The 288,358-nt window shown below is 40.0% G+C and overlaps 9 protein-coding genes and 1 long non-coding RNA gene across 13 annotated transcripts; 6 read left to right on the top strand and 4 right to left on the bottom strand.

The window, feature by feature from the left end:
- The first annotated feature begins 16,300 nt into the window (after positions 1-16,300).
- On the top strand, positions 16,301-20,423 carry PROKR1 (prokineticin receptor 1). Its single transcript, XM_058802674.1, has 2 exons — positions 16,301-16,800; positions 19,340-20,423. Exons 1-2 carry the CDS (start codon positions 16,304-16,306, stop codon positions 20,028-20,030), a joined length of 1,188 nt encoding a protein of 395 aa, XP_058658657.1. The 5' UTR covers positions 16,301-16,303; the 3' UTR covers positions 20,031-20,423.
- Positions 20,424-27,510: 7,087 nt separating this feature from the next.
- Positions 27,511-45,179, bottom strand: APLF (aprataxin and PNKP like factor). 2 transcript variants are annotated; one of them, XM_058801637.1, is made up of 8 exons: positions 45,036-45,179; positions 43,501-43,648; positions 42,703-42,829; positions 40,427-40,605; positions 37,336-37,724; positions 34,399-34,524; positions 33,126-33,172; positions 27,511-27,889 (listed from the first exon to the last, which is right to left on the bottom strand). In XM_058801637.1, exons 2-8 carry the CDS (start codon positions 43,597-43,599, stop codon positions 27,681-27,683), a joined length of 1,176 nt encoding a protein of 391 aa, XP_058657620.1. In that variant the 5' UTR covers positions 43,600-43,648; positions 45,036-45,179; the 3' UTR covers positions 27,511-27,680. The 2 variants fall into 2 exon arrangements, with proteins under 2 accessions (XP_058657620.1, XP_058657619.1); XM_058801636.1 differs by lacking the exon at positions 45,036-45,179 and adding an exon at positions 32,119-32,235 and having other exon boundaries at positions 43,501-44,065.
- On the top strand, positions 45,148-48,016 carry FBXO48 (F-box protein 48). Its single transcript, XM_058801639.1, has 2 exons — positions 45,148-45,611; positions 46,938-48,016. The coding sequence occupies exons 1-2, from the start codon at positions 45,342-45,344 to the stop codon at positions 47,097-47,099; spliced, it is 432 nt and encodes a 143-aa protein (XP_058657622.1). The 5' UTR covers positions 45,148-45,341; the 3' UTR covers positions 47,100-48,016.
- An 8,232-nt stretch (positions 48,017-56,248) lies between these two features.
- Positions 56,249-70,103, bottom strand: PLEK (pleckstrin). Its single transcript, XM_058801996.1, has 9 exons — positions 70,011-70,103; positions 69,308-69,463; positions 64,099-64,280; positions 62,992-63,083; positions 61,997-62,181; positions 60,658-60,762; positions 58,933-59,016; positions 58,212-58,281; positions 56,249-57,374 (listed from the first exon to the last, which is right to left on the bottom strand). Exons 1-9 carry the CDS (start codon positions 70,056-70,058, stop codon positions 57,235-57,237), a joined length of 1,062 nt encoding a protein of 353 aa, XP_058657979.1. The 5' UTR covers positions 70,059-70,103; the 3' UTR covers positions 56,249-57,234.
- A 7,960-nt stretch (positions 70,104-78,063) lies between these two features.
- CNRIP1 (cannabinoid receptor interacting protein 1) lies at positions 78,064-88,980 on the top strand. Its single transcript, XM_058801960.1, has 3 exons — positions 78,064-78,298; positions 78,978-79,122; positions 83,691-88,980. The coding sequence occupies exons 1-3, from the start codon at positions 78,120-78,122 to the stop codon at positions 83,853-83,855; spliced, it is 489 nt and encodes a 162-aa protein (XP_058657943.1). The 5' UTR covers positions 78,064-78,119; the 3' UTR covers positions 83,856-88,980.
- Positions 88,981-92,878: 3,898 nt separating this feature from the next.
- LOC131555250 (uncharacterized) lies at positions 92,879-113,317 on the bottom strand. Its single transcript, XR_009274522.1, has 2 exons — positions 113,132-113,317; positions 92,879-93,488 (listed from the first exon to the last, which is right to left on the bottom strand). It is a non-coding gene; the product is annotated as an uncharacterized LOC131555250 (long non-coding RNA).
- On the top strand, positions 112,557-151,219 carry PPP3R1 (protein phosphatase 3 regulatory subunit B, alpha). Of its 2 annotated transcripts, XM_058801115.1 has the most exons (7): positions 133,180-133,646; positions 133,749-133,773; positions 135,942-135,981; positions 145,119-145,295; positions 146,675-146,734; positions 147,467-147,651; positions 149,065-151,219. In XM_058801115.1, the coding sequence occupies exons 3-7, from the start codon at positions 135,969-135,971 to the stop codon at positions 149,110-149,112; spliced, it is 483 nt and encodes a 160-aa protein (XP_058657098.1). In that variant the 5' UTR covers positions 133,180-133,646; positions 133,749-133,773; positions 135,942-135,968; the 3' UTR covers positions 149,113-151,219. The 2 variants fall into 2 exon arrangements, with proteins under 2 accessions (XP_058657097.1, XP_058657098.1); XM_058801114.1 differs by lacking the exons at positions 133,180-133,646; positions 133,749-133,773 and adding an exon at positions 112,557-112,766 and having other exon boundaries at positions 149,065-151,218.
- Positions 151,220-152,600: 1,381 nt separating this feature from the next.
- Positions 152,601-158,325, bottom strand: PNO1 (partner of NOB1 homolog). Its single transcript, XM_058801414.1, has 7 exons — positions 158,005-158,325; positions 157,773-157,922; positions 156,083-156,166; positions 154,524-154,584; positions 153,925-154,042; positions 153,337-153,407; positions 152,601-152,886 (listed from the first exon to the last, which is right to left on the bottom strand). Exons 1-7 carry the CDS (start codon positions 158,176-158,178, stop codon positions 152,819-152,821), a joined length of 726 nt encoding a protein of 241 aa, XP_058657397.1. The 5' UTR covers positions 158,179-158,325; the 3' UTR covers positions 152,601-152,818.
- On the top strand, positions 158,248-165,240 carry DNAAF10 (dynein axonemal assembly factor 10). Its single transcript, XM_058801412.1, has 8 exons — positions 158,248-158,465; positions 159,425-159,525; positions 160,606-160,736; positions 161,197-161,298; positions 162,042-162,157; positions 162,496-162,630; positions 163,496-163,593; positions 164,322-165,240. The coding sequence occupies exons 1-8, from the start codon at positions 158,274-158,276 to the stop codon at positions 164,527-164,529; spliced, it is 1,083 nt and encodes a 360-aa protein (XP_058657395.1). The 5' UTR covers positions 158,248-158,273; the 3' UTR covers positions 164,530-165,240.
- A 10,796-nt stretch (positions 165,241-176,036) lies between these two features.
- Positions 176,037-190,789, top strand: C1D (C1D nuclear receptor corepressor). 2 transcript variants are annotated; one of them, XM_058802157.1, is made up of 5 exons: positions 176,037-176,139; positions 185,402-185,548; positions 186,848-186,914; positions 187,399-187,454; positions 190,239-190,789. In XM_058802157.1, the coding sequence occupies exons 2-5, from the start codon at positions 185,408-185,410 to the stop codon at positions 190,413-190,415; spliced, it is 441 nt and encodes a 146-aa protein (XP_058658140.1). In that variant the 5' UTR covers positions 176,037-176,139; positions 185,402-185,407; the 3' UTR covers positions 190,416-190,789. The 2 variants fall into 2 exon arrangements, with proteins under 2 accessions (XP_058658140.1, XP_058658141.1); XM_058802158.1 differs by lacking the exon at positions 176,037-176,139 and adding an exon at positions 181,511-181,527.
- The last annotated feature ends 97,569 nt before the right edge of the window (positions 190,790-288,358 follow it).

Raw genomic sequence — 288,358 nt, 5'->3', positions numbered from 1 at the left:
GCGGTTATTGAGAGCTCTTCTCCTCTGGGAATTCAGTGGTGGTATTGTGGTGTCCCAAGCCCCAGATTATATACAGGTAGGAATGTTTGATTCCTCTCCCAGGGCAGGGCATTTCACAATGGGATGATACAATTTTATGAGAAATTCTGGGAAGCCTTGATGGCCCATTAGCAGAGATGGTCCCCCCAGGTTGGCTGCTGCTTGCCCAGAGGGAGTTATCAGGGCTGAGTCATACAGAAGGAAAAGAATACTGGTCCCCAGCTCATGTAGATGGCAGTAGAATATGTACTTTTAGTTACATTGTAACCCAAGACACCTCATTTGCTTTGACCTTCATGAAGCTTTCTGAGCTGGCATTTATGCATACCCTAACCTCTTTTAGTAGCTAAGAGAATTTTAACCCTTCTTGCTGAAATAGGCAAAGGAAGGTCAGATCTTCAGCACAGTGAATGCTCCCCTTATTTCCATATCTCTATACCAACTATTTCAATCAGCCAGGCCCTCCTACAACATTCCTAATCACTGCTGCGTGTTCAGAGTCAAAGCATATTGATGTCAGAATCTGAAGGTAATTTAGGTTGGAGAGAAGTAAAGTATTTTAAAAGACCAAAATAATGATGAGGGATTAAATACCATTATCAGTATTATTGTAATTTTATGGAGTGCACACATAGGCACTGTAAGAATCCCTTTACCTTTAGAAAGGATTGTAACTTGCTTTAACATTACAAGGATTTGCTTAGTCTTCCCTCAAAGTGTGGAAAAATCCTAAAAATTTCCTGACTTATATTGCAAATTAATTCTGCAAATACTACTCTAGAGGCTAGTTCTCCCTATGCTTCTACTCTCTTAATTTTACTCAAGGAATAGCAGTAGCAGCTGAGGACAGAACACTGCTGTTCTCTGCCAGGGAAGTGTTCACCATTCCTGCCAGCAGCAGTGAGTATGCCAAGACAAATGGGATCCAGCTGTTTTAACACACACCCACAAAACAGCTGGATAGGGCACTGCAAGTGGAGTGGCAGATCCAGATACTTTTGTTCTCTAGATATTTCTAAATCTTGGAATAACTCATGGAGAAGAGGCAAATGTTGTTAGGTACCCCAGTTTGTCTGACAATTTGGAGCTTGGCAGAAACCCAGATGACTAAAAGCTACAATCAGCAGCTTGGCATTGGACCATCCAGTCATTACATCTAGGCCCATCAGACACTATTCCTGTGAGAAAGCTATGGGCACTGTAGAAGGCCATAGAGTCTTTTATGATGCAAATTTCAAAGTCACCAGAAGTTTTAATTGAAGAAGACTTCTGTTGCAGGTCATCTGCCTCAATGGGGTTCCAGGTCTTCAGGCTGATTTGTGGTCTGTCCCATTTCCATCATAAACAAACTTTTCAATTGTCCACACTTATGTCCTGTGCAATACACCTACTAACAAATCATCCTTTAATATTAGTGATGGTTAAACAACTTTCTGTCTACCTGCTCCCAGCAAAAGCAGATGACTGAATTTCTTTCATGTATTCAGATTTTTTGGCTGCCTGGCTCCAATGAAGCCTTTTACAGTCACCTATAATTTTGCTTGTTTGGCAGTCCAGAGGACAGATGTGTGCTAATGTCTTTACAAATACATTGATGTGTGAAGGTATGGCTGTTACATCTTTGAAATGGGTCTTAATGTCTCTGCTGACTTTGGGCAGCAGGTTTGTTAGAGAGCCCAGATATCTTGGCTCCTGAAAGAGATAAGGGGGTCTGCACAAGGCTAAACTTCGGGATAAAACAGTAGGTTCAGGGGGGATATGTGATAGGTGGTTTGGGACTTTAGGATAAAAGGAGGCTGCGCCCTCCCAAACCCTGAGAGAGAAAAGTCTGTGGGCATGTGCCCTGGTGGACTCTCGCTTTATTCGAATGAAGGACTCCTCTGTCTCCTTTTTAGACATATACCTCTGGTGTTTGTGGATTTTCCTGACAATTACAATAGCTGCCATTGTGCTTTTGGGTTTTTTAATTGACTGAATGGCTGCTGAAAACATTTTTAGCTTAAGTTCTTTGCCTGATAAAAAGCATAAGATGAAACTCTGAAATGCACAGTTTGCTTTTTTTTCTCCCCCCTAAATAAAAATAATTTGCTGTCAATACTCTTTTCCCAAAAGAAAAGAAAGCCCAACAAAGAATTTAGATCTTGTGATAAATGAGTAATGAAGTAGTTGACTCTCACAATGAAAGGGCAAATATTATGTATATGCTAAGAGAAGTTTTATAGATTTATAGTTATGTTTCCCCCTTTTGCATTGTTCTCATGAGATGGCTGGGGAAGCTAGGGCATTTGGGAGGGTCAGCTCATTACTATGGCAACACCTGACCTCCAATCAAGATGTCAGGAAGTGATCACCACCACTGGACAGCAAAGAAGGAGTCGATGGACAGAACTTTAGGAGGGGCCAAAGAGTTAAAAGGTGGAATATCCATTGTGGACATGAGCACCTGGTGGGAAAAATCCTTTGTTCCCAGTGCCATAATATTTTCTCTATTCAGTCTTCTATTGTATTTTTGATGAGGTTTTAATAAACCTTTTAAATTTTTTGAAAGGGAGTATAATTTCTTGCAGTCTGAAATGTGAAAGCACAGCAACATATTTTGGAAAGGCATTTTTCTTACAGTGAGTAAATTAATATGAAGTGTTCTCTTGGAGTGAGTGTATTCCATGATTCTGTGTATTCTTGGATAGTGTATTCCATGACCATCTGCTTTATGCCCAAAAAATGGTTATTGTATCTTAAAGGCCAGGGACCAGTGTGTGTGGGGCCAAGGAGTGCATTTTGAAGTATCACTGCCCCAGGTATTTCATGTCTCTGGGCAACGTGTGTTTTGCTTGACTGAAGTTTTTTTTTGGCCCAAGCTTTTCCTTGCCTTGGTGCACAGAGGCTGCAGTGACGAGCCTTAAACTGCCCTGAGGTGAACAGAGCAGCTGCTGTGTAGGAGATTTGGGACTCTGCACAGGCAGGAGCAAAGTGGCACCTCTCTGGTCCAAAGCCCTGCAAGCTGGGCCAAGAAAACACACTGGGTCTTAAGCCCAGCTGTTTCTGTAGAGCCCTGCCATGGGGAGGACATCAACACTGGCCTTACATCTGCTTTGTCATAGCCCCTGGTTGGTTTTTTCCTTTCCTTGAGAGAAAGGCCCCATCTTGTACCATGTGTTGTGAGTGGGCATTTCTCTGGCCTTTTGGGTCTTTTTCCCAAGTGTTCACACATGGGGTAGGGTCTGACAGCTTAATATCTAACAGTTATTTGCCTTTTTTTTTTCCTTGAGCTGTGAGCATTCTGTTTCTTAATAAAGCATTGGGGTTTTTTTCATTTTCATTTGTTGGTATTCCTTTCGTACTGGTGGAAAGGGATTATTAGAACTCTGTAGAGGAGACGACACTCATTCCAATGTCCTCATTTAAATTGTCTCTCAAACTCAGACAAGTGTAAAATTCAGAGCAGAATTTGGCCCCAGCCACTAGCTCCTGTTGGCTCAGTTTTCTCCTGGGGACAGTTGTAGCTCTCCTGTCAGCCAAATTCCTACAGCTCTTTTGCAGATGACTAATTTAATTTCTATGGTATTTTTAAAAGCTTCATGTACAGCTTTTAAAAAGAATAATCAGGGGTTTGGGAGGTGTGGGGGAAGATTATCTTATGTGTGGACAATACAGTTGAACCATATTCTTCTAGATCAATATGTCCTTGTGTCACATTTTCAGCCCTGACTTTTCATTCACGTCGTTGCTGTCCTCTCCAATAATTGTTCTAGAATTACATTGTCAAATCATTGGCATTTACATCAGACAATCTCATCAACTTATCATGCTACCAGGGGTTGAACAATGTTTCCTCTAAAAGTATCCTGTCATTGCTTCACAGCTCATTTAGGCTCATTGCAGAAGTCACTCATAGTTTCCTTAAGAAATTTCTTTCAAGAGCTATTTCAATAGAAAAATATCATTTGAAGCTTTGAAGGGCCATGAAGAACTTAAAGAAAACAGCTTATGCAAATTTCCTTCCACAGTCTTTCAAAAGAAAAAGCAATTACTTCTGCATATTGTGGGAACTGAACTCAATCTCAAGGACGGAATACTGTGTTATTATCCCAGGCAAAATAATTTTAGAGGGAAAAATACCTGAAACATTTGGAATCATACAATCAATTTCCTGAGTTGGAAAGGATCCACAGGGCTTTTCAAAGTCCCAGATCCTGGCTCTGCACTTCAGTCCCAACAATCCAACCCTGTGCCTGAGAGTGCTGTCCAAATGCTCCTTGAACTCTGTCAGTCTTGGTGCTATAACCACTTCCCTGGGGAACCTGTTGCAGTGTGCAACCACCCTCTTGAGTAAAACAGCTACTCCTGATATCCTATTTAAACTCCTCCTAACACAACTTCAGGCTATTCTCTAGGGCCTTGTCACTGGACACAGAGATCAGTGCCTTCCCCTCACAGGAAGTTGTAACTGCAATGAGGTCTTCCCTCAGTCTCCTCCAGGCTGAAGAGATCAAGTGGCCTCAGCTGCTCCTCACGTAGCTTCCCCTCCAGACCCTTCACCACCTGCTATGGTGCCAAACTATTAGAAAAATGTTAAATCAATTTCAATGCTTGCTTCTGGTATACGATCCAGGAATTGCCAAGTGTCCTGGGCTGACTATATGATGCTTTTATCCCCAATCGTCTTGATCTGTTTATCTGAATAATAAGTTTTGCACCTTTAAGCCTTGTTTCAGAGAGTGAAGTGGGCAGAGAAGAAGCGGCAGTTTGTTTTCAGACACTGCACTTGCTCCTCCACGTTCCTGCTCCTGGACTGTGTTGTCTGCGGATGGGCAGACAGCGGGACAGAGCTCTCCTTTGCTTTTAGTCAGTTTAGCTAGCTGAGGCAGAGAAGTTCCCTGGACTGTGTTTTTCTTCCCTTTTCTTTGGACCTCTTGAAGCCTGCTCTGGACTGAACACCCAGGGGAGCACCAGTAGCTGCACCTGTGGCCCACCGGGCCGGGCCTGGCCTGCGACATTTCCAGCACTGGAGGGACTGACCAGAGACTGAGTGAGCTGAGCTGCAACCCGGGGAGGGACTTTGTCAGTTTGTCATCTCTTTTGGAGCAGCAAGGGGTTTTATTGTTTGATATTGTTTAGGTTTTATTGTTTAATAAACAGTTTTTTTCTACTCTTCTCCAAGGAGGTAGTTTCTCCCAGATCGGTTGAGGGGAGGGGCCAATTGGATCTGCTTTCCTAGAGGAGCTCCTTTGGGGATTCTCTTCCAAATTTGCTCTGAACCAGGACACCAAGCTAAGAGTTTACTCACAGATTCCTGTGTTGATCAGTGTTGGTCTGATTCAGGATATCATCCAACAATTTATACCTCCCTCTGTGATACTCCAGATTTATACCCTGTGATACTCCAGATTCAAAACTGTGATATTCCAATCCAAAAACTTCATTAGAATGTTGGTCTCTCCTAGACATTGCAAAATTTGACTTTGTTTCACTTAAGTCACTACTCCCCAGCTCATCTCTGGCGTCCTGTGGGTAATGGAAGTCAACCAATAACCATCTGCACTCACACCAGACCAAGGGTTGCTCAGACCTCCCTTATTTTCCTCCACTAGCCACTGACTTGTAATGCAATTACCTAAGGTTCCACATTATTGTTGCTGCCTTCCCAATGCAAATTGGTCAGGCTCATTTGCTCTCTAAACCCTGAACCTGTAAACCTCTCAGTTTTAAATATTACCACCACTGGAATGATCCTTGCATTTCAAAGTGAGAAAGAAGTGAAGTGTGTAAGTTAACCACAATTACCCACTGAGTAAATAGCTAAGTCAACAGAAAAGACTTCTTTTAATTCCAGTCCCAAACTTTACATATGAGAACTCAGAGACTGTTGAAAATATAATTTTTGCAACCTTTAAATTCTAATACTAACAGCATAAATAACAGCATGGCCATCTGAGCCTCTTTTCCATGCCCTTGACCAGATACTGGTGAAGACACAAGAGTAACATAATCAAGACACGGAGTAGCAGATTTTTCTAAAATTCCCCTTCCTTGTTGTGCAGACTTTGGAATTGATTTAGGAGAAATTTTTGTCTCACAGCAAAATTACATGCCAGATTACAAAAACATCAAGAAATTTTGTACTACTGAGCTTCCTTCAAGATTTAATAATGGGGATTTTATATCTATCTTGAGACTAACTATCAATTTTCAAGCATCACAATTCTTCCATCAGAGACTTTTGTTACCTACCTATCTACCTATTTTAATACCATTCCTAAATCCAGCACATGTATATGATTTCACATTTGCTTATCATTGTAGACATCAGACCAGAGACCATAAGAAGCTGCTTAGAAAATAAGTACTTGACATTTTCTTGAGCCTGCAGACAATGGAATCCAAATAAAATCTACCTTTTCAAAGCACACTTCTCAAAGCAAATGTTTTAGCAAGGGTGGTTTGCTAGACAAAAACTCAGGTCCATCCCAGAGAAGGAGAGAGAGATCCTAAAGAAGGTCTGGAAATTTGTATTTACTATACAGTGGAAGTTTAGAATTTTTCTGTCATTTATGTACAGTTCCTGAAATAACCTATCAGGAATTAAGTGGTATTATGACATAGAAAATAAAATTTGACCTTTAGGAAATAGACTTAAATCTTTGATCCAGTATTGACATCTTGCAAAAACTTACAGAAAATTCAAAGGCTTGGAGTTTTTTTACCCTTTATATATTTGGTCACATGTAAAACATCTGAGTCACTCCTGAAATCCATTGCTTGATATTTACTGGAAAAGAGTAGAAATGAATCTTCTCTAAATTCTAAAACACATAATTTTTTTTTTAAGACAGATCTTGTCTCTTCCTGTGGATAGGCACTGTGTGAAGCTGTCATTGACAGACAATGAGAGCTTCAATGTGGTTTTAAACACATCACTCCATAATATAAATTTAACCACCACAGACCATGAGTGCTTCAAACACAAGAGCCCCTTTCCATCTCCCTCTACCCCACCCACCTTAACAATGACTCTTTTGTCTGCCAGTGTGAGTTCTAGAGAGGTTTATCATCTCTGAGTGACCCCAGGCCATCCAATCAATGTGATTAATTTTTAATCTTTTCCAATAGTTCAACTTTACAAAGCAGAAAACATCAGTTTTAATGACTGGCAATTTCTACTGCCTGCCATTTAAATTGCAGGATTTGTTTCAAACTCTTGCCTGTCAGCATCAAGGCTAAAGCCTTAGACCCCTCCACCAGCACCAGGAGACGTTCTTTTAAAACCAGCAGGTCAACACAATCTTAGGGTGGCTTTGTTCTGAACAGACTTAAAGAATAAGAAGTGGCTCTGGTTTTAAGACCTGTTATCGGTAGAGCTGAGGGTTCTCGATATTTTCTTGTCATCTCCTGCTGCCTTGCCAGCCGTACCTGCAGACTTTCCTATGGCTGATACAAATACAACTGAGGAGGTGCTTCCATTCCAGAGAGCAGACTTGGCACACTTCCATCTGCCTGGTGTTAAATTTCCTGACTTAAATCTCTTTAGTCAAGTGTACCGTGGCTGGAGGATGCTGCATCTTACTATAAAAAGATGCACACCCTGAAGACAACATACAAAGTCTTCTGAGTAGCACTGGTTCTTTGAGTTTCAGAGCATGTTTTGGAATTGCCCTTTCTTAGCAGGGGACACAAGCAGGTTCCTTGTATCCTAAAGGTAGCCTTTCACACCATCATGTTGGTATCTTTCTCACTGAGTGGGCTAAAATAAATTTACACATGTGCTAGTTTTCTGTGGGCTTTAGCAAATAACCTCTTAATCAGCCAAACAGAACAAAACACAAGCAAAAAATGTTCCTTTGCCCAATAAACCAATGCAGAAAGCTAAAAAAAATCCATTTGCCCTGGCAGAAAGAGCACTGCCGTGAGTCCGTGGAGTACTAGGAAGTGGGTGACCTTTCCTCATTGTCTTTCTTTAAAGGCTGTCTCAGGTGCAACAGGGGCTACAGATCATGGAGATGCAGCTGGCTCCACAAGCTGCAAATGAAAATAGTAAAATGGTAAAGATCTCCAGTGGAGTAAATAATGGATATCAGCTATTAGATAGAAAAGAATCTGACATGATTTCAGATTGCATTTGCATGAGAAGTGAGAAAAAAACCTTCTGAATAGTACTCAAATATCCTAATAAATCAAATATACTCATATAGCAAATATATGAGTCGGTCATCCTTTTCTCTTCCAAGTGAACTCCCTACAGCAAAATTACCTAAATTAGGGTACTGGGAAACTGTAATTTTTTTAATCTAGTGTCTGTATAAGTGCATTTCCTGATGACTAATGACAACAAACCAGTTAATAAAGAATTTCATTTTAAAAAGACAGTTGGGCTCTGATTAAGTATTTCTTCTGGGAGAATTTTGCTCTTAAAATTCCAAGCTCATTTAAATACAAGTTTTCTCAGAATAGTGGGAAAGAGCAGGCCATCCTACTGCATCCCATGGCCTGGGAGCTAACTCCCACTATGGAAGGGGTGATATCTCTTGCCTCCTTCTGCAGTCATGTGGACAGAAACAGCCCCAAAGGGTCTCTCACAGCAGTTCAGTTATGCTCTGGTTCACAAACAGCATAAGATCCACTATCCTGGCCTTTGGGCATTATATGCCATGGGATGACTTTTTCCAAAGCAAGGGGAGAGGAGGGGAGATACAAATGACCTCTGAACAGCTAAATTTCTTCCTAAAAAATTCTGGAGATTGTATTCTAGCTGATTCATCCATTATCCTGATTTTGGCTGGGATAGAGCTCGTTTTCATCTTAGGACCTGGTACACGGCTCTGTTTTGGTTTGGGATGAGAATAATGTTGATAACACACTGTTTTGATTGTTGCTGAGCATTGCTTGCACTAAGTCAAGAACTTCTCAGTGTCTCCTGCTCAGCCAGTGAGGAGCAGCTCAAGTGAGGGAGCACAGCCAGGACAGCTGACCAGAACTGGCCAAAGGGATATTCCATACCACAGAGCTTCATGTCCAGTACGTAAACTGGGGGCAGTTGGATGAGAGGGGCTGACCACTGCTCAATGACTGGATGGACTTTGGTCAGCAAGTGGTGAGTAGCTGAATTTCTTGGTATTTATTGGTATCTATTATTTGTTGGTATCTATTCTTGTTGTTATTATATTTAAATTTGCTTCCATTATTAAACTGTTCTTAAAAAAACCCACTAGGGTTTTTTAAAATTTTCTTTCTGATTCTTCTCCCCATCCATCTGGGAGGGGACAGGCAGTAAGTGAGTGTCTGCATGGGGCTTTTTTGCCAGCTGGAGTTAAACCATGACATTCCCAATGCTGAGAGATGTGACTTTGGGCTGAACAGCTCATTCCTCCTGAGCTAGTTTTGTGGCACTGTGCCATAGCCCCTGGGGTTTTTTTAAGATCACAATTAATGGGGTCTGATTTCAAAAGGGCCATTCCCTGCCAATTTTGGTCTCTACCAAACTGAAACAATTTATAAATAGGCCCCTTAGAAAAGGCTGGGACTTACCATGCATTTTATTTCTCAGGAGCTTTCAATTCAGGAATTGAGGGATACCTATTCCCACACAGCTCTAGCCATGCCACATTCTCCGATTGCCTCTAATTTGTCCACAGCATTTCTAAATATTCTGGGGAAAATACCACCACTGTTTTGAACAAGGAGGTGCTAATTCATTGTGATTCCAGTAAGCAAGGCATTCAAACTTTGTAAATTATTACCTAAAATGACTTTTAATACAGCTAATATGACAAAAAGGAGAGCATGGATAATCTTACCTGACTCAGGTGGGACCCCTGAGCTGTACCGTATTCAATGGGTCTCCAAGCACATCATCCTGATGGACATCCATAGGAAGGTTTCCACACTTTAGTGTTTTGAGCTTTAACAGGATTTTCTCAAATCCTACTCATCAATCCTAAAAAAAGGATTTTTTACACAAGAATGTGTGGCTGCACTTTTAAAGACAAGAAACATGGGAGTATAATTGCTTGACAACTGTGACCACCAGCACAGAGAAGGGAGGGTTTTCCTCCTCATCACTACCAAATGGTAAAGCGGTTCCTTTTGCAATGTGGAGGCTTTGTCATTCCCGCCCCAAAGTATTACATCAGTCTGTGTATCACACCAAAAGGGAGGTGCTGAGCCCTTGGCTCTAACATTCATGCCCCTGAGCTGTACTCTCAGACAAACCAGTATCTGTCTCCTTTTGACCATAAATAACCCATATTCCAGAGGGCCCTGAACAAGAGCCTGTTTTACCACTCTGCCAGCGACATGGTCAGCAGTCGGCCCTGGAGTGCCTGGGCGGACACAGATTCCACCACAAAACATGGATGGACATCTTCTGGCATGGATTTGCTTAATCTCCACCTAGTCTGGGGAGCATGGGCATGCCTTTCATCTCCTGCCCCTTCTACAATGCTACTCTCAGACTTCAAAAATATGAGGAGGAGAAGGAAGCTGATGAAGCCCTGCACTTTTGACACCATATCAGAAGTACCACAAGTGATATACACTCAGTAAGGAAGCAGAAGTGATAAAAGGAAACTAACATGGTGACATAATCCAGTAGAAAAGTCCAATTCTTCTCTACTCACTCCCTTCCAGCATTTCCACATCCCAAGTTACCATTGGAACAGCTGAGTAGAGTAGGATTCCTTCGATGTGCCAAGTATTTTTGCCAAACTGTATCCAAAAGTCACTTTCCTCTTGTGCCACAAGGCACATTTCCATATATTAAAAAAAATTACATATACCTGACATTCTCCAGGCAAATGTAGGGTTCATTAACATCAGTTGCAGACTCTCAGACTGAGTAAAGCCCCTGGGCCAAATGGTGGGAATACTGAGCAAAAATACACATGGTTGTAACCTGCACCATCTGTTTGCTTGTTTTCCCAGAAAATCACAAGTCTGATGCTTCATCCCACTTCACTGCCTGATTTAAATTAGTAACCTTTGGAAAACCCCAGCTATGCTTTATGCAAAGCTTAGGTAAGATTAATTACTTCACTCAGAGTCCAATTTATTTAGCAATTAGGAAAAATTAGACAGTAACTGAGTTTGCTGTTTTGAAATGAAGGGCCTGAGTCCTCAGGTCTGCTTCCAGGCTAAATGCTGGGTTTAGTACTTCATGATTTAAAAGTCTCCAAACAAGTACTTTACACTGCAATTGTTTTTGCATCATTCAGCCTCCAAATAACCTCCCTATTCAACCTGTGAGCATACTAATGATCAAAACAAATAAACAGGAATGTGAATCTTTGTCGTGATTTGATGCTGGCCAAATTCCAGATGAAATTCCCACGAAAATCACTCACTCAGCCTCCCCTGCCTCAGCTAAGCAGAGGAAAGAGAAAAGTTTAATGAAGGCTTCATAAATTGAGATAAGGACTGGGAGAAAACACTCCAAGGGCAAAACAGGATCAGCCGAGAGATGCAAAGTGAATTTATTACTTACAAAATCACAGGAAGATAATGAGAAGCAAAATAAGCCCTTAAAACCATATTTTCTTTCCCAACCCAGTTGGGACAGTTTGTCAGTTTGGTCCGTTTGTCACCCAAGATTTTCTTCAGCTGCTCCAGGAGAGGAGTCCTTTCCGTGAGGACCATGAGTCCCTCCCACAGGAGACACATCTCCACAAACCTCTCTGATATGGGCCCAATCTCACAAGCAGCAGCCCTCCCAAAACCGCTCCAACATGGTTCTCCTCCCACAGGGTGCAGTACTCCAAGGACAGGCTGCTCCTACCAGGGAGCAGGGCACTCGCCCTCCACTGCATCTCCCACTGGATCACAGCCTCCTTCAACCGCCCACCTGTTTTGGCATGGGCACCTCCCCCATGGATTGTGGGTGGATTTTTGTATCCCCCATGGATCCCCATGGCCTGTGGGAGGATCTCTGCATCCTCCAGGGATCCCTGTGGGCTGCAGGGGCACAGCTGCCTCACCATGGCCTTCATCATGTTTTACCATGGTGTCACCACCACAGCCTGCAGAGGAATCTTAGCTCTGGCACCTGGAGCAGCACCTCCTCCCCCTCCTTTTCCACTGACCTTGGTGTCTCCATGTTGTTTCCTTCACATATTCTCAGAGGAAGCTCCTCCTCTTCTCCGGCTAGGAAAAAACAAAAAAAAAAACCCTATGTCTCCCATTGCTTTGATTTTCTTAAATCTGTTATCACAGAGCCGTTACAATCATCTCTATTTGGACCAGCCTTGGACAGCAGCATGTCCATCTTCAGAGCCATCAGGGATTGGCTCTGCTGGACATGGTGGAAGCTTCCAGCAGCTTCTCACAGAAGCCACCTCTGTGGCCCCCCCTGCTACCAAAACCTAGACCATAGAAAACCAACACAGTATTTTCCATTATAGTTTTCAGTAGCAACTTTTCTTTCTCAGCCTGAATGTATCACACTGGTAACACTGGTCCCAGGAAATGCCTTGTGATGCTGTGTTGATTTTGTGACACCATTGGGGAATCATCAATTAATGTTATTAAGGAGAAACCTTGTCCTCTGCAGAAATCGTACACCCAAATCATATGCATACACTTGCTGCATTTACCCCATGGCTTTAGACCCCTTAGACTACCATACTAGCCCTTGTTGCAGTGGGGCAGGGTGCTGGGACAGTCATTGAGGCTCTAGACCCACCCTGAACTTCCACTCTGCCCAAGAACAGTTCCAGCCCCACTGGTTTTGTTCTCTATTCAGTGACTCCCAGTCAACAGCTACAAAGCACTGCCTTGCACAGCACATGTAAATCACATTGGTTCACAATGCTAGTGGTGTTCTCTGAGAAACAACTTGACACATATAGCACAATTCCTTGGAGCACAGGAGATGAACTAGTGCTGTACAGAAGCTCTCACTGAGCATGCAGTGCACATCTGGAGTTATCAAGGTTCTGATGCCAACTTGCTTTGAGTCAATTGGGAGAGACAGTTCTGCAGCAGATGAGGTTTTGGCCTAAAGGAATATAAATATCTGGATATCATATTTCTTGATTAGCTCACTAGATAACTTCATGTGAAACAGCTGAATGAAGTCTTAAAGAGATCACGAACATTCTGAATGCAAAGCTCCCTTTAGCATATCAGTTTTTCTTCAGGGGCATTTAAGGTTTATGTGGCCCATTTTAGGGATCATTTTAATGTGGCTCTGATGTACACAGTTTCCTTTGCTTCTTTCTTCATACTTACTATATTTACATTTTTTTTTGTGACAGAATTTAACAGGTGGACTGGATCTGATTTCCTCATTGTTCATCTGGTTGTACCCTTTCAGGACATTAAAAATCCCTTAGTGTATTTTCAAATTTTAAACTGGTTGTTCAAAACAAAACCAAGCAAAGTATTTGTTGTGAAATTCTTAATGCTCTCTCTTATATGCAGACATTGGGGACTTTCCAATCTTCTTCAAGTTTTCTGAAAGGAATGCCACAGTAGTGGCTCTTTTACCCCAGACATGTTTTATATTCACAGGTTTCTTCCCTTACCTTCTTTTTCCAGAGCTAAGTGTCCACTAGCTCACAAGAGCCTTGTGAATGTGCATCAGGACACACAGTCTAAGTTTTCTGCAAACCTCCTACACCCTTCATGACCTTTGACAGCCTCTGATGGTCTCATCTGCTGGGGACTGTGTAATGTGTCCCCAAGGTGTCTATGCACCTAAGTGAAAATGTCAGCTAAGCTAAGTGAACAAGTTTGGAGGTGAAGAAGACAGGTGATGTGCCACACATTTCCTTTCCTTCTGGAGAACTGGAAAGCAAAAGAACTGCTCCCTCAAGTGTGAGTGCTTTAGAGCAGTGAGGAAGACAGTGTTAGCAAAGAACACCAAGTCTTTAAGGATTCACTGCCACTTTTCTGCTCTTTCCTTCCCTGAGAGGGCAAGGAAAGCTGTCATGGGTCCTCTGATTTATGGCTATTCAGTGTGTCTCTCCTGCTGGAGCTACTGCAGCTGCACTCCAAAACACAATAGCCAGAGAGAGACACAAAGAGAAAGGCTCCCAGGAAAGCACATCACCCTCCTTCCTCCCCCTGCTTTCCAGGGGGAGGTTTGTATTTTGTTTCTGTGGGACATCATGTGCAGGCTGCTGCTGCCTAGCACAGGCAAAACCCAAAGAGCAAGGGCAGACAGGGGTTTATATGTCCCATGCTCAGGCTTGCTAACAAAGACACTCTGCCTATTCCATTCCTGCATTCAGGGGGTTTAAGGCAGAGGAACCCCAAAAGGGCAGTGGTCTATTGTCTTCAGATCGTGCTGCCTCTTTAAAATCAGAAATGCGCGGACAGCTTCAAGGCGCCTCCCACTGAGCAAAGGCTTTGGATGCAGGCACAGAGGCAAGAGGAGCCATCCTCCCCTGAGCACAGGGATTACCTAATGGGAGAGAAAGCAGCACTCAGCGGAGTCCTTGCGCTACTTCCAGTGATCCTTTCTCTCCTCCAGTAACAGCAGCACATGCAGAGGAGAAACCTGGCGGCTCTCTCACCAGAGAAGAAACCTGGCTCTCTCTCAGGGTGCCTGAGACTTCCAAGATGATGAGCACAACTGCAGGTACCCTTTGCTGATAGTATTATGTCAGTTTGTAGATGTTCGTGTTGTCTGTATTTATTTTATAGATCTTTTGGTATTTAGCAGTGGAACCTGACACAGATACTGCCCCTTGCTTTGGCCAACTCTTTTGCATCCAAGAGTTTATTTAGCACTTTTCTTAAATGAATGATTACCTTTCCAGGCAGCTGTGGAGGTGTCTCCTGAAGCAGTCCCTTGTCAGAACTGTTTCATTTCAGGCTTTGGCTTTTTGTTATTCTGTTCTGCAATGCTCAGTTTAAAAAACAATGTTGTGACCAAAGCTGTAAAACAGAGTTTCTGACAGATATTTGTTAAGTGTCGGTACATCAGGGTCTGAGGGTAGTTCCAGGGAAAGAAGGGAGCAACAGCTCCACTATGCAGATTACCCTTTGTAGCTGTGACTGCTATTGTTCAGTAGCATTTGACACCCCGAGGACTTACTGCTTCAGGGCAGAAGAAGCAGTAATGCTCCCTGATCCTCTGCTCGGAAGACGTGAGACTGTCCTGACAGCTAGGAGTCTGGTGTGAAGATTCCTAGATGGACCATGAGAAGATACAAGAATATGCCCTCTCAGCATTTTGATGCAGAGAGGCAAAAATAAGGAGTAGATTAAATGGGGTTTTCCCCTCTGTGTGGGAATTATTTTTTTTTTTATACTTGGTACAACTGGCAGTACAAAGAGGGGAGCCTGTTCCCCCCCAGCATCAAAAATGCAAGGTACTCTGTCTTTCTTACAGAAGATTTTATCTTTCACCTTTCACTCTCTGTGGAAACACTTTCCCTGTGAATGGCAGATTTGCCTTCACAGCTAAGCTCTACAAGTTCATGGGACAAAATTGTTGTCTTTGCAAATTGGCAGAGTTCTGTCAAACCTGTTTGACAGAAGTGATAATGGATTATGCTGGCGGAAAATTTTTGTCCTGTACTCAGTTAATGGTTGCCAAAAGGGAAGTGCTGGATTTAGTATTTTCTTGGGCCTTTGCAACTCTTACTTCAACTCTTACTCTACTTAAGAAATGTATTTAGAAGCAAGAACATCAGTTCTCTTCTCACTGTCCTCTACCACATCCCTGTGAAACAACCAGAATAAAGCATAAACTTTGTCCGAAAGGCACATCAAATGCTTTACAGCACACTGAGTTGTCACTTTAGTGTCTTTTACCTTGCACAATGATGACAGCACCATGGGCTTGCGGGCTGGTAGAGTTTTAAATTTGATTTTACATTTCTCCTAGACTGTCATTTCACTGCCTGGTGAAAACTTCATTGTTGGTAAATAAAACTGTAACTGCTGTAACAAACAGTGCATGAAGCAACTAGAAGCATTTATTTTGTGAGAACAGAAGCATCCCTTCACAGGGTATTTCTTCCTTCTGTGCACATGCAGCAATAGATCTGTGGGGCAATGGGGGCAATGAGGTGGCTACTGTTTTGCTTCAAGATGAGTACTTTTGCTGTCATTTCCTTTCAGGAAACATTTTCATCTTTTTGTTTCCACAGAAGGGGATAAGTGAGGCTGTTGTCCTATAATCTTGTGGGGACAAAGACAAGGTTACTCACTGCTCAAAAGGAAGCTTTGGGTGAGGTCTCTCACCTGCCACTCTTGTGCCCTGCCACACTGGGCTAACAACACTGAGGGCCAGCCAAGCTGCACATGCCAAAAGAAGACAGAGATGGCCATGGAGCAAACTGAACGCAACCTAAATGCTACCGCCCACCTCAATTTTGCTTCAGTCTACAACATCCATAATGGGGATTTCACCTCTTTGAGAAACTTCTCTTTCCCTTTCAATTTCACCTACAGTGATTATGACCTGCCGCTGGACAGTGAAGATGACATGACCAAAACCCGCACCTTCTTCACAGCCAAGATAGTTATCGCGGTTGCTCTGGTTGGCATCATGCTGGTTTGTGGCATTGGCAACTTCATCTTCATTGCTGCTCTTGCCCGCTACAAGAAGCTGCGGAACCTCACCAACCTGCTGATTGCCAACCTGGCCATCTCAGACTTCATCGTGGCTATTGTGTGCTGCCCCTTTGAGATGGACTACTACGTGGTGCAGCAGCTGTCCTGGGAGCACGGCCATGTCCTCTGCGCCTCAGTCAACTACCTACGAACTGTCTCCCTCTATGTTTCGACCAATGCTCTCCTGGCTATAGCTGTTGACAGGTAAGTGGGATGCTATGGCGGCACAAAGATGTAGCCACAGCTTCCAAAGTTCTAAACCATGTCCTCAAGTGTCACATCCACATTTTTTGTGAACTATTCCATGGGTAGAGTATTTTGATGCCTGACCACTCTTTCAGTGAATAATTTTTTTCTAATTGTGTTGCAGTCCTGAGACACTGCCTGCCTTTTACTCCAGGAATTTTAACAATTTAATTGAATTGTATCCTTTCTCAAGACTCTTCTCTGAGCCTCGTGCACTACAGACTCTGACAGACCAAGACCCTGAGCATAAGTCTGGTGCTGACCTAAGTCTGACATGACTGACTCACAGAAAGCCAGAGGCTGGCTCAGTAAAGTCTTTACAGAAAGGCCATCATCACAAGACCTCTTTCATGTTCAAACACAATACACATCTCTGTAGACCCTATGCACATACATATATGATTCCCACTCTTCCTTCCTCTTCTTTTCCCCAATTTCTCTCATGTGCCATTTCAAACTTTAGTGTAGTGTTGCAGTTTTCAGTCCCTGATGCAAAAGTCAGCTCAGGAATAGTTAGCCCTGCTGAGGGCTGTACAGATACAGCTTGTGTATGGCTGATTCAGCTGTACCTGATATGAATGGAAGTCTGTGAAGAGACTCTGGAGAAGTTCAGAGGTGTTTTCCATGGTGTGGACAAGGGGATGATCAGCTCCTACAAAACAAATCCTTAACAAGCATCTAACAGAATAGGCTTTCAATAACAGTTGAGGACTCAGGGTAAAGCTTCTAAACACTATCATGTATGCATTACCATTTTCTATCAGTTTTTCAGCTTCTACAAGGTTTCCTTTGAAAGCTCTGCCAGTGCATCCCAGGCTGATGAAGTAACGGGTCATGGCGCCCTTATGTCTGCTAAGAAATCAGATTTATAGCATATCTTCCCACACATCTTTAAAAACAAGCCTGATTAACAAGATTAATCACTGAAGCTTATTGTAAGAACACCATGTTTTGGTTTTATGGCTTTTCTTTTTTTTTCTTTTTTTTTTTTTTTTTTGCAAGCTATTGGTTTGGTAAACAGAGAGAAACCCCATTGTTTAACAATCACCTATTTCATGTTATGTCATGTGGATTGTTGACTTATGTCTCTAAAAAGAACAGGCTCCTAACAAAAGTCTTCCCATGTTTAGATTGTTTAAAAGGAATCAGCTGTGTAAAGTGAGTAAGCCTGTCCCACTGCGGACTTTCTTTAGGGAGGGCTCTCTTTCTTCTTCGTCCATGTCTATTCACATGAAAAAACAGAATTTCACATTTTTAAGGCCACACCTACACTGGAAAAAATGCAACATTTGAAGAGGAAGAGTGCATGGTAGGGGTCTAATATCCACATAGGCATTTGGTGTGTTTTATGTAGGAGCACAACTTCCAGGATAGTTTCATCTGAATTCAGTTTGTGAACTGCAGAACCACTGCACAGTAACAGCCGTGGTAAGTAATGACAATCAGGAAATCCACCACAAAAGCTTCCTCCAGAATCTATTAGACAGATCGATCCCATCCAGCCAAATGTTCTGCTGAGCAGATATGCACATTTAGGAATACATATACATTATGCCACAACTTACTTCCCCAGGACCTGATATAAAAATGTTAACCTTCTGCTCCACAATGAGGCTGACTCATTTTGCTGTCCCCTGACATTTACCCTGCACTATTAAGAGCCATGAACAATTTATCTGCTTCCAATAACTGGCTGATGAAAAGTGCTGCTGACTTTCCATTTTACTTCAGAATAACTATATCTTATGGATGCTATTCTATATATTGAATGTATACAGATGTAACAGACTCCAAAGGAATGAGAAATTCCACTTTTTGAAACAATACTTTGGGTTAAATACAGTTGTACTGGGATCTCTGATAAAAATCTCCTCCTAGCAGGAATACTACAACCTTGCAGCTTTACAGCAGTGCAAATATCTAACTCAAGTTTTCTGCTTTGCCATATTACTTAATACTGCATATTTAAGATGATTAAGCAATGGTCATCTCCAGAATACACACAAAAAGGGTTTGCATGGGCAGAAAATAGATACACATTCATTAAAATCATGTTCACCTGCAACCATACATTAGCATCACCTTCAGGTCTTTGCACCCCACAGAATAACCACAGAAATAAGAAAAACACTGTAATGTATATTTCACCTCTTTGTAAAAAGAGCTTTTTAAGTAGCTCTCTGCCTAGGGAAAACATTTTCCTGATTCTACATGTCTGTGTTTTCTTCCTTGGACCTGACTAGATGTTTAATACTGCATTTTTCTAACTCTTACTCCTGTTTAAAAAGAAAAGTTGTGATACAAAATTGTAACTCAGCTCCAGGCTGCTACTTCACAACATGTTCTTACAGATTATGTCCTTACAGATGAGTATGTTCAGGCTCTCCCCTCAGGAATGACAGCAATTTCCTCCTGCCCAATTCTGTTTGCTTGTATTTTGAAGTGTCTTCTGACCAGTGTTTTCAGACTTCATTTTGAATATATTTTTCTGTTCTAGGTATTTGGCCATTGTTCACCCACTGAAACCACGCATGAATTATCAAACAGCAACTGTCCTCATTGCCTTGGTCTGGGTCATCTCCATACTTCTAGCTATTCCATCTGCATACTTTGCTACTGAAACTGTGTTGTTTATAGTTAAAAACCAGAAGAAATTTTTCTGTGGCCAAATTTGGCCAGTTGACCAGCAGATGTACTATAAATCATACTTTCTCTTCATCTTTGGCATTGAATTTGTAGCACCTGTGATTACAATGACCTTGTGTTACGCCAGGATCTCTCAGGAGCTTTGGTTTAAAACTGTCCCAGGATTTCAGACAAAACAAATCAGAAAGAGGCTTCAGTGCAGAAGGAAAACTGTTATGGTACTAATGTGCATTCTGACTGCCTATGTTCTCTGCTGGGCACCTCTCTATGGTCTCACAATTGTCCGGGACTTCTTCCCCACCCTTTTGGTGAAAGAGAAGCATTATCTTACTGCCTTTTACATAGTCAGGTGCATCGCTATGAGTAACAGCATGATAAACACCATGTGTTTTGTAACCGTGAAAAACAACACTATGAAGTACTTCAAGAAGATCATGCTACTCAGATGGAGATCAACGTATAAGGGAAGCAAATCTAGCATAGATTTGGACCTGAGAACAAGTGCAATCACAGAGGAAGTAGACTGCATAAAATTACAATAAATTTTCTGAGGTTCTAATCTCAGCTTTTTTGGAGAGGGGGCAAAGAGGAAATAATACCTTGTCAGAAGCTTCTTCCTTGTCTGTGGGAATACCCTCTCACTGGTGAGAGCCCTCAAAAAAGCAGCCTACTTTGCATTCCCACCAGAATTCTTCTCACTGGACTGCTGGATAATCCTTACACTTGAAAAGATGCTGTGCTTCAGTTCATACATCTGTCAATTTGGGATGTAGACACTAATTTTATAGTTGTTTAATAAGAACAAAGAAATCTATGAATACATTAGAGTGTACTACAATGGTGGAAAAGTTGAGTGCTGACCCTAGCAGTGATGCCTCTCTGTTTCTTAAGAGAAACCTCTTAACACCTTTGAGCTTATGACTTGTACCTTGAAGCTATTTGGTGTCCTTTTCTCTCTGCTCAGAAGAGAAAGGATGCCAAGAAAGCCCATTTTGCTTCCAGTCACTTTTTAACCTCTCTGTTTACCTTTCCTGATGAATCTTCTTGAAGTCTATAGACCACCAGCTTTCTATTGTCATTGGACAATATGCACAGCATGCTCTTATGAAAGGCACGTGCTCTGAAAGCTAAAATCTGCTTCACAGTCAAGTGAAAACCTCAAGTTTCTTCCTGTCACACCTTGTTTAAGAATGCTTTATCAATATTCCAGTCTTTAGTTTTATGGAGAGTTTTAACTCTGTTATGCATTTGGAAATGCCACAGATATATATGAAAACGATCTACTCCCTCACCTCCAGGCACCCTGTGGCCAGCTTCTGCTACCTTGAGATGCTGAGCTCCTCACAGAATTAATCACAAAATTGTAGAACTTGAGAATAACATCTCCACATTGTCTAGCCCATCCCTCTGCCCACGTTAGTCAGGATTGTGTCCAGCTAGGCTTTGACTGACTCCAGGGAATGCTCACAGTCTCCGTGGATCACCAGTGTCAGTGTTCAACAGCTCTCACTCAGTGAAAAAGTGTTTTCTTATGTTCAGATGGAGTTTCATGTGTTTTACCTTGCTTGTCAGTGGGATCCATATAAACCTACAGCATGGTAGTGGGAAAAATCCAACCAGACATCTTACCAAGTCTGTGTGCACCTTCACAATAAAGGATAAGCAACACCAAAATATCAAGGAGATCCTGAGATGACCCATCCATCTTTCTGGGAGCAAGACAAGCTTAGGCTTCAGTGAGCCAGCTTCTGGTTGAGTTGCGAAGCTTATTATCTGCTCAGATATGACGCAACTCCAGATGAATTCTGTTTTTCCTTCTGCAGTGCTTCTTTTACTATTCTGATTTAGTGAAACTCCAGTTTGGATGTTTCTTAAATTATAATTGTGACAAAGCACGTGACAGTAATACATACTCATTTCAGCTACACATAAGATATAATGGACTTCTGTGTATGGTAATAAAATCTTTTCTGTTGTGATGACAAATGTGTATGTGGTTGTGCTTTTGGAGTAAGTGGTTTTGGTAAATAACTTGTCTATTTGTGAATTTAAAGTGAGCAGCAAATCCTGCAAATAAAACATGACCTCAGTATAAGCATTCTGAATTATTTTTTGTCTTCTCTTAGCCATCACTTTCTTACCAACTGAGTAATGTTAATGATCCCATTGCTGCTGAAGAAAAATTGACCAATTAAATTTAAGGGCAAAAGGATGATCAAATCCATTAAAATGCTCAAAGCCTCTCATCATTAGCTGCTCTTAAATATATGTTGAAGAGTATTTAATCATTTGCTGTTAGGCAAAACAAGGACTGAAATCATCCTTCAAAATGTCAGTTTTGAACAGGGGTAAGTACTAAATTCATTTGTTTTCCAGCCTGCCTTCATTTGTTTTCTCCTGCAGAAATTTAAAGGACCGGAGAGCTGAAGTATTTCACTATCAAAAGGCTTAATCTTGTAATCTCACCTGAAATCTCAAGGTTTCTTCTGAAACCTGCCCTAGTTGTAAGGGATTAGCTAGCATTATTGCCTGTTATTAGAATGTGTGATACTCCTTCCACCTGTTTTCCCTACATGGTTTTGGTGCAACAAATTCAACTGACAATTTCCACACTAGGGAAATCTATCTTAGGCCGAGTTAATTAAAAAACAAACAATTTCCGCCAAGAAGTATAGTACTGAACAAAATCTGGGGCAAAGAATTGCTTTAAGACACTGGAAATCACCCTGAGAGCTCCAAGAGAGCTCTTGTGGTCTGGCCTAACCACTGTTCTCTTTCCTGTGAATTAGGGTACTAAAGCAGCATCCTCCACAGCCCCAGCTGAGGGTTAAGGTTTTGGGACTGCTATATTTTTGACATTTTGAGGTCCTCCAAGCAGCAAAGCAGTGTTGCTGCCTGAACCTCTGGACAGAGCAGAAGTCATGCTTTGCCCTCAACTGCATTTGTTGTGAGCTGCATCCACAGAGAGAGGGGGACTCCCACCGAGGAAGGGTGACAGTTCTGTTCCCTGGTCCAAAAATGAAGCAGTCACATTACCCTTAGCCTGTGTTGGCACCAACTCCAAACAGCCCAAAACAGGGCACCTTCAGAGACAGTATTTGATCCCAAACTGAGATCCAGCAAGCAGAGGCCCAGGGCTTTGCAGGGGGACCAAAAGTCACTGAAAAACTATTGTGAAAACTCCTGAAGTGTGAAGGCAGTGGGAACAGGCTGTGACCCAAGTGGCACCCTCAGGCAGGGGAGAGCAGGCAGGAAAGGGTCTGAGAGAGAGGACCAGACCTCACATTCCCTAGGGCTTATGTGAGCTGTGCAGGGAAGAAAAGAACAAAACACCTTTTTTGTACCCTCACAACTTACTAAAGGACAACATTTAGAGAGGGAATTGAATATGGACTGCACCTACTTGGAGCTCTGCTTGTAAACAGAGAAAGACAAACACAAGCTGGGAAGAAGGCAGCATCTGTCTCAGAGGAGAAAGATGCTGCCTTTCCAGCACAACTCCTGCCTACTGGAAGCTGCCTGCTGGAAGCTGTAGGGGAACAGCTGCAATAAGGGCTTTATCATGCAAGAATTGTGGCATGTGTCATGGATGAGGAGTGGGTGGGACCTGAGATCCTTTGGCAGTGTTTAGATCACCATGCAGTGAAATCAACCAGATACTAGCATGTCTCGGTTCTGCTAGCTCCAATTTTTGCTGCCAAATGCAAAACTGGTGCTACCACACCAGATCACTGCTCAGCTGTCCTCCTGCAGCACAGCTCCAAAATCATAGCCTCACCTCCTTCTATAGCAGCTTCTCCAGAGGTAACTTGAGAGTAAAATCCAGTCTCTGCTCTTTCATGCTGAAAACCAGAAAGCCAGGTGCACCTGGAAGCTAAAACAGTGACCTGAAATGGCTAAGAGAGCATTAGGAGAAGAAAAAGCAGTTACTATCAGTAACAGGAACCGAGAAAACAAAGGCTGTGTCATTAAAGCAATTGTCCCTCTACAAAAGGGGGAGGACCTGCAAGATCACAGGCCAGCATACATCAAAGTAGTCAGCACAGAAAATTTCCCTAGAGACTGACTGACTCATTCAGGAGCTAAGACTTTGCTGTGATCCTTCTTCTCTGAGCCCTTCGCATGGCAACAGCACCATCCAGCTGCTGCCTCTGCAGCACAGCGTCACCACAAACTGCATCAGCTCACATCAAACACCGTGGGAATGGCGTCAAGCAGGTATTCCCAGGATTCCTATGACTCCAACAAGTACCAACAGATGCTTCAGCTTTCGAGAGCTGGGTACCCAGGCACTTATCCAATGCTTGTAGTGTCTGCATTCTCCCTCTCCCTGTGTTGGCAGGGCTGTGACAGACGCTGGGTGCTTGGGCTGTCCCCTTTCTAAATATTCTGCACCATCGGTGCAGAAAAACACACACCATTGAGCAGAAAAAAGCAGAATTGAGGCAAGATAGACACTTGTCCCTCAGACTCATGGAGATCTTGCTCTTTCATACACTCTGTTAGGATCCTGTCCTATAGGCTGCACTGCAACCCACATTGCCAGCATAAGCCTTAACTCACAGACTCAATTATGTTGGAAAAGACCTTGAGGTCCTTGAGTCCAGCCTTTGGCCAAACACCACCATATCAACTAGACCAGGGCACTTAGTGCCAGTCTTTCCTGAAACACCTTCAGACATCTATTCTAATGTCTAACCCTTTTTTTGAAGGAAATTCCTCCTAATGTCCAACCAGAACCTTCCCTGGTGCACCTTAAGACTATGTCCTCTTTTCTTGTTTCCTGGGAGAAGACTAACCCCCACCTGGTTACAACCTCTTCAGGTAGTTGTAAAGACTGATAACGTCATCCCTAAGCCACATCTTCTCCAGGCCAAACACACCCAGCTCCCTCAGCTGTTCCTCAAAACCACTGACAAGGCAGGAATTCCTGCAGCTTCAAAACTGACCTTCGTAACACCAGCTAGAACAAAAGAATGTGGAACAAATCCCAGTATAAAAGTCACCAAATACTCATGGATAGTAAGAAACATAACTGAGCATAAAGTTACTCAATGTCGCTCAAAGGGATCCTGAGGCTTGACAGGGAGAAAGGCTCCTGTGGGGCTGCAGGCTAAAGGGCTCCTGAGAAATGGCACCATGAAGATTGACAAGGGAAAGAGGCTCCTATGGGGTGGCAAAGAACTGGCTCTTGCAGGGTATAATGAGCACAAGACAATAAAAACCCCACAATGCATACAGTGCAGAATACAATAAAATACTGTACCATATGCTACAATAGCTATACAAGGAACCATGATATAATGCAGGACATACTCTGCAATACACCCAAAATATGTAAACTACAATAAACATGAATGACAGCACACAACACATCTAGGACCATAATGAAAGGAATGAGAGGGATGTGTCTTTACAAACAAACTGCGGGTCTGCTTGCAGATAAAAGTCAGATACTGACAGGTGAAAGAGGCAATGGAAGGAACCATAAATTCCAAGGAATCCCACTAATTGACACAGACTCAGTTGCTCATCCAAGACTGTACTAAATTTCTGGACTTAGAGGAAAAGAACAGCAATACAAAGAAAAATGGGGGAACGGTGGGGGGAGGGTACACATTAGAAGGGGTTCTGTATTAGGCTATTCAGGAAGTCTGTACCTCTCAAGTACCTCAGCCAAGGTGGAGAAAAAAAAGACCTCATGGAAAATGTCCCATGGCCTCTCCCTTTATTTGAATAAAGTTGCAGGACTCCTCTGTCTCCTTTTAGAACACAAACCTCTGGCATTGTGGATTAATTTTCCTAACAAAAAAATACAGTAAATACCACATGGTACATTACACACTCAAATGCACAACCCACTTCTCAGCCTTTGAAGAAACCTGCAACTCACACTAGGCCCTTTGTGGCCAAAATACAAGGTGGCCCCTTCAAATGACCTGGAGAGTTCCTGTTTCACTCAGGATCTGCATCTGTGCTTTTCTGGTCACTTTCACCTCACCCTCCCTGTGTGCCCAACAAACAAGAGACCACAATCAGCACAAATCCCATGACAGCTTTTCCCCAATGCCAGATGCCACCACAAGTCCCTGACATGTCACTGTACCCAAGAGGCAGACAGGAATCCCTTCGCCCCACTGAGTAAATTCACCTCGTGGGAATGCCCTCACTTTTGGCAGAGAAGAGGACCTGAAAGGAACCAATTTGACTTTTTTTATGTCCCAATATTTGTTATACACAGGGTGAAAAATTACTATAGGGGCTGTTAGACATGCTGGCAACATTAACATGTACCATGTGATAAACAGAAAATGGAGGTGTCAGGAAAATTAATCCATGAGAAGTTTATGTCTTTATGGCGGGATGCCCCTGTGTCCTGGCAGTGATGCTGTCCCTGTCTTCTGTATCTTCCTCTGTCTCTCTTTCTCCCTCTCTGCTCTCTTTTCTATCCCACTCTAGTTGGGTCCATACCCTTTCTTTACCAAGAAACAGTTCTCAGATATAATATTGCCACATTGGTGCTTTATTTTTATCTGAGAAATCTGTCAAAAAGAATGCTCCCCCTTTGAGCAGAATCTGTAAGGACCAAGATGACCCTCCAAGAATGAAAGTTTCCAAGTGCCAAGGGGGTGTGTATAATGAGGTTTTTTTGAGGTAGAAACAGGCAGGTTCACAAGATCCATCCCCAGTGCCCAATCTCTGAACTGCTGGGACTTGAGACTGCACAGTCCCATCTTGCATCCCATAGCCTGGAGCACATCTCTCCCGTGCCCCGGGGGAAAGTGGCTTCTCCCTCTGCCAACACCTCAGTATAAGGCTGGCTCCCCCTCCTCCTCTTCCTCCAGAGAGCGCCGCTCCAGCCTGTGGCAGCTGAATGCACCTGCTTGTGGAGGCGCCTCCTGGGCAGGACTGAGACAGTTCCTCTGTGACACAGCCCAGCCCAAGCCAGCTCTGTGCTTTCCTGCCTCCTGGCCATCAGGGCAGCTTCCCCTGCGGCCAGCAGCTTCCTTCACAGGGCAATTTCCCTGCCCAAGACAGCCCCAGTGTGACAGAAGCAGGAGATCTGAGGGCTGCTGAGAGCTGAGTCTGCACACAGCTCAACGCAGCAGTGGCAAGGCCCAGGCAATGCTTGGTTTGATTCCCCCTTGGCAGTTTTTCCTGTAAGAGGAGCCTCTTCACAACAAGACAAACACACAAGCTCAGTCAAAAACCAGGGCATTAGAGTTGTAGAGGGCACATCCACAAAGTCCTCCTGAAAAGTCTGTAAAACCAGCTGGTGTGTATGTGGATGCCTACTTGGAAGCTATACTAGAATGCTTCTCTAGCTGAACTTCAGGACTTTGACCAAAAAAGTTGCCAAATTCAAACAGCTCCAGTCATCTGTCCGAAAATATAGTAAAACCTTTTAACTTGCTTTCCAGGAAGCTCAGGGGAGTGATGAACACATTGAAGGCAAGATCTTCCAAGGTCTTTAGAAATCAGAGACACAGTTACATGCTTTTCCCACTGTATGTTACAAGTTTAACTGTGCAAAAATACAGTCATCAAGACTTTGCTGAGAACTAGAAACTGTTCCAGTCATGAACATGGAAAGAGGCACTGTTGTAATCAGAGCAAATAATACTTGTTGTTGAGCCAATCAAGTGCTTCAATACACTGAGATCCTGCTCTCAAGTGATTTAGACAACCTGTATTTAACTATTGTACCTCAAGAGAATCAACAAAACAACATCTGGAAAAGATGGAGGCAGAATAACGAAGTTTAAAACTGCACGAACTCAACAATAAAAATGGCTTAGGCTTACCTACCAATATTTCTTTTGAGCACAGGAAGATGAAGTTTTAACAACCTTTAAAACTGTATTTCAAAATACAAGATACCAATGGTGTTGCAAAAAAAAAAAAAAAAAAAAAAAAAAGAAAAAGGAGAGAAAAAAGAAAAAACCAAAAATTTCGAGAGAGCTCGATCCTCTGGGTCCACAACTTAATAAAACAAAAAAAAAAAAAAAACAAACACCACACCAGCCTCAAAATAATACATACAGATAAGAAAGAGAATCCCCTCACCCCTATTATTATCTTCCTGTACTGCCTACATCATGGAGGAAAAAATTTTCAAACCAATTCCTCTCCTCTGTGCAACCATGTTTTAACACAACCACACTGGACATTTATAAGGCTGTTCTCAGCAGCTATTTCTTAAGCCTAACAAATCTACATGTTTCTTGCACAAGTGTGTCAACATCTTCATTATCCTTTTCTTCTGAACTTGGTTCCCAGTCCGAGTCTTCATCAGTAGCTTCGCACTCCTCTTCCTCCTCATCATCTATAAATCGGTCATTGAGGTCATATTCATTGGTTTCACCATCATTGACACCATCCTTCTTCACTGCCCTTTTTCCTGTAGGGACAAAAATGTCATGTATCCATGACTAATAAAGGTAGAGTTCAAGATCACTCCCAGAGCCCAGATAGTAAAGCATCTCTCCTCACAAGAAAGAATCACCTAAACAGTACATCTCTCTTCCACTTAAGCCTCTAGCTATTGCTAGATGGCTACTCTGACCCTAAATTTTCTGCCTCCATCCATCCATCCATCCATCCATCCATCCATCCATCCATCCATCCATCCCATCCATCCTTTGTATTCTTAGTCTTTGGAAGCTAATAGCTTCCTTCACATGAGAGAATAAAATCTTCTAGATCACTCACCTCCTATGCTCTCCACTTGCCTTCATACTGGATAGTCTGTGTTTCCCTTCTGAAAGTCATTTCATTCAGAAATGCATTTTGACAGATGTGTTTCAACCTTGCTCTCAATATCTGTGACACTTCTTTTCTTAAATTTCCAAAATTCCTAACTAGTTATGGCCTGTTAATATTCCAATCATGTCTTATTCTACCCTTAAGTCACATCTCTGAGTAAAATCATGTTCATTCCTCAGCTTCCCTCCCAGTTTTGCATTCTTACCTTATCTAGAAATAACCACGCAATGATATCGGTCTGGCTAACTTACCTGTTGAGCAGTTGTCACCAGCTTTCATATGGAACTATTAATATGGGGTTTTTTTTTCTTTAGCTACAGACCCACAGGCCAAATCCTAACTCTTTAAATTGACCATAAACAATTTTCAGCAGACTCCTGAAACCTCAGGTCAGAGCTCCAGGCACAAACACCACCACCAGTACCTCACATAGCCAGACTACAGCCTCTTTCAGTCACACTCTTCTGGGAGTGGGAACGCTCCTGTTGCAGAATTACCTTTCTTTTTATGCTTGCTGGCTTATTGTTTAAGAGACTTCAGAGGAAATTAATAATGCCATAATTGGGAGGGCACGTTCATTTCAGGATGTTTCCTCCCACTTTGTCTCAAACCAAGACACTGTGTTAACCCATAACCAGCAGAATCACAGACTACAGTCCTTGCAGAATTGGAGAGGAGGGGTCAAAATGAAGATGCTGAATAAAGTAAAAGCAAAATCCCCCTTCTCAGACTAAGGTTACGAGAATAATAAGCCCAAGAGTTGCTTATCAAAGAAAAGCTCTTTGCCACTTTCACAGCACTGTGAGTGGTATTTTACAACAGAAGCAGGAATGCAGGCAAAATACTGATAACTTTCATATTCTTCTTACATATGTAAGATATGCACACTATGTTCTCCCTCCTCATATATCAACACTTTGATTTGAGCAGTGAGTGATACACTTCCTTTTATGCCCTTCCTCTCCATTTCTTTCTGCTGTAGTTTAATTTAGCCCAGCAGCCCCTATAGCTGACGATTAAGCTTAATTCAGCCTTTTCTCTAGTAGACTATCTATAAAGATGATCTTGAAACTTTCTATGGAAGTATCTCCTTAATGTGGGAAAAAAAGCTTGCTGATTGCTCCTTCTGAAACATTCTATTTTGAAGTGAGCTTATCAGCTTTCTAGAAAACCTGCACAAAAGTATGTAGAAGAATCCATGTAGGAGAATCCATGGCTACAGGGTGTTGTTCATCTCAGCAGCAACAACCTAGAGAAGTCATTCAGTAGTGACAATTTAACAACAGCATAACTCTGACTTTTTTTAAAATTCCTTCCCTACAATTATTCCCCAGTAATTTGCCTCAGATTATTTTTCAGACATTCTCTACAGGCAATTCTGGCAGCAATTAGATTTGAAATCTAAACATGTCAACTGTGACGCAGAGGGCTCCCCTCTTCTCTTGGCTCGTGGAATTTAAATACCCTTGTAGCGAATTTAATCCTGCTGTGTCTAATGGTGCAGTTGTGCCCAATATGACAAAATAAAGGCTAATGGAGCTCTTACTGTCTATCTGACCCTGCAGGACGTGGTATGATAGCCTCAGGTGTGAACTTGCTGAGCACCATCTTTTATAAGCTTTGCCCTCCACAGAGCTAAGTCAACCAGTCAACAACATTACAATTTTTTTTTTAAATAGTAAATATAAACAGAACTTAATAAATTATTTCCCTTCTTTCCCGTGTGTGCAGAATATCAATTCTTCCACAGTTTGATCTTAGTAAGAAAAGTTGAATCTGACAGACTGAATTTCACTTCTGTGTGCAAGTTTTACATGCTAAAAGAGCAGCACTTCTTCCTTCAGTCACCCCTGCCTGACCATCAGCTGCACACACAAGGGGTAGGGTGCACCCTACTATTTGGATAAGGAATGTACTCTTATGAGAGGCACAGCTGCAATTTAAAACCTTCAAAAATAGATTTGGACTTTTAGATATGCACACAGCCCAGCCTGCTTCATTCTAAAATCTTCAACACTCAGTGCATGCCTCAACACTCTGCAACACAAATTTCTACCATGGACCTCTGATCATGGTGGGGCTGGTACTTGTATCACAAGATACACTAAAACACACACATAACAAACATGCCTCAGAATATTCTGGTGCACAGATATAAGCATAGCAAATATTTGGTGATAGTCAAAGCGCACACAAACTGGGTAAGAAATGATATGGCAAAGAAATTTCTCAGTGGAAAGTTTAAAATAACCTCCTGCATTCACACAGAACAGAAAGAGAGGTTAAAACACTTTGCCATATTGCCATACAACTATTTGCACTTTTATTTACTTTCTGTAGAAAGCAAATCTATTTTGAAGATTTCTTTAGGAAATTCCCTGCCTCTCCTTGGTGATCTCAAAGAAGACAAGCCACTTCCCACTCCCACTCAAAATGCAACAGTTGTACACCCTCCTGCCTTACTCTGGTCACTGAAAGCAAAGACTGTACAGCATTAGACTTTCAGACTGCTCTTTAAAGCTCACTTTTAATTTTAGAAAACTTAGGAAGCTTCACATTTGGAAGATGAGACAAAAAAGAATCCTGGAAGCAGATCTAAGCATGTGTCCTGGGTTGTAAGATATGTGGGTATTCTATTCCTATCTGTTAGAGGTGGGGCAATGATCTTCTGTTATTTGGGCAGTTTTCTTTATCTGTTCCACAAACCAATGCTCTCTCCAGGAAATATCTTCTGTTAGTGGGCCATTGAGTGTCACCGCATGACTGATAAAATTACATCATCCTATTGTGAGAAACTCTACCTGGGGAAAGGAGCCAAACATTCCTACCTGGATATAATCTGAGATTTGGAACACTGCAGGCAGCCTTTTCCCACTGGATTCCCAGAGGAGCAGCTTCCTTCTCCACTAGATTCCCAGAGGAAGACAAGGCCCATCTACACCACCACTGGGCCTTCAGAGGAAAACTACACCTTTCTACAGGATCACTGCTTCAAAAGAACCACACCTGTCACTCCAGGAGGACTGCAGCCACCATTTCAATTGTACTGCTACCACCCTCACCAACAGGGTGTCAGGTTGTATTCTGACTCTGTCAGTGTTTTTTGGTTTTAGTTTTTTTTGTTTGTTTGTTTGTACTATTGCATTTGTATTTTTAGTTTTCCTAGTAAAAAACTGTTCTTCCTATCCCCATGTCTTTGCCTGAGAGCCTTTTAAATTTCAAAATTATAATATTTCAGAGGGAGCTTGTTTACATTTTCCATTTCAAGGGAGGCTCCTGCCTTCTTTAGAAGACACCTGTCTTTTCAATTGAAGACAGCATGTTTAAAACTTGAGTCTATGTGCCCCCAACATACATAAACTTCTATACTTTTATCCTAAGCCCTGAAATTTCAGTACCTCACTGTATGAGTAAGGAAGTTCATCAGTACATGCACAGATTATCATCTGGAAGTTAGTTAAAGGTCAGAGGGAGTTATCTGCATGTTACAGGAGCAACCACTCCTTATAAGGCAACCTTAACTAGCTGTGCATGAAAGAGTGGATTCCTTTAATCCTATTATGGCTGCTGTGTAAGGAGTGAAGATGGAAGACACCATTTAGCCGTATGTGTCTCTCCTTAAAATATGTTTGTTTTCTTGTCTGCTTCTAGGAAAATACAGGTGTGATTATCCAGGAAGACTGGCACAAATGCAACTGAAGGACTATTACTTGTAAGAAAACAAGAAGGATTTTACTAAAATAATGACTATTTTCTCCTCAGCTAAGTATTATCAAGCATCTCCAGCACTATTAAATGCCAAAAGAGCCACAGCAGACCAATGGCAGGTTGATGTGCCCACTCATAACTACAGAATACACTCACCATTGCTTGAAGCTCGTTGTTGTGTTCCTCTTCCAGTTACTAAAGAAAGGGAAGTTGTCATCAGGACAGAGGGAACCCTGCCATAAGGGTTATTCTTAGAGCTGCTACAACAGGAAACTGACCTATTAAACAAATGCTGAAATGGTTGTGCTGTACTTCTGGGTATAAAAGCTACTCTGATGCCTCAAAAATACCATTTTTGTCTTGAATCATTCCCAAGAGATTACCCAGATAAACTGTTCTTAAAATCATTACCCTTGCCATCTGTAGACAAATGTCATCAAATCTGATTGGGGGTTTTTAAGCAGGAAATTGGAATATTTTAGGGCATTTAAGTATTTTACACTACTGTTTCCATAAATGCTATTCTAACTTAATCATGTCATAGCCCTGAATCTTCAAAGCAAAATGCATTATCATGACAGATCCCTAAGTGTTCTGCTCTAAACTACTGCTTATAGCATTGGGATTTCATGTGGAAAAGCTCCAATTCAATAATCAAGAGAAAGCACCATAAAAAAATAAAACCAAGAAGTATCTCTTTCAATTCTTTAAGAGCAGACAAAATGTACACAGCACATTCCCCTGTGTTTCTTCACCAAATCGAGTTACTGGAATATAAAAAGACTACAAAGTGTTAGATTAAGAACTCAAATTCAGTTTTAGTAATCTTCCCTCCAGGCCTCAAGAAAACATATATGCAACAATTAATTCTCACAGTAAGAAAATCACTGGTGAAAAAAACCCAACACAAAAAGATGACAGATACAGTTGCAGTATTTTGTTTAGAGCATCAGAATATTTTAAAATTTTATCTCACCTGAGAATTTCTGATTTTAAAAAAATCCCAGAAAAAAAATAATCCTAATAAAGAGGGAGCTATAAATGCAACTTTATTTCCTAAAGGGAGATTAGAGCCTTTTAATGAGATAGACATGATTGTCCTTGTGGGTCCCTTCCAATTCAGAATTTTCTGTCATTCTGTAATATTGAACAAATTGGCCTACCCGGAGGTGCACTGTGCTTGTACTCCAGCTTGTGCTGGGGGTTCTTCCTGCAAAGAAGGAAACAGTAAAAGCTTGATTCCATCACCTTGTTCCACATTTCACAAGTGCAGAATTCCCTGGTATTTTATGGATCATTTTCAAGGCAGAGCATTTAGATCAGACAGATAATAGCCAATAGATAAGGACAAAAAAATTTAACACAAAACCCCTTCAAATTATATCTGTTGCTTCATCAAAAGAATGATCAATTTTTCGTGGGTGCCTCCTTTCCTCTATCCCCAAAGAATGAAACAGAGATTAAGAAATTACTAACTCATGCAACACAGAGATTGTCTCATCTGGAAGAAGAGCCAGTTTGGGGTTTAGATAAAGCATCTGTTGTACTCCCGAGAAGCATGTTGGCAATTTCATTACTGATATAAGTCTGTATCACTCAGCCTGAGATGGAAAATTCATCTCATACATGTTTTTAAGAGAACCACTTTTTCTGCATTAGCTGAGTATCACCAAGACTTTTTCCTAAGAGCTGTTCTCATTTTGTTACATTTCATGGAGATCACGCTTTTTAGGATAATCACACTTTCCAGAAGAAAATGTTTATATGCAGAAACAATCTTTAACAGCAGCCACCAGTTTCAATATGCTCTCATAGAAATGCTATTGCCTCAAAAGGTATCTTCTTGTCCATTGTGATAATTATGCAGTCTGCTAAATATGTAAACCCGAGATACTGAAAAACAACAGAATACAACAATATTTTGAAGAAAATCAACAGTGCTTAAAAGAAACAGCAGTCAGCCATAAACTGGATTTTACTGCTGTTACCTCAATTATACTTTGTAATAAATCAAGTACTGACTAAAATAGTCTTTTTGCAAAATCACAACAAATACATTACCAAAATTTAAACTAAAAGTTACAGATCAAGAACAACATGTAACAATAAATTGCTTATATAAAAGAACAATTTACTGAATGTTGAAAAGAAATACAGTATTGATCTCCAGGTCACTGAATGGGCTCTTTGAGCAGTCAAGTTTTCATCTCTGACAGCTGACATAATTACCAAAATAGTGATTTTTACTGTGTCAGTGTTAAAAATATGCACAGACTTGGGTGCTTTAAGGGTAGAAGTCTGACCGCAGTAAATTTCAGAAGGCTACAGGCAATGTAAACATCAAGAATTAGTCATTATTCTACTGTCCTTGTGCAACTGCAGAGGAGAACATTCTTAACCTGACACAAGAAGAGGCACTGTGCACGTGTTTCTCACCTATAACAAGCTGTTCCATATGGACACTCAGGCCGGCTGTCATCATCGTCCTGAGCCACCATCTCCATGTTGTGATAGTCATCATCATTAGGATGACTGAACTGCTGGAAGTGAATGGGATTCTTCCTGCAAAAGACAAATACACACTGAAACTGACTGATCCATTTCAACACAAGAGAGGACATATAAAACATGTTACTGAATCATTGACAGCTCATTTTTCTGTGGTTACATGAAGAGGAGCTTTTAATGTTTAACTTGACGCAGACTGTATGACCTACCTTCAGGACAACAGAAGAAATTTTGTCTTAGCACCTGCTGCAACAGAAGTTAAACCAGGAATTTTCCTATTTCCCAACAGCTTTAAGTTTCAGACCTCCAACACATGTACAAAAGGCTTTATTTGAATTACAAACTAGCATGCTGACATGAAGTTGTACCATAAGACATTCACAACTTCATGTGTAGCTGAGTCACACCAATGTTAGTGAGGACAGCACAAGATCATCATCCACAACTTCTTGCTCTACAACACTTGAATCCGAGGTGAACAAGTAGAGAACATAAATTTATGAATCACTGAAAGAACATTTCTACCACTTCTAGGCAAGAGCTTTGTACACACACCACTCAAGACTAGACAGTCATAAACATCACTTAAAGAAGAGTTTCTTCCTTCTATAACTGTTGTAAGTGGAATTAAAAAGAACACAGAAAATCAAGTTCCCACTTCAGGAGAAATTCATGTGACAGATCAAAACAGGATAAAAAAATTACATCAAAATTAACATAATAGTAGCAAAAGCAAATCTACTTTTTCCCTATAATTTCCTGTAGACTTTTTTTCTAAGTGTAATACTGAGAAGTAAGAAATGTGAGATTTTTAAATAAATTATTTTCCAAAAGACATCTGCAAAATACTTTATTGATTACCTCAATCATTCCCAGAGTACATAACCTCTAGTGTGTTTGTGCAAATTATAAAAGTGAGCTGCCTGCCTCAAGCAGGAGGAATAACAACTTTCAGCTGCAGAGTAGTTACTGCTTTAGCTTAGACTTGCTCCAGCTGCATTTAGAAGCAGGTATGGAACACACCAAGGATGTGTGCAGCCACCTCCATACACAGCAACTTCCTCACTGATCAGAGAAACACCTTTAAACTCACAAGTACTTCTGAACTTCACAGAGGACAGTCAATATTCATTTTAGCATTTCAACTACCACAATAACAAAAAAGAATTTGTTACAGCTTTTACAAAGATGACTTAAACACTGTGAGCTCTGCTGGCCATTCAGGCTTCCTTTTAGCATTTGACAAATACCAGCTATTTAGTACTAATTCTTTAAATCTCCATTTGCTAGGTATGTTTCACTCAGGAAACTCCACAAGCAAGCTACAGATTAACTCTTCCATAAGCCACTTATCAAAGATCCAGCATGCCTTGGATCTACGTACATAGGTGATAGGCTTCTTGTCCTGGTCTTTTGTTGCTTCTACAAACTGTAGGACAATTGAATAACATTTCACTAGAAACTATTGCAGGGTTGCAGTCTTTTATTCTATAACAAATTCTCATGAAACATCACTTCTTGTGACAAATTCAGACTGGCTGCCTACTTCTTTCCCCATTAAAATAAATGGGATGAAACCAAATCATTTAGAGGCCATTTGCCACTGTGTTTTCTTAATGCACAGAACTCACATACTTGCAATAATAGCAAGAATTCTCAGTCACATGAAATACAATTTATCTTCTGAAAGGGATACAGCAGCAACTGATGTTCCTTGATTTAATTTTAATCCTTACTTCTACATCTAGATACATAAAGCATCATGGTTGCCACGTGTCACAGTTTGACACTGGCACGATGCCAGTGCCCCAATGAAAATATATGTTTCCTGGTGTCTGCTGTGAGATGCGACCAGGAATAGAGCAAAACAGGCTCCAACTTAAAAGGGTTCTCCTTTTAAGGATGCTTTGCCCAGTTCCAAAAAAAGCACAGTCGCTCACTTTTGGGACACCAGTCCCCCCCAAATTCACCCCCTGGGGCCGAGGGGGTCTCAAGAACAGAGGTCTTCTTCACTGAAGATTGAGGGCACCACCACTCTCCTCACTTTTCTGGGCAGAAAGAACTAGCAGGAGGCCAGGCACCCAGCACTGGTGTTCTGGAACTTCTCTGGTATGACAAATCTGGTAATATAAATTACTTCTGGTAAGACATATTACTTCTCTGGTAAGACAAATCTTCTACCACCTCCATCTTGAAAGGATATGAGTGAAAAGAAGAGGAAAAGCCCCTGTTATTCCCCACTTGCAGTATTTCTAAGGACTGTCCAGATAAGAGTTAATCTCAGATTCTAAGTATGCTTTGTTCTGGTTTTAGGGGTGACTGAAAGCTTTTTAAAAATTGCAGAAACATCAAGTTATAATAAGATAAATTCTTGATTATTTATGAATGACAAAGAGTAAGTATTTTAAACATTCAGATCACAAAGCAGGCAGTAACTTTGATAAATGCAGTAATCTTTCATGTAAGTCTCATCTGCTAAAAAAACCAAACCTATAGGGTCGGTGTTGGACACTTGAACCTTTTACATCTCTTCTCTGCTAGTACCTCATACCATACACACAGGTCTTTTATTTCTTTTCCTTTTATAATGGACCTTTATATTTTATTTCCTGCAACACTTCATCTTTTAGTTTGCTCAAATACTTCATCCCTTGTTTGGGTTGTATTAGGAGTTAGCAATCCCAGCTCCTCCTTTTATCCCTCTAAAATTAGTGTTCTGCTATTTGTTTCTCATCAGATCCCTGTTCAACAAAAGATTTTTTTTTCCAAATCAAAGCTTGTAACAATTTACAGTTTTCTCTTCCATAGCTAATACGTTATTTCTGAATAACAAGCTAGACCAAGCTAGTACTGATTTTGCTTTACCTGTAACAGCCACTTCCATACTTGCAAGGTGTCCTCTTATGCTGCATCTGTTTGGGGCTTTCTGAAGTATCTGCACTTCTGGCTGAATCAGAAATCTCAGTGTTGTAGTCCACATTTGCATCAGGCTCAAGAATCCCTTCCTGAGCACCAAGATATTGGGAAGTCCTGCCCCACTGAGCTTGTCGGCTGGTAGAACCAGCAATGTGCTCTTTGTTTTCTGCTTCCTCAACTCTGTTGTCTTTAATGGAGATGTGACCTTCTCTTTTAGACCATTTGCTATGCAGCTGCCTATCATTTTTTTCCAGAGAATTTCCAGGGTTTGTTGTTCCAGTCTTGCCACTTCCTTCCATATATCTCATGGTAGTCTCAAGAGGTAATCCAGATGTATTCTGTGGAACAAGGTTACATTTTGAAAAACCTGAAAATTTACACTCCTCAGAATGAAAAGCTTTGAAGTAAAACTGTGCCTCATCATCCCTGCTTTCAAAATCAGTCACAGAACAGCCCGATTTAGAAAGGACCTTGAAAGTTCATCTGGTCTAGACTAAAAATCTTCTACTCTACTTCCTAAACTCAAGTTCACTGCTAAACACAGCTGCTGAATGAAAACCCCAAGTTCAGAAAACACAAAGAGAAAAACTTATCTTAAAAGAAAAACTCAAAGAAAAACTTATCTAACAGCTTTCTTCCTCAGCTTCCGTTCCTTCACGTGACCTGTTCTCTCATCACCTCAGTTTGTGAACAGTCCAAGAACTAGTTTAAATTAACTTCCAATTTAAAGTACTGCTCCTGAAAAATTAATGGGGATTATACAGGTGAAGATGTAGTGGACTGTAGAAGAATTTGGACAGACTCCTACCCATGAATCAATTTAAATGACTAAGGAATCACTTACTAATTTAATGAGTTTCTTAATAATTTAAGCACCCAGATACATGGAGTATATTTGTATTTATCTATATAGAAGATATATGGGAACTCAGGACACATACCCTGAGGTTAATCCCACACTGATACATCTTAAATGCTTCAGCTCATGACTCTAAATCACAACAGTCTGTCATAGACACCATTAAGCAAATATTTCAGTTTTGACACTAACAGCACTTTAAATTTTGGAAAAAAATGTACATTTAAAATAAGAAACGTGTTCTTTAGAAAAAGAATCTGAGATACACAACTCAGGAAAAAAACACTGTCCTGACAATTGAGACATTACCTGGAAGCATATTACATTCAAGGTTGAATTACTTTGATACATCATAGAACTATTCAAATGTCTGTGCTTTCTAAAGATTATTATCTATGTTTTCCCTCCAGTAAATTTATACTTAAATTTACACAGGTGCATTTTGCAGAGCTTGAAAATCAACCAGTGATTTCCTACTGGATTTTGTTCCTTTCCAAGCAAGTCTCATGAAATGTTATCCAAAACCAATTACATTTGAGCAGCAACTTGATTAAGAAAGGGAAAGTCAGCATTACCATCAGATGATCCTGGCAGATGCACATTTAGTGACTCAACTAGGAGACAAAGACAACTCCCAAAATACAGCTCAGCAATCAACTGCAATTTAAGAAATAAGCCTTTCTTTGCAAAAGAAAGCATAAATTACTGTTATTTGCCACTACCACTTCTGAGTTCTCTACCATGTATTTCCACCCATTGCCTGTACTGTACATAAGGAGACAGAAGGTTCACACTAATTCCCTGGTTACACACCAGGCTGTGATCCAGGGAAACCAAAAGCCACCAGCACTCAGCACTGGGACAGCCTCTGGTGGCTGCTGCCAACCACAGCAATTCAGATACTTTTGCTTTCTTCCCTACAGAACATTTTATCAATCACCTTAAACATGACAGCAGGACCATGATTTAGGCTCTGCTATCCAAATTACAGTCTTTCAGAGCTCTCTATGGTTACTACTCTTGCCTGCCCTAATACATCAGTTTCTCTGCAAAGTCCTGAAAGTAATTTCTTAAACTGTACTTGAAATTAAAATGATTTATGAAATTATTAGGTGAAAACAAGTAAAGCTTCCTACATACAAATTGCAATATTGAATAATTCATTACGTAGTTACTCATTTTATAACCAGGCAATGAGGAAATAGCTCAGCAGCTGTTATTAATGGACCTAGTGGACCACTGTTATATCAAAATTACTACTACTACTTGCTCTCCATGCACAGTTTGCTTCAATTAACCTTAAAACAAAAAAAAAAAAAAACCAACAATTTTCAGCGTCAGAAGCATTTTAAGTATTTTATCAGATCCTGGAACACACCCAGGCAATTTTAATGCCAGTCATTAAAAACACCTTCCAGAGTGGTTCACTTAAAGGAAACAAGTCAGTGAAACTGTTTGCTCTCACCAGAATATGCTTTGCTTGACTTTAGCAATGATCCTTCTCACCACTTGCAGGATGTCGTTAGTAAGGACTTAACTGCCTAAAAAGGCAGCTGTTCCGTGAGGTCACAGAGAGACTCGACCAGTTGGACCAAAGGGTCTGTTCACTCATTGCCACAAATAATTTTGGGTTTCAGGTTACTTCTTTTTCCTTTTTTTGACTCAGATTTTGAGATGGTGGCATAAGCACACTCCATGCTACCTTCCTTTGAAACAGCAGTTGCTGAGCCACACACCATCCTCATCTGACCATCAACCCTCACCTACTACAATGGCAATAGCTTGGGCAAACCCCAGTGTTGCATTGCATCAGTTTCACACCATCACCTATCCCCAGAGATTCTCAGAAAAAGAAGCCACATACACCAGCCATTCCTAGGAGCAGTGCTCTGGCCCATGTGCTCTTGCTTCTTGCTGCAAAGTTTTCAGTCTGGTACTTCTGTGGGACATTTGGGGGCCATGTCCCAAATCCTTTGAAGGAAATGCAGAAAATCAAATCTCTGAGGCTTCCATGATCCTTGCTACAGAGCTATCCAAAAGACTGGGATTTCAAAACAACAAATCACAATCAGAACACAGAGAACAAAAAGTTATGTTGTAGACCTAACCTTCAACATGACATTGCCAACTACATTCTCATTTTTTGCAATATCATGGTTGCGCCCTGAGCCAAAAAGTTACCTGAGATAAAAGAACAGGGAAGGGAAGGCAGTTCCTTTTCCCTTGATCTTGCTCTCCACCTTCAAAATCCTCTATAGTTTCTTCAGAAGGTAATCTTTTTGTCTGCTGTACATGTACTTCTGATTTTAATGACTCTGTAAGACCTTCTCCCCTTCCTTGGCCTTTTTTCTTTCTACTACCTTAAAAAAAAAGAAAAAGGATATTTTTGGAATGCAATTTTTTAGTGAAATCCTGACTAGAAATCATTAAAGTAGAACACTGGGCACACGGCATGAGAAACAGCAGCAGTTGTGAAAAGACTTTTTAAACAGTTCTAGTGTTTGCATCTATTGTAGTAGATAGGGTCAGGCGCTGGGAAAATCTCGCGATGTCACGGAAAGCAGCAGGATTCCTCTCCCCCTAACGCCTAGTGATAAGGGATCACCCAAGAATGTAGTCCCCCCTAACATTAGTAACTTTCAACTCCTTATTAACCAATTACAGTAAGGTAAGACCCCCTGACGTAGAGAAAAAACTTTCCCGAGTATAAAACCAGACGAAATGGGACAATAAAGGCCTTTGGACTGTCCACCATACTGGTGCCTGCATGTGTTCTTGGCCCGAGTGACCCTGGAGAGTTTGGGTCGCTGTGCCGTTCCCTCAGAACCAGGTCGCCTTGCCTTGTATCAGAAGGCAACAATCTATCCCCAGTTCCCCCAAGGTCAGGGCTTGAGATACTAACCCACACAGGTCCTAATCTCAACACTGTCAAAACCAAAACATTCAGTCTTTGAAATAAACATTATATTCACACATATAGCAAACGTTATAGTACTGGCAGAGAAACAAATAAATAGACAAACAAACCTCACTCCCCCAAAAATACAACACAAAAGCACAAACATAAGAAAACTATTACATCAGTACAGGACTCAACACCATGCAATTTTTATATAAATATCGCAGGAAGGAACAGTCTAGATTTAGAAGGGAGATGAAAGAAAAAATACTGAAACACAGATTTTCTTTGTCATCTTATAATTTTTTTCCAAATTAGCTTTTGAGGAAAAGAATAGGCAGTGTGGTGGATGGCACATGATTGAGGTTGTTAAAGCCACAGTTGCCCTCATCAGTGCACACAGACACCTGTATTTACAACAGGAGGGAAGAAGCAACTGGCCAGACACTGCATTTAACATACTCCCGTGGGCTTGCTTGGATATTAAGAGCCAAATCCATAACAGCATCCCAGTAGAAAGAGCAGCTGGAGTCACTGAGGTAGAGCTGCTGCACATGGGAGCAGACACACACTCACCAGCCACAGTTCATATACCTGGACTGATCAGCAAAGCAAACTCAAGTTTGCCCCCAAACCACTTCACACCTCCCCACAGAAGGGCAAACAGAGTGGGGTGTGCTGTGTTCAGCACAGGGAGTGATGGAAATACTTTCCCTCTCTCACTTCTTTGGCCCTCCTGTTCCATCAATAAAAGTCACAAGGGCAATAAATGCCATGTAGAAAGTTTGTCTAATGGCAGTTTTAGAAGCTCCCAGGACCGAAGGCAGACATGTTATAAAATCTTCTTGAGCTTGTACCAATGCATAGGCACCTCATGTATGCCACTGAGCGTGACTGAAAACAGCCTTCTGCTGCTGTCACTGCTGCTAGGCAGCAGCAGCACATGACACATCCAGCAATTTCTTTTCCCACAAGAACAGGAGGGAATGCAACACTACTTTAGCCTTATGTTGGTAAGAATCTATCAGACTGTAATGAACTGCTCCTCCTAGGAATTAACTTTGGACTAAACAACCAAGTTTGATTCAGTAATGATTAAAAAACTAACATGCAACACCACCCAAACCCTTCTGCCCTTAAAACCTGTGAAATTAAGAAGCTAAATTTAGAAGGGCAAAACATCAGTGACTTAAGTGTGGAGAACTCTAGGAATTAAAGAGATAGAAACTACTTAGAATTTACATACAAAATAGGCAAGTTTATAGCAAAGGGCTCCTGAACGTCCAATGCTCAGCTGTACAAACAGAGTTTATTTATCTAGCATAAAAAACAAAAAGAACAGAAAGAAAATTAACTGATGAAAAAGAGCTCTATCACACCCATAGGACTGATGACAAAGGAGACAACAGAAGTCAGTCATTGTCAGCTGGCCCCACACAGAGCATGAAAACGAAGTAGCAAATTAATACTTCCTATCACCATCATTATAATTTTTAAAAGTGTATCAAAGCACAGGAATGCATATTGGAATGCAATCATTATCACACTGCAAACCTACCTCCCATTGTAACAGGCTTGGAAACCCTCTGCACCAAAAGATCTCTTTCCAGCATCCAAGATGGAAGCACTCTCTTTCTTTGAATAGATTTTGACTCTTTGCTTTCATTATTGCCAGAAAGAGGAACCTGAAAGAACATTTACTCTTTAGTTCTTTTACCCAGTCACAGAAGAGTGGGGGGAAACTAGACCACAGTTTATGCCCCTCAAAAGCAGTCTGGGTAACCACCTACTTCTTGTATGGGGACCATTGCTCAAATATTTTAATTTTTTTTGCAGTTTCCACCCACTCAGAAAAAAAACATTTATAGGAACCTTCATGCAGTAAAAACAAAACAAAATAAAACAGAACTTCTTAGATCTTTGGAATAAATATCTAAAAGGCTACAAACTGAAAGATTCATAGAAGAGCTTTACCACCACCTTGCTCTAGAGTTTCCCTACATAGATACAACAGAAAGAGCAAGTTTAATAAAAGTCAAATTAACATTAACAAATATGTCCAAGAAAAAAACCCCAAAACCCTGCAAACATAAAAGTCTTTCTTAAATTCCTATAATTTATTTCCCCAGAAAGTAACCAGACTCTAAATCTCTGTAAAAACAGTGCAAATACACCAAAGTCACATTAATTATTTACTGAAAACAACACTATCATTTTGAATTTCCTGAGCCAGTCCACCCCAGGGATCTCAACCACAGCAAAGGCTGACATTTCATTTGTATAGAGAACATAACACCTCCTAACTTTCAACACATGCTTACAAATATTAAACTTCATTAAAAACTTCAACACCCACCAAAAATCTGGAAGTAGCATCATTATTCCTTGTTTTTGTGGCTCCCTGTACGTTAGAGCTGGAACATGCTGGTTCCATTAACAATGGAATACAGGACATCTCAACAGCAAGAACGTTGGTGCTTCTGCATCAGCCTCCTGATTTTTTTCTGACAAAACAAAATCAATTTTCTCTACTCACACACTACAAGTATAAACATGCACTTTTGACTCAAACACAAAAGTTGGTCTGAATGCTTGCCATTAACAAATGCAGTTTGAAACTGATCATCAACATCCTCTTAACATCAGCTTACAGAGGAAATAAATGCACCTTCCTTTTACCTCATACCTAAAGGGTTTTGAACAATAGACTCTCTAATAACTGCTGACCCCGACTGTGCTGTTTTGTGGCTTTAGTACATAATTTACACTGGTTGCTGCCATGACAAAACTTTGAGAAAGCTGAAACTGCATCTTAGAATTTGCTTTATGGTAAATCTGCACAACTCCCCAAAATCTGATCCTACTTTAAAAGTCAGGCAACAATTTTAAGATGCAGTTTTCAGGATCAGATGCCAAATGAATCAAGCACTTCCCAGCAAGTTCTCACTACAGGCTATAAGCCTGCAGCACTGAAGTGACACTAGATACACAGGTGCTAGATTCAAAAGCCACAGTCCAGACCCACTACATCTAAAAAGCCTTTTAGGTTATGAAAGCACACCCAAACTGTAACTGTTTTTCCTTCAACACATTGCCTTTTCACTACTCAATTCACCAGCACAAACAATCAGGGAAAAATAATAGCTGGAGTATTCCCTGCACAGAATCACTGGGGAGTCTCTGCCAACCCTTCCAGAACTTTCTGCACTGCAGAGATGGCACATTGACCAGCTGAACTTTGTCGCCCTGGGAAGAGAAACACCAAAGGCTAAGCTCTGCCCTCACCCCTTCAGCTCTTCAGGGGCTCACAAAACCCCAGGATGGGGGAGGTTCAGTGGGACCACAGGGGTCATCTGGCCTCAGCTCCCTGCTCAAGAAGGGTCATCCTACCACACAGGGCACAGGATGGCATCCAAATGGTTCTGGAATATCCCCACTGAGGGACACTCCTCAACCTCTCTCGGCAATCTATTCCATGCGCAGCCACGGCACAGGAAAGAAGTTCTTCCTTATAGTCAGGGGGAACTTCTGGGCATCAGTTTCTGCCCATTGCCTCCTGTCCTATAGTTCTGCACCAGTGGGCACAGCCTGGTCCATCCCTTCGGCACTCTTCTTTTAGATACTTATACTCATGAATGAGGTCTCCTCTCCGCCATCTTTTCTCGAAGCTGATCAGACCCAGCTCCCCCAGGCTTTCCTACTACGATACTCTCGATACTCCACTCTCCCGCTGGAGCCGAGCTTTCCCCGCCCCTTCCACCCACGGCAGAGCCGCCGCGGGCTACGGCGCTCCTCCTTGAACCGCAAAGCTGCGGACACGAACCACTCCGGCCTTGGGAACGGGGACCGCTCCCTCGGGCCGGCGGCTCTGCGGGGCTGGGCCGGCCTCACCTCGAAGTTGCCGGAGCCGCCGGGGCAGGGACGGAGGTGGTGCCGAGGCCGGCAGGAACCGCCGCCGCCTGATGACGCGCGGCCGCCCCGTGACGCGCAGCTTCCCTGGGCCGCGCGGCGGCGCCACCTCCGTGGTCCCGAAACTGCGGAGATTCGCCCCGAAACCAGCGCCCCACGCGCACACCCGCAGCGGGCGGGCGACGGGGACATGGCGGCAGGCAGGCACCCAGCCCAGAGCGCTGCCGGCGGCGGCCGCCCTCACACAGAGAGGCCGTAGTGACGCCTCCCCGCCCCGAGGCCGCGGGGATGGACGCGGAGCGCGCTGCCGGCCGGGACAGCGTCGAGGGAGGAAGAGGAGGACTGGGTGACTTCGTGTCTGCCCTTCCTCCCGAGATCATCTCCCGGATTTTCAGTGGGCTGGATGTCGAGAGCTTGTGCCACGCGTCCGTGACGTGCAAGGTCTGGCACCGCGTCATCGACAGCAACGAGCGGCTGTGGCGGCACCATTGCCTGGCCGTGCGCGCCGTCTGCCAGCGGGAGATCGACTGCGACCGAGGGAATGGCTATTCCTGGAAGGTAAATCCACCTCCAGCGGCTGAACACCGGCAGTGACATAAACGAGAATGCTGGGGGCCAATAGAAAAGTGTAAGGAAAAGACATCCTGTCACACCCATCCCAGGGTTGTGAGGGGGACGGCTGCGGTGACAGCGTGGCTCGGTAGCGCATCCTGGCAGACGGACATCTGGTAAAATACACTGGGAGATAAAGCAAAGCTGTCCCTTTTCCTACCCAGGACACAACCTGTTCGGCTCGGCATTAGTTCTCCTGCTGCCCCGCACAGCCTCAGCGCTGACCTTCGTCATACACAAGCCCTAACACGAGACAAAACCCACGTTCCCACCGATAGGGCCGGCAGGGACTAGGTAACAGAACTCCGATAGGTGATATGTGCTCTCTGGTTGTATTTTGTGGGAATAGATGTGCTGGTTAGGAATGTCTTCCTGAAAAATCATCCTGGATAGTGCTGTCTCAATCCACCTCAAGTGATGCACATTCAGAAGGAAAAAAAATGGGGAATAAAAAAGGAAATGAGCAGGAGCTTTTATAAACTGTTTAGAAACTCTCCCCACACACAGACTGCTCTGAGGAGTTTGCAGCAGGTTTAGCTCCAGAACCTGCTGAATGATCTCTCACTGTTGAAATCAGCCTGGAAGTTGAGATAGATCAGGACCTGATCAGGTAGACCAGATAGGTGGTTCCACAGATTACTCTGGGCCAGCTATAGGATAGTCTCCCACCTTATTTTAGTTAGTGTGTTTGAGAGCACTGGAGGGGTGAAAACAGAGAAGCAGCAGAAAAAGAAACCAAAGCAGCCGCTAGACTCTGACATTTCGGTAAAGTTTCTGCAGTGTGAGGCACAGCCGTGAGCAGATAGTGGTTAGCCTTTCAGTGTGTAGATCTTGCTGCCCTTGCGCAGCAATTTCCAGAGCTCCCTGCACTGATTGTTTTATCTGGAAGGGATTTGAAATAGAAGCTACAAACACACCAAGTCTACATTTTCTTGCCCTTAAAGGCTGGCAGAAGAGAAGAACCCAGACAGCCTCCAAAGTAAAGAAAGGTCACAGACTTTTTTAAGGTCACACCTTTTTTAAGGTGCCTTTTTTAAGCTGTAAGACAAATTCCTGGTATGGGTTTTTCATCTTGACCACCAAAGAATTGAGGCAGGAACAAAAAAGTTCTGCTTCTTGGCAGCATTGCCCTTTCCTGGATTTAATGTCTAGATATCCAAAGGCACATTTCAAATCCCTTTTCTAGCACTACTCTTTTAGTGTAAACTTGTTATATTGAATGCAATTTAAATTGGTTCCTTTCTGAGATCTGACTATGTGTTTTTCCACCAGATTACATTGTTGAGAAACTACTGGAAAAGCAAAGTGAAGCAAGAATGGCTTAGTGGGAAATACAGCAACATTCCTTCACAGTTCAGTTTGCCAGAGAAAAGCATGTATCCAATGGATGTCGACACATGGGGAGAAATCTTGGAAGCAGAACTTGAGAGATGATAGACCAGTGCTGATTCTTGCAACTCAGATAGCTTTTGCCAATAGCAGACACACTGTTCAGCAGTTGTGAAACTGATTTTGAACTGATTATGAATTTATGATGAAAACTTCTCCAAAAAAAACGTTTTGGGTGTCTTTTTTTAATTTGCATTTTACTGTAATAATTTTATGTAACATTCTAAAAACAACTAAATATTCAGCTGTAATTTATATTTATAATTGTAATGTTCTACTGCACTGTCAAAAATATGCTGATTATAATTTCAGTTTGCACTTTTTGTTTTGGAAGAGATGATTTTTATATTAAAAAACCCCAAAAAAAAAACCCAACCCACAAAAAAAACCAAAAACCAACCAACCCCCAAAAACCCCCAAGGTGTGTTTGACCTTTCAACATGAAGTGTATTGTATCGGCAGCACATGAGAGCCCGCAAAGGAAGGCTGGGGAAGGGACAGATCCCGACACCGGAAAGAATCCTCTGCGCGGCAATGCTCCGTCCCCCTCCGAGCCGAAAGTGAGAGCGAGACCGAGGAGTTGAGCCCAACCCCTCACCTCCTCGCTGTATCTCTGCCCTTTCCAAGGAAAAACAAACCCTCACCTTCGAGAGACTGCAGCCAGCTGCTCCCCCTCCGTCTTGGCTACATGTTTTGTCTCTCTTAAGTACCATCGTTATCATTTCTTAGTCAACAGATGGGAAAAAAATTCCTGAGAAAAAAAGGGGAAAGAAAAAGAAAAAGGAAAAATCCTAACCTCCAACAAGTGTAATTCAGAGTAAAGAGCATTCCTAAATATAGAGGATGTAGCAGAAAAATCAGTGAATTGCAAACTCTGCTTCCAGTATTGTTAGCTGTTCTACTCCAAGATTATATCTAGTTAGCTCAAATTAAAAAAAAAAAAAAAAAAAAAAACACAAAAAGGCATACCCAAGTACATTGAGGGTACTGCTTTACTCCCTGCTCACAGCATGTTTTACCCTGACTTAAGAGAGCTAAAAGTGCAAAAAGTGCATCTAAGTTAAGCAAGATGAAAACAATACTAGCAGAACATTCTCATCACCTCAAATCTGCCCAGTTTTTTTTAATCATAACATAAGGAAACTGCTCAATAATGGATCTAGTTCCTCACTTTTCTCATCCAGCCTTCACTGTTACCTCTAGTATGTAACTCCCTGACATCCCCTATTCCTGCTCCTTTCATGCCCTTATGCTGTACGTTTCGTGTATTTGTCTCAGGATACAGTTTGTAAATAGAATAATATTCAGATATGAATCCTAAAACAGTTACTTCACTGTGCACTTGGCTGTAGCTTTTCCCCACTCTCAAATGAGAATTAAGAATCCCCAGTATCTGTTGGGTCTCTGCCTCTATTCAGATCAGATGGCTGTGCCTCTTTAAAAGCAAGGAATTAAACATGCAGCTATGCAATTACACAAGGCCTGCATCTCTAAAGCTGTAGTACCAGTGGTGTATATTTCTTGTTAAAAATCTATTAGTGAGAAAAAAAATATTTAAGTACAAATCCGCATAAAAACTAAGTCTTCTTCCTCTCCCTACTCTTTCCTTTTGTAGTGTATGGTAGAGATAATTCATGATATATATGTATAAATATTGTAAAAGTCCGAAGTTTTTGACCACTCTGGCTGGGAGCAGAGTCTTATTTCCATTCAGTCAGTTCCCGGACAACATTAAGATAACATCGAGTCTGTTAATGTATGAATGAAACATTCCTGGGCATGGTTGCTGACTTCCCTGGCATCTGCACCTGGGAAGATTGCATCTACACCTTCCTGGACCATGATTGCTGGAATGTCTAAGCTACTCACCAGGCCTGCACGGAGAAGGTTACATCTGCTGTGCTCAAGAACTCTGCTACATATGAATACAGACTCTACCTAGATGCTCAGACATCCAACTGGATCCCTAGACCTACCTTTGTCTGTTCCTGCACATGTATGGATTCAGTTCTACATGTGAAGAGACACAAAGAAACATTCGGTCATTCCTGCCTCAGGCAGAATAAACTGTATATAAGCTAGCTGCTTGAAGCATTCCGGGTGAACCACTGGGGAAATGCTGACACTTTGTCAGTCAGATCCTGGTTCACCCAGCGCCGACACCCGGGGTTGACACTGCCCGAGGCCGTGGGGGATTTTTTCTCAAAATTCTATTTTGTTAACGATCTAAGAAATGTTTGTTAATTTTTTTTATAAATTTGGCTACCGATTTTATCATTTATAACACTTTAAGAGTTTTAATTCCCCCTGGAGATTTCATTACATCAATTCTGGTCATCTATTCTACTCCTCTCTGCCCCTGCACCATCTACTCAGCCTCCCATCTCTGCTGCAGGATGGATATGTTCCTTTCCCTTTAAGGACATCCCAGCAGCATCCAGTGGTGCACTCCTTGCACCACCTGGTTTGGGCTGCTAACAGAAGCCACTGAAATGCCAGAAATAGGAAGATTGTAAAAATAGGAAAAATGCCTAAATTAGCATTCATATGTGGGTGTCCTTCCCCAGAGAGCATGCTCAGCAGCTAAAACCACGCATGTAAAGCCCACACCACCTGGGGCACACATTAGCTGCCCTCACACCTTGGCTGGTGAAGCCCTTTTTCCGCTCCAGTGCTTACCTCTTACCCACACGTTTTTGCTGAAGTGCCAAGTTCTGCTTCTGCAAACCCCACTGACCTTCCATTGTCATGCCATTCTTATGCCTCTGACACTTGGAAGGTGTCAGCTGCAGAAAGGTGCCCAAGGTGTCCATCAACTAGGCTTTCCATTAGCCACCTGTGATGCCTCAGGTTTTAGCTTTTATATTTTTCTGATTCCATACTGCTTTAGAGTGTACTTCTGAGCTTCATATTAGGGGGTAGCAGGCTCTCTTCACAAAGTAGGTAGACAAAACAATTCCTTCTCCAGATGGAGACCAAGGACACATGATCCAAATTTCAGGCCCGAGAGCATAAACAACAGTGGACTGAAGAGAGAAAAACAAGGATGAGACTTCATAACCTAAAGCTATAATTGGACAATTAGCTCCAATATGCTAATGGACCAGAGCTTATAAAAGTGTGAGACATCGTGACTAGTCATCCATTTTGTGACCGTTTTGAGTTCATCTTGGGTGTAGCCCTGGCTGGGCTCTTGTGCTGCCCAAGGTGTATCCATTGAGGCCTTCTAATAAATAGGCACTTTATTCTTTAGCTCCATCTAGTCTCTGTTCTAGGTCAGCCTTCACAAGTCTGGCGTTCCTGCAATTCACCATCTTACCCACCTGGTTTTCCCTGGATACAGAGCCCTTTGGAGAAAGCACGTGAAGTTTTTGTGTGCAGAGCTGCTTGCAAATGTTTTCTGCCCACACAACTCAACTACGCAACAAGGCCTTAAACCAGCCAGGCTTCTGTGAGAAAAAAGTCTTCTCTCCTGCACGAAACCCTCTGAGGTGCTGCACAGCTGGATATCAAAAAGACCAGCACTGAAGCTCAGCTGGAGGGCCCCCCAGGTCAATATTTTATTTCTGCATCTCCAAAACCACCTGTGGTGTTTTTAATAACACCTGTTGGTGTTAGAACCTTCTTTGCAACTACTCATTGTTGCAGTGCTCCATTTTTGAAATGACTAGCTGACAGTGTGGCTTTATTTCATCATGGTGCAGGATGTGGCTTTGGGCCATCGCCATTAACTGACTAAATGAAAAAGTATGCACGAGATATTTAATCATCACAGACTTTTAATCAGACCACTCAAATTTCAAGGCTAATTTTGTCAAGTGTTTCTGCCAATAGGCAGAAACGTGCAGATAGTCATGTCTTTATCCTGATCGTCTTTGGAAGGTACCAAGTGACAAAGTTATCCCAACTGAAGGCAGAACAGTTGAGCTCAGGACTGGAATCAATTGTTTCAGTCCACCAGAGGTGACAGGAAGACAATAAAAGCATACAGCTGCTAGGGCTTAGGTGGTGGTGGTATTATTTTTTTATTTTCCCTCCAAATGAACTTGAGATGAGGTATATTGGGCTCCCAAGAGCACGTTGACACTTGACAGCTGTTTTTCACCATATTTCTTGTTTAGAAAAGTCCATCTCCAAAACCACAGAAGAAATCACCTGCTGCATTTAACACCTTAAGTCAGCAGCAGCTTCTGATCAGCACAATGCTAAGAATTGAGTGTAGGGGGCCGGGAGGGGTTGAGGCCTCAGTGTGAAGGGCTAGACCCACTTCTTTTATTCTGGTAAACCAAAAAACCCAAGCTACAGCTGCGGGTTGAAAGGGAAGGAGGGAGGTGATGGACTGCAAACTCAGAGATCCTGAATGACCTACCAAGATGAAACCCAAGAGGATAACTCTATGTACTGGCACAGTTTGCTGTAGTCTCCCCCAGCTCACATTTTAAAAATGTTGTTAAAGCTGTATTTTTAAAAACTTTAAAAACCTTAAGGGGCAAAGGAGCTGCTTTTTGCCAATCCAGGGGTGCTGACTGCATGAGCTGTTTTGTTGGTGAGATACCAGAGCTATACACAAGGGCTTCTCCAGATGCCACAGAACACAGTGGCCATGAGCTAATGGATCACTCATAGCACCAAATATTGTTTTTAAACATTTCCATGGTCTCAGAATGCCAAAACCAAAAGATGCTGTCAACTACCTATTGGAAGATTCAGCTTGAAGACTTGAACTGAAGGTGTAGGTTGAGCAAGCTGGGAGCAGAGAGAAAACCTCAGTCAAACAAACCAGCCACCTTAAGCCTTTAATCCTGTATGGGAAAAAGGAAAAGTTGAGAAAGACAAAGTGGGGTTTTATTTGCAGCAGTATCTAGCAACTAATAAATGAAATATTACAATACCCCATAAGAGCTTTACTTGTCTGTTCCATTGAAGGAATATTTTCAATAGTTTCCACTACTTTTCCATCCCATTGCTAAAGAACACATTGCTACTGATATGTGGGATATCCCAACACTTAGGTTTCACACTATATAGACCTTTAACAGCATAGCCAATGATAAAAAGGTGCCAAAAGTCACCCACTGTGGCTGACCAGAATAAATTGGCTTTTCTAATGCATCTTTATTTTTGAACACCACTGGTCTATAGACAGTTTATTTCACTAAATTACACTTCTCTTAAAAGTAATTTTAACATGCAGCTCATAAACGTGTGTACTTAAAGATAACACCAGGAACCTGCTCAAACAGGGACCCAGTACCCATAAAGGAGTTACATGTCTATGTATAGCCCACAAGTATAAGGAGAAGAGAGGAAGTTTTTACTGTTTTAAGGGGGTGACTAAAGAACACGTTATGTTGTAGCAATGCTAAAATGACACTAGGCATTTATGTTTTCTCATCCAAGATCCACTCTATGATGCCTAAAAGCAGAAATGCAAGCTACCTTTAGGATGTTTAAGTCAAAATACTTATAAGAAGAAGGATATGGGGGAGGGAAGAAGAGAATAAAGGGAAAATTGAAGATGTAACTTGGGAAATAAAATGTTTGTTTAAGTAAAAAATTTTAATTGAGAGAAACCCAAACCAACAAGCCAATCTTATTTTACCAGTTGTATACCAGAATCATTAAAGACTTCCTTGTAGCAAAAAGCTACATAAGAGTGTTAAAAGCCTGAGCTAAATAACTCTTCCTAGTATTCAAAAATGTCTCACACATGTGCAATGATTTTGTTACTGTACTTTAACCATCATGTACTTGGGAAACACAGCAAGTTATGCTTTCAAAAGCAAGATACCTACATACACATATAGCAGAAGCAATTGGGGACAAAAGAGATGGTTTCTTGATTTTCTTTTGATATACTTTGGAGATTAAGAAAGGCTTTTCAGACTTTTCCTTACAATATGGAAGCAGGTACAGGAAAAGACATACACTGATTTATGATTATGATTTATACATGATCATACACTGATTTACATAATTGATACTCTATTAGTCTGCAATAGGCTGTCCTAGTATATTTGATAGAGAGGCTAATGGCAATACTTTGAGAGTTCTCAATATCCATTTTATATCAGAGTTTGAGAATGTAGGAAGATTAGGATGTCTAATTGTTTGGGATTTTTTAATTAAACTAGTCAATCCCCAGGTCTTTTTCCTCTCCCTTGATCCCATTTATTAATATTCAAAATTGTGGTGAAAAACATACTGAAGGCAAATTTTAAACAATACTAACATCATCTCTCTCCCCTTCAAGTGCTGGAAGCAAAGTTCCATCAGTTTTATTAGCATTTCCCTTTGATTATTTTCCTCCCACCTGCTCAGTCATCTTTTAATGAGTTGAAGAAAAGGAGGGAAAGACATTGTCATCTTAAAACAAAGGCAGAGACCATGCAGGAAAGCAAAGAGTTTTAATGTAGCCCATAAAATTTCACATGGAAGGCAAATGAAGCATGAAAAGCAGTGTTTTATTCACTTTTCTTATAGTCGAAGTCTCCCTTTTACTGCACTGGAAGGAAAAAAAATTAAGCAATCTACAAGACCCAAAGTATGGAAAGCCACAGTTTTTGTTCTAAATGCAAAGCAGGAAGTGCTATGTTCTTATCAAAACCCTCCTCCCAAGCTTATTTTGAAGCCAAAAAAGAAGTTCTATTTCAAGAAGTCTGATGAGTAACAACAAAAGAAGAACTTTGTTTACCATCAGAGTTCACTTTGAGCATAGAAAAATCTCTATACATCAACGAGAAGATCACAGCTCACAAACAAAAATTACTTACACTTTTCAAAACACAAACTGAAGAAATACCAACAGAAATACCAACAACCTGCAGAGGACTCTCATCTACTCATTTCCTTTTTCAAGTTCCTCCTACAGTCTCCTACAGTTTTAAAAGGTACAAACTGAAAAAGAACAACCGAAAAACCCACCCCACTGCCCTCCTCCCAAAAAGTCCCACCTACTTAAATGTTTCTGGCCCCCACCAAAAAGATTATTTAGGGAAATTTTTTCTGGATTTCAATGTTGCCCAAGCTTGAACTCAGGGCACTTCAAACAGTGAAAAGCACTTATCAAGAGCCCTGTGAAGCAAGTAGTTTGAACTTAAAATAACTTCTCAAATATTTGAGAACAAATTAGTGGGGAAAAATAGGTGTTTAATGTTTGTAGTAAAGTGAACTCTAAGCCAAAGACAGAAGAGGTACTACTACATTGAAGAGTTATAGGTAATATTGCAAGAAGAAATGAAAAGAAAAATTTTTCTAAAAGAGAGGTTTGACAGTAAATGTTAGATACCTCAGAGGCCTTAATGAGTTTTTTTGTCTTTATGAAACAATTTTGATTAAATATTACTAAGTAAACTGTTCTATTATTAAAACACCTTTTCAGTAGACAGTTCACACTTTCTGTTAACTGTTCTTTCAAATAAAAAGCAAAGACAGCACACTGCAAAAAAAGCACCAAAATAACTACACTTATCAACAAATTATATCACCTTACCCTTCAGAAGAAAGCTGTGGGGCAGGGAAAGTAAACAGCTGTTTGAAAAAAAAATGCTAGAGACATATTAAGTCCAAACTACATCCATATGTGTTGTCTGTTGGATTATAAGTACTAACACTGACTCAAGCTAAAAGCTTGTTGGGCTGGGGTTATTATTTTTCAGCATCTGTGTTTGTGGTTTGCTTCATACCATTTTCCTTTAAACTTCATTTTAAAATGGAAGTAGGAGTGCTGTGTCTGTGTGGGTGTTTTTATGAGTGCATGGTTAGGCAACATTACGAAAAATCTGACTCTGACTGTAGTAAGCATGTAGGCAGTGTTCCAGGGGAGAGAAAATTGCTCAGTGCAGGTTGTGGCAAGACAAACATGAACTTAAGAGGATATTTATATAAGATTATATTACACAAGTCTTTCAGACTGAAGATAATAAATACAATCCTTATCTACAATGATTTGTGTATTTTGCTGTCCTTTAGACTAGGTCTTTCTTATAAGTAAAAAATAAATCGACATTAATGTAGTAATTGCTGAGGGTGTGGTAGAAGTGTGATTTAAATAGTTAGAGGGTGAAAGTTAGAGGAAGCATGACACAAGTAGGTCTGCTCTTCTGTTTCCTCCCTTTTGTTGGTAGTTCCTTGCACAAAGATGTCTCTCTCTTCTTTGTGCCTGTATTCATGATCTGTGCCTCTTCCATGCCTTCTGAGTTACTGAGTTGGCCTTATCATTTCTGATTGACATGTATCTGCTTTTTAATTCTGAATTCCCTTGGACAAGATCTTCTCACTGCTGCCAAGAAGCAGAGGCACCTACAAACCCTTGAAATGTGTCTTCTGAAGCACTAGCTATGAGATCACAGACCCCATCAATATAGGATGGTACAAATATAAGAGCTCTTCCATAAATACACTGACTATCATCCTCTGCCTGAGAAAAAACTATTTATAGTGGACAGCCATAACTTGGACTGAGCACAAGTTAAAATTTTAAGGTCATGGACTGATAAAACATTTTAGTTTTATTAAATTTTGGCAGCCACATCTCTCCTTTGGTAAGCTGGACAAGTTTCTGTTATGTGGTTGTGCGGGGTGTTTTTGTCTCTTTTCCTGTGCCCTTGGGTATTTTTGGGTTAGTGAGCTCTGAAAGCAAAAAAAGCAGCAACAAGCAGCAATTATCAAGAAAGCAGGCTGAGCAAAAAGTGGGTCTTTTTACCATTAGTCTTCCTTCCTCAAAATGACACATCAGACTTCAACGATCCCGATAGCTTGCATGGGAGACAGGAAATGCCTGCCAGAAACTGATTTCTGCTGGCCAACTGAAGTGGACATGATGATGCAGTGTCTCAGCCTGCTGCTCCTCAAGGCTGTGTTTTCTTTGGGATAAGAAATGCAAGGCAACAGGGCTCCATTAGCTCAGCTACAGGTATAATTAAGCACAACTGGAGAGAAGCTTTAGGTCTGCATTTATTTTTAGATGGGAGAGATCCCAATAAGAATTCTTAAGTATAAGGTACCTCATTAGATCTATGAACAGAGTTTTAAAGATTTTGAAGTCTCCTGCACTCAAACATCAGTCTGTACCAGGAACAGCCTACATGCACAGTGTGACATTAACTTGATTTTCAACTCCTCCTTAGATTTTAAGACTTAGAAATTTGTTTGATATAGAGTCAGACAAAAATGCAAGGATTAATCAGGCGAACTGATTATCAAATAAAAATATTTATTTCAGTTACAAGCACAGGGTTTCTCTTATATTTCTAAGGCACAGAATCAAGGACTGAGTATGGTACTGGAGGTTAAAAAAGGAAAACCTAATCAAAACCACTTCAATCAATAGTTCAAATAACCAACCCATGCATCCTTGCCCTTCTCCTGCAAGATTCTTAATTCAAATAGAGTGCTGTACCTAACAACCCACCATCTGCTTTGTAGACATAAATAAAAGGAAACAATGGTCCCAGGACAGATTCTTGTGAAGAAATTTGGCAAGGTTTAAAATTGGGTGATATAGAGTTTGGAGTGAGATTCCTTTGTGTTTGAAATACTGTGGGAAGAGACTTTTCCTCATATTGCTGTCATGGAGTTACACTTGGTTCCATAGCATATATATAACTCCAAGGAGTTATACTATGGTGTTTCCATAGCTGTCTGCATTCTTCCCTCCCTTAATGCTGACAGATTGGAAAGGAGTGGATCATGTTTCCAAATGAGTTGACTTCTTTTCCTTATATCTATGGTATTATTTGTATAAGTGAACAAGCAGCAACAAGATCTGGTAAAGAAGAAAGTGTAAAACTTGTGTGGAGAAGACAGTGAAAATCCTGAAACACATCACAGGCTGAGGAGAGTGATTAATTGAGGTACTCTCTGTCAGTGACATGACTGTGTTAATGGTGAGATTCCCAATATCAGCTGCAGTAACAGGTACAACCTTGTCAAGGTCAACTGATTACTCTAAGCAACACACTAATATGGCATATTCTATGGTATAATTTAGTAAAATATTACCATAACACAAGTGGAAAAAATGTTAGTTTGTTAGTGCCCACTATAAAATTGAAACTTCCACCCAGTCCTCAACTGCAATATACAATCACTTTGGGATGATACTGCTTTCTCTTAGGGAAATGCCAAATTTTGCTTTAAATAACTAATTTAATTTGTCTGTCTTGTTGGAAGATCATCTTCATTTACCAGTCCTAGAAACTGACTGGATTGCTTTGATCCATTCTGTACGCTCTGTGGATGAGGCTGCTTGCAAGTAATAGTGGATTTCATTTGCTGTGATGATTTCAAAGAGGACGTTGTCAGCATCATACTTCTTGGCTACAGGAAAAAAGTAAGAAAGTCAGGTATGAGAGAATAAAGTCTTGTACTTTCAATGTTTCCTCCTTTACACACTCTAAGGCGATCTCCTTTCTTTTTACAGCTCAGCCTGATCAGGCCTTCACAAACATTGGGTCCAAGACATGAGTCTCTCTCTCTCAGTGAAACCACTCATGAATTCTGCGCATTTCACTTTCAGGAGTCACAGGTTTGTTGGTCTCAAATCATGGAAGGATCTGCAATCCTGCAGACAGATCCTATTCCCCAAACCGTCCCATGCCTTGCCAGCTACAAAAATAAGATGTTTATGTCATATCTGTTTATTTTCTGAGATGCCGACAAACTCTCTTGCTGGATATGATAGCCAGCCTCTCATGTGGAGAGGAGAATGCATGAAATTAATGTTTCTTGGTCCTTGCACCAACACCTTTTCTGTTCTCACAACTTCTAGCTTTAGGAAGGAAGAGAGGATGAACAGTAACAATTTTTCGGCATAACGATTTCTAACATGAAGCTTCCATCCCAAATTCATTAACTAAAGTGATCAAACTCAGCTTAATTTGCCTAAAGGCCAGTTCTTCTAGCACAAGGTTTGTGTCATCCTTTTGATCAGCGTTCCCCAAAGTGCTGACAATATAAAAGATTCCCTATTGCTACTTTTACCACAGTGCCCTTCCCCAGTAATTCAGACAGAAGGAGAGAGATCAGTTACTAGAATTGCTGAATTATTGTACATAGATTGCTTTGGAATAAAAAACACTTGTGATTTTAGGCAGATTGAAAGGAGGGGTTGGTATCAAAAATTTATTAGAGAGCTCATTCAATATGGTTCCTTACTGTCTGGCATATCTTCCACTGCTGTCACCACGCAGCCCCTCAAGTGAATTGCTCCCAGTGGTTCTTCTCCCTGGGGAGAACATGAAATCAAAATTAAATGCAACGCTTCTGAAACCAGTAGCATGTTAACATATGGCTACATTTCCAGAATGGAGACAAAACCATTTGATTACTTAGTATGTCTCACCTGAGAGAACAGAAAATTTTCAGTCGGTGTTGACATGGAGGGTTAGTGCTGTGGTTAAATACCCTAAATAAATAGGGAATCTCTTGTGATTTAGAATTCAGGATCTACAGATTATGTAGTGTGGGAATGGGCCCATTAGAAATACAAGAAATAGGATGCCATGTCTCAGCCTAGCATGGCAAATACCTCAAATATAAATTGCAAAATTACTGCACTGTGTTCATTTGCACTTAGAACCTAATTTGTTTTGATCAAGTGAGAGTATGCATTAATTCTAATCAATCACAAATAAGAGGTGAAATACAGATTGATGTTACTTATTCCCAGGTCTGGGGGGCACTTGCCACCCTGACTTTACAGCCCCAGAAACTATCCTTCACTCTGCTTTTCCAGAGGATGGCTAGGCCATGAAAGAACAGTCCCACTGTCCTGCCTGATCTTCCCTGTCACATTCTCATGCAAATACTCCTTTCAATTACTTCTACAGGGCACTGAATTCAAAACAAACAGGGAAATGAACCAAATCTCTCTTACTCCAGCAGGATCATAATAGTGAAGATATGCAGGATCATCTCTTAAAACGAACTTTCTCACTTTCCAGTTCTTCCTCCGATGTCCCTAGGAAAATTCAAAACCAGGAATGTCACAGAACTGCTTGGCCTGCATGCAGATCTTACCCATGCGTGAGAGGACAGGCAAATACAAAAGGGAAAAAAACTGAATATTGTGGACAGGAAATACTCACTGGAGTAGGACTTGAATCTGCCTTTTCTACATTCTAATCTTCTGCACAAGAACTGGGCTATCAAACTAGAACTGGGCTATCAAACTGCTTTATCTCTCTCCTTTTTTTTTGGTTGTTTGTTTTTTTGTTTGGTTTTTTGTTTCTGGTGGTTTTTTTGTTTTGTTTTGTGCAAAACATAGGAGCTTCAACATGGGATATTTGTCTAAACATATCACACAGTGTGGTAGTTATGACATTCACGTGAATTCTGTAAGAACTAGGTTTAACTACTTGCTAGAAAACATGGCTGCAAAGTGCCTTGCAGGAAGGTACCTTGAATTATTGGCATGGATGAGCTGAAAGTCCCTGTCCCTGCAAAGATAAAAATAAAAAAATGCTTATCTGGCTTAAACACCCTGGAGGGCTCATGGCTGAGAAGCTCAGGCAGAGATATGGACATAAGTGCCTCATGGCCCATTTTCATGACTGAAAAGGATGGGTATGCAAGCATTTTCAGCAGAAGCAGGGACCCTCCCAAGCAATGACCCTCAACTCACTGAGGGTGACCAAGTGCAGACTAACACTGGTGGAAGATTGTCATGAACCACTTCCTCTGGCATTTCAAAATACAAGTTTCTCAATTACCTCCTGTTTGCATGGAAGCTCTTACTAACTAGGTTGATAAAAACATGACAGTAAAAGAGCAGCAAGGCGTGGGTCTAATTTCTTCCATGGAGTAAACTGTTTAAACAAGAGAAATACTTGTTAGCACCACCAAAAAGTTCCTAGGCCCTCAAAGACTATTTTAACAGTGCAGGTTCAGACTCAATATTAGGAAGCATTTCTTTAGAGAGAGGGTGGTCAAATACTGCAACAGGCTACCTAGAGTGTTGATCAATTCACCATGTCTGTCAATGTGTAAGAAGCTTTTGGACAACAAAACCCTTAATGTGCTTTAACCCTTGGTCAGCCCTGAAGTAGTCAGGCGGTTGGACCAGAGGATTGTTGCAAGTCCCTCCCACCTGATCCATTTTATTCATTGAAGAATCCTGATTTTGCCTTCAGTTCACTGATATCTGCTTGCAATGGCCTTGGAAACACGACATTCACTGTATTGCTTAAAGTTTTGCAGGAAATGAAGGTATCCCATTATCTTCTGTCTTATACATCAAATATTAGTGAATGAAACAACTCCTTTGCTCAAGCATGCTGAAAAAGTCCATGAAAACTGGCAACTGAATTGTACCAATGACTTGTTACATCTTCTGTGTTAGGACTCTTTCCTAATTAAAGCTATCAACTGTTTTATTTTGTGGTAAGAGCAATTAACCTTGCAATATTTGTCCAGAGTCCTGCTGCTGTGCTGCAGCAAGTGTTCCTTGTGCAAAGGCAAGAGAGACAGAGAAGAAAACTGCCAAGTGTGGAGATGCCATAGGGTAGTTTCTCTCTTATGTAAAGCTTTTAAGTGTAAAAGAGTAATCTTGCACCCATGGAACATCATCCTAGTGATAGGATGGAACATGGGCAGCACTGACCTGTTTCAGCAAACATCCTTGTTTGACAATTGTGCCTCTGAATTCTTCTTTTAGGACCACATCATCATCACTGGAATATCCCTCACAGAAAAATCCACTGTCTGGCTGCAAGACCACAAGAGAAATGTTACAGAAGTTACACAGCTGCTGCATGCTTATGTACATGTACCAATATGGCATCTTTTTGCTTCCCTCCATGCTGTTTTTTGCCACCCCAAAGAAGATATTATTATTATTGTTGTTGTTGTTATGGTTATTGTTAAATAGTGGAAGAGCCTCCCGGTGAAGTTGAGGAGCTCTCCAAGTCACCGTGGACACATTTCAATGTGAGGTGGAACCACACTTCTAAGATACCAAGTGAAGGCATTGACTTTCTGTGGCCTCCTCACACCACGCTGTCATTGAATCAATCTAAAAATAATCCAAAAGCAAGCAGGTCACACATGGGCTGCTACAAGAAGCACCCCAGGAGGCCACAAGGCTGCCTTTACCAGGAGTGTCTCTGCTAGCAGGTAAAGTCTCCCTAGCACAAACATATTTAGGAAAACAAATGAGTAGTGGGAGAGTCATTCTGCTGAAGCGAAGTGATTCCATGTGGTAAATATAAACAGAATTGTAATACCAATTTACTTTTTTTCACTTTATAGAAGGCATACTTTTTTGTTAGCATAAGCCCATAAGCCAAATATCTTTCAAACAGTATTTGATGTGATATTTCAAGTTCTCCAAATCAGGCCACACAATATGAAAAAATAAATAGAGAAGGCTGGGTATGACACCCAGAACAGGTTACTGGGGGATATTAAAAACTTTTACTTCTTTGCTCATGGGCAAGCTGTGTGTGTGCACGCTCACACTGAGTCAGATTTGATGGATCTGCACAAAAATGGGTTTGTAGCTTCTGCAACTCTTTGAAGCCCTGTGAGAATGATTTACTCTCTTCTCTTCCACTGAATCAACAGGGAAACAGATGGTTAAATTCTGGTCACCAGTACAAAAACAGGAACAAAGTCTAAGTTAAAAAGAACCCAGCCTAAAGTTGCATACTATGTGAGCCTTCTATCACGCTTTGAGAATTCTCTACAAATTCATTTCCCACACTTAGTCTCAGCACTCAATTCACACTTAGAAGGTGCCAGAAAAAAAAAAAAAAAGCTGTCCTGGTTACAACTATTAACGTGAGCAGACTCATTCTGAGCATCACAGGAAAAAGACAATTAAGACAGATTTCTCCACTTCTGTACAATCTTTCCTCCAGGATTTAAGAAGCCCAACAAGAAGCATGAGAAAAGCAGAGCATCAGTAAGTGAGACAATAAAAAAACAGAATCAATGCTCACAAAGTAATAGTAGGCATCACTGAGATCCAGGAAGGGGGTGTCTGACAGTCCCTCTGCAGCTGCCTTGGATGTGTCCCCAGCAGGCTGTAGGTAGCCTTCACTCAAGAGGGAAGAGGCAAGCAGGAGACCTTCTTTGCGATTTCGGATGGAGCTGCTGGACACCAGCCAGTCAATCACACAGGTGCCTGGTTACAAAGGAACAAAATATCAGCCACAAACCAAGAGAGACATGAAAAAGCCTAAAAGTACACAGGAAACAAGCCTACTCCATGTATTCATCAATTTCCTGAAAAATGTTCTTAGCAACAATATGGGGAGTTAATCTAGGGAGGTTCCTGGCCACCCAGCAAGGTACAGCCTTTCCAGCTGATGGCAGGGGCTGGGACAGCTCTCAAACACCATTTCTGATGGAGAAGAGAGCTGGAAGGGGACACAGGGCTGAGCTGGGAAGCCTCAAAGGCAGAGACTGGGGATATACAGAGGATAGCCAAGCCTGGATCCAGGCTGCTATGCTGCTAACATAATGCTGTTGGAAATCACCAAGGTTGGAAAATACCTCCAAGATCATCAGTCCAACAATTAACCCAACACTGGCATGTCCCCCCATAAGCAATGTCCTCAAGTGCTACATCTATGTGTTTTGAGCACAAATACAGATTTGATTTTGAGAGAAACAGGAATTACAATGGGACACCATTTGGTAATGAAAAATCCAGAATGGAATAATTCTTCTGTATTTAAGTGTTTCACTCTACAATCTACTCAAAAGATTACTTTAATCTTTCTAACTCTAGTAAAATTTCATCCTTCTCCTTTGTTTACTGTGGCCATAACCAAACACTTTTCCAAGATATATCTTTGAGCATCTCCTGGATTAGTCAAGAAAAATATCAAACTTCTATGTGCTCTACAGAGTTTAGAGCTGTTTCACTTCTTTAGTTTTTCCACTCTGCGCTCCCTTTATTGTATAGAATAGAGGAACAGGCCCTCCTTACCTGTAAAGCAGTGATTAAACACTCTTTTATCTTTTTCCAGCTTCAACTCCTTTATTCCCTTTTCAGGATCTTTCATTGAGAGATACAAAGCACTGTGCATGAAAAGAGCCACAGAAACTGTTAGCAAATAAAAAGGTTTTTCCAGTTTGTGCAACAATATCATTGTCATCATGTTCAGCTCTCTGCAGAGCTGTAATATGGCTTAGTTTCATCTCTGGCATCTCCTGAAAAATTCAAGTTGCAAAAGCCTAGAGGTCTCACTACATTACTTCACAGCTGTAGGAGCAGAGGGCAGAGTGCACAAAGGGCTCACCACATCCCCCTATTTTGAGAATGCAACTACTTGTGGTGACTGTAGCATGAAGAGAGGAACACCCACTGCTGAGGGATCTTCACAGGGCCCCACAGACTCAGCAGGAGGGTTCACTGCTGTGCTCTGTGTTCACCCCAAGGTCCTGGGCTGAGCAGAAAACCTGTCCCAAAGCCTGCATGCTCTCAGATTATCTTGGCTCTGTGCAGTTTTTACTGTCTTATAAGAACACTTCAGGCTCATTTTTGTCTTGGTATTTACAGCTCAGAGGCAGAAAACAAGTCATCCTTGATTTTGAAAAGTACTAACAGATTGCTTCCCTTTATCTCCTCTTCTCCCTTTGCCAGTTTCATGTTCTTTGGCAGGTACCACAGTCCCCTCACCATCCAAAAACTAGGCTAACATCAGAAGAAGAGAAGATAGAGAGCAAGCAAAAGGTCTAAAATATTTTTTGTAACAAATGATTTATTGTATAAAATGCTTCTCCTGGAAGAGTCACACTTTGGCTGGCACATCCTCTTGCACTCCATTATGCCCAGGAATCTCTTTATCAGCAAAAAATCTTTGATAAACAAGCATGTTTTGGTAAATGATAGTATATTCAAAAAGATCTTTCCAGTTCTGATTGCCAGCTCATTTCTGACACATTGTACAAACTGAAGTTTTTAGTCATGCAGAAGGGGCCGTGAGAGAATCCATGGACAGACAGGCTCATTGTTCTTCCTGGCCAAGGTTACATGTCTGACACACTGACTGCAGATGGAAGTAAATGGGAGGGCAGAGCCATGAGAACAAACCTCAGATTGATTGTTTCAGGCAATCTGATGGACTTCCTTGTGGATTTTCTGGCAAATCTTTGGCCTCCATCTATGTGATGAATTGCTTTCTTGATATCCCGCACCCAGGCATCTCTCTCCTCCAGGTAGGCAGCTTGAAAAAAGTGGTCCTGCTGCTTGGCCACAGTAAGCTTGAAGACAAACTGGAATAATAAGTTACAGGAGGTTTTTTTTAAAGTTGCTTTTGTGTAGCCAGTTGGGCACAATTAAGCTGCCACAGCATACAGCATACCTATGCCTAAGGACTATAGAAAGTGTCTTAGAGACACAGTAAAATGATAGAAACTCTGAAGAAAACCATGAACAAGCACTGCACATAACTGAATCCTTTTGTTACTTCACCATCACTGATGCTGATATCATCAGCACATCCAAGGTCTGCTGTGGAGGCAGTTATCCAGTCACAAAGAGAAACAGATAACTTTCCCAGGCATTGTTCTGGGAAAGGCTGTAAGGAGCTCAGAGAGAAGAATTACAAGCAATTCTTATCTTAACTTGCTGCACCTGGTCTTGTGAATATGTGGAATGTGTTATAGAGATATGTTTACCAGAAGAGTGATTTCTTAATTAGCCGATGGTGACGGTGTTTTAATTAAAGGACCAATTCGGTCCACCTGTAGTGAACTACAGTATAAAAGGAATGGGTTTCTTAAAAAAATGATTTAGTCTTCTGTGAATGCATGGAGTGTGGCACTGTGTTGTTTCTGACTCAATAATCAACAGCATGTGGCACCAGTACGGCTGCTGATTCTAACTTTTGCTGAGAAATTCAACACAGCTGAAAGGCTGAAGTGATTACTTGGAGTGGCTACTTGGAACAGAGGCTAGACAAGATTAAGAGAATAAAAGTGGGTATTTATTGAAGGCCTTCAATAGGTACACTTTGAGCAGTCAGAAGCCTTTGAGGGGCTACACCCAAGATGGACAATGGTCACGAGTTTTTCAGACAGATATAAGTTTGGTCCATTTACATATCAGGAGTTAATATTCCTATTACAGCTTCAGGTAATGAAGTCATGTACCCCCAGTTTCTTCCCCCCAACTCACTTTTATTTATACTTTCAGGGCCTGGAAGTGAGGCGTCCTTGGGCTTCAGGCCTAGAGAATCATTTTGTCTGACCAAAACGTGAAGCAGTAGATAACACTTTATATGGAGTTTTACAGTTATACACTGGGACTTGAAAAAGATGAAATATAAAATCCTAAGGCATCAGAAGCACCCAGCCCCTGCAGGTCTACAATGGATGTAAATTTTTTTAATGTTTAGAAACACATGAGCAGTCTGAAGAAGGAAAAATACCTCACATCATATTCAGCTACTGTCTCACAAGGGGAGAAAAGGTCATACACTAGAGAGTACCTGAGTATATTTGCAGCCTAGTAAACCTTTAATGGCTTAGTAGGGAGATGATATGTCCAACCCTTGGCTACACCTTAGGATCACCTATCCAGACAACAATGGAAAGACTGTATTTCCCAAAAAATGAGAATAGATCATCTAGAGGTAGTTGTAAACAGAAAAAATAACAATAACCTGAAAAAAACCCAAACCAAAACAAAAAAAAAACAAACCCCAAAACCATCCAACAAAGTTCACACTGTTTGAACTCATTTCCATCCAGTGATCTTCTGGATGGAAAATCAGGATCTAATTAATCATGTTTCCACTTCCTCTAGTGTCATGAGTGACACTAATTTGTTCTGTAGTTGTATTATAATAAATATCACAGATTCTGACTCAGCAGGTGTCTAAAAATGCCAAGCTAAGCCACAAGCCAGCAGCACAACTTGATTAGGGCAAGGAAAGCAAAGGCTACTGTCAAAGAGCAGCAAATTTACATCAGTGAAATCAGCACTCTGAATGAGTCTGCTGAAGCCCATGTTTGTAAATGATACATTTCTGAACATCCCTTATGAGCATTTTCCAAACTATGGCCAACAGGAAAAAATCTGACACCCTGAAATTGTGCAGAAGTCCAACTGAATTTCATGGAAGATACATTTCAAACTTATAAAGCAACAAGTCCTCAAAGTCCATCTCAGACAGAAAAGTAGCCTTTTCTTATCTGATAATGTTCATATTTCCAGCAATAGTCACCTTTTCTGTTATGCAGGAAAGACTTACATACTAAAAATTAATGCACAGTGTATGACAAAAGCAAACAGACAGATCTATCCAAATCCCAATATTCAACAGTCAAGCTAACAACCCAGATTAATAGAATGAAATACCAAAGCATTGATAAGATTTATTACCAAAGGAAAAAAATAGCCTTCTCAAAGAGCTAAGAAGCAACCTAGTGTGAAATGCTAAGAAGAGTTTTTACTTCCAGCACACAGAAAAGACTGGCAAAGCCATTTCTTTTTAGCATTTACAAAGTTAGGCCAGTAAGTTATATGGACTTCCAGGCTTCCTCTGAAATTGGTAAAGAGGTTGATTCTCCAGTCCTAGATATGACCAAGCCTCCCTCTGATGATGTACATCTGGTTGTGTTTTTGAGAAAATTAGACTGTTAGACTAAACTAAATACCAACATTTTACATATTTAAATTGGGAGAGATGAATCTAACAATGAGCAACCAAACAGGATAATGCTGTTCACAAGAAAACCATGGAGAAAATGGAAAAAGCTGAAGAATATCAAAATTTATGTTACATTAAACAATGATCAAACTTTAAATCAAGGACAGCAGACAGTGGTGAATGCATTTTGAAATATAATCTCAAAATATGCAGTTGCAGCCCCTTCTGAACAGCCTTTATCTGTGCTTAACAAATCCAAGATTGGTTCTTTTCCCCTCAGCACCTGCAATTTGCAATTGATGTAGTAAACAAAGCATGTTGGTGATGTGCTCTGAGCTTTCAAATGAAGTCCTGGTGCAGATACACAAGCTGATTTAAAAATTTAACCAGAGAAATATGGAAGTTTGTTTGTGGCCCAATAGTCCCTGTTCCAAACTGGGCCCAGAAAGATGACACTATACTTAAAACTGACCCAATGAGAATTATCCCACTATTCACCATACAGAATTCCTGTCCTAAAAATATACTTTCATTTCTAGCCATATAAACTTAAGAACCAGAGTAATTCCCATAAGAGGAATAACTGTATGCTTTGACATGTAACTAGTGAGAAGCCAGAACAGAATGCAGAAACATTGAATTCAGCAGTACTGTAAAGCTGTAAAATGCAAGATGTAAAAATAAAGATACTATGTTTTCAGGGAATACATGTAGGAACTTAGGTATAATCATATTGGGCAGTACTTGTAAGAACAATCCTGGTGATAGCTTTGCTCATATGAATAAACATGTTCAATTTTTGACTATTTGAAATTTTAAGCGAAAATCCATCTCCAGGGCTACTGGTTTATGGACTTGCAGAACAATCTCATCATCTCAATATGAAGCATCTGCTCCAATGCCTGCTGAAGTAATTTGGATTGTTTCCACTGACTTCAGCAAACCCTGCAGCAAATCTCATTTATGAAAAGCTATTTTGGGTGCCTCAACCCCTGGGTCTCTCTTTGTCTTTATTATCCCTCAGAAAAGGCCCCAGTAACTGAAATGAAACATTATGTAAAGCTCATTATGTAAACATCCAATGTAAAATGAAGCATAACAGAAAACCCAGTGCAGCCAAAGGAATGATCTTCAGAGACTGTCACCCTTCCATAAAGATACAATGCATCTCCTGAAGACTGGTGCATCCCAAAGGATGGCTTTGGGCAGGTGAGGATCTCTCTCACTCTGCCTTCAGCAGACATCAGATACTTCAGAACTCTGTGCCTGCTTTGTTGAATGCACATATGCTGGTGAATTATTTTTCATTTATTGTAAATATGTTACTGACATTTTCAAGCAACTACTGTGAAACAATATTGATGGCAGTGCCTTTCTGAAAGTTAAAGGAAAAAGCCAAAACCCAACACAAAACTGTTTGAAGAAGAATGGTTTGTGAGAAAAGCTCAATTTCTACCATTATAATCTAGGTCTGTGATACTCTTGCATAGTACCCTTCATACCTCATGTATAGAGTAAGGAGTGTTGTGCTGAGGCTTGTTAATAAGATAATCAGCACAGGATTAACAGCAATCTTTGTTCTCTGCCTCATCCTTTTTCTATACTGTCTTAAAGACAGCTTGGAAGTTAACAGGCCCTTTCTCTTGACAGATGTAAGTCTAAAAAGACTAAGTAAGGATCAGGGTGGGTTATTTTCATATAAATATGGGTTCTGCAACAACAACAACAAAAAAACCAACACCACCAACACCCCCCCCCCCCGGAAAAAAAAAAAAAGGAAAGAAAGAAAGCAGAAGAAAGAAAAGAAGGAAAAAGAAGGAGAAAGCAAAGCCAGCACGTCCAAATATGACACAAGGGATCCTGATTCCACTTACTACCAGACCTAAGGACAGGTTTAAGCGTCCTCACTTTACTCATGTGAAAAAGTAAAGTTCACCATCTCAGCTGAGTCTCACACTTTATATTTTTCTAGAACTCTCACAGAGACTTCTATCTTTAGTCCGGTATCCTTGCGGTAATATTTTTTTAACTGTGGTGGAATAATGTTCCAGATTCTGGGGGACCCCTTTGTCAGAGGAATTCATGGGGATGTCATGCCTATTTGATGAAACTGAGTAGACAAAATAATAAATTACTAATGATACAATTCTTTGCTCATATGAGAAATCCTGTTTTACCAACTATTTTTCAGGAACCCTGTAACAAAATATGTGTGTCACAGCATTTATTTCCTTCCTGTCTGAACAAGACAGTTGTTCCTTGACAAAAAATAGATGTTTCTCCTTCTCACAAAATACTTTCCCACTACCATTTTTCTGTGGCACTTAGATTTACATTTCATACAGGAGTTGTTGCTATTCAGCTGCAAAACGTCCTCATACCAATAAAATTTAGTTCTGCTCTCTAAGAGATTCAGAAGTTTAATAAAAACAAATCAACCAACCCCCAAGTGCTTTCTGAATTATTCCTCTTGAAGTGTCCGGAATTCAAATAGTGCACAATTCCAAGCCTGCTTGTGGCCTCCTAAGGCAAGTAAGAATCTCCACTAGGATGAGTGTCAGGAATTTGCAACCATCACCCTTTTGCCTCTTCAGTACTTCCAGAAATATAAGTATACTGTCAATTCTTTTTGCAAAAAGTACGTACCATTCTTTTGCCAAAATCTTGGCATGGGCTGTGAATAGAGCTTCCTTTTAGTGGGATCATCCCTTTGGGACTGTTATCAGCCTTCCGCTTGTAGAATTCAATTCCATCTTCTAAGAGCACAACCCACATTGGCTTCCAGGTATTAAACATGCTGCCCTGCATCAATAAATCACAAATTATGTTCAATGAAGCACTCTTCATGTGATACCCAAGGAAGATATGAGCTTCCAGGGAGTGTCTGATTGATGCTAAAATAACTACAGTTTGTGTTTCAAGGGGAACATGCCACAAACCTCACCCATCCAACTATGCAGTTAAATATTGTTATTTTTCTGACCACTATTTATTTCCCCTTGTAGTTGCTCTGCCAGTGGAAGCCACTGTGGATTTAAATAAAAGTAAAGGCTTTATCCTATGGGCTGTACTACAAAAGACTCCAAAGCAGGGGTTGCTGTGGAGTGGCAAATACCTTCCCTAAGACTAGATGTGCCTGTGGCCTACACACTGTCTTGAGGCAAGGTGATGTGACCTCTTTAATCTCACTATTCTTCCTTGATGTTTAACCCAATTAAGTGCAACTGTGTAGGTTGTGTCTATTTCCTGTTGCCTCTTTGCCAAGATTCCACAGTAAGTTTCCCTGCGTCTTCCCAACCTGTTCAGAGTTAGTTTTCTCTTCCACTCAATCCAAAACTACCCCACTTACCTTCTTAACCAAGTAGCCCTCCCTTATGCGCATTGGCTCTCGCTCCATGGCTTGGGCAATCCTGGTCTCAGCTCTGTCAGTGCTGGCTGTCAAGTTCCTCTGGCAGCAAAGTCTGTGGGATGGTGTTTTTACAGTACAACTGTGTCATTTCACAAGTTCCTCTCAATGCTAATCGCAAGACCATTTCCTCTTACAGAGTGAGAGATAGGGAAATGCAGAAGTACGTGTGTATTTATAGTCTGTCTCTGACAGCACAGACAACAGCCTGACAAAACACTTCATTATCTCAAATACAGCCAGCCTTGATGACAGAGTCCTGGGAAGTTAAATAAGCACTTCAGTGCTCAGTCACAAGAAACGGGGCCTGCTCTGCAAATACATGAGCTCTACCAAAACACACAGGGCATGGTGCTGCTGCTGCCTGGCGTGTGCCAGAAGATTTCAGAGACAGGTTTTCAATGCATCAATGCTTTCACTTCACCCTGCCTTCCAAAACTGGCTCCATGAGGGCAAGCATGTGGAGTCTGGCAGGAAGGTGGAGGACCCTCACTTGGTTAACAAGGATGCGCCCTCTGCTGACATAAGAAATTTGGTCAGGATTTGGATTTTGATGCTGAGGGCCTCTCAAAGATGTCAGCTGTCAAATAGGCACAAATGGACTAGACCTGTGCATTACATAGAGCACTGACCACAAAATGCTTTCTACAATCATCTTTTACTTGCTGCAGAGCTTGTTTGACTTTATTTGGGAAAAGACAAGGCAAACCCATAGTTTTTTATACATACCAGAGTCACAATCCCTCTTCCCCATATAGAAAAAAAGTGGGGGTATATGGGAAGCAATAAGAGGCTGCTTCATGGTGTCTTGAAGCAGCCTCTTGTGTTCTTTCAAGCACAAGATTCCAGGTCACTTTTGCAGCTAACCTCATTCAGATAAGTGTTGATTGAGCCCAGAGTGACTCCATCTGTTACCTCTGCCAAGCTAAAAATTCCTAAACAGGGACTTTTTTCACAGACAGAAATTCCTGTTCTGCATATGACTCTCTGTCTCAGCCTTTACTCCAAAGGAAGCTTACTCAGAAGTCTGACAAGGTCTGTGATAGGGGACCAGAGGGTTAGCAGAGCCTTCAGAGACCTTTCTTAGACATTCCTCACTGATGCCTATTTAGTGGTAGTCTCACAAATGAGACTCCGCTCCTTCCTTGGTTATCAGTATCAATGCTTCACTATCCCAGCTGCTGGGTGTTTTTCCTCAATATCTGAATGGAGATTTTCCTTTTCCAGGTCTTTCTCAATGAGTTGCTGCTCAAATGACACATCCAGTCTCTGTGCAGGCAGAGCACCTGTATGTACCATCTTTTTCAGGTTAAACACTTTAACCTGAAACATTCTGGTTGTGTCATGGTGCATTTTGTCCAAAGCATACCTTTTTGTGATAATTTAATCTATCACTATATAGTTTGGGGTTTCTAAAACCTGCAGTCCCAGTACATTGTTCCTTTGCTCATGTAAGTCATACTGTTGTAAGGATCTTATTGCTATTAGAGGCACTAGTTGCTGATGAAGAAAATAATCCATCAGTTTTCAAATGAAAGACTCCATGTATTCTCTAGCTGTGAAGCATACTTGAATTCAACAAATAGATTTTAAAATTATTAGAGACAGAAACTCAAACCGGTCTAGTAAAACTTCATGGTCCTTGGAACTAAAAGTAAACATTTACCACTAAAAAGTGATCAAAAACCTTGTCTAACATTTACAACAGAAAATTTGCCCACCAGGTCTAGGACTTGGAATGAATTGAAGATGCCCTGGATTCCCAGAGCAGAGATGATCTAATGGGATTTCTGAGTCATATTTCTGTGAAGGTTCTCTTCTTTTCCCAGAAGTTTTAAAAGGACGTTTGATGGACTGAGGAGCTTGTAGAATCCTCCTGTATAATGTCTTTTTTGGTCACTAATTCTTTTTGCTTTAAGAAGGCGTGAAGAGGGTCCCACGGAGTCAGTCGAGTAATGACAATCACACCAATGGGGATACATGTCCTTCTACTTTATTAAGCAGCTTTGGCATATTTATCTTTCTCTATACACTGCCTCATGCCACTAATGCTTAATGCTCATTGGTTAAGTGGCTGCATTCATACATACATGAATTAATTACTGATTGGTTGTCATGCTATAAGCATTTTAGCTAAGGCGTGCTAAATTAGCAGTTCCCATAACATGCCTGGCATCTGGCCTCATCCTGGCACAATGCTCATTTTTCTTTGTTGTATCTATTTGAGCATGGTACGTGGTCTATTTTGTTCCAAGGACAGTACACGGTCTTCAAAATAACTCTGTAATCTGCAGGTCAGGGTTGTCCAATTCTTGTAGGAGAATAGTGTGCCCTTGTTCTGCCAAGAATCCTTCCACAAAGGTGAATTGTTTCCTTCTCTTCCCTTTCATGTCTGTGCTTTTGTCTTCAGAAAAAGATACCTTTTTTTCCTTTTTCCAATTAGATAAACCAAAAATACTGGTCACAGGCAACAGTAAGTCTCGAAGTGTAATTTGGAAGCCAAATTGTCCCTTTATTACCTGCCTTGAGGACATAATGCTTCAGAGCTTGGAGCTATGATTAAAGACAGAGAACAGGATCACAGTTAGCTCTTCCTTCTGTCCCTACTTTGCTTCCCCCACCTCAGGTCTGAGGAAAGGAAGACCCCTCTTGAGCTGGAAGGCTTTATGGGGAGCAAAGACAAAAGAACCTGCCAGCATTTCGCCCCGTGCAGGCATCCTTTGTGCAGGTTTCCCTGCTTACCTGCTCCTGCTGACTCAGTGTTTGTGCTGAATCAAGATGACAGGGCCCCGCAAAATAAACTGGTGATATGAGATGACCAGGGATAGGTAATCCTCAATAGAATATCTATATATCCCTATACTAAAAAGTAGTTTAATGAAAACAGAAAGGGGTGGTGACTCCACAATTTCACAAAAGCTCATTTTTCTCACTTATCTGTGTGAAAAGCCTTTGGAGGTATGAAATGTAAATCTAAACACAGTGGCACCTAGTCAAATACTCCAGAATTTACCATTACTACTTATGCTACTCAGTGTCAAAACACAAAATAACTTCCATCTAATGTTAGCTGAAGGCAACCACTTTATAACACTTCTCTATATTGTTTCTATTGCATCTTTAAAGCTCAGCTGGTCCATTTGCTGTTCCACTTTACAAGTCTGGTGCAAACTTGTTCTTTAACGCTGAGGTTTGGTTTCATTTACCACACACTACTGCAGGGAAATCAGCACTTCATACCCCCCCCCCATACAGAAACATGCTGATGTAGCTGAATCATTCATGTGAGGCAAAATGGTCCTTAAAAACACAGTAGCTGTGGCGGGTGCAAGGGAGTATGGATTGTGGATGTGAGTCTTCTTTGTCCAGCCATTCCTAAAGAGCAGCACCAGGCATAAAAGAGAGGAGGAGCTGCATTTCTTTTACCTCTCCACAAAGGGGAGGAAGAGCTTTGTCAGAAAGAGAAGATAACCTGCAGTGTGGAAATCTGCTATAACTTACTATGTCCTCTCCATTTCTTTCTCAAGTACATAAAAGTGCATGATGTCAGATGAGCAGAATTTGTCACAATATCACCATCTGCAGCAGAACTGAATATGTTAGCTCAGTTTACTCTTCTTGTACAGGAGAACACTCTGCTGTATTTCTTCAGAAATTTCTTCTTTATTTCTGCTACTTCAGAATAGAAGTTCCTGCAAACACTGGGAAAAAAAGATCAACCACATTTATCTAAGCAAGTGGGACTAAGACGTGTTTATACCAAAAATTGGAACCATAAAGCAGCTGCAAGGAAGGCAAAAATCTCAGTTACACCTGCTCCATTGCTCCACAAGCCCTTGCAGAGATGGTTCTAACATGTTTGCTGCACTGTAAATGCCACAAACTCACCTAATCTGCAGCAAAACACATGACCTATCCATAAGTACATGTCACTACAGCAAATCAAGCTGCATTTGCAGGGGAAATTATAACAAATGTTATATGTTCAAAATTATTGTCTCTATGGGAAAGATGATATACTGAAGTGATTTCCAAACAAGATAAAGACTGTCCAGCTGATTTTTCAGTAAAAAAACACTTCTAATTCTGCACAGAGGTAGAGGCCTCAAAAGAATCAAAGTTTTAAATTGAGAGCTGGCAGGTGTAAGCCTTAGCACAATTCCCTACATACAGAATCACACATATGGCTATTTTTAGAGCATGAGAGATTGTGGCTTTGCCTGCCCTTCTTGAAAAGAAGCCCCAAACCACAACATTTCCAAATTTAGCACTGTGTTAAGAAATTAATCAAAGAGGGGCAAGCATAAAAAGGCTAATACAAGTATCACATGGCACCTTAGAATCTAAATGCTGCGGTTTGGCCATCTTAAATGAACCATCTTGTTGTGCCTCGAGGTACATTTTATATATTTAATGTATGTTGAGCTTTGCAGCAGGATTAGAGCATTATTGAGGAGGTCTGCATAAATGTTAATACTTGAAAGCTTATGCAGTTGACATATCACGCCTAGAGAGATCATATTGAGTAGGTGCAATCAAGAGACTGAACACATCTCTCCAGAATGTTTTCTAGATAATTCGGACCTGCTTAAAGCATAGGTCGTGGTTCATCTGCATGTTATCTCTTAGCTTTCATTGAACACATCCACCCTCACGTCTCCCCTACAGTAGCTCCCCATCAGTAACGCACGCAGGTTATGCTGGTGCAGCAGGGAAGGTGTATGCATAAGAAAGAGGTCTTGGAGGATGCAGCTTGTATGTAGCTCACACATCTTGCAGGATGTATGAAACTTTCATAGTCTTAGGAAGAAAAAGAAGTATAGAACTGCTGGGTACAACTCACTCACCACTCCCTTCAAAAGCACTGAGGCATTTGCCAGGGCACAGGTGAGTGCTCCAATCTTCATACGCAAGGGAAGGGAATTAGCTTAATGTACCTTGCTGACTCCACAGAAGAGACTGGGAAACCTGAGCTGCCAGGGGAATGAAAAGTAGATTTGAAGGACTGAAAAAAACCAAACCAAACCACGGACACACACACACACAAAACCCAAACAACCACCTCAAAACAAACAAACAAACAAACAAATAGAAAAACAGTTTTGCAGTTTAGAAAGACGTTAAATATTGTAGCCCACCCTTCAAATGTAGGTGTAGAGAATGGAGGAATTGACACAATTTTATCTTTTTGTTCCCAGAAGCAAATTGCTGCTGTGGCTTAGAGAAATAGGACTTTGTCCTAAGTCTATGATTATTTATTTAGCTTTGAATCTTGTAAACGTCAGCATGTTTACTCTGTGCTCCTGGAAAAACACCTACTCTTCTTCCTTCAGATATTTTGCTCCCTACAGAATATCAAGCAATTAACATCAGGTAATGTAGCAGCCTGCGATCTGGGACCCATAGAAAATCCCCATGGGGACTGGAAGGGCTTGGTTTCTCTAGCCAGGGCCCATTCCACAGCATCAAGCACCTTCATTCTTGGGCTGAGGTCAAGCCAGGTACTCAACATGCAGGGTGAGGTCAAGGGCATCCACGGCTGGAGACATCAGTGGCGGAGCTGGAGAACAGCCGTCCTAAGCATAATTCAGAAAGGGCATGGGAACCAAAACTAAACATGGGCAGCCTCAGGTGATGCTGGTCAGGGCCATTAAGGTGGGCAGAAACAAAACTAATCTCCCAGAAGGACTTAACAATGGCAACCCCTTCCCTTGATCTATACTGATAAAGGGCATCTGGTGGGATCAAATAAGTAAATGTATTAACACAAGTGAAATTATTAGATCAGTCAAAAGAAGGTCATTGTCTAAATTAATAATTTCTTCTTCAGAAATGTTCTACTCTCACCATGTTACACTTGCATATGGTAAGTTACTATGCATAAACATTCCGTAATATGGTGCTTTTTTAGTTATCCCTCATGTTTGCCTAATACTGGTCAGGGGATAAAGTCCCAGTCTGAGCTGTGTCCATAGAAAGACAATCATTCAGGCAGAAATAATGAGGGAAAAAAAACCCTTCATTATAGATCTGACCTCTCATGTACTTAGGAAGCTAATTGCAATCAATGACTTCAGCTACACACAATTTACTACAACATGTCATGAAGCAAGTAAATCTGATCCCTGGCCATTACTCTTCACACACCACTTTAAGTGGTAGTATCACATTCTCCACAGGTTAGACCTCTGTGATTTCATATGGAATTACATTTGAAGTTACAGAAAGGGCATTTACTGCCAGCAAAACTTCCAACAAGCTACCAAGGAGCAGTTTCTGCAGAATGCAATGCAAAATGAGATTTCTCTTGCAGTAATGAAAAGAGATAAGGAGAAATGCACCAGGACTGGGTGTTGTTTGTTTATTTTTGGTTTGTTTAGTATTTTTGCAGAGATACACAGTTCTGAGAAGCAGGGGTCATATCCTGCCCCTATATTTGTGAAAACCTGAATGGCTGAACACATTATGAAGGTTGTGTTTAGTTGGACACTAAGCAAGGGATATTCAGTAGGATTTTGGGGGTTGGGGTTTTTTTTTTCCATAGGTTTTCCGCAGAATATATTATTTTGCTTAAAGTTCCTAATAAAATCACTGAAACAGGCATGCATAAGAAAATGCAGCTGGGCAATGCTGTATCTACAATTTGGCTTTGTTCACATTGCACCACTACATGTACATCCCAGCCTTACAGAAACAAGGAACAGGTTAGTCCAGTACAACCTGGACCTATGAAATTCTCATAACAAAACCATTAACTCTGCCATAATATCCAAGCAAAAAATTTATTTGTGGTCCAAAGCTTGTGTCAGACATAAGGGTGCTACAGTTTTAACAGCAAACAAGAACAAATAAAAAAGAATAGGCACAAACCTGCCTGGGTTAAAAGTAATCTCTTTAGAGATGGGAATGAGACAGGCTGAGTTGGATTATGGTAAATTGTTCAGTTTCAAGGATCTTTGTTCAAGAACAAAGAGCACCAGCCATATGTAGAGAGTAGTATTAGACTTCAAGACAAGACATTCTGATCTTATAGTGCAGTTACAGAGTAGGGTGGGGTTTTTTTCTATTTAAATAAGAGGATTGCAATGAAGTGATTAAAATAATCCCAAGAGAAACCTTGGCCTGCTGATGTTGATTGTTGACCTCAGGGAGCAAGAACGCGACCCTCAATCCAGGCATGGTGACTCTGACAGTCAAGAAAGCAACCCTCAGTCCAGGCATGGTAACTCAACAAAACCTTTTCCTGCACCGGGAAAGAGAAGAACCAGAAAACCACATCTTTGCTGCCCGCCCTCCCCTCTCTCTCGGGCAGCTTTGGCTCCTCCGTGCCGCCACACAGATGTTTCAGCCCACCCCAGAGGGTTCGATCAACCCGCAGGAGGCCTTTCCCGGGTGGGAGATCGGAGGGTGATTTGGGGGGGCTCTCCCCAGGCGAGGGGGTCGAGGGTGGTTTGGGGGCTCCCTCAGGTGAGGGGTCGGGGGGTGGTTTGGGGGGCTCCCCCAGGTGAGGGGGTCGAGGGTGGTTTTGGGGGCTCCCCCAGGTGAGGGGTCGGGGGTGGTCTGGGGGCTCCCCTCGGCCGGGACCCCACCGAGGAGCCCGTGGGCCCCTCCCTGCCCTTGCCGCTGTCCGCGCCCGTGGTGCTGAACCCGCGGAGCCCGGCCCAGGCCGTCTCGTTTCCTCCGGGACGAGCTGCGGGATTAAGGCTGCAGTAATCGGGGCCGGATTAACTCCCTGGAAACCGGCAGCAATCTGAGCAGCTGCAAATGTCCCCCAAATCAGGATATGGGGCGGGGTGATGAAGTGGAGGCGGGGGGGGAAGAAGAGGGGGAAAGACATCAACCGCCAGATGCTACGCCGTGATTAATGGGAGGGAAAATAAATAATCAAGTATCTCATCCGCTGCTTTTGGGAAGGGCTGGGCTGTCTGGGATCCGGCAGCCCCTCCTCTTCCTTCTCCCTCCTCCTCTTCCTCTCCCTCGCTCCCGGCCAGCCGCCTTTTCTCGGAGGGGCGAGACGCGCGCAGAGCCCACAGGCCCCTCTGGCCGCAAGCGATGGGCGACATCCCCGGCCTCGTGAAAATCAGCGTCTCCCTCAAAATCCAGCCCAACGACGGCGCCGTGTATTTCAAGGTGGACGGGCAGCGCTTCGGTCAGAACCGCACCATCAAGCTGCTGACCGGGGCCAAGTACAAGATCGAGGTGTCCCTCCGACCCGGCACCGTCCAGGCCACGTAAGTGCGGCCGTCCTCCTCAGGGCGGCTCCCCCGGCCCTCCTCTCCCTCCTTGCTGCTTTATTTTTAGACGTTTAATGTTTTTTCCTGGCAGGCTGTCAGCGCGGGGTTCCCGTGATTTCTCCCTCCCCGCCCTTTTACTTGGGTGGCCCCGTTTCTGGCTCCCTCGCCAGCTGTTCCCTGTGCTCCGCCTGGCTGGCCTGAGGGCGGCCACCTTTGGGAATCGCTGCCTTCCCTCTCCCTCCCCACCTTCTCCCGGAGATTTTTCAAGCCCAGCTCCTTTTCTCCTTCCTTCCCCGCGGCTTTCGCTGGAGGAAGAAGCCCCTCCTACACAATGCCCAAGCCTCGCTGCGGCGTGGCAAAGCAGAGACAGGGACCAGATGGGGAACCAGCTCTGGGTGGAGGGGCGGCCCCGCCGAAGAGATTCGACTAACCTCTCCCGATCCATTCGAAATCAGATCCCGCCTGCCACTCCTTTCTACTCCTTCCCTGGGTGACTGCAGAGCCCTGGCATATTTCAGGAGCCCCAATGAGTCAGCAGCACATGCAGGTCTGCTAAAATGCCTGAAGCTTTTTCCCAGTACAGAGGCTACCAAACTGCAAACCCACGTGCTGGCTTCAAACTGCCAAGGAAAGGGGAATTCAGGGCTGTGAAAGGCTGGATCCTGTCTTTTTGTAGGACCATGGGCATCGGCGGTGTTAATGTCCCACTGGAAGAAAAATCCCGTGATGCACAAGTGGCCTCTTACACAGGGATCTATGATACCGAGGGGGTGCCCCATACCAAAAGTGGGGAGAGACAGCCCATCCAAGTCAACATGCAGGTATGTGGTTCTCCAAACCTGGCATGAGAGGATGAGGGAGGGCAGCAGGGGGTTGACTCCCAGAGAGAGGGTGGTGAAATGTTCCAGGGCAAAGTCTGGTTGCAGCTGCTGCCTTGCTCTTTGCTTTGTGTCACTAAGGTTGCTGGCCAGAACATAGCTGGAAAAGACAAATCCTGCTGCCTTCTCTCCCAAGAAAACAGCAAGGGTCAGGAGGAAGTATAAGGTTTTCTAGAGACCTGCAAAACCCTTTCGTGTGCTGCAGCAGAAAGAATTGTGTGCTGAACATCCCACCCCTTCTATAGGACATACTATACATATCAGGTAGCTCCCACTGAGGTTCTTGGCTAGAGGTCCAATCCCTTGGCATACAGGGACCCTCTTTTGCCTGGCAGCACCATGTTTTTTGGCACAGAGCATGTCCCAAGCACAAGGGGTGACTGCTCTCCCCTTCAATCTGTCACCTTCAGCATGCCTGAGGACTTGCTAGAGACTAGAACCATGCAGAAGAACACTCAAGGCTGTCTTCTCTCTTTTCCCATATGTTTCCATTATCTGCACCCACAAATCTAAATTCATATTTAAGTGGCTCCTCACCCCAATCTTAAAGAGACACTCCATGGCCCCACAGTGAGATGACAAAAGCTCCAGCCCACAAGGCAGCGGAGCTAACAGAAAACATGAAGACAGGCAGATTTCCACAGCACTCTTTGGGTGGTATGCTCAGTTTTGGCAGTGTTTTTTCTTCTCCTGATTATAGCTGTGAGGGATTCCTGCTGTTTATTCTATGTCTTCTCTACCAAAAAAAGGAATCAAGGCAGTAAGCCATCTTCACCTGAAGCTCTCTCAAGAGTCTGTTCCAGCTTAAACAAGCCCACCAAATTTCAGAATTTTATGACGTTTGCTTACTGCACAGAAGATTTCATATTGCTCTTCAGTATTTCTTTTCTGAAATCATAGTTCAGGATGGTAATCCTCTTCTGAATAAGAACTGTAACATCTCCATTTGGTGTTTCTAATAATTACAATGTGCCTAACTTAATTTTGGAGATTAACATCACATTACTATTTCATAATAGTAGGTTATTAAGACTAATATGTTAATCACTTTTATATACAGCCACCACCCAGGAAAACCAAACATAGTATTATTTCACAAAAAGCTGAACATAGCTGCTGGATGCTACTGTTGATCATTGTAGTTATATTTCACCTTGCACCAGGAGGAGAAAGGACAGCATTCCCAAAAAAACATCTGCTTTGACTCAGGCATCCCTGTTTTGCTGGTTACCTTTACCCTTAAGTGCAGCACTGATGTGAACTCTGAAAATCTAGAAATTTAACTTTTCCTTTGGAGAAAACCAAGTCAAATCACAGATAAAATGTAAGGAGGTTCTGACTTTCAGTGACAAGCTCTGACATGGTTTGTTGCAGCATCAGAATGAGAAGCCACAATATTTGCCCAAAGAGCTGCTCTTACAGATCAGATCCTGGGATATTAACCATGAAGCTAATAGGATTTTCAAGCATTAAGCAAGTCCTTAATTCCTTTTAGGAACTGATCTTGATAGATAGGTTCATCAGTACAGACTTAGATACCCACAAATGATACTTTTAAATATTAAATATAGACAACTCAACAGGGATTTATATGTTTAACTGATCATTTAGTGCTTAGCTAAGTGGAGCTGTAATAGATTTAGGGAACAAGCCTCAGATACCTCAGTCTGAAAACTGCTTTGGATACCTACTTCCTGAACCTTCAAAACTGAGCTTATTGCAGACAGCTTTAGATTTTCCTATTTCCCTCAACTATGAGGAACTTCTGCCTCCACTTCCTTTTCTAAGACAGAATCCTGATGCATCCTATGGTGATAAGGACACTATTTTAAGCATAAAAACTGAATTCACATTAGAAATAGATTGTGAGATCAGTCCTGCAGTCAAAAACAAGTCTGATATTGCCAATCTAGTGTCTGAATAACTTAAGGTCCATTAAGATCCATAAGAACTTCTTTCCTATCTGCTTTGAAACTTTTAACAAATAATTCTTTGTGTTGCTGCTTTAACTGGCTAGTAGACATCTGACCCATGACAGCCATAGTTTATACATGTTGAATAGCAATCCTGTTTCTGAATTCCAGAATCTGATTATATGTTTCTTTTACCTGATTGGTCAATCATGCAGACTATCCAGAAACTGCTAAACTGTCTAGCAAATGGTGTAAACTAAGTTAGAAGCCTGCCTTTGGGCCTCATTTTATTCTTGATCAGACTAGTCTAAGATTGAATAAAGACGCTAGAAGTGTATTAACAGTAATAACTATAAAATCATCTCAGCATGCAAATGTAGAGGGAGTGATTAATTAACTATTTACTCCTACAGCACCAGATGACAGAGAAGAGCAGACAGGGAAATATACTTAATATGAAGCCTGACCTGCAAAGGGCAGGGCTATTCTTCCTTCCTGGGGATGCCCATATATAAGCTCAGTGGAGTAGCCAGGATTCAACTGTAGGAGCCATGGGAATTCAGGGGAGCTCTAAGGATGCAGAATGTTCATTATGCCACATAGCTTCTGCATGTGTTAAGTACTGGGCTGAGGGAGGCACATGGTAGTAGAAAAGCTCTGCAATTAATTTTTTCCTTCTCCTGGAAACCCTGAGCAGTCAAACTACTCAGGGTAGCTCAGCAAACTGGGTCATTAAGGAAAATTAAATTTGCTTTCTTTATCTATCTTTTTGAAATTCAGATCCTTCATACATTAATGAAATGAAATTATGCACTTGTGTCATATCACCTTCTAAAAATGTTACTAGAAATGCCTTTTCTTCCTTAGTTTCCACAGTGAGGGTGCCTGATTCTTCTCTCTGACAAGTTTTGTGGACTGTGCACAGAAATATCCAATGTGCTTAACCTTTACTGTCTTGCATTATGAATGTAACAGGACTACTATCAAAGATGATTGATTTAAAAAAAGTCCTTAATTAAGGTTTTAGTTGCTGGGAGAGATAAAATAGCCTGTACATCTGATTCTTTCTTAGTCAAAGGAAGTGGCAGAAATGTTTCTGTTACTTCTTCAAGGTAACACTTGTAACTGGAGCCGAATAAAAGCCCTCCGCTTACAGCACACAGCAACTTCTGCTATTGTCGAGGCTAAATTTAACTTACCAGGGTGGGCAGAGGGAAGGTTTAAAGTAATGGCTGTTACACAGAAGCACCTTACAAACCACATTTTTAATTTCAAAAAAACAATGACAAATGTGTCCTTCTGAAAAATCTGCATACAGAAGACTCTGCTTGTAAATCGGTAACAATTTCTCTGTAAAAGGGCTTTCCTACTGACTTTGCAAGTGTGATTATAGCAGGCAGATGATCAAAGATCAGCTCCCAGGCACATGATAGGAATGGAAAACAGTCAAATGAAGAAGCTGTCATTAAAGTGAGTGATGGAAATACTGAAAGGGAAAAAATACTGAAGAATGGTGCCATTCAGTAGCACTTAATTCACTATCTAGTATCTTCTAACAACATAACACAATCAACAAGCCATACTGGCTTAAGGCCAATGGCAATACATACAGGCTTCACACCCACACTTGAGATTCTCTGCAATGTCTCAAGGCATAGGAACCCCAATTTTCCATTACCATTAAAACTGAAATCAATTTATGCTTGAAATCTTCACTGAGGTTTTTGTGATGTTGTACAGGTATCTAGGAGTGACTTAAAGAAAAAAAGAACAGCAAACAACTTCATTTTACAGAACTTTTTTATTATAGCCATAGAACTTTTGTTGTAGCCACAGTCTCATTCACTTCAAAGCGGCATGCACAGAAAATTTAAAGTCAATTCTCACTTCTTCACTGTATTAGACACTTATCTGCTTAACAGGCTGATTATATTTTATTTGCTCCTATTACTCAGCTGCAACTATCACAGTCCAAATAACAGTTGCAGATATACACACAGAAATTCTCTTGCTCAAGTCTCATTTAAAATGTGCAATAGAATCCCAGGAAAGTAGTAAGTGGTGTGCAAGAGCAGCACATCTCAGTCAATACACTACAAATACAAGACTCCAAAATGCAGATACATTAAAAATTTCAGACTGAGGAAAAGAAGAATCTTCCCAATCCCAACTGCAGTCTCTAGGTATGGTATAAAGGTAAAGTGATGGTCTGTTTCACTGCAGATCACTGGTACATGACCTACAGTATATACAAGCTGTGTCATCTTAAGAAAGATTATGATTTTGATTCTTGTTGTTAGTAACATTTATCCATGTGGCAACTTGAATATTTTTACTCCCTTCCCTATCCCAGATGTGAGTGCAAGAGGACAGTACATGCAGGATCTGATCCTTCATGTATTATGTATGGCTAAACATAAAAGACTTTCTGATTGCTAGAGCAGGTTTTACAGGTCTTCGATTTATTGATCTGAGGAACAATGATCCTTATACCAGATGTTTTATGTTCTGCAGCTTCATAAGTGTTATTTCTCAGGATGAGAGAGAAACCAACAAAATAATCAGCTCACTAACACTGGTATTCCCTCTTCCTCACAGTTTAATGACATTGGAGTTTTTGAGACAGTCTGGCAAGTCAAATTCTACAACTACCACAAACGGGATCATTGCCAGTGGGGAAACAGCTTTGGCAGTATTGAGTACGAATGCAAACCAAATGAAACACGCAGTCTCATGTGGATCAATAAAGAGACCTTCCACTGAAGAGATGGGAAACCAATACTGCTGGACAATCTCCCTAAAAAAAAATCTACCTTTTTAAACCAGCAAGAAGCCTTAATAAAGGCATACTGTAACACTGCTTTGTCCATGAGGTACCAGCAACTACATTGTATATACAGGTGGTGCCACTAAAATATTTGCCTATTACTGTATTTTAAGTTTACCATGGCACCTGCAACATTCTTTATCTGTCGCCCTGAGAATCCTGAAAGGTTCATGGTAAAGGATTATCTGATAGTTTGGTAGGATGTCATATCATAATACTGTTGTAAGTATTTGGATTATTCTGACTAGATGTAACAACTTTTGTGAAGTGTTTTGCTTCATTGCTTAGAATTTGGATTAACATCACATTGGTGATTTCTGTATTTACATTTGTGTTTGCTCCAAAATCGGTGTGTTCCTTCAAGCATTTTGTTGTACTGTCTTCCCAGTGGACACCAAAAATTAAAAATATGGTTACTTGTAGGTTTAGCTAAATGGCAGCTAATGCACTGTTCGTATTATGCTTTCATACCAAGGGATTTGGGAACTCATTCTCCCTTTTGTTAAGTGCTGTAAGATATTCTGTGAAGTTTGCTAATTTACCAAATCTCCTAAAGAGGATTATTTTTTGTTACGTTTTCCAGTCTTTGAAATAGCATTAGGAAATGGTGTAAAACATGATGAAGGAAGAGCAGTAAGTCCATTGTGTTATCCAAGACATCTAACAACATGGCTATGACCTATCTTAAGATCATATAGTATCCTTGAGAGATACAGCAGCCATACCTAATTTATTTCCTAGAGTAAGAGTTCTGATATCAAACTCCATTCTTATTTTAATTGCACATTGATGAGATCAGTTAAATCTTACAAATTGACATTTATAAGCCTGACCACTGTATTCATTGACAAGATTTCTGACCAACAAGCACTCAGTAGTGTGAAGGTGCAGATCCCAGGGCATGTTTATACATGCACTGCAGTCTTTCAAATAAAGATAAGCATGCAAGCATTTGCATAGTTATAACTAAAGGTGCTTCATAAACACTAGATCAGTGTTTAACACAAACAGACAACACAAAACAGATGTATCTTTAATTTCTGTAAAGACAGGGAAGGAAGGAAACAACTACACTTGTCCTGTCCCCAGCTTGGGTTGAAGTAAGCTGTCAGTTCCTGCATATCTGTTATTCCCTTTGTGAATAATTTGTAAATTGTATATGTAAATGGTAAACATGACTTTTGATCTTTGTAATAAAGGACCTAAACAATTTCTTCTCTACTATGGCCATCTAAATGAGCTGAAAACATTGTATATAAAAAAGCAGTGGTTTTAGAGAATCAGACAGTAGGTTGTAGGCAGCCAGTGCTTTCTGAGAATGCAGTCCAAAGTACCTTCTGTTCTTCACCCAAAGCTACTGTTTCTAGGAAACACAGATCCAGTGTGCCAAAATGCAGATGGTTAATGTGATAACACTCAGAAGAGCTTATTAATATGCAGTTAGTTCCAGTAATACAGTGTGAAAAGTAAAGATTTAGGACAGAATTGAATTAGCAAACAAATATTTTCTTCCACTGAGTTATTAATCAAAAGGCTTTACTAGTTTTCTAGCTTTACTAGATTTCTACTGCCAAAAGAACTGACAGTGGCACTGATGTAATCCAGCTGTGTAAGGGTGAGCTAGTCAGCTGCATCTCCATTCTAAGGCAATATTATATGGGCAAATTTTACTGAAATGAAAATCTAGAAATAATCTTCTCCATTAACTTCTTTCCTAGACTTTTCTTAGCAAGAATTCTTCAAAATGAAAAAAACTGACCAAATTGAAATCTGCACTTCAGGCAGAAGTACTACTGCCAGCATTTTAGCAGAAGTTTCCAGATAACATGCTTTAATTATTCTAGACTTCCAGCTGTGAATCAGTTCTGTCTCTACCTTGCTAGAAAAGTGATTTTATTCTCCCATAATTTGCATACTTTGGTTCATTTTGTTTCTACATATGAACACATATGTACACTGGCACACAATACATGTGACACATAAATTCACAAACTTCTGTCCTAGTAAAAAACATGTAAGATCCACAGTGTCCTAGCTCTCCAGCATTTAAAAAATGCTGCAATGAATAAATCCAGCCAATCCTGGCACAGGAGGATTGTTATTCTCAGCCAGCTGGAAGTATACTCTTCCTAAGGCAAATTCTCATGCCCACATTAATGCCAAATAGGGCATCTTTTCACTTACAACCTAGCAGGTCCTGTAGCAATTCAGTTGAGATGAAGAAATGCTGAAGAAAAGGATGCTGAAGAAAAAGGCTGCAGATGGAGCGAGTTGCTTTTAAAAGAAAGGAGAGATCAGCAAGAGCAACTGTTGCACAGGTCCCATATTCAAAGACTGAACATTTCTGCAGAGGATTGCAGCACCCCTTTCATAGACAGCAGCAGGGATAGAAAGGATGAGAATTGGTTAATCACTTCTCTGGGGAAGGTGTAAATGGCATTTATCAGCTCTTATATCCTCCCCTGGGTGAGGTTTAAGCATACAGAAATGTGATTTGCATTATTCTTAAATAGAAGATTATTCATGTGATGTTGTTTGAGTATCCATACTACCAACTCTGATACTCCACACATGTAAAGCAAAATAGTCCCATCAACTTCCTCTTGTTCATCAAGTGCTTTGCTAACAAAATAAACTTTTGCTCCTAGTAAAGGAGACCCAAGACTTCAGCTGTTTCCTGAAAGTAATGTTTTTCATTGCTTTCATCCAGGACAACTCTGTTGAATATTCATAGAATTTGAGTCACTACAAAACTGCTGCTGTGACAGCTTGATGCATTATTCAGTCAGCAGCATTTAAATCTCCAGACAAGTTTGTTCTTTACACAGCTTTTTCTAATTAATATTTCCATTTTTATACAGAACTCAGTACTATAATTCAGGACACAGTACACTAGGATCAAATATATATGTCAGAAAATGCTGACAATGTGTCAATCCAGCTGAAACCAGAAAGCACTCATAGTTGGAGGTTTTATAAATAAGAGACTTCAAGATTTTTGTAATGAAATGTCCAGCTGTCATTCTCATAAGAAAAATGAAATGAACATTCCAAATATTTGTGTCACTTTTTCATCTATATTTAGAGGTAGCAGATAGCTCTTTGATCCTGCTGAGTAACAGGATTCAAAAGCAAGTCATTAGTCATGACTATTACAGTTGTGATCTTGCACATTATTATTATTATTATAGTATTAGATCATTAGATTTTGCACAACACTTTGTGTTTAGTGCAGCTACTACAGACTTTGGTATCTCCTACCATCTGACTGCGTATGAAACAGAAGTAATACACCTCAAGTTTCAACTTCCACATGGTAAAGAGGTTTTACTGGCTTCAGCTGAAGCTCTGTCCATTGGTTTGCAAATGCAGTGACCCTTACTGATTCCAGACTAGCAAAGAATCAGAGGACCTCATTTATATAATTCTTTGTATAAAAGATGTGAACAGAACTTCTGTACAATAAAGGTGTAAGTTTTGTAATACAAGGCTTTTGCATGCCAGGAGAGGTTCTTTTTCACTTGGTTAAGAGCACAGCCCTCACTTGCTATGTAAAATTTTAATGTATGTGCTGTGTGTTCCATTCTTCTAAAGCCTCATGCAAAGCTTTGATTAAATAAGGACGTGGTATGTTGTAAATGCTAACCTCTATCTGAGATCTGAAACAAATGCAATGACTTTCAAAATTCAAAGCAGTGAGCATCGCTTTAATAGCTATGTCAACCCTGATGCACAAAGCAGCAGAAAAACAAGTCCTTCAACATTCATGTTTTCCCTGAACTCTACAAAGCTCACAAGCAATGACTTGCAAAGTCCTCTTTGGTGTAGCAGATCCAGACCTTTGGCCAGGAGAGACACCCACTCCTGCCCATAGGCCTTCCCTGCTGCATGTTTGGCAGCTGTCACCAGCATTTCTTGGACTGCTTCCTTTTCATCCTCTCCCTGATAGCAAGATTTAAGGCTTCAAATCCCTATGAGCCTTGCCTTTCAGCTTTAGGAAGACAAGGTGGCATCGAGCTAGGGAGAGACAAACCAGTTCTCTCTGCATTGTTTCTCTGTGACTACTGTAAGGTTTTGTGAGTTATCCCACTGCAGTCATTGGAGTTTGTTACCTTTTGACACACAGTGAATTGCACTGTGAGCACATGGACAAACAGATCTCCTTTGGAGACATGGCTTAAAATCAGTGACAGACAGCCTCTCCATCAATTTTTATGCTAAAAAATATTAAATTTTAAGAAATAATTCATGGCAGCACATCTGCATTGACCAGGTGCAAGGTTCTGATATTCTGTTTGTCCTCACTCAGACAAACTTGAGTCTTGATGGTACAATCCATGTACGAGTGCTTTGCATGCTCTCTGTAACACCTTTGTTTCCCTCCCTCAGAGAAGAGGCACTCCTACTTCCTTTATTCCAATAGTGAGGAACAGCCTGGTATCCCATCTAGGATCTGCAGCCTTTGAACAATCCTGGGAGAAGAAATTGCAAACTATTACTGCATGATGATGAAGGCAAGAACTACAAGACTGTCCTGATGGTTAACTGAACCTTCTGCTCATTCTCAGCACAGTAAAGACAAGGTTGGGAGCCTGCTGTTACACGAGTGACTGTGACAACATTGTCAGTAAAATCCACATGAAACTACAGTATATGTGTTACAGTTCTCAGAAGTTTGAACTGAATCTTTATGAGTTTAATAACTTATAAAGAGGGCCTGCAAACAAGTGGCAGTAGTACAATATCACGACATACACTCTTTTCTGACTGTGATGGATGGCATTCTCCTGCTCACTAAGTTGCTATGCCAACAGATTCACCTCAGGCACTTCCCACATTTCAGACTTACTGGAGAGAACAAGCTGTGGCCAATTCTGTGCATAGAATATATAGTCTGAGTTGGTGCCTTTTTTTAATTTGCTGGGTGTTGGAGTTTTAAAATTAACTGTATAACTTTCACTTCTGGCTTCTGAGACATCTCTGGCTAAATACTATGCTACAGGTAAGCTGAGCAAATGTAGGAAACACCAGGGTATGAAAACACAACTGCAGACATCTCTGTTCTGTATGGAAACTATATGACTACCCTCCAAAGATTTGAAAAGCATTAAAACAAACAAATGAAAAAGTATCATGCATCTACTCTGTTCAAGTCTGGCAGCATTTTGTGTATCAGGACAAGGTACTAGCCAGATAGAAATGTGCTGGTTACACAATGAATTAAATTCACAATGTTTACACTGAGCTTTGCTTACCTTAAGGGGGTAAGAGGTAGATGGTTAAGAAAACAAAAGTCCCAAATGCACTACTGCTACAAAGTTCCACCAAAACATACGGAGTAAACATGAGAGACAAATTTGCCCTAATATGCTAAAATGTGAATGAACTTCCCTTGCTTAAAACAGAACTGTAAGAATTTAGACCTAATCATTTTAATACAGATTAAGTATAACTTAAAGAAGTTGAGGAAACACTTCCAGGGAGGTTGTTGGCTATAAATACTGTGAAAAGATTTCCTCTACAGATCATTTACCCTATCTTAGAAAATATATTTATTTTTCTCCAGGAAGCAAGAACTAACATTTTGCACCTGGAAACAGGTACAGAATCAATTGTACAATGAACTTACAGAGCTGGAAATTTTTTTGAAGGGTTGGGTCTTTTTCTTTTAATAAAAGTAGCTATCAATTTTGACTTCTTTCTGCTTCAGCCCTGCAAATCCAGCAGCAGCCCTCAAACACAGCTAAGTAAGCAAAGAGGTAATGCTGCCATATACTTAGCTCTAGAACTGAGAGATAATCCAAACAGTACAAGAAAGGGAGATTATTTGCCACCTTGCATCTGCCTATAGCCTTTATTCTTGGAGAACCATGACTAGGACAGCTAAGTGCACAATTTTTTCCTTATACTCCATTCTACAAATCCATGAGGAACAATGCCTTAATCAGAGACACCAGCTTCCATCCAGATATCTAAAGGGAAAACATTGGAGGGGCATGGGCTTGGAGTCATGGTACAAGAAAGAGACAGGAGAATCTCAGAATGTGCTTTTGACCCACGGGCACTGTGAGAAACAGTCACTAGGAGTCTCCATATGAAAATATAGCACTAGCAGAGAACTCTCAAAAATCTCTTTTGGTAGTCTCCACATCAGTCACCTTTAATACTTCTTCTCAGTTCTGCCAGAAAGACTGTTCCTAACCTCAAAAATCTCCTACTAAACTCCCCGTGGTTTTTACTGGTAAGTAGCTTTAAGCTTCTGGCTCACTAAGCTCAGTGTCAGTAACTTTCCACAGATTTCATACTAATCTCAAGCTTCTCAAGTTTCACATCCTGTCATTGCTTATCTACATCCCCTCTCTCTCATCTTTTATCCATAATGGAGAGAGAGAAAAGCCTTTCTCTTCTCTCAGCATTTGCTGTTCAATCTATCACTCATTTTCCTTGCAGGCTCTGGAGTAAATGGCAATTTCCAAAATACAAGGCCCTCAGTCATTCCGGAAGTTTTAATGTAATAATACAAGAGGGTGGGAGAAGCAGCACTAAATTCCATAGTATGGAATGAGCAAGGAAGCCCTTATACCTCCAACACAGAGGGCATAGCAACTGAGTACATCAGTACCCTGTGGAGCAGCTCTCCTCAAAACATTAGAGGAAATACTCCAAAGTAGAAGTTGGCACAGCTTAGCCAAGCCAAGCATGCTGCTCATGGTACTGAACAACATTCAAGCTAGTTTTATACTACTTAACAAAAAATTTCCATTGGGGAGAAAAAAGGGTGGAATCAGTTTTAGCCCACCTCCTTCTTGCCACCTCGGCCTTTATTAACATCTCATAGAAATGAAAAATTAAATGAGACAATAGTCTTTAGGATGCAGTGGAAAAAAGTAGGCTGGCTGTCAACTCAGACCAGCTCTGAGTTACCTGTTGTTTAGCCCCTTTAATGCAGAATTCCTGGAAGGAGGAAAAGGCTTTAATGCAATCTGCAAAAGATTATCCAAACCAGTGCTCTAAATTACTTCAAAAACATCAGAACATCTCTGAAATTGTTTCAACCATAGTCAACAGGTTATCAAACAAGACTTCATTTAAAATGAGCAAGTGCAAATTAGTAGTCATTCCGGTCAAGAGTAAATGTCCAGCTCTGGTAAGTTTTTTCCTCTGTATTTTTACAATTATTTCAATTCCCACAGGTCCCGTAAAAGAAAATTAACTGCTGAGGATTCAGAGATTTAAAGCCATTTCTTCCAGGTCACAGCTTCTTTGCAGAAATCACTGCCATATGAATACTAAAAACAGTAAAACTTTTATTTTTGTTCTCTTAGTGTGTCATAGTGAAACATAGGACTTATAGAGACTAATTTCCTGTCCATCTCCTGTGGATTCCCTGGTGTTATAACATTAGAGTTCAACTCATGATGCAGCCCCTCTATCATTAGGGAAACTAATTTCATCCAGTGTACTGTGTTCAGATTTGTAATTTCATAAACTAAAGCAACTCAGTAGTCAATTTTCATTTAAAAAGTCTAATATTTGGAGTGGAGGGGTGCAGAGAAAGGGGAAGAGCAAGACAAAGTGTGCTCGATACAAGCTTCAATTTCTTAAGAAAGCAGACAAAAATTGCCATAGGGAAAAAAGCAGCAATCAGAAATACTCCAGCCAATCGATAGATGGAGCTACTAACAGGAAATACAGAACTGTAGAATTAGTTGGGTTATAAAAGATGTTTAAGATCATCCAGTCCAATTGTTAACTCTGCCAAGTGCACCACTGAACCATGTCCTCAAATACCACGTCCACACATCTTAAACCCTCCAGGCATGGTGACTCATATGTACCAGGAAGGAACTTTCAATCCTAGGAGCCATTAGTGAGCTGTAAGCCATATGTAAAAGCCTCCCCATCCCCATATGAGCTGCACAGACCACTTCCCCTCCCACACAAACACTCCAGCCTTGCAGAACCCAGTGCAAGTACTTCTATGTGAGAGGGCCTCCCCTTTGCTATTGCTGATTTTCTTTAATCCAAACCGGCACCTGAAGAGCAGCAGCCAGCGAGTGCTCTGTGGTCCAGAAGGAGATCAGAGAGATCCAAGGGAGCTCACACAGCACCGAACCTCACTGATAAGGCACTTCTGCCAACAACTCTCATGATTCTGACTTGAGCCTTTGTTACATGCAGACTCATGAGAATTTCTGCTTGCTCACAAGTTCGGGAGCTTGCATTTCTTTGAAAGCACAATCATTAGGACTGCTCACCCAAACTATAACATCTTAACAGTTCTCATAAATAAAGATAATACTACCTTAACACAGCAACCATTCCCTACTTCAAAGATGTCTCCAAACTATCAAAATAAGCAGGTCCACCATAACATTTCTAAAGACAGAACTAAATCTCACTTCACCATTACATGCCATTGCTAATCCCATGCTTTTGTAACCAAACTTAAGCTACTGTGTGGCACAAGCTAGAACCCAGCTCTCTCTGAACAAGATGACAATTTACTATTTGGCCAATGGACAGGATCCCAATACCCAATCTCAACACAACAGTTTTTTGCAGTGGGTCAGAGCACTCGGTGCTGTCTCAGTCTGCTCTAGTTGGCAATGAATTGGAATTGGTAAAATTAAAACTCCATTAGATTACTAAAGATCCATCTCCCCCTCCCCAAAAGTGCTTCATTCTCAGGGGAATAACATTAGCATTTATGGAAGTAAATGCCTCAAGGTTTTATTAATGTGCTAATGAGCTAGAGCCTTCTACCTTCAGATCATAAGCATGAATCATATTCAGCTCAAAGGTAAAAATACTGTTTTTAGCAGGAATTTTATATCAAGTTCTACTTCCAGCCCCTCCATCACAATTTCATCTTTATGCCTTCTATGCAATTTTCTTTTCCAAATCACACAGGGCTTTGAGCTCAGCAGAACCTTCTACCAAGGACCACCAATCACAGCAAGATTCAAAATCATTTTAATACAGATCATTGAGATATACAGATTATCAAACTTTTTTTAAAAAAGGAAAAAGGAAACAAATGTTTTACAAGTAAGCTCTACAAACTCAAATTGACAGAAATGTCCAAAATACTATGGTTTTTCAGCAAAGAGCTATAGAAAGCAAAATCTGAAAAAATATCAGCTGCTTTAGATCCCTTTAACATTAAAGAGTCCATTGTGGCCACATTATAGTATTTAAATGATCCAGTTTTACTTACAGCAGTTATTTCTAAAACCGTATCTCAGTTATAAATCATACAAAAAATGAAAAAATTACTTTGAGAAAAAAAATAACAGGGACCAGGGTTTTTCATTCCAATATTTGCCAAGTTCCACAGTGCTTGTAACCTTTTTTCCTGCTAATTTAAAATAAATCACGGTGTGATGCCCTTATGGTTGCTCCTTGTCACAGCAGAGGTTCATGTCTTCCACAGGAGGGAGCTTTTCTCTTCTTAAGATGACGGTCTGTCGCAGCTCTCAATTTGGAAATGCGTAGGAGCTCTAAACAAGCTGGAGTGCCCCACACCTGACAGCTTCCACAGAGGATTACCAAAGAAGACTCAAAAACTGGAAAAGAAAAAAACAAACAAACAAACAAAAACCCCATAAAATGAAAGACTGAGCATTTATAAACTAAACCCTTCTTGCACCCTTGTTTATATCACACTATTACTATCCCCTAATGCAACTACTTAGTGGAAAAACCTGAGCACACATCAAATCCAACACCATTTATGTCCAGATGTATCTGATATATAAATGTCACTAAAGGTATCAGCTATCCAGATAGTAGTGTAAGAGGAACAATAAATCACAATAATATGGAGAACTTAACATCTGGCCTAATCACTGAAAATAATATTTGAATACTTGAAAATATATCTTATATAACACAAAAAGAAGGAATCCTCTCTTTGGCCCACTATTTATGAAGCCAGTAAGTGACAGTCAGCTTTTTCTGGGGTCAACCTTAATGGCTACTTTTTCCAGAAAAACAGCTCTGAGCTGCAATTTCCATCAAGGTAACACTGTGCTATCATCACATTTCCCAGCTGCTACTTCCACAACTGTTTCCTTAGCAAAAAAAATTCACAAAATGCAGAGAAGAGTGATGCTTAAACTGTCCAGTTTTAGAGAAGAGAGAATTTCATATTCCCTGCTAAGTTTAGTCCAATGGGTAAATCCTCCTGATGTGTATAGCTAACTGCTATCATTGACAGTGGGAATAACACAAGTACACAAAGGGGACAAGGAGTCCTTGAGGCCTCTTGTAGGATCAAACTTCAAAATATCAGGGGAAACATATGTGATACGTAATAAGTCTGGGCATCATTTTCAGTGTTGAAGAGTGTATTAGGCGTTTGCACACTCAGAGAACTAGAGACACCCTACCCACCCTGTTTCCAGGTTTGCAGGAACTTCAAGAAACCATTCTGCCCTGAATAAGCAATTGCTGTATATACACAGATCTATACACACAGATCTAATCCCAGATCAAGGCCCTGTGGAGCAAAATGAGGTAGAAAGGATTAGACAAAATACAACTTCTGTTCCAAAGGTCTTCCATGCTGCTCAGAACCCCTTCCTCCTATTAAAGTCTTAAGTGAAAAACAATATTACAAATCTTCCTTGTCTTCAAATGCTTGCTACCATTTCATAGCCAACTATGATATAATCATGCAGACTGTGTTTTGGCTTACACATAATCAACACCTAGTAAAAACAGATTCAGCTGCAAGCTGTGGTCAGCTCCACAGAAGGCTAAACATCAAGTCAGAAAAGCCAGCTCTGACTGATAACTTTGTAATGTTAAATTTTCATTAATCAAAGCTTTATCTAAAATATCTGCAATCTACAGATCACATCAGTTCACACTCTGTGCTTGAGGTAATTTTTCTGAGCAAAACTCTTCCTATTCACCAGTAATTAACCCTGCAAAATTATCATGCTATATGGTAAATGTAAATCTAAAAAACAAATAATAATAATGAAACAATACAAGCCAGATAGCATAGTTTGAAAAGGCAGCCAGAATCTTGTTTGTTTAACATTAATAAGTCCCAGAGGGAAATGGGACAGCTGTGTAAAGCCACCTTAGCTGTCCCTTTTTTTGTCATTGTAATTACATCTGTTGCTGATGTTCCATACAATTAAATGTCTGAAGAGTCTTTTCAAAGCTCAGGGTGAATACAGATAAAGCTTGGACATAGGAAGTAGATTAAAAAGCATCCTCAGCGATACATTTTGAAAGATACATTTTGGAAATACATTTCTTAGGTCCAGTAAAATCTTTGCTGAGGAACACTGTGTATCAGCACTCACTTGACTTACTGGGACTGCAAGGACTTAAAGTGAACTTGACATCAAATTGTCCAGTAGGACTTGTAGTCACTTAATGGCAATAATTACATTCATTCTATGACTTCTGTTTTCTTTCTTTAAGTTGGGGTTTTTGATTGTTTGGGGTTTTATTGTTGTTGTTGTTGTTGTTGTTGTTTTTCCCTGCATGTGAAAAGAAATTATGAAGTTTTTAAAAATTCTGAAAATGGTCATTTTCTTACAACTTGAAACTGTAATTGAGAAACACAAAATGCTAGAGTCTACTCAAAGATAAAAAGGCAAAGGACAGAGTATAAGGTAGCTAATTAGAACTTGTCTGGGAAACAAGAATTACTTGGTTTCACTTAAATTCCAATATTATAAAGTGATCCACACTGTTTTAACCAAAATTAGATACCCAGATATATAGTTTGAATTTCAGAGTTGCTAAGCATCTAACTGCTTTACTTGGCTTGAAAGAAAAAAAGAATATTAGAAGCTGTAAGAAACAGGAAAAATTTGGAGCATTCTGAAAAAGGAAAATTGTCTCTTGCTATTAAAAGCATTACCTGAACATTATATGAAAGATGAAAGATATGAAAGATTCTTCAAAAATTACTTTTCAAATACAGACTGGAAAAACACATGCCAACAAAAACCTTAACCAAAAAACTTTTTAATTTTCAAGCAGATCTAATGAAAATGAAATATATATACACACAAAGAGTCAGCTGGAATTTTGGGATGCTTAATTTGTTTGATCTAGAAGATGGAAATTTTGTGACAAAACTTTTTTCTATGAAAACCTGTTTTGATTTGAAGAGCTCTGTAAGTAGTATTTAATAAGTAAGACTGTGTATAACTAAGTAAATTATATAAACTACTTACCTCTATCATATCTGTAAAGTTACTATGGCTCACAGACATAAGTGATATACATCAAGTGTGATTTTTTTTTCCCTTCAAAGTATTACTTTCTAACAAGATGAAGGGTTAAAATAATCATTTGGCTCTCAACCCTTTCTTATTCCAAATTAGTGAAAATAAACTGTAGGGTGCAATCCTTCCTAAACTACACATCTACTTAAACCTGAACATTAATGTGTCCCAGATATTTCATCCCAGTATGGTTCCTTTTTGTGCTACTCTTGCATAGGAGGCATATCAGGATTTTGACTGGAGAGTTGAACCACAGTCTACAGAGGACATGAGTACATGGCAAAACAAATACAAGAAGCAAGCACAGAAAAACAGAATGGATATGAGGACTCTGCTGCTTCAGTTAGATTTCTGTTTGAAGTTGAAACCTGAACTTGGGCAACTACAGTGCCTCCATCTCAGAAGAAAAATAAACACATTGTTTTGGAAGCTCACTTCCATGGAAAATGAAATACTCGTATGATCCCTGGATGTTATTGCAACATACATTGAGCTTTACCAAATTCATTAAATAATTTTAAGAGTTTTACAATCCAAAATGGCTTTCCTTAAGGTATTTGTCCTGTCTGGTAAAAGAGACTTATAACAGTCTATGTGATGCACTGCCATGTCTGAGTAATTTGTATCTGAAATAGAATGGACACAAAAGTGTTCATACTTTCAATACTACGGAGTACAGCAAATAAGAGCAGGAGACTGCAAAACTGCCTGCATCTTGGGAGTTTGTGAGAAAAGTTAAGCCTGGGAAAAGGGAGTGTGTGTGGGAAGGTGTTTTAACATTTTTTATTTCTCATCATCCTACTCTGATTCAATTGCTAATAAATTAAATTGCTTTTCCCAAGTTGAGTCTTTTTCCCCATGGCAGTAACTGGTGAGTGATCTCTTTCTGTCCTTATCCTTATAATCCATGAGCCTCTGGTTATATTTTTCTCTGCTCTGTCCAGCTGAGGAGGGCTGTAAATACAATTTTGGTGGGCACCTGGTGTTCAGCCAGAGTAAACTCATTGCAATAAGAATAAGAATTATTTCAACTAGTTGTCATCATGTCTATAAAGAGAAATAATACTAAAACAAAAATAGATCAGCAAAAATTGACAGTAGAAAAAAGAACTGACTCCAGGTATGAGAAAAAGTTTTCAGACCCCACCCAGGTTCACTGAGATTTGAGAGCACACAACCCATACTGAGTCAGGCCAAAACTCAATTACATCTCCAATTCTAACAGTGTTCTGTGAACTTTTGCACGTGTATTTGCAATACCTCACAAAGCTACTATGATCATATCCCCAAATACCAGCTTCAAAATCAACTTTTCAGAAAAAGAAAAAAAAATGTTTAGAGTACCAGAAATAAAGAAATTTGGTTTCCTGCACGCTAATATTCTGTATTTGATTGACCAGTCTTTAAAAAGTTGAGAATTCCAGCTGAAGCTTTTATACAAGTGGGACAATAAGGTGTGGGTCTTCTATGGATTTTTGGTGTTTAAGAAAAGATATAAACCTATCTCTTTCCTCATGTAAGGAATACATGTAATACAAAAATCCTTCTCTGCTCTGTAGTCTGTTTTCACACAGAAAATGTAGTATTTTGGAGAATTTTGCTTGTAAAATGCAGATGACCATCACTGCATATACCTCATTACTTAAAGCTAGCTAGAAACAGCTTGTCAAAATGGCAGTGGCAGTAATAGCCCTTCTCCACCCATGGTTTTTGGGTTTGGGGGTTTTTAAGCTCAAAGAGTTACTGGCATTCACACCAGCAAAAATGCATCTATCTACACAAATTTAAAACAAAAAAAAAAGGGGGGGATATAGGTGTGGGTGTCTTATCCCAACCAGCTAAATCATAATGAAAGCTTCATTGCAGTTCATTTGAAGTATACTTTACGCCTCATCTGGGAGGACCACATTTAGCCTTTAGCCAGGTCCTCAAGAGTTCCAACAGCACTCTTCTCATGAGCTGTGCCAGAAATTTAATGTGCATGGGGTTTTTAGGAGGCTCCTTACTCTGGCTAACAGATGAAAACCTTGCACCATTCCAACACCACATATGGAGAGCAGCAGACTCGAGTTTTCTTACATCTATGCTCATTTTAAACAGTACTCAGAACATGCACAAGTTGTTTTTATTAGAGCTGCAGTCAAGAACACGTCAGCTATAATGAAACAGTAAAATTTAAATGCTGCCAAAAATATTTGGCTTTGGTCTGCAGTCAATTTGAGCTTTTGCCCAACATCCACTTGCTCTCCAGTCCCATAGAGATCTGCTCCTCAAATAGTCTGAAGTTTATTTTGTTTTTACTGCAACTCTTCACTATGCAACTGCGCAGTAGTAAACATGACCCCAACACAGAGTGGAAGTTTGGCAACAACTTGATTGCAAATATAATCTACAACAGCCATGGAAGTTAGCCAAGCCAAAAGCAGAGTTACAGCTCTTAAAAATTCAGGCTATAAATGGCTATACAATATCACACTTCACACTGCAGTTTGCAAGTGTGCTTAACTGCTGTGCTGTGCTACACCTGCAAATCATTTCTCGGTTTACAAATACTGCAGAATTAATGCTGATGCCCCAATATCTGATTGTCTCCAAATCAGGTAATAGTAAATGAAGAGTAATAAATCAGTAGTATTGTTTGAAAGATGCATTAATAAACAAGTGTGCAAGTCTCCATGGGATCAGGACCTTGGATGGTGAAGTGATGATCTAAAGTGCACTGGAAAAATACAATGGCAGTGTAATTTTTAGGGCTCAAAGTGATGGCCTCGTTAATGTAACAGATAAAAATTAAAAGCCTTCATCAAGCTTTTAGGATAAATGTTTTAAAGTCTTTCTGAGTTTTAAAGTCTGAGTTTCTAAAGCTTTGTAGTTATAAAACACATGGTTGTGTTTTATAAGATGGAGGGAGCATCAGAAGCATGAATATGTATGAGATTTACTTACAAACAGGCTACAGAAATAGCTAGTACTACCCTTGCTGCTGTTAAAATGAAAACTGAAGTAAAAAGATGAGGTTTCTCTGACAGCAATTGTCTAGTACATATGAAAAGAAGATGAAAATAAAGAGATGCAATTAAGTTAATTGCAACAGAATCTCTGAAGTGAACATTCTTATGAAATTCTGCGGCCAGCTATCAGAGGTCAGCATATGGAAGAGACATCAAAAGTCAATCCTGATAGCATCTTCCATTCTCAAAACAGCACCAAGTAGATACTTGGCTCAGGGATATACTTCCAAAGTCACGAAAAGCATTTCAAATTAATATCAGTTAGATAATTTCCTCATTTAAACTGGCTTAACTCCTAACACAACAATTTTTCAACAAATTCAGCTACAGCATAGTCAGGCCCTAAACAAGTGGCTTCCAGAGCAGCTTTGTAATCAGCTTAATTTGTAGCTGTCTCTCCATACTTATCACAATCACATGTTCCTGACTCTCCCCAGTGCCTTACTAGTGGCCATACAATCACATGCTTGAGCAGATCAGAAGGATGATTTGGTGCACACTAATTTTCAGGGAGGTTAATTTTCAGACACATTAACTCCCAGGTTTCTACCATGCTTGCAGCCCTAGGAATACAAATAATGGCACAAGGTCAAAAAGGTGTAACAGGGATTAGCTGTGCCTCAATGAAACGTGAAACTCTATTGTCACACAGAAGTTCAGGCCTTGGCTCACTACAGCATTTGCAACCCTGCTCAGCAAAGCACATTGACTTGAGGCCTCAGTTACTATGGTGACAAGCATGGAATAAATGTTTATACATAATTAGTTAAATTATCCCTTCAAGAAAGCAGTCGTCCTTCTCACAGGCAGCTACTCATATTTTTAAAATTAAATAGATATAAAAACAAATTAAAATTTTAAAGCTTAAGAATCACTACTATTCATCCACAAGCTAATGAAAATTTAAATCTATAATAAGAATTACAAAAAAAGATAAAAATTAGTCTATGAGAAATCCATTTCTTCTGAAAACTACACTGTAAATGCCCTACAAAATAAGCTAATGTTTGGTTTCAAACATTTTAGGGTTTTGCTTAAGAAAAACAGCAATGAATAATAAAACTATCTTCTTGCTTAACAAAGCCTTAAAAATACTTACTGAATGAAAAACTAATGTATGAATCCTTTTCATCCATGCAATCACTAATTTAAGTCAATCCTACTTGTAAAATATAAGCAGTATTTTCTAACTCTAAGCTTACTGCAAAAGCCATATGCTGATATAAACAAGTTCATTTAGTCAAAATGCTTAGTCCATAAAATCATGAGTAGATTATTTCCTTTTTCAAAAGACTACGAATCAGCAATTACTGTAGAACCATCTGCCACAAAGATGAATATTCTGCTCATGGTTTTGGAGAACCCTTTGCCAAAATATTTATGTGTAACTTGAGGGGTTTTTTTGATTAAGAAAATACAGCCCTAAAATGTGAGCACTAATCATATTACTTAGGATATAAAATGGCCTTAAATTTAAGGAATACTAAGTTCAGAATAGACAGTATGATTTCTTAAGATCAATAACTACAAAAAAAATAACAACAAAACTTAACCAAACACAGAGTTCTTCCCCAAAGAAAAACAAACAATTGACAAAATGCAGTAGAAATATTGCCAGCTGGCGAGCTGTCTCTTTCTTCCCACTAGGGGAACTGTTGCCAGCTCTCGCCTATCCACACACACTACTACACTCCTCTCTCAGCCTGACCCAGATCCAGCCCTTGTCTCAACTGTGATAATGAAATCAACCTTTATCCACCCAATGGGCATCAACGACTGACTGGTGGTTAGAGATGGGCTTTTGGTGACAGTGGGCAACTAAAGAAGCTTCTAGTCCCTAATACAGCTCTAGCACCTAATACAGCTCTTTTCTTTTACAGAAATTTTTACTCATTTTCCAGTCTGCCAACATAACTGCATGTGTATTCTCTCCCCAGCCCAACTGCTTGATAAATTAACTTTAGAAAAACTTCAACTACATGAAGTCTTTAAGCTAAGAGGGATAAAATTTTAAGAACTGAGTTAGGAAGCACACCTGTGCAGGTTCATACAAGCAGATCATACGTGGAAAACTCCCAATAAGGAGGGCAAAACCAATGGTATATTCCCTTTTTTTCAGCATGGCAGGAGCCAATACACACACCTGCTATCTACCCACGCACTACAACCTACCGGTAAGGAATAGTGAGTTCCTAACCCTAATAAACTCATAGAATAACATTTAGTTATCATTTACATGTAGGCTGTAAGTTCCTCCAAGGCAAAGAGCTTCTTCAGTGCCCTGCACTTGTTGACACACAAGATATAAAGGGAAGATGTACAGCTGATCATGAAGAAGCAGAACATAATTTTGACTTGCTCTAAGAATAGGCCAAATGCCTTCCTCCAGTTTGCATGCAAATGTATTACTGAAGACAATGCAGGTATTTGAGGGAAGAAACTCAGCTTAGAATCTGATTATCTCTTCAGAAACCGCCCAAATTTTAAAATACCCCCTCAAACACCAACGTTTACAGCTTTAGCATCAAGAGAGTTCTAAGTGATAAACAGTTACATATTTATATAAGCAATCTTTTTTTCAATTGAGTGTTTAGCTGCAGGAAGCAGTGTGTTATTGCAAAAGGCAGTAACTAGATAATTAAGTCAAACTAAATGTTCTTTTATCATTACGATGTGTTATTATTAATTCACAAAACATTAATTTACATTTACAAGATAATCCACAGCAAGGAACCAGACATCCCCAAACACAGACACTAGAGCTGTTGGTTGTGCCAGATAAATAGCCAGATAAATTTACTATTATGCAGCAAAGCAATTTTAAAGTGGAGGTTCTTTTATCAATACCTTTATTATTTTGAGTTGTTTCCAACTTCTGTGGCACACAGTCTTAAGGATCCTGTTTTCATTTAAACATGAAAAAGTAAAGACAGTAAAGAGTTTAGTTGAATACCTTTACTGGAACCACTGTCAATTTAAGCTGTAGCACAAAAAAAAAAAAAAAAACCAAAACAGAAAAAAAAGGCAAAGAAGGAGCAGCTTTTCAGATTTGTTGTGCTTTTAAGACCTGAAATATCATTAGTGAGCTGGTCTGTTTATTTCTTCTAATCAGATACAGAAGTTTAGCTAAGACTGATGACATTGCATTTTGAAACTTTTATAAGTCTTAAGAATCCTTTTGTTCTTTCCATTTTTCCTCTACAAAAAAGTATTTAGGCTGGACATACCAAGCAAGGTTGAATTTACCATATTTTAATATCATGTACTTTTCAGTAAGTTAAATATAGATTATACTATGTAAATAACAGTGCACATATAAATACACGATGCATTTGTATGAGAATTTCTGAATCCTCCACCTATTGCATTTCAAAAAGGACATTTAAAAAGAGGGCCTAAAGTCTACACATCCATCTGAGATACTGTGTAAGGTCGCATAGACAATGAATGACAAATTGGTTAAAAATCCTCTATTTCAGCTCACTGGTGTAAACTGAATATTAGTGGAGGTGTTCCCAAAATGACATCCAAAAGAGCATGTGCATTTACCAACTTCACTGATGTTTAACTAATAGATTTGTTCATAGTTGTAGCAAAAAATCACTATGGTCATGACCAAGATTTGGCATCCCAAGCTCCACAAGAAACTTAATACTCAAGTGTTTAGTGATCCCATAAACCAGAAGAGAAATAACAGGGTGGAAGCTAAACCTTGTGCAGATAACAATGTCTGGACCTGATCTCTGGTCTTCAGCACAACAGCAGCAGGCCAGAGCACTTTACTACAGTTGAGGACACCATTGATCAAGGTGTGATTCACAAACAAGACCACACACCGCCTAGGGACAATTAAGGATGTTGTGGAGCCTATGCATTAGCTCTAAGGGACTGAGCAAGAGAGGCTGCCCACAGCAACAGCTTTTCACTGGTCTCCTCAGGGATGCAGCATGCTTCCAGCTCAGCCTCACTGCTCAGTGAAACTAGACTCACTGCCACTGAAATTCCTGGGAAACTGGTTTTATATCTTAACTGGAAGTTATCTGCAGAGTCACCTCAATGCAAACTCTCTCAAAATAGAAATATCCCAAAACTGTCATGAGATACACAGGAGAACCCTCAAAGCTGGCTACTATGAATGTAGATCTTGAGCAAACACTTAAACTGGCTACTGTGATGTCAAGAACTGAGTACTGTAAACTTTCATCTTATCCTACAACATACATCTATATGTGTATGCATTCAGTCAGAATGACCACCCACATGTTCAGAACAAGATAAAGAACCATCATCACTAACAAATTAACCATTTGAGCCATAAGATGTGTGCTGTCTGTTACTGAAAAACCAAAGGATTTACAGTGTGAGGCAAGTTCTTAATGATTATACAAACTAGATACATAATTGAACACTGTAAAAACAAGATAGACTCTTAAAGGGGGAATCCTAACTGCTTCAATGATGGATGTGTTTGTTTTGTTTTTAAAACACTGCTTACTCCACAAAGCTATTTCAAAGGCTCTTACTTTCCAGGGTTTGCAACAGCTTTAGGGTATACCCAAAGGTTTTTGAGTGTTGAAAACCAGGTTATACTGAAATTTATTTCTCTGTAGAATTAATCTAAAATATGCTCTATTTATTGCACTCAGAACAGCAGTGCTTAAAGCTAACAGCCCACACAAGAAGGGCTCAGGTTGTTCAACATTAAATGCAGATCTTCATTTACAAGTGTGAGAAAAAGTGGAATCCTTCATACACACCAGAGAAATTCTCTCACTGTACCAGATGTGGGCATACCTGGTGTGCTACCCATCTAGACTGACCTGTTCAGGAGAGGCAGATTGGGTACCAGCACCAAGAGGATTACAGATTACTCCTTCACCCTAACAGCATCCCTTCTCTTTTCGCTGACCTTAGGCTAAATCCAATGCTAGCTGCTGCTGCATTTGGATTAGCAAAAGACTGGGTATGTATTCCCTGGTATTCAGGCATTAATTAGTCCCTTACATCCCAGAGTATGATTACAGGATGCAGACACAGAGAATGAAAGCTTTCAGCTGCCTGCTCCTGAGGTCTTGGTTTAACTACTGCTAGAGCTGGAGAGATCATATCCAGCAGCACAAGAGAGTATTGATAACCTGTGTTTATTCTTTGCTACAGATGTCAGAATCAGGAAGTAGCATGTTGCCTCACTGTGCCATGATGGTGTTGCTCAGAATGGTTTCTATTTGCAAGAGGGACACAACATAAACATTTCCCAGACACATCCTACACTTTTAGCTCTGAGGAGGTAGCAAAATACTCCTGTGAGCACAAGTCAGCGAGAAAACTGCAAATTATGTTGACCAAAAAGCCACTACAGTGCTGTTTCTTCTAGTCCAAAATTGGTGTGAGCTATAACAGGAAAATACACTGACTGCAATTCCACTGAGGTTTGTCAGAACAGCAGTAGTGCCTCATCCACAGGCTGTGCTTACCCTGGGAACACTGGGACCCAGGGGTCGAGCAGAACTGGATACACTTCAGTAAATATTTTCAGTTCTAACCCATGGAGTCATAGCATTAGTAACATGCTTATTACAACATCGAACGAGTTTCCATATTTTTTTTTAATACCAAGATTTACATGCAGTACAAAGGTCTCATGGCACTGTGAGGTTTAAGTGTAAATCTTCCTTTCCTGGGCATTAACTCTCCTCTGCAAATTTACCAGCTGTTTCTAAATCTGCAGAAGGAGTCATATGACAACTTCAATTGAATGGGAAAAGACAAACCTGAAGTTCTTTAAAAGATAATACCATTTTTCCAACACAGTCTCATCTCATTAGTACTATCCTAATAACTAAATCTGCACTATCTTTTTTTTTTTCTGGCATTGTTCTCTTAAACCTCTTTTAAGTTATTTATGCATAAATACATGATCCAAGGTCATGGAACATCCAAAATGTTCCATTGCATTCCCTGCTAGCTGAAAAGCGTTAGAATCATTACTGGTCTTATTGTTCCTGCCACAGACAAGGCTTACAGAAGTGGGTTTTTTGAAACTAGATTTCATATTGAGGACAGCCTGGAGTATCTCTTCTTGTATAATACATGCTGCATAAACTAAGGACAGTACATTTAAGGGTATTATCATCCAGTGGAAAATTGTTTGGCCTTCAGCAAAATTCCAGTGGTGGTACTTTACAGTACAAAATCTGAAATTGTTTTCAGCCGGCAAAGCAGGCTGCAAAATAAAATGCACAATTTTCAGAGAGCAGTATTCTTCTCTATTGACAGAGGAAAGAAAAATAGCACTGTATGACTAAGACACCCAAAAATTCATGGTATTTATTTAGGAACCTCACTGTCATTATGCATACATTTTGTCTGCAGAGAGACAAAACTGGGGGGAATTTTGATAGGAAAATAAGAGAAAATGTCTTTATTCTGACTTTTGAAATCTTGTCCAGAAACATTGCAGGTCCTTTCAGGAAAGAAAAATTTCTATTTTTTTCTTATGGGAGAGTTCAGAAACAGCAGGATGGATCAGAAGCTGATATTAAATCAGCTATAAATCAATTCCACACCAGAAACTTGATGGTACTTTGCCAAATAAGTAGGAGGCAGCAGCACCATGACTTAACACCATTCCAGGGTAACAAGCTGCACACCATCCCTGGCAAGTGCCCCTTTTAATTAGACAGTCTTCTGTGAGATGAAGGCACAAAGACTTAAATCACTCAAAATCTGCAGATTAACAGAGATTAACAGCAAGTCCTGCCAATTTTTAATTCCTGTAATAGATTCTTTAACTTCAGCGCAAAGCAAGAGCTCCCAGTAGCTTTGGTGACACACACACGTTGCAAAAATGTTGCAGTCTGTTACCTGCAGTCTATTACTTACCTCTAAGAAGGAAGAGGATGCCAGGAAGCTAAATCTATTTATGATTCCTTAGGTTAACTATACCATGTTACAAGCACAAAGAGCAAGCATAAAGCCTAGGAAGTCTAAATACTTGGGATTCAGGACCTGAACCTGCTTTATGTGAACAAAACACAGAAGTCCCATCCAGCAGCTTGAGTGCAATTTCACTTTCTATGGAAATTTCCACACACCACTAAAGAGCTGAGGGGATTTTCTAGTGCTGTGCTGCAGGTGCAAAATACCTGAATACTACCATTAAAAGAAAAAGGTGGTCTCCAATGTTGATCCAAACACTGACAGACAGGCACAGTTGATAGGCCAGGTTCTTTGCACCTTGAGAAAAGAATATCACCTTCTGAATTCCCTAGGAAAGAAAAAAATCCCATCCTGTGGCAAACATATCTTATTGGCATAGAGGGTTATACTGCCTCAATGACAAATGACACAGTCCTCAATCTGCACTTCCAAGAGCCTCTGCATGGAACAGCAACCCTAAGCAGAGAATTCCACACACAAGTGACTCTTAGTGTGGTCTCATTGCCTCAGCTAAAGGGCTCTGAACATTTACATTAATATATGTGATCATGCTGCATCACGTTTTCCTTGAAAACTCTAACATGCTATTTAATTTTTCATACTGCTGACAGCACTGCAAACGAAAACAGATTACATGAGCAAAAAGATCATGGCAGCACAAGCTGTAGAATAAATGCTCAACTAAGCTAGATGCAATTTAACATATCACACCACAGACAGCATTTGTTAATGCCATTGTTTTTGTCCTCCATGACAACAAAAAGAGGATCATAGACACAGAACCTAGCACTAACTAACTAACTTCTTACAACACATACTGATATGCTAAAAGGTCCTCCACAGGAAAATATGTATGCTGATTAGTTTTGAAATTGTCAGGTTACTAACAGGTATTCAAAATTTGTCCCCAGTTCAAACTGTTAGAGGATCAGCAACAAAGCAGTTCCCTAGTTTTCTCTTTGCTACAAGAAAGACAATGAACAAAGACCTTTTGGCATAGCTTCAGTTCAGATTGTTGTTTTACCATTAAATCATTGGTCTAGTTTACTGCCTGAGTCATCACCTTCAGAATTTGCACTGGCCCAAACCTGAACCAGTCAGCCAATACATGACCAGTGATAAAACAGTAATTCAAGAGATTGTTTCTGCAATATTGGAGTTACATACATTAATAGCTCACTAACAATCTGTGCCAGCCAGTCTCTACAGCCTTTGTGAGTTACTGCAGGAAGGTAAGAACTTCACAAGTCAGACTGACACACATAAATCTCTAGCAGAATTAAGCAAAATAAGTAAGACTTTGCAAAGGTTGTAAACAAGCTCATAAGTGAAAAAAAAAAATCAAACACTACTCCAGCACTTGCTTCTATTTGTTGCAAGGTCTTTGAGCAGTCAGCCCATTCATGTTAATGACAAACAAAAGTTGAAAACAAATAATCCTACTACCAGGTGATTTAATTCACAGCACCTAGGGCAGCAAGATCCACAGATCAGAAGCATTAACAAGCACTGTTTCAGTAAATGCACATATGCAAGAGACAACCATACATCTCCATCCCTTCTAGCAATTTGAAATCCAGCATCCCACAGTGACACAAAATAAATGAATGGGTAACTAAAATTCACCTTATGACCTACAGCTTCACAAGCTTCTGTGCCCCACAGCATTATTCTGGTCTTTCATTAGATAGTTTTTTCAGCTGTGCCTTACTGAATCTGAAAAATATCATCTCCCTTTCCTCCCAAGTCTTGGTACTTTATACATGCTCTCACAAATATGCCAGAAAATAAGGATAGGTTCCCTTCGATTTCTTTCACCTGAAAAGACAGATGTAAGAGTAAGAGAGATCAATGACAGGCACATTATCCTTCCAACCATTTGTCAGTTCTAGTCGGTTTTGTATCTTTAGAAGTGCTTATTATTGGTTTATTGCAATTGAAATGATAAATCAATATGGTGCATTGGTTTTACAGATCAGGACCTGCACTAATAGGGCAATTCAAACATGCTGAGAAAAGAGTTTTCATTTCTATCTGAAAAGGCTTCCTCTTTTGCTGATAAAGTACATCCTCCCTCACCCACAGTAACTGAAAGCACTTTCTCTCAAAGCCAGTTCATAAATTGCTTTCCTTTCTTCCTTTTACAGAACTACAAAAGAACAAGAGATTATTGATTTTTATAAAACACTACTACATACAAACACACAAACATGCTTTAAAATACTGTATTTCAAGCTTTATTGCACTCAGTCCCACGAGTTTACCTGCCTTGCTGGGAAAGCTGCTTACAGCCTGTTAAGGGTCAGGACAGAAGATTATTTAATTAGGTGGCAGCCCTAACCCTGGGATAACAGAGAGGGGAATGCTGACAAATTGCATCCAGCAAAGTTTGTGAGTCAGGAATTTTTATATGAAGAGTAGCGCAAGGCAAGACAAAGAAAAATATGCTCAGGACATTAAAGACACATGTGATATTAAAAAAATCCTCAAAAACTTGAGACAGTTAGAGCATCACAAATAGCACTTTCAAAGAAACATGCTATGAAATGAGCTAGAGCTCAGACATATAAGCAGCAGCACAGAAACTGTTTTCCAGGCATAAGGTCAAGCACTGTGCAAGCCACATCACAATGGTTAACAACATTGAAGATCCCAAACTGATACAGAGTTTACATATTTACCTATCTGTAGCCTTATCAGTTTCCATCTACATGGAGACAGATGTTTTTTACAGTGAGGGTGGTAAGACCCTGGAGCAGGTGGCCCAGAGGGATGGTGGAAGGCCCATCCCTAGGAATATTCAAGGTCAGACTGGACCAGGCCCTAAACAACGTGGCATAGTTGAAGATTTCCCTGCTTATGGTGGACATAGGTGGCCCCTTGGCTGGACTAAGTGGTCCCTAAAGGTCCCTTACAATCCAAATGATTCCATGATGCTATGATCCTAGTTTGAATGGTTGTAATTATGCTGCAGCAGAGCTTTACTTCCAGCAAAAAATGACAAAGCGATGTCTGACTCTTACTCTAAAAAAAAAATCACATATCAATATTTTTAAAAACATTAGTCAGAAATACAGGTACCATAATGCAAATCATCAAATGCAAGTCATGGTTTTCTACAGACTCATACCTACACACTAATAAACACTATCTTTCACTTTTAACTTCTTTTAGAAGTTAGATATAAAAGAAAAGCAACTTGGACACATTCAAACAAAAGAAGGGAATTAAAAGTGCACTAGTTCTTCTTTGTACTGCATCTAGAGGTTCAAAACTATTAGCAGCGACATAACTGCATTGCAAGATTAAAATTGTATTTTCCTAAGTTCTTGGCTCTGTCTACTTGGAACTCAAAAAAGTAACAAATAAGGTATTATGTTACTCATTTCTGTTTCTTTTAATCTCATTACATTATTCAATAGAAATTCTAGCTTCCTTCTATTTCATTTAGTTGATTTTTTACTCCAGATTTACCTCTGCTAGATACAGCTGCAATGACAGAGATGCAAGGAGCAAGACTGTTTTATATCAGAATTCCTTTTCCTCTTGGAGATCTCAAGTTATTATTTTTTGGTTAGAGGCCAATCAGTTTTAATGCTAGCTTTTAGTGAAAACTAGGAATATTTTATCCCTAGACATCTTATCAATTAGGTTTTTTTCCCCTTAAGAGACATCCTAACCATCCGTATTTGTTAATAAAAACAGGCAGAAAATTCCTTCCCTGGACCAGACCATTTTCTGGTGTATAACCTCCCACTGTGGCCAGGCCCAGGTTCTTACCAGCCTGTTTTGCTGATTTGTTATTAACTCACATCTTACACTTATGTTTTAGTGCTTGTTTTGTTTTCTTCTGGTGCAAATCACCACCATTCAGTTTCACTCATCACCACCACCTTCACTTAGTTACTTTTGCCAGGCTTTTCAGTGCAATCTCCCTGACCCACTCTTCGTTCTTCCGGCTAAAACTTCCCCCTTGCTGCATATCAGTTTGGGAACAGAACATTCATCAGTCATGAACAGTTTCTAAGAACTGCACATTTATTGTTCTGCTTTGCTTCAGTCTTCTAGAACAGAACAGAACAGCTTTTGATCTATTCTTGAACTCCACAGTCACCCTTCATTTATGTAGGTCCCTGAGCAGACCTCCCTATGGGAGATTCCCATTCCTCTTAGCATTTGTGCATTTAATTTCAAGATTCCAGGTTTCTCCATGCACTCTAAAGGTAATCTTTGCTAATCTTAGATCAGATCAGACTCCCACTAATAGGGCAGCAGTGATGAGGCAGTTTCTCTTCCAGAAGGAGCTGAAGGGAGAAGATATTCCATTTTAGACTGGAAAGTTCATGCTCTCAGCTGTGGTCCTAAAAAATAACCTGGTTTTAAAGCAACAATCTAGTCTTCCCTTCTCCTATGAATTAGCTCACCATTCACCTTGAACTGGAGAGAATTAATTTGCATTTCCCTGGCAAAGTGTCTAGCTATTGAGAGCCAAGGAACAAACACCTGAAAAACATCAACATGGTACCAACTCTTCTCTTTGGCAGTATCAACCCAACTATACACAATTACTATTTTCTCATCACCACCTCATTTGTTACAGTGTTATGTGCTGTGTCATGGTGCTCCAAAATAAACCCATTTAGCAGAGAAAGGCAAAAGCACCGAAGGAAATGTGGAACCACACCCTCTTTATTAACTATTTTATTTACCCTTTACAGAAGTTTTTGAAGGTGTCATCTGGCCTACTTAAAACTTCACAATATATAGAGATCACTCCCTGAGGGTAAGCCTTACTTATGCAAGCAGTTGCATTGCCCTAAATCTTGCCTCAAAGGAGTTACTGAGACTACATCCTTCATCTGAGTTTGCATTCAACTCAGTCATTTTATTTTGTAGACTATGCAGGGTACAAAGCTGGCATGAAACAAAGATACATGCATAGACTTTTGAGGATTATCTCATCACTGCACAATTTATTTAGTTTTGTAAAATTAACTATTAGCAGTACTGAAACACCATACTCTAAAAATCTGTTAAATATGGAGTTGGACTAGATGATCTCTAGAGGCCCCTTCCAACACTAAATACTCTCTGATTTTTTACCAAGCAGCTTTGAGCCTTGATATCCTCTTGCAGTACAATATTAAAAACCTGAGGAAAATAACAGCCAGAACAAAGGGAGAGCAGCCACCTCTCAAAGGCTTGCTTCCAAATGCTTCCTTGCACAGAGCTTCCTCCTGTAGATTATTTTTCCCCTTTTGCAGAACACAGAAGTCACATGAGGAAGTTGAAGCAGCAAAGCTTATAAAAATACATACATACACACACACAAACACACACACATACATATGTATAAAATAATTATGCATATAATAATTATATATATATGTGTATATATATGTGTATATATATATATATATATATATATATATATATATATACAGTTTATAGCTGAAGGAGACCAGCCTAAGCAGAGGGTGTTTGGGAGAACAAGGACAACCAGCAGCTCTGGCAGTTTCCCTGAGGGAACCTTTCCCTGGGCAGAGGACTGAACGAGCAAAGATAATAATTGTTAGCACCAGTAGCTGTAGCAGCAATAAACTTTGAGTTTATTAAGTTATTTTTGTACTTATATCTGCTGCCCAGGTCAGGAAATCTGCATCTTTGGAGTCCTTTTCAAGACATTTCAAGCCATTCACTGCAGACCCAGAATCACACTTAGCCAGGCCCAGCACTGAAAATGATCACACGTTCATCAGTCAAATCATACAAGGGAAAAAAAAAAGTGTATGCCATCAGCCTGATCAGTCCTGGTTTAGTAGCAAAAAGAAAAGAGAGAGTTGTGTTTTGTAGTTAACATTTAACACAAAAGGCCTACTAAAAGGGACCTTCGGGCAGCCCCAAAATTCCCCTTTCCCCCACATGCTTATGAGGAGCAGCTGAGGGACCTGAGGGGCTCAGCCTGGAGGAGGCTCAGGGGGGACCTCATTGCTCTCTCCGAGTAACTGGAGTCCGGCCTCTTCTGCCGTGCCTGCAGTGAGGGGACCTGAGAAAACAGCCTCAAACTGCGACAGGGGAGATTGCGATTAGAGAGTAGGAAAAAAGATTTTTTACTGGTCTGGTGGCCAGACATTGGAATGGACTGCCGATGGAGGCGGTGGAGTCACCAACCCTGGAGGTGTTTAAGAGGCGCCTGGATTTGGTACTGGGTGATGTAGTTTAGTGGTTTAGAGATTACAGTATCAGCACCGGGCTGACAGTTGGACTCAATGACCCCAAAAATCACTTCCGCCCTGACAACCCCACAACCGGCCCACCGCCATTTTGCGCTCCCAGCTCCCCACCGCGCCGATGATGTCATGACCTCGCCCCGCCCCCCGGCGCAGAGGAGTACCCGGATGTGAGAGCCCCACCCCCTCCGCCCCGCGCCAGCGCCGCTCGCGCCCCCTCCCTCGCTTGTTCGCTCCGTGCGCGGGTCAGCGGAGCCTTTGCCGCAGTGACGGGAGCGGGATCGGCAGCGGGATCAGGAGCGGACTGGGAGTGCCAACGGCGGCGGCGACGCCGGATAACGCACAGCGAGGCCGGGGTCGGCGGATTCATCTGCGGGGGAGACGCCTGACGCCCACCCGCCGCCATGGTGAGGACCCTCCCTCGCTTCCACTCCCTAGCTCTTCCCCCCTCCCCGCTCCCGTCCCGCTGGAATATTCCAGACCGGGCCGGGTCCCCCACCCCCGCCGCCCCACCACCGCTCCGCCTCGGCGCTGCCCTGCCCCTGACCCGGCTCCTCCCGCCCCCGGGCAGTCCACGTCCTCCCGCGGGCGAGCTCCTCTTTGGGCTTCCTCCTCGGCTCTCCCTGGCGGCGGGTGCATCCCCCGCTCTGCTCCGCCGCCCACGGAACCCCGCTGGCTCTCCGCCTCCTCCCTCCACCGCCTTGGGAGCGCTAGTCGGGCTCGGCCCTTCCCTTCCCCAGCACCCTCTCACCTCACCCCCACCCGACCCTACCCGTGGTCTGGGGATTCGCATTGCCCGTGCTGCGCCTCGTCTGTTCCTCGGAGGCACTGTCGGTCCCCGAAGCCGTTTCCAAGCGAAACTCCGGCGATCTCGGCGGCGCTGCCGTGCGGGGGTTGTTTCGCAGCTCCGCGGGGTTCTCCCCCCGCCCCCGGTGCAGCAGCAATAGCTGTTCGTATGCGGACCGGAAAGCTGTAATGCACGTAGCCCAATGGACGGGATAATGTGCGCTGTAACTGGGCTGGGGCGGAAAGCTGACACTTCACATACGATGGGTACTCGGGGTCTGCGGGAGTGCGATGTGTTCAGGTGTGTGTGTGCGCGAGAGTCGCTTTGTTTTTTCAATCTGACGGGTTTAAATTTCCTTATTTCTGCTGTAAAATTAACCTGGAGATACAGTATGGAGTCGTGTAGTATTTTACGTCGACACTAGGGGTGTCTGCTGCTTTTCACCGCTGCCAAGAAATCAACGCCCTGTTTTTTAATAAACATTTATTTTAACCTAAATTATCCAGTACCCTGGCTGCAGAAAGACCTGGCAACATTTTGGTTTTACCGCTGGAGAAATACAAGTAGTTTAAATTTTTTTGTTGTTGTTTTTAGCCCTTTCAGAGCGAGGCCAGCTGGTTATTACAATGCACATTAGACCTCACAGAGCCTGGAAGTCAAAAATAGGTTTCCTTTTGTTTTTAAGCAGGCACTGCAATCTTTCCTTTAAAAAATAAAGTTGTGGCAGAATCAAATGTGCCATGCTCAGGGTGGTTTCTTGTGTACACTTTAATAGATGTGCATTTGGAGAAGTGTTTTGAAGTGTATAAATCTTTGGTTTCGGTTGCGAGCACATCAAGATGGGGGGGGAAAGAAAAGTTCATCTTTTGAGAACAAAGTATTAATGAATTTGAGGCTTAAAAAAATTATTATCACTTATGCCATGGTTGCAGTACTGATAGTTACTTTGAATGTATAGATCATCATGAACAGTGATCATTTTCCACACAACAGTTGTGTTCATCCTGCCAGTAGTTGGATATTGTGTGAAAATTTTGTTCTCAAAGACCTGCCATATGTGACACGCTAACATATATAAATGGAAAGAAATATTATTTAACTGTGATGCCCATATGCATGTCAGGAGACTTTAATGAACTTAACTTTAATGTATTATTAGCTTTGACTATTTTTTTCATCCGTTCTGTTGTAATTAAAACTTTCTTATGATCTTTTGATGATGTAATCATGTTGATCATTACTTCATTGCTTCCTGAATAGTGTTTGTATATGATGCATTGCAATGTAGAAATATATATGCTGGGGAAAAAATATGTTATGAATGTTATCTCTGCCAGTAGAGGTGCTTGTTTTCTCAAGTAAGCATAGCACTACTGTAGCTATATCACTACACTGGTTCTGGTACCACCTGATCTTAGGTGCCTTTTAGTCTGAAAATCAATATAAAATGATGCATTAACAAAAAACCACACCCGGCATTTAATTTAAGTTGCTATTCTTTTTTTTTTTGTCATTAGTCAGGGAATGTTTTCCTGACTAATTGAAAGAGTTCAGTTTTAATGGAGTACATCTTGTTTCAACCCTTATGGTATTAGAGAAATTCCTTTTTCACAGTCTAGAACAACATTTCCTTTATGCTCTTGCAGAATGAGAGAGCTGACAGTAATCATGAAAAAAGAGGTAATGTATTGTTGTGTTTGTAGTAGGTAGCTTGAGATAAAACAAAAAACATGTAGTGAGTCAAAGAATGTTCTTCTGGATGTTTAGGTATAGCCGGTTCTAAAATAATCTGTCAGAGCATACGATGACGAGTCCATTACATAATGCTGGAAGTAATGTTGATAAGCTATTTTTGTCAGAGTTGACTTAGCAAGTTTTTCCTATGAGTAGTGTTTTCTAGGAAAAGGTAAACAGCACAGATAAAGGTATTAAATGATCTTAGTTTTAGATAAATTCTGTCTTCTTGGGATGGTCTGTGTTCTGGTTCATATCCAGATCTTGAACTTCATAGATGTAGTACAGAAGCCCCAGAATTCTGCAGGAATCACCCAAAACATGTTACATTATGCATCTGTCTTAACTAGTCTCTTATTCAGTTGTTTTGACTCACTTCACTTGAATACTAGAGCCTCTAGTGCATTTTCCAGAACTGATCTGACACTGGTTCTAAATTATTGGAGTAAAGAACCTCCTAAATAGGTTTTTAATAAAATGAAAAAAAACAACCCCATAAGACCATCTTAAACAATTCTTTACTATTTAGCGGGGAGGGTGTTACATGCTTTGCTTATTAGCTGAACAAAAAGCTAGTTATTCCTAAACAGGGAGATAGAGCCTGTTGGTAGAGAGGGGAAAAAAGACTTTTTAAAAAGTAATTATATTTTTTCACCGTTCCTGTGGTAGAAGTATGATTCTGTTTTTATGTGGTTTAACTATTAATTTAACAATAGGGAGAATGACAGTTGAGTAGTTGAAGGGAAAGTAGTTTGTGGTGGGCATACCTCAGAATCTTCAGTATATTCATGACCTAAAGCATCTGGCTTAGCAGGTGAAAGGAAAATTTTAAGGGAGTGGATTAATAACACCTAAATTTTGGGGTTTGCTCATATCTTAAAGTAGATGGGACTGTCCTCTGTCTATCAGTGCCAGAAAAAGAGAATTCAGTAATTCTGGTATTTCCGAGGGAATGAGATGAGGCAGAAATGCACATTTTTATGCCAAACCATTTCTCTCTGTCTGCTTCTGCCACCTCATAGAATGGGTCAGGTTGGAAGGTTCCACGATGGGTCACCTGGTTCAGCCTCCCTGCTCAAGCAGGGCTGTCCTGGAGCGCATTGCACAGGATTGTACCCAGATGGTTCTGGAATATCTCTGCGGAGGGAGACTCCGCACTTTCTCTGGGTGTTCTGTTCCGCTGCACAGTACACAACACAGTAAAAAATTCTTCCTCACCTTCAGGTGGAACTTCTGTGCATCAGTTTCTGCCCATTGCTCTTGTCCTTTTGCTCGGCACTACCACACAGAGCCTGGTCCGTCCTTCTGGAGCACTCCCTTCAGATACTGACACACATTGATGAGGTCCTGGCTCCCTCAGCCTTTCCTTCTAAGAGAGATACTCCAGCCCCTTAATCTGGGTGCTGAAGTAGTGCTTACCTGGCAGTGTTACAGAAGAAATAGCTTTTTTTAATTGTAGATGTCCTTAATATTCTTCTTCTACTGTAATTCATAAACTAATCTTGCATAAGGTTTTTCACATTGCTATTTTTATTCTTCTAGTTTGAAGAATTGTTTTGCTTTCCCTCCCCATTTTTGCTGCCTGTATTTAGCAGTGTTTCACTACAGAAAACTGTATCCTCTCCTAAAACATTTTAAATCTGAGTGGTAGTTGAGCGTAAAGTTCTGTAGGTTGGACTCAGTGATCTCAGAAGTCTTTTCCAACTGAACTGATTCCATGATTCCAAAGACTTTGGTGTAACTATATGAAATGATGAAAAACTGTTTTAATGAAAAAACATTTTTTGTAATTTGAGCTAATATGTGACTTCTTGAAAACAATTTGCTCTCGATTTCCTTGCCCCTCGTCTTCCTTGCCAAGCCTGTTTTCCCTTCTCTGTGTAATATCATTTGTCAAGTTGCAATTAGGAGACAGATTAATAAAAAATTAGAATAGTTCTTTGTTCATTGGCAGCCAGTTCATATAGTGACACATTTTCCAGTTTTCCATTGTTGTTTTCTTCTGGACTATATATTTTTCTGTTTTCCTGACCTTGTTTATTCCTGTATGTTCCTTGGGAGTAAAGGGGACTGGCTGTTTTCCATACTTCCTACATGCTATTTCTTTGCCAGAATCGGCAGAAACAGAGAAGTTGCTACTGTGTGATGTCCTTGTCATGATCCAAGTCTTCTGCTGCGGAAGGAGTGAGCATTGTGAGGATGAGGGAGTAAAAATTGAGATGGTGGGGAAGGAATGATAAGAGGAATATGTCGGCATAAAAAGTGCTTGTGCTTAAAGGTTACGCAGCTGGAACCTCTGAGCAGGATAACATTAGAAAATAAGCATCTTGTTTGACTCTCAGGCCTATGTTAATTAAAATATAGAAAAGTTGGAACTCTTGAAACAGTTGGAATTTTTTTGGCTGACATGATTATATATATTACTTAAATATGTTCTTTCTTTCCCAAAAACGGTAAGAATTTAACTTGCTATGCTCTTGTGAAGCTGGTAAATATTGACCTTGTTCTGTAAATGGAACAGGTCGAGGTCATGGCAGGGTAATAAACTTATCCTAGGTCCTTGTTATTGTTTAGAAGTTAGCATTAGTATGTGGTACTGGCAATGTGTGTTTGTAGGTTTGAAAAGAAATATGTCTAAATCAAATAAACTGTTACAAAATTTAGGGGTCTTGGGATTTGGAGTTGAAATGCAGCCACTAGACAATGTGCTGTACATTGTCCATTTGGCTTAAGGCACGTGATGGTGTTCAGTAGTTACTGGCTGCCTTCTTCCAACATCTTTGTAACAGTGTTTAGCTACTTAAAGTGACTGCTTTTTGAGATTAGAGCTGGAGATAGGCCTTTAATATCTTGCAGAAGCTACTCTGTTTCTTAGTTGTCAGTGGCCTCAAGTAATCTTGACACCAGCAGTGTCAGAAAGATCAGCTGCAGAGATTGCCTTAATGTGCTGAATGAAGTGGGAAAGCCTTGGACATGCACCAACATCTTTTAATCTGTGATAGATCTTTTGATAAACCAGTTCAGGTATACTGGGAAAGTCCAGGACTAGAAGCAGCATATTCTACTTGGGGTAGAATTTGTGCATACAATTTGTGCATGCAATGCAATGATGTAGCTAGATTTTTTTGGTCACTGGATGAAATAATGTATTTAGTAATATTGAGATTATTTTAACGAGGGCTAAGATTAAATTATGTCTTGTCTCTCTATTCAGGTCTTACATATATAATTTGAATGGCAGAAATCTGTGGAGAGTTGGAGTTTTTTTAAATTTCAGGTGTGTCTAAGAATAAAACCACCATCTTTCAAGCGAAGTAATTTCTGGAGTGTCATTTCTTCTTAATTTTGACATTTTGTGTAGCTTGAAAATTTTAATTTGATAGCTATACTTTATTAGGCTTTTTCCATGTAGACAGTGTTTTATATGTTGCTACAAGCACTTTAACTGTTTGGGCAAAACTGTGTTGATGATATAAAACAGGCTGGAGACTATATCTGACTCACTTGTAACTTGACAGTCATTTGGCCCTGCTGTTGATACTCCATTCCACAATTAAGGAAGAAATCTAGTGATAGAAATAATCCTTAACTGCATTACAGAAGTCTTGGAAACCCATTAAATGTGTTGGATTAAAGGCAGCATTTCTTAGGAACTGCAATTAAAAATATTGGCTTTCAAGCTGTAAACAGGTTGTGTCAGTGCATATTTGCAAAGTCTGTGTTGATGAACATTTTAAAGCAAACTTAAGGCACAGAACTGAAGCTTGAGTCAGCTTAAAGTTACAATAGTTCTTAACTTAGGTAAGGGGAATTAAAAAAAAATGTATTAAGACATTTATGGAAGCAATTCAGTCAGAATTTGTGAGTGGCAGGAGAGGAATCAATGGGACAACAGATAGGAAGCCCAGAAATGAAACCCAGGGTTGATATGTTCTGTGAGGAAACGAAGCTACTGGAAAAGTGGATTCTGCTGTGATTCTCACTAGAATACAACCCTAGACTAGTATAATCTTTAAATGCTGTGGAACATTTTCTTCCTCTGATGTATTTGTGACAAATACGGAGATTTTTACCCCTTATTTTAATCAGCTGGAAACTACAGGACTCTTTTTCTACCTCTTCTCTGTTGTTACCCTGTGAGTATCTCCTCTGTGTGCATTTATTAGATGTTTTGGGGTTTTTTTTGTAATAAGTAGTAAAGGACAAAACCAACTTGTTTCACTGCTGACTGTGTAGGTTCTGAATAGCATCTCTGAAGTTGAAAAATGTCACTGGAATTCCCTCTGCTGAATGACACTATGACTAGCAGAAAGGACTTTAAAAGGAGTTTCGTTTGGTTTGCTGTTGGGGTTTCTTTTTCAATAAACTCCATGGCTATGCTTCAGACCTGAGCATGTGAAGGAGAACTCATGTATCTTGTAGGCATGATGACTGAACAGCTTTTCAGTTTTGTGTATATAAAATGTTCCCTTGGGAAGTTTAATTTAGTACTGAGCCACTGCTAACAGGTGGTATTTGAGCACTGTGGTATTTGAGCAGTCATCGGTCAGTTTTGTTGATAATGCTAAAGTGACACTTCACAGATTTTTTTAGATTAAAGCTTGATTGCATGTAGATCTACTAAAAAGTCTGGGAAAAAATCTATGATAAATAGGAGAACTTCTAAGCAGCAGTAGTAAAAATGTCAGATGAATAAATAGACTTGATTTTTATATTTGACTCAAGTAGACTATCTTGGCACTCTAATAACTTTTCTTCTCAGAGGTATCAACTAAAATACCTGTTTGCCACCTATTAAATTTGTTGAGTTATTGTTATAAAATCAGTGTTAGTTTTCCTGAAATATTTTATTCAAAACACTGTTTATTTTATTAATTATAATAAGGCATTTGCAGGAGGTACCGCTGGTGTTAGGGGCTTTTTATGTTTGTTTGTTTTCAGACAAACAAATTTGATTGAAATGCATTGAAAAATCAGATAATTGTAATTTGTAAAATATGAAAGGTTAGTAAGGTTGAATCTTGTGTACTCTTGAATATTACAGTGCAGCTCTAGAGATGCAGCTGAGTTTTGCTGAAGGTCAGTTCTGAAAAATCCTCTTTTGAGAGGCCTTGAAAAAATGGGATGATGAGTTGAAAGGTGGCCAGATGCCCTTTAGTGGTGAGAAAACAAGTCATGTGAGTAAAGGGGTCTAAAATGGAGCAGAATGAGAAGATGGTGGGTTTAGATGTAGGCATTTTTATGTAATTAGGGAGTAATAGTGTACTTGGTCTATAGCAGGGGGCAGAACAACTAAAGATTCCAGAAAAATTGTTTTTGGAGAAAGGATGGGTTTTACTAGTAGTTTTACCTACTTTCTCAGGGATGCTGTGTAGCATCTGTGCAGTGCAGTAAATGTTGTGTCAAGTCAAGCCTTGTTGCCCAGTGTTTCACAAAGAGTTGCTAAACGGCTTTGTTTAAAGTTAAAAGCGTTCTTTGATTTGCAGTTTGTATTACAGACTAGTATGCAAATGTATATGCATTATATACTGCCTTTAATGCTTGCAAACTGCAAGTTTTTGAAGGTATGGCACATGAAGAGATAAAATGGTGAATAGCAGAAAAATGGTGGCCTGTGATTCTGTGATTGAGATTACATGCACAATTGTGTCAGTCTTTCTATGGCGCTGTGGACTGGATTCTTGATTGTGAGCAACTGGTAATTATGACTGGAGGTCCCTGGGGCTCTGCAGAGGTGCATCTGCTGGACTTCTTTTGGAACCTGTAGACCCTATAAATACCAGTAATTTTTTTTAGTGCTGCACTGTGTGTACTCTTGTGCTTGCTTTTACATACATTTACAACTTTATGTACATTTACTACTTAAGAAAATTTATGGCTCTTCAGGACAGCAGTTTATGATTGTATTGTCAATTACAGCAATTAATAAGCCTTGAGTTCTGTCAAGATTAAGCAATCTTTAGTAAATGCTGTGAATTTTTAGTTTAGATATCTTAGAACTATTCTGGTAATGAGATTTTGGATAATTCTTCAAACATTTGACATGAATGTTTATAAGTTACTGAAATTGGTTTGGACTTCTAATGTAATCCTTTTAGTACCCTATTACTAGCTTGTAGGAAAAGTGATACTCAATATTTGCATTCCTGTTTGTAAGAAATAAACCAGTTCCTGTCCTGAAGAACGTAACCTAAAATATTCTTCTAAATAGCATTTGAGTATTATATTACTTAATATAACAAACTCCTGAATGGACATCACCTCATTGTTATGACTAAAAATAGTCAGTACTTTCTCTATGACGCATTTCATAAAAAGAAAACTTGTCTGAAGGTTTCAAATATTTTGTAGTGGGGAAAACCTTAATTGAAAAAGCAGTTGTGTTGTTGTTTGGTTTTTGTGTTTTTTTTTTTTTTTGGCGGGGGGTGGTTGTTTGTTTTTTTTTTTTTTTTTGTTTGTTTGGTTGTGCTTTATTATGTTCCATTTTGCTTTAATTTTATTGGGAAATCTGTGATAATTGGAAGACTTTGGAAATTTATAATGCATCTTCAGAACACCAATTTCTAATTTGTGGAAAATTCTTGAGTGCTGGAAATTAAGGATTCATTTTAGAATAGAAGCTGGTGATGCCAAAAAGACCTGTTTAATGTTTTGTAAATTTCTTGATAATTACAGTGGATTTGATCCCTCTGTTTTGGATCATAGTGTTGGTAGGACCTGTTTTCAAACCATATGATTCATTTTTATTCTTTGTGAATCCTTGAATAGCATAAACTAAGCCAGAACTTGTTAAAATGTTTCCATTTATTAGCTGACAGCTGCAAGTTCTGATTATTTTCCTTTAGTAAAAAAGCAAAAGATAAAACAAGATTAGTGCTAACAGGTTGAGAATACAAAAAAGGTTAATATTTCAGATTGTGTTTCTATGCAACAATTCCCCTTCAGCACAAACTGGTTCTTCCTTTGATTTGCACATCTTGCTCAGTTCTGCATCTTTGCCTCCTTGATTGTTTTTTGTTCATGTCAGTTTGTGAAATCAAATCCCATTTTTGAACTGTCTTTTTTGTTTTGAGGTATGTGTCATTTTCAAAATTCTTCACAATGTTCTTCAGTCTCTTTTGTGGTGGAGCCTGAATGACATTTTGCCTGCTATGTGATCTTTTTTTTAATCATCCTGTTTCCTCTTTCTCTCTTCTTGTTGGGCAGCTGTTGGGCTGTAAGACGTTTATCTCCTTTCAAACTTAGATTTCCCTTTTTGACTTCCCAAGTGGTATTGAACTGTTTTTACATTTCTTACATGGGAAGAAAGGCCGGTGACAGCATCTGCTTGTGCAGCCTGTTTCTGTGCAGTGCTGACTTTCCTGACTCTGTGTGACTTTCTGACTCTGTTCTAACCCCTTGTGGTAGAGCCTTGTGAATTGCTGATACTTTCTGCATTGGTACTTACACTTTCCTGCTCAAGGACGTTTGTTAAAACTGCCACTAAACTGTTTTATGCAGTAGAGCTGCATCATCTTGTTTTTTTGCTTCAGGCCTTTTCAGATTAATTTATAATACCTGTGTAACTGTTCCTAAAGCCTTTCCCTTTCCAGTTATACATGACTGAATACACTATTGAAATCTAAAAACTTAGGAAAATCAATTGGTAGAGAAAGATATGCAGGTCATGTTGTTCTTGACTGTTTCTAACCTCACTGTTTCTGTGAATAGGGAATTATGTTGAACTGCAGTAGAGTCTTTTAAGTATCATAATGCTGTTATATGATGCAGTATAATCTGTTAATATATCTTTGGTATTTTCTTTGCCCTCTATAAATACCACTTGCAGTGAATCTACTGTCTAAACTCCCCTAGAAAAAGAAGCCACCTCAACTTATTTTGTAACTGATAGTGATCTTCCATACTTTGCTTGCTCGAGTTTGTTAACAGTCTGTGGCAAGGGACCTTTGCTAGCTACATGAGGAAGAAACACATTAATTATGTGACATGAATGGATATATGTAACTAGTTACAGAATTATATATTTAACAAATATAGTAATTTGTATGTTCGTTACTTCCTGTCAGAGAACAACATGCTACATTTCATTTCTAGCTAAATTCTTATCTTTCATATTTGTCTCAGCCTAATCAGGCCTGAGGATCTGTAGTCATTTCTTGCAGAAATTAGGGTTGAGATTTATTTTCTTTGCTTGGGGTTCTGTGACTGCTGTAGCTCCTTTTCTGCTTTTTGGAAAAACCCTCTGCAAAGAGAAATGTTCTTACTCCTTTTTAATCCTCGCTGCATTGCTGAAGTGTAGTAATAGGAAACTGGTCTAATGGATATTGTGCTTTTTTCTGCCTGTAGAGTTCAGGCTTTTGGAGTTAAATGTCTTCTTTGTACAAGCCAATCCAGAAGTTCAGAAACTTCAAAAGACTGAGCTATCCTTTAATTTACTCATTTCTTGTATTTGGAGTATCACAACTCATATTTTTAAGAGGTAACTTTTGATTCTATAGATATTGATAGCCTTTGGGTTTTTGAAGATTACGCAAAAAGAAGTTTAAATTTGCAAGCAAGTCCTATACCTTAAGTGACTGTGATTTCCACAATCTACTAGACATAGTTGAAAAACAATGCAGAGAAATGAAAGCCTGTATTTCATGCTCCTCATTAATCTAGTGGCGAGAGTGCTTGACTTGGAAATATTACAGAGAATATAATTCTTTGACTATTAATTTTGGAGGGATATTGAAATGCCAGTTAACTTGGTAGAGTTTTTACGGGACTTAGTCTGTAGAGTTGCTTCCTGAAGCTTCCTAGTTTGGTTTTTTTTTCATTTTATAGTCACTGGAAATGCTGAGAGTTTAATTGGCCTAATTAAAAGCAGCCTCATGAGAATATAGATAGCAAATTGTATTTCAGTATGGCTTAGATCAAGTTAATATCTTCTTGTAAAGTAATTGTTCTGTACCTATTTATATGTAGGTCAGCCAGGGGTGAGATCATTATTGCTTTGTGTTGAAGTGGAAGTTTGGAGCATTGTCTGTTTTCTGGGAAAAATTTGTTTTATCTTCAAATTGTTGTGGATCAAGAGAGAAGCTGAAAGAGCTTTAATTACCTACTGAGTATTTTATCTTCAAAAATGAGTGTTTTGACTCTTCTGGGTACTTTTGTCTTTTCTTCATTTGACAGAGTATGATGTGCTAAATAACAGCTTGGGTATAATCTTAATTTCTGGCAAAATTGTGGGACTCTGTAGTACCTCCAGGTTCTTGGTGGGGCTTACATGTTTTGCCCTAAGCTTTTGAATGAAGTTTTTTTCCCTTTTTCCTCTGTGTTAGTTTACTTTTTGAAATCTGTAGTTGTTCTTTCACATTAATGTGACACAATTTATTGTTTGCAGTTGCTTGGATTTTCTGTGTTCATATTCACCCACAAAGGGGGAAACAGTCCTTCCTACTAATGAAGTGATTAAATTGGTGTTCCTAAGTGTCTGATGTCCAGTTTATATCCATCGCTGTCCCAAAAAACAAGAAAACAAGATCAGTGTGATATGCTTTGATTTTTTGTTTCTCTTTAATATCTTATTAAATGTAAGTTAATGCAATTTCTTTGTTAAGATGTTGGCTCCTAACTGAAAATCCCAGGACGCCTCAGTCACTTGATAAAGTCTTCAGTCCCATTTAATGTTTCCTCTCATACTCCTTAGAAAAACTTTTGCACTGTGTACTTCCAAAGTATATGATGTGTCTGTTCTTTTGCAGTAATTTGCATTTTCTACCTAGTTTTGTGCTTGGATCACAAATGTTCTGGACGGTGTGGTCTTGGTTTCATTTTGACTAGTGTGGGGTTAGTCCATATAACAGCGCATGGGGTCATGGGGTGGATTGATTGAGAAACTTTACTGCAATTGTCTTTAAAGCTGAAAAGGACCAGTTGCCATAGTCTGCTCTTTAGCTAAGGGAATTGAATAAACTTCACTCTGTGTTGTAAAAGTGGAAAGAAGTTTTGTAGGTGAAACCAGTATATTAAGCTAAATAGAACAAATAAATTATTATCTTGAAAATTTTTCTGGGACTCCTTCAGAAGCAGTGGAGGAACAAACTGTTAATCCCAAAGCCTTCCCATTGTGAACTCTTAATTGCATCAGGACTTAATTTATTAGTGGCAGAATTTTATTGTTCCCCTACTAAAGGTTGTGTTGCTTCAGAATCCTTCTGGGAAACTCCTTTCCTTGGCTTTTTGAGAGTTCATTATTCGTTTATGCACTTAAAATTGCAGGGTTCTGAGAATTTTTCAGTGATGCAAGCTTAAGAAATGTGAGCTTTGAAGTGATTGGATACGCAGATTGGGTGGTTGCTGCTAAAGAGTGGCAGCTGGGAACTGCCAGATGAAATTGTGAAATGTACCTTAGCTCATAAAGCTAACACTTTTCTTCCTGTCACTATTTTTCTCTTAAGTTTTATTTACAGATTGTGATGTTTTTACAGGTTTTTACAGTGAGAGCTCTTACTGTTTTCTATGGCTTTTCATACGTATGAGGTTTTGCTTTTCTCCTTCAAATAACAAGATTAATTTGTTAGTTCTCTAAATGTGGCACAACCTATTCTCTGCCATACCTAGTTTTAAAAACTCACTATGTTTGTTTCCAGCACTTTTTATTATCCATCTGACATACTGCAAACTCTGTTAGGGTGATCATAAAATGGAACAGAAAATATAAGTTGTCTCACATATTACAGATGAGACAATTGAGTTAAGTTTACAGTAATCTAGTTGTCTTTTAGTTATCTAGTTATCTTTTAGGTTTTTATTATGTCTGCATCGAAGTTGTGTGAGGTGATTTAGGGGAATACATACATACCTAGTAAATGATATTATCAATGTAGGCTCTGACCTCATGGCTTCTTTTGTCCTCCAAGTTCAGGAAAAGGACTTCGCAGTAAAACTGCTTTTATCTTTGGTCATTCTTTCTTATTAAGCAATTTAGCAAACTGCTTTGTTGTTTCTGCTGAGTCTGTGTATGTCTCATTCTGTCTTGGGTGACTTTTTTTTCTGGGAGACGCTGCAGGTGAGTAACTATTGTTTGTGTCTGCATGTAGAGATCTATGATTAAACCAACTACTTAATCATACCTTCAATATCATGCAACTCTAGATTTTTGTAGGAAGCTGAGCAAGTGTAATGGAGTTCAGATAGGGAATGCTATAGGATGATGTATATGAATATATATCATATAATCCCTGCTGTGAGTGTACAGACTTCACAGATTGCTTTCCAGTCCTGAAAACTTGAATTTCAAAACATGAAAATGTTAAAAATTGGTGTTATCCTATTTGAGTAGATGCATTTTTTATTGTTATGTTTCCCTTAAAAAAGCCAGATGGTGTATTAAAGGCTGAATCCTCTTGTAAGTTACACTCTTGATTCCTTTAATTTTTCTGTCTGCTAGAGGCTTTGGCAAAAGGAGCCATCACTAACATTGGTTTTGCTTTGTGCTTCATTGGTTTAGGGCTTCCCTGTGATATCCTAGAATGGTTACTTGACTGTGATGGCCTTAAACCATTAATATCTCACATTGGAGGAGACCCATGGACAGTGAAGTGTTTAAATAAAGCATAGCAGAAGTTACTGGCCAACTGCCAGCCAGGGGACAAGTATCTTCCCTTAAAATGACTGATGAAGCTTGAGCAGAGACATGACTGGATTAGATGGTGACTAAGGAGTAAACTGTGGGCTTTCCCTAAGACTTGGACAGTCTTTCTTGCCTCTTGTATCCAGAAAGGGGATGTGGTAGAACCTGACATACATGCAAAAGGGGAGACTCTTCTAAGGAATCATCACTTACTTAAAATAAGGGGGTGGTGTTTTGGTGTTTTTTTGCTTTTTTTGTTTGTTTGGTTTTTTAAATTAGACTTTTTTTTTATTGTGGCAAAGGGAATTATAACGCTTGGCATACTTGAAAGAAGCAATGCCAGAATGCTGTAACAGCTTTAACCTGACTTGATCTCTACTGTAATCCCAAATCCACCAATCCCCTTTGCCCTGGTTCATTATCTCTGATGTCTGCAATTTAAATATGTTGAAGAATTAGGTATTAATCTTTTTTTGAGTTCCTTCTGTACTGAAGGTCACAGAGTATTTTATTTAGAGGCAGGATTAAAAGTTTAGGCTGCTTCACGGGTAACACATTTAAAACTTGAAATCTTCTTTCCAAGGTAAGTTAAAAGAAGCTGTGTTTGGTTTTGTGGTTTTGTTTATGATTTTTTTTCCCCCTGAGGTGTTCTCTTTTCTCTATGTGAAATGCTTACAGCCTTCCTTGATGTTTGCTGTTGATTAGTATTCACGGGTGAGGTATTGAGTTAGATTATAAACAACAGCTGAAAATAACAGTAAGACCTGTTAACAGCAGTAGGACCTGTCTGTTGTACCTTTATGGTTTCACCTTTAAGATCATACATAGAAGCTGAGCGCTGATACAAGTTCAATTGTTTATCAGATTTCTGGTAACCTTTACAAGAAATGTATCTGAATGCACCCAGAAAAAGTTACTATAAAATTTCAAGGGATGATGGTTGGCAGATGTAGGGGAGAACACAGTTTATGTATCTAAATGGAAGTTATTTCCAAACGTGAAGGTGGAATGGAAGAATATGTTGACTGGCTTGCATCACTAGTTTTAAACTACTGGGTGGAATTGTAACAGAGATGTTAGGGAGTTGTGGATGTATTATGCTAGATAGGTGTGGCCTCTTCGAAACTGTGCCTGCCAGTAAATCCTCTACCAATTTAAAGGAAACCTTAAGTTACTTGGACAGCAGTGTGTGAACTAAATGTAACTGTAAGATTTCTTTTTAATCTCAAATGAATAGCGAGATAAAGTCCCCTCTGAACCTCCTTTTTCCCCAGCTCCCTCAGCAGCTCCTCATGGGACCTAGATTCCAAACCTTCTCTGGACATGCTTCAGAACCTCAATGTCCTTTTTGAAGTGAGGGACCCAGAACTGGATATAGGTTTTGAGGTGTCTCCAGTGCCAAGTACAGGGGAGGAATGAGGTTCCTGGTTCTGCTGGCCACACTATTCCTGATCCAGACAGGATGCCATTGGCCTTCTGGCCACCTGGGCACACACTGGCTTGTGTCCAGCTGCTGTCAGTCAACACCACCATGTCATTTTCTGCTGGGACACTTTCCAGCTACTTTTCCCCCGGCCTGTGGTGCTGTCTGGGCTTGTGACCCCAGGGCAGGACCTGGCACTTCACTTTGTTGAACTCATACCATTGGCCTTGGCCCATTGATTCGGCCTGTCCAGATCCCTCTTGCAGGGCCTTCCTACCCTCCAGCAGAACACAACTCCCATAGTGTCATCTGCAGAATGACTGAGAGTACCCTCGATCCTCTTGTCTATGTCATCGACAAAGGTATTAAATATGACCTGCCCCAGAACTGAGCCCTGGGGAGCTGGTGACAGGCCTGCAGCTGAATGCAACACCATTCACCACCACTCTTGGCTTGGTCATCCAGGGAGTTCTTTTACCCAGTGAACTCCTGGCCCACCTGAGCCTTGTGCAGACAGTTCCTCTGAGAGAATGCTGTGGGAGACAAGTGTCAAAGGCATTCCTAAAGTGCAGGTAAATGACATCCACAGCCTTGCCTTCATGTGCTCAGTGGGACACCTTGCCATAGAAGGAGATGAGATTGGTCAAGCAGGGCCTGCCTTGCAAGAGCCCAGGCTGACTGAGGCTGATAGAGACACTGATTGCTCTTGTTGTCCTGCATGTACTGTGTGGTTATACCCAAGATAATCTAAATACCAGCATTAAAGGTCAGTTCATAATTTTCATGGCTTGGTTTTGTAGCTATATCTTCAGGGGTCCAGGAGAAAATAACTATAATATATTGCTGCAATATGCATCTTGTTGCTGGTTGACTAAAGAATTAAAGAAAAAGTGGTGGATACTCTTCCGTAAGAATACTGTTCATTCTTTTCCATGTAGACCATTGAAAGATGTATTTGGTTAAGAAATACTAAAACAGATTTCTTTCATGACTTGTGCCATTCTGTGAGTTCAATATATGTTGTTACTTCTAGCTATTCAAGTTGTGTTCATAACAAGAGTTACTGATTTTGATGGCAAGTTTTGCTCGGAGAAGTGCAACTCTTACATACCAGTGGAGTGCCCAAGTCCTTTACTGTCGTACTTCTTGTCTGTGCTACTTACCTGGTATCATTATTGTTGCTTCTCTGTTTTCCTGTCTTTCCTTACTTATTTACTTTAATCCATGACTTTTCTGAATAACCTGTAAGAATTTGTTGCTCGTTTGTACCCTCTTTAATTCTTTCTGTTGTACATGTGGAAAGCTCACACCAAAGGGTAGCAAGGTGCCCAGATAGGATAGTCCAGTGCCAGAAAATATATTGGATTTTTGGATAACCAAGGTAATAACTATGGAATGTCGTGGACTTTGGTTACAACAATGAATGGAACATAAGCAGAGTTGAGGTGGTGAAAATTGTAGTGTAGTCCTCAAGATTCAATGAATTGTCATTTGAGCTGGATTCAGCTTGGAAGTCTTGGATCTTAAACCACTGTCATGCTGTCCTAGCTTCAGGATAGACTGGACTTGTTGATGACCTGAAAACATAATGCAAGATTGATGAGTGTAGTCTAGCTCACTGCTAGGAGATATTTTTGATCTTACTGAATGTGAGGTGGGTGTCACCTCACATGAATTTTTATGTATGTCTTTAATTCCTTCTTTAGGACATGATCTTAGAAAACAAGCTGATAATTTGGGGTCAGCAGTGAAACTATCACCGCTGTTAAGTTTCTTGAACTTCCACAAGCCTTCTTATTCAATGTCTTCTAATTTCTTGGCTTTGCTTAATTTTTGCATCACAAAATCCAACTCAACATTAGTATGAACGTAAGAATTTCAGAGGTGGATTTATTTTCTTTGAGTACAAGTCTTGTGTTGAAGAACTGCTAATTCGAGGAGGAAGTATTTAGGAGAGTTGCACTCTCTCTGCCTGGAATATTTTCAAGCAAAGCAGGTACTTAGTAGCTGGTTTGTATAAAACAATGCAGAAGTCACCAAGCTGTTCTACTTTCTCAATTTTGGCAGTTAGTCTGCACTTTTATCAGTTCTTCAGTTAAGTCTTGCTTTCAGGTAACTATATTTGGATATTCCAATTTTAGGTGGGTTTGTTCACTGCCTGCAATAAAAAGCCTAAAAGGTTACTTAATTACTCCAAGTCAAAACACAAATGCCAAATTCCCTGGTGATTTTATCTATAACATTTCCTTTACAAGTTTCCTTTTGCAGTATATAAATTGGATATTCCTGTTAAATAGAAGATGAGTGACTATTTTTCTTAGTTCATAGATTCCTCTTGGACTGACAACAACATTATTGTGTTGAGTAGTTTGTTCAAGGGTTTTTGAGGGTTTTTTCTTCTCATAGAATTTAACAAAAAAGGCCAAATAGATGTATATTCATACTCTTTATGAACAGGGTAGATTAAAGTATTTTTCTTGCTGCTTTTTTGCACTGAAATCTTGTTCTTGCTTTTCTTGTTTTAAGCCATATTTTTTGTGGTGTCTGCAGAAACTTTGTGTATGTCTTTCATCTGCACTTTGGTAAATTCCTTTTAGTGTTTAATTCTCTGATATGTTCCTTATAAAATGTATAAATTACAATAGGTGAGATCTTGCATATTTTTGTGACCAACATTTAATTCAGAAATTCAAATATTAACATTAATAAAGCTTTAAGCTTCCTGGGCTTTGTGTGAAATTTATTTTAAACCATTGTAGTTGTGTCTATGTGGCATGTTCTAGTCATGCAGAAGTTTTTAGAGCCTTGAAAACACATACCGTCCTTTTTAGTTTGACTACTTGCCTGCTGTTTTTTGATGAGGAATACGAACCTCTGACAGTCAAAAAAACCCCCACCCAAATCAAACTTCTTTTCACCAAGCAGTTCTTCACTGTTAAAGCTTTATGAAAGTGACAATACGTGGAAAATGAGCTCAAAGGAGGAGGAAGAATTCTCTGCAACAGGTAATTGTCATCAATATTAATTTTGGTGGTATGGAGAAGAATGAGAAAAGACAACAGAAGCATTTTACATGTTTGTGGAAGAGGGAGAAGGGTCTTACGTGTAGGCTTTTCCTAAATGTGAGCTGCCAGCTGCTTCCATCTTTCCTTTTAATACTCCCATTCTTTAAAGTTGTGGTAGGGGTATGATGGAAAACAGCTTTTTGTGTAATTTAAGAATTGAAGTTGGCTATCTTGATAATGCCTCATTCTGGTCCCCAGCTGACATGACTGTTTCACTTGCCTGCTGAAGTTTCTTGCTTTTGTTAACAGTGATAATTAGAAGTGTAGAAGGTACAGGAGCAGATGCAAGAAGCACAGCATACATTGTGTTGCCAGCACCCCGGGAGGTGCCCTTGCATCAACAACACAAATGCAGGAACATCTAGTGCAGAGCTGGAGCAGCTGGGGCTGTGACAAGATGGTTTGCATTTTTAAGGCCATTTACAAGGATGAACATTTACATTGCTTTTGTATGCTGCCACAGAAGGTTGCAAATCTTGGACAGCCACTCCTGTACATGTACTAAACAGATCAGGAGACGTCTCTTGCCCCTTGCTGAATTTACTGCCTGTCTGTGGAAAGAACCTAATGTTTTAAACTGTCCAGGGATTAATTTTCATTTGTAGTGACTCACACACCCCCCACCCCCTTTGAAGAACTAAATTTGAGATTAGTCCTAGGATGAAATTGTGGCCTGCTGACATTTAAACACATTTTCTCTTTTTATAAAAGCAGAAAACTAATTGAGGGCTGATGCTGTAATTTAGCTCTCTGAACTGTTTACAAAAAGATGCACTCCATGCAGAAAAGTTATGCATAATCAGACCTAGAAACAGTGTTCTACTAATATATGCTGAAGAACTGCTTTGCAGTGTGATGTCTGTGTACAAGCTGTTCTGTATAAACAAATGCAGATAAGAATTGAAATTCTGTTACTAATTTTGCTAATTGCTAATTTCCTTTTTTAATTTCTATCCACAGATCTTCATGTCTTTCACTAAGAGGACACTTGTCAAGATAATTGCCTCAACTATTGTACCTTGGAGCAGCATGTACAAAACTGATCTTAAGACTAAAGAGTCATTAGTATTTGGAATAGCTGCCAGGGAAAAAAATCAGGAAAAACTTTTTTCTTGTTTTTATAATTTACAGAATATAAAATTACTAAAGTCCAAGAAGAGGTTATCCTTACCTAGCAAAAAGGCACAGCCGCTGAAAGAAAAAAGAATACTTAGTAGAAAATTGCAAAACCCAATTTTGTTCTTAAAGGAACACATTACATGTCATGTCAACCCCTTTACTGATGTGTTTTGACTTTTCTCTAGGAAACTGGCATTTCTGCAGTATTCAGAATTGGGTCAACCTTCTGTTAGTAGATTTTGGACTTTTTCCTTATCTGTAATTATTTCTGTCAACAAATCATGATTTTGTGCCTGTTTAACTAGGAATTAACCTATAGCCTCCTATCAGCACTTAAGGAAATTTCAAGACTATTCTAAAAGGATAAGGATATTCAAAGTATCTGTAATATTTCAGCTTCTTTTTCTGCTGGTGCAACTTGAGAGAGAACAGAGTTCCAGCAGCCTGGTAGTGATACCCAGATGCAGCTGGGGAAGGCATGTTTTACACTGGGCGTAGGTGCAAGTAGATCTTTTGTGGAGTGTTGACTTTGTAAAAGATGCATTTCCTCAACAAACCATGTGTCACTGGTTTCTGAATGTGTTGATACAGTGTATATGAGAAGATACTTGGACATTTTGTGAGGTATGCTAAGTATATATCTGGCAGGAGACACTAAGATTATAATGAGGTTTTTAAATTGACGGTCTTATGCTATGTCAGGACCTTGTTACTCTACAGATGCATTTGTATGAATGAACTTTTTTATATAAATCAAAATTATATCTTTGGAGTTTTACACTGGCTTTGGTCTTTATTGATTAGTACAGTTTAAAACTATAAAGTGTAAATGCAGCATTATATTAATGAATAAGGTGTATAATTATAATGATCTTTTTCAGTAACTCAAATTTTCTGTTGGTGCACTAAATCACAAAGAATATTTTCCAGCATTCTTTAGAATGCTTCCTCATCTGGTGTTAAAATTAAGTAATTCTTTGCATTAAAACTGTACAGATGAAAATGTGTATCCAGTTTCTTTCCCTTTTCTTAGAGGGTTTATTTGATACTTAATGATGTCTCATAGCTGTGCTTTGCTCCCTGCTTTTTTATTGAGCACATGAATGTGGATATAGCTCTAGACTCTCCATTTTACTTACAGCCCGCCTATTAAACAATCCTTGCTTCTTAAGCAAGAAGAGTATTCAGCCTACTTAGTGCTTATGTTTCAGGGTTTATCTCCTGTCTCGTAAAGCATATACACATTCTGATTGTATTTGGGGACAAGTAAGCAAACTTCTTGTACTGATGCTTGTGGAATATGATTAAAAATGCCTGCTCCTCAGACCAAATCATTCCTCTTAATCTTTGAAGATCAAGGCTTTCATATAGAGCACCATCTTTGTGTTTGTCTGGGTCTCAGCAGTGTTTAATAGGAATTTTGGCATGAGTAATTCAGATTTTTATTTGTTCCAAAAATCCGCCTCCCTACCAACATCCTTTTAACCCTTACAAGAATATTGGATCTCCTGTGAAGATGAATATTCAACGCATCAATAACAGGTAACTGCTTTTTAAAATACTTTACTTAAATACTATATGGAAAATATTGAATAATCTTGTAATTTTTACATTGTAATTTACTACATTTTTCTACCCTTTTAGATATCCAAGATCCAGTCCTGGATAGGTAAGTATTCTGAACACTTTTTTTTTTTTAGCAGTACCTGTTTCAAAGAAAAGCTAAGCTGAAGTTTATTCACTTTTTTGCCTGATCTCCAAATAATTTTTAGGCTACTCCAATTAGATAACTTACTTATGACTTAGCATGTGCATCTAAATGCATAGTAAGGTTCATTATAAACATTACACTTACTCAATTCATGAACTGAAAACAGTTACTCCCATTTTTTTTGTTTTGTCCTGCTTAGTTTTCAGAAGCATTTTATGTGTCTTTAGGCAGATTGATTTTGGTAGCCTGTACCAGAAATTAATTTTCTCCCAAGACCTGAACAAGGATGTAAATGCTCAGAACAATAGTAGTTAAGATTGTATATTTGTGTGCATGTGCATAAATGCACTGGTTTTAATTCAACTTTCTCCTTTAATTTGCAGCCTTCCAGTCTGGTGTTTTTCTTGCCTCTTCATGACCTCGTGTCTTGAGCAGCCTAGCTGGATCCCCTGGTTCCTGTTTCTTCTTGTTTCAAAATTCTGCTTTCTCCCATTTTAGATTCCCTACCCTTTTTATATTCATATGCATACACTAGCCTTTTGCTACCTATTTTGGTCTTTGCTATTTATCCTGAGACTTTGGTTGGGTTCCATGCAGTATTTTCCATGTGGCACTGCTCTCCTGGATCCCCTGCCATAGTGCAGTTAGTTTGTCTGAAGAACATCCCTAATGTGCTTTTGAGGTTATAATGGCCTGATTGTTCTCATCTACATTTCTGTTCTGCTGCTTTGTCTTGCTCTAAGTAGACATTGGAGAAGACATTAAGGCTGTACCTTTTGCTGCCCTACTTAGAAAGCAAATGCATGAACGTTTTTTAAAGAACCAGGAGAGCCTGTGGACTGTGGGGGATGATAAGCGAAGTGAAAACTTCCTGAGATAAAAAAATGCAAGCAACTCCCCTCAACAACAACAACATGTCTCCTCTTGGACATGTTTAGATTCATGAGATGTTTGTTCTGCTCCTTTCTGCTCTAATTAGGAAATGCAGTCACATTTTAGCTTTTAGGCTAAACGTAGTTCTTTCTTTTTTTTTCCCCTTCTGTCAAGTAGTCTCTCTATTTCTGTTTGATTTTGTATCATTTTGATGAGCCTTTCTTTGCAAATGCTCAACTGTGGAATCCCTTATGCTCCACACCATAAGAGAATATGCTGCTGAATAGAATATCTTAGACTCATCTGAAATATGTTTTGTTGTGTAATACACTCCCTTAAAATATTTGTTTTGAATATGGTTATGCATCTCTTCAGTTATCTGCCTGCTCCTTGGCTAATGGATTCAGAAAAGTCATTAAGCATGTGTGCATTGTGATCTCTGGCTCTAAGTGGGGCATCTGGGGGAACATACCAAGTTTAAGTGTTTTCTGGCATTCATATTGCAGTAGTTCATGCTGATTTCCTTGAGTACATTTAAATTGTTGATACTGTCAAAGTTTTAAGTTTTTTGTGCTGTTACTCAGTTGTTGTGTAGCAAGGATTTAAAGTCTCACTTTGACTTACCATTCAGTTACAAAGCAGGAACATATTAACATAGTACATTACAGAAATATTTAAATGTAAAGCTGTTATGTCTGAGTTTCTGGTCATGTAAAATTCTTCTTTTGCATAATTCTTGCTGTGTGAATCTTTTTTGGGGGGATTGGGCAGGTGGTTCAGGGAAGAAAACAGTTGTCTTATGCAAATTGAGTAAGATTTGTCATCGGAATTTATAAGGACATGTCTGTTTCTGCTTATGAAATAAAATGGTAAAGCAGGTTTTGTGAAGTTTTGAAATTAAATATTTTTAACTTGAAAAGTAACATTTGCTCAATATATAAGTAGTGGGTTTGTTTTTCTGAGTTTAGAATACGGGATTGAAGTTCTTGTCATAATTATGTGAACTGACATTTTCATGGGAGTTCTTATTTGAGGAGACCTCTTAATGGTTTTATATTTCTTTGTATGTTTTGGTAACATAGATCTGTCCAAATAAAACACAGTCTGTGGTTGTTGGGTCTGAAATATCTATTTTTAAATAACAATGTAACTTGTATTGCCAGAGATTCTTACAGTGCTGAAATTTAAACAGTTACTTAAAGCTTACCTGGGAGTAATTGCAACTTTGTTCTTTTTTTCTTGTTGTGTTTCAGGGAAATGAGGCAAGCTACCCTTTGGAAATGTGCTCGCACTGTAAGTTTTTTTTAATTGCTACTCTGTATTGTTACAGAAGTCAGTTTTGTTTGGGGATTGATACGGACAGTTTTCATGTATGTTATGCAGTTTATATATTAACTAAAAGAGTAAAATGTTAAAAATTACCTTTGGAAATAATACAGCTTTTGCTGTTAGATTGTAGAGTCAAAACCTAGTCTGTCTTTAAAATAGAAATCACTTAAAGGTTTGAGGGTTTTCTTCGAGTCTTCCATCAGAATATAAAAAAAAAAACCCTTATGATAGTCTTGATGTCTGTAGGGTGAAGTTTAGTTTGACAAGTAGGGCTTTTCCATCAGTCCTTGTGCCAGTTCCTCAGGGGTGTGGATCAGTCATGGTGAAGTCTGTGCTGTGTTAGGAGTGAAGTATATTGCTTAAACTGGCTTTGTGCCTTCAGAGGAAAGGAGAGGTTTGGGACTAAATGAGCTTTTTTTCCTCTTGTGCAGCCAAGCAGTTAGGTGAAAACCCACTTGGTGTTACTTACTTTTGGCTATGTGAGAATGAAATTTGTTGCTCCATCTCATGGGGTTGGTCTGCCCTGTAAAAATGACAAGGTATCAGATGATCTTTTCGCCTGAAGCTGACCAGAGAAATGGTTGTCTTGTGAAATGTCCTTGTGGTGTTGTGCTAAGTGTACCTATTCTTAGTTGCGTTTTCTATTCAGTGATTTTCTTCAGCCCTAAAGTGTGTGTAGACATGTGTATGTGTCTTCTGAACCACTTGATAAAATTCCTTATCTTGGGTGAATCAGATGTTTTCAAATTCCTTTCAGTGCTTGTCATGTGCTTGTGCTGGCCTGTGGCTCTTGTAACTCAAACTGTAATAGAAAATAAATGGTCATGGAGAAATCTTTGTCTAAATACGTTTTTTCAGAGAAATGAGACTTTACCTGGTAATTTTTGCAAGTCCTGTGTGCCTAATGGGAACATCTACATGGATTCTAATTTGAGTCATAAGTTTGCAAACACTTGGGAATATCATTCGCAGCAGTGCATAGCTGTATAATGTTCTCTGTATATTTTGTTAAATGCAAATACGTGTTTGGAGTTTTGTACTTGATGAAGACTTCAGTAGTGTTTTCCTGAATCATATATGTCTCTCAATCTTACATTACTGCTCCATTGGTCAGTGTTTTGTTATGGACAAACTGGTTTCTGAAGAATTATTTTTTTAGCTAGTCGTGTCAGTGTCAGAGCAGTGTGTTGCCATCCTTAACTTCTGAGTCTAGGACAAACTATAATCATTGATAGCAATGGGCAGCCTAAAGGTTTATTATTACACTTCTTTGCTCATTTTTATTGCAGAGAAACTGAGGATTTTTGCATAATATTCTGTGGTTAAATGATATGTTGAGGCTGCTGTTGTTCAAATGTGAAGTTTTCCATGATTAAAGGTTGTTCTGCTCTGATGGCCTTTCTCACAGCAGAAGGTTGGCTGTATCCTGGGCAGCATAACTCAACACACCGGGAAAATGTCCCTTTGCTTGGATGGGCCCAGCCACTGCAATGATAGTGCTGTGCTTAAAGATCCTGAGTGCCTCAGTATTCTGAAAGCCAGGGGTTTTGGGCACGGGTGTGCACAGCTGCATGTCTGGAAGCAAGCTTGCAAGTAGATGTTCACATTGTTCTTTAAGTGTTAAATGTCCCTCCTGCTTCCAGAAGTTGTTACTTACAGGTCTAAAGTTTTCAAGGCAAGGCCAGACAATCTCTTTGAAGATCATCTGATACAGTGTCTTGGTTGGAAAAGACAGGTGTCTGCTAAGGAACTCAGGAGCCTCCCCTGAACTGGAAACTGTAAACCCCCTCCCTCCAAATTGTTACAAATTTGAAATTAAGGGGGGCTCTCAGGCAGAGATGTGGAAGCAGGAATAACAGTTCTTTATTAAGGAAGAAAATAAAAAATAAAAGAAACAATGCAGTAGTACAAAACAACACTGACAGAATCAGAATACGACCTGACACCCTGTTGGTCAGGGTGTTGGTAGCAGTCCTCGTGGAGTGGCTGGTGTGGTTCTGTTGGAGCAGTGATCCTGTAGCAGGGTATAGTCTTCTGAAGATCCAGTGGAAAAGGCAGCTGTTCCTCTGGGAATCCAGTGGAAAGGCTGTTCTGGTGTCTCAAAATCTCAGATTCTATCCAGTTAGGAATGCTTGGCTCCTCCCTCTGGGTGGAGCATCTCACAATGGGATGCTGTAATTTTTATCAGTCATGCCGTGACACTCAATATCTCATTAACAGCAGATACCTCCCTGGAGAGAGGATTGGTTTGTGGAAGAGATAAAGAAAACTGCCCAATTAACAGAAGATAACTGCCACACCTCTAACAGATGGCAAACAGAATACACATGTTGCCTTGCAATCTAGGGCGTACAGATTTTGAATTTTCACCTTTTGGAGATTGCCAATTAGTAATAATGTATTAATGCTGTTTGCATGGAGACATTGGGTCATAACCTCTGCTTGGTGCTACAGTTGCTACTTTGGTGTCTCATAAGAATAGTTTTGTGTTAAAGTAGGCAATTACATGAAGCAAATTCAGGCTACCACAGAGAGGATGCTCACCATTAGATAGTCAAGCATCTTCTTTTAACCTTTCATTTTAGAACATTAGTTCTTCTCAGTGGGTGAATGAGTGAACTCCTTAGAATGGTTTGGTTTTGTTTCTCAGCTATGCTGTGCCAGAAATTACAGAAAACCTACCGCTGCTTTCCATGATGAAAATTTGATGTCAGCCAGAATCTGTCAAATTGTCCATAAGAAAATTTTATTATTGCAAAAAGATGTAGAGAGGACCATTTTGTAATAGAGTAAAGAATAGTTTATAAATACTCTTTTGTAGTGTGTTTGGATTTTAAGTTAAGAAGACTAGTATCTCTTTCCTAACTTAGGAAATTGTAATTGACACATCTGAAGTCATAAAAAGGATTAGGCCAGCTGTGTGTAAGCATATACAAGATGAGTGGTTGAATGTGTTCTCAAGGGTATCATCTTTTTGAAATCTGATCTCCAAAACTGAAATGGCTGACGTGGTTGCTACTCTGAAACGTTATATTCGTGAATCAGATGAGGCTGTAGGTAGAGGTGCAAATTTTGCTGAAGGTCTGTTTTATTTTGAGATCTCTGCAATACATTCTTCTGGGGGAAAATTAGTCTGGAAGCATTTAAAATTCATTTCAGAACATGTTTGATTTGCAAAATTTTTCCTAATACCTTTGCAATATTCTTGTCTATAATGATTTCATGTTTGAAAAGTTAGGGGAAATAGGGCTCTCTGTGACCACACTCTGATCTGGCTTTTGTTAGTTAAATCTTTGAACCAGTATTCTAAGAGTATCTGAAAAGCCAGTCTTTTAAATACAGGGGTAAACATTTAGATTTCAGAAGTGCTCAGCACCTAATTGCTGAGAGATGTACAGCTTTTCTAAGGTCTGTACCCTTTGCAGATGCCTGTGTGTGTACTGTGTGCTCTGCAGCAATGGATGTACCATGCTTCTTAAAGCATATGCAGTTATCCTGTTAAAGCATCACTGAATGTAGTGAATTTCAGAAATCTGTGAGTTTAGGGCATTTTTTACTTTTGGCTCTCAGATTAATAAAAAGTTAGCTATGCACCTTGATGTTAACTGTAGAAAATATAATTTTTTTTCTGAAATTACTGTTTTCAAGATAAGCACACTGCAGTTGGCTTCTAATGAAGTTTTTTGAGTTGCCACTTGAATAGTTTTTACAGTCTTATCTGAGCATCAGTTGCATGCATAACAATTTGAAACAGAATTGTTTTAAAATCTAATGGATGATCCTCTACTGCTGTGTTGAGGGGCACAAGTGAGGAACTCAGCAGTGTGGATTAGCATATTAGAAAGTGAGCAACTGAGATAAGACTCCTGCAATAAAATGGGAGTGAGGCAAAGCATTTGCATCTAGTTTCTTGGAAGCATTTTAACCTGTTTCATCATATTTTTAGATGTATGCAAATGAATTCAAGAGATGAAGCAGGTGTTGGCTCTAAGAATTTTAATACTTGGATAGAAGAGGAGTCTTGAAAGTACTGATAGTTCTTTAACAAAAAAATCCTTAGTACCAGAACTACTTAACACTTGCCTTATGTTAATTACAAGGGGAACAAAATCCTGAATGGATTATGAAATAAACATAAATAATTCTAAGTGTTTTAAAACAGTGCAGAATTTGATGTTTGAGCAGGGCTGCCAATAAAGCATTTTAAAGAAAAGCACTTAGCAGTTACTATTTCCAGCCAGTTTGTAAGTTTGTGAGCTCAGGCATCAGTGCCAAGGTGAGGGGACATGGTCTGGTTTGCCGAAAAGCATGGGAAGCACAGAGCCCCCTATCAGCTGGGGAGCATAGCACAAAAAAGGTTAATTTGGATCTGAATGCTCAGGGTTGCTGGGAGTGTGGTGATGAGTTACCGGCAAACTCTGCTTCAAACAGTGTAAACAAAGCTCAGTCCTGATTTTCCTTAGTGGTGGTATCGCCCTTTTTACACTACTATGAACTTGGACTTCCTAGGAGTTCCTAGTGTTTTTATCTGGCCTGGTCTCCTGAGCTGCTCTTAAATTCTGTCTGCTACTGCCACCATCAGTCCTTTCAGCTCAGCTTTCCCTTGAGCTGAACTATCTTGTGCCTTGCATTTCCAGCAGAACTTAGGAGAGTTTATGTGGGCACGAAGTAATATTTTTTGTTCAGACACTGAGAATTAATTTCAGTGCTCTGTTCTCTCAGTGAGAGCTGTGTGGAATTTTAAGAAAGTCTGTTGATAAGGACAAGGAAAATACAGGCATTGTAAAAAAGGGGAGCATCCATCTTAGATAGAAACTGTTGTGTATGTGCATTTTGGGAGATAAAGCAAAAAATTACTAAGATCTTATTGAAATCTGCTGTTATACATAAATGTATGCTGTTTTCCTTTAAAAAATCCAAAGGATAACCAAGAAACAAACATTAAGCTCCAGAAAACCTGCGTAGTTTTTAGGTAAATTCAGCATAGGCAGGGAGAGTCACCAGAAATGAGGACTTGTGAAGAAAGAATAGACAGAAGATATGCCAATCTAAGGCATATTATACTGTGATGTATTCATCCTTTATTTTATATTTGTGTTCTTATTTCTTAAAGCTATTCTATGAAGACAAAGATACTACTGAAATACAATTTTCCAACTTTTTAAAATTAAGCTTGTGGAAAGGATTTAATGGTAGGTGAGGTGCCTGCAATATATTTAAGGAAAATAATGTAATTCTGAAATTAGATTCTCATACAGTCCGTTATGAGCACAGTGATCTCATGTTTATCCAGATATGTTCATTAGGAACAGAGGTTTATATGCTGATTAGCTATTAAAGAAAATTTTCTTGGCCCTGCATTTACTTTGCTTTTTCATTATTTCCTCCTCCAAGTACTGTCATTTGTGCTGTATCAATTGCCAGAAACAGAATATAGGAAGAGTTTGCTATTTGGTCAGCTTTTGGCAGAGATGCCAATATTTTTTCAGTACTGTTTTTTAATTTGTTTTGACTTCTGTTAAGAAAAAACCTCTCTCAGATCTCCACTGCAGGGAAACCCTTTGCTTGAATGTTTCAAGGTTTGGAATGAGAAATTTTAATCTCATTTCTAGTAGAAACTGCTGCCAGATATTTGTACCTGGACTGTGCATTGAAGTTGAGCTGGTATGGGCTATGCAATGAGATGTGTGTATATGTGGACAAAGAGTAATTAACATTTTTCAAATATCCTTAATTTCATAATTGTGGCAGCTGTTGCTTTGTTACAGTTCAGCAAAACATAAACATTGTTGAGAAATACTCTTACATCCCTTTGCAACCTCCTCCCCTTCCTGTGATCTGATTCGTACCTTTATCATCCATAATCTTGACCTCCTTGTCCACCATCTCTAAAACAAAACAAAAATTTCTTCTCTTACGCTTGTTAGTTTTATAATGTAAGGACTTTGTTAACTGCAGATGTGAGGCTAGTTAACCCAACAGTGGTTCTTGTGCCCAGCAGATGGTGACAGAGCAGCATTGCTTGGTAATACAAGCAATGTGTCCAGTGGATCAGTTTCTGAATGCTGCAAGAAAATGTTTTTTTTAATAGTTCATATTGGTAGTTCTGCTAGAGATATAATAACTTGAGATAAAATACCTTTCTGACAACAGTTTGTTTTCTTAGCACATTTCTTAGCAATGGCAGAGACAATCTTTTGTGCCAGCTTGTGCCAATTCAAGCTATGTAGCCATGTGTGAGTGACTTGTGTATGTGGTAATTAATTAACTCCACTTCATAGCAGAACATTGACAGAACTCTGGGTGTCACTTTCAGTCTTTGCTTGTGTATTCGTGAGGAAAAATGGCATGGACTTGAGCTCCCAAACCAGGAAATGGAACTGAAGTAATGAAATAAGACTTTCTTTAATGTGACCTCTGGGTTGTGAGAAAATGGTGTTACCTAATGATCAGAAGTCTGTAGTCCTGCTTCAAGCAGCTCCATGTTTCTATCCTAATTTGTGAAAATGTCATTGCTGTGTTTTGGTACTTAGGAGCTTCTTACATGTTACTTAGAAATGTTATAGAACTTGTAGTTCATTAACTCATTAGTTTTTGTGGCAAGGGAGAAGAAATCCAGCTGTGTTAATGCTTCTTAAAATCACATTGTGATTTTGTGAAGTTGCAGAACTATGAAGTGTTTCATGTTGTTTAGGAGGCTTTAGAACTGATCAAAATGGAACGATTAGTCTTTCTATTAATACTGGAAGTGTGATTCCACTGATCTGGTAAGAAGCTGACAGTGCGTTAAATACACGATAGACAATATTTTTAGTTTGCTGTTTAGTTATTTTAAAGTGAAGCAATACAGGTATAAATGATGTCAGTTCACATACTTATTTTACAAGGGGAAATGTGCTTACATAAGTGTGCATTCATAGTGTGATAAGTCACCCTTAATATTTTTATGCTTTTTCAAATGCTTGTGCTGTGAAGTTTTGTTGAGGGTATGAGCTCTTTCTATGGGAGTTGGAAGTAGAACTTGCCCTAAAATGAAGTTCCCACATTTGTAGCTTGCCAAATGTGCTGTCTGCATTAAAATGGGTTGGGCCCAGTGATTGTCCAGTGGTGGGACTGGAAGAGGGGGAAAAGAGTTTCTGTGCACAGAAGCAAAAGTTGGCAAATACCTTTCAGTGTGTTGGGGAGAAGCAGCATTTTGTGCTGATGGAACTCATAAAATGGCCCATGGAGCTCTGCTTTGCCATTCCTTTTTAATACTGTATTCTTCTAGTCCCATGATGATGTTCTACATCCAGGTTACTGTATGGTGCTGTGTCTCCCTCTGTGTCATCTGGAGGAGTTCCTGGGTAGGTGTGCAATGTACTGCTGCCACTGCTGTGCTGTTGTGCTGTTCAGGGCACAGCTCCAGTTACGGTCAAGGCTTCTGCACAAACTGGGGTAAAAGGAATATTTCAATGCGGTTGAGAGGTTAATTGTGTGAAATACCACACTGCTTACTAGAAACCGAGGAAAGTGAATTATATTTAGTCTCACTTTTGTAGCCCTAGAGGCAGAATCGGGTCTGTCCCTTTCTGGCACAGCAAAGAGAAGATTATTCTGAGACTGCAGACTGGTTTTTGCCCTTTGCCTCTGCAGTTGCAAGCAGTAACTGAGACTGCAGAATGGCATAAAATCATCTTGTGCCTTTGGACTTCTGTCAGGCTGTCTTTCATTCTGAAATAGTGCAGTCCTGAGGACTCTCTATTTGTGTCTCTCTGGTTTTTGACAAGGATATCAAGAAACTGAAGTGGTAGTTGGTTACTGTTGGTAGAGGATTAGGTCTCTGAGTTAGCTACAATTTCAAGACATCAGGCTTTGCAGGTTGGCTGACCTTATGTATTGGAAGACTCAGCTGTTTGATTTTATGCTGCACTTTTACAAAAGCCTAAGAAGGTACTGATGTGATGTGAAATGGATCAGGTGGATGTATGTGCCTTGTAGAAGATGTGATAAAATTTCTATTACTATTGGAGGAAACACACTACTAAATGGAGCTAAGAAATATTGAGGGACCTGCACATGTTAAGGAGAAGGTTGGTAGGGCGAGTTTGCAGTCTTAGGTTCTGCAGGGTGTGTTTGCTGTGGTTTGCTCTGTACTGAGCCCCTTCTAGGCTTCCTAAGAACCTCAGTTGCTCCTTTGTAGCTAAAAAGGGTGAGCAACATGTGAACAGACTTGGATCTCGTAAATGAGGCTGCTGACAGGGTATTTTCAGGTTGTTATGGAGAAATTTTCAAGCTTTTCAGCAGTAGCAAAGTACATGATTGCTTTTAATTGTTTTTATAGATTCACAGGTTTAGTCTATTCTTGGCATAATCAGATGTGTAAAATAGGGTACTAGGGTATATGCTTTAATTGAGATTCTCTATAAATTTGAACAGATTAGATGGAGAGGTGCTGCTGCAGAACCTGAATCTACTTTAATTTCTGGGACAAAAAAAAAAAAGCTGTATGCAAGTTGTGGCTACAGGTGTGTCTATTTCCCATCTGAGATGGAGAGGAAGAATGATCTTAGGTCAGTAAGAGGAGTGTTTTAAGTAGGTGAGAGTTAACTGGCTACCAGTAGGACTGTTAACCTGCTTAACTTGACTCAAATCCCAGGAGATCTCATGTTCAGTGTGCTGAAAAAGCACTAGTTTTGCTAATAAGTTGAATATAATTGTCTTTCTGACATACTATGTTAGTCCAGTGTAAACATAATGCTGTTTCCTTCAGAGAACACTTGGTCTCTTCCTCAAATTCTTCACATCTCGTATTTGTAAGAGCTGACTAAGTAACTAGCTAAGCATCCTCAATCCTTCAAAATGTTGTGTCAGCATGTGGTATTCAGTGAGTCACAATGCTAATAACTGTATTATGGCAGGTGCAGGGAGGAATAAAGGTAAGTCTTATTTAAAATAAAATTGTGTTTGTCTTCAGAATTTCATGTTATTGTTATAGGTGTTTTATAGTTAAAGTAGGAGAAAAATCTTGTAGGAAAGCAATGAAATGTGCCTTGTGTTTAACTGCAGAGGATTTACTGAAGCCTTTCTGAGAGTAAATATGGGGTTGTTTTTCATTTCAGTTGATGCTGATGAGATAAAAAGACTAGGAAAGAGATTTAAGAAGCTTGATTTGGACAACTCTGGTTCTCTGAGCGTGGAAGAGTTCATGTCTTTACCTGAATTGCAACAGAACCCGTTAGTACAGCGAGTAATAGATATATTTGACACAGATGGCAATGGAGAAGTGGATTTTAAAGGTAAGGCACAGTGTTCTGTGATAGGTGGTGGTACTTCAGAATTCCTAGAGCTTTAGAATTCAGGTTTTTCTTCATCTGACACAGGAGAAGATATGTTAAAATAAGGTGCTAAATCCTAGTGGAACTAAATACCAGTAAAACTAGTTTCTCTGCATTAGGGCACTTCTGAGTGAAATGTTTAAAGGACCAAGTTGTTTAGTAATAGCTTTTAAGGTCAGGCTGACTGAGGACTACTTGTTAAATATCTCTTAAAGTACACCAATTTAGACTCTTAATTTTGATGCTGAGGAGAGACTGAAGAAAGTTGTGGTAGGCTAAGTGATGTGTTTCTGCATAAGTTGTATTTGTCCAAATGAAATCTCTCCTTTGGAGTATTTAGAAAATAGGAAGGAGCCCAGGTTTTTCTGTTGATATTTCTTTTATGGGGTTATTTTTATGTAGATCTTAGACACTTGAAGAAAAAAAAAAATCCAAACAACACAGAAGATTTGATTTAGTACACTTCTCAATGATTTTAAATATTCATGATTAAAAGGGCCATGATTAAAATCTTCCTCGCCAGTTCATCTTAAAACAGTGTCTGAAATTATAATGTTTGTAACTTCTGTTCAAGGTAAAACTTAGTATTTCTTATGACTAAAGAAGGCCAATCAGTCTTGCATTTTTTTTAATTGGAGAAAGTACTTAAATCTTATTTATACTGACAGACTGACATTTTAAATAAAATATTAATATACAAGAGCTGGTAACCTCTACAAAACCTATTTAATGTCTATAGGGATATCTACAGTATAACCAGAATGTTGAGTTTTGATTAGAAGTAGTAATTTTTGCATGGAACTATTCAAAATTCCCTTGTAAAAAATAGATAGTCATGAGCAATGATGGTCATGTTTTCTGTGACATTGAGCTGTGATTAATAACAGTTATCAAGAGTTGTTCCTCTTGGAAGGGAACAGGAAGTTGGCAAAGCCAATTTTCTTTTATAGAAAAATATTTTAGAATTTCTTCAAATGCAGTTTTCGGTTTCAATGTAATTCTTTACATTGAGAAATTAGTATTGAGAGGAGTTGTACATTTGGAGTCTCAACTGGAGTAACTTTAGTAAAGATCTTAGTTTTCTGTCAGGTTCTTGTGAAGGTCCAGCAACAAAATTATTTAAATGCTGGTGTGACATAGTCTGTTTAGTGAGTGTTGCATTGGATTTGGGGTTCTTCCCACTGAAGAACATTAAATATCAAAGTACACAGACATTTAGGTATCATAAAGTAGGCAATATTTTAGAGATTAGATTGCTTTCACAATTTCTAAAATTTTCTGAATGTTGACTTGTTTATTAAAAATGTGGTTTTTATACATGTTTTCCTTGCATTGTGTAGAATTTATAGAAGGAGTCTCCCAGTTCAGTGTCAAAGGAGATAAAGAACAGAAGTTGAGGTGTAAGTATTTTGATTTTCCTTAACAAAAAATTTCTGATCCTCAGAAATACACTTTTGTAAGTTAAGATTAAGAAATTGGCAAATTCAAATTGTTGTAAAGAGTGGAAAATAATAAAAGTAGATTGTAAGCTTTTTGCACATTTTGTCCTTTATTTGTTGAGAACATTTAGTAGCACTCTTTTCTGCTGGGAAGGTTGGAGGAGGTTGGTTGCTTGCTGAAGAATTTTCAGTTGCTTTCAGTTTCTTTAAAAAAGTGAGTTCATTTAATAACAGCTTGCTATATAGATCTGTGAACTTACAGGGCCTAAGAATAATACTCAATTATTGGCTATTACAGTAGGAAAGCATTAAATTCTTGTTTCAGAACTGCATCTCCAGACCTTGGCTTTAGGAGTAGAAAAGAGACAGATTCAGTTACGGATGTGGCTTCCAAATTACTAAGACTGAAATGTTTAAAAATAAATTCAGTCTTGATGACAAGTTGTTTGCAGCAAAGTGACCAGATGGGATTTTGAGTCATCTGTTTCCTGGGAGGTTGTAATTTTTTTTCTGGCTGAGTGCTTTACTTGTGGTGGGGAATATTTTCTTTTTTGGTGTTCACAGAATGCTTTTACTGCTGGTGTTAGAACAATTTCAGGTGTTTTCTAAAGTGAGTATATATTGTTTTCCAACCACAGTTGCTACCAAATGGTTGATTTATTTATGTTTAATTTTTTTTTTTTACTTCTACAGTTGCTTTTCGCATTTATGATATGGACAAAGATGGCTATATCTCAAATGGAGAGCTCTTCCAGGTCCTGAAGATGATGGTTGGGAACAATCTCAAAGACACTCAGTTACAGCAAATTGTAGATAAAACCATAATTAATGCAGATAAGGATGGTGATGGAAGAATATCCTTTGAAGAATTTTGTGCTGTAAGTAACTTCTAAAGAAAAATTGAGTCATTTACAGAGAGAGGAAAAATAAAAAACCTCTCAAGTGCTACTCTGGAAAAAGAGTAAAAAGTTAAAAGGTGCATTTTATGAACTTAAGAGGTTTACTGAACAGAATGTTTAAATGTAGCATTTAACACTTGGAAGGGTTGATTTTAACCCATGTGATATATTTGTTTAATTAGTTGACAGGGAGTTTTAAATTCTTTTCTCAAAAAAAGTAAATGCCACATTGAATCTTGATCCTTTAAAAATTGCAATAATGAGTGTTTACACATTGATTTTTAAATGGTATACTAAGGAAGATACACTTGATAGCATGGTTTAGGCATTGCTTTTTTTTCCCTAATCTTTTAATTTACAACTTCAGTTCAAACTTAACTAATTCTTACTCAAAAAATATGTGAGTTCTAAAAACAAGAGGGAGAGGGAGGGTGGTAGAAATCTGCCATGCTGCCAGCTACTAAAGTGAAAAGATTCTGTTGTTTTCATTTTGGGGATTTTTCTTTTAAGTTCAATTATTTTTGTGATATCATGTAAAAAACATTTTGTCTGCAAAGAAGTTAGAGCTGCAGCCTGCAAATGCCTGGATTACTGCATTACTTGTTTATTTCTTGAACTGGGCTGTCATCTTCCAGCCATCCATCAAATGTGATGTAGCTTCTTCTTTTGTCTTTGGGCTTCTGCCCAGACTTCTTTCCTTGTGCTACTGAGGGATTTTCCTCTTCTTTACTTTTAATTTCTTCAGTTTTTGTTGACCTCATGACAAGACACTTTTTAGTTCTACATCTTATTCTTTTTCTTGCATTTTACCCTCTCTGAATCTGGTGCCATGTATCTACAAAAATGAGTTTTAATTTGTTGCCTTTGGCACATACCATTTGGCCTTTGAATTTTGTTCCTGCATTATAAAATGTTTCTCTGACATGGCACCTTTCCTTTTCCTTCTGCTCTGCATGGATCACACACCTGTGAAAACTGGTAATTCTTTCCTGAGTGTGTGTTCTGTCAGAAATCCTGCTGCTGTTCCTAAAGTACTTTCTTTTTCCTGGGAAGGTTCACAGTTTTACAGTTTTACAGTTTTAGAAGTCACCATTTTATTTAACATGCACAAACATACAAGGTCATAATATGAGATAGAGAGGAATGCCAGAATGGTGTTATTTGCACTGGTTTTCAGGCCTTTGAGCATGTAAATTGTACTGATTGTACTGAACTACCTTGGTTTGTATATAATTAATTTCATCTCTCACAGTACTTGTAAAATGTAAATCAGTTTGGAGCGGCCAGGGAAGTACTGCCTTTATGATTGACCTCAGTGCATCTATTGAATGTGTTCTTTGCACTTTGCTAATTTTCAGTTCTCGTGTTTCTGAACCTTGTTTTTTCTCCCAGGTTGTAGGAGGCCTAGATATCCACAAAAAGATGGTCGTAGATGTGTGACTCTGTAGGGCACCACCCAACACTTTTGCTTTCTTCTCCATCTCTGAAGATCTGCTCGAGACGTCCAGCAATGCTCTCTGTGTATTTAAATGGAAGTATTTTTCTCTGTGAAGCCACATTTTCCAACATGAGCCTCATGAAGCCAACTAAGTGTTATTGAACTTTTATTCTCTCAATAACTCAGTGTAGCACTTTAAAGTCTGAAGGACAGCAAAGATGGAAAGAGCATATCAATGTGGCGGAGAAAGGGAAGGGGTTGGCTTTTTAATTTATTTTTCTTCATCTTTTATAACAAGGAAATATCTATCTATCTATATATATGTGTGTGTATTTATATATAGATATATATGTAGCTTTCTATATGTAGTAGCTAGGTGGGCTTTAATTTAATATACTTGACTCAGAAACAAAACTAGAGTACAAAGTGCCAAGCAGAATATTAACAGTTCAATATGTGGATATACATCCTTACTTTTATTTCACACAGTTTTATATATATAGTAGAAGAATGTAAAGTTTTAACTGGGTCTTAGGTCAACTCTTTTCCTGTGACTGTTCAGATGTTTCTATATATTGAATGGCTGACAAAGCATTGCTTCTTATTAAATCACCTTAATTACTTTTTTTTGTAACACAGGAGACTAAGTTTCTTTTTACCTGTTAATATATTACCAGGGACCGTGTCTCTTTGCTAAATAACTTAGTTCTGTTCTACTTAATATGAGAATATAGTTTAATGCTACTGCCAAGAAGTAGTCCTCATGTACATATAGTGACTGTGGAATGCTTTGATGGCTGTTAGATTCCATCACCTAGGAATTGGGAGCAGTTACAGCTGTCTGAAGCCAAGACAATTCTGCTGTTCTGGGTTCAATTTAGATACAGCTGCTTAAGGTGGTAGATGCATATACAATTTTCTCTTGTGCTTAGCTTAATGAAATTAGGATCAACATAACTGTGCAGGATTCCCATCTACTTATTTTATACAGTACTTAGATTATAAAATGTTCTTGCCACTTAAATTCTGTTGTTTCACCCATGATAATTTCCCCCCTTGCATTTAAAAAATACTACAGGTAGCTAAATAACTGGTAATATTTTATATATATATATGTATATATGATTCATACAGGGGGGGAATCTTGTTAAAGTATGCCATAGAGGAGGAAAACTTCACACTATCTAAATTTATACCTCTTGCAGTTCTCCAGTCCTTTTCCTGGAGAATTTTTTTTCTTTTCTAAATTTGTCCATATCATAATTTGTAATGGAACGTAACTTGATCTGTTTGTGTGACATAAAAGTAGCGAGCCATGTTTTACAACTTTATATCATCCCTTCCCTTTTCTGCAGTGGTACTATTGGCTGGAAGAAAAACATTTGCTAGATTTTTTAGGACAGTACATCTTTCCTGTATAGTAGTTTTTCTATTAAAAAAAAATGTTTTATAATGAGTGGTGGAAAGTGCAGGTTGTCTGAACCTCTTCAATCAAGCACCTGTCTGCCATAGCTGTTCCTTCAACTGAGTGCTGCACATCATGGGCTCTGTCTGTAAGAGAGAAATCCAGGTGCTTAGTGTCCTTGCATGACATGAAGTTTTGCATGTAGATCGATTTGAAATGTTCCTCTTGTTTACATAATTTGCATAATTAAAAAGATAATGTTGCCAAACTTTGGTAAATGTTAATGTTCAAAACAAAAATCTCCACTACATGTAACTTTTTTCTTCTTCTGGATCAGTACGTGGTTTATAATCCCAGCCAGTGGTTGTATCTGTTCCAGTGTCAACTGCCATGTGCTCTGCTTCAGGGGGGGAATTAGTCTTTTTGTGAATTTTTTGTACATAAGTATTTGTTACAAACATTTTAGCAAATGCTTTCAGTTTTTCTTGCTTGTGCATATCTTGGCTGGCATTATAGGAATTAGTGCTAATGTTACTTCCTATGGGGGACTGGAAGGGGAGGGATGAGGATTTTTTTCAGTTTGTGTGGGGAAAAAAGATTTATGTTGAATGTTTAGTTTTTCCTCTGCATGCTACATCGTATATTGTGGGAACTATAAGAACCTTCATACTGTATGAATATAAAATAAAATATTTGAACCTTAGCTGGGCTGCTCAGTACCTTTCCTGTTCACCTTAAAGCAGCTCTGCACCTTGCTCTGAAGAAAACCTGTTCATATTTTTTGTCCACTCCTTGATTATTAAGATTTACTACAAAACTCCACAGGGTGCAGTCTGCTGAAAACGACCAGGGGTCATTTCAGTGTTTCAAGACATGTTGAGGTTGTTTAATGGCACATCTGGTTCTCTTTGCTAAATGTTCAAAGTGGATAACCTACTTTGTTTGAAATCCCTGTGGAAAGTGGTTTTAAAAACAAACCAACCCCCCCCTAACATTAATGTAGGTGGAGAATAAAAGGCAGTTCATGTCTCAGAAAATGTCTGAGCTTTGTGTTGATGACACCAGCCCTTCTTGCACAGGTATACCCTTCACAGCAGCTCTGTGCTGTGCTCTTTGGGGTGCAGGTGTTTGGACCTTCTGTGTGCTGCCCTCTCCCTTCTACTGCTTTGGGTCAGTGTAGGTATGCACCTAATTTAGGATAAATGTCAGTTTTGTGTGCTCTTGCATCACTCTCCTTTATCTTGAAGCTAATTGAAATAAATGACATAAGCAGCCAAGAAACAGAAAATGTAGTGAGCAGGTACATGTGCCTGGAGCTGCTCAGAATGCACACACTGTCCCCTGTATCACTCAGACTGCTAAACTGTGTGTGCTCAAGGTACTCCAGCAAGTCTTTAATCTATTCACAACTGAAGGCCCTATTCTGGAAACTTGGACATTGACCTAAATACTTAATTTGCTTGTGTGTTTGATAATCTTATTTCTGTTTTCATTCCCAAACCTGACTTATATATTTTGCAAGACATTTTACAGAAGGTTGCCTGGCAGGTTTAGGAGAAGAGGGTTCATTTTTAAATCTTACTTGGAGTGGTCACTCTTAATTTCTCCCCCTACTTTTACTGCATTATGCTGCTTATGTAGCATTTTAAGGAGACACACAGGACCTTACAGTTGTTTGTTCTCTGGTACACTGGAACATACTTAACCTCATGGCTCTTGGCTCCACTAGGCTGTCCTTACAGATAATTTGTAGGAATTAAGAAATCTATATGTGTGCAGATTCAGGATTCAGTTCAAGTGTGTTATTTACCCCTTCATCTTACTCTTTTCATGTGATGCATTGTTCAGCAGCAGCACTCGGTGGACAGCCTGCCATTGGACTCTGCATTCCAGTTGACTCCTTCTTCTTTCAGGAAGATACTAAACCATGATGTGTGTTTATAAATGCATAACTCTGCCAATTCCTTTAGGCTTGAAACATTAAACACCAAGGCTTTCTGAAGAAGCAGCGTTTTAAGTCTGATATTCAGAAAATCTGTAATGGAGCAGGTTTTTGTTTGAGGCTGTTCAAGTAAAATCATGGACTTTTGATACAGACAGTTTAAAACCTCTTTTAATGACTAGACAGAAACATTAGGTGTGTTCAAATCAGACCATATGTCCAAAGTCAATCAGACTCCACAAACAGTTGTAGTTTTCTTCTGGGCTTCGAAATCCAGCAGAAAACTGATGGCTTCTGTAGCTCTCAGTTTCTCCTGTGTTCAGGAACCTGGACTTCCAGCCCCAGTCCTCGGTGGTGCAGCTCAGAACCTCTCAGCTGCTCTGCTGGCCACTGCCCTAATATTGCCATAAACTTTGGATGGAGGACTTCCTGCAGAAGAAGGCACAAATCTACTCAAGAAATGTAATCTGTCACAAAAATGGATGTGTTGTGCTCACGCTGTGTTAAAAGTGGAGAACTAAGCCAAAGGGTGAGAAGGATGGGCAAGGTCAGTCACCATCTTACTGCAAGTGCAGAGCTCAAGTTCTGCTTTGAGTGGGTTGCTCCCTCTGGCTTTTGAGACCGTTTAGGGAATGCTGTAGCTAAATCAAAATGCAGAACATCTTTCTGCAATGTGGTGAGGGTTTTGGAGCCAGAAAGCAAGTCCTGGATTCCCTGCTTCTCCCCTAGATTTTTCTCTTAAGAGCAACAAGCCAACTGCCAGCAAGCTATTTACTCCAAATATAGGTGTGGACAAGACAGGGAAGAGGGTGAGAGCCATAAAGCAGTTTCTCAAACTGCAAGATTCATATGCAGTGAAGATTAAATAAGAGGACTTACCTAAAATTAGATTGCAAATTGCTGTTCGTGCCATTTTAATGTTCTGAAAAGATCCCAAAATATGAATTTTTCTGTAGAAAGAAAAGTAGCAGTAGTTAACAGTAACTGAAGAGATTGCACAGTTAATGGAGAACTGGAGGTTAGAGATAAATGTGGAATTTTTTATCAGTGTCCTAGTTTCTTTTCTACACTTGTAAACAAAAAAAACCCAACCGAAACCCACAAAACCTACAACATAAGACCTGTGCTCTTCTAAATCCTTTAAAAATAGATTTTACCATTTGCAGATTTAACAGTGTAGCAGCTTCAGGAGGAAAACATTGCTGTGTTTGTGAGTTCAACTTTGATTATTCATAAGAAGGAATTCTTATGCTGTAGGGAGTGACTGAATTCTAGATGCGCTGGTGACACCATCATTCTCATAATAAAAGGTCAAATAATTTGTATTCATTAAAATAGTCTCTTAAATATTTTTTCTTACTACTACTCTATAGTTTCATAAAATTTAAGTTATCTTTGTTTCTGGCATAGGACATGGATTAGCTGAGGGGTTGTGCTTTGCCTAGGAGGAAGTCAGTCTGTACTTACGTGTCAGCAAGAACGATGCGTGTCCTGGTCACATTTTCTATGGTGAATTTGGTTTTTCCACCTTTTCCTGCTATTCTCCCTATTGCTCTTGACAGATGATCTCCTTTCAAAGGTTTGACTGAAATGAGAATAGCATGACCAGGGTAACAGCAGTGGTGTGTATTCCTGTTAATACTTTCCTTGGTCAAGTTGCTGGAAACAACTTGTGCCAAGTACTACAAAACCAACTTCACTGGTCAACACAGATCCATCTGGATTTCAGGTTTTTTTTGACTAGTAGTGCACACTGCAGCCAGTGCTGACATGGGGTTTCTGGCTCACAGAAGTCTCCTTTAGAACTGCAGAGAAAGGCAGTTTATGTTGAGGAAATGGAGTCAAAGTGCACCAAGCTAACACTGGTAGAAATAAAGTAGATCAGGTTTAGATCCTACTCTACAGGGGACTCCAAGGAGTCCCAGTATTACATAAAATTAGATGTTTCTGACTTTCCTGATCCATGAGGGCAAGCGATAAAAGTGGAGCAGGGGGAAAGAAAAACTAAATCCATAGTAGCAGGATGCATACATGACTTCTTGAATGCTGCATCAGAAAATACTCACCATCTGTAACTTCAAATGACTCCAGAAAAAGATCATCTAATCTGATGAGAGCAAGGGCATCCTAAAAGAGCAGGAGATTTGTTATCAGCAGTTATTTTTTCCAGTAACACAGTGAAAGCTGCTGTTCTCTTTATACACACAACCTAGTAAATAACAACTAAAGTTAAATCCACTTTTTTTTAACAGCAATACAAATATTTCCATCTAGAGAACCCTACACAGGCTTGGATGTCCCTGCATTCAGCCCTGCCTCCCTAGGGCTAGTGGATCCAGTACAGGTCTAGAGCAAGGAGCAGCCCCTGCAACACTGAAAAAAGTGGGTTTGTTTGCTCCAACAGGCCCAGTCCTATTTAGTATCTACTGATAATCTGGATGAGAGTCCACCTTTAGCAAATTCACAGATGACACCAAGCTGCAAGCACAACTGGTGATCTGCTGGAGGCTCGGAGGGCTCTGCAGAAGGACCTGGACAGGCTGGATAGATGGGCCAAATCCATTAATACAGGGTTTAGTAAGTCCATGTGCCAGGTCCTACACTTTGGCCACAACAGCAACCAGGTAGAAAGGAACCTGGGGGTTCAGCTGACAGCGGGCTGAATACAAGCCAGCAGTGTACCGACATGGCCAAGAAAGCAAATGGCATCCTGGCCTGGATCAGGAACAGTGTGGCCAGCAGGAGCAGGGAAGTCATTCTTCCCCTGTACTTTGCATTGGTTAGGCCATACCTTGACTATTATGTCCACTACTGTTTTGGGCACCCCAATTTAAGAAGGACTTTCATATGCTCGAATGTGCCCAGAGAAGAGCAGCAAGGCTGATGAAGGGTCTGGAACAAAAGTCCTACGAGAAGTGGTTGAGGGAGCTGGAGGGGCTCACCTGGAGAGAAAGAGGCTCAGGGGAGACCTTATCACTCTGTACAACTGCCTGAAAGGAGAGTGTAGCCAGGTGGGGTTGGTCTCACCTCCCAGGCAACCAGGGACAGGACAAGAGAACACAGTCTCAAGCTGCACCAGGGGAAGTTTAGGCTGGATATCAGGAATAAGTACTTCACAGAAGGAGTGATTGGGAACTGGAATGGGCTTCCCAGGGAGCTGGTAGAGTCACCATCCCTGGAGGTGTTTAAAAAATGACTAGATGTGGCACTCAGTGCCATGGTTTAGTTGATAAAGTCATAGGATGGACTTGATGATCTCAAAGGTCTTTTCTGACCTCGTTAATTCTGTGATTCTGTGAGTTTTGCACAGACTGGAGGTTATTGGCTTGGGCTTAAGAAAAATGAGCAGTCTCTACCAGTGCAGGGGACCTCAGAGAGAGATTATTCCTTTATGCTTGTCTCACACAACCTATGTTTTCTGTTTATGTGCTGTTTGTAAGCTACTTTTTTATCCGGCATTATCTTAAGAAACTGGATGTCTACTCCAGTCACAATTTCTAGAAAACAATGATTTCTAGAAAACCACCTAAGGATTTTTCTCTTTATTTCTTATGGTAATTTGCAGAGGCCAGGGACAGACCAGTAAACTGGAGCAATCTCTCAATCTGGTTGTTAGGAGACTCACCTCTACTTGAAATCCAAGTATAAAGGCTTTCACAAAATCAGCTGCTTTTGTCAGAGCACTGAGATCCTTTGTCTCTTGACAAGTCTGCAAGACAAGAAGTTATGTTTGCAAATTAAGACCAGGCAAGTTAGGATCAGAACTTTAAAGATCAGCCTGCACTTGGAGGGGAGAGAAGAGAAAAGCTGCTGAAAATCCATACCACCACTGACTGAGTAGAACCCTTTTGGTGGAGAAAACCCAAAAACAACACAAACTAAATGGCAACAGCAAACAGCAGGAAAAAGAGAAGGATGGTGATGGCAGGAGAGTTATTCTAATGACAATATTCTAAATATACCTTAGCAGATGAATGAAATTAATTTCAAAGTTTTATATTGATGATGGATATGGGCAAAATAAAATTACCTTGATTAAGAACAAAACTACCTTGTTTTTCACCAGACATCATTTCATATCAAAAGGTGGTGTTAAAAATCCCAGGGTTTTCTCCTGCACAGTTATGGAGTGAAACTGCAGGAGTTCCTGCTCCTCCCTACCTTTCCCCTGAGGTTATTTCTAGGAAATAAAGTAAATAAGGGATAATTCTGTCACCTTTCTTCAATTCCTGCCATCAAACTTGTGATAACATTTCATTGTTAGGAAGCAAAATTCCTGTTGTATTTTCACTATTACATTGGAAGATCTCTCATGTCAGTGGTGCTAATACAGTGAGTTGTACGTCAAAACTTTAGATATGCCCTTAAAAATTCCTGGTGTGAACATTCCTCAAGAGGAATAAGGATAAAGAATGAGTATCTACAAGAATTACAGGTTTATACTGGTGTCTGTGCCCTAAGGTATTCCATTGCAATCCATTAAAGAAAAATCACATGCTATTAAACTATGGGCCCTTACTGTCTGCCACAAACAAAGGCATTAGGAGATTCAGTGCCCCCTTAAAAGATACTGTTTACTTTCACGTCAGTATTTGGTAACCTTAAATAGCTGGAAAACACTGAATTACAAAATTGTATCTAAGACATGGATGAAAATTCTTCCTTCACGTACTTAACTTTCTATAGTACATAATTTTCTCCTACAAAAACTCCCCCAGCTTCTGCTGGCTCCTTCTGGAACGGATCTGTAGTTTTGGATTTTACTTGCAGTAATTACTTGTTCTAAGCAACAACTGCCAGATGTGATCCCTGGGGAGGTGACACCACACAGTTTCCATTTTTCCAAGCATTAAATGGGATTTACGACTTCTCTAGTCTTTAATCTGTGGACCAAGAACAACCATGAGAAGAGGCCCTGCTTTTCAGGAGGCAGAATCATAGAACGGTAAGGGGTTGGAGTGGACCATAAGATCATCTAGTGCCAACCCCCCTGCCACAGGAAGGGACATCTGTCACTAAACCAGGCTGCTCAAGGCCTTATCCAACCTGCTTTGAACACTGCCCGGGTTGGGGCAGCCCCAGGGAACCACTTCCAGTGTCTCACTACTCTCACAGTAAAAAAATCTTTCCCAACATCCAAACCAAATCTTCCTTCTTTCAATTTGTAAATGTAACTCCTTGTCCTGTCACTACAGTTCCTGACAAAGAGACCCTCTCCAGCTTCCTTGGAGGCCCCTTCAGACACTGGAAGGTGCTACGAGGTCTGCACACAACCTTCTCTTACCGGGGAAGGCCCAAGAAGTTGCTCCCCTTACCTTGATCTCAACATTTCTCGTTTTCAAGTTGAACCTGATTTGAAGCTGCAGATGCTCCACAATGGGCGTGAATATCTTCATCCAGTTCTCCTTAAGCGGCGTGTACCTGTTGGCCGGCACAGGGATCTTCCTCAGCTCGCCTTTCCCAACCTGCCGGGGGCGAGACGCAGCAGGCCGTGAGGCGGGGGACAGCGGACATGCGGGAGCGGCATTTCCCCGGCACCCCGCGTACCCCGAGCGCCTCGGCAGCCACGGGTGGGAACGCCGGCCGCTTGCTGGGCCGCGGTCCCGCCGTGTCCATGGCAGCTCCCGCCGCCGGCTCCTCGCCGCCCGCCCGCCGCTTCCTCCGGCTCCGCCGGGACACGACGCTGGTGAAGCCGCCGCTAGCGGCCGCCTCGGTCTCCATGCTGGCCGCGGAGCACACGTGGTACGGCTCTCGCCGGAAGGGGCCGCCGGGCGCTTCCGCCGCAGCCGCCGGGGCAGGGGAAGGAGCGGGGCGGGATGTCGGCGGTGCTGGGTCTGGAGCGGCCGCAGGTGGTGTCGCACGTCCAGCAGGCGCTGAGCTACACCGTGTTCGATTGCAAGTGGGTGCCCCGCAGCGCCCGCCTGATGTGCCTGGGCAGCGCCGCCCGCGGCACCGGCATCATCCAGCTGTACGAGCTGCACGGAGCCCGTCTGGAGGTGCTGCGGGAGGTGAGCACGGTCCCTCGGGAACAGCTGCTGGGACGTTTGTCCAGAGCCCGGGGATAAAAGACAGGAGCTGATTTACGTGTTAAATATGCTGATTCACTGATACCCCGTCGTTTCTTGATAAGAAACGCTCACCACAATTCCCTGAAAGGTTGTAGCCGGGTGAGAGTCTCTCTTTTCCCAGGCAACTGCTGACAGAACTTAAGCTGCTGAGGTTTCGATTTGACATTAGGAGGAATTTCCTCACAGAAAGGGTGATTAGACGTTGAAATGGGCTGCCCAGGGAGGTGATGGAGTCACCGTCCCTGGAGATGTTTAAGGGAAGACGGATTTGGCACTCAGTGCCATGGTTTAGTTGACAACGTAGTGGCCGGTCACAGGTTGGACTCGACCATCTCAGAGGTCTTTTTCAACCTAACTGAGGCTGTGATTCTGTGATTTTGTTCACTGCTGTGTTTTGTAGGTTGTTTTCATGTGTTGTGTTATGGGTTTCTGGTTTCTGCCTGTGTTTAGCTTTTTTGGGAGTGTTTTTTAGTTTGTTTGTTTGTTTTTGGTTTTTGGTTTTGTTGTTGAGGTTTGAGGTTGGTTGGTTGGGTTTTGGGGTTTTTTTGGCTGGTTGGTTGGTTTTTTGCTTTTTGTTTGGTTGGTTTTTTTCTCTCAGATTGACCTCTGAGTGTTCACTTCTTCTGAGACTTAGCAGTTCCTCAGGTGCATAAGGCCCCACTAGGCCACAAGCAGAGTGTTTTCTTCCAGACCAGTAACCTCGGCCCTCTGCTTTTCTGTGCACAAGGATGAAACTCAAAGTGCAGCTTGCCTTCAATAACATTTTGGTAGTATTTTGCACCAAATATCCCATGTGTGTTTTGCTGACCCTTGCCCCTGTGCAGTCCTGAAAACTGTGTGGCCTGCGGGTGTGTTTGCCTTTTCCATGTGCTGACACAGACATTTCCTTTCTTTAAAAGATCGAAAAGCCCAAACCTGTAAAATGTGGAACTTTTGGTGCTACATCTCTGCAGCAAAGATACTTAGCGACAGGAGATTTCGATGGAAACCTTAACATATGGTAAGCATTTTCTGGAAGCATTTTTACTTGGTATTTTCCATGTCTGTCTGAACAGAGGTTTCTGTTTGTGGATTTTGCATGAGATGCTCTCCATGCTGCCCATGTGTGGTTGGGACCTGGTGCAGGCTTCGCTGGCTATTGTATTTGGACCATGCCTGTTTTGTAGAAACAACACAGAATTCTGCACCGTGTTTAATTCAGTGCTGCTTCACTCCCATCTTCTGTGTGCAGCTACAAAAACCTGTTAAAGTTCTGTGAGGTTATCCTCTGATAAAGGCTTTTGAATGGATGCATAAGTACAAACAAGAGGTTGTGTTCAACCTAAATTTCATGTCCAGATTAAATAAATATTTTTAATCTTGACATTTCAAATACTTCCTCTATGTCCCTGAATTATTGGTGTAATTAATGTCTAGGTAAATTTATGGTCAAATAAAGTAGTAGTGTCAAAAGGGGATTTTTTTATTATCATTATTATATTGCCCTGTGTCAAGGAGCTACTGGTTCTTGTTGGAATAGCAAGAATTACATGGACAGCTACTAGTTGAAATGTAAAATAAAATTCTGAAGGATTCTCAAAGAATGGGAATTGGTGGGAAAGAATCATGAAACTCATGGCTGGATACAACAGTCACCTATTATTACTGAAGTTAGCATTAATAATGGTCACCTATTATTACTGAAGTTAGCAGTAGTCAGAGCTAGGTGAGGATCAATGAGCCAAATTATTTTATGGACCTACTGAAAGTAAAGACACTTGTAGTATCTTGATCTGTAGTGTGATTCATTTTTGAGCCCAGCGTGTAAAACTGGTCCTGAGTGGTTGCTGTGGTGAATCTCACAACTGCCTTTACAAACAGGGAGGTTCAGAACAGAGCCAAACCTTTTGGAGCAGTCCAAAGCAGTAGCCAAAAAAGGAATCAAACAAAGACTCATGGTTCTTAGTGGTGATATCCATATTTGTTCTCACCGTTAATCTGAGCTTTTATGATTTGTGCTCAAGTTTCCTTTCATTTTTATACAAATCCTGAGTGTCAAGGAAAAATGCCATGTTTTCTGTTCTTTTTCTTTCTTGCCTAGGAATTTAGAAGCTCCTGAAATACCAGTGTATTCTGTGAAAGGTCATAAGGAAATCATAAACAGTATAGATGGTGTAGGTGGCTTAGGAATTGGGGAAGGTGCACCAGAAATTGTGACTGGCAGTCGAGATGGTGAGTTAGTGAACTCTGCAAGTCTTCCCAGTTCGTGTGAGCCTGCAAGCTCTTGATGGCAGGGCATAGTCTGCCATCTGAACTAGTTACAAGCTGTAGCAACTAGTTCTTTGTACACTGTCTTTTGAATCTTTCTTGGGACCCATTTTCTCTAATTCTTCTAGAAGCCACAGATAAGCAAAAGGTACTGTTGTCACTGGGCATGAGACAGAAGGAACACAAACCATAATAAATGCAAAATATCAGCCAGAGAAAATACATCTTTAACAAATGCTTTCACCCTGTTTCTGTGTAGTTCTGTGGTTCTTTCTTATGTCGACAAAACAAAGTGCGGCTTGCTAGAGTTGAAAGAGTTGCTCCTGTCTTTTGAATGATTAAGATGAAAAGCAAAGGGCTTTCCTGGGAAGGTGAACACAGTATGACAATGTATTCCTAATACAAAATCTATTGTCTTTCCCAGGAACTGTGAAGGTGTGGGACCCAAGGCAGAAGGACACTCCTGTGGCTAATATGGAACCTCTACAGGGGGAGAGCAAAAGAGACTGCTGGACTGTGGCATTTGGTAATTGATCAGACTATGACCATTCCTCCCTCTCACATGACTGTGTTTTGATGATTGTCAATGTATTTCAGGATGTTATGGAATACTTTATTTTGTATGGATGTATAAGTAGCAGGTTTTACTTTTCTACACTTGAAAATTTATGTGTGGGTTTTTTTCTTCAAAATAAACCAGTTTTGTGGGTTTGTGATAGATGGGTTTTGGATTCATTCTCTAATCACTTTTGGTCACCATTTGTAGTTGGACTTGATCATCTTGAAGGTCTTTTCCAACATAAATGATTAATGATTCTGTGGCTTCACAGGTAAGCTGTGCAAGCTTTATTTATGTGCCTAGAAATGTAAAAATAGTGTATCTAGCTGTGTGGTCTGGAAGGAGTGTAAATGTTGCCATGTACAGGGAGCTCACCACTGTTGTAGTGTAGCTGCAGCTACCAAGCATGAAGCAGTTAATTTAAGAGAAGTCCCTTGATTAATTAAGAGCAAATTGAAGAAAACAGCAATGGTTGATGTGAGCTCTGCATTTTTCTTTGGAGAGAGCAAAGTTGCTTGTGTCCTACACAAGATTTTTCTAGACCCTTCAGGTTTGAAAAGCATCCGGTTCAGGACATCTTAATATCCCAACAACTTGTTGTTGTTCTTGTTGTTGTATAAATGGAAGTTGAAACTGTAGGCCTGGAACTTCTGAAATTTACAGGCTAAAGAGGTTTTGTGTTTTCTGGTAAATTCTCTCTCTGTGTCCAGGTAATGCTTACAATCAAGAGGAACGTGTTGTATGTGCCGGATATGACAATGGGGACATTAAATTGTTTGATTTAAAAACCATGTCACTACGATGGGAGACCAACATTAAGAATGGGGTAAGGAAATCACAAAAGTGTTTTTCATTCCAGCTCCTATGTAGGATGGAAAAATTAAAAGAACTCTGTCTGTGTGAAACTTACCCAGAAGATGTTTCTGCTGAGAGTGTACCAAGGAATAATTTTCTTTAGGTTCAGCATGTTGTACCCCTCTCATTCTTGATGAGGACATTTTTCAGTGGATTAATGTTTTCAGATCAACATGTTTATTTCCTGTTTGATGATGATATTATTGTGGAATTAAGCAATGATTAATACATATTTACAAATTACAAAACACCCATTTTTTTTAACAGTGACTAAATTACAAGACTGAATTTATCTTGTTCTATATCCAGGTTTGCAGTGTGGAGTTTGACAGAAAAGATATAAATATGAATAAGCTGGTGGCCACATCGCTTGAGGGAAAATTCCATGTTTTTGATATGAGAACTCAGCATCCAACCAAAGGTTTTGCTTCTGTTTCAGAGAAGGTATGGGGAGACTGAGAATTTCTTAATAAGAGACAAACTTTCTAAATTCTAAATTACTACAGGTGTAGTACAAATATGTAAGAAATGCCCAGGTTACTTCATAATTTTTTGTTTTGTTTTGTTTGGTTCGTGTTGCTTTTTTGGGTGGGTTTTTTGTTGTTTTGTTGGGGTTTTTTTGGTTCTGTTTTGGTTTGGTTTTTTGTGGATTTTTTTTTTTTTTTTTGTTGTTTTTGGGTTTTTATTTGGGTTTTTTTGTTTGGTTGGTTGTTTTTTTTAGTGAACAAGATCTGGTGGTAATTCAAGAAAAGGCGCTTTTATTGTGAAGTTCTTTAGGACTTCCTTTTTTTAGAAAAGGCTGAGTTTCAACTTAGTATCTCTTAGTATTTTCTATACTATCATTCAGAGCAGATAAGGTGTTGGAGGTACTTGATTCTGAATCAAAGAATTTTTTTTGAGAATAAAACAATAAATTTAACTTATTTATTTATAAATAATTTTGTAATAAAATGTGAAAATAGAATTTGTTGTTCATTTAGCGCATTTAAGCTTTTCCTAGTGGACGTTTGCAGACAGATATACATTAAGTCAGAGGACGTGTTGGGGTTTTTCCCGAAGTGGTTTCTGTTGCCAAATGATCTTAGTTCCCTGGCTGAGGTTTGAGTTGTTGACTGTGTTTTGTTTGCACAGTGTAATATAGTCCCTTCCAGTAATGATTTTAAGAGATATCATACAGTGAAATTAACCATCCACTATGGGAAGGCTGGCCTCTTTTCATACAAGTGATCTCTTTTTTAAGATTCTGTGTCCTTTCCAATGAAGTTCATCTCCAAATGACTTCTGTACAATGCTGATTTCCTTTTGTTAGGCACAAAAATCTACAATTTGGCAGGTTCGGCACTTGCCACAAAACAGAGATATATTTATGACAAGTGGAGGATCTGGGAGCCTTCATCTCTGGAAATAGTAAGTGATCACTTCTCCAGCCAGGACTAAGAAATAAACCATTTAATGTTTTAAGAAAGAATCTTCCTGAAAATGATGAGTGGGGTCCGGCTTCCAACCTCATAATATGTGGTTAAAATTATTGCTTACAAATGCAGTAGAAAGGGTGATTTCAGTGTCAGTACTTGATTTGGAACCTTGAATTAATCCCTGAAAAAATGTTACAGCATAGGTGAATCTTGCCCTTGTTGTCTTCATGTAATGAAGATCTAATTATATCCTTGGTTAACAAGGTGAAAAATGGAAAAAAATGAGTTTCTTAAAATTCTAATATGGTGTCAGTTACATCTGAGAAAAATATTGAAAGCCTTGACTTAACCATTCTTATATTTACATTTTCTTACATTACATGGAAAAATAATTTAATAGTCCTACATGCAATTAATTTGGTGCATTAAGTTTCAGAAGCATAGTTGTGATGAAAGTTTTCTGGCTGTGGTAAAAGCCAACCAGTTAGAAAATGAAGATCTGTAGGATAGGGGTGTCAGGATTCAAAATTTCCCACATCCTTTTTTCTTTCATGAAATGTCTACTGAAGTATGCAGTGTAGATATAGCTGGATATGATTATTCATTACTTTTAAGACATTTAGTTGCCTTATCTGTAGAGCAGGAAATAAAGAGGATTATGATGTGTTTGTATCAATACATTTCTAAGTAGCTGTTTTTGTTTAATTTTCTCATTGGCAGTGAGTACCCAGCCCAGCGCTCGAAGAAAGATTCAGAAGGATCTGAGATGGGGGTGGCAGGGTCTCTTAGTCTCTTGCAGAATGTGACTCTGTCAACACAGCCCATCTCTAGCCTGGACTGGAGCCCTGACAAAAAGGGACTTTGTGTCTGTGGGGCTTTTGACCAAACTGTGAGGGTGCTGATAGTTACAAAGCTTAACAAAATTTGACAAGAAAACTAGAATTTCTGATGAGAAAGCAATATAGTTTGCAGTCTGTAAATATGGGTGGGGGAGCCGTTCTATTTCTAATTTAATTTCTTCTTTAATAAAACTGGATTAAAGAAATAGAAGCCAGATTTTTCTATTGAAAAATCAGATACGTGCAATCAGAGTTGTTTGGCTGATTGTGCTGTCATGACTTGAAGTTGCCTGGGCACAAAATTTAACCTTCTAGAAATGTGAATTTACAATGAAAATAAAATGTGCCTTTGTGTTAACACAGCTCTGTAATTGTAGAGTTCACTTGGATTTGTGTTCAGTTTATTCATATTGCAAATCTCTTCATGCTTGTTAAATGCTTTGGCTTTATTATATATAGTGTTGTCCATGTGCATTCATGCAGTGGGAACCACTACAGAAACTTGTTGTGTTACTGGATTTATTAATTAGAATGTTTGTTAAAGTGACTTAGGATTCTTTACTACAATGGAGAAATTATAACAAAGGCTAAAGTACTCAGGTTTAAAGGAGTAAAGTTTTTATTGAAGATCATACTGAAATTAAACTATCAAGTAAAATACACTGTTTTATTATTTTAGTTGGGTTTCCTATTAAGTTTATATGTTCTGTTGCTTTTATATCTGTTTTCAACTTGATATTCTACAAATAAAATTGTGTAGTGTTTTCTTAATATGAACAAAGTATATTATTCAAACATCCAGAGATTTAGAGAAGTAATGTATAGAAAAACCTAACAGGCTAATAAAACCTAAACTTTGTGGAATGGAGAAATCCTTCATGCCTCTGTAGCAGAGAGTGGGCAGGAGGAACATTACAGTAGACCATAAGTAAAGTGTGTCTGTGGAAGTCCTTGGTTTTAGTAGGTCACTGATACTCTCCTCTACAAACTTAGGTTCTTGTATTTCATATTTAGCAAGGGCCAGCAGGGATGAAAACACAGGCAATGTAGGCTAAATATTTTGTGGAAGACCAAGATTTATGAGATTCATTTGTCTTCCCTAAGACTTGATGGTTTGCTTTTAAGTGTAATATTTAGTATCTGATTTTTTTGACCCAAGTAATCCCATCTCCTTTTGTGTGTGGTGTAATATTGAGAGCATATTCTGAAATTATTTCAAATGTTGTCCTTCTTAGGGTGCATTCCAGCAAGAGGGAACTATTACTCTGTACTCTTGGCTGCAGCTTTGGGGGTGTGGAATTCAAAGAATTCAAGTGCTTTGGGTCTAAAATGCACTGTTCAAAGACGGCTTCCATTAGCTTTGTGCTGTAAATGAAATATACTCACTGAAAGGTGTGAAAGGCTGTGGAAATAGGTAGAAGTAAGTTTTCTCTCTTTAACAGTAACTAAATCAACCACAGAGTGAGGGAAGAAAAAACTCTCAGTGTAGGTACCTGCAAGGGAAAACAAAATCTCCTGAGCATAGGACTGGGCTCTTGGTGCTATTTTTATGTACTTGTCCTGCAGCAAAAATGTCCCTTTTTTATTCAAACAATTCTGGGGAGATCTCCTAGTTGGATACAACTTAGAGCAAGAGCTATTAAACAACAATTCTTAAAGCTCCATAGGCCTCAAAAATCTAAAATGTATGTTACCTCTGTGCACTTAATTTTGAGATTAATTTTATTCCTTGTTTTGTAAAAGAAGGAATGTGTTCCCCTCTACTCATGAGGGGAACACATAGTTTCATGAAAACATGACAATTTGCATATAAGGAGGTTGCAAAAAACTGAGAGCTGGAGGAAAGCACAGATGGAAGGTGGTGTGTCCTTGTTCCTTAAAGGTAAGTGGCTGTACCTGTGTACCTGCAAAATGAAAGACAATTACTGTCTGGAGAGAAGAGCTGTTGCTTGTGCCTGTACTGTGCATCATCTCCTCAGCAGATTGGATTTCTGCTTCTTCGAGGCTAAACCAGAAAAAGCTGCCTGTGGCAGCCCAGCCTGCTCTATTTATAGTCCTTCCCCTTCTTGCTGAAGTGTGGCACCTTGCCTCTGCAGCCTGCAGAGCTGAAGTGTGTTCTAAATAAAATCATAATGCATCTGAGATGTCATGCCCAGACCAAATGCTCTCTGACGCAGCTCCGAGGAGTGCTCTGGAAAACCCCTGCCTCGCCCAAGGCCAAGAAATGGAATGTGCTCCCAAATTTGGAGTGACTGCATTTACCAAGTGTATCTGCCTGGCAGCTCTCGCTTGTTTCCTGTGCAAACCACCCCTGTGTGCTCATGGAAGAAAAAATCTGTTTACAGGCATGACTGCAGCCCATGTACAGGGACATATTACACACTTTTGGGTTTGTGCTTTGTGGGTTTTTAATGAGATGCTGCCCAAATCCTCATCAATCAGGTTTGGGTCTTCTGTTTCACACCAGTATAGTTCTTTTGAATTTCACAATTTATACAGGTCCTTGGAGATTACAGCCCTCCAAGGTTTCCATGCATGGAGTCAGTATTTGCATACAATATATAGTTTTCATCACAAAAAAAATAAAGGTAATTTACAGTTGAGGCATGACTTGGACCAAATTTTAAGCAATGTAAGGCAAGTTGTAACCCTGTATGGGAAGCTACAATGCTGTAGCTCTCATCTTTTCACAGCCACTCATTCTTTTAGGGACATCATGGAATTGGTACAAAGAAGGAAGATTGGAAATTGCACAGAAAAAGAAAGAAAGAAAGAAAGACATGCTCTTCAGTGATTCCTTCAGAGACAGCAGACACAGCTTGTCCATACAGTTAGATTCATCTTCTCCAAATTATTGCTTTCAAATAGATCTGATAGCAGAGAGGGATTTTTGGTTAAGCTGACTGATCTGTAAGAGGCTTGTGGCCTGCATTTTCAACTCTGTAATGAGGTTGTCTAAAGTTGGTATTGACAAAGCAGCAGGAAAATACACTGATTTACTGCTTTTTTTACCCCATTATTAATCCTGCATTTTCTTGCTCGTGATGCTGTTACTGTAGAATTTTCAGTAGCATTCACTTTAAACAGAACTGCCCACTCCTCAAAAATGTTCAGACCACAGTCTGTAGATCTAGCATGTATTTAAAGCCTTTATACATGCCAAATATTGTGTAGTACCAAACTCAAATCCCAGTACATTGGGCAAGGGCAGCTGTTTACTCAGGCAGGAGCCAAGAGCTGCACTTGGAGTGCAGCACCAAGCATGGCTGTGGGACTGCTTCTGGCAGTGCAGGTTCAGCCCAGAGGAAAGACCAGATGGGATTTCTGTGGATCTGGGCCAGAGCTATGCGGCGACTTGGTGATGGTGACCAGTTCTAGCCTTGGCTGTGACATGTTTCCATTCCTTCTGGCCTTTTTGGGAGCACCTGATTTCCACAGCACAGCTTGCCATGGGAGTTACACAACATTGACCCACAGAGGACACTGGATTAATGTTTCCTGATGGCTGCAAGAGTATCCAGAGTCTCAAGGGCACTGAGTAGCTGCCCCACATTCTGGTCTCTTTCCTCCTCAGCCACCAAAAAGACAATTGTCACGAAATTCTTGCAGGATCCTGCAGGAAAGGTGATCACAGCAGGGCATCTCTTCCCAATAGTATTCTTCAGTATTACATTCTTACATGGTTGATCTGGGCCAACTGGCCCAGTACTTTGTTGGTATGATTCAGGACTATAGCATGAGCAGGAGCTGCTTCTAATAGGCAATATGTGTGTGGCAGCCCTGCTTTGGAGACTAGCTCAATTTCACAGTATGGGCCCACATTTTATCAATCAGTCAGTCTCTGAGCCAAAGAGTGAGCCCACTGATGTTTAGCTTAGTACAACTACAACCTCTGGGACAGATTTCTCTTCAAAGAGTAATTTTCTCTCTTTCCAAGAGATCTCCCCTTCTCCTGCCTGTACTCCCCTGCCTCCGTGATCTTAGTTAAATCTTCTGTCACCATCTCCATGTCTGGGGATTTGCAGAGGGAGCTGAGGTGCAAAACCATGTAAGGACACATGTAAGTTCCCTCTTCTGTTATGCCTAGCAGTAAAAATAGCCTGTGCAGAATGTATGGATTGAGGTTCCCTTCCCAGAACAATGTCTCTTTCCACTCTTCTCAATGTGCAGGCGGCCATCCAAGGCTGACACTCTCTGCTTCACACCCTGACTTCCTTCTGGAGTAGCTATGTATGTTAAGGAGTGTTTTGATTTTCTAGAGCCTAATGATGGTGACAGAAAGGTTGAGCCTTTATAGGTGAAAAACAGGGGGGTAGGCCAACAAGTCAGATAACTTGGTGGAAATCTATTAGAGATCATCCATTCAGGGTGAAGAGGCAGATGAAAGACTCTACGCAGCTGAGCATTTCACAATTGCTAGTCCTTGTTCTTGTGGGGGACTTCAACTTAACAGATGTCTTCTAGAAATATAGCAGAGAGAAAATAGTTGAGAAGGTTCCTGAAGTGTGCAGCTCAACAAAGAGTGTTGGCTAGACCTTGGGAAAAAAAGAGTTTATGACCTGTGGAAGAAGGGGCAGGAAACTCAGGAGGACAAGAATGTCATGAAGTTTTATGGTGGGAGAAAATTAGAAGGGCCAAAGCCCAAATGTAACTTTACCTGTCAACTACCACACAATAAAAAAATCCTTCTTAAATAAATTAGCAACAAATGGAGGGCTAAGGAGAATCTCCATCCTTTATTGGATGCCAGAGGAAACACAGTGACAAATGATGAAAGTAAAGGCTGAGGTACTTATTGCCTTGTTTGCCTCAGTCCTGAGTAGAAGACCACAAGTCACAAGTCTTACAAGAAGCAGCTGAAGGAGCTGGGGTTGTCTAGCCCCAGCTCTGGAGAAAAGAAGGCCCAAGGGAGACCTTATTGCTCTGAAAGGAGATTGTAGCCAGATGAGGGTTTGGATATTCTAGGTAACAAGCAACAGGATAAGGAAATGGCCTCAACTTGTGCCAGGAAAGATTCAGAGTGGATATTTGGAAAACTTTCTTTGCTGTGGTGAAGACATGGTAATCAAGCTTTGGAAAAGCCTGCCCAGGGAAATGGTGAAGTCACCATCCCTAGTGGTATTTAAAAGGACCATGTAGATGTGGCACTTAAAAACATGGTTTAGTGGTGGACTTCGCAGTCCTGGGTTAACTTGATGACCTTTCCTAAGGATTCCTTTCTAAACAGTGGTATGATTATATGGTTCTTCAGAATGACAGTGAAGCTGAATATTTTTCATCACTATGAAAAGTCCATCAGCAGCATAAATAAGCACAAGCAAGCTCTCCTAGGTTGCTTGTGATTTTAAGGTTATGAAACATTGAAAACATTCTGAAGTGAGAGGACGTGTGGGTTGCAGAAGAGCAGTAAAAACCCACAGAACTGCACAGCAATTGAGACATGATGGGACCTTTTCATGTGACAGTGGATCAGAAATAGTAGCTCAGCCTGTTCACCAGATTACATTGTAGCAGTTGCTCCCTATTAGATTGACTGTTACAGCCTTGCAGCTGAAACTACCCTTTCCTTCAAGTAAATTTCTGGTTAACTCCCTAAGTCCCAGTTGCTTTTGGAGTGTCTACTTACAGTAAAACTCACCACTGGCAAAATTCAGGTAGATGCAGCTAATGAAACCAGTTCAGTTGCCTCCCATGCTAAACCTTTCATTTTTAGGTCATCAGTCTTCCTGCAGAGATGACAGACACTCTCCTTGTTTCTTTCTAGCGCAGCTCAACCAGGCAGGACTTTGTGGCCTGTTCAGCAGATGTGAGGGACAGTCACTCCTGCCTTGCAGAAGACTGTGATAGCACAGGCTTGTGGCATCTTTATATCCAGCAGTGTTTTCCCTTCCTCCCACATCCTGCTGTTGCAGAGTGCATAAGGAACATAGCAGCAGCCACACTGGATTAGGCCAAAGACTTCTATCCTGCTTCTTCAGGGGGCATGTGCATATAAATATTAAATATTAAATAAATATTAAAAAACACTTTAAAATGACAACTACAATTTGGGCCCTAAGTTTAATTTACTCCTAAAGTTGTCTTAGGCTTTCTGCTAAAAGAGAGTATAAAATACATGATTATATTGGATTTAGGCACAAAAGCTAACAAGTGAGACAGGTGGAATTCTAATGCATTTAAAAATAAACCTCAATTTCTAATACAATTTGCTTCCAATCTTAGTAAAAGAGAGATAGTGTAAAAAAATTACAGTTTTACATACTAATTGGAAGAAATGCAATCTTAGAATAGTATCAGAACAAATATTCTACACGATAGATTGCTTTCAATTTATTTTTACAGTTTCCATATAGAAATGTATTGAAGCTAATATATATATATATATATACATTCAGTAAATAAGCCTTTGTGTGTAAAGTAACCCAGTACTTCACCACATCCTGTAATTTAATCTAGCTGGCATGAACACAAGCTCTTTTGATCTGTACCAACTAGCACTATCTTAGTGTAGATCTCATACTCCCTATCTGTTGTGCTAAAAACGCTGTAATTAGGGGGCTTAAGCTAGTCTTATTGAATTATATTATTTTTCCTCCCTAAACCAAAGATACATCAATCTCAGTTTCCTTCTTTCTGTGTACTTTTGCATCTGTATTCTGTATTTTGATTAGAAATCTTATGTTTTCAAAAGAGAAAAGAGTCTGTGTTCAGTAGGTTTAAAGCCATTCTAATTCAATCTGAGTGCAGAAAAAAGGCACTTCCAGAGCATTTTAACTGAAAGGTGAGTCTAAGTTCACTTGGGCTCCGGCTGCCACACATGCTGCCCCTAAGTTCAGCAAAGTGTAACAGAACATGGAAAATTTTGGAGGTTACATTTCTTTTCCACTGTGCTAATGTCACCACTATAGGATTTTTATTTGCTGAAAATGTGGGTTAGCCTCAAGACTCTCTTCCCCTTCTCACCCCATCTAGCAAGTAAGAAAAACAAATCTGGCAACCAGATAGATACCTTGGTCTCTCTGGTCTCACCATGTGCATCGTAATAAATCACTGTAAAATCTCTAACTGTGCCCTCCCTCCCTGCATACATCTGGTCTCAGCAGAATTCAGGCAGAGACAATTTCCCACAAACAGGGCATTGAGCCAGGTAGCTGCCTGTCACTGTCCTTTTAGAAATGTCTGTCTTCTGATTTACCAGAGGAAACATTGGGTACTCACCCTTCATCCACCAAGGAACAAGTGCACGTCAGGCGACACTGGCAAGCAGATGGATGTTTGTGCTTCAGTTTATTCCTGCTACACCCTCTTCTGGTAACTTGCTGTCTGCCCACACATCGGATTGCAGATTTATTAGATTACACTGCAAATTCATTAGATTGCTAATTCATTAGATTACACTGCCAAGAAGTGGGCCTCACAATAACAAAATGTCTGTTCCAAAAGACCCAAGGTGCTCTTCAGACACATGTGTACTAGACACATGAACATCTCCTGTTGGGATTTTAGCTGACTAGAGACTGGAAAAGTACAAAGCCGTAGCTAATTCTAAATCTTGCACCTGCAAAGATAACATGTCCTTGGGCCTAGCGGAGTATGATAAAGAAATAGACAGCGAGACGTGAGAAGTAGAGAACGTAGGCCCTAAGGAATGAGGAAGAGTTAATGGTATAGTTTAACCAATAGATTGCTTGGCTTACAGAATATTCATAAGCTTATTATTTGCTGTATAAGTGTTTCATGCTTTCTTCAATAAACCGGACCTGTGATGAACCATCTGGTGTCCTGGTCCCCTTCCTTCGACAATCTCCCAAACTGGTCTGCTTGCCAAATTTTTAGTCTGATTTTAGAGTCTGTATTTTTATCCTGCCAAACGTTTATTAACCTTTTTGTTACAAGTAGCTTCTAGTAATCTTTGTTATATTCACACCAGATTCACAGCAGAAGGATATAGGCTAAATTTTTTCATTTACATTGTCTTCTGCATGACATCTCCCACAGCTTTTTCAGTGGCGTTCTTTCAGGGAGATGGAGTTGCTATGGCTGGTCTGTATGTCAGGCTCTGGTTCTTTGCATGACCCAGGCTGTATAGTGATTCCAGTGAGGCCAAGACTACAGGATTTGGCCTCCACTTTGCTCCACAAAGAACATAGACTTTGCAGGAATCATTATGTTGTATGTACAGTGGATGAGATGCATCATAATAATGCAGTAATTATTTTAAAGATGCTTGTCACTTTGACTGCTTCGGCAAAAATATTCAGGGTTGTTTGATCTTGTTTCAGGAATGATTGAGAAAAGTCAATAATCATTCATAGGCCTCTCAAATTAAATGGTTTCCATTAAGTACCAGATGCCAGTACAGCTTTTTGTGGATAGACTTGTCTATAGATATCCATATATAAAATAATAATATATTTTCAGAGTGGCACCAGCATAAACCATTTGCATTATATGAGCTGTATCTCAGTCAGATTTTGGCTGGGATAAATGTGGATTCTTAACTCCTCACTCACTGCTCCAGAAAACCAAACAAGCAGTGCAGCCACTTTAAGCAGAAAATGAATGCTTTATACCTAATAATCTCCTGAGTGAATTGGCTCAAGAAATTCCAAGACTTGGCACTCAGTGTAGGCACTCAGTGGAGGAACTCCATTAACTGAACAAAAGTCTAAATCTGTCCAGAGCCAGTAGCAGCAAATCTACAACAAATGTAAACCAGTAGAAGGAGACAGAGCCACACTGTATGACCAGGGAATACAGAGCACAATCTGTACTGCATTAATGCTCTACATGGTTACAATCTTCTACAAACAGAGTTGGCTGAATCTGAACATTGATCAGCACGTGTTGCATTTCCCTTTGATCTTGTAATTGAAACAAAATATTGTGTTTAGGAAATAAGACTCTGGCAACAATTTCTACCTAATATTTGGCAAATCAATTAGTCTATCAATCAAATCCCCTCTCTGTATTTCCTGGTCTGTGACATGTGAATACTGAGGTACGAATGAACTAAACATATGTTAAGTGTTCTAACCTCCTTGTACACATTTGGTATACTTGAATTGCAAAGTATTATTCTATTTAGGAGTGCAGGTCTTGCTAATTCTCTGTTACCCTTCAGACTGTTCCATTTCTGAATATTTTTTAAAGAAAACTCTCCTAAATTCCCTTTTATTTACAGTGCATAATTTTGTATTTGTACTAGTAAAAATGAGCATGAGGAAATAATTAAGACTGTGTTTTTTGAAAATAAGAAATGTCTACGAAAATGCAGTGAAAAAATTTTATTATTACAACAAAATATTTGCACACAGTAGGGATACCATTCTCTACTCCAGTGATTCTACCACCTGTACGTGTCCCACATATGGCTGAAAGGCTCTTAAATAATCCCTGTGTTTTCTGCTTTTATAATACACATATGCAGCCACTTTTGATTGAAACTGAGAAGTTAAACTTTCAAATCTCTTTCAGGAAAAGGAGGCAAGATGTAAACAAGTAAAAATGTCATCTGAAGATTTTTAGATATGCTTCCTACTGGGACTAGGGAGAAAGACTCTCATTTGCAGTACACACTGATCTAATTAGAATTAACATAGCATAGCACTTAGATGATGTAAACCAGCTTATTAAAAGGAAGCTCACTTTTGTGGTATTTTTTTAAGTATTGAAGGTGCAGGGAAGTGCACTGGAGCTAGGTAAGATCCCCAAGTTCTACTCCTGTTTCCCCTAGAGATATAGCTCTACTTTCCCCAGCCTTGAACTGGTCCTTCTCCAGACAGGACCTGTTTTTCTCTTTCTCTAGATACTCTGTTGCTGAGCAAGCCAGCTCAGCACATTTCCCTCAAGCAACCAGCCAAACCTTAGTCAGCCACATGCAGGCTCCCGGTAACCTACTGAGAGGAGGCCCTCTTAACTATGATGAAGGACTCCAGCAATCTTATCTTGGAGGGGATAGGCTTCAAAACCTAAGAGGTCTTTGGCAAGTAATGGCAATACTGTTGATGCAGATACTGACTTCTGCTTTACTATTTATCAGAATGTAAACCTGTAAAATGCGGATCTTATCTTTTGGAGCCACAGATGTGTTGGTACAATCTTCCAGTCAGTGAGCTCTTGCAGTGGAGAAATATTAATCCACTGCATTTTGAACCCAGATTTATTTGCTGAAATCTTATAGAATCCTAGAATAGCTTGGGTTGGAAGGGACCTTAGGGTTCCTCTAGTTCCAATCCCCGCCACTGGCAGGGATACATTCCACTGGACCAGGCTGCTTAGAGCCCCTGCAGCCTGGCCTGGAACACTTCAAGGGATGGGACATTCACTTCTCTGGACAACCTGCTCCAGTGCCTCACCACCCTCACAGTCAAGAATTTTTTTCCTAATACCTAATCTAAAACCACACTTGCTTTGGACACATTCCCTCTTGTCCTGTCATCACATACCCTTGTAAAATGTCCCGCTCTTTCTTGTGGGTTCCCTTCAGGAACTGGAGGCAGCAAATAGATCACCCCTAAGCCACTTTTCCAGGCTGAACCAATTCCCTTGTAGAAGAGGTGCTCTGTCTTTCCAATCCCTGTGGTAGCCTTGTCTGGACTAGTGGAGAAACACAGTGGAAAACACAGCAAATAACACAACTGGAAACCAACTCTCACTTGAGGGTGAGGTGAAGATGTGCAGTGTCAGGCAGGAACCAGTGCCGACCCCCTGAGATGACTCCATGCAATCTCTGGCTTTAGGAGACCATCTCTACACACAGTTTGTGTCTCCTTTTTTCCAGGAAGCAACTGCAAGAGCTTGGGAACAGCTGGAGATATGTCATGCTGGCTGTTTACCTTCTCCACTCAGAGGAGCCAGCTGCTGGAAAGCATGTTTCTGCTTTAAAAGAGCATCTCCCTTCCCACTGTAGAATCCCAGAAGATAAGGGTCCAATGTATAACTGGATGGCTGTGGAACCAATGAATCAGACAGGAATCCCATCAGACATGAATTCTTCGTAATAGCAAAAGACTGTTGGTATTAACACACCATGAAGAAGAACGAGTTATGACTGGAGAAGGGGGCCATGAGGAGGTAGGGTACCACTTTTCTCAGACAAACATCCTTGCTTAAGTTCTTGGAGATGAGCACAATAAACCACAATGCAAGCAGAGGAATGAGGCCAAGACGGGCATGGGCTGTAGGAGGGATCAAGACCCTTGATAGAACAGACTGCATGAGAACTAATTTACATAGAAAGAGAGAAACGAGTCTTCAGGGCAGGGAAACCTATCCATAAAAAGGTATCCCTGCCCTGAACATTAGCTGGATCCCTTTCCCTTTCCCTCTCTCTTTCTGTCTCTTCCCCCTTTAATTCTTCTCCTCCTTTCTCTCTTCCCTGTGCCCCTTCCCCTTTCTGCAAAACCCCCTGCCGTGTGTTTTCCGTGCATGCCAGGGACTAACTTACACCAACTCCTATGACGAGTCCATGACTTCCTAATCAAATTTTCTGGTTGTTTGCGGGCCCAATTGCCTGGCTCCCTTCCGACCAAGCGCACTAACGAGATTGGAATCGTTTCCCCTTAAGGCTGCCTCGCCACAGCGCCGCTTCCGCATCCCGCTGCGCTCCCTGACGTCACCGCCGGTGGCGGGCGCGCTCCCGCCCCGCCGTCGCTGTGCCCGGGAGCCGCACGCGCTGCTCGCCCGCCCGCCCGCAGGTAAGCGCGGCCACCCCCGGCTGTGCCCCTTCGTGAGGCTTCGGGCCTTTGCCGTGTCCCTTCCTGTGGCTTCAGGCCTTTCCCGAGGCCTTGGGGACGGGGGAACGTGCTGTCGGAGGGTGTGCGTGCGCTGTGGGCGTTACAAACGCGGCGTATGGAATCAGCGTGGTTTGGGGTGGAAGGGATTTTAAAGATCGTGTCGTTCCAACCCCTCTGCTATGGACAGGGACACCTTCCACTAGGCGAGGGGGCTTAGAGCTCCAACCGGCCTGGCCTTGAATGTTTTATATACGACATGTTTACGACTTGCTTAGGTGTACGTGCAGGCTTTTTTTGCATTTTTTGAGGATGGACGTTCTGTAGGCAGTAAACGGTTACATTCCTGTTAAAAATTGGGAAAATAGTGTTGCAACTTGAGGAGTCTTGAGAGCTTAGCCAAGTTTTTCAAAGAGAAAGTACAGCATGCATATACCGGCCGTGAGCACAGTTAAGCAGCACCTAACGAAGGGCAGGTAGTATTTAAAGTTATGAGTACCTTGTAATGAAATTTCTGTAGCTCTTATGTTGCTGCTAAGGTCAAAATGTCCCCTTCCTTACACTTTGTCACAGCTTTCTGACCACAAGCTTAGTTGCTGCCAGCATTGTGGAATGGATTTCCACTAGCAAATTAAACTTTAAATGCTGCCAATTAAAAGGCCTCATTTTGAGACAAACAAAAATGGAAGAACTGGATTTTAGAATCAACACTGGAATGTGTCTGGCACATTTCTTGGTTTTAAAAGTATAAAAAAACCACTTCAAATCTAAAATACCTAGCTATTGTAGTCCTGTGGCAGTATGACCATTGGTAAGGAAATGAGAAAACACTTGACCCAAGGCTCTTCTCCAGAGTGTGAGAAACTTGGAATTGGTAGAATTTTCAGGCTTCATGTCACAAAAGCAGCATGCAAGTTACACAAACCTTTATGATAAGTGCCTTTTTCTTTGAAGTGGCCTAAGATTTTTAGCATAGTTTTTTCATTTGTGATCTGCTTTTTCTCTAAATAAATAAACAGTACACCAGAATAGACTGGCCACCATAGCTCCAGGTAGATGTTTTTTTTCCCGCATCAGTAAAATTGATGCTAAGAACACAAACATCTCACAATTACTAAATTATATTGAACCAAAAAATGGGTAAACATGCTTCTAATAGTGAACAGCCAAATAAAAATAATAGCACAGCCAAATAAGAACCAGTCAAAAATACATTTTGAATTGCTGTTCAGAATGGTACAGATTGCAAATACAGAAAACTGCATTCTAGTAAAGGGAAGTGCTTTTACATGTATTGTGGAACCAGTGGCTAAAGGAAACTAGGTCAGCAGTTTAAAAGGATTGGAAAAACCTCTCGGCTTTAATTCTGGATATTCATATTCATGGTGCTGATATCAGTGGAGAGTGGCAGCAGGTTTGAGAAGTAGTAAACTCTCCATAGTTTACAAGTATACAGGAGGTGCAAACTGCAGGCAGGTAATTTCCTGTTGGCTGGAAATTTGGTAGGACAGAAGTATTCATTATTGATTGTTGTCCCCACTGTGTGTAAACTGATTTGTCCAAGGAGACAGTCTTTTGCTGCCCAAGAAGTTCCTGGTAGGTTCAGTGCCAGGACAAGGATATGTTTTAAAGACCAGTCTAGAGACACAAATTTAGTATCACTTTAGAGTGAACATGAACTGAAGTGTGGCAGCATATCTGAGTATGGGAGCTTTTATGAAAACCTCTCATGAAGAAGTGTTCTGCACATACCTGAAGAAAGCTGTTTTTGTTATTGTACTTATGCTGGGTGTACTGATGGGTTGGAGCTGAACAAGAAGCAGGTTATATTGGATTTGTTCATAAAAAGAAACCACTGTGTCATCCAAGATGTGGAATTTGGGACAATTGATTACAGAGAGTAAAAGTGGTTTATGAATTGTGCAGATGGAGTTGAAGTGTTTTACATGAGTGGATATAAATGGGGCTGTGGTGAATGAGGGATGTTTAATCCAAGCTGTTTTCCCATAGGATATCCACTATTGGCTAAAGTGTAAATGAGCCTATAATACTATTCTCTTCCTTAAAATTTTAATCTTTTAAAACAGATTAGAATAAACCTTGCAAATCTGCAGAAGCTGAAGTGTGAGCTGTTTTGTAGGATGGCTCTGTGCAGGATTTTTTGGTGGCTGGAGCCTGGATTTGAAGGCAGGGATTTCTTGAGGGCTGTTTACCAGTTGTACTACAGTGCAAATTATGCCCCACTTAAATACCGTGGCTTGAGCTGGGATATTTTTAAGGGGATCAAGATAAGCCTACTAGTGTATACATGATATTTCATTGTAGGCTTTTTTACTTTTGCAATGGAAATCTTTCTTGCAAACAGAACTGTGAGTTTGCATTGCAAGAGTTCTCTAATTGTACTAGATTTGCTCTCCAGCTGCACAAAGCAGGGTTGCAAGGACAAAGCAAAGCAGGCCTGTGGGCAGAGTGATGACTAGTGGGCAAGTAATTATTTATTATCAGCAATGATACGTGTCTGTCACAGATTAGAGCCTCTTGTACTCAGAACTTTGCAAACATGGATTTCTCTGCCCTAAGGAGGTTTGTGGCCAAATAACTTAATTCTCATCTCTGGTAACTTTAAAACGCTCATTGTTCTGTTGCCCTACAGCCACAGGGGTAAACTACAGTGTTAGAGGAGAAGTTACACTTTGCTGCACTTGCACATCAGCTGCATTCACTGCAGGTTGTGAGTCAGAACTCACAGAGGGAGGACAGTGCCAGTTTTCAGGAGCTGACAGAGATGGTTTATCATATCGATGACGTTCATGAGTTTATTTTGAATTTGAGAACAGTTTTATGTGTCCTGACTGAAAGGTTTTGGGTTTGGTTTTGTTTTCTCTAGTTTGTTTTTTTCCTCTATGCAATCAGTAAATATCCATGAAAAGAAGAAATAATCTAATTACCTAATCTGATTTTTATTAGGTGAAAAATCTGAAAAAATAAAGGATCTGAGCTAAGTATGAAGAAAAGGCCTTTTAGTGTTTAAGGAATACGCAAGAATTAACATGATGAGTGAATTGCAATATTTAGCAGAATGCTAAATCGCTTTTTGTCTTCTGTTTGCATGTTACAAAATATTTAAATTACACCATTTTTATCCCAAACTTGCAGTTTTAATTCCAGTTGAAAATCACGTGCATGATGCTAACACTGAGCATTTTCTGCTTAAGTGGTTTCTTATTACCATGTTGACAGATGCATGTAGCTTCTACTATGTTCACCATGTATCTTCAGCAAAATCTCTTACAGAGGTACTTATGGCCTAATTAGAGTTTATATCTTTCAGTGTGTCAGGGCTTTGCTGGGGGCAGAGAGAAGTGTGAGCAGGGAGGGAAGTTTGGTTTTGCTTTTTAAGCCAGCTGGCAATTGCTTTCTAAGACTTGTGTTAAATCACCTCTAGATATATTAAAAGATTATTCATAAAAGCCACCTGAAAACTGACTACAGTTTGCTAGTAGTATTGTCCACAACCATCTGTATTCTGTTTGTTTTTATTTAAAATACAACCAAGTTAAATGCCATATGAAGGTATCTTAGATTAATAGCCATGTTAACACTACAGCAAACTGCTTTTGATTGTCACTTGTGTAGTTGTTTTTATCAAGTCTGCAGAAGATGACATATTTCCTCTTTCTCCTCTTCATATTTGTGTCTTTTCTGTGGTTCATTAATAATGTCTGATATTTCCCTCCCTTTTTGCAGTTTGTATTACCTACTTTGGTTTATAGTTACATCGATATGTTGACTGCAAAGAGAACAAGGTGCTCCTTGTGTTCTAAGCAGAAAATGCAGTCATCTTTCTGAATAAATGAGAATTTATTCAGAATTTTTCAGAAATTTCAGAATATTCAGAAATTTTGTACCTATGGAAACTAACATATTTTTAAACAGACCTAAATGCAATGCATAAATTTTCTCATGAAAATTGTTTACTTTTGCAATCTAAAGTCCTTTTCTTCCTCAAATACATATTCTATGGGGTTTTCCCCCAAAAATTACATGGCAGCTCAGGGTTATTAAAAAGGAAGTTTGTTTCTGTTAAGTTTGTGTTAGGAAGTTGTACAACATTTTTCATCAGTTTTTTTGCCTCTGTGTCCTTCATCAAAGTAGTCAATTTCTTTTTTTATTTTATGTTTATGGGTTATGGACCTTTCTTTGCATTCTCAAAATTTTAAAGTGTTACCATTGTAACACAACCACAGGTTATGTGTTATGTGTCATAGGACTTACTGCTTGATAATGAAAATTCTGTCTTATTTCCCATAGAATTCCCCATTGTTTGCCTTACTTACCTAGCTAGAATTTTTCATTTCTTCTCTTATCTGAATATTTCTACTATCCTTAATTTTTGAAGTGAGAACTCAGTGCCAAATAAAATCTGGTTGAAAGTCAATAAATTCAAAGAAGAAAATCTGTCTATTTAACATTGTCTTCAGGGACTGACTTAAGTTTTTGCTTATTCAAAATACAAAAATAAACACTTGAAGAACCTTGAGGAAAATTTTGTTTGTTATTTAATAACTGAAACATAACTACTGACGGCAGTATAGCTTTTGGGTGTATGTTTAGAGAGTCATGGAGTTCCCTGCTATCTTTGACTTTGTCATTTTGCAGGTGTGAGTCCACAACCCATGTGTTGATTTTGGCAGAAACAGTTTTGTGGAGTTTCTAGTGTACACGTTTTTAATGTAGTTTGCTCAAAATTATTTTAGGCTGTCGACTTGCCTCATTGTTGGTATGTATATCCTGCTTAATTAGTTATGCTGAAACAACAGTATAACTAATAATAACTAATAACAGAAGTCTCTACACAGCAGGAGTAGAAACTTGCTAGTTCCTGTTCAAGTGAACAGAAAACACAAGTTTAATAATTTCTTCCCTCTCCCCAGGCAGAAGCAGCAGACTTATCAGTGAAGGGTTCTTTACACAGGCTAAAGGGCAGCCTTCTTCCATTGAAGTTCGATTGTTGGAGTTTAAGATTTTTCCTTTTCTTTCTTTTGTCTTTCTCTCGTGGAATTTTGTCCCATTTGTTGTAAGAGACAGTAACAACCGATACTTATGAGAGACAAAAGAAATGGCCAAGGTGGGGGAAGGGTGCGGCTGGCTACTCTCTTACCTGAGGGCCTTTTTCTTGGGAAGGGCGGAGATAAGGTGAGATTCTGGCTGGGCCGTGAGGGGCTGGGCTTCGCCCCGGCTCTCCCTCTCGGCATCGGAGGAGGGACAGAGGAACAGCGGTCTGTGGTTGCTGCCCGGAGGATTTGCAGCGACTACAGAGCTTTTGTCCTCCCACTGATTCTCCTACCGCAGGTGAGCCTTTGCTCGTAAGAGCAGCTGCTGATGAACACTGGGACGTAATTAACACCCGATCCGGCTGGAAAGGACCTTCACAATCTACTGGGGTAGCTCAGGGGAAAACCCGGAACCGACCCTCTCCCCCTTCCCGGAGGGCGCGTCTCCCCGCCTGCGTGCGGCTGCTGCTGCCCAGACTCTCCGTTTTCTGACACTGCCTCGGGCTTTTTCTGCTACACTCTTACCTAGCACCCTGTGTCCACCCGACCCCCCGAAGCTCCTGCTAAAGCTGCGGGGTTTTCCGTTACATTTTCTTTTGCTCCCGGGTGTGCCTGCCTCTACAGTCCCAGCCGCCGCTCCGAGGTTCCTGCTGCAGCCCACTTCGCCATCCCGCCCGCCCGCCATTACCACGTGAGGGAAACGCGGCTGAGCTCCCGTGCCCGGCCGGGAGCCACCAGCGCCCCTGGCGGCTGTGGCCGGAACTGCACTGAAGGGAAAGTGTCCGGCAGCCGGGAGAGGCTGCGGCTGTGTTAGCGGTTGTTTCGGGTTTTTGTGTTCTGCCATTGTTGTTTTTGTTTGCCTTCTTATCCGCATACATACTAGTAAAGGTCTATTATTCCTTTCCCATATGTTTGCCTGACATCCCCTTAATTTCAAATTTATAATAATTTGGAGGGAAGTGGGTCTTATTTTTCCATTCCAAGGGAGGTTCCTGCCTTCCTTGGCAGACACCTGCCTTTCAAACCAAGACAGATTTTTCCCTTTCCTGGCTAATCATGTCGAGTAAATATTCAGTAAATATGAGGATAAACATAATTTTTTCTGGTTCATGAGACAGCAATGATAACAAAATGTATTTCAGACTGTATTTGTTATCTTTTCCTTCTATGTTCCTATTCTTCTGTCTTATTCCTTAATTCTACCTTGGTATACTGAAAAGAATTTCAAATATGTGACTGCTTATCCTAGTAAACCAGCTCCAGTTAATTTTGGTAACACATACTTGCTATAGGCTCTTGTTAGTTCTCTTTTTTATTCTTGCTGGTGCTGGATACACTGATTAAGGGAGAGAGAGAAGTTGGAATTTATCACTGTGTTCATGCCTGCCTGTCAAATCAAGACCATAGTAGGATAAGTATTGCAGTGATGGAAAGATCTGTAAGTGATCGTTGGATTGGATTACCCCTCTCCCTGTTTGTGTAAGTGTAGGTAACATGTGTTGACAGACACCTTCTAACCAAACTTGGCTGTACTAACAACCAGGAAAATATAGTTTCTTTTGTAGTTTTGAGGGGTTTTTAATGCTGTATTATATGACCAAAAGTTAATAACAAACATTGTTTCTGAACCCTTTTAATCAACCTAACATGGCAGATTATAAAGCAGGTGTTCAGTAGAGTAGAACGAAACACAAGAAGTGTTATTGTGAATGTCAGAAATAATTGTATTGGTATGTTGCTTTTCTGTGGGCATCTTGTGGATCCAGCTCAGCTCTCTTCCTTGGGTCTGCCACAGCTGACAGAAGTAATACTTACGTGTTTGGTGTGTGGGTTACATGCTGGGGTGGGGAGGGGACCTTTAGCATGGTTGGCATTGTGATTCTGTACTCAGTGTGAAAACCAGCTCTGAGCAGGATGAGCAGTCATGCAGCTGAGTAGGGTTATAATTCTTAACTGTGCAAACAATAGCAGTGCAGCTGGGCTTGTTAACTGCCTGATCATATTTCTGAAATCACGTGGTGTGGTTAAAACTGAAGTTGCAGGCAAGCTTGAGTAGCTTCACGCCATTTTTTCTCCCAATCGTCTTCCTTTTTGACGTCCAAGAGACAATATAAATAAAAATAAACCTCTCTCGCACATCCTATGCTCTTGCCAGGGAAAGATCAAATCCTTATCTAAAACTGCAGTGATGTGACAGCTCTTTGCTGTTTGTACTGACTGGGTGGCTTGGTGTTCATAGATAAAGTGCAGTCTCTTTGATTTCTGTTCCCTCCCTCTGTACTCAGCACCTGGAGGGTGGGATTATCACGCTGAGTCTAAGAAAAGACTGCAGTGATCCAGGTGCTCCCACTTTTCTTGATTCAGCTCACCAAAAAGGCAGGAAAATTACGTATTTCTTCTGTTTTTTCCTTAGAACATTCAAAAAGTTGTTGCTCAGTAGATGTTGTAGAAAATAACATAGCTCTAAGTAGCATTGACTCCCCAAGATATAATCCCTGATTTATGATATGAGAGGAATTAAAGATACTGATTATAAACTAGCAGGCAGATGGCTTGGCAGTAGCCATACCATTACTGTGAATTCTGGGAGCAAAAAAAGGGTGCTTTGGGATTTTTCACATCTTATTTCCTAGTTGCACTGATGTGTTGACAAGATTGGAAGAGTATTCTGAAATCCGAAAATCAACTCAGCTTTGTTACAGGTAGAGTTATATTGGGGATTTTTTGGATCTACTCCTAAATGAGCTGACCATGACGTAACTGGTGCTGAAGTAATGTCTCTTCCGAAGACAGACTGTATCCCCATTGGTTTGGTTTGTAGTTTGGGGGTTTATTTTGTTAGTTAGATAGTTTTGGTTTTGTTTTTCCTGGTGTCCTGCGTGCTGCTTGGTGTAGTTCTTTATATAGTGTGATTTATAGAACACCTCTTTTAAACATGCAAATAATTTCTTTCTATCACAGATTATAAAAGCTAAATACTGTTTTAGGACCGTTGCAAATATAGGCAGTAAAGTCGTGTGAATTGTAATGCTCCGTCATGCCATTTTGCACAGGAGTTAGGAGATATCCCTGAAATTGCAGAACCTTTTACAGTGTTGCTGCTGGCACATGGACGAGGGTTTAGAGTCTTTTATTAGCAAATTTGCAGATGACACTAAATTGGGAACATGTGTAGATCTGCTAGAGGGACGTAGGGCTCTACAGAGAGATTTGGAACGGTTGGATGCATGGGCAGAATCAAATGGGATGAACTTCAATAAGTCCAAGTGCCGAGTATTGCACTTCGGCCACAATAACCCCCTGCACCGATATAAGCTAGGAACGGTGTGGCTGGACAGTGCTCAGGTGGAAAGGGACCTGGGGGTGCTGGTTGACAGTTGGCTGAACATGAGCCAGCAGCGTGCCCAGGTAGCCAAGAGGGCCAATGCCATCCTGGCCAGTATCAGGAATGGTGTGGCCAGCAGGAGCAGGGAGGTCATTCTTCCCCTGTACTCAGCACTGGTGAGGCCTCACCTGGAGTATTGCGTCCAGTTCTGGGCCCCTCCCTTTAGGAGGGACGTTGAGTTGCTTGAGCGTGTCCAGAGGAGAGCAATGAGACTAGTAAGGGGCTTGGAGCACAAGCCATACGAAGAGCGACTGAGGGAGCTGGGGTTGTTCAGCCTGGAGAAAAGGAGACTCAGGGGTGACCTCATCGCTCTCTACAACTTCCTGAAGGGTGGCTGTGGTGAGCTGGGGGTCGGTCTCTTTCTCCGGGCGACAACGGATAGAACAAGAGGACACAGTCTTAAGCTGCGTCAAGGGAGATGCAAGTTAGAATTAAGAAGGAAGTATTTTACAGAAAGAGTGGTCAGATACTGGAATCATCTACCCAGTGTGGTGGTGGAGTCATCATCCCTCGAAGAGTTCAAAAAAAGACTGGATGTGGCACTTGCTGCCATGATCTAGTTGAATTGTTAGAACATGGGTTGGACTTGATGATCTTACAGGTCTCTTCCAGCCTTGAATTTCTGTGATTCTGTGATTATCTGCAAGAACTCTTCACATGTAGGCATTTCTTGTAATGTTTAATGAATGAATGCTAATGCTTTGTGTTGTAAATTGCAGTCTTTTAAGTACCTACAGTCTGTAGGTACTTAATGAAAAGGATTATTATTTTTGTTTCCACTTTCCAGGTGGAAATGTCACAAGATGATAATAACATGGAAGAATACCCCACTGAAATTCATGATTATCTCACAGCATTTGAAAAGTCCCTTGGTTCTGTAGATGAGATGCTGAAGACAATGATGTCAGTTTCTAGGAGTGACCTTTTGCAAAAGGTAAGTTATCTTCCTTTTGAAACTTTTCCTTGTTAACACACAAATACTTGAGAGCCTGAACTGAAATAAAAGGTTCTGTTAGGCCAGCCACTGCACTGAGAAATAAAAAAATGACACTCCTACACTTGACACTTACTGTTAAGTCCTTACGTTTCTGAGAAATCCAGATGGTCTAACAGCTCAACAATGCAACACACGTTCTTCCAAGCTGCTAAGTGATAACTTTACCAGTGAGACATTTAGCTCAGGGACATTATAGCTTATTCCTGACCTTCCTTAACATGCTCGTCCATAATGGAGAGGTCATTCACATTTTTTGATTGAGACTTCTTCACAGCAAACTGAATGGAACTGGTGTACCCAGCTGGATATGAAGGTGAACTGGCAGAAGTGAGAATTGATCTGATTCCAGAAGTCTAGACTTGCAGAACCTGAGCTGTCTCCTCTAGCTATGCTATAAGTCTGCAAAATGTGGCTTTTTATTAGAGCAAGGTAGTGCCTGAGAATTTCATATAAGCATCTCTGTCTTACAACATTTACAGCCTAATGTGTAATTTATTTCTGTAGGGCAAGAAAAAGGCAACACATGAGGGAACTTCTTTATCCTGTGAGGATTTCTTACACAAATAAATTATGAAGAAAATGGTCTTGACAACACAGATCTTTTGACAGTATCCATGTTAGAACTAGTGAGCTCTACAATGATATTATCAGAGTTTCTGGAAGTCGTGTAGGACTAAAATAATAAATTGACTTAGACAGTTAAGGGAAACAAAAAACCTTTCATTACCTTTATCCTTCCTTTGCTTTATATCCATAAGTATTCTGGCGTGCGTTGAAGACACAGTCTGCCATGTGTCATGTTAACGTTCATTGATTGTATATTGATGTTTGTGTTTCAGCAACCTTTAAACTTTTTTTTCCCCTTCCATTGATAGCAACAACTATTTTGAATTAAGTTTCTGTGGAAAAAACGGGGACTTAGTTTCTGACTATGGGAGCAGTAGTCTTAAGAGCTACATGCTAAGGGATTGTGCTTTTGGTGGATGGGACTGTGACATTTAACTTCAGACTGGGAGAATTACATGAATACTTGGAGAGAAGAGAATAAATGGTCCTATGATGGCATGGAAATAAGGCATAAACACAGTCTCAGTGAACTTGTGATGCAAAAACATGGTCCTTCAGTGTGTATTCTTTTATTAATACATTTGCAATTATAAAATGTCCACATTACCACAATCTGTGCATATCTTGCTAAAAAATCTTCAAATATAGTGGGTTTTTTTTTCATTCTAGTTAGATCCTCTTGAGCAAGCAAAGCTGGATCTGGTTTCGGTATACACATTAAATTCTATGTTCTGGGGTAAGTATGTGGTGTAAAGAAAAACATAGTATTTATGATTAGCATTCAAACATCTAGACAGCCACAAACACTAAATAATCATATCTCATAGCCAAATAATTAAAAACCCTGAGGACCCACATTATTGCCATCCATAGGGTAAATGATGTTGAAATTTTGAATCAAAAATCTATATTTAGAAAAGCTAATTTTGCATGTGCATGAGAATGTTTCTGGTTCCTTTGTGGCAGCCTTTTCTGTTCTTTAAAGGACTGAAAGTTTAACCATTTTAGTTGTTAAATTTTAACCATTTTAGTTGTTGGGGGTATTTTAGCTGCAATATTTATTAATAATAGTTTGTCAGATACTTAATGACACTGTTAACAATTCTTATTATTGATTTTTTTTATCTGGAAGTCTTGGTTTTCCTATGTGACTGCTTGATAGGGTCTTCAGTCATAGATAGCTTTCAGTTTCAAAACAAGCTTGTTTTTTTTTCTTGTAGTATACTTGGCTACCCAGGGAATCAATCCAAAGGAACATCCAGTGAAACAAGAGCTGGTGAGTTGCTTACACTGCATGTGTCCTGCCTGTGTAGGATGGTTAGCCTAAATGGAAGTTTAAAAATGTTTATATCTACATTTAAAAATGATGCAGTGCTTTAAGAGCGTGCATGTGCTACATGGTGTTACATAACTACTTCTATGCCGTGCTGGGCTCCTTAAATTAGGAAAGTAATTTTTTTTGCTCTTAATCAGTACTGTTTAAAGTAAAGTTGTAAGTCTGCTGAAATTAGAAAAGGATGATGAATGATATAATCTTTTCTTTTTTTCCACCTTTGGTCGAGAATTGGATTCTGTGCAGAGCAGCTTTTCACTTGTGTCTGTTAAATGGAAAAGTGTTACAGACCTGATAATAATTTATAACTTCCAGTATGGCATTTTTTTTCTTATAAATACTTGGAATCATGTTAATCTCTGAGGCTGCCTTTTCCTACTTTTGTATGACTCCAAAAGTACAATGTGGTTGATTTACTAGTGAAGACGGGAAAGTGCCCCCTCCCCCTTCCAAGCCCTCCAATAATGCATTTTCTCAGCAGTAAAGAATCCAGTTCTGCAACAAAGCTAAAAGCTTTTTTGGCACCAGTTGTATGTGTATTGTCCAGTAATTCTGCACTAGTGACATATTTATGACCTATAATAAATCTTTAGTTTTGTCTTCATATTCCATTTAGATGCATGACTACAGCATAGAAAGCCAGCTATCTTGAAAATTCTGCTGACTTAAAAACTTGAATCATTTAGCCTGAAGAAAAAACAGAAATCAAAACTTCTCACTACTCATTTTAATTCCTGAATAAATGAAAATATTAAATCTCAGCAGATGTAAAATAGTTAGCTTAAATGTAATCCTTACGTTACCATTGGAATGGGAGAGAGGACTAGAAGTACGGAAAGCTGGCCTGAATAACAAGAATACTTCTATTTTAAAATTGGTGAGGTTTTCAGTAATCTAGACTGTATCATATTAAAAAATGCATCAGTTAATACTTTGTGAGCTTTGTGTCAGTTTTTGTTCCTCCTATATTATGTAGTGTTTGAATATCGTGTTAATTTAGTGATACTATGAACTTTTATCTCTTCTGCTGTGGGTATTTTATGTTTGTATTTTGCTTCACAACTGCTGTTTTAGCTCTGAAGAAAGATTGAATATTTTCATAGCCTAGTTTGTTACTCAGGTCTCTTCTCCTTTTGCAAGTATGAAGGTTGAATGAATGCACATTTCTTCCTTCCAAAGACATTGTGATATTCTTATTTATGTGGAAAAGGAATTAAAAAAGACTGTTCTGTCATGATTATTTTGTTTGTAGAATTGCTGTCCTTGTGTACATACAGGTATTCAAACTGTATTAATAAGACTCACACTCAGGCTGTCAGAATTAATTTCTTTTGTCAAGTTGACATTTTCCAGCTCCTTTTTCCCATGTTAATGCATGTAGGTTTGCCATCTGTTCTCATTAGCCATCTCAGTCACCAAAGAAATATTATGTCTGATCATGATTTCAGACCCTGTAAAGCCCTCCTTGTTAAAGCTGTGTTTTTGATACAGAGGGAGTGGCCAAGTTTTTGACAGTAGCTTAAAATGATCACTGAAGAGTTGAAAATCAGTTCTGTAGTGTAAGTCTTGTAACTTTTGTTCCAGATTCAAAGAGGTGGCAATGGCTGTGAGAAATGTGAAAAATATCAAAATTTATTTTGGCAATATCCACACATATTCTGTTAATCCACATTCATAATTCAGGTATCAAAGCACCACATATATGTGCGTATATATATTACTGTTGTTTGTATGACTATAACATCCAAAGGCCCTACAGTTAAAGGCTATATTAGGCTAAATATGTAGAACTGAAATCTGTAAACCAAATTGTTAAATATTTTGCAGAGTTACTGTAAGTGAAGAGAAGCAGGCACTTATCAGAGGGGGATTCCCATCTTAAAGCTGCTTACTACCCTCTCAAAGTAATTTTCTTAATTTGTTCCAGGAGCAGATGAGGATGAGTAGGCACATAAATGAGATTGTTAAGCTGGGAGGGTATACTTCTGGGGGGCTGAGTCCAAGTTGTGGTTTGGTCAAAAAAACCCCTCATAAACACCAAATAACTGATAGGCTGACATATGTCATATAGGCATGCCATTTTCCCTGGAAATAGCCTGTATTGTTATTTATGGCCATAAAATCAACTTCTAATATGGCTGGAAATTCATGAGGTTGCCCTAAATAAGTTCTTTAATAAGACCTCTTGACCATTTCAGGAACTTAAGCCCTAAACTTCTGGGATACAGGCATGTGTGATGCTTGTACCATCTTTGATTTTGTGTAAGATGCCTTTTTAGCTTTGCTTAAACTTGCTGACTTTTTTTTTTTTTTGTGGACAGAAGAGATAATGCATCCATAAATATGTCAAATACCTAAATATTATTTTGGCATCTTTATGTAGGTCAAACTCCAAACTGAGTTCATTATTTTATTTTCTAACTTTGCTTGCAAGGACAGTTCCCATATCTGCAAATTAGATGCAGAGTCTGCATCTCTGTAGGACTTTGTGTTCCTGTTATAGGGGGTGTCATGCAGATGGTGGGGTAGGTTCCTGTGATGGAAAACATGCTAAAGGAAAGTCTCAAGTTTGCAAAGGGCTTGTTATATTTATTTAAGTAATACTATTCTTCTAGGTATTATAGTTCTAGAAGTGTACAGTGTGGAGAACTTCTACTCATTGATTCATTTTAGCAGCAGTCTTGGGAGAATGGTTTGAAATACTTTCCCTTTTTTTTTTCTCCCTAGGAGAGAATAAGAACATACATGAACAAGGTCAAAGAAATAGCAGACAAGAAAAAGGCATCCAAACTCGATAAAGGAGCTGCTTCTAGATTTGTAAAAAATGCACTCTGGGAACCAAAGGCAGAAAATGAACATATTTCCAAAACTCCTGCTAAAGGAAAAAAGAGACAAAGGGACTAAATCTTTTTTTCCCCTCATAAGAATTGCGGACACCTAGAACTTACTTGGAAATGTTTTGCATACTGCATGCATCTCATAGAAGGGCTGTATAACAGATTAATTCGTACTTACAAATTCTACAGGATTGTATTTTGTCCAGAACATTTGTCACTGTGGTGATCACATTTAATGTGTATCTAAAAGTGCCATTTGATGCACATTGGACATTTCATTACTCACATGATAATAACCTGACATATACTTGCTGGTAATAAATACTAGTGATGTTTTGTTTATAATGCCTATGAATTCAATTTTTTAAGTGATTTATTGACGCTTTTTTATATGTCCTCAATCTCCTCAATATTAAAAAGTTTCAAACACTGCTATCCAGTCTGTGGTATTAATGAAAGAGCATTGTGTGAAATGCCTTCTTTTTAGAGTTTTGTAAGGTTTATTCACTGTATTAAACTCTTTTCAACTTGAAGGTGTGCAATATTTCCTTACTTCTGTTGCCTCTGAGAAAGCAGGGCTTCAAGGGCCACAAGCAAACACCCTGGATTCTCCTCTAAGCCCCTGTGTCTAGTCAGTGGAAAAGTTACATATCCCCTAAGGCAGTTTGTGGGGTCCAAAGGAAAGGAGCAGGATGGGAATGGCTATTAGGAAACAGCACTTGCAGGAGCTTGATGGAATTTTGGCTGCAGCGCTCCTCCCTTAGTGCTAATGCTGGGAGAAATGTGCTCTGGGGTGGTAAGAGTGTGGCCATCTATTGGTGTTTCTCAAGTCTTCATTAGGGAAAGCATCCTCTGGTGCAATAAAAACTACTGCTCCATCTTGGAAATGCTGTATTTTTCCTCAAAATGTGAAGATTAGTTGTTCAGGAAGAGTGGATGTTAGGTGGGTTCAGTTTTCAATATGCTGCAATGCAAAGCTCGATTATCTGCCCAAAAGCTATTTAACAATTAGCAAGGAATTAACAATTACAAAGGAAAAATAGAAGATTTAGCTCAAAAATTGCAGTATGGGTAGCAGTTCATTCAAGTGTTTGGGAATTGTTGTTAGTATAAAATGATAAGAACGAAGCTTTGGTATTGCAAGCTGAATGATGTTCAGTGGATGGTTGTTGTCCTTGGCATTGTACTGCAGCAGGCAATGCAGAGTGTGAACTAAACTGAATTAATTATTAAAATGAAGGTTTTTCCCTAATTGTTATCTAAAAATACACATTTGAAAGGAAAAAATTCAATGCATTGACGAGTTTATTAAACTCGTTACATGTCTAGAAACTTTTTTAGTGACTGGTAAGAATTTACATATTTTTGTTTACAGTAAGCTCTTCAGGTAAATAGCAATGCCTTCAATCCATCTAACAAGAGAACTATTTAGATGTGGGTACCCAACCTTGCTGCCTCAGATCCACAGGACTGCTTATGTGAGTATACATGTCAAAAGCCTATAAAAAACTAAAATGACGGTGCTTTGTTTCTTCAGGTTGATGTCATGGTTGTGTCAAATGAAGGAGCTATTGGACTTGGAGTCCAAAAAAATAAGAGAGTTGGGAGAGTTGTTTTTTGGTTGGTTTTTTTTTTGTTTTTTTTTTTTTTCTGTTTTGTTTTGTTTTTTTGATTTGTTTTATTTAGTTAAGGTTTAAAATTTGAAAGACCCAAAGTGTGTCCTTAACCAAAAGTAACACACTTATGTGAAGCAGTTCTTCTAAATAGGTCTGGATGGTATTTGCTTGGAAGGCTATGTGCCCTGTCTTGTACCCCTTTCAATCTGACACTGCAGATGGCAGTGTTAGACTGTTTTAAATAGACTTAGGGACTAGGTGTGTGTGTTGAGGTCTGCATGTACAAAGCATGAGGTTCAAAATGTTAATTACAAACCCACTGATCTAAAAAAAAGAAAAAAGGTCAGGTGTTCTTTGGACTAGTGGGGAAGACGATTGGAGGATAGTAGTGGTCTGAAGTAGCACAAACCAGAGCACTTTAATGTAGAAATTTTCTGGGAGATAGCATCTTCTGCTTTGAGAGGCATTGTCTTGAGGAAATGAGCAGCTCAGCTTGTACTTATGTGCACTGCTGTTAATTAAAGGGGGATTGGAGGACGTTTCCATTACATTATTTTCCTCTTAAGCTTCAATTATTGGTTTTGTTTTAAAAGGATAATTTCTGAAAGGGATCATAATTCATTGTCCTGTAAAGTACACAGGTTTCATTGGTAAATATTTAAACAAGAGTAATGCAAGGCTATTAGCTGAGACTTACTGAGGTAGAAGTCCATCTGGCATAATTAATTATATGCAGGTATTTGACATTTGTAATAGGACAGTTTAAATAGATATAGCATGTGCAATTTTGTAAATTTTTTTTAAAGCCTTGCATCATTCAGTACAGCTGTTAATGGTGTGGATTGCAGCTTTGGTTTTTAGACACAACACAGACAAATACCCTACAGACGAAGAATCCTCACCCTGTGCTTATTATTCATGAACAGCCCTATTTGAAAGAAGCTTGAAATCATGATTATGAATGCTAAGTGGTTTTTATATCATTGAAGTGATTACTTTGTTAAAGATTTTGTTTTGATTCAGACATTTAATGAGTTCTTGGAACTTTTCTTTTTTTGCATCAAGGAAGTGGTGAGGTTGGTGAGGGCATATGAAGTTAGCAGCTGGGACTAGAATTTGGTGTCAGGTCACATGAGGAATTTTCCAAGTTCGCAAAAATATATTTCAGAAGAGATGTGAAAATGCAGCTCCAGGTGTTAAATCCCACTTGAGTTAGTGGCAAATAATTACATAAAAAATTGCAATTTGGCATTAACTGTCCTAGCAATTAAGGAGATTTTTACTGTAACAAAATGACTATCTGACATGAGAAATGAGTTGTTCTCTGAGCTGTGTGATGTTTCCACAGATCTACTCCTAGAAAACCTTTATCTGACAGAGAGTTTACTGTGGCTGTGAACAAAGGGGGAATTTTCCTAGGGCTTCAATTTCCAGCCTTAAATTGCTTGCCATATGACTTGGGAAGTCAGCATATCAATGAGCCTCATTTCTACTCCTTCAGTATTTTTATTCCTGGAGAGCTGCATTCCTAAGAGTTGTTTTTTTATTAAGTCATCTTATTTTTCCTGGCTTTGAAAATCAATGCTAGCATAGAGCTTTGTCAAAAACTGTCAGTGTTGCAGTTATATTGAAAATCTCCTCAAACATATTTACCTAGAATAATAAAAGCTAAGCAAACAAAATTCTTTCAGGATTAGGAACTTTCTTGGGTTTAAGAGGGTAGACTGATACTCAGTTTTTAACTGCAGGGCTGGGAATATTACAAATGTAAAGGGAAATCCTATTTTTCATAGTAAACTACGTACATTGCCCAGGAAGTGATGGTGACCTGTTTCTGCAGCACTAGAGGGAGAGACCTTGTTTACCTAGATCAAGATTTATATCAGCTTTTGGGAGTCATCAACAGGAAACTCTAGTCTGTAACTGGAAACATGGGTAGAGTTGCATTGGTAGAAGTGGCTCCTGTGGCACGAGATTTCTAACTTAGAAGTGGCAAAGTAATTGAAAGTCGTTGCACCCCAAATGTACACATGTTATTAGTTTCTCATAAACTGAGATGTAAAGATGTCAAAACAGGGCATTATTAGTTTGTTATTTCTCTTTATTAGACATTCACTTGCTAGTGACTAAAAAAAAAGTGTTAAGCTACATCAGTTACAGAAAATAAATACAATTTGTCATTTTAGAATCACACATGATACATATTTGTTAAAAAATGTATGTATGTTCTGCGGTGGGACAGTGTAATTTTCTTTCTCCAAATCTGCTTTGATTAGTATTTCTTACACAAAGTTTCAGAAAGTCCACATGAATGCTTTTGTTTTGTAGAGCACTATTAGCATCTTAGCATTAGTGATTGTTTGGGTTTTTTTCCTTCAATTTCTGCTTTCCAGTGGGATACACTTGTAATATTTCATTGATAAAACCAACAGTGTATATTTTTGCTGACTTTTAACCTTTCCTGTAGCAGAAGATTACAGATCTATGGAATATTTAGTGCTGGTGATCTAAGAAGGAGACCTTGAACTGCACCATTTTCATCAGCTATACCAAAGGGGAAAGAGCAAAAGCTTGTTTTTATTACTAAGCTGAGTGAATATGGCATGGAAATATTGTAATGGCAAGGTATCAATTTGTAAAGTGATATATTTCAGAAGGGATAGTAAATTTGACTGTGAATAGAAAGTTTTATAAATGGAACATTTAAGAGGCTATCTTTTGCTTTTCAGTGTAGGGTTGCCTTGACATGTATCATTTCAATTTGGCAGCTCCAGCAAATTGATGGAAGTAATTCAGTATGATAATTCAGTATTGCCAAGAGGCTTCTTCTGAGTCTAGTATGGACACATTCCGTGGAAAAATTTAAAGTCTAAGTGATAGAAAATGGATTTAATTCGGCTCTATATTGTTCCAACTTTACATCAAGACTGCCTTGGTGTCAAAGGTACCTAGAGAGCATATCCAGAGAGTACATGAACCACAAAATAATTGTTAAGTGAAGGATCACCTCCAATTTATGGTGCTATATCTTGCATAACAATGATCCAGAAGAGACAGGAAGGAAATAAAACTCAAATGTGGTTGCAAATGTACCTTATTAGAGCACTAATTCTAGGGGTAAGTTCTTAGCTGCAGTTTGGCAGCAGAGTCTGTTATTAAAGTAAATGAGCAACTGCTGAGTTCTGCAAGTGAAAAATTACTCTTTGATATTCTCTCACATGGTGTGGATATTTCTGTGAATATGGTATAGCATTTGTTTTCTGGAATGCTTTTTTTCGTTGTCACCTGAGTGGTTTTTTGCCCCCATGGGAACAAATAAGTCATTGTTTAAAGTAACAAAATTTCTGTCTCCATTATTGAAAGGTGAGAAGGAGAAATGCCTGGTAACAAACACTGACAAGTTGGATAGCATAAGCAATTTTTTAAATTTGTTGCGCTGGGCTGACAGACCTACTCCCCAGTCAGACACAAGACAAAACATTTTCTCCTGTGAAGTTTCCATGGAGAGAGCAATTCCTTAAGGCAGTTAATCACATGATGTGCTGCTGTCTGACGATGTACACTTTACACATTCACCTGTGTGTTATAGATCACTTGGTTGTCTGGAAGTTCCGTGTTCAACAATACAAAGTGCATGTACTGAAATGCTTGTTGGAGACTCTGTATAACATCACAAGCTTAATTCTGTTTGCTTTAAGTCAGTTTAGCTCTTGATTTCATTAAGGTCACAGTAGCAAAAATCCAGTACAAAAGAACTGAGAATTTGGATTTATGTAGGTATGAATGTCTTTGTGTAACAAAACCAGCACTAAGGTATTTACTTTCAGTGAAATTGATTTGTCTGTTAAACTCCCTCCCTGCTTTGACAGTATTTGTTAAGCTTTGTTTACCTTTTAGTGTATACAGGGCTTACTATTCGTACTCCCACACAGTGCCTCAACTTCTTATGGTAATATGTTCCCAGATGTCTGTAATTGTGCCAGCTTTTAACTACTTGTATTGGACTTTTTCGTGTTTGGTCTCTGCCATGAGTGAATTCCCCAAAAGCCAGGAAGGTTGAGTAGTTCTTACAGTTGCTGAAGAACATGGTACATAAAGTGCAGGCCCCATTGGAATGTCAGCTTAAAACTTCCAAGTAAGTTTTTCTGAAGATTGTAACTCTCCTTCACTGAGGTGAAAATTCGAAATGCGTTGTTAGGAGATTAAAAAGAAAAGTTAACTTAGTGAAAATTTATCCAAATAAGGGCTCTGGGAAACCTCACAAACTGCTTGGTAGGTGCTGGCCCTTAGTCTGCTCATGTTCTGGTTTTGCCATGCACGAGAAGCTCACGGCACAGTTCTGAAGCCACAAATTGCTGAGGGAGGAATATGGGCTTGAAAATTAAAGTTCACTATATCTCAAATGATGACAGGGCTCTGTAATATAGTATATTTGAAGAATTGCAGCTCTAGTAAAACTTTGCCATTTTTAATGGTGTTGTTTTAATGTAGCTTTATTTATTTCAGATTTTAAAATACTTAATGTAGACCACAGATACTCTTATATGTATCTAATTGATTTACATTATGATCATGCTGGGATTTAGTTTTGTACCAGTTAAACTAAGGTGGAATTAACTCACATGTGGCATCTCCCTAAGTGGTAAGGATGCCTCTTTTCACTGTTTAAGTGTGTTGAATGTATTAAAAATCTGAAAGTTTGATTTTGTCTCGTCTCAGAGCATAGAGAAGGGTTACAGTTGTCATACTGAGTTTGTTTTTTTGTTTTGTAAAAGGAGGTGCATTTATTTTTTGAAGCTGTGGGAGCTGCTCCTTGCTTGAGCTGGTAAAATGAAGACTAGTCCATTTAAAGTATTCTTTTTAATAGATGTTCTCGTGATGTGTAGAATGAATTATCCTAATTTTTGGAAGATACTCAGATCATTAAAGACTAAGAATTCGACCTCATCCCTTATATATAGAATTACACAGAAGACCTTTGTAGGTAAGTGAATAACTTCTGGGCATAGGTTGGAATTTCTAGGTGTACCTGTACTTTTCCCCCAAACCAGGGCAAACTGCCCAGACTGAGACTTATGCACTTTGCACACTTTTTACCCACTTACACAATTTAACAGGAAGAAAATAGGCTTGGAGAAACCTTATTGTTTTGTTTTGTTTGTCTTTTGCCACCTGGGTGAGGTTGTACTATGAGAAAAATTAAGGACCAGATTTTACCCATGGATTCTCTTGCACAAGTTTTCAGAATGCAAAAGGTCAGATTCTAATATTAGCTACAGTGACTTCTGACTTGCATAATTATCTGGTGCTTAGATTCTCATGGCAAAAAAGGTAAGTTATAATTCAGCCAAGCCTTCAGTTAATGCATAATGGTAAGTTCATCTGGTCCAAAGAGAATTTGAGGTTCTAAGTCATTTAAGACAAAGTCTGCACAGGGTAGCTGGCTGGCTTCAGGAGCTTCGGCAGTCAGTACCTCAGCTGGCAAAGATTAATAATGATTTACCCTACTCAAGCATTCCACCAACGACAGGGAAAAAACCAACAAAAATCTGAAAGCTGATTCTCAGCTGGCATTACCTACTGTGACTTTGCAGGCAGTGTGTGTGTGTTAACACATTTGTGACCTCCACACTGCTAAAATATCTGAATATTTTTTTGACATAACTGCAGAGCACAGAGCTTAGGTTTTGAAAAGCACCTAGAAAATGAAACAGTCAATCATGAGCTTAAAAGTTTGTAATTTTTCTCTATCTAGCGTATCTTGTACTTCGTCATTTTACTAGTTTAACTTACTTGTGTAAGTCATAAGTTGTTTTTTTTTTTTTTTCCAGTTTGATTATGGCACAACAGAGAAGGCGGGCAAATTCTCATGTTTAATTATGCTAGTGCTTAAAGGCCATTTAATCTCTTTTACAGTCTTTCAGCTGCCTTTCGTATATTTACTTTCAACATAATTCAACTGTGTGGCTCTACGTCTGCCTCTGAAATTAGTTTGAATGAAAGAAATACTGCCAGAAATTCTTCAGGGCTCCTCACATCTCTCTGCTCTTTGAGCTTGTCTGTGTGGTGTTACCTGAAAGACAGTAATTACTACAAAAACAAGATGGGGAGAATATCTTACAGTATGTTAAATTAGTTTAAGTTAAAAGCAAAAGTGAACAGTGAACATCACTGGAAACCAATATGAACTGCTGGACTCATTGAGAGAATCTTCATCTGTCTCCCTCAGCAGCCTCCACAGTGTCCTATGCACCCCTCTAGTATGGACAGCCCCAAAATCATCTGTTCACGATACAGTGAAGCAGATGTTTGTTCCTTTAACCTCTTTATCCATCTCATCAGCAGAAGAGGTTAGTGGTGCTACCTTAGGGGCACCTCCCCTCACCTGAGCAGTCCTCTCATATGCTGTTTACTTCCCAGCACTTGTTGACCAGTACCTTATTTCCTCTACAAGAATAAGTGCCAGTAAAACATCTGCTTTTCCTTGCATTAATATCTACATTAAGCACACCTGCATCCCTTAGTGGAGGAGCAGCAAAGTGGGGACTCGTTACAGAGGAAATACATTTAATCCCTGAGGAGTCCCTTCCTTACAGTGTCTATTAGAGGTGCTGTGTGGTGCTATCATGTATTTGTTATTGTGACAGTCTCCTTTTCTGTGTCCCCAGTTTCTCCTGTGAATGGAGTGCAGTGGAGGCTGCTCGGGGTGGCATTGCCGGCGGTGACCCTGGTCACCTGCCCATCCCTGCAGGTAACCCCGGAGGCTGAGAGAATAGCTGGGACAGCAGAATGAGCAGAACGAGCCCTTTGGCCTCAGCTCCAGGCGCTTTCGGCACGTTTTTGCCACCCCGTTTCTTTCCCACGTGGTGGCAGCAAAGGAGCATCAAAGAGGCAGCGGCGAGAAGTGCTTTGGTCACAGAAATCTCCTCCCGCTGTTCTGTGGGGGGAAAAAAAAGACCCCATACAGACCGCCCCGCCGCCCCCCCCGCCCCAAACAAAAAAAAAAAAAAAAAAAAAAAGGAAAGAAGAAAAACCCACAACAAAACCAACCAACCCCCAAAACCAAGCTCTGAAAGTCTTTAAAAATGCAAAAATACAGCATTTCTGAGAAAAGTGAAACTGCTGCTCCACCCATCGGGTAGTCTAGTTTAAAATGCTGGGGTTTTTTACCTTTCCTTTTTATAACAAGCCCGTGTAGCAGACAGCTCCATGTCTTCTGACTTTGGCAGATATTAGCAGCTTTTATGAGCAACCAGTTAAATTTCCGTATGTTCTGCTTAGTTTGCCTGATTTCCTGGAGAGGTTTTAAAGATGGTGTGTGTATATGTGTGTGTTTATGTACACACGTAATGTAATCTCTGCAAAACTGGAAAGTAATACAGTGACTTCTAAATTCAGCTGAGTATATAGACCTGTTTCTACTTTCACCTGTTTTATACTCATGGAAGGCTGCTAATGTGGATAGCTTTGCTCCTGATTTACAGTGGTTTAAGCAAGAAGTAGATTAGGTCCTTTATTCTCAGGATCCTGACATATGGCAAATATTGAGTGGAAAAGGGCAGCTTTTCTCCACTGCAGACTGGAGAACAGGACCCCAGCTGGTGCTCTGGGGGCTCTAAAGGTTTTGCATTTCTTTGGGAAGGAATGATTTTATCAGAAGGGCTAAGCAGGTGTTGCCTTGTGTTCAGTGGTTACTGCTGGCCTGATGCGTCACACTGAGCGTGTTTGAGGTGAGCACATCTGTCCCTCTCCAGATTAAAGCTGTGTCTTTCCCACTGGATGGGAAAAGATGAACAAGGGCTTGGCCAGCAAAAACAGATGTTCTTCTTGTAATGGTAGCCCCAAATACCTTTTTTTTTTTTTTTTTTTTTTAAGACTTTGTCCTGGAAACTCTTTTTGAGGCAAGGTCTAATTTTCATGGGGTTTTTTCTCTGCTTAGCATCTAGTCACTAATTATTTTCATGCCTGTGCCTAAACTTGCAAATAAGCGCAGCACAGGTCCAAGAAACTTCTATGTTAAGTTTGAAATCTTGCTTTAACTTATACCTCTGTATAAATCCTGGGTAGCCTAACTGATTCCTGTGGATTTATGCCATAAAAATATTAAGATATTAATAATGACTTATTTTAAGGGTTTCCTTAAACCTAAAATTTGATTCTGGTTTTTAATAAACCAGGTATGACTCTAATGAAATCACTGGTGTTATGTGGTTGTGAAATCCTGATGAGGGCAATAGAGCTTGAGTTCTGTTTTACATTCCATGGGCAAACCTTCTGGTGATTCACTTCTCCTGCCCAAGTTTGCCCACCGAGTTTAGGAGGAATGCAAAATCAAGTCCTTTGGGTTCAGTCACAGCCCACTTACCCATGTAGTTATCTGCACATTGGTTTTTCTCTTTTTAAGTCCAGAATTTTAGCAGTTGGAGTCCCTTTGAAGATTTTGCTCCTGAATCAACCTATTGGTATAAGATTATTCTGGCTGAATTCCAAGATGGGTTCCCTGTTTGAATCTTGGAGAGTGAATGCAAAATACTCAGCTTCCAGAAGAAACCCTGTAAAGAATGAATCTGCCAAACTCTTTAGCCCTTTTTTATTTTTTGGTTTTTCTTACGTCTTTTTAGAGGGAAAAACACTCTTATGCAAATCCATTGAGAAAAAAAGAGCTTTTACTCTTTCTCCTCCTCCCTTTTCTTCTTAAATGATGTGTCTAGACTTGTTCTGCTTATAACACTCCTGAGTGTCACCCTAAAGGGCATCAGTGTAACAACTAAGATGGATTTTAAGACAGGCCCATGAAGTCCTCCATTAGGCAACCATGGTTTCTGCACTTCATTAGAGTTGCCTAGTTCTGTTAAAAAATCCTGTCAACATCCCTAACTAATTAGGTTTATTGGCCCCCAGAAAGTTGTTCCATAACTGTATTCCTGAAGCTGTTGGTTTAGTGATAGCTTTCTTATTTCAAACCAAAATGTGCCCATGTGCAACTTACAAGCCATTTGTTCCTGTTTGTAACTACTGCTTTATTTTAAATTGAAAACCCAGTTTTGCTCCAACTGACTTGATTTTTTCTGGTTTTGATCCATTACAATCTTTGTTATTCATAGGTTTGCATTGTGATGGAGGGAGTAGGACTACAACTGGTAGAAACCTGTCTGTAGGTGCTGAAAATACCATACTAGCACTCTGATCTCAAGTCCCAAGCAAATTTCCCAGTGACTTTGGCTTAAGGAGGCGCAAAACTTCAGTCAGCACTGGGTTGTGCCCATTGTCGTGAATGATTGTAAGAAGGGAGGATATTAAAAATTAATTTTTTTTTTTAATGAGGCAAATTGCCAAAGGGGAACAGCCATTTGCCAGCTCGTGACTTTGCAATGTTATTTACAGGTGCAGAGACCTAACCCTTTTTAACTCCTCAAACTCTTCTCAAGCAGCAGCAAACAAACCTCCTGGGCTTGTATTCCAGCCAGTGGCAGAGAAAAGGACTGGGAAAAGAATATGTAAACTCTTTTCCCTGCATTTCCCTAAAAGGGCAGGTAAGCTCAGTTCTGTCCTGTGGGGATAAGTCCCTCCATGCTTCCCCAGCAGCAACTGATACACACAGCACTTTGCCATGGGGGAAGAGGTTGGGATTTTTTTCCCACAGTCCCTATGAATCCATTGTTACTATTGTTGTCTACTATAGGCAGGCATGGAAAATTTTTAAAATTTTATTAAGTTAAATCCATTAAGGAAAGATTGGCAGGATAATTTAAACTGATATAATTTTGATTATAAGTTTATTATGTCTTGATGATGGATGGGTCAAGGAAACAAACATTTTTCATTACAGAATCAGGTTAACTTGTTGGTTATAGTGAAATATAATTTTCTAGTTGCATTTAGTGTTTATGGCAGTGAGGCCTTTAAGTTTGAAGCCATAAGTGCTCTTCACATCACTACTGGCTGAAGGAGCATTGTTTTGGATTATGCCAGCTGCAGATGTGGACCTCCATGTGTAAGCCCATGTTGTAGATGGAACAATCTTGAAAGGCAAAGTTATGGTTTTCAGCAGGTTTTTAGCCAAATTTTAGCTGAAAAGATAAAGCACTTTCAAGGGCTTCTCCCTTCCCTGTGTACAAGTGTGAAGGGTTTTCTTTTTGACAGAGTGAGAGCTGTTTGGCATTGCTTCAGCTTTGTTCAAGGACTGTCAAAGCATGTCTGGAAAAAGGTGAGTGAAGGCAATGCTTGTATGCTGCTAGACCGCCTAGAGTTGCCTTCTCAGTGCTCTTGCCTCTCCTGCTCTGTGCCTTATGCCAACCTGGCCTTTTGTACTGCCTGTGGGTATTGTTCAATTGTCTGAGGGTCTATCTTCTCCCTGCTGTCACCAGATCATCATCTCTGTAAAACTGAAAGCTGTAAAGAAGTTCTTTGTGGCCTTCTTGGCCCTGACGTTTTGTTTCCCCTCTTCAGATACATCTTACTCTCTTGTGCTCTTACTTGTGATTTAAAAATCAACAGTTGTGCATTTCCTTTTGTGTTGGCTTTGGTCAGGGAGTATAGAAGATCATTTTGCTTCTATGAGTGTCAGGCTCTTGAGGGCAGGGATACATGGTCACCACAGTAGGGCCTTGAAACAGAATATGTTGTCTCAGATTTGAAGAGGGTAAGGCTTATTTTGCATGCAAATAACAGAGTATTTATCTTAACTTTTAATTTAATTGGCTGCTCAAAGTGAGCTACAGAGCCTCTTACTGTCATTCACAGAAGGGACAGGATTGCTGGGTCAGGTCATTCCAATCCATGTCTGTATGTCATAAGAGAAAATTCTGGACTTGTGGTTGGACTGGAAGACTTATCAGTTTAAATACAAACACAGGATCCTAACAAGGAAATCTGGCTGATGTTTTGAGAAGATGAAAGTCAACAATCCTATTTTTAAGTAGTCACTAGAGATGAGGAGGTTCAGCCAGCATTCCTCAATGATTCCCTTGTAAAGGCAGGATCCCACTGCAGAGCAAGTAGTCACAGGTTAACTGAGACTGTGATTTCAGACAAAGAGGCATTGGGCTTCTCCAGATGTTTTTTTCAGATTCTTCTCCAGATTCAGTTACTCTTTTTCTGTTTAAAGCTGACAGTTAAAACTATTTAAAAGGGCTTCCTTTTGAAGATTGTTGCTTGAAGATCACAAAAGATACTAAGAAAATCAAAAATAAGACCGTAAAAAATTAGGCAAGAAATACAAAGGAATGGAATGCATAACCCCTCTTTCTCCTCAGTATTTACCTTGGAGTGTTTCCCTCAGAGATCATCTTATAATGTCAACTCTGTTTACTCATTGAGTAAATGTCTGGTGTCACTTTAATAAATCAGATGAACTCTGCTCAGAAAGATATGAAGGCTGTCATTTGATCATTAAGATTATTTACTGTAGGATATGTAGCTGAAATACAATAGTAATACAGACACACACAAATCTAAACTCCTAAACAGAACAAAATTATGGATGAAGCCTGACATAGTGTGCTTTAAGGTAAAAGGACATCAATCAATCAATACCTAGTTCATATCATTGTGATGGTGTTTGATGCAGAACATTCTGAGCCACTCCAAAATAGTACAGCCTGTTTTAAGTAACTCAGCACAATATGTAAGACTAATTTTTATGGGCCATCTGTACATAACAGGCTGCTTTCAGATATTTTTTTCCAAATGCTATGAGATGTAACTTGCAGCTCACAGAGCAATGTAGGCAGTATGAATCTTAGGTGTAGGTGTATTTGCAATTGCAAAGCTGTGCTTTTACTCATGGAGTTTGCTTTCCTTAGGGAAGAGCAACATAATGTTGACACATTATCACCTGCATTTCTTTGTTTCTGTACTCCAGAAATGAGTTGTTTACATTTTGTCAAATTCATTTGCGTCTTCAAAATCAGAGTGCTCATAAGAGAAATATGTCCTCAGTTGGCCCCCAGAGGTTGTAGTTAGGGAATATTAATTTTTTTTTTCTTCTTGCTTTCAAGATGCAAATAGATTTTCATTACAATTATAAATGATGCCAGCACGATTCCTTGAGAAGCCAACAGACACCAACAGAGACCTGGCAGCCCTCTGACTTTGCAGCTCATGCAGCTTAATCCTAATTGAATTCCTCTGTGGCTAAGCAAGGCCCAGAGCAAGGGGCAGGCTCTGATATCTAAATGTATAATGAGATGGCACAGAGGGCCAGCCTGCCTTCTGTGGGAGGATCTACAGGTGCTTTCTGACAGTGTTCTGTATACCCTGTGATCTGATGTGCATCTGGATATCATTCAGAATGGACAGTTAAACTGTGAAGGGTTATGGTGTTCCTGGTAACTTCTTCAGGATAAGCCCAAGTAGAGATTGATGGACTAGTGTGTCCACATAAAGACCAAAGACCTGCAAAGAGACTCTTTGCAGGTGTCCAGGCAGGTTCTGCTTCTGGCTAAGCAAAAGGGGGGACCTGCCTATTTATTATAAGTGTTTCCCCACACCAGGAGTGCCCTAGATCTTGTGATCCTCAGGTGCTGGAGAAATAATTGTAGGACTGGGGTGAATGCTGTCTTCCTCCCTAGGCTAGTGTGAGACCACTGGGGTGCAGTTAATGCCCTCAGGAGCTGAATTTCACCTGGATCTGCTGCCTGCAGAACCTTGCACACTTGTGGGATCCAATTGCAGGCCATGGTCTGAGCTATATGGAGTTTCATGAGGAAGTCTGGGTCAAAGTCTTGAGCCTTTGTGTAGCAGAGCTGTTAAAGGTGTGCTGAGGTTCCAACATGTGAGTAACCCCCACCTCTCCTTCCAGCAGAGAGAAGTGCAATTACGAAGGACAGCAAAAGCCATAGTGAGTGAAACATGGACATGGGTTCTACAAAAAGCTGTTTTATAATCCCTTCTCTATTGGCAGCAGAGACTGGTGTCCATGTACACCTGTAATGTGTATGATTCAAATGGGGTTTGGTTGTTGCAACTAAACTGAAACAGACTGGAGGGGAAATAATTTTATTTGGAAAGAAAGCATCTGAGGTGTTATATCCTATGTTCTTCTGTTGACATTTTCAAGTTTGTAAAACCTCACAGTTTGATTTGTTGATCCCACAAAAACATCAGGGGACTGAAACACCAGAAAAGACTTTGCTGTGAAAACAGATAGTGGGAAATGTACTGGATCACTCTGCTAGTCACTTGAAACAGTAAAAAGATAAATGAATATGAGAGAGAGTGTGGTAGGGAAATGGCAAAACAAGCAGTGGGAAATACCATTCTAAATTTGTGTGGTCTAGGACCTCTAATGATAGGCTTTTATCCCATTACACCTAATTGACATAGAACTTTATCATTAACAAATTGACAGGTATTTACTCCCTGAAATATTTGGGACATTTTAGTGACTTTCTATTCATGATAGACTGTTGAAAGGACTATTACAGCCTGGCTGACATGTAACCTGGGAAAGAGATCCAGCAGTCTTCAAAGTTAATGAAATGTCATTTGTCATAGGCCTTGCAGGTGTGACTCTGTTTCTATGTTATAATACGTGATGGAGTAATAGCTGGATTGCAGGCCTATTGCCAAGCATAATGCACATTCTGTGAGTGTCACTGGTGCAGAATTGCATAAATCTTAATAGTAGTGAGAAGTTTTGAAATGCATGATCTTTCTCTTCTAAGGTCAAGCAAGACTACACCATAACTTAATTTTAGCCTTGCTGTCTCTGCAGTCAGAATAGTAACATTCAACATTGGCTGTCCAGTGTCTTCTTCTGAAGGCTTAATTTTGAAGGGCTTCATTGTTTTGTTGTATGGTTTTCTTTTGTTTTGCTTTTTCTTGTTTCCCTCCATCTCCCCCTCTCCCCTCCCTCCCCATCCCCAGCCAAGAATGGCATGAGTGAATTGGCTCTGGAAGAGTGTTTTGTAAGGAATTTTTGGGTTCACTCCCAGGTCTTTGCGCTGTGTCAGTGCAGAAGAGGTGGCATTTATTCTAACTGCATGATTGAGGATGGGAAAAATTCTCAGATGGCTAACAGTAGCTTTACCAGGACTATTAGTGGGACACTGCAAAGGTTGAGGTACGAAAGCTGTTGAAGTAACTTGCATACAGGAATGTCCAGTTTGCTAGAGCTATAATTGCAACAAATACTGCTATGTTCTTTTTCAGTGTCAGATGTTTAGTTGGGGTAAATCACTGAGTGCAAATGTTGGGGAAATTTAAAAGGGAAAAATAATACCCAACCCCCTTTAGTTTATCTCGTTAAAGATTTAGTCTGTTATTTCTTGAAAATTATGTTTTCATGTGGTTACTGTTTGGATATTTTATTTGCACTTGCTCTCTCTGGGAAAGAAAACAAAACAATGGAGAAGGGTAGGTTCTTTGCTGATACGCAAAGCTGATACCCCTGTGCACCATTTTCTGAATTGTTTAGTCAATTATACACAAACCTTAAAATCTGCCAAGCTTGAAGTGCCTAACACACTTGCTTAAACACAAAATCTGAGGTTCCTGGAACAAACCAGTTCATAGAGAAACCTGGAAATGCTCTTTATGCTTTTGCGTATTTCTGCTGCTGCATATTTCTGTCCCTCTCTATGATGCTGACCCTCACAGCACCACGGCATTAATAACCCCTTTTGAAAGGGGCAGGCAAAGTACAGGTCTTCTTATGCTTTTAAAATTTTATTTTTAATTTATTACAGTATTGCACAGAAGGTGAAGCCCATCCATACTTCTGCAGGCTCTCATATGCAGAGAAGTTGAATTTTGCTGGAGGCCTAGAGACTAAGCTTTACCCATGCGAGTACAGAATTACCCTGTTGTGCACACTTTACCTTCTAAGTAATCTTTCTAAGATGAAACTACTTGCACAGCACCCTTAGTGCTAAATGCTAAAGGACAAGGATAGATTTTGTAGGTATGTTTAGCAGAATCAGGTGTTGTATTGAAATTAAGTTCTTAAATTATGTTGTTGTTTTGGTCATATTAAAAATAATAATTTTAAAATGATAGCTTATTGTATATGTTTATAAATTCTTTTCTGGTTCAAGAAGGCCATGGATTCTGTTGTCCTGAATTTTATTTATCTTAATAGTAACTGAAAGAATCTTCTAGGTCTGTGTGGATAACGTGGCTTGAATGAGTCATGGAGATACATCTCACTATGTAGCCTTATCGCAGTTTGTAAACTCCATGAACCTAATTTATACTTTTTAGATGTTTAAAGCTGTTGCAATCAGCTCCTAAGTAATATTGTGTGTGCCTTACAGAAAGACTAGTGAACACAAAATACTCTCTCTTTTTTATTTTTTATTTTTTTTTAACAAAGTATGTCCCCTGTGGCCTCCTCACCTTCCTCCCTCATTGGTACTGAGATTGAATTTCAAAAGAATTCTAGAAGCATATTGAATTTCAGGTTTTGTTTTCCCATACCAGTGATTCTGGCCAAAAGGCTTTTTAATCAAAAGGACCAACTGTAACCTTGTTAATAACTAAGAAAACAATGGCCAAAGGGAAAAGACCTGCCAAAAGCTACAAGTCATTTCTGTTGGCAGAATAATTGGTAGGTCATTATTTTGCTTGAAAACAATGTGATTTGTATTTCTAATTTTGTAAAATTACTTAATTAATAACACATGGTCAGCAATGTTGATTGCAGAGCGACTCTTGACAGAGGACACTTTAAAAGAAATGTTATGGGGGCAAAGGTAAGATTACGCAGTAGCTGAGCAAATAAGGCCAGGACTGCTGTTCAGCAGATGATTCTGTCCTTCTTGGGAAGGCGTAAATTATGATGACATTGAAAACACAAGACACTGTAAAGGGGACAGAGGGATGTATTTGTAACCGTGGGATCATCACTAGGTGCAAACTGGGTTATTTCCACTTGGATTGACAAATAGAACAGCCTCCTTAGAGGGGAATGCTACTTCATGGTTGTGCATGGCAGCTTTTGGGTATTGAGAAAATACCTGGAGGGGAAGTGTATACCCACAAAAAAGAAGTCCAGGGAATGTTGCTGGCTCTGCCGGAGTAGTGGTATTGTCAGTGTTGTGCAAGAGTTTAGGCTGGTTTAGACTTCAGTACTCAAGAGTGTCCATGTTTGTGAACAGAGAATGTGGGAGCATTAAGGCAAAGTATGGAGATACCGCCCTGGCCTGTAAGCCCATGGTTCACAAGACAAAAAATCCAAATCCTTTGTTGCAGTCCAAAAATGGAAATTTTTAAACTGTCCTTGTTTCTCAATGCATGCCTTTCTTGCATTGGTTACTGGCTGCCATGAGACTGAATATACAGCACAACTCTCCTCTTCCTTGTTTCTTTGGTGCAGTCTGACTGTGTTCCTTTCCCTGGGCAAACCAGTTCACAGTGAGTGTAGAGGGGAAAGGGTGGGACAGAGGAAGCAGAGTACAGGAGTTTTACTTCTACTGAAGCCATACAACCACCAGGACATTTGCTGCAATTATCCGAAGAGTTTTGTGGCTCTTTGGATGCCTGCAAGTGCCTGTCTGCTATGTTATGTACAGTACTTGATTAGCTATTGTTTCACACTGATGAAGGAGGTTGTTCTTTCCATGACTGAGATCTTCACAACCTCTTTTCTGTAAACCTTGTCTTTTTTCTCTATGCGGTGCTAATTATTTCCTTTTTGTAAAGTGCGTAGCCTATCACCTATGTACATTGAATGCCAGAGTTTGAAAAAATAATAAGGCAAATGCTCACCTTTGAAGCCATTATTCCAGTCATTACAACACAGTTTATTCCTCTAGAGGACATTAAGATTTGAAAATGTGTCAACTAAAGTAAGAAATTTATCATGATCATGAACCATCTGCTAACTCATTAGATTTCACATTCTGATTTCCTGTACTCCAGTATTAATCTAATGCTTTGCAGCCATGTATATTTTTAAGCCATTTTAGTTTCTAGCAAATTGTGTTTGAAAGCCAAAGCAGTATGTTCTGATGTGGGAGAGATCAAGTAAAGAGCCAAATGTGTGGTCAAAGTGGTTAAAAAGGCTTAATCAGCAATACAAGCAATGGCAAAACCACTGGAATGGGGGCAAAAAGGAGAGGAAAAGATATAAAAAAGTTTCTTTATATAGTTAATGAGCAGTTTTAAAGTGTCCAGTCATTAACAAAAGAATATATTGGAACTATTCTACAATAATGGAAGTGTGTTAAAGCTGAGAAGAATTTCAGAGTATCACTTTGCTACAAGTCTGAAAATTCCTGGTAACTTTTCCTCTAAGTGAAGGCTCATACTTCAGCTCAAGGTGTAATATAGCAGTTGATGCTTCTGCCTATTTTTTCAGCAAAACATTTCTTGTAATAGTAATAATTCTGGTATTGGAATGAAAAGCTTTTTCAGGAATTTAATAAATGGTGTCTATGAAAATGGCTAAAGCATGTGATGACTTTTATTGGCAAAGTCAGATTCCCTAAAGATATCTTGTTTTTGTTGGTTCTTAAAGATCCACTCAACAGATGATGTTGCAAAATCATGCCTTTTAGGGTGTTTCAGATAATTAAAATATCCTATGTGATGTTACAAGGCTGAGAGAAAGTGTTCCTTAGTTTGAAGTTGGAATTTACATCTCAGCTGAATCCTCTTCCCCCACCTTGCAATGACCAAACTATTTTGCTGTTTGATTTACCTCACTTGTCAATGTGCCAAAGGGCTTTATATAAGAGAAACATTTGCAGAGAGGTGTATTAAATCCCGAGTGGTTAATTATTTGCTGTAATTGTGATCTTTGCTGTATGCTTTGCTTTTTCTTCACAGTAATTTCTAGTTTAAAATAAGAGTAATAAATACGCATAGCACTAGGATGAAAATGAATATTTGGTCTTGGCGATCAGTAGGTCTACTCCAAGGAATTAGAATAAGTCTTAGGCAGATAGCTTCAAACTGATGCATGATCCCACAACTAGTGTTTTTCTGTTGACTTCAGTTCAAATCTGGTTTTCTCCAGAACAATTTTTTGATTCTTCAGGAAGAGAGAAAGTTTGAGAGAATAGTTAATGCAAACAGACAGACACAGCTGTGCAGAAGAGTTAATGGAAAAGCAGTGCCAGAAAGAAGGGGGAGAGGGGAGAATAATTCCTTTCTTCACTGTGTGAAAAGGCAAAACTTTAAAACCTCTCCCTAGAAAAAAAGGACCGTGATTCAGAATAGCTTCATAAACAGAACTTTGTAATAAAAGCCTAATTTATAAAGTCTGACTAGATGCTGTGTGTGTGTTACAGATGTGAGCACACACATGGTTACAAGCCCTCAGTTGAAGAGGTAGCCCTGCACTGCCTTGGCACCATCAGACATGTGAGCTGCAAGTGTTCTATGTGGTCCAGCTGGTGGCCTGAAGGCCAGCTCCAGGCTTCTGCTCTGATCCATCCAACACTCCAGCCTCTTCCCTGAAGGAGCTGGGGAACTGCTGTTTGAGCTACAACTGCACATTCCAGCAGCTGAACCTGTCCTCCAACACAGAGCCAAAATGCTGCTGTTGTTGACAGGAAGTGTGTGTTTTTGGGGCAGAATTAGTTGTTACTGAGGGGCAGATGTCCAAGGGATTTTACCCAGCATCCATGGGGCCTGTGCAGTTCCTCATTGCTGGTGCAGTGTGGAAAGTCTGGAGGCACTGCTGTATTGCCTCAGGGAGAGGGCTGGCTGCAGCTGGGGAGAGAGGGGCAGGATGCAACCCATGACGAGGAAGGCAGGAGGGGCAATTGTAAACCCAAATACACCCCCTGGAGCTGTTGAGGCTGGACTAACCTGTACTATCTAAAACAGCAGGGTTCAGTCAGAAGATACTGCCAGGTATCCATCAGAGATGCTGTGCCCTTGCATTCTCTGAGAAAGAGTGACTCTGGCTGACAGGAGCAGGATGTTGTCCTTGCCCTCAGAGTAGCTGTCCTGGCTGCCTCTTACAAGACACAAGCACGTGCTACCCACACTGGTTACAGGCAACATCATCTGTTGAGTGGATCTTCAGGAACTAACAGAAACAAGATATCTTTAGGGAATCTGACTTTGCCAATAAAAGTCATCACATGCTTTAGCCATTTTCATAGACACTGTTTATTAAAATCCTGAAAAAGCTTTTCATTCCAATACCAGAATTATTACTATTACAAGAAATGTTTTGCTGAAAAAATAGGCAGAAGCACCAACTGCTATATTACACCTTGAGCTGAAGTATGAGCCTTCACTTAGAGGAAAAGCTTCCAGGAATAACTAGTGGGGCTAGTGCCCCACTGAATTCCAGAAAAAAAGGATTTGGAGAATCTTGGTTGGGAAACATGGATAAATGGGTTTCTCAGCAGGGAGATGAGACCAAGAGGAGTCTGCCCAGTCTTCCTGCCAATGTATGTAAATCAACAATAATTCAGTCTCATGAAGGGTATGTGAAGAAGTACAATGACGTGCTGCCATGAGAATAAATAGCAGCCAAAACTCAGAACAGACTTGAAAGTATAAAGGTAAAGGTGTAATTTTTTATTTCCTTGCTTTGTGTGTCCATATTTGGACACGCAGCGAACAGAACAGAAAATATTTTTCCGAGTCCCACAAAGGAATATGTACCTGACAGTGCAGGAAATTTGTGCTTTGTCCAGGGATTTTACTGGCTATTATTTTCTTCTTCTCCCAGGGATGTCACAATGCCAATGGGGTGATGAAGCCATGAGTATAAACAAAATGTGACTCAGATCTGCTTTAGGACATGCCTATATTATTAACCAATTTAATTGTTGCTAATTATTACATTTGAGCTCATTCTCTGCTCATCACCAGACATACCTATCAGTTTTACAGCAGATAGCACTGGATGACTGGATTCAGCCTCCTTGCAAGCACAGTGAAGATGCCATCTATCCCAGCAGCAGTGAAAGGATGAGGTGACAATGCTTGATTTTGCCCTCAGCTGTCCTGCTGTGAACTAGAGCTTATCCCCTAAGTGAAGTTATGCCTGCTGTATAAGCTGTGTGTGGGCTGTGAGGATCTGATGTGTTGTGTCTTACAGTTTGTGGAGCAGTTTTGTGTTTCCCAAATTGGAAGGGGAGAAGGAATCTTGTGGTTAATGACTGCTGTCTGAGCCCTACTAAATTAAAGCTACTTATCTAAGTACAGCACTTGGCTGGTGGAATAACTGGAAATGAATGATCCAGGTCGCTTATGCTTATTTGCAAGACCACTTCCTTCATATAAAAAGCCTTTTGCTGGATCCAAACCCTTTTTGTTCCCAATATTATTGTAGAACAGATTCTGATTTTCTCCTTATCTGCTGCCACATGCAAGCCACTAACAAGTACTAGGTGTACTTCTCACAAGTACACAACAATTCAGTGGAAGGGCTGAAGTCATGGCCAAAACAACTTGCTCTATTTGGAGGGTTTTTTTCCCACAGCTTGCCCAATTCTATGACAGCTTAGTATTACAGCGTCCTGTGTGGGCGCTGCTGGTGATAGAGAGATGGTGAATCTTGTATCTTGATCAGAAGGCTTATTTATTAATATATGATATAATACATTATAGTTATACTAATAGAATATAGAGAGAAGTTTGCAGAGCTGCTAGCTAAGCTAAGAATAGATAGAAAAGAACCCACAACAAAGTTGTGGCCAAGGACTCAGTCCCCTAGCTTGCACTGATGATTGGCCCTTAATTATAAACATAGAAAATGAGCCAATCAAGGTGAATCCTATTGCATTCCACAGCAGCTGATAACAATTGTTTACCTTCTCTTCGGGGGCCTCTGGCTTCCAGAAGACACAGAAATCTGAAAGGAAGGATTTCTGTGGAGAAATGTCTGCGACAGCTTAGGGCATGTAAAATTGTAGTGGGTGATGTCTGAAGGTTGCAACGTCAGGTAGTATCAGTGATGATATTTCTTGTCTGAGTTTATGCAGAATACATATACTAATGGGCTCTATACCTACCAGATGGTATTCTCAGGAATTAAGGTATAAGACTTCATGTACCACACACAACTGCATAAACAGGTTTACAAACTAACCCTGCAGATGCTGCATTGGCAGAGATCTGGGTTGGTGTCACTCACTACTTGCAGCACCACCACTGAGCTCTCCTGGCTTCATTCCAGTTGAGGGAACACAGTCACACAGAAGAATCCCACCAAAACATCTGGAAGGGACTTATGACTTTCTTTTTTCACTGCTGCTAAGGCTGTTTGGGGTGTGTGGAAAATATCTTCAGCTCTGAGGAATGGTATAGTGTAATGTGATAACAAACTCTGTGAAGGTTATCAGTGATACAATCAAATCTGTCTGTGGGACAAAGACACTCACTGTACAGCTATTAAAACTTGTTTCTTCTCTGCCTGTTCTCATTCAGTGGCCATTATTTAGAACTGAGCTGCAAGGCACTGGAGCAGAAAGTTAACAATATTTTAAGAGCAGCTCTGTCCAAAACCTTGTCTTGAAAGAAACCACATGCTCTTTTTCTTGTGGGCTACATGAATGGCAGATCATGAAGCCATTATAGGGAAATTTTCCTCTGCTCGAAAGGTCAGACATCTGGAAAAAAACCCAAAACAATTGAACGAAAAAAGCCCCAAAGAAACAAACAACCCCCAAAGCAAACCACCTAAAAAATACCACCAGACTCCCAAACTTGCCCTTTTAAAATTTCTTTGAGGTGGCCACATTATTGCAATGGCAATATATAAACTCTGTCTTGTCCCTTAATAAAATGTGCACCTGTATCTCAGATTGATATCCTGCATTGATTTAATACTGTATCACAGTATTATGTTTTTAATTCCTTCCTTTGGTGTCCACGCAGCTACTTCAAAAAAAGGCTACATACAGGACAGTAGACCTTTGGTGAGTTTTGAGGCCAAGCTCTGCCAAGACAGTGCTTGTGATTTCAGCAGCATTATGGAAAAGTGAAGAGGGTGCAATGTTTTTCCACGTTTGGTGCAAAGAAGAGCTCAACACCTGTCCCCAGCACACGAGCAACCCTTCCTGGTGTAGCACTGCTATGACTTTTGTTTCCCAAAGCAGGACCTGTGCAGCCCAGTGTCGTGACAGCCAGCTAGACCATGACTACCAGAGCAGGACTGGTCTGTGAATGGTGCCAGTAATAGCATTTGTACTGTGGAAGTGACAAGGGCCTCTTGCTCTGCTATGCCAGGCATGACACATGTAAAGCAAGAGTCATGCAAGGCTCCCTGAGGCATGCAAAGGCTGATGGAGACTCCTGGGGAAGTGAAGGACTGTTCAAGATCCCAGAACAGGTTAGTAGTTCAGCTGGCAGTAGAATCTGGAGAGGAAACTGCTGCTATAGCAGCTCGCCTATTGAATTTCTTTAATTTCTTAAAGAATTTTTAAGAAATTAAAGATTTTTACTCTAGACCCAGAGATTGTTTTGCTTATTAAACTGCCTGAGCAAGAGATCTTGGTTTTGGGACATGTTGAGTGCTTTTCCATACCTTCCCTAATGTGGGCATATGTGGGTTGCATCTGCTAATTCCTGGTTTGTACTTCAGTGATGCATTCCCAGGCCTGTGCTGGGCTGCTTCTTAAAGGTGATGGTATTGTTGACCATCTCCTTCTTCTGTGTGTAAATTCAGAGAATGATATAGGGACATCATTTCTCCCCAGCTGATAGGAAGTGTTTGTGAAGCACATATGTTTTTGGGTTTTTTTGTCAGCTGCTGTCAATATTAGAAAGGTCAAGTTCTGTTGGCATGGTATTTTTGACAACTAGACCCCTGTATTCTCCACTGTTTCCTGCTTCCCCTTCCACTGTGTGGTTTCACAGCAGCAGCTGTTGGTGGTACCTTTCTTTTGTCTAGCTTGTGATGTGTTCTCAGTAGTTATGTGATCTCTGAGATAAAGTAGCTGAGATAAAATGTTGCAGTTTGAGAGTTTGCTCTTGATTCAGTTGAAATCAGAAGAGTTTGATATTTAGTATGACCAGACTGAAATATGAGTAGTGATTTTGCAATTCTGTGACTTTGGTGTACAGAATCTCTGCCTTTTTTGGCAGACATTTAGATCTATTTCAGTGCCTTTAGGAGCTGGAGAAGTCACTGTGTCTCTATGTACCAATGTTGGAACTCTAATGCCTTACTTTCCCTTTTTATAGATGGTCACCCTTCATGTCTCTGAACTTGCCTGGCTTTGGCTCCTGACCATGAGGTCTTGTCATGCCTTTTCCACTAGATTAATGAGACCTTTAGTACCAGAAATATTCCCCTTGTAAGCATGGATCATATCCTCTGATACATTTAATAGAGTTGAGTTCCATTTTCTTACCCTAGTTCAGACTCCCTGGCCTAAGTCACTGTGACTTGCAGCAGCCTGCATCTTCATCCCTGCTTTTCAAGGTGTGGATAATGATAGTCAGGGTTTTGCCTTCCTGTTTTCCATCATGTGGTTTTTTGCAAGGAAGCTGTTTTATGCCAAGGACATTTTCCTTATGATAGCTTTTCAGAGTTTCTGGCCTGTTAGTTCTTGACCTGGGCTGGGAATTTGAGGTGGTTACTGAGATGTAAATAACAAAATTAAAATAAGTACATTTGAACTCAGAGCTTGCTATGTTACCCTCCAAGTTTTAATACTCATTCAATTAAGAAAATAGCACATTCCCACACTGCTACTCAACTTGAATTAAAACATCATAATGTAAATCATATTTTATTAATTTTTTAATTACTAGGAAACATATTAGGAACAAGCCTTTCAGGTAAGGTTCTAAATTTGCAATAGTGATGATCTGAGAGGAAGTGATTGTTTGCCATGAAGTAAATTATGCATTAGAGGGGCCTTTTAATATTCTTATTTAACATCCAATACTGATATATTTACCAGTCTACAGAAGCTGTAGTACTGTAATATGCAAATCAATTAAAACTATGATTAAAGTGAATAATAGGTACAAGCACCAGGACTTGTGACAAAATGTACGTGTCTATATATAATCTTCCATTTCCTTGTATCTCCACTCTGCAGTGAGTGATACTATTTTAAGAACAAAAGAAACCTCTCTGGGCATAGAAGTTGCAGTAAACAGAGTAATTTGGCTGTTAGCCTGTGTGAGCTGCAGTTGATGCATGACTTCCATTTGCTCTTCTAAAATATGCCTGTTTATGCTTTGGCCAAGCACACACAGAAAAGCTTGGAAGAAAGGGCAATCTTCACACAATTCCCATTCTGTGGTGAAATGAGAACTCCTTGGTCAGGACTGGAAAAATAGGTGGCAGTACCATACAGGAGCCAGGCACCTGGATTTTCTTTGGTGTTCCAGAGGCAGCAGTTTCCAATTAATGTTTGACTCTGTATGTTTGCTGTGTGTCATTTGTAGCAGTATTTTTCAAGCAGAAAAAAGCCAAGGATTCCCGTGCTCAAAAGGCCAGTACCAACTAGAATGCCTGGGTGATGAAAGTTGTGGAGGTTTTTCCCCTTTTCCAAGGTACCTAAATAGGAGCCATCCTCCAGAAAATACTGCCCTTCCTTTCCTGTTGAAGGGGTAGTTGGATCCTTTTATCTGCAAATGGCGGGTCAAAGAAAGTTAAATCCTTCCCACTGGCTTGGATGGCGAAGTGGCAAAGTGACTCTCACTTCTTCAGCTTCCTCAGAATCACAAAAGTTGTGTCTAACACAGATGCCCTGCACGCTGCTGTAAGGTCTCTGCTGGTTGTCATCCTGGAAGAATCCATAAGGAAAAGCAGGAAACTGCTGTCTGTGCTACAGGCCCTTGGATAGAGAGAGCTCTGACACGGCCGCACTCCCTGTGGGCAGGGAGCAGGCTCCATGACTTTCCACAGAGTACATCATGTACCAGCGGATACAGCAAAACTATACCCAGCCTTTCTTGCCATTCCTTGAAACGGAATTTCCTCCAAAATTTGTCCTAAACCAGGACACCCCAGAATTTAGGAGAGCATCTGTACCTGTCCATCTCCAGCATCATAGAACTCTTGATGAATTCTCAACTATGTGGGCTACTACTTCATGTTTTTCTCTTTTCCATTGGCCTATTGCAAACGGAGGAAGAAACAGACACATGCAGGCAATCCCAAATTTGTGGTCAGGAGTAATTTGGTATGGGTTTTAATATGGTGTGGAGGAGAGGACAGGAAGACAATCTTTTGCTGGCTTCTTGTGTTTTAAGCTGAGAAATCAGAACACTAATCCTAGGAGTCTCTGAACCCGTTTTCTCTCACAGCAGCCCCAGCATATCCCAGAGATATGTGGCAGATTCTGTCTGCATTCTGCTCTGTACTGATTCGTGGCAAGACTTAAGAGATTTCTGCTTTTGGTTCTTGGTTCAAGTGTGGTATTTATGGTTGGGTTTCCTTGTAAAAAGAGCTATGCCTTTAAAGGTTATTTTGGGGTCTTTTTTTCCCCTGAAGTAGACATATTACAAGAGTATCTTGGACAGTTTCTTTTTCAAACTTGGTTGATTGTAAAGCAAATGATGAGTTTGAATGCAAGTGATACTTTTCAGTTTGCATCTGAATTGAGTTATATGAATTCATATTCATATAACTGTGCTACCTCAGTCAAATACAGGTCCCTTCCTTGACCTATCTTCTTTTTTAAAGGAATAAGATAAAAATTCCCAAGTATGTTGGCAATGGAGAGAGATGGGGAGACTGACTTGGTGATCAGAATCCAATTTTATTGTGGGATACAAGTGCTTATATACTATTTCAGGGAGACTAGTAATGTGTACTACAATGATTAGGTGAAAATCACATACACAAACTTACGCATATAACAACAGCCCTTACTTGCAGAGTTAATGGGATTTTCTTTTAATGGTAAACCCATTTGATTTATTCTTCTTGCAATACAAGTCTAATTTTTAAAGTTCCATTTGCTTTTGCCAAGGCATCCTGTTATCAAATCTCTTATGTTAACCAGGTCCAAAATCCATCATCTGTCTTGTGTCCCCCAACATTCCAACACAAGTAAAGTAAAAAAGAAAGAGAGCAATGTCTTTCTCACAATGTTTGCCCAGAGTTCAGGTCCACTTGAGATATTACTTAATCTCTAAACTAGAATATTTGTTCACAAGTAGACAGGTGGAATTTCCTGTTATTTGTCATTTTTTGTTAGTAATTAATGGTATTTATAGGTTGCACAGAATACCACATCATCATCATCCCTAGGGTCCTGTTTTATAAGTTCACTAAAATTAAGCTTGGAGAGTTTTCCAGCCAAAACCCAGAGTTGAAACCAGGGTCCCTTGAAGGAACACAATAAAATAAATAAATAGGGAAGGATTCAATAAATAGGGAAGGATAAACTTTCATCTTCAACTTACATTTCTAATCTGTGGAATTTTTTTTAATTTTCTCTCCTCAGATTTCCCTCCTCCTTCCCTTCTCCTTAGCCCCACACATCTTTGTGAGCCCTGGTTTGAAGTCATCCATATAAACTACAGACCACAGTAGCCCTTCCAGATGCACTGTGCCTGTGGTTCAGATTTTGTGGTGGTGGAAGAAAGAGGAAAACAAACCAAAACACACCAGTGTTGGAAAGCAGTTTTCCTGCTTACTTTCTTTGGGATTGCCTAACACCCTCAATAAACAAAAGAAGGGAACGCTGTCCTTTGCATTCAAAGTATGTTGGATAATGAAATAACAAATGTTCTTGGAAACAGATATTAATTCATCTTTACTTATTGAACTACCTGCCCTTGTGCATGGAAGAGGGGATGTGAAAGTTGCACTGTCAGCCGGGTGACCAGCAGACCTATTTCTGGCAGAGGTATTTAAGCCAGAGACACCTAGAACAGAGACCACGAAGGGCTGTTGCTTAAGGTAAATTCTTGTTAGTGGTGCTAGTGACAACCCTCTTCTCCTCTAGTTTGAAACTCTTTACCTAGCAGATAGAGAGCAGACTTTATGACCATCCCAGGAATGGGATCAATATATAGCTCATTGTAGCTGCTTGCACAGTTCTGAGGCAATATCTGTTTACCTCTTTTTGTTTTAATGATTTAGTGAATCGGAGACAGATGGTTGATGTAGTGACAGAGATGTAAAGTAGGAAGAATGGTTGAGGTCATTAGAGGCTGATAGGTTGCTAGGCAGGTTGGCTGTATGAGGCACAGTAGGAATTTTAGCAATATCTTCTAAGTCTTTAGCATCTCTAAGTCCTTAGTCTTCTCTCTTGCTTGAAAGGAGGCTGGACCCACTCATGTGTTATATGCTGTAAAAATGATATGTGGCAGGCTGCAAAACTGGTATGTCTGGTGCTGAGCAGAGAATGAGCTCAAATATAATAATTAGCAAAAAATAAATTGGTAATAATAATTTATACATATACTAAAGCAGATCTGAGTCACATTTTAAATCATTAGAGACCACCGTGTTGGGAAATTTTAGTTTTCAGGCTTACATTTTGAAGGTCACTTGTAGACTGAGCATCCTAAGTGGCTATAGGATGTGAAACCACTGTTACTTGTTGGCTTGCTGGTTTTGTTTTCTGATTTGCCGTGATTTAATCCTGGTGGGTTTACTTGTTGGCTTTTTCCTGTATACTTGTCTTTTTCAACAAAATGAAAACTTTTTTGTGCAAAGAATATTATTATATAAAAGACTTTTTGTATGGGAATCTTTCTCCTATCTTTAAGTGGTTAGATTGGTTAATAAATTTTAAAAATGAAGATGGAATTTTGTATAGGTGGTGAGATGAATCATCGTATGGGAGAGAGATTACAAAATGCCATGGGATTTTGAAGCACAATTTCCAATGCAAGTTGCTCTACTTCTATCTTATTATGAGAAGTTTTAACTTGTAATTTCAGTCTTCTGGCCCCAGAGCACTCCAGGCTGTGATGCGATCTGTTTCCAGAAGCAGAAGATGGTGGTAGAAGCGGTGAGTGCTTTCACCAGTTCTTGAGTGATTCATGGGAGCTATTAGCTGAGTAGTTTTTTGCCTTGGAGACAATAATTTGCATTCCTGGAACTGCTGTTTGGTGGCCACTCTGTTCTTTGAAAAGGGCTTGGTAGTGGAAGCACAGGGGGAAAATGAGGGTCTAGAGACAGGCTCCTGTAGAATAGCTGGATATAAACAAAAGTTTGTCTGTGGCTGAAGAGAACAGTGGGGAAAAGTGGGCAGGTGTAGCTGAAATCTCCTCTGCCCTACAGCACTGGAGACCTGATAGGGCAGGAGCAATTAATTTAAAAAGAGTGGGGAAACCCACCAGTACAGGACAGAAAACTCTTCAGGGTAGGATTAGTTCATAAGTTGGATAGATTTTCTTTTGCAGTATTTCTTTTCAGATTGTGTTTTTCGAACAAAATGAAAATTTTCTGGGGTTTGAGTATTTTCTGCCTGTAAATTGTGATTTTTTGATTGCTTTTTGATTAACTTGCTGGATGTTTCTTTGCTATCTTGTGATATCTTCCCAGTAGATGGTAAGCTTTGTAGTGTGGGAATGACAATAGAAATGCACATTGTTCTTGAATTCAGTATTTCTGGGGCAGCATGTTTTCATGTGCTGAAAGGGAGGCTGACTTAAACACGGCTCAGGAAGTAGAAAATAGCGGTATACCATACTCCTCTCAAAATCTGAAAGAAAAATAAGCATTCCCTCACAGAAGTCTGACATATTTATGGTACCTGGATTTGTTTGAGTTTTTAGATGTTTTGAGGTTTTTTTGGAGGGTCATGCATCTTTCTTTTCTCATCTAGCCTTTTATTTACACTATTCTTTATCATGAATGTCATGTGATTCTGCCTATCCTGGTTAATCTTCCCAATGACTTTGCAAGGTCATCTGGAGCACTCTCTATTCTACCTTAAAATAATCAATTACTTTCTTAGTACTATGCTGCAGTGACCATCTTAAAAAAAAGAGAAAACTCAGTAGAACACCAAGTGACAATTCAGTCTATTAGAACATAATCCCCTGTGGTGGTTTGACAGGAAATGGGTCTTCTGGGATGCTGTGGTCAGGCCAATGGGTGCTCATATATTAATATTGGCACCTGGTTTGGCCACTGGGGCATTGGATCCGCCTCTGAGAACACAGGGTTAAAAGCAGGGCTCCCAGTGGGAAGGCTCTTTCTGGATTTCCAGTGAGAGAAGCGGGTCAGACCTCCCCTGCCCAGCTGTCCACTGCTGGGCGGAGGGAGAGGAAAGCCATGCGGCCCAGGAGAGGTAGGCCTGGCCCCCGAGGGTGGAAGGGTGGAAGAAGTACTGAGAGGTATTTCCCCCCCCCCCCCGGGAGACGAGGAAGGGGGCAGTGATGTGTCCGGCCGCTTGTAGGAGCTTTTAACCCTTTGTGGACAATGAAAACTTTACAGAACATTAACCCTTCCTACCCTTCCTAGAAGAGAGGTAAGAGTTGAGGATGAAGAAGGAAATGGGCAAGTGATGAAGGTCTGGGCCAGAGAGAGAGATGTTGGAGGAATGGAGAAGATGGAGTGCCATTTTTGCTGGACTCTTTTTTGTATAGCCATGGACTGTTTTCTTGTGATACAGAGACTGCATTTAGGGGGAGGCAGTGCCTCAGAACCAGGAGGGCTCAGTGTGGGTACCCGTCGGCCCCAGGAGGTGCAAAAATGTGGGGGGACAGGTGTCCCAAAGGAGAGACTGTGCCTTTTTTGGAATGAGACAAGGCATCCTTAAAAGATGACCCTAGAAGCAGCCCTGGTCTGTGTTCAGTGGTGAGACCACTGGACATGAAGGAAGAGGTCACCATTGGCCCAAGAAGGACTCCTTCTCCTCTTGACGAACAGGCTTGATTGTTTGAAGGGTGATGCTGGACCGCGAGTTGGTGATTTGGGGGAATGTATTGTATTGGAGAGATGGGGGAGAGGAGGAGGAGATGTATTTGCAAAGTTTTCATTTGTGTTTTTTTTCCCCTTCTCTCGTAGTTTAGTTATTTTCTTGTAGTTTAGTTAATAAAGTCTTCTTTATTTCTAAGTGAGAGCCTGCTTTGCTAATTCCTGGTCACATCTCACAGCAGATACCAGGGAAAGAGTATTTTCATGGGGGTACTGGCATTGTGCCAGTGTCAAACCATGACATCCTCTAAAAAAATCATGACATTTTGGGGATGGATTGGAATTCTTCTCATGAAATTACTTATGACCACAGCTAAAACACCTAGTTTAGGATCCCCTTAGGTTCTGTTGACTGCAAATTTTTGGGATTTTTAAATTTTAGGATTATTCTTGTATGCTACGACTGAATTTCACTGCTATCCAGGATTCTGGGTCAATATGAACTCTCTTCACCAGAGGAAAATTACTTTGTTCTGGACTCCTCTGCTTCTGAATAGCTTAGAACTCACAGCTCTACTTTCTTAATGAATTTGTCTTAGTTCATGATAATAAAGTAAAGGTTATACATTCCAAGCAAGGCTTTATATTTTTCTCAGCTATGAAAAGAACTTGTTTGATAAGAACCTGAATTACAGAAGGAAGGACGTAAAAATTAGATTCTTGCTTTGGCTTCGAGGTCTCTGTTTATAACTTCACAGGCTATTGTGATTTTTATTGTTAGTAATATAGATACTATTTCATGTAAATAAATGTTTATTTTTATTTATAGTGCACCCTGGATTGTCAGCTAGAAGAAGATATGCTGAAATTAAAAAATAAATTAGATAGGAGTAAGACACCATGATCCTCACATAGCAGTATTCATGTTAGAGCCATTAATATCAAACTATGATTAAGGAATCAAATTAAGTCCATGCTGACAATGGAAGAGAGTATGCTTATATTGGTAAGTAGGACTGCACCTATTAATTGTGTAATGCCAAACTTCAGGATTTATCCTATATCTGCTTCTGAACTATATACATGCACCAGCCCTATCTATATTTTACTGGCTGTGAACCTGGCCTGTTTATCTATGGAAACAATGGAAAATTTTTGTTGTTTTTGTAGCAAAAATGCTTTTTTAAGAATACAATGAAGAATGCCTGTAATTTTTGCAGATTCTGTTGTACTCTTCAAGGAATATTTTTCTATTATTGCTACTGGAAAAAGTAGATTATTAGACTAGAGATGTCTGAATTGCTTCAAAAACACAAATTCATTTGTTACCTTATATGTTTGTTACAACTGTTTGGGTTTTGCTCTTTCTTGGAAAAAAATTTCAGATGAAGGCTGGTAAATAATAGGAAGAATGCTGATGGGATATTCGTGAACTGCTCTGTCTAGAAAGTTTTGAATTTACTTTGTTACCTCATAATAATATGAAAATCTTTCAAGTACCAAAAAGGCTAAGAAAGTAATTCTGCAGTGATTTTAGACTTGGTATTTTTTTAAAGTAATTTTTAAATATTGTACCTTGAAAACTCCTCTGCACTACAGAAGAATATATTTTCATGTGTGAATAAATAGTATGCCGTACAAGAAGAAAAAAATCTGGAGAGCAACATTTGGTCCATAAAAGATAAACAAGTGAGTGGGTTTTGTAAACCTTTTCAGAAGAGAACTGGTGTTCTTCTCCAACCTAAATACAATGACAAGAAAATATAGTCCAAATAGGTTCTACAGCCAAACCTAGCACTGCAGGAGAATAAAGGCAGAGGACAAATACATGTGTAGCAACATATACTTTCATGAACCACGACTGCACTCAGATGAATATGCATGTGTTTTATTTACATAGAGAGAAAAGGAGAGCATATAGTCTGCTAGCTAGGAGGATTTTTTTTTTTAATATAGCATCATGAGATGCACCTAATATTTCAGTACCTGAAATACCTTGATACCTTACTTGATACCTTAGTCCCTGGAACCATCTTTTACACCAAGCCTGCACTCTAAGGAGGTAATGTATTTTCAGGACAGGGTGTGAGAGGGGAGGTGAGAAGACCTTCTTTCTGTTCCTCACTCTGTCACTGAGCTGTTTGGTGAACTTGGAGCAATTGTTTAATTTCCTTGTGCTTGTGAGAAACTTAGTTGAAAATCTTGTATGTTGGAGGTGTGTAATCCCTACTTAATATTTATGCATGCAAATTTCCCCACAGCTGCCATCTCCTTGTATGTGCAGCACCTAAAGAATTGTATGCAGTAAACTGGGTTTGGGTGTGTTTAATGCTGACACTCTGAATTTGTGTAAGTCTTAGCAAGGATTTTTAGCTGGAACTGCTCTTATGAAATAAATGAGTCCTATTACTTCTATTTAATAGTATGTACAGAACAGTTTAGGGAGAACAGTTAAAAATGTAGCAATCTGAAATGAGAGCAGGATTTAAACTCGTTTGCTCAGAAACTTGTGCTCTAGATTTAGCTTTGATGCCAACAGTCAGGCAGCTCTCTTGAAAGTGCAAGAGGATCCCAAGGATCCCTGTGAGCCAGGAATTTGGTTTGGACTCTCTTACAATTCTTCTGAATCAGGCTGATCAGAAGAAAACACCATGTGCAGAACAAATGACCCTCTTTCCCCAGCCACCCCATCCGTACCTGTTGTCTCAGCTGACATGTGACCAGACCTGAACCTATGGAGACTGTGATCTTTGGAGAGATAAAAAGACACGTAATGCTATAGGGAGAGGAAGCAGGTCAGATTTTTTAAATTCAAACATTGCTGTTACTTCACTGGTTTTGAAATCTTAACCTAATGTAAGAAAAATAAATTGTTGTAGAACTGAGGCAAAAGAAGGGATTTACAGCCCAATGTGAATCAAGTGCAAACCACAAGGAACTTCAGCACAAAACTTGCCAAAGAGATCTGTTTCCAAGGCATGGGGGATTTATTTCCTTTAATGCATTTCCTATGCCCATTTGACTTGACAGAAAATCAAATGAAAATCACATGTAGTAGTAACAGCTCAAGAAGAAAATCATTGAAGAAAATATAGGAGAAAATTATTACTTTCACAAGATCTATGCATTTTCTCCATTCCCATTCTGCCTCCCAACTCTGCACACTCTTCAATCTGCTTAGATGATTAAAACCAAAAGAAGACAGACAATTGCAACACCTGCTAAATCCAGGGAAAAAAAATGGGTAGAATGCAAAAAAAACCCCAAACAAAAACAAAAACAAACAACAACCCAAAAACAAAAACAAAAAACCCCCAAACAAAACAACAAAAAAACCCCACTAAAATCCCAAGTCACCATGAATGGCAAACCAAATAAAAAGCCAACACTTGTGCCTCTGGAAATGAGGCAGGTTTTATGAGCTTTTCCCCTTCCTTAAATGAAACAAATACATAAGTATTTTAACAAGCCTTCTTAACAAGGAAGATAGTGGTTGTAATAATATCCCCCCTTCACCCAGTGCAGAGGATCTATTCTGTTTCCTTTCACATATGTGGCAAAGCTCAGCTATTTCCACTGTGGGAGTCTGTGTCTCTCTATTACTGGCTTCTACTCTTTCAGTCCCAAGTGTTTTTTGGTTTTTTTTATTTTATTTTTAAAGCTTCAGGATCCCAAACTTATTGGGAGAGGAAATAGATCAAAAAAGGAACCCACAAACAAGGTTAAAAGCACAAATAAAGATGAAGAGAGAAATGGAAAGGGGAGGAGAAAAAATGGGGGGGTGATCAGTCCAATTTTCTTTGGAGAGGCATCTCATTGTTGGGGTTGTCTGGCAGTGTTCCAGGGCTTCAATTGAAAGTGAATTTCTTTTATTGAATTCCATCCAGAGATATCATAACCTCAAAAGGCTACTATTACCTACAGGGTTTCAGATGAAACCAACTGAGCGTGACTTTCTAAATGCAAGAAGTCACAATTGTTGTTTGACAGCATGGGACCTGCCAAAGACCCTCTTTCCAGACAATTGTTTACATAATCCTTCCACCCACCCTGTTGAGGTGAAAACTTCCACTGCAGGCCTTTTTAGCTCAGCAGGTGCAGAGCAAAATAAAAAAAAAGAAAAAAAGGTCAAAAAGACATGGTGAACTCCACAAAGCCATCCCATGCCTTGACAAGCAATATTTAAACATAGGGTTTTTGAATGTGCATTGGAAGGCAGTGGAAGAAATCTAGGTTCAATTAACCAGGTTACTCTTCTTGTAGTAATAATCATAATAGAATGACAAGTCTTGTATTTGCAGGGTGCCCCGTGGCAGGAAGGAATGATGAATATGACTCCATATTCTTAGAAGGCTAATTTATTATTTTATGATACTATATTAGAATAAAGAATACTACACTAAACTGTACTAAAGAATACACAAAGGATACTTACAGAAAGCTAGAAAGATATAATGAAAACTCATGACTCCTTCCAGAGTCCCAACACAGCTTGCCTGTGATTGGTCATGAAGTCAAAACAATTCACATTAAACCAATGAAACAATCACCTGTTGGATAAACAATCTCCAAACACATTCCACATGTGAGCACAACACAGGAGAAGCAATGAGAAGACAATATTGTTTTCCTTTTTCTCTGAGGCTTCTTAGCTTCCTAGGAGAAGAATCCTGGGTGAAGGGATTTTTCCAGAAAATATGACGGTGACAGGCAAGTAAAAGACCAAGTTGTTTGAAAAGACATTAAAAAAAATGGAGCCCCAAACCTTAGCAAAACCAGCATGCAGAAGGTGACTGGGAAGCTGATGAGACACACCATGAACTCTCAGCTTTCTCTGACAATGTAAGAGTGAAACACAATCACTGCTGGTGGGAATTGCTGTCATGTACCCTCACCCTTCACTGGGTGAGGTGATGGGGCTGAGAAAACTTGAAGACGTGAAGATGAGTGGCATCCTTCCTTCAGCTTCTGGAGGGCAACATGTCAGCAATCTTAATAGAGACAGCCAAAGTTATTTGCTAGTTTGAAAATTATGGCTGGTCTCCATAGGTGTTATGATAGTGTATGTGTATGAATGCACATTTTCAACAGATTTTGGGTTTTTGGCTGCTGATAGACTAACAATGTGTAGAGCCAAAAGTGGAGTTGTAATGCTACTCCTACACTTGCCAGGAGGTTTTGATGTAAGAGGAATCAATGTATGGGATGTATAGTGCATGTCTTTTACTGAGGACAAAAGAAAGTAGCAAAAGATTAGTGGTTGTGTTTTGATACAAGCTCCACTTATAGAGTGTCTGTCAAGATGGCAGAAAAGTGTACAGTGAAAAGGGGAGGAAGTCTTAAAGCGTGCAGTAGGAAGGCTGCATAAAACACTTGGGGGAGGCAAATGGCAATAAATTTGACAAAGGTCTGGTAAGAAGAAAATTACATAAAAGTGGCATGTGGGAGAAAGGGATGGAAAGCCCAAATGAGGTAAGTTTTCCTTGTGTGCAGTCACAATACAGCAGGGTTCTAGGCATGGGGGGGGAGCTCTGGTTGACAGTGATGCAGCAGTGGACAAGCTAGTTCAGAAATCTTTTGGGAGCAGTTTGAAACTGGTGACCAAAAGACAAGCTGCACTTTGACTGCACTATGTGGGTGAGAAGATAAACGTCTTATGATTCACTGCTCAGCAAAATCCCTGGTGGAGCTAAAAACACCTTTAAAAATTCCCTTCAGTGTCAAGCCTTTCTAGGGGGAAAAAAGGAAAAAAAGAGTAAATGAAACATTTTTCTTCCATTTGTCTTCAAGCAGGAGAGACAAGATGTAGGTGTGACAGTGATCCATTTGAATTCCTCAATACGCCCACAAGTACTTACTTGTAAGTTTTGTGTAACAGAGGGCGAGATCAAGATGAGATGTTTGATAAGCTGTTGATGAACAGTTCATGGAGCAAAGTGTTTCAGACCACATTTAGGACAGACTGGTGAGTGTCAGATGAGTGTAGATATGTGGTGGAATAATGAATGTTGTGTGAAAAACAGCATTAAGTCTTAGAACATGATAACTTCCCTAAGTCCCCAAAAGCCAAAATCGATTTTTTTTACATACAAGGCAGAAAACAAAACTGAGGAGTAACTTTACTAGACGGGAAATATGTGAAGGAAAAGGTGGTGCAAAGGAGAGCATGGGTACATTTACTTGTCTGCAGGGAATCTTAATTTGTAGAACTACTGCATGTTGAAAGGTGTTCTTGATATAAAACTTTCAACTCCACTCCTTGAAACTTTTTAAGTGAAAGAAATTATGCTGGCAAACCAGAAAGGCTGAAGAAAATGGAAGATAAAAAGACAGGAATGCTCTGGTTATTTGCCAGATTAAAAAGATATACTTGTACAAGAACTTATGAAGTTTGGGAAATGCAATGAGACAATGGTATAAGGTCAGAAAAAAACTTAAGGGAAGTTATAAAAATTATTTACTTTGAGCTTCTGTTGGCCGTGTCTCCTCAGTATCGTATTCTCTATCTGGACCCAGCTAATTCATCAGACTGCTTAGAACTGGCCATTTGCTCCAGATCATTCAGATGCATCAAAAAGAGAACAGGGAAGAATGCTATGCAGGGAAAATATGCTCTTAAGGAGTTACAGATTACTGATGGTAAAATGTCCCCATATTTTAGGACTCTATTTGGAAACTTTGGAACATAGCCTTCTCTAAGACCATTTCAGACAAAAACTGATGTCTGCTGTCTGTAAGCACAGCAATGCAAAGACTGTGACAGTGTACAGAACTGCATAGTGAGAGGTTTCTTGGGAGAAAAAAGCTGTAAGCTTGTATTTCTTAATGCTGAGTAGGATTTTGAATTCTAAGTGGAGAAACATATTGATGAGCACTCACAGCGCTGTGGTAAACTGCAAAATCCAGTTCTATTGGAAGTTAGTCAATATGCAAGATATGATAGCATATGGAACAGATGCTGGAGTTCTGCTGCAAGAAGAATACTAATTCTGGATATGTGCCTGATCCAGATGTCCTTTCATAAAAGCATGAGTTGCAGTTATCATCTTGGAAGCCATAGTAAATCCATAAATATAATAACAATCAGCAAGAGCAGAAAACATATTAGTGACAAATTTGCAAGGCATTTGTTGCTCTCTAATTCCGTACTTAAGTGGGCATAATATTGTTGGTTGTGCCTTTAGTTCTGCCAGGAGAGGACTTTAGCATTTGCTAATCTTTTCTAATTAATGAAAACAATAATATCTCGATTGCAGTGAACTGTATGAGCTGGGTAATGAAAGTGTTAGAAATCCAAGAGAGTGAGCTTGTGTGAAGGAGAGCTACTGAGTAGCTCTACCTGTCTCTCAGTGGGGAAAACCATTATTTTTCTGTGGTAATCTGGAATATGAAGATCAGTGGTTTTATTTTTTATGAAGCATCTCCTCATCAACAATAGGCAAAGATGTTATGGGAGAGAATGAGTCAACTGATTTCACTGAGTGGTGCAGGTTTACTGCTGCGGGCTGGGAGCCTACAGGTGTTAGTCCCACCGAGGTTCTGTCTTGTATTCATACAGTAAGAGCTGTTGGAACTTACAAAGACACTATTTATTTGTGATATACTTCCTCCCCTAATACATTATGTCAGGCTGTAATAATGAAACGTGATCTGTAAACATATTTTTGAACAAAAGGATTCCTGGCAGAAGAAAAGTGGTATTTTTGTATTATGTTAATTATTATCATCAGGATATTAATTGATATATTTTCCAAGCCACTACATGTTACACATGTGTTCTGTCAGTGGAAAACTGGAATGTCATGAGGCACTGCAGTAGTTAATGAACTTAAATAAGTATATGTCCCTTTGAATAGGATAGTTTTGGTTTTATTCTCCTAAAAGGAAGAAATTAATTTTTTTTAATGGAAAATTTTTTAAATGGAAAAGGTTTTTGTGAAACTACTTGTTTCACTTGAAGACCTTTCTCACTTAGAAAATTCCAACCCATGAGAGCAATTATGATTAAATCTTGCCCTCACTGTTATTGAAACTAGTGGTGTTTGTTGTGATTTTATCACATGACACAAAATAACATCTGTAGCATTTCAGCAGGTGCTTGCTGTAGATCTAGCTCAGCTATACTCAAGTTCAACTGCTTTCTGCAGGAAGTTTTGAAAATAGGAATGAAGAAAAAATCACTGGTCACTAACTCGAAATAACATGCATGCTTATTTCTTGTCTGGCAGTGCTGACAGGGCAGTTGAGTGTGGAGCTTCCTGATGGTTGAGTCATGGCTAAATGTGTGTAATTGTTCCTGGTCGCAGCAGTGCATTTGTGTAATTTCTCTCCTTCAGATTTTATAAACCAATTTATTTCCAGAGGGTAGAACAAAATTCCTAATTTCAGAAGCTATAAAATTAAGAAAGAACGCACTGATTTGTGGATATTCTTACAAATCTTTCATCAGTATGCCTGCGTATTTCTTGATACCTTTCTATGCAATAATTTTAGGAAGACTGTGCACAGAAACATTCTTCTGTATCTCAGGATAAAATATTTCAGTGTCACTGAATTGAGAACAGCAGAAATTTTTTCCACTGTGTTGATTCTGTACAGAATAACTCCTGTTTAGTAAACTATTTCACAGCACAAAAGGAAATACATGTGGGGGATTCCGACATTTCTGTGTGAATCTGTCTGGGTTTAGTTTCTGAGCAAATAGTTAGACATGCAGTAGTGGAAATCCAAGTTGAAAATTATGTTTTTGCTTATACAAGAATCTCTCATCTGCTGGACTGCAGGGATTTACTCACCCTTGGGAATTATCACAGCAGGTGTCAGCTTTCAAAAGTGAAAGAGGACTGGAGGACTGAAAAACTGGCATTTAATATTTTTTCTGTTGGAATTAGGTTGAGCTGATGTATTTTGATCTATGTCAGAGGCTCTTTGCTATAAATGGTTCAGTTACAGAAAAATGTAAAGGAGAGAGGTAAATCTCATGGCTGGTGTGCTGGTACGCTCTTTTATGGTAGAGATAGCCTGGTCCTGTCTTAGCAAAATGACAAATTGGTTTCATTAATTCCTTTTCATCACCACTGAGCTTCAAATCATCAGGGAAATGTGATTTGGTTTCAATTTTGTTTTCAAAAAATAGACAGCAGCACATCTCTATACCTGCCAACAAAAAGAGTGTGTGATAGTGCAGTGACAAAAGATGTCTGAAAATGTTGCATTAATTCTTCTTGTCTAGTGGAAATATGTACTGAGGCAATCTTCAGGTAAAACAATCCAGTAGGAAGGGTTGTCCTTAGGATGAAAAGGGCACTTCTCAACCCTGGCCTGCACAAGCCATCAAATAGAGCCAGGAGACACAGCTTCGCACTGAGTAACACATGTTGAGACCTGAGAAAACAGGACTCATGGAGTTTCACGGCAGCAGGTTACTCAGCTCATTTGATCATAATTCAAACCATTTGTGTGACTAATGATGCTCTCAGATGTTTGGCAGAATAGACTAATCAGATGTTTAACAGCAGTACAGCTTCTCTGTGGCTGACAGGGATTCTGCTTCTGACAAAGATGCAGATCCTCTCTCTGTGCATTTTCCTTAACTGTGTAGTTCAGTAGCCTTTCAGCAGACCTATCTCTAAAACGAGTCGCTCAACAGGGAGAAAGAGCATGCTTGGGGAAAGGCACTCTTGATCAGTTGCTGCACATCTGGTTTAAAGCCTTAAGGGTGAGACTATGTACCAAGTCAGCCTGTGTCCTGCGAAATTTGAAATGGCTGTGAATCAAATAGTTTCATAGATGAATGCCCTGTGGTTTGTAGGTGTCTCCTGAGAGATGAAGGATGAACCAAATGATATAGGCATAGCAGTTGGGTTTTAGGTGTTTTTTTTTGTTTGTTTGTTTGTTGTTTTTTTTTTAACATTTCAATCGCTCTTCTTTTTTTTTTTCTTTTTTCTTTCTCATTTTTTTTCCCCTTAAGGGAGGACTGATGACACCTACTGGCCCCTAATACCATGGTATTTTAGCCTAGATCCTCTGCTGTAATTAAAAGGTGCAGCTCCATGGTAATGCTATAGTTAAAAGGTGCAGCTGCAATAGTTGAATGTAGTTGTCTGATGCATTTATAAATCAGATTTCCTCCTTGTATTCAGAGAAGAGCTAAGCCAAGTCATATTGACTGACTTGATTCCAAGTCAGAACTACAATTTAATAGGAGAATTGCAATAAAGGCAATAGTACAGAAACACTGGCTTAAACTGAAAGAGTCAGAATACGACCTGACACCCTGTTTGCTGGTCAGGGTGATGGTAGAAGTCCGATTAAAATGTGTTTGAAGTCCCATTGGAGTGATGGATGTGGTTCTGTCAAAGCGGAGATCCTGTAGAAATGTCTTTCTCTAAAGGTCCAGTGGTGGTTATCGAGAGCTCTTGTACTCTGGGAATCCAGTGGCAGGTGCTGCCTGTGCTCTTCTGAGCCTCAGATTTTATCCATGTAGGAATGTTTGGTTCTTCCCCCTGGGCGGAGCATCTCACAATGCAATGATGTAGTTCTGCGAGTCACTTGGGGAGACCTTGGTGGTCCCTTAGCTAAGATAGCCCCATGGAGGGAGTTATCAGAGCTGCCTCATGGAGAAGATAAAGAGCACTGCCCCGCTTATCTTAACAGCTTTCCTAGACAGTAATACATACTTTTGGTTACATCTTACATTGTAACATGCGACAGTCTCTAAATGCGAAGATCCACCACTTGCTACAAAGGGCTCAATCCTGTTGATAAACTACTCAGCATGTTGAGAGGGGTTCAGGAAATTGGCCATTATAGAAAAGTTTGCATTTTGTTTTTTAACATCCATGTTGTAGGGCCCTGAAACAGTATTTACAGTAAAGTGGCTGATACCACCTTGTTCAACATCTTCAAAACCGTAATATTAATGCTGTGCAGGTACACACATTGTCAAAATGTATTACTTTGTCTCTGAAACAGAAATCACAGGTACAGTTAATGATGACTTTGGATGAGTGCAGAAGTGCTTTAAAGACAAAGAAATAGGTTAGCCCAATGACTAATTTGCCAAGGAAGCAATTTTGTCCATTTATGGGATGGGTTTTCTTATTTTCAAGTTTTAAAAATTCCTTTAAGTTTCAGTGCAATGTGTTTTGATAGAAAAAGAGGAGTGTGTTTCCAATAGAATTAGTATCCCTAAAGGTTTCTTTTTGCCTGCTGTTTCTGCTGAAAACAGTGGCTAGGATTATTTATTCATCCTTTTGTTTGGTTCCTGATACCCTTTCCAAGGAATACCTGGCTGCAGAACCTGGATATAGTTTGCATACTAATAATTTCTGTAATTGATCTTTTCAGCGTTCTTCAGCCACTGTGGAAGGTTGTCAGCTGCTTCTTTGAAGTTAAATAATGATCATACAAGCAGGGAATCTGCAGTAGGAGACGGGATCTCCCTGATGCTGTAGCAGAACAGCTTCCACATGCTGGCGTTCTCCTGTTACCTTATGTGGTGTTACTCAAGTGAGCTTGGAGTTAGAAAGCTTTGGTTCCTTTGTATATCTTGGAGGTCAGGGCAGTGCAAAGATATTTCCCCAAACAGAGGAAAAACCAAAAAGGCAAACACAGTGCTCTTTACTCCTTTGTGTCAAAAGCTGGCATATTAGCCAGGCAACTACCTGGCATTCCTCTATATTATTTGCAGGGTTATAAAGTCTAAAATAGGCTTTAAAATCCTTTCTCACTTGAACATTCACAGACATATTCATGTAACTGAAAACTGCATACAGGAGAGGCTGGACTGGCATCTTCTGTTGACCTGGCTGGGGTTTTGGATTAGCTCTGAGTCAGCCTGTACAGTCACACACTCATTGGATAGGATGAGTCTTTTCCTCCTTGTTTTCTTTCCTCTCACTCTGCCAGTAGGTTTCTAATAAAACCCTCACATGCTAGCTTTTGAATAGATCAGGCTGTCTTTATTTCGTCTTTATTTTCCCTTTTTATCTCTGTTGCTCTGCTCTTGTCTGTGAGTACTACAGCAGAGCTCTTTGCTCTGCTCTAGTCACCCTTAACCCATAAAATAAACTACTTCTAAAAGGGCAGGGAAGAAACGATAATAGATGGTCTAATAAAAGATACTGTCTCTCTCCACAAGCCTTCTCTCACTTCAAAACAATACAGCAATGTGATAAAATAAACTGCTGTTGCCATATGTTTTACTGAAAATCCCCTCCCCCTTTCCCAAGTGGCGACGCAGTCACAGTTGTGTTGAATTTGGTATAGCTGAAGGCTGACCTTTAGAGCTCTTAGTTTGGAAAATGATTCTGGGGTGTTACTATAAGTATTCTTGACTGGCAGCCAAGATAATTTCAGTGAGAAAGGAGTAAAAAAATTATATACATATACACACACACACACACACACACACACACACATATACATATATATATATATATATATACATACAGATACATAAGATACATAAGATACATATATATACATGTATATGTACATATACATACACCTGTTATTTTACTCATGTCATCAACAGAACATTGTTGTGGTCTTTCTCATTTTTCCCTTATTCTTCTGGAATGGGTCTTAGTGAAGCAACAGGCTTGGGCAGGGCATTCAAGAGGAAAAAGGGTTGTGTGGTTCCCTTGTCACTCTTGCTGTTAAGCTGAAGTTTTGTTTGCATCTGGTTCAAACTTAATGTGCCTTCATGTGAAAGTAGCACTTCTATGGCACATGATTTTGTTGTAGAGCCAGCATTGCATAGCATGTTGGGTTTTTTCTTCCTTTTTTACTCCTCTCTTTCTAAGAATATACTTAAGGCTGGGAAAACAGTGTTTTTTTAGGTTTTTTAAACATTTATTCTTAGTTGTGTATTCGTAGCAGGTAAGAAATCTGTTTATCAATCACAGCAGGAGCAGGGCTTACAATTTTAGTATCTGTTAGCAGCCATGGTACACTCTCTGCATTTGTCAGTCAGTGTTTATCTAGACTTGCTAACATGTACTGAATTCCCGGTTTCTACTGTTTTTCAGTTCTGATGCATGAAATAACAGTTGATTAAAAGTATATTTTCAGGGGGAGTGCTTTCTAAATCAATAAGCTATCTGGGAACATTGGTTACTTTTAATCATAGTTCATCCTGATGTGTCTTGGGCTACCACTGAGGGTCAGTGAAAACATCTGTAAGCTCTCCAGGCTATGATATTCTACTCTAGAGTTTCACAAGGTGCTCCTGTACTGATGTGACTAGCAGGGGTATCTTTGTGTTGATACCAGCCTAGAAGCTTCATACTTGTAATCCCAGAGGAAGGATTTAAATTGTAAAAAATAATGTCACTCTTATTTTTATCAGTCATTCTCATGTTGCTATTTGCTTTTCACATATTCCTGGTTTTGTTAGTGACATTTGGAGCTGGGGAGCATCATCTGTGACCGTAGAGATGTCCAGTAGTGCCTTGTGAAAACTGTCCAAACTTGAATACTTTATCCCTTTTCTTCCTTCTGCAGACCTGAAAGAAAGGATTTTTTCCTTAGGAGAGAGGCTTTTTTATCAGGGCAAAATAATATCTATTCTTCAACAACAGCAGGAAGCCAACTAACTGCCTTCCTTGCCTAGTTGTATTGCCTTAAGCCTGATGATAGATTTGGAGCTGTACAAGCCTCTGACATCAATGCAATCAGTTCTTAAAAAGTCATATTGTATGAGAGTCATTATTTTCAAAAGAGAAAAATTTGTTCCCATGTAAGTAACAAACAAACTTACATGTCTTTGAATGGGCTACACCCACCTTTACAGCTAGATATTTACTAAATAGTTTATCATGACCAATCTGGAATATTTTCATATCACATCCATCAAGCCTTACTTCTGAATGTAGAGGTTATGAGGTGGTTGAGAGAAAACCCACAAGTGACTAGATTTGGAACATGCATGGGCCACCAGGAGTATGATCATTTGGAGATTTCTTCCCTTTTCCTGGCATTAGCCAATTTGTTCTTTCTGCTTCCTATGTTCTTCTTATAAAGTATTTTTTATTTTCTTTCTTTTCCCTATCTGCATTGGGATTTTTTTCCTCCAGCATGATGCTGCTGAGACTGGCTTCTGGAGATTCTGGGCTTTTCTGGTACTGCTCACTGAGATAAAAACTGACAGACTGGGAGCCCCCTCACGTGCTCCAGTGCTTTTAGCCTGTAGCACAGAGCAGTATATCAAACACCAGCAGGCCAACCCCTTTTTGTTGGATTAGCCAGTCAAGCATTTTGTGCTGCTGCTGAATGTCATCTTATGTAACATTTTGTTAAACAACTTCTAAAGGTCTTCACAATATGACAGATGGGATATTGAATGGATGTTTAATGGCTAAGCATTAGTTTGTTTTTGTTTCATAGTGTTTATTGTTAGTTAAGTACCGTTTAAATAAATCAAGCTTTTCTCTCTCTCTTTTCCAGCACAGACACATTCAAGAGAGGGTTTTATTCTTCTTGTGATGGCTGTGTGTTTCATTCTGTCAGGCAGACATGATATATGGTGGTCTCATTTCCAGTCAGTCTCTGCCTCACAGGATATGAACCCAAAGTCTAGGTCATGCCCCTAAAGGTTAAAGTGTGCCTTGAGGATTCTGTCTAGCAGATACTAGAGATTCTAAGAAGATAATCTATGGCATAGTAAAATTTGGAATAAAATTTTTTGGGTAACCGTCTTTCAAGTTACAACCTTTATTGCCATTTGTCCTGTCTCTGAATTTAATTTCTGTAACCCTTAATCCTAAATCCTGACTGTTGTTACAGTTGAGTCCCTGTGAAGGCAGCAGGCTGGGGGAACCCTATTCCTTCCAAAGGTGAGAAATCCGAATAATGCATATGCATGCAGGCAGTCCCTTTGGCACAGGTGGAAAAACTTCCTTTTAGCAAGAAGCAGTCAGCTGCCTGAAATCTCCATGTGCCATGCTGGGTACACCTGACGAGTCAGGACTGAGATTATCTCCAAAGCAGGTATGTGGACAGGCAGTGGTGGCTGGCAGGCAGAGCATGCTGTATCTGTAGCTGATCTAGAGACTTTTTCCAGATATGGTCACTGATTTCTGCTACTGAGGTATTAGAGGTGCCTTTTGCTTTTGGTAACACTGAACTGCTCGATTTAAAAACTATGTATGTTAAATTTCAGGAAGTTGCTGAAAGTGTTCTCTTACATTCTACAGGCAAGTCAGAGATGGAATTTCTTGGCAGTGTGACAATTTTGCTTTATCAAGACTGAAGGATTACTGTTGGGATGGCATGAAACAGGAAATAAAATATTTGGGAAGTCAAAGAGAAGCCTTCTCCTCCCTGCTGCATGTGGGAGGTTGGAAAGAGGAGTGTCATTCCCCATCCCTGAGTGTTCCAGGCCACGTTGGATGGACCCAATAGCAAATTGATCTCGTGAAAGGTATCCCTGCCCATGGTGGGAGGGTTGAAACAAGAAGACCTTTAAGGTCCCTTCCAGTCTAAAACATTACATGATTCTTTGATAAGTAACTGCTATCCCTGCAGCATCTTCTGTAGCTGAGTCCAGCTGGGCCTGAGTTTATGGGCTGCAGAGCTATGGCTATTTTGCAGCTTGCAGAAGTCTGATGTAGTTGAAGTTGCTGATTTTGCTTCTTCAAAGAGCCTGCACTAGTGGTAGATGTTTTCAAGACCTTGGGATGAGTCACCAAGATACAAAATGCAAGCAGTGTGCCTCCTCCTCTTTTCCTGAGAGTACATGTCCACGGCTTGAGTACAGATATTGTCAGTCTGTTTCCAGAATCTTGAAAACATGACACAAGATCTGAATCTAAGAGTCAGGAATTTAGTGTGGCTATTGATTTCTTAGCTTGTTTTGGACTTCTAGGGAATACTGAGCTGATTGTAGCATTCCAAAGAATGAAAACACTTCATGTTTCCTTGAGACAATTGTGAATTTTTGTCTCTGATCAAAATTTTGGTCTGTGGTGGTCATTAGAGGCCCAACTTTACAGGAGCAGGTAACACCTCTGATGTTTTGACCAAATTCTAGTTTCAGTAAACAAAGTGTATCTGTCTCTTATTCCTTTTGCTGTCTCTAGTGGCATATCTATTCTTAATTTCATTCATCATTTACATACAGGAAAGGGGAGGAAATACAGGTCTGTTTCTGAGGCAGTAGCCTTAGGTGATGCCATTTGCACACAATTTTTGAGCTTCAATTCCTCATATGGCATATGGGAGTAGATTTACTTATTTATTTTCTGAGATGGTATCTGGCTTATTAAGTGTCTACACCATTTGTAATTTAATGGTGTCTGGGTCTCACTTTAACCATTCATGCATCTTTGAGAGACAAATAGCGGTAATATATTTGCTCTCATTAATTTGCAGACTGTCTTTTTTTTTCCTTCATTGTCCCTTTTCTTTTTTTTTTTTTTAATAACTCCATCCCCCAAACTTTCAAAACACTCATCTGAAATAACAAAGTGTTACAGATGAGGTCTTCTGATTATTGCCCTTTAAAGCTTTTTTCACATGGCCAGGCTTCACAAAAACCTATTTTACTCAAAGAAATTAGGTTTCTGGTTAGCAGGAGCCCTAAATAGACATGAATTACAGGAACGTCCTTTGAAATCCCACACAGTACTTGTTTCATTAAATCCCATGAAGCGACCTTAATTTAGTGGAACACTGGATAGGTTGTTCTTTTAACCTATTAGCACTTTGGCCAGTCCCATAAACCATATTCATGGATGATTCCATCAAGAAGGACAACAGTGGGATTAATATTATTTCAGGATACAGTAAATGCCACAATGATGAAGCTGTTTAAGATCTGGTGCTCACTGTGTCACACTGAATGCATTGACATTTACTCTGCCATCACTTCATTTCCAATATTCTTTCCAAATCAGCCGATGCTAATGTTTCAGTGTGTGTGCAGAATACAATTCCATCAGGGCCAGGGACAAGGAGAAATGAGCTTAAAGGAAGTCCCTCTCCCCTGTTCCCTTGGCACCCTCCTGTTCTATTCCCACCCCAGCATGGCAAATGGCTTATTTGCTGTGACATTGTGTCTAGCTAGGAAAGAGGAAAGGCACAGGTGGAAGTGTGACCAAATCAGGGCTTTGTGTTGTGTGGAGTCAGCAGGAGTCAGCACACCCAGAGTCAGGTACAGGTGTAGCTCAGTGGCCTGTTTATAGGCCCGAGAGTAACAAGGGAAGAGCCCATTTGCTTACTGTGTGGGAAAGTATGAAAATGACCTGGCTTTTTCACAGGACAAAATGTCACCCACTGCCTAACTTTGCAGTCTACACACCTGCCTTTGGAAGGGCAACAAAGGGTACCTACACCTCTGCACCACCATAACTGAACTTTGGAAGGCTTTAATATCTTTCCTTCTCAGCAGCTTTGGGGAGTCAGCACAGTGTCTTCTGCTGTTTTGCGGGCTGAGGTATCAAAAGGGATTTCAGCTGTAATTCAGAGGAGAAAACATACTCTTCTAGAGAAATTCCAGAGGGAGCCAAACTGCTGTTGTTCAAATTGTGCAGGAGTCTCTATCGTTATGTTGCCAAAAAAAGGGATCTCAAACTGCCTCGCTGATGTTTGCACAGGAAACCAATGACAGAAGCGAGGTTTGAACACAGGTTTCCCTAACCTTAGTCTATCCAAGAGACATTCCTTGATGTGGCTGAGAGGTAGCAGGAGGAATGAGAAGAGAGTTGTCATGGGGCATGACCAATGTGGCTGTGCTGCTATCAGCTGTGCCGGCACTGAAAGTCTGCTCAGGTTCATCTGTCACATTCAGTTGCAATGCAGGGGAGAAGATTACACAGCATTAATCACTACCACTCTGGTAAACTCTGGGCAGCAGGAAAGATCTGGGTCCTCCGTGAACCAAAATTCTTGAAGCTGGGAGAATTAGGTAGAGAACTAGTTATGCGCTGGTCTCACATTCATATCCTCCAGTAGGATTTCTCTGTTGGTCACTGCTGGATGTGGTGGGAGTTGGTTATTTGCTCTGACTTGGTGTGGTCATTCTTGTGCTGAGGAATGAACACATAAACTACTCTTACAGCAAAGAAAAAAAAGAATTATGAGCAGAAAACAAGGAGTTAAGGAGAGCTGGGGCAGCCATCGAGACTTTGGATTTATTGCATGTGCAGAAAACTATTGGTTAAGCAGGTCTGCCCAGATTTCAGTTTAGATTATTGTAACAAAGGCAAAGAGCTACTACACAGTCCATTTGGTCCAGGTTAGGCAAAAAATTATGGTAGAGTCAAGGAAATGCAATACTTGTACTTGGATAAATAGAAAATGTGCTGGATTGTGCTCTGCATGGTGGAAATGAATGTGCCTATCTGGGTAATCTTTCTTTTTACTGGTTATTTTACATGATTCAATATAGATAACTGGATACTTGACTGCCTTACTTGGATATGACGGCACAGTGTGTTGAAAACTTCAACCTTGATTGTGGAGGATGTCCACTGGAATCCTCCATAAGAACTTTTATTGTATCACCACAAAACCTTATTATTAATATCCTGAGACTGATGCTGTTAATGCCTTTGTGCTCCATTTGGGAAAAGATGGCATATTGCATTTGGAAGGCCACATTGCATCTGGAGAACTCAAGAAAATCAGATACTATTAGCAGGAAGTGTTAAAATGATAAATTATAAACCCAGACAAACCCATTCTTCATGGAACAGAAATTAACCATTGAAATACAGTGAGCTGCATTTGTCCTCAGTATTTTGATAATGAGTTTTATCCCCTCTTCGTAAAAAAGCCACTCAGCTAACTGGAGACAGTGAATAGATTTCAGAGTCTATGTAAACAGAAATCTATGAATTTGTCCTACATTTTACCTAATCATTTGGAGCCCATAAGTTGTCTTTCCTCTGTTACAGCTGAGCCGTAACAGGTCTTCAAGGGCTGCATTACACCTATTTTGGAAGGGAAGCTGGTATTTGATTTGCTTCTTGTGTCATGAGTCTGGAGAAGAATTTTGGTGGAGGAGTGGTGAAGAAAACGGCAAGGTCCTGGAGAGAAGCAGAAGATAGGTAAGGTGACACCTCTTGAACCTGTTGTCTGTGGTGTAATGATTGTGCAAGATTTTGACGTCCTTGCAGGGTACCAGCAGTTCTACGCTATTTTTAAGCTGCAAGGTAAAACATGATTCTTCTGCCAAAACTCTGATTCTGTCCCATTTTTCAGGGATTTGGATGCTGAAAGACAGTGGTCATGGGGGTCTTAGGATGAGGGAAGAGACGAGGATTTGACTCCATATTTCAGAAGGCTTGATTTATTATTTTAAGATATATGTTACATTAAAACTACACTAAAAGAATAGAAGAAAAAATCTCATCTCAGAAGGCTAGCTAAGCTAAGAATAGAAAGGAATGAATAACAAAGGTCTGTGGCTCAGACAGAGAGAGCCAGCTGTGCTGTGACTGGCCATTAATTCCAAACATCCACAGGAGACCAATCACAGAACCACCTGTTGCATTCCACAGCAGCAGATAACCATTGTTTACATTTTGTTTCTGAGGCCTCTCAGCTTCTCAGAAGGAAAAAATCCTAAGGGAAGGATTTTACATGAAAATATGTCTGCGACAGACATACATGCATATTTTAAAATACTTGATTTCAAAATGGAGAAATTATATTAGACTGCATGAAAAAACACTTCTCTGTGATGGTTTCATAGACCTTCTTACTGCAAGAATGTGAATGCTTCAAAACAAACACATACTTTGAAAAAAATAGACAGCTCTAATCCTCCTTGCTTTATAACAGCGGGTGAAATCATTTAGATCTAACAGACTACAGAGGCCTCAAGGTCTGACTGGAAGTCAGGTGTCTGCAGGGAAATTTTGATAAACTTGGCCCTGGCAGTGAAGTTTTCCTCTGGCTTTGGGCCCTTTACTTAGTCCCTCTGACTCAGTTTCTTCTGCAAAGCAAATCTCAGAAAACCCTCTGTGAATGCCATTAGCAAAGACAACTGTTACCCACAGTCATTTCTTTGTTTAAGTACAGGAGGATGGTTAGACGTTTGAACTGCCACCCTTGGTTCCTTCTCCCAAGTTTTTCAACTTTCATTTTTATCAATTCCTGCCTTTCCCAATACATTAGGCACTGCAAGCTCTACTGTGTCCTTTGCTGTGTAAGGTCTTTGCCTTTACCAACACTGCTCTGCAGTGAATTTGATTCATTGTTGCATCAAAAGATCTGGCTTACTTTAATCACCTGCCATATTTTCTGTGTTATCACATCAACTTTGAGTTATTTATTGTGAACAGTTTGCTGGAATCTCAATGATAATGTTTTGTGGAAACCTTGCGGGATTTGGCAGTAATAGGATCATCCTATGCAGGTGTCTGACATTTGTTGGTAAAACAAAAGAAGTAAATTTTTGGAGTGATGGACTATTCATGGTTACATTTTTGTCAGCCATATGGGACATCAATTTCATATCTTTAGTGTGTAACTGCAAATTTTCAATACCTGATTTCAATAGAACTTCTAAAATGGAAGGGACATGGGAGGAAGGGATTTGTTTAATCTTGAAATGATGGGCCCTGAAGAACAGCTTGCTTTTTTGTTTAAAAAAAGTGATATTGTACTGGTTTAAGGGAATCTTGCAAGCTTGATCATTTTATGAACACATACTATCAAGAATTCATTTAACTTCTTTTAGTTCTACATGTGTAGTGATATTTGCATTGCTTTACCATAGTATTAGATTCCTTGGTGACCTATTAATTCAAATTTGAGGTTAAGACAGCCTTTTCATACAATAAAAAATAGTAAGTTGGAAGTTTAAGGAAAATTCAGCGGGCTAAAAAGAAGTAACTTTTTTAAAGGCTAGAAGTCCCTACTTGAGTGTCAGCTGTGTTGTGACAGCTGCTCACAAAAATAGTGACCATTGTTGGTAGCTGTGCCTCTGTGTGCCTCCTTATCAATAGGCTTGCTTCATGGATTGTAGGACAGTTCTGAAAAGCAGATAAGCCAAAGGAGATTGCTGAAGATGAGATCAAATTGCAGCTTGGCATTACTGTAAAGTGCAACAACTTGCCTTTGTTCCAGACAAAGGATGAGGGACATCTGCACTGCCTATTCCTTGAGACAAAAGAGAGAAGAAATGTTGCAGCTGGCAGAAATATGCTTTTGGGCAGAGAATATTCAAGCTCTTTTCCTAGAATCAGTCCTCTTGCTTGTTGAGAGCAATTGAGAGCTTCCTGCTAATTTTGGGGGGGCTTATGTTCAAAGCAGGTATAATGCAGTTGTCTACAATGAAAAAGTTGAGCCTTCTGCATGTACATGACTAATGTTCTCCAATTATTTTATCACCAGTATAGATACTGCATTTTTGGTTTAGGTCTTGCCAATTTTAAACTTTGCACTGAAACTTGGTCCCAGTTATAATGAGTAGAACACTGATGCCAGTGTGGTTCTTAGCTCAAATAGGAACGGCTTCAAAGACCTCTTAGGTTCAGCTTTTTCACATTGTCCAACCAAATGTCTCCTTTTCAGAAGGTCAGCTGACCCTATCATCTCACTCCTGCTAACCAGTAGCCCAGCTGGCCGTCCTGGATCCCTTTCTTGTTTCCAACCACACTCTGTCAGTCAGTCCACACAGCTCTTCTGCTGATGTCATCATGTTTAACTGAGAGGTGCACAACAACACTCTTTCTTTTAAAATGGGACCATTTTATTTTACAGAGAGGAAACAGGATGATTTCCAGTGTGAGACTTGCTGAGGATTAATGGGTCTGTCAAGATAATCAACGGTTTAGAAGGGCTGACACATGACAGGACTGCGGTGCTATGTGAACCACCTTCAGGCTTAAAACTATTACTGTTCAGTCCCAGAAAGCTGAATGAATATGAACTCAGAATTCAATTACTTCCTCGCCAGCTCCAGCACAGATCCATTTACATGCCAGGAGAAACCATTGCTGAGCAAGAACATACTGCTGCTCTCGAGGCGACACCATAAGCAGTATAGCTGTCCTCCAAGTCCTGCATGTTTGGCCGGAACTCTTCAAAGATTGCTGTTTACCACATAACAAACCTGTACTTTTCATCAGTATGTCACACAGTATTTTTGAAAGCTCTTCTCATACTTACTAGAGATTTGAGGGCAGATCCTGGTCCCCCATGGACTGACAGAAGAAACTTCAGTAGGCCAGAAGCAGAGTCTTCAGAATTTCCAGGGTGAAAAGACAAAGGGTAAAGCAGGATGGATATTGTAAAATCTTTACTTTTCCTATTTACCTGTCTTTGGATGGAGGAGAAAAAAAGTCAAAGAAAATGGTCTACAGATACATAATAGCCTTTCCTGAAATGACTGTGTATTTTTGAGTTTACCCATTGAAGGAAAAGCTGTAGATTGCCTTTGTGGCATTGGAGGAGATCTATAATGTCTGTCATGCTTTTGGTTGTAGCATGTAGTGAGCAGAGAGAGTCGTTGTTTATTTTGCAGCTATAACTCTTCAGTAGGCTGCAGGAAAGGGAGAGGTGTCCTGCTTTTGAATTTTGCTCTATAAATGCTATACCTCTGATTTGTCCAGTATGGTAAACTGAGGCAAAAGCCTTTCAGTGAAAAGGAATCTTCTTTTTATTGTCAATGTTTAATGGTGTTTTGTATAAGCAGTCTCCTTCCTCTGATTCTTTTGCTTGATTCATTCCCTTTTGTGCATCCTTCCTTGGCTTCCCTGTCTGTATGAAAGCTCAGGTGGCTTGTCTTTTCTGGGAGACTTGCCAGGGAAAATCTATAAGCCAGTGGTTTGAACAGTGGAACTCCAGTCTGGGTATGCCTTTCTCAGGGACATTGAAAAAATGAAGGACACTGGCACAGTGAAACCTACCCAGCCAGGTCCTTCCAGTCTGGGATGGGATTTGTCAGCCCCGAAGGTTACACCCCATCTTTTGGCTGCAGGTACCTCCTATGGCTTGGAGTAGGAATTACAAATAGCATACAACAGGACCTCAAAAAGTTGTTGGTAATCATTTGCCCACGACCATTTAAAATGAAACCACAGTCCGGATGTTAAGATTTCTGTTTTCCTGAGATGGGCTATTGAACCTCAGAAGTACTCCATTGGATCTCTTTTGGACTATCATTTCACCCTGAATTTTACTTATATTTCTCCCTGCAGTGCTGACAGGATAATAATGTTATAGCACTGTCACTTCTGGTTAGGGAGAGGGGCAGGAGGAGGAGGAAACAAGGAACTCTCTCCTGAACTAACCTAAGCTCTATTCTATAAACAAATGAACACAGGAAACTCTGGTGAGTGGGCCACAGTCTCCCACAGCTGCAGAGGGATGTGTCTTGCTTTTTTCTGTGCACCCAGTGCTCTCATTAACTTCAGTGAACCCCAGAGACCCTGACACATGAAGATTTAGAAAGTCTGTGCTAATGCAACCTTTCATCTACTGCTTTTTTCCTTCCAAAGTCAGTGGGGATTTGGATGTCCAAGAACATCTGCTCATTTCTAAACATTGGGCTATTTACCTTTTCTAATATTTCAAGTTGCTCATTTGTACCCCAGCAGGTTCCTAGGACCTCACTAGATGACCTCTGGGACTTGGATTCTCAGCCTAAAATAAGCAAGATGGGACAATAGCAATTTTTAATTTTTATTTTGTTTAAATAAAGAAAAAAATCTGTGATTAATTATTAAATTAATGAGACTTATTACTAATTATTATTTGCCATGTGCTAAATTGAAAATAATTTGAAAATAAGATGGAAGTTTACAAACTACCAAAACAAAGCCTCAGCTTTTATGGTAATTGCCCAGGCATTGTAAATGGGATACACTTTATTTCAGTGCTGCAAAACAAACATCAGAGTGAAAAACTTTTCTCTTCCTGACAACAAAAAGAATAAACAAAAAGTATCAGAACCCTTTTTTCCAACTCTCTCCCATTTAAGGACTTAGAGTCTATTGCCTGCTTGTATGACCTTTTTGCTCTGCAGATGGGTAGGACTCTTCCATGAAGTGTAGTGTGATTCCAAGCCTATTTTTGGTCCCACTAATCTTGAAAATGCGACTCATGACACAGAGCCCAAGCTCGCTTGCCAGCTCCATGCTTTTGCAGGCAGTCCAAATTCAGCCCCTCTGAGCTCTGTTGCTAGGCTACCTTTAAAGCAGGTACCACTTCAGGCTGTGTAATGTTAGCAGCAAGACTCCCTGTCTGAGAAGCACATCATTGTCTTGATGGATTTTTTTTTTTGTGTGTGTGCATATGTGTTCATATCAAGCATGAGTACAGCATATCTGCTTTTATTGTTTTGCCTCTCTTCTTCAACCCCCAGCTCCCCTCCTGTTATGGTTGGGAACCCCTTTATGGCAGCTCCTTTGTCTTTGCAGATGTGGTAGGGTTATACACTAAGATGAAATGCTTCTGTTGTCAGGGAGCCAGCCCAGCTGGGTAGGATCAGGCATAAAAATGTGCTGCTTATATCATCCTCAGGCTGAAGAATTACATTCAGGTGTTGCACACCAGTTTTGAATAAATATGAGTGAATAGTGGGAAAGATCTGTAAAGTATCTGGTATCCATTGTTCTCCTCTGTTTTCTGCTTCTTGTTTTTTTCCCCCCCACGTTTCATTTTGTTGAGACTGAATTGTATGCCTGAAGTCTGACCAGATGAAGAGGAGTCCTCAAGGAAGTGAGGGGGTTTTCAGTTCTTTCAATACTTTTATTCCCTGTTTTCCTGAGGATTCTTTCTGTAGCCTCAGAAGAGAGTGGGACTGTGGTCATAAAGCACACAAGTGGACAAGTGGAACTGTGGTCAAAAGGCTCATAAGAATCCTTATGAGCCTCTGTTGAATCTCTTCTGGGCAAACCAAATACTTGGCCTGGGTGTCAGCTGAGTCTTGAGGAGTGGAGTTATACTAGGCTGTCAGTGGGAACTTAAAGGAGAGCATGAGAAGGAATAGTGTAGGGGAGAAAGGTTTCTGCATATGCTTACTGAATATTAATGAAGATCCAGGGAATCCGAAGAGTTATGAGCCCAAGACTTTTTCAGAATGATGGAAACATTTCTTCTCTGAATGGGAACTTGAAGATTTGACGGAGAATGATAGATGCTGCTTTCACATTTCATTATTTCAAATTTTTTTTTTCCCTTCATGTTCAGAATTTTTTTTTTACCTACTCAGATTTTTCTGCCAGGCCATGAACTACAAATTATGTAGTTGAAAACAGTAACCAAAGCAATATATCTATTGGAGAGATAAGGTTCTGTCAGTCAGTCAAGAGCTTTTTAGAACATAGGGAGCCAGTTCAGCCTCCAACATCAAGGAGACTGAGACTAGTCTGTACTCTCAGACATGTTCCATACATACTCCTAGGGGAAAGTACCATGATAGTGAGTAACATATGATGCCAGTGCCCAGCTCTGGGCACTGTGACTTCTTTTGAACCTGGAGAGGTGAGTTGTCTGCTGGATTCTTTGATTTAGGAATGGCATATTCCCTGTGAGGACCAGAGTTCTTAAGGCTTTAGATTGAAAAAAGAAAAAGAAAATCAGGATAGTATTTCAAGTGTTACTGAGCACCAGGCAAAGATTTTGATCCTGGCACAGAATCATCCCTGCAGATCTATGGCTTTTTCAACCCCACTGCTAGTCAATGGGCTTGGGAGATCATTGATACTTTTTAAGTCTGGGCCATTAAGAAGGCTTTTTTACATGTCATACTGTAAAGCCATTAAAACTGGGGAGTAAATAATGAGTGCTGCTGGAACTAGGGGGTGTCGAGGCTGTTTTACTGCCCCCACTTTCCTGTGGGGTGTGGGCTATTACCCTAGCAAGTTAAAAAGAGTCAGATACAGCCATATCTTCTGGCAACTGCAGTGGAAATTATGTGAACCACTAATTCAGTGGTGAGGTACAATTTCTGACAGTGTAACAGAGAATCAGAATGTTTAAAGTAGTTTTGGCTATGACTTTTGTATTTTGCATGTTCCTGGGGAAATCTTTTATTTTAGGTTTGCTTTTTACCTGGGGGATTTTTTTACATGCTTAATTTATTTTAAAAGAAGTCTGAATGTGTAGGGTCTACTTTGCCTCCTTGCTGTTGGTGCAGTACTAGTCCCGAATGCCAAGAGCAAAGACATGAAATATTATATTTGCTAAACAAAACTGACAGATTCATACTTTCACACAAGGAAGCAGTGGCACTTCCCATGCTCCTGAGAGTTTAAAATGATCCATTTTATTGAGCGATATAATGAGAGCACTAGCTGAGCAGAGCAGTAATTATTATCTCTAGGAGACCCTGGAGAACAGTGTTTTAAAAGGAAAAAGACTGTTTTTCATGTATTTCTTTAAATTCTGATATCAGCAGTTCAGGATTTGTCAGGCGTGACTAAAAATAAAAATTGTAGTCAGATGTGTTTCAGGGGACAGATTGTGTGGAGGCCCATTGGAGTCAATGGGATGGGATACAGCCCAGGATTTGTCTGTCCATTGGCTCCAGTGCACTGGGAAAGCTGGCACAGCTCAGGATGTATATGATGAAAATCAAGTAAAAGGGACTGTATTTAACTTGTATTCAGGCGTTTTGAACTAGGGGTAGGTAGGCAGTTGAGTTGACTCAATTTTTCCCTCTAGGATTTTTGCGAACACAGGTGATCTGACTGCTGCTTGCTCTGAGTTTGTCTGTATATGACAGTGTGAAAGTTAAAAAAAAGTTAAGAAGAAGAGAAGTTGAGATGCTGCAAACTTCTTGGAGTGTGTACTGGTTTACATGAGGAGGTATAAAGGTGTGTAAGCTTTGCTTAGAAGGACTAATCTTCAATACTTTGTGATGCTGACAAAGTAATAAGTGCAGGCAAAATAGTAGCAACCATAAGAGTAGACATGGTCATTAATCTCTTCTCTTGTAATTGCAAACAAACCAAATAAAAAATATGAGCCATTATAAGGTTGGAAGACTTGAGTTCATCCTTTATCTCAAAGGTATTGCTGCATGTCTGAGGTTTTCTTCTTTCTTACTACATTGTGAGTGAGCATCCTCACAGAGGGTACTGACTGTGGAACAGGACAGCACTTTGCAGAATTCCACTCTGAGAGGTCATCTTACAGAGCTGCTGTGCAATCTTTCTTGATGCTGTTGGACCACAAACATATTTATTATATAAATAAATACTAAATTTGATATTTTTCTGGGAACATGAGGTCCCTTTAAGACCTTGTGTGAGTAGAATGTGACGTAATGAGTAAACATTATTTTCTCAACAAAACCAACAAAAATGCCTAGAAAATTATACTCGTCAGATCCTCAGCTTGTATAATTTGCCTTCTGAATGAGTTTTCCTAGAGCTAAACCAGTTCACAGTTCATTAGCATGTCCTGTGTTACTCAGACATTCCTTCCTAAATTCAGCCAGTTGGCATTCTGCCCATTGTGGTTATTTTTGCCCTTTGTCCCTAAAGACTTTTTTGAGAACCAAGGTCCAGGTGTGTTCTTGGGTGTCAGTTGCACGTCAGATCTTAAGGGCAGCTTAAATTCCAGGCAGGAAAAATGTAGTGCTGGCTGCTCCTTTCTCACTGTAGAAAATTATCCTACTTGATGACACAATTCCTTCATCCCCTAGATTTACACTTCATTAGAAACCCAAACCTACTCCCAGGTTTTCAAGAGCTTGTTAGCTCTCAAAGCACCAAGAGTGCTGCCTAATTTGCAAGTGGGAAGGCTTGGGGAAGGCAGTATGACATGAAATTTCTTTTATCCAGCTTTTCAGGTTGTCATGGTTTGATACTGGCCAAATGCCAGGTATCCACAAATGTCGTTCACTTACCCTCTCCTGCTACAGTTGGGCAAAGGAGAGGGAAAGAAAATTAATGAAGGGCTCATGAGTTGAAAGAAGGACTGGGAGAAAAAATTCTAAGGGCAAAACTGGTTTAAATTTAAAGGTATAAAGTAAATTTATTATTGACAGAGTTAGAGGAGGATAATGAGAGGTAAAATAAGCCTTTAAAACACCTTTTTTCCCCTCAGCCCCTCCTTCTTTCCCACTGAAAGTGCAGGGAGACAGGCACGGGGGTCTTGGTCAGTTTGCCTCTGGAGATCTTTTTCTGTTCGCTCTAGGAGAGGAGTCTTTGCTATGCCACGGGCAAACAGTCTACCCAAAACTGTTGTGGTACGGGTCACTTTTCTACAGGGTGCAGTCCTCTAAAGATAGGCTGCTCTAGTTGGGAAGCAAGGGCCCTGTCTACCTCTGGAAGAAGGAGTCCTCTCTTTCCGTTCAGGTCTCCCACTAGACTGCAGCTTTCTCTAACATCCACCTGCTCTGGCGAGAACACTTTTTCCATGGGTGTGAATGGATTTTTGCATCCACCGTGGGACAGTTTGTTTCAGCATAGTCCTCACCACGGCTTGCAGAGGAATCTTGGCTCCAACGCTTGAAGCACCTCCTCCCTCTCTTTCTGTTCCACCAACCTTGGTGCAGCCATGTTGTTTTCCCTTACAGGTCCTCACTTCCTCCTCTTCTCTGACCAGAAAAAACTGCTGCTTGTATGAGCCATCTTCAACAAGTTCCACTAATTCAAAGATTCTTGCGAGATCCTGCACCGCCGAGAAGTTGATCTCATCTAGGTTCCTTGTCGGGGAATTGCTCGTCATTCTTCCCCTGCCAGTCAGGTGGCTCCAGCACCACGGCACGGGCAGTGGTGGCCGCCATGGTGCTGGTGCTATTTAATGCCTCTCCTCATGCAGGGTGCTGGGAAGGGGAAGCCACCACTCCTGCCCTTTTCACCCACAGCGCAGCTGGCTGGGGGTGGCCAGCCAGGCAAGGCTCGCTGTGGGCCGCGCTGAGATGGTGGTGGCTGTGGCTTTGCATTGTGGCGCGTCTTGCCAGGGATGGCCCCTGGCAGCAGCAGCGCTTTGCCACTCCTGGGAAAAATACTCCATGCACATTGTTCTGATTTCCTTCTTAAATATGTCATCACAGAGGCATTATCAACCTCTCTAATTGGGTCAGCTGCATGTCCAGCTTCAGAGCTATCAGGGATGGGCTCTGTTGGACATGGTGTGCTTCCAGCAGCTTCTCACAGAAGCTGCCCCTGTGGCCCCCCACTAAAAAACCCAGTTTGTGTTAAACCAACACACAAGTGAAGGTAAATAATGTGACCAGGACTTCAGGAGAAAGAAGAAAAAGAAGGGAGAAGAAAGCTTTGGCATGGAAATAAAATTTCAGTAAATAGCAGTGATGCTAATTTCTGGCAAAACAGATTTAAGTATGGAAACAATTAATGCTGCTGTATCTATGAAACAGAAGTAAAGACAGCTGATGCTTCAGGATAAAGTTCTTCATCAATCACTGGTTTGTTTTATTAGCATTCATAGTGCTGTGTGGCGTGATGATAATTTCTGATATCTTGTGACAAGCATAATGAGAAAATGCAGGGCCAAACCCAGACCTGGTACTAGACAGCTCATATGCAGCTCTGAATTTGGACCCTAATGTAACACATATGAAGGCATAAACCTTTCCTGAAGGAACACAGATTCCACCTCGACCCTTGACCCTTATTGGGTCATTGCCTACATTCAGATTTATTGATAAAGCATTGCTGAAACCTTGTCTCCTCTTTTAAAAATTGCCCTACAAATGATATGTTGAAAAATCTGAGGTTCCCATATTGTCTGGACTGTTTTTTATTGTCTGAACATCCTGGTTTTGCTAGCTAAATGACCAAATGCTTTGCAGCCAGCTGGTATTGATTCTTCACAGTTGTGTTCATATATCAGATGTAGATATTGTATTCCACTTCCCATTACATCTGAAAATTACTGAATCTGATTGACAATATGGCATTCACATTGAGATGTTTGCTTTGTAAAAGCTGGCTGCTGCTCAGAATTATTTTGTATTATTAACTCTTGTACATTGCCCCTGCTGTTTAATCAGCCTGTTTCTCTCTGTTCTAAGCCATATGTGTTATCAAAACTAATACTTATACACCTTTCAAGGCCTTTGATTGTTGTACAAAAGACGATAAATCTCTAGGGGATCTAACTATATCCTGGAGCATACAACCTAGTGAGAAAAATAAGTTCAAAACACCAAAGCATGGTGTTCTGATATTCTACCTCCTAGCTTTCAAGTTCAAACAAAAAAAGAAAAGGATCTGCTGTGATGAAGCATTAGCTGCATGAATAGCAAGTCTAACTCCTGTATTCCCAATAGACACTGTATTTAACAAGGGCACTTCCATTGCTTCTGGATTTCTCCTCAGTTCTTTGTACACTTTCTGTAAGTGGTAAATACTCCACTCTGTGAGAGGAGAAAGAATGTTGTTTCGGGGCCTTTTTGGAGTTATTTTTTAAGGTTCTCCAATTCTTTTTGACTGCTATGTCTGTGGAAGAATTAGGAGGAAGGAACATTTTATTTTTGAATTGTGAATAAGTGCCGGATTTGCACAACAGTGAATATACCCCATATTCTTTTGAACTTTGCCATAGCTATGATGTAAGGAGTGACTTAGGGGTAGAAAAGGGAGACAATCTGAGTGTGACTTGAGAAATTGCTATTTCCTCCCTTCCCTAAATCTCCAGCCTATCTGGAAATGAAGATGGCAGTGTATCTCTGTGCCTTTTACATTTGAACTTGTGCCAGTTGAGTTACCAAATGGTAGGGGGTTGCCATCTGACAGCTGCAAATGAGCAACAGCCTTCTTATGTCAGACTGGGGAGGAGCCTCAAGTGTAAAGCCACAGGAGCAAATGCAAGGACACTGCCACCAAAATGACAGCATCAAGGATAAAACTGTTCTGTCAGTTGCTTGGGAAGACACAGTGTAGGTCTAGAAGGATATATTAAGCTGGGTCTTTCTGTGGCATCAGCAGGAGGTTGCTTTGGCCAAGTAAAAAAGGGTGAAAGCCTTGCTCCTGTTCAGAGTGGAGGTGCTTTATCTCACTGTTCCTCACTGGTTTTTAATCCTTATGCCCAAGAGAAGGACTAAATGATGCCTCTCTTGGGAAGAGGAAAGTTGAACAATGATGAGGAAAAATTAGTCCATTCATGTTCAAACTCACTGTAAGAACTTTCCTTCCCTCAAAAGAGGCCAATGTTTCTTTTTGCTATTTTGGGTGATTTTTTTGTTGTTGTTTTGTTAGCTCTTTTAGCCAACTAAACCAGTTTTATTCTGTCATAGATTCTGTTGGGTTTCAGTGCCTTGATATGATAAATACTATTTTAGACATGATAAATATTCACAGGTTCATGAACAGTAGACAGAAGAAGCTCAGACTTTACACAATCTGTAAACATATCAGATTCTCGGTGCAGGTACTACAGCTTTCTTAGAAAATGATGGTATTAAAATTGACCAATAATATACAGTTTTCTTCTTCATTGTGAACCAAGAAAAAGTGCTTCTTAATGTAGATCTGGTAAATATGTTAAATCTGATACAAAAGGCTTTCCTGGCACAGGCAAAAAAATATTTTGATTGTGCATTTGTGTGTAAGCTGTTTGAATAAGATGTTTTATTTAGAAACTGTTTCTGCCCAAAGGATTTTGTAACTGCAATAAACAATCAGGCCCATCCATCTTGAGCCAGAAAATCATATGTAATTTTTGTTGGTGGAAATGCTTTAAACTCCCAGTTTAAAACAATTTGATGATCTGAGTGAAGCTCTGAATGAGAAGCAGTGAACTTTGGTTACTTCTACATGGGCAGATGCCAGATGGGAAATAAATAACTTCTAGGTAGTCTTAGTGCCCAACATACTACATGAGTACCTTCTGTCCTTCGCTATATTTATCCTCACTTCACCCCTCTGAAAGGATATATCCCCACTGGTGCAGTTGAGGATTACATTTCAGAAAAGCGAAGTAGTACACAGTTGAGTAACAAGTCTCTATGGGAAATGCCAGTTAAACCTGTTTCTTCAGAGCCCTGAGCTACCTCTGCACTCAGACCTGTCCAAATCACTAGAGATCAAAACCCAAAACTGATTAAAAGATAATAGGACAGTACTTAACATCTTTGGCATTAAGAAGTTCCTACTATGTCCAGTGACTGCAAAATATGTCAACTGGATAGTTATATTACAAAAGAGATTACTCCCTAATTTAAGAAAAGTAAGGATTGCCAGATCCCCTTTTCCAGGGCTAGCCATAATCAAATTCCTTTCTTTACTGTTTTTTGTAACCCCACTAATTGAGATCACCCAAAATGTTACCATGAGCTGAAGTCAGTAACAATTAAATATCCCATTTATATTTCCTGTGAAAACACATGGCCTTCAAAAGTCTTTGATTTTTATTAGACCTTCTCATCTGTTCGTCATTTAAAGTTCAGGCCATTTTCCATATTTCTATCAAATGCTGCCTCATATGGAAGTCTGGCAAATGAGCTTGCAAAGTAACTTACTTGAAGTTATAAATAATCTAATACTTGCCTAAAGTTGACCCCTTTACACAATAGTATACAAATTAGTGTCTGAAGCTGGGGGACATCCAGTTCTCTAGAACTGCCTTGTTAGTTAAAGGCAGGGCTGCACTTGTACACTTACAGCACTTGTAGTTATTCCCACTGGTGCAGATCAGGCCTTGAGGTAGGAAGGATTTGGAGGAGGAAGCAGGACAGAATCTGTAACATCCACAGCTTTTTTAGGCATAAGAATTGACTCTGCGGTTACTCCCAAGGACCCTCTCACTTATTTATTTTAAAAAACCCTGGTGAGTAGGCAAATGTTTTTTTTGCTGTCATATTTGTTCCTTCAATGTCCATTCACGTTAAAGTCTGGTCTTTCTTATCTGTTATGATTGGAAAGTGTTTGGGAACCTGCTGGTTTTGGGAGGTTGGAGGATGGACAGGGGCCCCCATAGGGTGCCAGGGCCACCCCTGAGACTTGAAAGTTATTTTGGAGGGATTCAGCTGTCAAGGTGCTATTCATTCAGTGAGTTATCAGGCGTAGACAAAGCCTTGTATGCTTTTTTGGTGGACAGAATGGATCGGCCTCAGCCATTCTGCATCTCTTTAACAAGGCAATCTGTCAGATTTATGCTTCCCTGCTGCTCATCTGGGACTCAGACTTGTGCAATGTGAGGTTCAGCAGGTTGTAGCAACAATTTTTGATACTTTTTACCTTGCCAGAAAAATTAGAATGGTCCTACACAGCCTGTGTTGGTCTCCTTAGTATCTTATTCCATACTGTATGCTTAATTTTAGTGTTCGCAGGTAGCTTTATAGTGTTAGCAGTTAGTTTTGTACTGCCATGAAGAAGTGCCTTTGAGCCTGGCCTTGGGGTCAGACTCAAACCATCCCAGGCACATACTTCATTCCTTAAGTAGGGCTGGTTTGGTGTTCTCCCTCCAGTAAACCCGATAGATGAGAGCCTGGGCTGACTTTCGTGCTTCTGGAACAGTTCTGCTGAGCCAACTACCCAGGTGGCCTGGGCTTAGATCTGCAAATTTGTTGAAGTTCTTCGGGTGCCCCCATCATCCCATTCCTCTGGTCTGCCAAGGGACCACAATTCATCAGCAGCACGGGCAGGTGAGCTTGAAATTTGGGTAGAATTTCAAAGTGCTTATCAGTGAGCACTGGACATTAGCTGTAGGATGATTGGAGCTCTTTGGATGTCAGATCAGAGCTGACCAGCTGAGATACACCAAAGATGTAACAAACAGGAGAGTTTGAGTGGAAAGATGCTAATTTTTCAATAGAGTTGCAAAATCTTGTTTCTGAAATCTTTCCATGTGAGTTCTTATCATTGTGGCACTACACTTGGATGAGTTCCTTTTGCTCTTAGGCATCTGTCTCATGCTGATTACATTTTTAACAGATTAGTTGAAGGACCTAAACATTTTTGGAAGTTATTGGCACCTGAAATTAAAGTGTATTGTTATGACCTCTCTTAGAAAGAGAGAACTCTTCTAACATGAAGCTCTTGAGCAGAGTTTTCTTTTACCTTTTCCTCTAATCAAATTCAGATATAAAGTACTGTCAGTGAATGACCTTATCTACTAATTAAATTGAGACTTGAATGACCAGGGTAGCACTCCAGTTATCATAATGCTTCCACTTGATGGATTATATTTCAAGTTATTCTAGTTTCCTAATGGCAATCAGTTTAGTGGAACCTTGATCTTACCAATGTGTATCCCTTTACTTAGCTCAAGTAGGTGCCCACATAGAGTTCAGCAAACATTTTACTTAATGGTTTTTATTATTTTTTTTTGCACACAGGTAGCACTTAAAAGAGTGAGAGAAACTCTGTATCACTTAAGGTAAAATGCCAATGTCCTGGTTCCCAGCAGCAGACACTAATGTTTTATATGCTAAGAGAACCAGATATTCACATAATGAAAAATGCCCTCTCCTGTTGTGAGGGATTTTTTTTTAATACACCTTAAAAGTGAGTAAGTTTTCCTAGATAATATTTTTAGGGAGCAGATCTGTGCATGTAATTCAATATTTCATTTTGTGCATGATAACAAAGATACTGAAAGATTGGAATTCTTTCTAAATTTGTATATTCAAAGCTACAGGTGGTCTGCAAACAGAGTGTTGTACATTTGGTAAGATTTATATGAAAATTTTGCACACTTGATCATATCTCCATGTTGGGGTTTAGGAGTTCTCCTTTGATTTCTTTCTCCTAGAGAATTTTCTCCTATTTTTTATTGCTGAGAGACAATAGCAGCCGGGTACTTAGGAGAGACAAAAGAAGTTTTCCTAATTTCAAAGTTATAATAATTTGGAGGGAAGGGGGTTATGTTTTCCATTCCAAGGGAGGTTCCTGCTTTTCTTTGCAGACACCTGTCCTTCCAACCATGACACCCCAAAATACAAAAAGCTTTAATTTGATATTTACAAATATTACATCTATGTTTTGGTTAATAGTTTTCACTTAATCCTCTGAAATATTTAAGATTAGAACTCATTTGACCTTCCTTAATTTCGGGTGTAATCACAAAACCTCCAAGACTGGAGTTTTACAAAATAGCAGCAGATATCACAAGTTCTGTAATAATAAACACAAGAATTGACAGCAATTACTTTCTTTAGCCAAGTGGGAATAAGTTAAGGCCACGTGTTTGTAACATAGATAAGTCACAAATAGGTAGGTGAGCAGGCAGAGAAGTTGCTTGGCTCTTTGTCAGCCACCTGGCATTCTGGGAATCCTGGCTGACAAACACAGCCACCTCCATCTGTAGATGGGGAGTTATAATTAATTGCCCATGACACTGATAAATTTCTTTTATGATCTTCTCTTAATCCATCTGTTTCAAGTCCTCCATTCACTCTTCCAACATGAAGAGTCTATTTACGGACTTAGATTCACGTTTCATTTGAAAAAAGAGTGGTCCCCAGGAAAATGTTAGCTCTAGTAGCTCTAGTTCTGCACTTCCACTGGGCTTTGTCAGACATTACATAAGAGCTTTGCTCATATTGGCCTCCTGCTCCTGCTCCTTCCTTTTGAGATCATTCTTTGTATTATGTTTCCAGTGCATGTAGACAATTTATTTTAACAGTTTTCTAAATGCCAACATGCAGGAAGGCTGACCTTCTAAGATCATAATTAGAATTATTTATATACTGTAAAAATGTTGCTGATTCGGAATTACTGGAAAATATGAGATTTTAATTTATTCTTTTTTAAGAATTTGTTTGCTGGAATGGAATTAAGTTAAAGTCTTAATTATTTTTCAACTTTTGCCTTATGTTAACCTTCTACTTGATCATGTAATTGCTTTAACCATATGTAAAGTTCCCTTTGACAGCAATGGCTATCCTCTTTATTGCTTTGTTTCAATGGGTTGTTATTCCAAAGCCTCAAAGTTCTAATGAATTTTGTTAACAGGCGTAAAAACTTGTGTGAATAATGTCTTCAGATTACTGAAGCTTATGTAGAGTTCCATCCCTATATCTATGAAATAAACAGAGCCTCCATCCTTGTTCTGCTAGACAGCATTTATACTATATATATATTATATATATTAACCACTGCAGCCTGGCCTGCCTGAGAGATAAATGTGGTCATTGATGAGTGTGATGGTGTTCACAGGGGTTCTTGGATTGGGGAAGAGACGAGGATCTGACTCCATGTTTCAGAAGGCTTGATTTATTATTTTATTATATATATTACATTAAAACTATACTAAAAGAATAGAAGAAAGGATTTCATCAGAAGGCTAGCTGAGAATAGAATAAGAAGGAATGATAACAAAGGTTTGTGGCTCAGCTCTCTGTCTGAGCCAGCTGGGCTGTGATTGACCATTAATTACAAACATCCAACATGAACCAATCACAGATCCACCTGTTGCATCCCACAGCAGCAGATAATCAATGTTTGCATTTTGTTCCTGAGGCCTCCCAGCTTCTCAGGAGGAAAAATCCTAAGGAAAGGATTTTTCATAAAAGTTGTCTGCAACAGATGAGCAATTAGAAAACAGTTTTATGGAGATCTGGGCTTTATCTGGCATGCTGTTGGGGCAGAGAAGCAGACTATTTTCTGAAGGTCAGAATGTGGCATGAGGGGATGAGCTCACACTGGAGAAGGAAACACAATTTTAATTAATGTATTTTGGTAGTGTGGGGAAGAGAGGAGGCAAAAGGCTCTTTTGTGGTGATGCAAGTTTGATGACACTTGACCACAGACATTTTGATGCCTGAAAGCTGTTCACAGGCAGTTTTATTTTTATTTGCATGTACATATATATATGAAAAAAAAAAAGACTGCTGAGTCTGAGTTTCAAGGAAAGGCAATGTTTTGATGTAAGACAATATGATGCATATACTTCTGTGCTTTTATGTGTGTTCCAGCAAATACAACAGAGATATGCAACAAATACATGAGAGAACCAATGGAAAACCTCCAGGCTGCTAGTTAAACAGTTTAATTCATTTTAAAGTTGAATAAGTATGGAAATATTAAGAGGAAGAACATTGTGAGTGGTTATTTCTGCTCCAGAAATTAAAACCCATTAAAATAGTATCAAAGCTTACCTTTGCTACTCTGCACAGAAGTGGAAAGGACAGGTTCAATGCCATGCTCAGGACTGTAGAAGATGAGTAGTGAAATAAGATCAGTCTGTCTTAACTTCAGTTTTGGGTCAAGCCTAGTCTCACCTAGGGACCTCCAGAAACTAAGGAAAATACTGTTATTGAGACATTTAAATATCACACAACATGCATGGTATAAGCACCCGGAATGGAGATGGAGAAAAGGTGTTAAATATTTAAGTTTGGGTGAAATGCCGAAGCACTCTGTTTAGTCTCTCCCTTTCAAAAGGTAAGTTAGCAGTAGCACTTACAGCGATAGCAGAGGTTCTCTTTAACCATGTACATTTCTTACCCTGCTTTCATTCTTGCCATGGTCTTGGCCTTTTAAAAGTCCCATGACAATAGGATTTTAGTACAATTCTAAGTTCCTCAGAACAATTTGCTCTTTTCCACATTTGAATTTTTCAGTTTCTGAATTTTCTCACCTTTAATGTTATAATCTGTCTCCTTAACTCTGGGTTAGAAGGACTGAAACATCAGGTTTTTTTCACAACATTAGGCTTTTGTGGTATCTTTCCTGCTATTTTATGTCCTCTAGCATCACCTTCTGAGGCTTTTTGGGCACCTTTTAGTACTGTTACTGGGAGATGGGTTGATGTGTGCATGAATCATAGTCCAGGATCTTTTGAGGATTTATTTTCTGTGATGCAAACCACTGGATTTTACCTTTTATTCCACTAAGCTGCTGTACAAGCCTCATGCTTGAAGCTTGAACTCAGCCTTCTGAGTGACCTGGTGGCTTGTCAGACTGGTCAGTTTGGGTGTTTAAATCCAAACACCTATCCTACATCTCAGGACATTTTTAGCATTTGACAATTCATCTATGAGTGGGCTGGACAAAACCAAAATGTTGTGGCAGCCTAATTCAGAACAAATTATTTCAATCCACTATGTTCTGTAGCAGGCAGCAATCCTTTGACTTACATGAACAGAAGAAATGCGACAACTGGGCTGGACACAAAGCTTAGAGAGTGGTCCCAGTACGGAGCCTGACTTCTCTGAAACCAGATCCTGCCCTGACCCAGATTAATTACTCAGGAGTTGCTCCCGCAACCAAATTCCTGCTGTCAGTGTGTCCAGTGCAGCCTGCCAGGCCTGCCAATGAAAATAGAGCAGTTGTACACCCTGAGAATTATCCCTGTGGCTGGATGTAGTGTCCTATCAAATAATTATCATGTGATAGGGCCCCTAGTGCTTTCCAGCTTCTCTGGTTCCCCATATGAAATATTAATATGCTTTCAACAGTTAGGGTTATTATTTTTGTATGCTATACTTTGGGCATATCTTTCTATGCAGCCATCATATGCTTTATAGAGCCAAAATATCCTGTACAGGAGAACTGATCTTTATGTCTTCTAACACACCCTTATAATGAATACCCTTAGTTGAATCATTATGCTAAATAATCAGCAGTGCCTTAAATACCCTAATGTGGGCTGAAGTAAGCGTAATGCAGTATGAAGTACACAGCTTTTCCCAGAAGAATTGTTTCTTTTATCTCCAGCTTAGTACGTAGAGCTGGGGACCTGCTGGAAGCCTGGCTTGCATGTTAACTTGCCATGAACAGCACACGGCTGCCCCACGCTGCGGTGGGGGCTGGCTCCAGGCTGCTGCGTGGGAGAACAGAGACATCCTTTGGATAAGCATGGAAACAAGGGGTTAGATTTACTTAAATGACGCAGTTTTGATAGCCAGCAAGATAAATTTTTAAGCCCAGTTCCAGGCTTTTAAAAAAATCTCACATTCTTTTCTTTTCCAAAATTCTCTGAAGCTCCTCAAGAGGAATGAAGCAGGTTTATTTAATTCTATTCTCATGTTTGGGCTTAAGAAGTTCACTTCTGAGTTTTCTTCCTTAACAGGGCAAGAAATGCACACTAAAAATGTTACTTTCTGATAATCATCCACTTTCAAGAGCTTGAAAGGAGAGTGCAGAACAAAACAAAACACAACTCTTAGGAGACCTGCAGTGGAACCTGCAGGCTGGCAATATTTTTTATGAATGAATGAGTGAATGAATCCAGGCTTTTCTCACCATGGAACTTGCTCATGATAGTAATTCCTTGCACATAGGTATTTGGCTATGCAGGTTTTAGCTCTTGCCAGCTTTTCTGGAAAGCATATTAGCTGCCTTGATTTCTGAAATTCCCTGAGGATTACCCAAAGAGAGCTCTTAAAGTGACACTGTCTTGCTAATTAGTAAGGCCAACTGTTGTCTGGATGAATTGTCTGCCTCCTCTCTCCTAATGCTAAAACAGCACACTGTGATTATGCTAATATTTCTGGCTATCCTACATAAGGACATATGTGAGGTGTGCTGCATTTTCTAATTGTTTCATTCTAGTCCTGCTCATCCCTATACCTAGGTCTAATTCTGCTGAAAAGGACAGGTCAGCCTAGTTGGCATTGCCTCAGCAAGCATTTTGGGAATGGATAGCAAAGGACAAATGACAGCTTTAGCCATCATTAATTGTTGCTGTTTAGCTTGGTTACTGATAAGGCCACTCACGAAATGGTAGTTGAGCCCCTCAGGGTCAGTGTTGCAACCTCACAGCCTTTTTACTGCATGGAGGAGACAACCCTGCTGGTGGAGAAGTGAAGTACACAAAGTGTCAAGTGGTTTGCTAGGGGTTAGTATCAAAAACCCTAAGGCAGAGAGGGCATTGAGCAGCTCTCAGGTGCCGGTTAAGAGCCCATCACTCCCGCTTTTCCCTCCTGGCTGGGAATATGCCAAGAGGCTTGTCAGTAGAACTATCTTTTCTGAGGGTAGAAGACAAATTTCTGTCTGAGAAACTGTAGCTGTGATTGAACTTCACAAGCAGAAAAAGTAGCACGTCCTCCCAAAATAGAGAAACCAAAAACCAGGGTCTCTATGGCAAACATCTGACTGAGACATGGACTTTTTACTTTTTATTATTTTTTTCCTCTTCAGTAAGTGGTGAAGTAGTTTTTTTTTGTTTGTTTGTTTGGTTTTTTTGTAGTGGTATTAGCTACAGGTATTAGGTTGAATGTTGCTTATTAATATAGTGCAGAGTAAAGATGACTGACGTAAGAATATTTTTATTGTGGTGTTAATTTAAAATCTAGCCCTCAAAAATAATCTCTCCCTCATGGAGACATCCACGACTGGACACATCTACACTGAACAGTTTTCCTGCAAGCCGGGTGAAGCCCAGGCTCTGCTATGTGGTGCTGGTACTTTATTGGCTATTTGTAGCTTCATAATTGTACTGCAAAGGACAGTTTTCTGCCAGAAGGAAGAAAGCAGCACAATGTGCTGAGATGCGTACTGCTGGGTCCCCTTCTGCATATGTACCTGTGTGCATGGGCACAGGGACACAGCTGCAAAAAGACAATTTTACATGAAACAGGACTGGGACTTGTAGGTACCCAGTTTGTGGTAATTGGGAGTGGGGCTGTGGCCGAGCCTCGTTCCTAATGGGCTACAGCTGTGAGAAGCGACAGGCAGGAGACCAGCATTGAAAGCAATGAGACATGGAGTGCTGAGGGGCACTGATCAACCACCAAAGAGAACAGAGGGCACACAGGTGCAATGCATCAACATGAGGGGAATAAAAGGTTGGGCTAAAGAGCAAGAAGGGCAGCTGCTTGAAGGCTTCTAAAGTGGCATGGTGTTACTGTGCATGGGCAGATGTTAGAAGCTTTCTGATGTGGTTACTCTGTTTGGACAAATGCTTAAAGCTTTCTGAAGTTGTAGTTGAAGTTGTATGGTGACACTCTGTACTGTGGCCATCTCAGCTGTGACAGGGGCTGAGACAGACAACCGAGACTTTGCATTGCTGTGTTTCACACAAGTACAGATTCCATGCACACAGCAGGAGTACCTGCAGGAGACTTGGCTGTGTTTGTGACTCTTGTATCTCTCTGGAGTCCCTCTGCTTTGTGCACAACACTTACCCCACCTTCAGCATGGGGGTTGTCAGTGTCCAGGCAGTTTTGGCTATGAAAGGCATTGCAGGTGGGCATGGAGTATGCAGGGAGAGCATTTCCCTCTGCCACAATGTTGTGCAGAGCCCTTCATGAGATGTTAATGAGAGTGTTGAGAACACTTTGGTGTCTGTATCCTAGTGTTGTTGCCCCTTCTGGTGGTCCATCATTCAGTTTTGTAAATCACCTTGAGATCTGGTGATGAAAATGCGCATAAAATTTGCAGGATAGGCATTATTGAGAATACTGTGGGATTCCTCTCCTGATGATAAAATTCTGTATATCGTCCCTTTTAGGCTGATGTCCATAAATAGTGGTTGTCCTGACAAAAAATTTATCCTAATCTTTATGCCATTGAGGGCAACAGGGTAACCAAAATTATAGCTGTGGCATTGCAACTGAGTTCTGTTTAAACCAGGTTGTTAGCAAAAGAGCTGGTTGTTACAGATTTTGTGTGTAAGTTGCTTTTTTAAATTTCTTAATGTTAGTTACGGACATAAAAATGAGAAGCCAAAATATAGGTATTAATTTGACTGACAGTAATGACCCTGGGAGAAGCCATTTAAATGTTATTTACATATTATTTGAAGCTATAATAAGTGATCATGTCAATCCATAGCAGCCCATTGTTATTAAAGGAGTCTGCAGCAGTGTAACTCATAATGGTGTTATGCAAATCAAGTGCATTTAAAAAAAACTTTGGTACAAACACAACTGTACAAGCAAGGTAGCAAAGTTTTCAACATCAGATGTAGTCTGTCATTTTAAATTTAAAATGCACAATCTGTATGCGTGACTAATATTTCTGCAAAGCTCTCTAATAAGGACCAGACTCAGCAAATACTGAATGTATAAGTCCCTCCTGAAACAAATGTTTCAGTATATAGGACGTTACTAACGTTATCTTGCTGAACTCAAACCAACTGCTGCCCTAGGATGGATAGAAAATGAAAATATATTTTCTCCTCTTTCTGAAGAACTTTGTCCCTTAGAAGAGGCTTTGGATGTTGAGATTGGTAAGGCTCGGATGAAAAGGCAGATAGTGTGTGGTTTAACAAGGAAATGCTGGGAGATTTGAGCATTTCTAATGGTGGCAGGTGACATTTTTCTGTAAATGGTCTCTGAGTATGTAGTTCTACAGCAGTAAATACACAGCTGAGTGATTAGCTCAGCTAGCTGTATGGTTTTGGAGCAAATGACTGTGCTCCAAGGCAGGTTCCTCACTAAGACATGGAGTAATAGAGAGGTGTTGCCTGAGCTCTTTTGTAAATAGACATGAGTACAGATACTACAGGATTATGAACACCCTTTCTCTATGCAGAGCACTCAAAAGCCACCTGGCTGGCCAAAATACAGCTTGAGGAAAATCTAGCTCAGAATTGTATAATCAAAGTTAAAAAGGCTGGATGGGTCCTATCTCTGAGCATGTGATGAGAATGAGGCCTCCCAAAGATTAAGTGCAACTACTGCTACTCTTCTGGGTAAATACATCAGTGGTTAAGAAAAAAATAAGCTAAGCTGCTGTGCAAGTATCTCCCAGTAGCCATTGCAACGTATGGCTTGTCTAACATGCCCAATCTGGGGAACGAGACCCTCTTTCTGGAAAATCTCAGTGTGATACTAGAGACATCTTGAAGGAAAAGTGAATTTGCTTTTCAGAAATATCCTCCTAAGGTGCAGGGTAAACATTTTCTTGCAGATATTCACACCAGTGTCTGAGCAGCAAAGGGCTGAGTTCCACCAGAGGCTGAGGAGCTATTCCAGCCATTCTCTTCCCTTTGTATTAAATGTTTTGTGGGAGCCCATAATACTCTCTTGTACTATGTCACTTGAAAAATTACCACAGTGGTAAAATTGTCATTTAGGGTTTCCTTTGAGTCTGAGAAAATATGCTTTCTGTCTGTCAGGCCTGTTCCAAGTTTGTTTTTTATTCATTTTGTGATTTAGAGTTGGTTGGCAGAGATGTACCACCCTATTTCTGCCACTGTTTCCCCTTCTTTTTTATGAGCACACATGTATATGACTGATGAAAAAAGTGTAGGGAATAGCCTTACTGGCCTAGACAACATGCTGTCAGCACCATTTGAAGCCAAACTTGCCTAGATTTTTCTTTTTTTTTTTTTTTTAATTTGACCGTGCAGAGTCCTAAAATGTTGAACATTGAAGAAAGTAAAGCTAAAACGTATCTTAACCAAGTGAGGCTGCATTCTTTCATTGCAGCCACCCCATGAGGTTTGGCCAGTCCATCAGGATAGCTTTATAGAGGGATTCCTGAAACTGGCTGCCAAAAAAAGTGGCTTTGGAGTGTCAAGAAAGATTTGGATAAAGCTGCTGTGGTATGTCAGCTGCACATTCTGCAGGACACTGGTATGATGAGGAGACTGCAGGGTCCAACATGGACACCTTCTGCTGCCTTGCACTGCCTCTAAACATTCACTTCTCAGGCTAAATTCCTGTGCCTTGGGGAGCCTGCAGTCCCTTCAGGATGCACCGATGTAACTTCCAGTTGTGTTGATGATGGAGATCATGCATACTTTGGATTTTGTGAGTGTTTGACTTTAAAATACACCTGGCTCTGTTTTGCTCTCTAATGAAGCTTGACTGCTTTGAAACAAGCTGTAACCAACATGCATTGTGCATAAAAAGACAACTCCAAAAAATACCACCCAAAATCCAACAAAACCAATCCCAATCTCAACCCCTTTACTGGACACTGCTTTTGAATTTCTTCCTGCCCTTATTTGCTGCATTTGACTTCCGGTCCTGGTCTGCCAAAAGATCTGGATTCCCATCAAGGCAGTTTGGAAGAGCATTAATACTCAAATAAATGCAACAGGCAACTAAGCCGCTATGAACTAATGGCAGGACACTTGAAAGTGCTGTATTTCAGATAATGGTGTCAGTTTCAGAAAGGCATGCAAACTGGTTTAATCAAATGTTATATTTTATGAAATTCCTGACCATTGGGAAAGAGATTGCATAGGAGAATTTAAAAGACTGGGAGTTTCTGGCTTTATTTCTGCACTGCTGATAAGCAGCAATTTTTGTAGAAGGGGGAGAAATAACCCTCTGCAATAAAACCATTTTCATAATACCATGGGAATGAGTTATTGCTTGAGGTGAGGCACAGTTTCTGATGGCTGCCTAAGCTTTCATCTCCATCTTTCATGGGCTAGTCAGACATTTTTATAGTGCTGACACAAAAAGAGAGCATTTATGTTGCTTCCATTCTCCATCTGTCAACAGTTAGGTTAAAGTGCCACTACAAGAATACTTTTCATCTGATTTCCATTCCAACGTGGTTCATCAATATACAGTATTTGAGCCATGCCAGCTTGCAAGGTCCTTATGACATTTTTTTTATGCACCATTAATGGTTAGCCAATAGGAGGCAAAATCCTGTCTCTTTAATGTGAAAAGAGGGGTATTTACTTTTATTGTGAATTTTTTTGATGCATCTCCTGTACAATTTTCTTAACCATCAAGAGTTGGTTTTCAGTAAATAGTGTGAAAAGTCAAAATACATTAGGCCTGAGAGGAAGTGGATTTTCATTTGTATTGTAAGAGATACATCATGAACACCAATAATTGATTAATGATTTGGGCATCAGGTAGGAGCAAAAGGTGAAGCATTGTCATAATCCCTGTTTTACTTCCAATTCCTTTCAGCTAATGAATCTAGTTTTATTAGTGGCAGAGACCACAAAAAGGTTAATTAGTGAAGAAATTTGGAGACCTTAGTGAAAAAACTTATATTCTTATTCTGTGTGTAGTGCAGTTGTAAGGTTGGACAGGGTAGATGTGTTGGTAACAAACTAAAGCAGACTATAAGGTGCACAGATTCCCTATCCTTTGGAAGTGCTTGCTTTGCTAGCATCCAGGGAAAGGTATCTATGACAAGATCGAACTACAAGGCCAACAACTATTACCTATATTTTTGGCATATGTTTTCTGGGTTTATATCTAGGATTATTCTTTTGAATTCTGCTGGTTGGTTTTTATTTTTTTTTAATCTACTTTTTTGTTTTGTTTTGTTTTTTTTCCCCTGGTTGGTCTTCACCTTTCTTGTAGAATAGCGCCCAGACCCAGGTACCCCCAAATACATCTTTCACTGATGGTGAGAAAAGAAAAGCTGTTATACAAGTCAATATGTTCCAAAAATAATCTCTCTGTGCTGAGAAAGAGGTGGCTGGGGGATGACAAACTTATTTTAAATTAGAGGAAAAAGAAAGGAAAAGAAAACCCAAAGAAAGGGAAAAAAAAGTTAAGATGCTGAAGAGGGGGAAAACAATCTGTTTTTAACAGGTTTTTCTTCCAAGTACCTCTGTCCCTTCGGGATGCAATATTCACTTAGACTAAATTTCTTCCAGCTTTCTCTCAGATTCTGAGAGCTTCATTTTTCTCCAGCTAATATAGTGCAGCTCATATACTATATTTTATGGGTGACTGGCTTCCAGAGGAATGTAGGTGTGAAAGACCACATAACCATGAATCTGAGTTATATGGAGTGATCACTACAGGGGAGAGGGAGTGTTTAGTCCCATTCTTCTCATAGTCAGAGGAGGCTTTCACACTGTGGGAGGGATTGTAAAGATCCAGTGGAGATATTGCTTGGTTTTGTTTCAAGTTGTTTTCAGTTCATTGCCTGAGATTCCTTGCTTCTGTAAGCTTTACATTATGTTTCGATGCTGTTGGCCGCTGGAGTCGGTATTATCACACTCTCACTCCATGTCTGATCTCTGTGATTAACTTTTTAGCTGTGGTGTCGTGGATGCAGATGGAAAGTACTGTGTCTTGGCTTCACATAAACAAAAGGCACTTTTTTTTGTCTCAAAAGAGTGCATTGTGTTGCACTTCTTGCTGTCAGGCTCTCTGTATTTGTATAATTAGGACTGTCCAGCTGGTGTATGTGATTCTATTTCTGAATTCTTACACAGCTGATATATATGCCTGAATTTTAACAAAATTAAGAGATCAAATTCAAAATTCCTTGGGCTGATTTTTATGTCCAGTGTTTAAACTGCCTTTGTCCTGTGATAGAGTGATGCAAAGGATCAAAATATCTTAAAAGTGCAGTTATTTGGGGGTTTAAGATGCTTAAGTCATGCATATATCAATAGGTCTGATCTTACAACTTTTTCATGCAGCTTGGGAGCCTTCTCTTCCCTCATTCAATCTTTCATTGCTCCTACTAGGCAGTGACCAGAGAGCTATTAGAAACAGGAACAAGAAAAAAGAATTTTATGCTGGTTTTATTCGTATCTACAGCTTTCTGTCTCTTAGTTGTGATTCTTCGATCCTCTTCTCGTATTGTTGTCCACCCTCTGTTACCTCCCACAATGATGATTAATGGAATACTTGACATCTTTTTTTGAACTCTTGGTTTTTCCTCTTAGTTTTTGATTATTTTAATTCTTCCAGACCCTTTTTCATATCCTTTCCTCGTCTGCCTCTAATTTACAGTATATCATTTCTCCTACTCCAATCGCTCATTTCCATTCCTGTAACGTTCCGTGTCCTTTCTTGGAGCCTGGGCTAAGCACACAGACCAGTTAAAATGAAAATATACTTTCCTGATTTTAGTAGCCTAATTATTTTAAATAAAGCTGAGACATCAATCAGATTGTTCTCTAAATCCCAGTCACACCAGCAGCTAAATGAAAATATCAGTTATTCTCTGCCATTCCCAACCTGCTTGCCTTTAAATGGTATTATCACAGCAAATATTAGGAGTTTAGACATGTCCATAGTCTTTTGTTGAAAAGCTCTTGCAAACAAGGCAAGGGAGATGCATCTGAAATCCTAATATCTTGTGAAATAATATTAACAACGGGTCTGGCACATGTGAGCATTTAGACAGGAGGCTGTCAGATCCCGGGAGGTTGAAAGTGAGAAATATTTGAAAGACAAAGAGCAAATCATAGAAATGGGAAGTTAAGAAAAATAATTTTTTTCAGGCTAAGTGGTGAAGGCTCCTGGGGTTGGTTCTCAGTTCTGACACCAGGTCACTTCTCAGCTCCAGCCCGAGATTTCTGAAGAGCTGCACAGGGGTTGAGCATGAGCAGTAATCAGATCCTGGCCTCCCTGACAGCCTCAGCTTTTGTCAGTCGTGAGTGCCCAGAGTTAATAGGGACTTTAATTAGAGCTGTGGATGCTCAGCTCTGCTGAAAGCCAGATCCAACTCAATAAATGTATGACTACATTGGAAATATTTGCCTTTCAGACCCACTTATAAGATTCCTCCCCTTCTATCTTCTTTCCTGTTAACCATAAGAGATACTGCAGAAATTGTAAGTTATATAGCTGAAAAAGCTGTGTTAAGGAGGTGGACAGTCATCATATGATCTGCTTAGAAACTTCTTTGAGCTTTTGAAGGTCCTGTGTTTTTACGCACTGAGGAAGCATATAGTGGATGTTGAAAGCTCTTTTGATTTCAGGCTTCTCATTGAAGGCAAATCTGTGGGTCCTGCTGACTGGTGGGGAGGGATGTTCTTCCAAAGGCTGATTTGTTGACTTTTAGGGGCATTTAGTGGAACAGATTTTTCTGATAATTTTTACGGCTTCCAAACCCTCTTTGCATCTTTTTCTGGTCTCTCTGCATTTTGCAGTAGATTACTTCTACTCTGATGTGTTTTCTCTGTAACTGGGAAAAGAGAGGAAGCTGTGTGAAGAATTTCAGCACATCAGTACTACCCTCTATATAGGGAAAGACAAATTAAACAGGCAAAATGACAGGGGAGGATGCTGCAGAGGATGAATTAATTTGTGGTCAATCAGTTACTGACCACAGTTACTCAGAGTTAGGAACATAATTGTCCCTCCAGGTCTACTACAGGGTGCTTTTCTTCCCCCCCCCTCAGTGGACTGTGCTTTCTCTTCTTATGATTACATACCTTATTGACACTGTGTACTAGAGGTTAGTCTTACATTAGGGATCAATTCAATTTTTTTTTTTCCTGAGCAATGTGCTGTATTTTAGCTTACCATCATAATGAGGCAAAAAATCTGGACTTTTATTACTTCTATTTCCCTTTTAATATATTGCTATTTCTATTTTTATTTTTTTCCTCTTTTTTTTATTCCACTAAACTCCAAGGGGATGAAGGTGCATGAGAGATGACTTTAAGAGCTTTATCAAACTTCTGTGTAATAATAATGAGATTTGCAATGGGCTTCTAAAGGACACAGATCAGAACTACTTACCATAATGACACTACCAAGTAATGAAGATTCAAGTGGTAGATAATTATTAGATATGAAGTTCTTTCAAAGAATCCACATATGCCTAATATCCCATTGCTAGAGGAGAGGTAGGCATTGATGCTGTGAAATATTTACTTCTCTTTTTTGTTTCAAATCCAGGCAAATCTGTTTGGATTTGTGGGACTCCACATGTGCATGGTGCGACTCTCCCTCCTCTTAAAGCTTTAAATAAAGGTTCTAGTAAATTTCCATTAAAATAAATAGTAACCGTATTTAATGACCAGTTTGTTTGAGTGTTAACAGCCTGTAAGCTAACAAACTCACCATTAACTGGTGATAACTTCTCTTGACTTGTTTAAATAATCCCTTAACATCAGCCCTGTTTGTATTAAGATAACCATATAAAATTTCTGTCCGATTATTCCTTTTAATATTGTTTTTGAGAATATTATATCTTTTTGATCTGTTATCTTTGATTGTTCCACTTTCCACTACTAGAATTTTCTCCTTATTCATTAAGATAGCAGTTTTATTTTCTTCTGTATTTTTTTCCAGATTTATCTTAAAATCTCTGCTTGTTCAATGAATTAGGTGACAAACCCCTAGGGACAAATTCAACTATGGAACATAAAACTAACAAATCAATGGAACTGTGGGCTACATCCTGATTATGTGCAGAATTCAAATGAGCTTGGGGAACCCATTTCTGTGCTGTTAGAGGAAGCAGAAATCATGTCCCCAGTGTTGCAAAGATACCAATGCCTTTCTGCAAGTCCAACAGAATGATTTATGCATAGACTTGCATCGCATTTGCAGATCTAGAATGTGCTGGAGGCCTAATTTGGCTGTAGCATTTGTTTTATGCCACAAACTGTCTATGGATATGGAAAGATTGTTTCAGGTATCTTAAAATATATATTCCTGTGTACTTAATCCCAATATAAAGAATTCCTTTTTTTCCTGGGAGCATTAGCATGTCCTCTAGTGCCTCTCTGAAGATGTACTATCCAACAGTTGGCCACCACTCTTTATTTTTGCAGGTAGTTATTCCTACTTAACTTATGCCTGTCCTATTGAATTTCCTTTCTTTTTTTTTTTGTCTTGTCAGTTTATCATGTCAAGTTACTATAAGGGGACCTATAGTCATGAAATTCCCATTGCAGCTTGGCAGATACAAAAAATCTGGGTTATTCAAGTATGCATGCATAATGTGTGTGCTTCCTATAACAATCTTTTAAGCAGTTCAGTGTCATTCATTGCAGATTTCACATCTTAGTTACTGTCTTTCTCAATAGCTAATAAAACAGACTGTAAAGCTTCACATTCTGTAGGCCAAAATAGAGGATACTTCTGTTGCTCTGTTTTATTAAGAAATAGGATTTGCAATTGAGCAGTCCTTTCTGCATCCAAGTCCCTCACAAATAACTTTTGAACATATTACTGCACTAACTTGACACAGGGGCAAAGCCTTAGTGGGATTGAGGCTTCCAGGATTTTGGTGAAAGCTTGAGTGGATGGAGGGAAGGGAAACCCTCTTGGCCAAGGTAAATGCAGCAGCCACATGGCATGCACTGTGTTCTCCCTGCCTGGCAGGCAGCCTGCCTCCAAGGAGCCACGGATGTTACTGGGGAGTTGAAACGGGGGCTGTTTTGGCAGCGAGGGACCTGGGGCACTGGGCTGTCATCCACAGGAGACAAAGCAGCAGTGATGCTGAAGGGGCCATTTGTTTTGTCAGAGGTTGATTTTGCAAAACAAAAATCAAAGCTAGGGTTGTTTCTAACACTGGTTTTTGTTCAAGCATTGAACAGATGTTTCAAGGCATTGGCGAGAGAGTTTTGTGCCATCTTTACAAAGCAAATGTAGGCACTCATGTATCCACTCTAATAGACAGCTAGAAACATCTAATCAAAAATGACCACCTCTGACCTGTGGTGGTTTTTTTTTTTTTTTTCAATAGTAAAAACTTCAGTTCTCTCAGGTGTTTATACTTTATCAGACCACAAAGAATAAAGTGATCAACTCTTGTGTGACATATCTGGTCAATTCTAAAACACGAGCCAATGTTAACATGAGCACGTTTGAGGAACATTATCTCTGTATGCTTTAAAACATTCTCATCCAGCAGTTGAAATAGATGTTATTAAAGTCCCTACATCTGAGGATGTTATCTGATTTTTCCATTTGTGTTCTGTTACTTGCAATTGGAAGTGCATTGGAAAATTTTAAGCACTTCAATGATTTAGTGCTATGATTTAGTATTGTCGGTTAAGCTATGTACCATCTAAAGGTCTTCTTCAACAATAGGCTTCTACTGTAAATAAACTTGTCCACTCTGATGGAGATGTCTAGTGGAATTAACCACACTTTAAACTAAGGGCTGCATATGCTTCTTTACCAAGAGGCAACAGGTTTGCAAATCCTCAGCTTCATCTCTAGATGGAGATGATGCATTTCATTGGATAACTGCAGGCCCTTTGACTGCCCTAAAAAATCTCTTGTAAACATTTGCAAGGTCACCAATGACTCTCTGAAATAGAGAGGTTGGAGTTTTGGCTTTAAGCTTTCTGTAGATGTCTCGGATTGGGGCAATTTAAAGGACATTGTGGAATGAGTCATCTCCTCTAAGGGTTCCACCAATAAGACACAAATGCTAATAGATGAAAGTGAAAAAACCAACGGCTTATTAAGAACAAGAATGCCCACAGGCAGGGGAAAAGAAAAAATAAATAACTGCTGGATATTGAACTAGACCTCACCACCCCACTGAGACAAAAGATAGACCTGAAATACCCGTTCTGATGGGGGCCTGTAGGGACGGCTTTGGGCTTTGCAAGATGATGTGCAAGGTGGTGTCAGATCCATCTGGGAAGGCAGGAGCCTCATGAAGCAGTTCCAGCAGCAGATGAAAAGCTTCCCCATGGCAAGGCACAGCTTTTCTGAGCCAAGGGGAAAAACCCCAAAAACCCACAAAAGAAAGCCAAAAAGGAAAGAAAAAAGTCCTTGCCTGAGCAAAGGCCAAGCAGCCACTGACACGAATACTGTGCTGCAAAAAGCTGTGAAAAAATCTGAGTGTGGTGCTTTTTAAAATGTCTGTGCAAAGCAACCCCACCCACAAGGTCCCTGGCTGCAGGACCTTAAGATCCAAAACCAATTTTTAGGGCACTGCTGAATATGAGATACAATATTATGAGTCACCCCAAGACGGGCGACTTTCTATAAAGGAACAATTTCCAAACTGCTACCTCTTCCAGGACAGTTAGAAATGTGAGTTCCTGGGATAGATCAAAGGTCTGATTCCCATTTCTCTGAAAGACCTTGCATATAAAGATGTCATGTGTGATTCTTGTGCACTCAACCAGGTCAACTGGAGTTTTCAATTCAATTAAGCTTTTAGTCACCCTGTATCCCACAAAAACGTAGAATTAGATGGCTTTGAAAAATCATGTGTGTTAAAAATGCTGAGAAAAACTTGAGGTTTTTTCCACATTGCTCCTGTGAAAATGGAAGATGTGTCAGAACTATGTCATTTTATTGATGTCTGTCTTCTCATTTGGTTTGGGCAGTTTGAGATTTAAAAGATGTTGCAAGGATATATAGTTTGAAGCAGAAAGACGTCCCACTTCAGCAATCTATTAGATGATATTGCATTAAAAACATAAGCAATCTCACTGGAATAGGCTTGTGTCTAGGTGCCTTGCTGAATTGAGATCCTGGGACCAGTTTTTGAAACATACATAGACACCAAAGCAAATCAGGTACAGAGTAGACAAACATGGAAGTCTAGGTCATGGTATTCCATTGCTTTCTCTGCTGTCTTGCTCCAAGCAGAGAGTTACAGGTATTGCTCAAATATTCAGGGACAAGATGGCTCTATCTCTGCACTGGAACAGGAGGTGCAGTCTCTAGTTAAAACCACTAGAGACTCGTCCTCTGTTTTGTTTAGCGTGGTTTTGTTTTCCTTGGTTGACAGCTCATTAGTGAATGATTTCTTCATAACAAACTAGGATGAAATTGACTTCTCTCATTTTCTTCAGCCAGCAGGGATGGGAAAAGCGAATTCATAGCCCTTGTGCAACTTAGATGATGAAGAAAATGGCAAAGAAGTTGCTTGTGGTGTAACTGGCTGGTAGTAATGGGATAACCATAAGTGACAACTTTCTGCAGAGGTTCTCTATAAGTGCTGACTTGCATTGAGCAGATGTTCTGGCTATTCTGGTCACTCTTCACTTTTATCTGCAAGGTGCATCAATCACCATAATTTATAATGGGACAGGGAGCCAACAACTGAAGGAGAAAAATCAACCCAATGCTAGGAACAATCTTTCTTGATGAATTCTCTCCCTTAAATTGAAACAATTTGCTGGGTAACCCAGCTGGGGTTCATATGCTTTTGATTACTGTGGGCTATTTAGCTTTACAAAATGACATGCTTGTTAATGGTCTTTTAATGGTTATAGGTTTCTTTCTTTTTTTTTTTAAATGAGCTTCACCAGTTTGTTACTAATGCCCTGTAGAAATCTGGCAAAATGCCATATTTTTTGTTTCAAATGTTCTGATTTTTGTGTGGCATAAGTGGAACCTATGCAGCCAGTGGGGATGTCTGTGTTACTAATCATACTGTAATGCCATTAAAGAAAAGGGTAAAAAAAAAAAGAACTAATTGAGTATTTTGCAGTCCCAATAATTGTATATGCAAAGATGGTATCATTAACACTTTGCAGCTGAAGTCTTACAAGAAGTCCAGTCTGTTGTTCAAGCTCTGAAAAATGGAGCTTCTTAAAGCTCATGTGTTCCACTTGGCTACTGCCAGGTTAAAATGTTGAGTAAAGGTTACACCACTGTCAAGGCACAGATAAGGTTATGTCCTTTTAATGGCCTGTGTTTTCAGCAATGACTATACCTCAGCTTTCAAACAGTCCTCAACACTTCGTGTGTTTTTAAGTTAAAGGAGATTCCTGTTCTGCAGTCATTACTTGAAGCATGAGCTGATAGTAACAGTGGGTCTTGATGGGAAGGCTGGGCGTTGCTTTTGATTTATATAATCTTACAGTGAAAGAAGATTTAATTGTTAAAATGGCTGTTACTATTTTAGTTTGGCGGTAACACAAATCTCTTCGTGTTATGTATTTCCTAACAGAGCTGATAATTCTTGATGAACACATAGTTCTACATAAACTTTCTGTTGAGTCAGAACTGTCAAAATATTTTGGGCATAAGGCCACTTTTCAGGCACCAGTTTTAAGTGGGCTTAGGTGGAGGCTTTGTACGGTGTTTGTCAATGGCATGGGGATAGGCCAAGCATGTGCCAAGCTTTGCCAAATTCTCTGTTGAGTCCCAGAAGTGCCTGATGTTCAAGAGGAGCCTTGTTGGTGCAGCTCACTGTGCCAGAGAGAGATGTGCCAAGAAGCACCATGGTAGTTTCTGAAAGCTAGTCAGCTGTGCTGTAATGTTGCCTTGATGAAGGCATCAAGAATCATCCAATGCTTTGACTCCTCCTCCCAGCTCTAAGGGGCTGTGTTGCTCTTCTACTTCCAGTTAAGTAGCTGGGCCATCCCTTGTCACCATAAATTGACAATGCTCATGCAGTATTGTTGCAATTGACAATGCTCATGCAGTATTGTTGCAATTATACAAATTTACACTGAGTGAGTATCTGGGCTCTGGTTTCTTTCTGTGAATATTGAGCTGAAGTAGAAACAATGGGAAGAGTAGTGCTGTTTCAGGTCAGAAAAAATCTACAGGATTTATGCTTCAAGAAAAAAAAAATTACTGCATTGTCCTGAATGTGGCTGTTTATGTTTTGCCGAGAGTAAGAAACTGCATTTTTCTTAATTAAGAACTGAATGCTCTTATTCAGGAAATGGATGAGAATTTGGTAAACTGACATCCCAGGACAAATACAAAGGAAGAGTAACAAACATTCAAGATGTTCTTTGGAAATGAGTAAAAGTTGTAAAAGGATGGGCTTTGAGACTTATATTTTGAGCACAGATAATATTGAAAGGTCAGATTCATTACTTTTATGGCAGACAAAACTCAGCTGACCTCAACCGTGCTCCTGTTTGAGCCTGTTTTTCTTCTGGGCCTTACACTGCACTCAGGTCATGTGTGAAGAGACTGAGCTTGCTTGTACAGCTGGAGCCTAGGCAGGATTTTCCAACCATGATTAACAAGAACAGCATCAAGGTCTTCTTTTGGGTCTGTCCTCAGGGCTCTGGTCTAAGATACTTTTGGATGATTTAAGCATGGCTTAAATATTTATAGTTAGTTTCTTTGTTTGTAAATTCAAGCAGTGTATGAATTTTTCAGCAAGGTGTGCTCAATTCCTGCTTAGTAGGAGAAATGGGCAGGAAAGAGCTGAAATAACCTACATCAAGAAAAACTGCCCAGTGCAATATACATCTGCAGCTTTGACTATCAACACTTACTTAAGGCAACAATGCAATTGTGAGTTACATTGAGCAGAGGATCCTGTGTGATTGGCCTGGGCTGGTAAATTTGCATAGCCTGGCTGTAAGTGAGCACTAAGAGTACTTCCAGACTGATTTCAGCTCCTGAGGAATAAACCTACAGCATCTCTACTCTCATGGCCCCTCCCTGGAGGCTTCATCTGTGGACAGCCAAGAGCGGACTGTACTTTTGTTTATTCTTTATGAAGTTACAATTTATTTTCAGATGACATTGCAAAGAACAAAGACAAAAATGTCATCAGAAAGTTGATAAAATACCAGTTGAGTCTGCTAGTTTATTGAATATAGTTGATGCAAATATTTTGTTCCCTATTTCCTTTTGCTCTGAGGTGTCAGAACTCCCTAGTCAAACAAAGACAAATACTAACATTCTTAGGAATATCATAAACTCAGGTAAAAAAATCTACAAATTATTATCTGAATTCTCAAATTGCATTAGTTTGTGTCCCTTTTATAATAATTCAGATGGTTGTTCCTACCAGGAGATTAATTTGGCCAAATAGTTCCAAAATGAGTCAATCTAAAGGAATATCAAAAGTTCTTCAAAGGGAGAAAACTTCAGATCTTTAATCTCAGCATTTGCATCCAGTCAAAAGTGGTCAGACTTCCAATGTCAAACACTTACAGAGATGTACTGCTAATCAGCTGCAGTCAGAGATATTGATGGAAACTGTTTGAATTACCAGGATATAAATAATCGTATTCCTGGTGTTTGAATAACCAGGATATAAATAATTGCAATGTTAAGTGATGCCTCAATGTGAAATCCATCTGTGGACAGATAAAGGAGGTGTAATTCATGGAGTTAAATTGTTAACTACAATTCTTAATTGTTAATTAAGGATGGATAGCAGCTCTAAGATTATAGATCTAGAAGCCTGATCTTTTTAAATTTAGCAGCAGTGCATTAAACCTTTTCTACCAACAGTATCTGTGGCACTGAATGCCCCATCACTTTCAAAGGGATAAAACTTAATGTTACTTCAGTGACCCCAGGACAGAAGCATGTGCAAATGGGTGTTCTTTTTCCTCCTTCTTTTCTCTTCTAGAATATTCTTTAAGGTTTTACATAATTTACATAGAACTAATTTGTTCCACATTTTAATAATTTCCTGTGTAAGGAGAAAGATCATGGGGCTCTCCTGTTATACTGTGAATGTATCTGCAAATATTATCTCCATTGTATACACTGCCTGTGCTGGATCTGACCTGTTCAGGCTGGGATTTCTCAAAAGAACTAATTTCTTAGTTCAAGAAGTCTATCAACTTGACAGTATTTGTTCAATTTTTTTAATAGCTTTGATAACCACCATAATATGCTGAGACAATCCTAGCATAGGAGGAGTCAGTCAGGTGTCTTGGATCCTTGTACAAATATGTATTTCTCAAGCAGATAGGGAAATCTTGTAATTAAACTTGCCTGCATTTTATTTACTAATGAACACTTTCCTTTAGCTGACCTGGTGTTCACCAGAAGTAGTAGGAATCTTCCTGTTAAATAGCAGCAAATTTTGGGTCCAACCCTTATTGAAAGTATCTTAGCTCTCCTGAGCAACCTACCCAATCTTAGTGTCATAGCATTTCTGAATAATCATTCCCATGTTATTCATAGCTATGCATCTTCAGTTAGTTAGCCCCACCACCTTCATGGCAGGGTCTAAATATGTCCTTCTCCCCTTATTGGCTTCCTTGACAGGGCAATTTTGGGTAGGAGACCCCCTTCATGAGCCACTTTGGCCTCTTGCATGAGAGGATGTAGCAGTGGCCAGAGACACAGCATTATTTAAAATCTTGCACAGAATATGGCCATTTTCCTTATTTTTCAAAATTTGTTATCTTTCTCTCCTTTTGAAATGGCTGTAATATTCTTAAAAGTTGACATATTTATCACATTTAGCAAAAGAATCTCCCATTAGTCACAGATCAGCATAATTTTATGGGCTGTGAACAGGAACGCTTTGTGAGAGCCTGCTACTGTTTTGCCATGTCTCAGCTCTTATTTGAACAAGAACTGCTTAGTTTTCACACTGTAGGTGTCTTGGCTGCTCCTCAGATGTGGATCCAAGCTCCTGAATGGTGGCTTGGATGGTACTGGCTGGTACTGTATCTCAGACAGGCACCTACCCAGGGTACCAGTGCTTTATCTGGGAAGTGTTTTATGGACTGGCTTCAGCTGGTGATCCTGCTGATGCCTGTGGTAAAATTAGGTGACAAACCTGCCAGAAGTCTGGCCAAGAGAACTGATGTTTTGTGTTAGGCATACTTATAGAAGATTTGCTGAAAAAAATGGAACACAAAGCTTTCAGTGAAAACAGTGACTTTTTGAAGATCGGTTTTACTTGCTGGGATTTTTTCCCTGTCCCTTTAAAGCCTTGCACACATCCTTATCTGTCTGGAAAAGAAATAATTTGTCACTAAATTGTTGCTGTGACTAATACTCTGTGACTAAACATTATGAGACCTTCAGCTCAGGAAAGTGCTCTAAAAGCCCTGAACTGGGGATCCTCTTTAACAGACAAAAAAGAGGGGCAGCAAAGATCCTTCCTACTTGTCTGACCATAAGCACTGTGGGTACCAGTCTGATGATTTCCAAAGCTTTTTAAATACTCTCTATATGGGAAAGGTGCAGCGAAGTAAAGCTGTACTTTGTCACCAATGCTCTAGAATGTCAGCCTTCTGCTGACAGAAGGCTTCCTATTCCTATTGAGTCCTTTATGGAATATGAAAGGAGATTAATTTCAAGTGGCTTTGAGTTTTGCAGTTAGCACTGCAGTGTCTAAGCTGGTATCATTCTCCCATAGGAACTAACTGTAGAGTATGATTAATTGTATTTTTCAGTAATCAAAATGCAAACTTGATTCTAGAAATTATTGTTGTGGTGTTTACTTTTGACCAAATGAAAACATAACTGTTATCTCTTCCTGCAAATTGTATTTATAGAAAATGGATGAACACATGCCTGAAGCCAGAGCTAGGAGGGCATCCACCAAAGCACCATTCTTTCTTGTGCCCACTTGGGATTTTAGCTCATGACATCATCAGGTTGGGATATATGTGGGGCAGGCACACACATCCTGTTTCCAGTTTGGACACGAGAAGCTCATCTTATATCTTCCCTGCAGTGGTTCCATTCTCATTCAGTTAAAACTGAGCTCTCAGAGTTCTCAAATGAGAATCACTTGATACTAAATTCTGCCACAGGCACATGAGGGGGAGAAAAGGTGTATTAGGCAGTAAATCAATACAGCTGGGCTCTGAACTGGGAAATGCAATGTTTTCTCTGGGGTTGAAATGAAAATTGACTCTCTTGGATGCTGATGAGCTGAACCTTCAAAGCGTCAAATCTCTGAGCTGTGTTTGTATCATTAGCAGCATTATTCCTTTGACTTTGAAAGAGAGATTTATTTCAATGGTTCACTCCAGCAGTATTTTCTAAATCTTCCCTCACTAGGCAGCTCTATAAAGACAGGACACCAGCAATGTTGCTCCTTGCTTGTTGCAACTCCCATGCAGGCCAGCAAAGGATAAACAAAAGTCTTTTGTATAATATTAATAAGCTTTTGGCACTTTTCAGCATGGCCTGTTGTCATCAGAGTAAATCATGTGTATCAAAAGCCCTTATATGTGAAAGTTTGTTTTCATATCTGGCCAGCTTTTCTATTCAAACCCTTTTATCATCTTGTAATAAAAACATTTGTTTATTTTTTCAATAGCACTTCAGTCATAATGCAGGAACTGCTTCCATGAATAGAACAGCACTTTTCTAAGGAGCTTTCTTTCAAATAATTTCAACTGGCCCCTTCTAGCTGCCAGTGGACTTTGAATCCTGTTTACATTAAAACAATAGTAGCAGCTTTATAAATAAACAGGAGCACACATGCCTGAAAGCCATCTTGTAATTGAAAAGTTAAAGTTTTCTCCTACTCAAACTATTTTATCTAATTCAGTTTGCGTTTGAACTAAATTTAAAGTTCTCTCTTTATGCTTAATGCACAGATCATATTCTATTGATGTGTCCTACAGTGAAAGTTTTTAATTTAAACAGGTTCTGCTATGTCACTATTTCAGTACTAACGGATATTTGCTAAAACAAACACTTTTCCTTGTCTCAAGATACAGGGATAACATCCTGCCTGTACCTGTGAGTAAATAAAACCCTGAGACCTAACAACCTTTTATGTGCTCTTGAGCTACTGCTACTTTTCTGTTTGCTTTCTAGCTTTTCCTGTGACTGGCTGCAAATGCGAGAGGATGGAATTAAGGAGATGATGGAGAGATTAAATGAGTTGAGTTGCCTAAGAAATACTTGTTAGGCGTCTTTTAAATCTCTCCTGTCTCAAGTTCAATGTTGCTTCTGGGCACTGTAGGAAAAATTGTTTTACTTAATTTTGAACCCATTTACATTTATGATTTCAGGCAGCTTCCTTGTAATTTCATGCTCAAAAAGAATGCAAAAGCACCTAAGTGACACTTAGAGTTGAAAAAGGCCTGGGTAAAACAGAAATCAAAGCTTCAATCAAAGCTGAATCAAAAATTGAGCTAGCCCAAAGTCCACTCAGACTCTGAATGGGTACGAAGATAACTGGACAGGTAAGAAGCTGCATCTCTGCCCATAGATGTGACAAATGACTTGTCCCAACTTAGGCACCCAGGTCTTAGGACCAGTCCCACACTGTCATGTGTCTGTGGCATGGTATCAGCAGAGATTTGTGCAGACAGAGAAATGTGCTTGTTGGATCAGTTGTCAATTTTTTGGCCAGGGGCTTACCAGCATCTTTGTCTCTGGGTGAAATGCTGTGTTTTCCATTTCTGGAAAAATATATCCATAATTTGCAGGAAATTTCTGTAGTCAAAGGAAATTTAATCCTTTAAGCTGCAATTCTTATTATCAAGCTCTGACCCCAGAAACTTGATAAAATACTTTTTGCCTTGGCTATTTATATTTTTCCCCCTGAAAGTGAAACAATGGCATGTCTAGCTGACCTGACCTCCTTCCTGGCATGTCCAAAGCAGCAGAGGGCTAGGAAAATGGTTCAGTAGTTGGTTCAAACACTCCATGCTTCTCTTGTTAAGAGAAGGCTTTGGAAGCATTTCCACAGCTCTAATTTGATCTCTGGGAAACTGAAAGGTTAATTGCACAATGTACAGGGGCAAAATAGATTTCCAAGAACATCTGGCACTATATTATTGAGTCTGAAATGAGATTAAAGTCATTCTTCTGGGACATGAGCCCTTGCCAACCATGATGGGGAAGGTGTACAAACTTTATGAGTTTAATGAAGACAGGGTGTGTATATTTATACACACATAAATGCACACATGCGTGTTGACTTTTTAAAATTTTTTTTTTCTTTTGCTTATGGCCTGTGGTATCTGTGCTTGGTTTTACAGGATTTTCTCCTCACTAAATTTCCATGAGTGTCAATTAGGGGACATTTTGCTGCCTGCAAAAAATTTGTGTTGGAAGATATGTGGTCTTTTCCTCTTCTTCTTAAAAATGAAAAATCATCAGGCATCTTTCCTCTCTTATGTGCCATCATCCCTCTGTGCTACCTAGCAATAACCTGATACTGCAGAAAGCAAGCATGGGGAACAAATATCAGGGGACATGGTAATATCTTTTCAAAGCCATCTGTGTTAAAGGTCAAGGCAAACATTTACCATCTCTTAAACACCAAGTTTATCCTGAAGGTCTCTGGGTGTGTAATTAGGGACAGAAGAAACACTTGCTTGAAAAATATGAGCTGTGCTTGTATCCAAGGCAGGTAGGGAAAAGACATGTCAGAGGATGCATGTGTGGGAGTGAATGGTGAGGAAGTGACTCATTTCTTCTCAGGGCATTTTTCTTTGCCAAGGTTAACTGTGATCTATGCTCTTTTCCCCAGCTTTTCTAAGGATGAAGGATGAATCTACCAGTGGAAGAAATGGTAATGAATAATGATGGCAAGATCATCTCTTGTACTGGAGAAGTCCTAGTGGAGAGACCCTCTCTGAGCCATCCGTTTGCCTGAGTGGATGGCTCAGTATTACTGGCTTATCTGCCTGATATGTGACACTCTGCTATCTTTAATATGTCAAAAGCTCTGACAGATTTGGCAGGTCTTTAGCTTGAAGATCAGTTGTGTGGCTGGATGGCTGAGTAGACTGTAGAGGGCAGTCTGAGACTGCCAGTGATGGGCTGCTGCAGCTGCTGGCGGTGTGCAGGGTCCAATATCTGCTATCTGGGGGGATAGAGTTCTGGTAGCGGGGGAGTGCAAGAAATAAAGGGGGAAGCTGGTCTCCTGGATTTACAGTAAAGATCTATTTGGCGTCACCTAAAAGAAATGCTTTATAGGACTTATTTTTCTTTAACCCCTCTTTTTCCCCATCTTGCTCTGTTTGAAAAGAGCTAATGCTGCTACTGACTGAGCAGCTGTTTTTACCCTGCAGTCACTCTTTGAGCAAAAGAAGCAAGTCGTGCAAATCCTCCTTCTGACAGTTGAAATTACTTTTAGTCTGCTCATAATGGGTTTGACTTCACCACACTGTGAATGAACATGACAGTGAGCAGGACGGTGTTGTCCAAACACCATTTTACTACTCCCCAGTGCTGTGAATTAGACAAGAAAGTCCTAGCACCTGAGTCAGGGTGCTGCCAAAGCAAGCAGGAATGATGGATGTGGTCCCAGTGTGCAGAACAGAGTACAAAGCAGAGCAGTGCTAGACTCTTATTGAGAGGAGCTAAAAAGCAAATTTGTAGCTGAGCAAAACTTCTCAGCCTTTTTTTCCCCCCATGCTTTTGACCATCTGTGAAGAATGGGAGTTGGGGCCTCACTTGGTAATGTTCAGTCATAGTGGTGATTTTATGTGTTTCAAGGTAAGGGCATGTGTCATTCATGGTTCTGTAAAAGGTGGCCACAGGACTGTCTAAGAGTGGGGTCACCAGGATGGGAATAGTTTGGCACAGTTGGTTCTCTCTTGGTGGGCACATCTGAGATGTCTCATACTGTTGGTGAAAAAGGAGCAGGCTCTCCTATAACTCCAGTGTCAAGCCAGTCTCAGTTCTCTGCATGAAATACTTTTTAAGAGTGTCATCTGAATTGATAAGCTGGGGGAAATGATCAGTCCTGTCAGATTCTGAAATTCCTGGCAGTAGAGTTTTTAGCTGCTCTGCTTTCTGCATTAATCAGAAGACCAAAAAGGTACTAGCAAACACACTGCTACCCAGTTTTCTTCTCAGGATGTGATTTTACCAATTTGATTTCTGTAATTGCACTCTAGGTATAAAGGAGCAGTCATGCAGCGCCTGCTCCTGTAAGCACCTTCATGCATAGGCATATTATACATGTTAGTATTCTCCTGGATTTCACTGAAACAGTTTGTACTTGTAAAAGTTCAGTCTGCAGAACGTGGTCCAGAACTTAATCTGATTTAAAATATCCTCCCTTTCTAATAAGTCTCTGCAAGGCAGAGGTTTTCATGCAGCTGCCCTGATTTTTAAACTGCCCGTTTGCTTACAGTATGCTTGGTATTTCTTGCCTGTCATCTGGAGGACTTAGTTGTTGCCATTATTAATTCAGCTTCACAGAGTTCCCTTGGAGGAGATGAGTAGCTTAGATGTGTAAACTGAGGCAGAACAAAGCCAAGAAGTTGTTTTCCCTTAGGTCTTGTGACAAATCTCTGGCAGAGCTGGGAATGCAACTCAGCTTTCCTCATCCCCAACTCTCTTCTGTAACCATGGGCAAGCTGGAGCAAATTAAACCCAGGCAAAAGGGGTACAGGCAGGCAGGGAGGATTGTGCCCATCACAAAAGCTCTGTGTTTGGCCCATTGCCTGCATGCTCCTAGAATAACAGACATATGGAACACGTTGCCAAGTTAGGTCCTTAAGTCAAGCTTTTATAAATGAATTCAGGAGAAAAGGAGACATACTTTATTTCTACAGAAAGGGGAGGATTGATGGAGGTGGGGTCCAGCAAACCCGCCAGGGGGGTTTTATTACTCCAAGTGGCCTTTTCCTTCTCTGTAATACATCCAGTTTATAACTAGGAATTCACTTTGCAAAAAGATAACAAAATACAAGCCTTGCTTCCAAGTATGTGTTAACGCTTTCATTTCAGGTGATCAAATTCTGAAAGGGGCCTAAGCTGTTGCCCAGCTAGTAGATCAGCTAAGCAAGAGTCTGTGGTACTGTCTGTGATAGAAGAGGGAGGAGAGCTCAATTTTTAGGCTGTAGAGCACATATTCCACGCGGACCTCTTTTGCAACAGAGTAGGAGTCCAAGAATCCACTTAAGGCAAAAGAATGCTGCCATATTAAACCCTTGGCTGTAAGCCTCAGTCAATTGCCAGCATCAACAATCACTTTTCCCATGAAAAAGAACACTTTCTGCTCTGGCAATGTGAACATTGCCTGCTTTTAAATCAAGGCAGACTGTGCTGATACAGGATGTGGCTTTCCAGTGTCAACCTATACTGCATTAAAGTATCTGTAAACCCGTACGTCCTTTCTGTTTACTTCTGAGCTCTCATGAGATCCTGCCTGTTTTCTTTACCTTGTTTTCCTTTTTTCCTTCCTTTGGGTGTAGGCTTCTGAAGTATATGCATTTAACCTTGAGTGTTGCTCAGATGTGGCCTATCTCCTTCTGCTTGATGTCATCTTGCTAAATACGAGCATTGGTGGAAAGAAGAATTTTAAACCAGACTCTCAATTCAGAAGGCTTTGCAACCCACCATCAGAACTGTGTATTCCATGTGCTTTTGTAAAGGGACAATGAATGAGAGAGAGAAACATGATGGCTTTCAATAGAAATGGGGTAGATTTATTGGTTGTTTATTTAAATCTTAAAAAAAGGAAAGAATCTAATTTGTGCGCATTACTATCTTTTAGAGTCCTCAGAAATATAAAATGCTTAACTGTGTTCTTTATGTCCATGTTTCTTAGTAGAACAACTGAAGACCTACATGCTTAGTCAATCCCTAGAAGATCATTAGAGCAAGTCACAGTGTTGTGCCCTTTTCTCCTCACTGTTTTTCAACATTTTCTGTTGTACTTAGTAGGTACACAAAAAAAATATCGGTTTTCTCACATAAAAAAGAGTTTTACTACCTTTCTTTGCCGTCCTTTCTGTCAGAAATGAAAACTAAACATGAAACCCACAATCAAGTCATCCATTCAGGATCTACATGTAGTTTGCCTATATGACCGTGGTGTGCATGGAACTTCCACAGTTCTTGAATGGAGGATGCTCAAATGAACATCTCACAACATCTCATCGTGGTGGCTGAGGTGTATTTACATCTCTTCTTTGGGGAACAAACAATGCATTAACCCTAAGAGGGTTTGGAATAGACAAAATGTGTTTTCCAGGCACATTATTCATGACCAAGAAAGCAATAAACTGTTTTCTTAATAGCTTCTTCATCCTCTTTCCTGCCTTTGTTTACAGAAGGAGATTCTGCATGGTGAAGACAAGTTGATGATAAGAATCAAACTGAGTTGTTGGCAGAGACATCTAAAGCATCATTGAACTATTTAATCATTAATTTAGCAACTGAAAGGTATTTTTTGAATACAGTGAACTGCAGTGGTTTTCATTCAACCGAGTCAAGTTTTCCCCATAGCAATCTCCATATGCTAACAAGATAAATCTCACCTCTATCCCAGGTGGATAATCATTGCTCCATTGACTGTGTAGCTGGGTACATGTGCACAGGTCTACTGTTTTTCTAGAAATAAGGAGCAAGTCAGAAACAAATAATTATTTTAAGTTTCTGGACTTTGTGCTTCTCCTTCATAACTGCTAAAACTGAAGCAGTCTTTATTTAGGATTTAAAAATAAAATCCACTTGAGAAGGGGTAAAGATCATCTTTGTCATTCTTCTCAATAAATTTATCTAGTAAATTTTTTTATTTAATAGTCCCTTCCTATTTCTTAGCTGGTCCTGACAATTCCAAGTGTGTTCCTTGTTTACAAACACTTATCTAAAGATTTAAGGACATAAATCCTGAGCTGGATGCAAAATATTTCTACTCTGATGAGTAGCTTTTTTTGACCTGTGTTAGCATTTGTCTGGCTCATGCAGTACTTACTCTGCACCCTGACTGGATGGTCAGAACTAGTTTAGACAGGAAGAATAAACTCAGGCTGTTGGTAGTACAAGGACTGGCCCTAGTGAAGAAAACATTGCAGCTTACTGCATTTATCTAGTTTTAGACAGTCCTTTGAATGATCACTTCCCAGTTGCTTCTGAACAGAGATTGCGTATTTCAATTACCCTGCATCTGTGAATAAAAATACCCTTAGCAATGCATTTTCGTGCTGTTGTTTGGGGAGGTTATCACATGTATCAAGTATGCTTGGTCACTTTCTTCTCTGGCCACAGAAAGGTTTGTTTTGGCAATGTTGGGAAGATCCTTGGTTAGTATTTGCTTTGGTGCTGATTGAGGTTGAGATTCCTTCTGTTGTCTTCTTCAGTATTTTATTCTTAATTAATGTTTTGAGTGAGTTCTGAAACCAAATAGTAAGTTCAGGACTAAAGTTGAATACAATCTCTATTACTGCAAAAGTCTACATTGTTTGGTAGCTGGATTTTCTGTATTCTGAGCATACATAGGCTAACACCAGGACTTGGAGAAATCATTATCCCCAGAATGTCCCAGTGACACCATCCATAATTTAAGAATCTGTCTTTAAGAACTTCATGTGACTGATTCCTATTCTATTGGTATTTACGTATGTTTTGGCCCTTTATATCAGTGGTGACAGAAAAAGGTCTCGATGTGTAAATGACATATAATCCTACTGCTAAAGCTTTTCTCTATTGCTGAATTCTTGCATCCAGTGATCAATCCTCTCCTCTATACACGTAACAATCATCTAACCTAACCCCAAACTCTAGGTACAGATTTTTAAATAACAAGCATTAGAAATATTTCACACTAATTAAAAGGAAAAACAGCATATGGAATAGGAGCATGTGTGGGAAAGGTATCCTACTTAGGCTGAAGATTAGGCTTAGAAGGCACAGTATGACTGACAGTCTCTGCACCTCCTCAGCTGGTGATTGGATAATGCCACTGAGAACACTTTAAATGAACAGAAGTGCATGTAGTTGCTTTTGATCTCCTTATGAAGTGCTTTTAGAGCAACACATAGCTGAAAAGCCACTTCCTGCAGCTGCAGTGGAGACATGAAGAAAGCAGCTGCAAGGGTTTGTTTTCACATTTCATACTCATGGGCCTTGAAAACAGGAATGCTGGAAGGGAGTTGGTGTAGGATCACCTACCTACAGGGCACAGACCAAGCCTGCAATCCTTGCCTGGGCAGAAGTCCCATTGATGGATTTCAGTTTTTCTGTGAAGCTGCATCCTTTGTTTTCAAAGGGAAGGCTGGCTTTTGAGCATAAGTAGAGAGCAGTACTTGCCAGGTGTGAGCTGGGCCATGACCCTTTGTGTGTGCACTTGCTGCAGTCTTCGTGGTGGGAGTGAGATATTTCAGTTGATGGAGGACTGAGCAAACACAGTTTACTCTGGGCTGTTTTCATAGGATTCATGCTTTCCCCATGGCCTGTCTCAGTGGTAGTGGAGTGGGTGAAGTGGGTGAAGCCATGTGGTCTCTGATCCACAACCAGTTTGTCATGCTCAGTGTCCCTTCAGGAAAGGCAATTTAAAATGTGCCAGCCTCTGAGAACAGCTTGGTCCTGACTCGAAGATCCAAGACTAACTTTCATAGGACACACACCTCTTTCTGTCCTTCAGTTAAAGGCCTAGTGGGCAATTTCAGTTAAAAATGGCAGAAAGAAGTCTTGAAGTTACATTATTCCAATGTGCCTTGTGAAAGATAAGCGACAAGGTAGAGGAGAGAGACCTGGTATGTGTCTCCACTGGGGAAAAAGCAGTGATTTCAGCTCACTCTATGTGAAATCCCAGAGGCTCCACATGAGAGAACCTTTAATATTACCCCAAACTGGAAGGATCTTTTATCAGAGCATATGTTTTTCAAAACACAATGGAACCTGGCCATCATAAACAAATCCAGAGAAAATCATATTTCACACATTCTGTT

This window comes from Ammospiza caudacuta, chromosome 3, assembly GCF_027887145.1.
Source record: "Ammospiza caudacuta isolate bAmmCau1 chromosome 3, bAmmCau1.pri, whole genome shotgun sequence".
In the NCBI taxonomy this organism is placed as follows: domain Eukaryota; kingdom Metazoa; phylum Chordata; class Aves; order Passeriformes; family Passerellidae; genus Ammospiza; species Ammospiza caudacuta.
This window is presented reverse-complemented; position numbering and strand designations above follow the sequence as displayed.

What these genes read in the sequence shown, in the direction of transcription:
- PROKR1 (XM_058802674.1), top strand. Translation starts at nt 16,304, where the DNA reads ATGGCCATGGAGCAAACTGAACGCAACCTAAATGCTACCGCCCACCTC. An exon ending in CTGGCTATAGCTGTTGACAG is followed by an intron (nt 16,801 to 19,339) that starts GTAAGTGGGATG and finishes TTTCTGTTCTAG; the next exon opens with GTATTTGGCCATTGTTCACC.
- APLF (XM_058801636.1), bottom strand. Translation starts at nt 43,599, where the DNA reads ATGTCCTGTATTCCATTGTTAATGGAACCAGCATGTTCCAGCTCTAAC. An exon ending in ATGCTACTTCCAGATTTTTG is followed by an intron (nt 42,830 to 43,500) that starts GTGGGTGTTGAA and finishes ATGTTCTTTCAG; the next exon opens with GTTCCTCTTTCTGGCAATAA. An exon ending in CAAGCACAGTGCACCTCCGG is followed by an intron (nt 32,236 to 33,125) that starts GTAGGCCAATTT and finishes TTAATAGGTCAG; the next exon opens with TTTCCTGTTGTAGCAGCTCT.
- FBXO48 (XM_058801639.1), top strand. Translation starts at nt 45,342, where the DNA reads ATGGACGCGGAGCGCGCTGCCGGCCGGGACAGCGTCGAGGGAGGAAGA. An exon ending in GGAATGGCTATTCCTGGAAG is followed by an intron (nt 45,612 to 46,937) that starts GTAAATCCACCT and finishes TTTTTCCACCAG; the next exon opens with ATTACATTGTTGAGAAACTA.
- PLEK (XM_058801996.1), bottom strand. Translation starts at nt 70,058, where the DNA reads ATGGAGCGAGAGCCAATGCGCATAAGGGAGGGCTACTTGGTTAAGAAG. An exon ending in AGGGCTACTTGGTTAAGAAG is followed by an intron (nt 69,464 to 70,010) that starts GTAAGTGGGGTA and finishes TTATTGATGCAG; the next exon opens with GGCAGCATGTTTAATACCTG. An exon ending in AAGGATGTTTGCTGAAACAG is followed by an intron (nt 59,017 to 60,657) that starts GTCAGTGCTGCC and finishes GAATTTTCCTAG; the next exon opens with GGACATCGGAGGAAGAACTG.
- CNRIP1 (XM_058801960.1), top strand. Translation starts at nt 78,120, where the DNA reads ATGGGCGACATCCCCGGCCTCGTGAAAATCAGCGTCTCCCTCAAAATC. An exon ending in CCCGGCACCGTCCAGGCCAC is followed by an intron (nt 78,299 to 78,977) that starts GTAAGTGCGGCC and finishes GTCTTTTTGTAG; the next exon opens with GACCATGGGCATCGGCGGTG. An exon ending in CCATCCAAGTCAACATGCAG is followed by an intron (nt 79,123 to 83,690) that starts GTATGTGGTTCT and finishes TCTTCCTCACAG; the next exon opens with TTTAATGACATTGGAGTTTT.
- PPP3R1 (XM_058801114.1), top strand. An exon ending in TGGAGAAGTGGATTTTAAAG is followed by an intron (nt 145,296 to 146,674) that starts GTAAGGCACAGT and finishes TGCATTGTGTAG; the next exon opens with AATTTATAGAAGGAGTCTCC. An exon ending in TAAAGAACAGAAGTTGAGGT is followed by an intron (nt 146,735 to 147,466) that starts GTAAGTATTTTG and finishes TTACTTCTACAG; the next exon opens with TTGCTTTTCGCATTTATGAT.
- PNO1 (XM_058801414.1), bottom strand. Translation starts at nt 158,178, where the DNA reads ATGGAGACCGAGGCGGCCGCTAGCGGCGGCTTCACCAGCGTCGTGTCC. An exon ending in CGCATCGTTCTTGCTGACAC is followed by an intron (nt 153,408 to 153,924) that starts GTAAGTACAGAC and finishes TTCTTTCTACAG; the next exon opens with AAAAATTCATATTTTGGGAT. An exon ending in AATTTGCAATCTAATTTTAG is followed by an intron (nt 152,887 to 153,336) that starts GTAAGTCCTCTT and finishes CTTCTTCTGCAG; the next exon opens with GAAGTCCTCCATCCAAAGTT.
- DNAAF10 (XM_058801412.1), top strand. Translation starts at nt 158,274, where the DNA reads ATGTCGGCGGTGCTGGGTCTGGAGCGGCCGCAGGTGGTGTCGCACGTC. An exon ending in GTCTGGAGGTGCTGCGGGAG is followed by an intron (nt 158,466 to 159,424) that starts GTGAGCACGGTC and finishes TTTCTTTAAAAG; the next exon opens with ATCGAAAAGCCCAAACCTGT. An exon ending in AGCCTTCATCTCTGGAAATA is followed by an intron (nt 163,594 to 164,321) that starts GTAAGTGATCAC and finishes TCTCATTGGCAG; the next exon opens with TGAGTACCCAGCCCAGCGCT.
- C1D (XM_058802157.1), top strand. Translation starts at nt 185,408, where the DNA reads ATGTCACAAGATGATAATAACATGGAAGAATACCCCACTGAAATTCAT. An exon ending in ATTAAATTCTATGTTCTGGG is followed by an intron (nt 186,915 to 187,398) that starts GTAAGTATGTGG and finishes TTTTTCTTGTAG; the next exon opens with TATACTTGGCTACCCAGGGA. An exon ending in ATCCAGTGAAACAAGAGCTG is followed by an intron (nt 187,455 to 190,238) that starts GTGAGTTGCTTA and finishes TTTTCTCCCTAG; the next exon opens with GAGAGAATAAGAACATACAT.